At 32.5% G+C, this 243,793-nt stretch overlaps 1 protein-coding gene across 2 annotated transcripts; it reads left to right on the forward strand.

The window, feature by feature from the left end:
* Positions 1–112,199: 112,199 nt before the first annotated feature.
* Positions 112,200–231,109, forward strand: LOC143222541 (zwei Ig domain protein zig-8-like). Of its 2 annotated transcripts, XM_076449160.1 has the most exons (6): positions 112,420–112,543; positions 147,156–147,250; positions 182,969–183,180; positions 199,238–199,448; positions 224,590–224,886; positions 228,617–231,109. In XM_076449160.1, the coding sequence occupies exons 2-6, from the start codon at positions 147,244–147,246 to the stop codon at positions 228,739–228,741; spliced, it is 852 nt and encodes a 283-aa protein (XP_076305275.1). In that variant the 5' UTR covers positions 112,420–112,543; positions 147,156–147,243; the 3' UTR covers positions 228,742–231,109. The 2 variants fall into 2 exon arrangements, with proteins under 2 accessions (XP_076305274.1, XP_076305275.1); XM_076449159.1 differs by lacking the exon at positions 147,156–147,250 and having other exon boundaries at positions 112,200–112,543; positions 228,617–231,106.
* The last annotated feature ends 12,684 nt before the right edge of the window (positions 231,110–243,793 follow it).

The raw sequence follows: 243,793 nt of genomic DNA on the forward strand, positions 1-243,793 counted from the left end.
GATACAATCATTCCGTTATTAGTTTTGAACGGTGTTTTACTGTATAAAATCTTGTTGTACGAGCTGTAGGTAACAAAACGTGTCCAGAAAAAACACTTGAAGGAATTTTACAATAAATGCGCAAAGTGTTAATAGTTTCTTTGCTAGTTTTCATTGGTTAATTTTAAATATTTATTCCTGCAGTTTGGTCTTATGAGAGGTGTAATTAAACTACATGCAGCTAATGACAAAGAAAACAAACAATTGCAGATGTTAAGTTGAAGTAAATAATTATATCTGTAGTACGTTACAATTGTCTTGTGTGGCTAGTCCTATGTAGTTAGGTGCTATTTCTCAGAAGCACGACTAAGTTGAAACCATTAAAAGAAAATGTTGAAGGTAAAACTACCAAGAAGTTAACTACATATATATATATATATTAAAATATATATTGCCAATACAATGTTTCGGATAATGTCCTTTTTCATATATCATTAACTGAACAGTAAATTCGAAAACGAAAACCTTCTAAATCGAAGAAAGTGTGACAATGTAACAAATGAAAGTGTGTAACAGCGCTTAGAAACATCTGAAAGTATAGAAAATTGTACATATATATATGTGTATATATAAACACACACATATACTCCTCGCTATATATATATATATATACACACATATACGTATATGCATTATAGTTTAGTTAGCTTGTTTGTTTTTAATTTCGTACAAATCTACACGAGAGCTATCTGCACTTACCGTCCGTAATTTAGCAGAGAAGGACTAGAGGGTAAGCAGTTAGTCATCATCACCACCACCAACTCTTGGGCTACTCTTTTACCAACGAATAGTGGGATTGACTGTTACATTATAACGTCCCCAAGACAGAAAGGGCGAGCATGTTTGGTGTGACGGGGATTCAAGCTCGCGATCCTCAGATCACCAGTCAAGCGCTATAACCAAAGTGTGGATAAAACTAAAGTGAGAAATATGAACGAACTAAAAAGTTCGTTTAGCCCTTTTTATACAGTAAATTATTTATCTCTGTATTCATTTTTAAAACTATAATGCATATATAGTCATATACGAGCATCTGGGCGCGCTCACGTATACGTGTGTATATCTTTCTTAACAATCGCAACGCGTGATTTCCCACATAAGCTGAAACCAAAACTGCTTATTGAGAAATAACAGTAACAATATGCACCAATATTGCAGTAAGTTACGGACTTAGGATTGTTATTATATATTGTTCATCAGTTTCTTTATACTATGTGGGTCTTTTTGTCAGTTCAATCAAGACTGAACACTTGTATAAGTAACAGAGATTCAGAATAATTGTTTTTCAATTACTTAATACTAACGTTTTTACATCTCTTTCGCTATAGAGATGGGTGTAGACAGAGAAATAGAAGTTCACTTCTGAAGGTAATAATATAAAGGTTTGTTTTCCGTTAGATGGGCTACGTTTTTAACATCTAGGAGGATCACTTTGTGCCAAAATAACTTGTGCACTAACAACAATAAGAAATTGTTTTACATCAAAGTGCAATTACACAAATATTTACAACTATTTTGAGATTCTTTACTCACAAATTGGACTGTTTAGTTTTGTTTAGTTATCTATCTATTATATCATAAAGTGCACAAAGATCCATTTCAGATCGAGATGTGCATGGCTTAGTGGATAAAATGATAGGCACTGGATCCAATATTACATAATTCGCGTTCCTTTGCAGCAGACCCGGCATGGCTAGGTGGATGAGACACTCGACTCGTAATCCGAGGGTCGCGGGTTCGAATCCTCGTCACACCAACCATACTCGCCCTTTAAGCTGTGGGAGTGTTATAATGTGATGGTCAATCACACTATTCTTTGGTAAAAGAGCAGCCCAAGAGTTGGCGGTGGGTGGTGATGACTAGCTGCTTTCCCTCTAGTTTTACACTACTAAATTAGGGACGGCTAGTGCTGATAGCCATTGTGTAGCTTTGAGCGAAATTAAAAAAAACAACAACCAACCAAACAAACCTTTGCAGCAAAAATAAAAAACAAACAAAAATTGTATTGTAGAATTTAATGCTGTGAGTGCATTATAAGAGTGACAGTCAAATCATTTTATTCGAATAGGTAACTCAAAAATTGATTGAGCCACACTTATAAGTTGAAAACCAGGAAAGAATAGCACAGGTAGACACTTTACATCTTTTCACGAATATCTGAAACAAACCCTACAGATTTTAGATTCTTTTATTAAGCTATTAGAGTGTCAACTACCTTTAATGGGACTTCTAGTAGGATAAGAAATGTGTAATTATTTTCATTTCAAAATACTGCTTTCGAAAAACACAGATATGAGTGGAAAATTCTTGCGAGTACTAACTTAAAAGTTGTTTTAGCATTTTAACTTCTTCGCTCATTTACATCTCTCCAGGCTAATTAGGCAAACGATATTGTTGGATAAAATAGCGACATGCATAAGTCTGATAAAATGATAACTGGGAACAGGCAAGGAATGTTTTTTAATGTAAAAGTTTTATTATTCGTTTAACGTCGTATCAAAGGGTTCAAGGGCCAGACATGGGGTCATGTTATCAGTTCCTTTGAATTGACTTTTTTTTAGTAAACAGCAATATTATTCATTAAAAAAAACTTATGGTCTGACCTTTTGTATCTTGAGAATATTAATATTTAAATGTTGACAGCTTCATTCAAATTATTTTATGTGACCACCTGCGTTAGATTGATGAATTAAAACCTATCAATCACTTTTTGTTTGAATTATATTCATGTGTCTTGACGATGTTGAATAAATTGACTATATTATTGTTTTCCTGATATAAATTACATAAAAAGTTTCCCGCTGGTACAGCGGTACGTCTACAGGTTTAAAACGCTAAAAGCAGGTGTTCGATTCTCCTCGGTAATCTCAGCAGATAACCCGATGTGGCTTTGCTGTACAAAAACACATACAAAATAACGCTTTTGCTATAAGTCCCCTGCTGTGACATAGGTAATTCTTCGAATTTACAATGCTGAAATCAAGGTTCGTTTTCTTTAGGTGGATACAGTAAATAGCCCATTGTAGCTCTCTGTAACAAAACAAACAAACTTTTGCTACGAACCATAAAAAACACAATAAAATATATTCAAGGTAAAATACATAAGAAACTTTGATTAGAAATGGCTATTTTGATTAAATTAGTAATTATTTTTAATAGTTAAAGCTATGCCTAAAAAGCAAAGAACTTCTCACTCTTGGATAAATTATTTTATTGCTACGTTCAACAAAGCTTAAATGTCGCACAAGCTAGATTTAACAACTGAAAATATATTACTTTATTTAAAGGACAAGTCGCCGCGTATGTTGTGGTTGTAATGGATGTTGTATCATTTTTAGGTATCTAAGGAGAGAGCGCTAAAAATACAATAGCTTATGTGTGGTAAAAATATTAATAGTTTAGAATATGTGCCAGGCGATTATATTGTAAACATAAGTGTCTGTAAGAATCGGAAAGATGTAAAATACATAAAACAACTTAGGTTCGGGGCTTTAGTAAAAAGGTTCATGAAGAAAAAAATCGAACGATCCAATCGATATCATGACCATGTCTTTTTGTTATGAGATATATATCTCTAGATCCGTTTGGATGCGTGAAATAATTTATGAGTTTCTGTGTATGTTTTCTCATAGCAAAGCCAAATCAGGCTGTCTGCTGAGTCCACCGAGTTTGTAAGGTTGCGAGACGGCGAATTCTGTTTTTGTTTGGTTATGATTGTGTTTATCGTTAATTTGTTATTCCTTTTACCGTTTAGTTTATCTATAAATATTTAGTTATTTAAAACGATAACACACCTTCTATCTGATCACGTTTATTTTGAGTAAATATGAATGTTTTATGAGACTGACGTCACATTCCCCTGGCGATTACTTACAGATATCATTAATGTTGCAGAAAAGTATTAGAGTTATATACACATATTACCAATATTGCACAAGAGCATGCAAATTATGATGAAATTATTTGTAATATCTTTATTTAACAGTTTGAATATACACATTAGTTTTGATATCCATGTTTTTGTGAGATTAATGCATGTACCGTATATTGTTAAATATGTATTACTTAAATTTATAGAAGATTCTCGAGCGTAAAAGCCTACAGTGATCAATGTATATAGCTAAAATACTAGTGTTATTGTCAGCCGAATTTTCGAGAATCTCGTCTAATAAGTATAGAAGGTAGCAATCACAGCGTGGGGAGATAGTATAAAAATTGTTTGTCGTCTACAGTCAGTATACTAATAGCCTCAGAAGCTATAATTGTGATTAACACTTATTAAAATGGGGGTCCCGACTCGTAATCTGAGGGTTGCGGGTTCAAATCCCCGTCGCATAAAATATGCTCGTCCTTTCAGCCATGGGGGTGTTATAAGTAATGGTCAATCACACTATTCGTTGGTAAAAGAGTAGTCCAAGAGTTGGCGGTGGGTGGTGATGACCAGTTGCCTTCCTTAAAGTCTGACACTAGTAAATTAGGGATGGCTAGCGCGGATAGCCCTTGTGTAGAGTTGCGCGAAATTCAAAACAAACAAACAAACACTTATTAATAGGTCAATTACAGAATTTGACTTGGAACGTCTATAGATTTCGAACATAACAAACCGTTAAACTTCATAAAATTAACTCAGGATGTTAGTATTTCTACGAATATATTGTATACCTTTGGTGGTAAAAAACTTACCTGTGTCTGTGACGCAGCTAGCTAGCTTCGCTGTCAAGTGAATCGTACATGTGTACGAACATAAAATTAACACGCTCTACGTGAGACATCGATAAAAGATTCAGTTCTAGACCAGATAGAAGAAAAAGAATTGAGTGTAAGTTTTTAAAACTCTCGTGTATAAACCATTATTTGTAATAACTGTTTTTGTAAATTTTGTTATTTGTATATTAAAATATATTTATGGCATAAATAAAATTGTGTGTATCAACCTTGTAAGCAAATATCATAAACTAGATATATATCGACATTCAATTAACTTCTAAACTGATATTTAGATTTTCGGCTATTTGAGATCTTAATACGTAGTTTACGTAACATAATAAATCTGACGATCGTCCGAGATAAATTACAATACGTAACACTAGCTGCTTTCTCACTTGTCTTATACTGCTAAATTATGGACGCCTGGCGCAAATAGCCCTCACGTAATTTTGTGTAAAGCTCAGAACAAACCAAACCAATCATGGTTTGTCTTGTATTGGTGTTTGCTTGGTGTAGATATATATATATATATCATTTTGCCCATGTTGGTGAATTGGAAGAGTTTTTGTCAGACTTTCTAGTATGGATGAAACCATACTATTAGTCGCTGCTTGTTATAATGTTTGATCGAAACCCGAGTATAAAATAGTGGCGCATTCTGCTTCGTGAATGCAATCATGTTTCGCTTCGTGTTTATCACGCAGTGTATATCCTGTAGTTTTATTAACGTGTAAATGATTGAGAGACAATTATTAACTTGTTTTTATTTACTTATGTTGTGAGAGAGAAGTAAAAACATCAAGTGTAATTTAATAAAAATCAACATTTTAAACACAATTCCAAGATTACGAAAACAAATCTAGTTTAAACGACATTAAAAATATAAATCCGCTGTAAGTCAATACTGATTATTTTGTTCCCTCTCCGTTGATCAGTTAATAACCCCATCAATAACAAGTTTTCTTTCAGTTTTTTCATAAAGAGACAATATATTGAGTAGGAATATAAAATATGCAAATAGTACATTACAATAGATTTAGACAAGTTGAAAGGACATTCACAGCGTTATGATTTATAATATTCAAGACTATACTGTTTCTGATTTTCAATTCAAAGAAGTAATTTTGTTCAGTTGTGTACGAGGGCTGTTCAAAAAATACGCGGACTGTTTGAATTGCGCGGCTCCAGTTGGTTCCAGGGGAATCCGCTTGGTGTCGCTAGGTTCGCACAGATCAGATGATCACGACGCCATTTCCCGATTGCAAATATCTTCATTTGTGTATTAGCTACGCGGTTTTAAGTGAAGTGCGATTTTTTCGTTTGGCGGATTTCAGAATGAATGACTTGAAGGAGCAACGACTTGTTGTAAAATTTTGTGTTAAACTTGGAAAATCTGCGACTGAAACTTTTGCTATGCTTAACACGGCTTACGGTGATGTTTCTTTGAAGCGTACGGCATGTTTCAAGTGGCATGAACGTTTTAAGGATGGTCGACAGTCCATTGAAGATGATGAGCGTCCTGGACGTCCTTCCACGTCAACTGACGACCCACACGTCGACAAAATCAACACCATGGTGCGGGCAAATCGACGTCTGACTGTCAGGGAGCTTGCTGAAGAGTGTGGGATATCAGTTGGATCTTGTTACGAGATTTTGACCGAAAAATTGACGATGAACCGCGTTGCTGCGAAATTCAGCCCTCAGAACTCGTGAGTTTTTTGGCCAAACACTCGATCACTGTTCTTCCCCCCCTACTCACCTGACCTTGCTCCTTGCGATTTTTTTCTTGTTCCCCAAACTCAAAAGACCCTTGAGAGGAAGAAGATTTGAGACGATTCCCGAGATTAAGGCAAATGCGACAAAGGAGCTGGAGGACATTACAAAAGAAGCGTACCAGGACTGTTTCAACAAGTGGAAACACCGTTGGGATAAGTGTGTGCGTTGGGGAGGAGAGTACTTTGAAGGGGTCCCAGACCTGTAACTTCTAAATAAAGTACATTTTGTTTTATGACGTTAGTCCGCGTATTTTTTAACTGACCTCGTATAGCTTATAAATTTATTTTATCTTGTAAGTCTCCGGATTTACAATGCTAAAATCAGATGTTTGATTCCTCTCGGATAGTCCGATATGGCTGTGCTATAAGGAACACACTATTTTATTTTACAGCTCAGCTCTTTCAAGAGCTATTCTATTTACTAAAATCGATGTTAGATCAGCATGTAACAACGATATGACGAATGACCTAAGAATGTCTGGTGCAGAAAAACCTATTTTGTTTACTTAATAAATTATTACAGATCTCACAGCTTAAGATTAATCCAAATATAATCAAGAAGAACATTAAAAACTAGATTTCATTGTTTCGAAAATAAATAGAAATTGTAATTCCATTATTCTGTTACCATGTTGTAATCTTCTTTAAAACATATCATTCTTCGAAATATGGTACTTGACCAAATGTGCAACAAACGGAAACAAACGCAGATATAAAAATAAATGTATAACAGTAAATGCGTTACATAGAAATAATAATTTTGGTATGATTATGTTTAAATCTGTATATAAAAATTTCGAATGACAGTTTTTGCAGTGAGTACATTTTTTTGTATTATATGTTTTGGTTTCGACTTCTAAATATAAATTTTATTATTGATGCATTCTTATGTATTTGGTAGACAAGAAATACATTGTCATTTATCGTAATGTAACACCTCCACTTGAAATAGTTATGCGGTTTTCAGTAGAAATTCTCTGTTTTAGGTGTTCATTCTAAATTTTTATTCTATTATAATTTAAGTGCATGTAAGTATGTTGTATTAGTGACAAAAATATAATACTGGGTCCAGTGTATGTGTGTAAAGCATTGAACAATCTGTCATTTCTTTTTCACATTAATATAAGGACTATACTTCTGAAGTATATCTTATAGGCATATGTATAACAAAAGCTGTACAAGAATATGGAACAAAGCAGTTACTCAAGGTTTAATCCCTGTAATTAAATCTGGCTGTGAAAGTTAAATCGTGGTAGGATTTGTAAAGTATTTCCAATAACAACAATAAAACAATAGCTGTAAGAAAGAAAGGGTATGCAAAAGAAGAAAACGACCTTTATACACGAATATCAGTCGGTTTACTTCAGGTATGCCATAATTACAAGGAAACATTTAAACAAGAAACAAGATACAAGTAACGCGTTGAAGAAAAGAAAGGTAGATGGTAACAGGAAGTAAGTGACGTCATTGAGAAGAATGAAGAGATGGGAAGTGTAATGAGAACATGTTTAAAATAACGACATATAAAAATAACGCAAAAATAAGCCAATAGGGATCTACAGAACAATATTTTCTGAAACGTATTTTAACGAAATTATGTTTGTTTGTTTCGAATTTTTCGCGAAGCTGCTCGAGGGCTATCTGCATTAGTCGTCCTTAATTTAGCAGTGTAAGCCTAGAAGGAAGGCAGCTAGTCACCACCACCCACCGCTAATTTTTGGGCTACTCTCTAACCGTCACATTATAATGAGTCCATGGCTGAAAGAGTAAGCATGTTTTGTGTGACGGGGATTCGAACCTGCGACCCTCAAATTAGGAGTCACGCGCCCCTACCCACACGGCCACACTCGGCCTAACAAAATCATGAGTTCCTTACAATTTTTTTCAGATTGTTTTCCTTTTGAAGCAATGTATTTACTAATCGTGGTACTTTTTGTATATATTTAAATGCTTTAATGGCATATTTATTGACTTATACTAAACAAATCCTGTTGTTTACTGTGGTAAAAAGTGAATTTTTCATTCTTAAGATACATGTTACACAGATGCGTGTAATCTCAGATGAATACATCATAAAAGAGAAAATGCAGTTTTTTTGCATATGTACATATATATTACTTTTATAATGCTTATAAAGCTTTTTGAAACCGGTTCTTGCGAGTGCTGTTCCGAAATTGAATGAAATTCGTAATATTTTATAGTTGTTTCAAAGTTTTAATTTGTGAGTGTTAATTATATTGCGTTTTCAGATAAATTTCACTTAAAATTGTTAGTGTAAAATATAACAATAACTCTCTCTCTCTATTTTTTCTATTTTGGTCGTAACAAAATCTCAAGTGTTTACCCTGTCAAGCAGTTAAACGAGATGTTTACAGGTTGGTTTGGAAATTCAAGCAATCAATATTTAGTTTCAAAATGTTAGTCCTAAATCCTAGTTCCATTGTATTTCATTTGAGGAGGATATGCTTTAGAGTGCCTAGAATGTTCTTAGATATTATCATTTTCATCCAGAAAGGAAAGAAGTTTTTAAGTCTGTAGTACCACCAGTGAAGTATCGAGTACAAGCTAGTAAATACGAATAAATGTTTTCATAATGTATTCATGTGAAGTTACTGACAACGTAGCATTACATTTTGTAGAATATTTCAGCTTACTTGCGGATGTGAAGTTTGAAGTTCTCTTTTGGGGTTTAAAGAAAATTAACAGCTCTGCGAGGTGTCTGTGGGACTGATGATGGATGACTTGTTTTAAGAAATAGATTAAAGCAAAGAAGCTAGATCAGTGATATTGTTCTTTATATTTCGACGGACATCAATCACGAGCCTGGTTGCTATTTTTATTCTTCAGAAAACAAAAATTGAAGTGAGTATAACGTGGAAAAGTACTGTTTTGCTCTGTAATCTGTCAGATCCTAATCTGAAGTTGCAGACCATAATTAACGACTTTCTATTTCAGTTATTATACAAATCTGATAATGTAAAGTTAATATGATATTTCTTAAGACATTTTCTCTTGGAACTTTCATGTATGTTGTAATAAATAACATACATTCTGTTTCCAGGATTTTTCTAAACACATTTGCAGCAATCATACTTATGTATTAGTTGGCGAAAGTATTTTTAGATGACTTGTTAACATTTTTCAAATAACATTTTCTAATTGGCATGAGATTTCATTGATTTGTTTACAATTTTTTTTGAAGAATATCGCCTAATTGAAATATTATATTATTAATTGTGCCACACTAAATTATGCATATATATATATATCAATCTTTTTACCTACCAATATAAAATTTATCAATACTACTATTGATATATTTAGTTGAATGTGGTTTGGTTGTTTAGCGCAATGCTACACGATGGGCTACATGAGTTTTTGCCTCCCACGAGTACCAAAACAATAACTTTAGTCTCTTGAACCAAAAAAACTTACCACTGAGCCACTGGGGAAAACCAAACTGTAAATATCTCGAAGCGTTTGTGCTAATTGAGTAAATATTTAAAATGTCAAACTTTACCAACAACCCGATGTAACATCAGAAATGTAGGGATATTTTCACATACTTTATTTACATAAATAAATGATTCAAACAGTCTTGACGTTCAGTATCCGTGAACGAATTTGTTTTCCTTCTTCACGTTTCTTTAAATCACCACAACCGGTACTGTTTGTTTTGTTTTTGAATTTCACACAAAGCTACACGAGGGCTATCTGTGCTAGCCGTCCCTAATTTAGTAGTGTAACACTAGAGGGAACTATCGGAACTACCTCACACAAAAGTGATTAAACAACCTTGATCGTTACTTTTAAGTTATTGTGCTTAGTAATACATCTTTTAAATATTATAAACCTTGTTTGAATGTAACTCTCTTACTGAAGCATTTGCTTTCACTTAGCATTATGTGTTTTCAAAAGGAAGAATTATTAAAAACTGTGCTCCGAAATGGGGGTATTCATTCGAAAAATCGAATGAATTTAGTTTGAGAAAATTTCACGTTAAAATACACAAAAATCAGTTCCTGAATATTTAGAACTTATCTTACTTTATTCAGTATCAAATTGATTAAAACTTTAATTTCCTTTTTATAGTTTTTCTATTTTCATTTATTTATTTTGTGCGTAATATTGGTTTTAAATTAACTACAATAGTATTCTATTTTAAATCTCTACGTTGTTGTTCTGTCATGTAAGCATGCGTTTGTATTATCTACCTCAGAAATATCGAAATAATATAATTTTAACTTTAGACCGGGAATGGCTTTGTGGTTAAGATATTCGCCGAAGATGCTCACTATTTTAGTCATAAGAGTGTTGTAAATGACGGACAATTCCACTGTTCGTCGGTGAAAGAATAGCCGCAAAGTTGGTAGTGGGTAGTGTTGAATAGCTTCTTTCTGTCTTGTCTGTCAGGTAAAACCAGGGACGGATAATGTAGATAGCTCTCTGGTAGTTTTGCGCGAAATTAAACACACAAACAAACAAAAACTTTTAATTTTGTTAACGAATTGCCAAGAGATGATACTATAATTTGTTTTATTAATTGATGACCACAATCACAAGTAACGTAATTTGATTATGAAATTTGTGATTTCTTTCTCCTGTTGATGTATGATGTTTTTTAAGATATTGTTCCTTTTATACCAGTGCACGTAGGTATAAACTTCAACTCAGTTTTAGAAAGTACACGAAGAATAGTGTACCTATGAATTATGGGAAAATTAAAATACGTTTTCGTTATATAACAAATTTGAGACAGTTTCTAAAGACAAATATAAAACGTTTTCATTTCTATATCAAAACCTTACTCATCTTTCAAAATATTCAACAAGCCTTAATTTTTCATGGAAAATAGACAAACATTTAAAACTCCAAAGATAACAATACATGTTGAAGCCTTAATTTGTAAAAAAATAATATGATTTAAAGTAATAACACAGGCCATTCAAAATATTTTGCTGCGTTCAGAAATATTTTCATGAAGTATTTACTTTACATACACTATTCTGACGTGATTATTTGTTCTCAGAGTTACTCGTCAAGTACGTGAGTAACTGATCTGGTTCACTGATCCACCTTCAAGGAAACAACAAAGAAAAATCCCGCCAACAACTAACTGAAAAGAAGCAGGATATGTGTTGTAATATGTATTTTCTTTTCCAGTTTTGTCATGTGGCATTCAACAACTTTATAGTATGTAATGTAATAGAAGTCAGACGTTTCTAAAGGTAATAGAATCACACAGAACAGAAATTCACGGACAAGGGCTAATTAACGCGATTTGAAATGCTTAGAGACCAGCATTTGTTTTTGACTCAAAGAAAATTTACATAAAACGAAAGCACGTGGGGTTAATCTTACATAATCTAGAGTTTCATCAGCTATCAAATTTTGATTTTTTGAAGTTTTTAAACAGTTAAGAAAGTATCGATCAACTAAATAGATGAATTTTTCTACAATATATTTTTTGCTATCAACTAAAAATAACTTTACATCACACACTGAGATTATTTTTTTTATTTAACTTGGAAAGGTCTGTTAACAGATGTCGCTTATCAGTGAAATATGTAATTAAAAAAAAACTATTGAGATTGTTTTTATTTATTTAACTTGGAAAGGTCTGTTAACAGATGTCGCTTATCAGTGAAATATATAATTAAAAAAAAACTACTTAGGAAGGCAGAGCAAAGATAGCCTAATTAAAAAAACTATTTATAGGTAGCCAAAGTATAGATAGCCCATTGTGTAGTATTATGCTTAATTACAAACAAAATAACAAACTCTAATGATACACCCGTGGTTCTAAGGTTCTTTACTTTTGTGATAACAGTCTGACAGGTTAACAATTAGCAAACGTTTGTTTTTATTGTATTTAATTAATGAACTGTCCACTTGTAAGTAACGACAAATAAACAAAGAATAGGTGAATACTTCATTACAACCCTCTTTGTGATTTCAGCCAACTGAAACTGAAATGTAATTTTTAGACTTTAGTACATGACTCGCGTAGAATGTGTACCGTTATAACCCTTTATTAAAACATTAGTTGCGTTTGCTAACTGCTAAATAACTCCGAAAGTAAATTACCGAATGTGTAAGCTCTTCTGTATACTCTATACCTGAAAAAACTGCTTCTATTAAATTTTTTTTTTCATATATTTTGAGTGATGTATTATAACGAGTCTTTCTATTGAACTAAATCTTAAACCAATTTTGGAGTTCTCACTAAGGAAACTTGGCGTGTTTAACCGATCTATTAAAAGTGCGAACCTTACAAAAGTAAAAATAATGACAAAAACAACTGTAAAATGAATTGACTACAAAAAAAGAGAGAACATTGTGGAGTTCTTTTCGGCCCATTAGTGCTTTGTTCAAGGCGTGTGGTAATGGAAGTTTAAACCTACATGTAAGTACTGTTCTGATTTTTTTAGGTTTGTTTCAGATTCTAATTGCTAAAAAGTACAAATGTAGAGGCAGCAAGCCAGAAAAATTACTTAGGTCATAATAAATATAAGGAATGAGGTTAAAACATGATCCTATAGGTAATCCAATCATTTACAAAATTACCTAAATGTGGGCCAATTACAAATAGATGGTTGTAATACACTAATTGGATTTGAGATTTCTTAAAAACTACGAGTATAACATTTTTTTTCTTAGAGACGTTAATTAGGCTAGTAATAGCCTAGGCAGCTTCTATACTGCTTTTGTACTGCGCCTTTGCGAACTGTCTGAAGTACAGATTAACTTCTTTCACATTCTTTTTAGAAAAATAAAACTACAAAAGGAACAAAAGAGATGTATTTTCACATGATAATTAATTCTTTTGTATCTGATTTGCATAGCTCACAAATAATTTACAAAGCTACATGAATAGTTGTATAACAAGGAGATACCTTAAAAATAATTATTGAAAAGAAGATATTGGAGAAAAAAGAAAATGCTTTAATTTGTAATAGTAAAATGTACTTGAATACGAACTTATATTTTATTTATAATGTTTCGTGCATCTTTAATGGTTTTTTGTATGATCTAATATTATATCATAAAATGTTATATCTTGGGATTATTGAATATAAAAGAACGGCCCGGCATGGCCAGGTGGATTAAGGCGTACAACTCGTAATCTGAGGATCGCGGGTTCGCATCCCCGTCGTACCAAACATGATCGCCCTTTCAGCCGTGGGGGCGTTATAATGTGACAGTCAATCCCACTATTCGTTGGTGAAAGAGTAGCCCAAGAGCTGGCGGTGGGTGGTGATGACTAGCTGCCTTCCCTCTAGTCTTACACTACTAAATTAGGAACGGCTAGCGCAGAAATTCCAAAAACAAACAAACGAATATAAAAGAACAATGAATTTTTCATGTTATATTAAAACAAGTAAACTGCAGGAAGTCACGGAATGTGATTTAGCGGCACGTTTTGTTTTTTCAGATATTTTTCCTTTACTTAAAGTTTCTAATTTAGCGAGCGAAAAGTAACATCCGAGTTAAATGCAATAATTAAAATAGATTTTCAAAACCGGATGTTGTAAAGAAAGAAAGAGAAGAATGCTCTAATGTTTTTATTCATTTTCTTAAATTTTACCATCTTATTAACATATCACATTTATAATGCCTTAAGTGGCATAACCAGAATCATATGTAGTCTAAAAGTATACCATACAACAGTTGATTGTAAAGGAATACTGAATTATTCATAGTATTTTAAGCATTAAAAGAGTGCCACCAGGTTGGTCAGGGGTAAGTTTATAGATGCAAGAGAGTAAACTCAGGGATTCGATTCCACTCGCTGGAGGCCCAGCATGATCAGGTGGTTAAGGCGCTCGACTTTAATTTGCGGTTGCGGGTTCGAGTCCCCTCACACCAAACATGCTCGCCCTTTCAGCTTTGTGGGCGTTATAATGTGACGGTCAATTCTAATATTCATTGGTAAAAGAGTAGCCCAAGAAGTGGCGGTGGGTGGTGTTGACTAGCTGCCTTCCCTTTAATCTTATTCTGCTAGTGTAGTGTGTCTTTGCGCGAAAATCAAAAACAAACAAATAAATCACTCGCCGGACACAACAGATAATCCATAACCAAGTGTGGATCTAAAACTAAGAAACACACAAATTCAAAGATTAATGTGGAAAACTAAAGTTGATCATTCCATAATTTTCGAATACGTTTTGTTGTGTTTTGTGGATACGAATTCAATATTGGATTACGTGAAACTTTCTAATCACTAATACATTTATTTTTTAATGCTTATGCTTCGTGTGTTTCAAGTTTACCAGGATAAAATTTAAAAAAAAACGTACAAAAACATAAGTGATATATAATGATAATAACAAAGGTTTTACAGTTATAATGACTAAAAAGGAATTCATAAATCATCTGTGTTTCACTAAAATTTCTAATTTTCTAAATAGTTCAATAAAAATAACTGTTCTTTTGTGTGCCTTGCGTATTAAAACCTATGAAGTCGTACAGTCATATAAAAATATTATGTTTAACTGCACACATTTTTATAAAAGTATTCAATTTCCTGCAAAGAAAGTATAAGATAAATTATTTCTTTCTGAAATGACTGTTCTTTTTTGTGTTGTTATTGTAACCTGAAGCGTTCGAATTAATTGGCGATTTGTAATGTAACTTGTTTTGCAAGTATTAAATAAGTAAATGCAGTGAATTTTAGCGATTATGTCTTTTAGACAGAACCATTAGAATTATGGTAGGCTTAACTCGTATTCTGTAGGTAGTATTAGAAGTAAAATGTTTATACACTCTTTACTTTTCTAAACGATTTCAAGAATAAAAAAGTTCTTAGAATTGAAATATATGACGAATCGTTTTGTTTTAGGAATGGACATTACAGTGAATTGATTATATATTACGTTATAGAATATGCACAGAGACCAGTTTTACACACAAAAAAAGGTGTTGAAACGTTTTAATTAATTTGTAAAGGCAGTTTACGTAACAATCTAATTTTGGAACTGTTTACATATTCTGCAAAGATCAATTTTTAATGCACACCTTGCTTTTAATGTGTTGCTTAATTAGCAAATAAAGATATTTTTACGTAATAATTTTGTTTTAAGATAGTTGTTTGTTTACTTTGTAAATTTAATATTACAAACAATATTAAAAAATATGTTTAGTCACTTATTAGATGCATTTTTTCTCATAAATATTCGCATATATAAACCTTTTACTCATTAACGATAAGTTTGCGACTAAATACTGCATTGAAAAAAGAATTAGTCGCTTGGCGCAGTTTTATATGATGACTATTTGGAAAGTTGTTGTCTACGTTCTCCACTAGAGGAGCGGTAAGTTTACGGATTTACAACCCTAAAATCAGCGAGTTCGATTCCATCGGTGGACTCACCAGATCCCCTGATGTGGCTTTGCTATAAGAAAACACACATATTGTCTACTATTTTTGTAAAAGATATTATTTACTATTTTTTGTAAAACCAATTTCAACGAACAAAAGTTGTGTTGTTTTAAACACAATTTGCTTTCGGCGTACTCTCGATATTATCGATATCTTTGGCCGTCTTTCTATAATAGAACTTAAGTCGAATTGTTAAACTCCATTAACCAAATGCAAAAAATAAAGAAAAAAGTTACTAACTCCTACATGTTCTGAAAAATAAAAGTGCACAGTGAAGAATTACGGTTCAAACATAGTGTTTACTTTAATCTTTATTTCTACTATCTAATAATGATCACGCAACCATAACTTCTTAAGCTAATATACACTTTACAATCACATAGATACATGAAATACCTCATATAAAGTTTTATTTGGGAGAAGATAACCGGATAGTTACATGATAAAACTATAGTAGTGGTTATGTTTAAAAAATAAATCACATTCAATGTGAAACCCAGTTATCGTTTACTTTTTTATTCACTTAAGTTTAGTCTTATGGCTCAGTTAAACCTCTTTTTTACGTTTCGATCTGTCGGTGATTATGGCTTTGTGAAAGAGAGTCTTCCAAAGGAAGAGGATACATGTAATCTCTGTATTTAGAGGAAAACCGATAGCAACTTGATAGGTTTCAATTCTTTTAAAGGAAAGTTGAAAACCACTGGTGTTTGTGGAAAATCGTAGTTTAAAGTTAAAGAATTTTATGATGGGCAGAGGAAGGAACCATCACGTTTCATTCTTATTGAGAGACCTAAGACTATTCATATAGACTGACACTGTGACTGGTTGTGTTGAAACTTTTAGGACCTGTGGAAGTGAATATCTTTTGGCTGCTCAAGTAGTATCTAAAGTTTAGATTCTGGGTAAAATATTTACATTTGCTGAAGAAATAATAATATATTTTTGTAGCTCAACAGTAGAAACAACTTTTCAAATGTGATAAGATAGACACTTAAAAAAAAGTAAAACTGTTTATAATACATACAAAATAAATCGTGTTTCTTTGACTAACATGAGAGTTGTAAAAGTAGATATGCACTAAAGCTGAATATCTTCTTTATAGGCTTATATTAACATGGTAGTGTTCACAGAACATGCTAGCTATTTCACAAGACATACTAACCAGTTCTCAGAACATACTAAGTAGTTTACAGAACACGCTAGCTAGTTCACAGTACAGGACATGCTATTTAGTTCACAGAACATGTTAAATATTTCACAAAACATGCCATGTAGTTCACAGAAATGCTATGTAGTTCACAAGACATACCATATAGTTCACAGGACATGTCATGTAGTTCATAGAACATACTAGGTAATTTACAGAACATGCTATGTAGTTCACAGAACATATTGTGTAGTTCACAAAACATTCTAACTGATTTATAGATAATACTAGTGAGCGTATACCGTAAGCTTTTTTCTTTTTTTTCCAATTTGTTTATTTCGATGTTAAGCACAAAGGTACACAATAGGCTACCTGTGCTCTGCCCACTACTAATATTGAAATCTGATTTATAGCTTATGAGACATCACACTTCCCGCTGAACCACCGGGGAGTTTTTTGTATAAACAAAACAAAGTAATTTATCATTTGCAAACATAATACTACACTTAGAATATCATGATTGAGTTCCTTTTGAATGGTTTAATGTTTCTTTATAACTGTCTTTATATCAGAATTAATACGAAAGAATTATTATTTATGGAATGTTTTATGTTTACGTTTTCTTCTAGATGTAATATAAACTTTCATTAACAGCGTATTTAATTTCTACTTTCTTTCACAGATGCAAACAATGTAAAAGTAAAGGCCTTCACAGTGACATTATTCGTAGAGATTCCACGAAGACGAACAACTAACAGAAGAAAAAATAACTTTATAAAAATGTGGTCCTGCATGACCAAGTGGTTAAGGAACTTGACTCATAATCTGAGGGTCGGGGGTTTGAATTCCGGTCGCACAAAATATGCTCGCCCTTTCAGCCGGCGAATCCCACTATTCATTGGTAAATGATTAGCTCAAGAGTTGGCGGTGGGTGGTGATGACTAGCTGCCTTTCCTCTTGTCTTACACTGCTAAATTAGGGACGGCTAGCGGATATAGCCCTTGTATAGCTTTGCGCGAAATTCAAAACAAATCAAGCCAACCTATTTTAGTAGATTTGAATAATTCTCTCAAATTATTTTATATATGAATAATTATCAAAAAACCTCTGTGATAGAATGTTTTTTATTAGTTGTGTTTAAACATCCATGAAACTCAGTTTAATCATGTAAATTCAGTTTGAAATAAAAATAAATAAAAATAATTTCCTAATTTATTAACGACTTTAGGATGTTTATTTTTGTAAACTTATTAATGAACCCGAAACCTAAGTACTTTCCAACATCTTTAAAGATTTACATAATTGTCATTTAATGCGGACAGCGTTATTGACCCTTCTGGTTGACGCAGCAGTGATTTATTTCGTGAGCTTTCCGAATTGTTCTTAACGTCATGGCGAAGATTTTCTGGTACATTTTACTTTCATATCACGTATAAAAGGACTTCCTTCCTAATAAAGACAATGAATTACTTCGATCAAATACGCCCCAGACGACAGCCATCTGCTAAAGACAGTTAATTCGATAAGGCTACAAATTTCCCCTGATGACCGCTGATCACGTCTTTAGAAAATGATCCTGTGGCTCTCTGTGTAGCATTACGAAGAATACAAATACAATAATCGGCCTCAGTATTGAAAAAAATGTAATAATTGTGACTTTAATAATCTAATTTTCTGCATTCGTTAACTTGCATTGTAAGTAATATTCGTAGATTCTGACAGTTAGCTTACATTTAAAATAATTTCCATAGATTCTCACAGTTAGTATGCATTACAAATAACTTTAGTGGTTTCTAAGAGTTAACATGCGTTACAAGAAATTTTCGTAGATTCTGATAGTTATCATATATTATAAGCAACTTTCATAGATTTTAATAGTTAAATTTTATTTTACGTAATATTCGTAGATTCTGACAGTTAGTATGTATTACAAGTAATTTTCGTAGGCTCCAACAGCTAGCTTGCGTAAAAAGTTGGTCTTGGTTTGTTGATGATGTTTTCGTTTAGCTAAGCTACACCTGGGCTGTCTGCAGTAATCCTAAGTTCTTTTAAATTGACAGAATAGAGGAAAGCCAGTATTATAATCGAATAGTAAGATCTGATTATCACTCTTATATCGTACACTTGGTCTGAAAGCGCAGTGGACGATATCACGACAACGGGACGCAGACCAGAATCTCAGTCGTTCATGCTAAATGTCATTGTCTTAGTACATATTCTTAAAAACGTAATGTATTTCAAAATCCTTAATAATTTTTATACAGTATATGAAGGAAAGAGCAGCATATATTAAGAAACTTTATAACATAAATATTTGGTGTGTGTAATTTAAGAGCTGTATGTAGTGCCTGTTATTAATATTAACATACAATAAACGTCTGATTTCTTCAACTCTGTGAGGTTAAAAATCTTCCTTTAATTTGTAAAATAAAGTTAGAAACGCTAAAATATTAAAATTAACATTTGTGTGTTTTCTCCAAATTAAACTCTTGATGAACAAGAATAGGTGTAAAATTTGTGTTGTTCTTTCAAGGTAAAGCTACACAATATACCACCAACTTTTTGTACATCGAGTGGAATCGAACACCGGATATTAGTACTGGAAGATCGTAAAATTACCTGTGAACCACCGAGGAATAAAGAATATATGTCACTCTCTAGTATCAAATAGTCAGTAAAACATTTCATCTTTTTCTATTAACTGAATCATTTAACAAATTACCAATATAATAAAGTACAATAACACAAATTTGTAAATATTCATAAAAAGTTCTGAATGTGAGTTTTTAGTTTGCTCTTAATAATTAATAACTGTCTTATTTCATATAAACTATGAAAGTACATTTTCCAGCCATGTACTGTGTTTAAGAAAGGCAAGTAAAAAAAGTGGTGAATGAGTTTCTTTCAGATACTGAATGTTAATAATAATCTGATTAATTTGAAAAGTTATTTATGAGTACTTTATACTACAAGATATTTTTGAGTATATATTTGAGTATTTGTAATGTATGTTTCAGTATTTTTTAATCTGTTTACTGTCACTATATTGTTTAAATACCTGACTACTATGTTTTAGAAGTTCGTTACTGCAAAATAAAGTGTTAAATAAATAAAAAAGAAGAGAAAACGATAATTCTGTTTAAATATATTATTTAACCAGAGATCTATTTCTGTGATATTATGTAAATTATATTATGTAAAAATTGATGTATTTAAACAAGCAACTATCATGTCAAATAAGTGTCGTTTTGTGGCAGCAAACTAACCATTTCACTTTATCACGTCAAATTGCATTTCAGTACGATCTTAACAAACAGTGCTATCTTTCACTTATTTTTCAAATACTTCGTGTTAAACACAAAGTAGTCAACATTTATATTAAGATTTATGTCCGTTTAAGTAAATATAATCTAACATGCAAGAAAATTGGAGTACAGTTATTTTTGAATTCTAATTTTTTAAAGTCAGGGGAAACCGTTATTTTTATTGATGCTTCAATAGTAAACCAAGCATTTTTAAACAAAACTCGTTAAACCTTAACCTCGTTGACTTTCAGAGTTTACATGGAGACTGGAATCAAAAGTAAAAGGTAGTGTAAACTGTCTGTCGTAATGGATCAAAATAATAAGTCTGTATAGATTAAGCCAGCACCTGTTTCGCTGCTCAGTGTCATAAGTTGCTTGAAAAATAATTTCTGACAAATGATACATGAGACTTAGAAAAACCACTGAAAAAAACATCGTTTTTTCACTTTACTCTCCAGAGTTTATCTTTCATCCAACAACTTGTGCTTCATCTCAAAAAATATGTAATCGAAGGGCGGTTAGTGCTTCTTTTTCTGTTGCTAAAGTTAGTTATGCGGATGATGTAATCACAAAAAGATTTTGATGTTGTTCATCATCCACGGAAGAGTTTTGAAAGCTTTCAGGTCATAAATCATCACTGTGTTGATACTTTATCGTCCGAGAAAACACGCAGATAAAATACATAAAGTTAACTCTTGTAGAGCTTTTACAGAAAACACAAGCTAAAACACATAAAGTAAACTCTTGTAGAGTTTTTACAGTGAACGTGCACATAAAATATATAAAGTTAACCCTTGTAGAGATTTTACGGAACACGTAGATAAAACATAAAAAGTAAATACTTGTAGAGCTTTTACAGAAAATACAAGATAAAACAAATAAAGTTAACTCTTGTAGAGCTTTTACAGAAAACACCAGATAAATTATTTATTTAAAGTTAACTTTTATAGAGCTTTTAGAGAAAACATGCCAGTATTATATACATATATATATAAAGTTCACTTTTGTAGAGTTTTGTAAATAGTCTTACTTGCAAACATTTCTCACGTAAACTATAGTTTTCGGTAAACAAATACATACAGATAACTACTTATCGTGTCAGTATCTAAGAACACCAGCATTTTGTGATCCGTTCGCCAGATATGTTCAATGCTACATGCCTTATCTACGTGAAGAAACATTTTATTTTGGATTAGTATTTCAAATAGAGGATATTTTATGTATTTTCTTCTGATATGTAAAATAATTTCATAGTAAATTTGTAAAAAATAAAACATACAAATAAAATAAAAACATATTATCTATTAATCAGGTAAATTAGCAATACTAACCTTTTCTATCTTCAAAATATATCGTCTATATAACAATAAAATATTTTAACATCGTATATTATTTTTTCTAAACTAGATTAGTGCAGAAAAATAGTGCTGCAGTTCGAAGTATTGTAGGTACTAAACCTATTACTATGCATAGTAAATATAATGCTTCAGAACTAGTAAACTAATTATGTAGACAGTCCTAACTCATGGTAAAAATTCCAGTTGTTTGGGAAATATAAACTCTTTGTGAAAATAATACGTTCTATCAAAAGTCGTCAAAGGTTGAATCGATGCTTTGTCTTCTGAAGGAACTGTACGCCAACGTAAGTAAAGGAAACTTCATTCTTTTGTACCAAACACGCAGCACAGAGGTGGATAACTTGACAACTTACGAGGTCTGTTCAAAAAATACGTGGACTGACGTCATAAAACAAAATGTACTTTATTTAGAAGTTACAGGTCTGGGACCCCTTCAAAGTACTCTCCTCCCCAACGCACACACTTATCCTAATGGTGTTTCCACTTGTTGAAACAGTCCTGGTACGCTTCTTTTGTAATGTCCTCCAGCTCCTTTGTCGCATTTGCCTTAATCTCGGGAATTGTCTCAAATCTTCTTCCTCTCAAGGGTCTTTTGAATTTGGGGAACAAGAAAAAAATCGCAAGGAGCAAGATCAGGTGAGTAGGGGGGGTAGGGAAGAACAGTGATCGAGTGTTTGGCCAAAAACTCACGAGTTCTGAGGGCTGAATTTCGCAGCAACGCTGTGCATCTTCAATTTTTCGGTCAAAATCTCGTAACAAGATCCAACTGATATCTCACACTCTTCAGCAAGCTCCCTGACAGTCAGACGTCGATTTGCCCGCACTAGGGTGGTGATTTTGTCGACGTGTGGGTCGTCAGTTGACGTGGAAGGACGTCAAGGACGCTCATCATCTTCAATGGACTGTCGACCATCCTTAAAACGTTCATGCCACTTGAAACATGCCGTACGCTTCATAGCAACATCACCGTAAGCCGTGTTAAGCATAGCAAAAGTTTCAGTCGCAGATTTTCCAAGTTTAACACAAAATTTCACAGCAAGTCATTGCTCCTTCAGGTCATTCATTCTGAAATCCGCCAAACGAAAAAATCGCACTTTACTTAAAACCGCGTAGCTAATACACAAATGAAGATATCTGCAATCGGAAAATGGCGTCGTAATCAGCTGATATGTGCAAACCTAGCGACACCAAGCGGAGTTCCCTGAAACCAACTGGAGCTGCACAATTCAAACAGTCCGCGTATTTTTTGAACCGCCCTCGTATGTTATGAGAAACGTAATTTTCAATCATATCTCTCATGATATCTATTTAAAAACTACTTTATTATTTGAGAAATAATTGTATTTTAGCTACTCCAGCTTCGAAAGTGTGTCTAAAAATGCTTTTTCTGAAACTACTGAACATACTCGATAAAACGTAAATAATTTGTTTGTTGAATTTAGAGCAAAGTAACGCGAGAAATATCTGCACTAGCTGTCCCTAGTTTGGCAAAGATACGCAAGAGTGAAGGTAATTTAATTGCTCATCATCAACTTTTGGGCTACTTTCTACGAAAGGTCACATAATAGAGCAACCATAAAATTACTGACTTCCATGATAGAATCTGGGCTTCGATTCCCTGCAGTGAACACAGCAGATAGTCTATTTTGACTTTGCTGTAAAACAAATAATTCTGTATCAAGTTAAAATTGGATTGTCCGTCACATTATACTATCCCAACGGTTGAAAAAGCGACCATGTTTGGTGGCGCTATTGGAACTCACGAACCAAAGATTGCAAGTCTAGGGCCTTGGTCATGAGACCATGCAAAGCCCTAAGTAAGTGAAAGTGAGAATATTTTGTTATCATTATAGTGAATGAATGAAAGTAAATATTTATATAAGCATTGTTCATGTTATCATAAGATTTGGACAGAGATGTGATTCAAATGTACTTTTAAGGTCTTTAGATGAATTAACATTCTTATAATATAATGAGTCCAAAATCATGGAGCTGATAGAAAGCAAATCATATTTCTTTTAAAACAATAATGTTAGAAAGTGATAACGTTATACGATGAAGCATTAGTAGATGAACAAGGATTGTCGGTTTGTATTATCTGAAGTAAAAAATGATGACATGATTTTTATAAAGCTTGCATGTTTGGCATGAAGTAAGATAATTATTATTAAGGTGGAATAAAAATACACTTAGCACAGTAAAACTGAGAAATGCATGTTATATTAAATATCTGCATATGTAATGTGTATAATGATACAGGTTCTATGGATATCATAAACAATTTATTAGAAAAGCAAGCACTTTTATCAGACACTTGTAGAAAGATGTGTAATTCAGCATTTCACCTATCACAACAAAACTTTATCAAACTGTCTATAATGGAAAAAATATAGCATCAAATTATTATAAATAGCGACTGTAACCTTATATCAGTTCATATTAAATATTCAGTATTTGGTTGATTCTCCTCGTACTGTAATAACCTCCACAAGGCAGTGTGACATACTTTCTATTAGATTATTGATGTAATCCAGCGTGATTTTATTACAACGTGTCACTAGAAGAAGCTGCAAGTCGGATATAATAACTGGCTTAGCATCACAATTAGCAATTTTCCGACTCAATTCTATCCAATAGTTTTCAATGGTCAGTGATGAACCTGACGATGACCGAAGAAGATCGAAACGTTGTTCGCTCCTCTACATAAAAAAAAAAATCTCAATCCAAACCAGCCGTTTTTACATATATATATAGTTCTGAATGGGATTAAAATCGGGAGACTTGGCTTGTCAAGGCAATCTTGTAACATTCTCCTGGTCGAAATAAACCTGTAAAATGCATACACTGTTAGTTGTGGCATTACCATCCTGGAACAAAAAGTTATTGCCAAATTTTGCTCTGGCATATAGCAAAAATATCATTTCCATGTGATGTCTGTAGAAGGTGTCATTTACGTTTCCCTGAAGGATATGAAGAATATTTTTTCCACTATGAAAAATAACTACCCAAATATGTACTGCACACCTCCTTGTGTTCCTTTTATCCAGGAAAACGAGAAACATGAGTCTTAACACCAGCTTTAACAAGCTGGAAACAGGATTCATATGAAGAGCTAACATGTCACCAGTGTCCTAACTGTACGTAACACAGTGCTGGCGGTGAAATTTGGTCAATATCGGGTTACAGGTAACCAGTCTTGTAAAATAACATTGTTTAATTAGTATCCTATTCACTGTTTTTTATACTACCCTGGAATTAGTGTGTTTACACCATTCCTGTCATAAAATGTTGCAAAACTTCTTTCGACCCTGACATATTAATCTGATCAAAACATTGTCTGTTGGTAATAGTGTTTCACTTTTACCAGTCGAGTTCCTGGAAAGACTTTTATGTAGTCCAGTGACATCTGAGGATTCTGCATACAGTACACTGGGAGCATCCTACTGTTTTGGCAATGTCTGTTAGCTTCATACCATTTCTAAGCAGTCGAAAAATTTGAAGCCTTATCTAACTTATGGCATGTGACGAGGTATGATTCTATACCAACTATAGAGAAATTGTCTAAATAAAATGTTGATATATTTCGAAAACGATTATGCCAAAATACACCCTTTTATCCAAAACAGATGTGTATATGTGTTTTGATGAACAAATGCTGAAAACAACTTATACAGACCAGAATAACAACGTTTGTGCGATTATCCCATACCCTCTCTGTTACTAATTGGGCACTTAACCAGTAACTACTCATGCATGTAGACAGTAATGTCAATATAGAACAGTATGCAAACATTTTGGCCAAGAATTGTATTAAAATAAAGAATATAACTTTAAATAACTAAACAACTTTAGTAAAAAAAACATATAGGTTACTAAACTGTTGCCTTCGGATTTACAACCCTAAAATCAGGGAGTTCGATTCCCCTCGGTGGAGATAGCCAGATGTGGCTTTGCTATAGGAAAACACATATATACTAAACTGTTAATCTGTCTTTTACTATTTTATTTTTATTTAGTAAAAATGTAAAAATACTGAATAAGTCCTTACACGTATCTTAGACTAGGGATGTGTGGGTGGCTGGAAAAGGTTGTTTTTTTCAATAGAAAGTATACTGGCATACCATGTTCCTGCTGTACGGTTACTGCATTACAGTTCCATTACCCAATGTACTAGATTTAGAACAACTAGGTCGTTTAGCTTATATGTCCCTGCTGTTTTGATAACACGAATCGTACAATCTACTGAAGAGAGAGAGAGAGGAAAAACAGACATAATACATCAGAAAACCAAAACCTAGGAAACAAATATATTAATCGTTATAGCCCATAAAATTGCATAACTATAAATATTATTTTGAAACAATCTAATATAAGACGTTAGTAGACGAGCTAGTGAAACAATCTAATATGAGGTGTTAGTAGACGATGAAAATAATTTTTATAAACCTTGTTATCCCCAACTTTCTCTTCTCATATGAGAGTAATCATAATTTATTGGTTATCAAATGATTTAATATCTTTTGTATACTTCTTTTTCTCTTGTATCTGATCGATAAACGAGGCTCATAGTTTATTGTTGTTATGAGCATACTGTTGATATATGTTAATATTTTCAAGGTAGTTTGATACTTCTGAGAGGTAGATTTAAGGAAATGTGTAAATAATACATTTATTACTGACTTATCTTGCATTCATATTTCTTTGTCAAAACACAAATTCCATGTTAACAACACTTAGCTTATTCATTAACTGACTAGTAGTGACGGAAAGAACTGGGTGTTTAATTCACCAATTGAAAAAAGTTAATAATAACATTTTCCATACTCTTTAAACTTTTAATTTCCACAGGTCGTTTTGTAAACTTTGAAGAATAATGTAGATTTTAAGGTCACAACAGCCACGTAAAATCAGAAATCCTCTCGGGCGAAACGACAATACAAACATCTAAATTAAAAATACAGTCTACAACACTTCCACCTCTGTTGTGAACTCTCCTGAATAATCTCATTATACAAAGAAAACACTGACGTATTAAATTCAAAGTTCCGTTACTTATAGTAAAGTAGCTCTTGATAATTAACAATATTAATGCTCATAAATATAGATATCACAATGATTAAGTCATTAGTTAAATATATATAAACAAAGTACAAGCAAAATTTTAATTCACAAAGCAAAGTATTCTTTTTCTATTCTTTCAGTTTCTAATTAACAAATATTTCGGGTGACTTGCTTTACCAGTTATTTTCTGGTAAATAATCGAAAGAATTTGCTTATGGTTTCTCCTCTGGTGATAATTTGCTTATGGTTTCTCCTCTGGTGATAATTTGCTTATGGTTTCTCCTCTGGTGATAATTCGCTGATGGTTTCTTCTTTGGTGATAATTCGCTGATGGTTTCTCCTCTGGTGATAATTCGCTGATGGTTTCTCCTCTGGTGATAATTTGCTTATGGTTTCTCCTCTGGTGATAATTTGCTTATGGTTTCTCCTCTGGTGATAATTTGCTTATGGTTTCTCCTCTGGTGATAATTCGCTGATGGTTTCTCCTCTGGTGATAATTCGCTGATGGTTTCTCCTCTGGTGATAATTCGCTGATGGTTTCTTCTTTGGTGATAATTCGCTGATGGTTTCTCCTCTAGTGATAATTCGCTGATGGTTTCTTCTTTGGTGATAATTTGCTGATGGTGGATTTGACAGAAATGTCGGACTTTTCAGGAAATTGACGTACATCTGATAAACTGTCCTTAGAGTTAAACAGTTGGTTGTTTTATTGCAAAGGTACCTTCAAGAATGGACACAATGGATAACCTTCGGTTTACACGGCAAGGCATTCTGGGATCTATTCTATTGTTTTCCTTATTTATTGTTTTTTATTTTTATTATCTGTTAAACCTATAGTAGTATAATTGTCGTGTAGTGCACAGGAATTTCGTAGTCATAAAATAAAAAAGTTGTTGGAAGTAAGACTTACGTTAAAATCACATCCCTGCTTGCATTCTATTCAAAATATGCACTCTTCCTAGATATAAGTTACTCACACATCATGTTGTGCATAAAACCTTACAGTTAGATAGGATTTATAATCATTTTCTTTACGTCACAATCTAGCTTCTTACTTCATATATGAAAGCAATTTTCAAGCTTTCATAACCAAATCAGTAGAGATAATGTTATGGCAGAACCAGTATCGATCGACAAGTTGTAAGGATTCTCATCTGTGAATCACTGGTTTCCTAAAATAATTCACTCCTTCTTACAATTCGGACAGATGAACTATTCTCATCTTCAGGATGTCTTTTCTACAGTTGTTGTCATTAATGGCTGGTTTATCATTATTTAATATAATGCTTATATTTTCCAAACTTTTATAACAATTTACTTTCTAATTATTCTTTGGGAGCAATTTGCAATTTTACTTCCTACATATACTTGTCTGCAGTTCTTAGCAATATGTCCTTTTAAGTTCCAGTTACGACTTCTTCTGTCCTGTCTTTCATTCTGAGTGAATAATTTTCTAATTAAATCTTGAAAATTTTTCAGAATTCCAACGCACACACACAATTTTCTTATGAGGAGGTCCATACATAGGCACCATTGCATGCTTTACATAAATGTGTTTGTTCTTACTTTGCAATTTCATTCAGACGAATTTATGAATCTGTACCTCAAATATGGTAACAAATCGAAATAAGAGATTTTTCTAAACTGATCTCAATGTTACTTTATTTGCAATAGTATTTCAATCTTGTCAATATAAATATACACTGCATACTATGTCTTACTATGACTTTTCTAACATTATTTCACACATGTCTAAAAATAGTATTAAAATGTTTTTAAAGATGTTTGTTTTCTATGCATATTACGATATTTTCTCGATTTTAGGAAGTTCGTTTTCTTACCACTTCGGTCAGTTTTTTTAGTATAATTAGATCGAGTTAATAATGTTGTACATGACAAATATTTGATTAGATATCGAAATATTAATAAAACATTTAAAACAGCTAAACAACAACAAAAATGCTCTTTTCTGGAATCACGATATTAACCATCTGTTAAAAGTCATAAATTTATTAAAGTAGACAAACATTTACTCTAATCTTTAGGTAGGTATAAAACACAGAGATTACCGATCGTGTGTTATAAAGAAAGAAGTATTTATTTATGAGAACAACAAAAGTCCCATCTCATAAACACATATCTATGTTTCATTCGCTTGCATATCAAGTTGGATGTATAGGCTTAATGTTTGGTCTACAATTTGAAGGTCCACTAAATACTCCCCATTTTCAGCCAAGGTACATTATAAAACTGACAGTAATTTTTATTATTTCTTTCAATAAACTAGACAAAACCCTCATGGCGGAGACTACTACTTGTTGATTGTCTAACAGCCTCAAGTAAGGCTGTTAGCTATAAACGATATATAATTGTATTTGCAATTTTCCACAAAAAAAAAAGTTTCCACAATTTTTGAAACTTAACCCTAAAAAAATCAAAGAATTAACACGATCTTATAAATATGATTTAGCACGTGATTTTTAGAATATCTTCCTAGGAAAAGATATGCTGCAAGTGAAAATTATTTCTTCGGTCCATGGTGACGAGAATCCACTTGAAATAAAAATGTATCCTCAAAATGGCTGCAATGGATATTAAAATTTTAATTAAAATAAAGTAGAGAACAACGTTTCGCTCTTCTTAGACCATCTTCAGGTTAACAAGGGGAGTTTGCAATTTCTTCAGTATTTTAATCAGTATAACAAAGACGTTTGTTTGTTGTTCATTCTAAATCATGCAACAAAATAACGCACAGCTAATATTTAATCATAATCACAATAACTCATTGAACAATTTTTATCTGTGGAATTAAAAAAGTGTTTCGTAATAAAAGCATATTAAGTAGTGACCAAGCGTGACCTAGTGGTTTTATGCTGAGCTGCGAATCAGAATATTCAAGGTATGAGTCACCGTATCTTGATGAATACGCGTTAAACTTTTAACTGTAGGAGCACTATAGCTGTGACAGTCAATATCATTAATCTGCTAAGAGTAGCTGCTTAATACGGAGTAAGGGTTGTAGAATGGTTCCCTTCTTTCAGGTCATTATCTTTAATTAAGGACAGGTTATGGCTGAACTTTAAGCGATCCTCATTTGGCAGTCTAGTTAGCGCGTAGTATATGATGTCATTATGGTTGAAATTACCAGATACCTATGTATGATGCATTTTTAATCTAAATCATTGACAACATTTACAGACACTTATTTTCAACCATTTTTCACTTATTTTTTAAGGTTTATTCAAGTTTTTTTGACAAATTCAGCAACAATTTTAAGATGTTTCGAACAATTAACTGTGTGAAATTTCTTTTCATCAGGAAGCTTCTGCCTCTAATTCGGAAGTAATTATGGTCTCCAAGTGTTGTTTATGAGTTTAATTGAATTACTAGCAACTGAGTGCACAATATCAACATCCTTGTTGGATGAGGATCTTTTTATCTATCTGCCCAGTTAGTGATGTTCACAAGCGTTATATTGAAAACCTCCAAACAAAACAACAAATACATTATGCCAGGTTTTGGTAATATTAATTTTAGCATTCTTTATACGTAGGTGTAAAGCTGGACGAATAATAACTTTCAATCTCCTGTTTTAATTTGTTTTGTAATTCATAAGCACAGTATATTTTTCTTTTTGACCTGTTTTTACCTCAGTTTCATATGATATTTGAAATAAACTATAAAAATATACTGTGCTTATGCAATAAAACACAATATTAATCTTAAATGGCAGTATTAACCGCGGAAAGATATGAAACTTGAAAGTCATGTTCTATTGAAGATCACAACTGTACGTTTATTTCTTTTCGTGCTAACAAAAACAAAAGAAAAATACGACAAACCTTTCAATAAACGAGTTTCATTTATTGTGTGAAAAAAAACATACATGTTTTCGTTAGATCAAAAAACTGTATTACCGATTGTTGAATACACATAAAACCTATAAGCTGTGTATCTTCAGACTTTTACAAATATCTAATAATTTCAAACTTGAAATGTTTAATTTTAATTAATATTCGTTTATTTGTTTTGAAATTTTGCGCAAAGCAACTTGAGGGCTATCTGCGCAACCATCCCTAATTTAGCAGTGTAAGACTAGAGGGAAGGCAGCTAGCTAGTCATTACCACCCACAGCCAACTCTTGGACTACTTTTTACCAACAAATAGTGGAATTGACCGTCACATTATAACGCCCTCACAGCCGAAAGGGCGAGCATGTTTGGTATGATGAGGATTCGAACTCTCGGCTTTAATGTTGTAAGTCGATCGCCCTAACCACTTGGCCATGCCGGGCCCGTATTAATGTTTGTCACATTATTCCACTTTAAATAAACAGTTTCAAATAATTAGTAAAGAAAGAACAAAATAAAAATAAAGATTATGTTATAATGAATACATTTTAGCTGTATTTAACGCATTGAAGCTTAGAACTTTAAAAAGTAAGACAACGTAAAGTATGAATTTTTATGACAAACAAGTTTTCACGTTGGTCGGTAGTAAGTTTACGGCTTCTAACGCTAAAATGCGAGGTTCCTTTCCCGTCGGTGAACAGAGTGCTAAAATGACAATGATATTAATGTATCACTGTTTTGTACATAAAGCGACAACTAGCGCTTAGGTATTATATAGAGTGTTTTGTCCATGCGCATATATTATTTTTATATTATAGTATTTTGATACAATTGTAATTTATGTGGTTTTACACTAAAATTTCATTCGAAGAACTAGTTATTAAAATAAATTTTTAGTATTATTATTGTACTCAGACAAATAACGAAATATTCGTTTTAGTATATGATAATAATTCTAAAAACAAACAAAATAAGTGAAATGCAGTTATAGGTATTAACTACACTATGTAGTTATTACACTTCAAGTCTGCATATTGCTATCGAGAAAATCAAGTCAAGTTCTGTTTGATAAATCACTTTCTTGTTTGAAAAAAGAGCATTCAAGCCAAATCTGTCCTTACAATATATGGTATGGAAAATCTATTAGGATTTTCTAAAACTGTGTTGCTTTCTATACGTGTGATTTAAGTATTGATTTTATCATTAAAGTAATATATATATATATAACTGTGGAGTATGTGGAATTTTTCTTTTGAATGCCTAACAAGAGAGCGAAAGGTCAGGAAATACTAAGAACTCTGTCTTACTATAAATCATTCATCTCCAGTCGTTATGTTAGAGATCAATGAACTTGGAACAGTCGCTGTGATAGAGATCAATGAACTTAGAACAACCGCTGTGATAGAGACCATTGAACTTAAAACAGCCGTTGTGATAGAGATCACTAAAGTTAGAACAGTAGTTGTGGTAGATATAACTGAAGTTAAAACAGTAGTTGGGGTAGAGATTAATGAGCATAAAATAGTCGTTGTGATAGAGGTCACTAAAGTTAGAACAGTAGTTGTAGTAGAGATCACTGAAGTTAGAAAACTAGTTGTGATAGAGATTAATGAGCAGAAAACAGTCGTTGTGGTAGAGATCACTGAAGTTAGAAAAGTTGATAGAGATTAATGAGCATAAAACAGTCACCGTGATAGAAATAAATGCAATTACAGCAGTCGCTGTTTCAGAAATAATTGAAATTAGAACAGTCTCTGTGTTAGATATAATTGTGCTTAGAACATTCATTGTGTTAGAAATAACTTAATTGAGAACAATCACTGTGTTAGAGGATATTGAACTTAGAAAATTCGTTGTGCTAGAGATCATTGAAGTTAAAACAGTTGTTGTGTTAGAGATCATTGAAATTTGAACAGCCGCTGTGATAGATATCACTAAACTTAAAACTTTTGCTGTTTCAGAAACCATTGAACTTAGAACAATTTCTGTGTTAGAGATCAATGAACCTAGAAAAGTCTCTGTATTAAAAGTAATTGAATTTAGAATACAAAGTTAAAAAAGTGAAGTTATTCAACTATTTTCTGAATAATGCAAAGTAGTTTATTTTGTGCTATCGATGTTACAAACGTATAGTGCAGCTCAGGTATTGAAGTTAACACAAGTAAACTGTCGTCTAAAATAAAGAAACATTTAGTTTACGTGTAGATCAGTGATTTAATCTTTGATTGAAAACTTTTATGATTTTTTGAGTATATCAAGAATTAAAGAAAGAGCTCTGTGACTGAACTAAAAAATGTACTTACCCTAACAATCTAGAGGTTTTCAACATATACATAATTCCTCGATTATTCTGTTTTCACTAGATGTGTGGAAAGTCACAAATCCTTACTTTCGTGAAAATTTGTGAAATGTTTATTGTAAAGACTTTAACTGGAAGTTAATTGAAAAAGAACATCTTTCCGGTAAACAGAACATAAAGTTAACTGATAACATAGTGTTCTATTATGAAAACCTTACCATAAGCTCAGTTTAAAGGTTTAACATTTTTCAATTCGTAAGGTTTTTTTCATAGTTTGTGTATCTGAAAATCTTTTACAGCAATCAAAATGAACAACCTGTCACATAAATTTAAAATAGTTCGGAATACTAGGATAATAAGAAAAAAAGAATAGTAATTTTAATCAAGAAATGTTAAAATGAATTCAGTCAGACGCCAAGGTATTTCTATACAATCATATTTTGGGCTACTGAATTCATTTGAGAGTCAAATGTAAACAAATATTTTTTATTTTAATAGTGAAAAAAATGCTAGTTTGTTTTAGTGTGGTAATAATCCCAAAAGCAAAGACAATAATTAAATCATCAAAAGAAATAATTACTAATCAAAATCGAGTAATATAAAATTAAGTATTATTTTATGATAAATAACATATTCTGGTATAAATATTGCTAATTGTAATTACAATTTTTAGAGTCAAGGTAAAATAATATTGGTAACTGTTCATAATCAAATAAACATGTTGTGATTCTAGTTAATATAGGTATCTATGAAACCGTATTTACAAGAATAGAAATTGAGTAATTTCTTTTATTTTACAATACCTATAAGTTATTTGTTGTAATCAAGAATTTTAATCTAGTTGAAGTAATTTATCTACTGTTTATTTCATTTCATGAAATGCGTTGGATTTAATATTATGTCGTATTTTCGATCAGAGGAATAACAAATATATTAACGTTACTGTGTAAGATCAATATCAGTAACACGCTTCTGTTTTGAAAATTCTATGCATTATCGACACCAGGCTTCTAGAAAGTAGACACAAGTATGCTCTAAAAATGTGTTTTAACTCAATTTGATTTATTCTTAAACGTTATCTAGGTTTAACTGTTTTGAATTTTTACAATATTCAGATATTATATCATGTTAGAACGTTTAGTTGTTTGTAAAAGAGTATACATTCAAGTGAAATCGTGTTTTGAAACGTGAAATCATTGTATAATTAAGTAAAGTATATTTATTTTGACGTTACAAATTTTACGTTGAACTTGAGAAATGTGTTTTACTTTTCTGAATAAATGTACGTTACTAATCGGTTTGAATAAATCTTACATCGAAGTCAGCTTTTTACACGTAAAAGTATTAACTCTTATTTTGATATATTCATACATACATACAGTTAAGGCGGTAAAGTGATTTAACTGAATGAACTAGCATTTGTTTATATATTCAAATATAGGAGCTTGAGTTTCTGTTTATGTCATTTTCGATGGAATACGAATGATTTTTACTTTGCAATGCTTTCAGTTTCACAATTCTCTAATTATTCATGTACTTAAGTAATCCTCCATGTAATCTCATAAACTAGCTTTTCGCCATCATATTTTATTTGAAATTAAAGTTCTTCTCTCTTGGAACAGATCTAATTAACGTTACCATCAGTTTATTAGTATATTTCAGGTAGTTTGTTTTGTAAAAGTATTATAATTTACCTTTAGAATGCAAATAATAAATAAAACATATTTTCTTACTAATTTTAGTTTTATTGTTCTCTGGAGAATAAATATGTTTTATGTTTATATCATCATGAAATACTTTCATCAAGATCAAGCCATTTCAGTGACTTAAAGGTTTACTTATAATAAAAATTAGAAATGGAAATTAGGAAAATATGCATCTTAGTCATAAAATTAAATGAAATCGATGTTTCGAGGACGTTTTATTGGAAATGACATTTTTGTAGTGTTTAATTACTTGTTGATTTTTATTTAGTTCTTTACATTTTATGTGTAGGTTAGAACCTTATAAAAGTAGTTCTTTAATAATATAAAAACTATTCTATATCTAATAAATTGAACCTGTACAAGGAAGCCTGTAATAAAAAGTACTGGAGAGAAGCAAAGAGTGTAATTTTTGTCTTTAAAAATATAATTTTTTAAATTACTGATCACACTTTCAATTAATTGTAATTCAATACTTGCAGCAACAAATAAAATTAGAGACTAAAACATTGATTATTGTATTTTTATAATAATCGATGATAGAGATCTTAGGTGTAGCCGCTGGTAGCTCTTATTTTAACACATATATTAAAAAAAATCACTTTCCATCGCATGACAAAATCAACGGGAAAGCGCACGAGTCATACATTTCTTTTTGTTTTCATGAATATTTGTACAACAAACACGATTTAATTACATTTATCGATTTTTGAAATATATAAACACCTATCTGTAAAAATATATATGGTTGCATTGTTTTTAAATACTAACTATCGATTTTAATCATTCTGTTTACAACAAAAGTGAAAATGAATATATCATATGATATCAAATGCACAAATGATTGTTTTGCATCATATTTCTACCGTTAATTATTATTTAAACGATAAAAAACAACAATTAGAAAATTAATATTAACTTCCAATCAAAACTGTGAACCAAAACTCAATCAGGGAATTAGTACAGTAAGTTAAAGATACTTTTCTTACGTAATGTTCCTTGGGAAAATTAATAATTTGGTAAAGGCTATGTTAACTTAATAGAGCATATTCGAACAAATTCTGAGCAATAATTTATTAACGGCTGGAGCATCTGAAGTACATTATTTGCAACTTCCAAATAGCTATATGTTGGTATGCAAAACGTAGTTTTGAATAATCAACCAACGAACAAGGAAAGTGTAAAATATTTGGTTTGTAACTCAAGGAGGGCAAATGCGTAAAAAAACGTACGGTATGTCAATTCCTGAAGAGTAGAAAAAAAAGGAAAGTTTCATTGGTTACGGTTTTTTTCAGTATTTCTATTAAATCATAGAAATTTCTTTCTATGAATCAAGTTCATTTTTTGTGGTTCCTGCAATGTATCACGGAATAAAATATTTGAAACGACGTAAGTGTATTATGTGATACGGCAGAAAACGGAGATAGTTTTTTGCCTTTCCATTTTATTTTATCTTAGTTTTGTTGTATACACTGTAAATGTAAAATGTTATTTTCATCTGTGATAAATTTCCTTTTTTTCCTAAATCTTTTTGCTCAGGGGATAAAAAAACTTCTATCTACCATCGTGCTGAATTCATATCACTTTCTACAAAATGAATTATTCATGACAACGTGTTAGCTTATACGTTTCTTTCTGTAGCATGTTTTGAAACTTTCAAAGAAACATGCCTCTGTGTGTCTTCTGTTGGACTTTCTTCTGACAATGTAGTTAACAGTGTCAATAGAAAAATCTTACTTTTCTTACTACACAATTTAAAGCAAATACTAAAGACTGGATATAACACAAACATCACATGGATCAAGATAGAAATAAGTTGAAATACACTCGTATAAATAAAAGGGAGAGAAATTAAACGTAAAATATAGAAATAATACGTCAACGTTTAAACATATTTGTTTCTTTTGAATTTCGCGCAAAGCTACACGAGGACTATCTGCACTAGCTGTCCATAATTTAGCAGTGTAAGACTAGAGGGAAGGCAGCTAGTTGTCACCACTCTTTCACCAACGAATAGTGGGATTGACCGTTACCTCATAACGCTCCACGGTTGAAAAGGCGAGCATGTTTGGTCTGACGGGGAATCGAACCCGCGACCTTCAGATTACGAGTCGAGTGCCTTAACATTTAAACATAATAACTGGCATTTGATTCTCGGTATGTATATACTGATGTGTATAACACTTTACTAAAGAAAAAGTATAGAAATGGTATAACTTGGTCAGGTAGTGATATTATAAATGGTATAACTTGGTCAGGTAGTGATATTGACAGTTCATGTTTCTACAGTTGGAGAAGAAAAACTGGATAAAAATATCTAAAACTCAGTAATTCACTTTTAACACTTCTGTCCAAAAGGGCAAAAAGCATAAATTAGCAGGAAATCTCTGTAAAAACAAGACCTATTCAGCGGATTTTATTTACCTGTAAATAAACAACATGCGTTTGTTTTTTTATAGCAAAGCCACAGTGAGCTATCTGCTGAGTCCACAGAGGAGAATCGAACCACTCATTTTAGTGTTGTAAATCCGAAGACTTACCACTATACCAGCAGGTGGCAAACTATAAATAATATAGAAAGAAAATCAAGACTAACTACATAGAACAAAAGAAAAAAATTAAACAGAACGACTTGTCTTACAGACTGCGCATTACGTCACAAGTTAGAACTGGCAAACACTATCGATGATCATGAGAGTGTATGCTAGCTGCTCAAATAATAATCATGTATATTTAAAGTACCACATTAATAAAAACAACATGAAAAATAAATTGATTCTAAATTAAGCAACAATCAACGTGTGTTCAGCTAAAATGTAACACGCATGTTCAGAAGAAAAACGTTATTTGTTAACATTTATAAAGATATTTCGCATGATATTTGTCGATAAAAAAAAAATAGGACTTTCGATAAGCTTCACGTACGGTTTCATTTCGATCAATACTAGTGTTTGAAACAGAGAGTTTGATGTATACGTTTGAATAAACTGAAAAGGCAAAAAAATAAGAACTACAGCAAAGGATAAAAAATGTATGTTAACTTTTACCGAGAGAGTGTTATGTATATTTTTCTTAGGACTTTGTATTGCACGAATTTCTTAATCTACAGACTTTAAGAACATAAGCGACGGTTATAAAATACTAATGCTCCGAAATCCAACATTTAAAACCTGAAATTTTAAAATAAATTGTGAATGAAAATAAACACATATTTTATATAATTTTAATTACATTAATTCTTACATTTTATACATGATTTACGATTTTTTTCGTTTTTTTAAATAGACCCCCTAATTTTCATGCCAAAAAAGTGAAGCAATTTTCATTTCCTGACAATGGTAATTTTTCCTCTTTGTGTGATTTTCAATCACAATGTAAAAAACAGTATCAACAGAATACATGCAATGAATCTTACTTTCGCGGTCACCTTCCTACTGTAGTTCAGTGGTAAGTCTGATAGTTGTTGTTTTGAAGTAAGCACAAAGCTACACAATGGGGTATCTGTGCTGTGCCCATCACGGGTGTCGAAACCCGGTTTTTAGCGTTGTAAGTCCGCAGACATACCGCTGAGCCACTGGGGGGCAAGTCTAAGAGATCATAATGTTAAAATTCGGGTTCAAGTAATTGCGGTGGGCAGAGCATAGATAGCTCGTTTTGTAAGTTTGTACTTAAAAGCAAAAAATAAAATGTTTCTTCATGAAGTGATTAAAAACACTGTAAATGCAGTAAATCATTGTTAAAACAATGAGAAACATCTAAGAGTACATTCCAAACTTTAATTGTTTAAATAGCTTGTTTTGTAACTTTGTGCTTAAAATAAAAAAGAAACTCTTTTTTTCTCTGTTTTATAAGTTTCGTTAGAATTAATCTAAAATTAAGATTAAAAAATAAAACAAATGTGTATTTTTCTTAGAGCAAAGCCACATCCGGCTATCTGTTGTGTCTACCAAGGGTGAATCGAGCCCCTGATTTTAGAGTTATAAATCCAAAAACTTACTGTTGTTCCAGCCAGAGAACATATAACCTACATAACGTATGCAATAATTATGTGGTTGTCTGGTAGTATGGCGATAAGTCTACGTAATCACAATAGTGAAGTCCGGCGTCCAATTTCCACGGTGGACACAACAGATAACGCAATGTGACTTTGCTCTGAAACAAATAAATAGACAAGTCACTTGTGTACTAATGCTTGAATAAAAGTGTTTGTTTTGCCACGAAGTGTGAATGCAGTAATTCATTGCTAAAGAAATGAGAAACATGGAATAGCACATTCAAAACTTTAATTCTTTAAAGAAAAAATATTAGTAAACTTTCAAACACAATTTTCAATTTCGACTTCAGCTTTTATCTCGTAACGCAAGTATTTTTTTCCTCTGGTTGTTAATTACATCTTCTTGAAGTGTAATGTAGTTCAGGATAGTTCTGTAATTAATTGTGTTTATATATTCATCCGGTTGTCTGCAACTCCAGCCACGAAACAAAGACGTTTTAATTTATTTATTGTTATTTTTATAAGATAAATATGAATGATTTCTTTTGTTTGTTTGATAGCAAAGCCAAACTGGACCATCTGCTGTGTCCTCCGCAAGGAAGGAATCGAATCCCGGAACTTAGCATTGTAAATCAGTAAATTTATCGCTGGCCTCCTGAAGAATTGCTTTCTTAACATTAACATTGATAGAGTTATTCGTTACAATATCTTACTCTAAGATTATTACTATAGTTCAAGATGACACGGAGAAGAATTTTAATGTCGTATGTTAAACTATCCAGGTGTTTCAAGTTTATATAAGACCACCAAAAAGTTTAAAAATTTTTCACATGTACATACATTTAGCATGACGTATTGCGGTACTTCTAATTTGCTTGCTTTCTACTTACTTATGTATCAAAAGTCAATCACTTTAGATATTGTTGAACGCTCTCATGGAAGATGTCGGTGGAGGAATATGTGGTTTAACATCATGCAGAACTGTACTGAGGTGAAATGTGTAGATATTTTAAAGCATCTTGTAACGAGGTCCTCCCTATTTTTATTTACTTAATGAACATACATATTTGCAACCCATGTGCTCTGTGAAAGACAACCTATTGTTTTTTTCGCTACATAATTGTTATGTTAACTCAGTCTAAGCCATGTGTTTTCTTAGATCTCCTGAGAAACATATTTCCTAGATATTGGATAGTATATAGGGCCATCACTTGGCTTTGTCTGATTTCAAATAAAGGTTATTTTGCACCTATTGGCACTATATTTGGTTTCTTTCTTTATTTCAGTCAAAGACTGTGACCGATGTTCTTGCCTTTCTATTGAATATTGTGATTACTAGTCCCACTATAAGATAACCAGAGCACCTGGAAATACTACACTAGGGACGTCTGAAAAAAACACACACATTATTTTCTTATCGTGGGTCTTATAAGGTGAGGCTCGAATAAAAATAGAACGTAAAAATATATGCTCAGAAACATATGTATATTTCTGTTGTATTTTGGCTTGTTGAAGAGAAAGTTAAAAGAGAGACCAAATATCAATATTCTTATGAGATAAATCAAAAAGCGTCCAGAGCGTAGACTTTTCCGAAACGTCCTGTACATCTAAGATATGCGGAAGATATCACTTGATACGCTTTATTTTTCTAGGTTTTTGAGATTAGAACTAAAGTAAGATATTGGGAATTCTTTATAAGATAAATTACCCCTTTAAAATCTATCAAATTTTGCAAGGACATCAATTTTTTTTGTAATATTAAAGCAAATGCGCACTTTCTTGCAAGCAAAAAAAAAAAAGAGAACAAAACAAGGTGAACTGTGATGGATGCTAGAATGTTAAGGAGTGCAACTTTCGATCCCGTGTAAGTAGAATACAGTTGTAACCTTAGAGTTATATAGTGTCATTTCGATTATGCTGGATGTCATTCATCAATTCACGTTCAATAACTGACATTCTGAAAATACAGACAGGTGAAAATTGAAAATAAGCTCATTTTTAACATCATATTTATAACTCATTTTTTTGTTCCATAGTATTAAAAGCGTACTTTTTGTTTAATTATAAAGAAATTATAAAAAGTAGTGGATATTATAAACGTGAACATTTTAATGTGATATATTGTTTGTGTCAAGTGAATTCCTTTGTTACTACAACTTTTTGTTCTTTTTCATAGAAATATTGACTAGGAAAGGTTAGACTAAGAAAAAGTATAGAGTTGTGGATTTGTTTTCTGAGGTAGAACACGTATACCATATTTTCATGTTAATAATAAAATGTTTTCGTAAAGATAACCTTCATTTTTGTTTTTAATCACAACAATTTTTCAGTTACAACATTTTAAAAAAAATACTAAAGCCTAAAATATCGTTACAATTAGTCCCCTGGAGACCCAGTGGACATATAACGCTATAAATTGGGTTTCGATACCAATGGTTGGCAGAGCACAGATGCACCATTGAGTAGCTATACAATGAGCTAACCTTACAGCAATAGTTGTAATGATTCTCACAAAATGATACAAATGATTCAGTTGCACAGATAAAGAAGATAAAACTATCCTAACTCTTAACAGAACGAAACACTTTACAAAAGCTATGCTAAAATGTTGCCAATGTTTTACTTAAAATCTGCAACCAATAGAAAGAAACATTCACAACGAGACCATAACCCTCCTTAAATGTTATCAACTATTCACTTATAGGCTACAGTACCTAACTTTCATTATATCGAAACATTCACAAAAAGGCCACAACTAGCCTAAAATGCTCCCAAGTAATTAACTTTGTATTTATTTGTATAGATTTCTCATTTCGTGAAGTCTAAAAAAAGCATGACAATTTAATTAATACCGACACATTTATTAACATTCTTAACTCTTTACTTTGTATCTTTAGATACCATTACTTAAAAAATCGTTACATGTCATGGCTTGTTTTTTTGTATTTAAGTTTGTCATTTTAATAACGATCTTTTGAAAGAAATAATAGTAATCAAATTAACCATTAGTTGTTTTAAAACCAAATAATGGCAATGGTTGTCTAATAAAGTGTTTATTTATAATGTTTTATTTCTGTAGTTATGAATAACAAAGTGCAGCATGAAAAACAAAAACTCGGAGATGTTCTATCATTAGTTTTAATCCATGCACACAACTAATATATTTCCAACAGAAATTCACATAAACTTTCTTCTTTTTATAAGAATGTCTGCAAACTTTCCCGTTAAAAATCTAATTACACAATTACATCAATGACCAGAGCCTGAGAAAATTAAAGGGATTCGAAATGTCAAGAAACAAACGCAATGCATTCCAAGTAATTCAAATATGAAATATAATGAGAGAATGCTAAAACTATAGCACAATTTTCCACTCAGAAAGCAGAAAATGTTCATATTTCATTAATTCTAGATGTAACGGGCGTAATTCTTTTCGTTTCTAAATTGCGTGGACATCGTTATTAGAGGGTTTGTAATGCGCCGTGTAATACTTACGAGTCTACGTTTACTGATACGTGAAACAATGAATATTACTAGGTCTGCTCATTTAGTTTAATGTTCTGTATGAGTGAATGACAAAAATTATGGATTCTTAACATGTCGATGCAAAATATAATGATATATTACATTTTTATATTCCCTGACGTTCTTATGGGCTGAAAAAATTCAATTTATTTATTTATCACGATAAGATAAAAATAAACATCAAGAAAAACGTATGCTAAGGTTTGCAAGCTACTGTCGCTTTCGTAGCCAAAAAACCCAACAAAATAAATATAAAGAAAAACGTATGCTAAGGTTTATAAGCTAATGTCCGGTCTTTAATACCCAAAAAATAACAACAACAAACTACTGACAATGTTAAATATACTTGCAAGGCTGAATTTACTGTTCTTTAAAAAATGTTCTTATTGTTTGAGCTTGTTTTCCATATGTACTTCACCGACAACATGAAACGTTATATTGCAATACAGATATATATATGTATGTGAAACAAAAAAATCAATACATTTAAATAGGCTTTGATCGTATTGTCTCGTGTTTATTGCATATCCAATATTTATTCATTTTTCATATCAGCAAAATTTGTAGTAAAAGTATTGATATATTATTATTTCATTTGATATATTAGTAATAAATATTAGGAAACACAATAACAAATATTTAGGATTAAATGAACTACCAAAGAGGATTTTTTATAATAGTTTTAACTATTTTTAGGCATGAACCATTGAAAGAATCGATAATGCAGCGAGTGATAGAAGAGTCTTCTAAATTTAGGGGTACTAAATCTATCAAATACAATGATGGAATTTTTATACATGCCTTAGAATGGATGCTGTATTCCGCAGAAATATGTTAGTTAGTTCAATTTCCTAAGTTTTTAACGAAAGTTTTACTGGCACCTTTTCAAAGTACCTGATGTTTTAGCATTATAATCAATAATATACTCTTCAAAAAAAGAAACGCAAAAGGGATATTTTTGTTATTTTAAAGAGAAATATATGTAATAACGTTACAAGCTCTGAGTATGTGATGTTACACGTACTAAGGCACTGATTGTCAGACCAAAATGACAATAAAAGTTGTGCACTTTGAAAACGGAGGAAAACATCGGATTTTTCGCCTAAACGCATTCATGTCCAATAAATTTGTTTGAGAGATCTGCATGTTCTGCAAGTGCAACATGTGCAAAATCCTTATAAAAGTGACGGGTTCTCGGTTTCCATAGCTCAGTGTCAAGCCACCGACACGCAATACAGTTACGCCAAGACTGACTGAAGCACAACGCAACAACGCCATTGGTCGCATGGAAGCAGGCGAATCTCAATCAGATGTTGCCAGAGCTGTGAATGTCCACCCAAGCATCATCACAAGGTTATGGAATCGTCACCAACAACATGGATCAACTCGTGACCGTCCACGATCTGGCAGACCTCGTGTGACCACGCCCGCACATGATCGCAACATCCAGTTACGTCACCTTCGGGATAGGATCACCACTGCGACGTATACTGCTTCAACCATACCAAGGCTGCGTAGGATTTCCGATCAGACCTACGCAACTGTCTACGAGATTACATTTAAGAAGATTTTATTGCATAAATAGAATGGAATATTATTTTTTGCATATTTACATCAGATTATACATGTCTGCGATGCTTTTATTGTTTTGAAATTTTAACATGTTCTGCAGCAATTACCTTACGCTGAATCCGAAAATTAATATCCATTTTTTTTCATCATGTAGAAATTTTCATAAAACGTTTATGCAGTTTTCCATTGTGAACCTTTTTCATTATAATCGGGTCACATTTTGTTAAGTTCAAAATATTGACAAATACTGGCTATAGATTTCTCCAGATTAATCGCGACGTCAAAGTCTTACCGATCGTTCTACAACCCAAACATAACAATAAAAATGTTCATTGTGGAGAACGAAATAATAATTTGTACTGGGTAAGAGTTTTTTGTTGTTGAAAACCTTACGTGATAGCAAAAATTAATATTATTTTCGAAATTTGTGCAGTTGAAGTAAGGAGAAACCACTATTAAAAATCAAAACAACTTTTACGAAGTTTAATTTTGCAGGCTTGTGTTATCAATGAAGAATTTCAAAAACCCATTGAAGTCTTGTTATATCATATTTAGCTTCCCTGTGGTCAACAAATTTTGTCTTTTGATATTCTTAACTTCCTGTAGTTTTACCCGAGATGAAATCAAATAATTCATCACTTGTCGTTTGTTTTAATGTGACAGAAGTATATAAAAACAATTTTTCATTTATATAATATTTTGAACATTTTGAATATATGTATATATATAGAGTTTGAACTTAATATTCAAAATGAAGGAGTACAATAAAACAATATTTTTGTACAACATTTATTTTCAATGGTTTGAGCATAAGCCTTCACTCTACGCACTGTTGAGCTATTTGTACGTCAAGGAAGAAGAATTATGTGGTTCGTGTAATTACAAAGTAATTAACTAGTTTTTCAAACTCATCACACAATGTTTAAATAGTGTTTGAACAATTTGTATGTTTTGTTACACAGTTTTAATTTTGACGAACCAGCGATCGCTAGAAGTTTAACTGACCTTGTTAAAAGACACAACAAGTAGAAAACCATGATAGATTTGTATTCTTAAATAATAAGATATGATATAAAATAGGGTAAAGGCTATAATATAGAAGGAAGTAATATCTTACTACTGTATCAGAGCTAACCTAATAGTTTTATAAAACAATGTTAAACTACTCGTAAGCAACTAAACAAACAGCGATTAAAATAGGTAAATATATAAGTTTTTTTTACCAAGTTGTGGGATGAAATAGGTGATAAATAAAGGGTGAAAACTTTTATTTATAAATATATTCTACAGAAAAAAGATAAAATACACATTTCATGACAAATAATCAACGTAGGAAAATGAAAAATGTACTTCGTTGAATTTCACCTGTATCCTCTCGTTTTAAGGACCACGCTCATAAACGTTTCTATGATGCTATTGCTCTCAATTTGCTTCGGATGTTTGACTTATTCATTTGATGTACTCATTATGTTGACAGACGCCACACGGAGAACATTTAGAGTTTATGATTATGTCTTTCACTTTTGAAATTCTTTATTTACTTTGTTTAATTCATGGAGATATTTGGTAAAAAATCTATCTACTTGAAAGACATGAAAAATTCCAAACTCTATGATGTTTTAAGCTCTCTTTTTCTTACCATATCGTATATATTTCTACACAGGATTTGAAGGCCTGAAACCATTTAGTGTAAAATGGTAAATTGAATGGTTATGTTTATTTTCAATAATTTAAACCCAAAATATTTTTTCATCCTTATGGTGTTAATATGGACGATTGTTTTCTAATTCCACTTGTATCTTTGAAACTTTTGAGAAATATATTTGTCATACAGTTTTTACACTTTTCCACACGATTTGCTTAATTCTAATAAAAACATTGCACGCATTTTTTAACTCAACGTAACTGAACATTTGCGTGTCTTCAATGATACTGAACGTTTGACCTTTAATACGATAAAAACAGCATCTAAAACCTTATTATCATACAATGATATCATTAACATACAACTTTGTCATACATAAAAGTTCACGAAGCGTTGCACATGGTGGGTCCAGATTTCGTCATTTTTGAGTTATTGAACATTGACAAATAATGCAAATTTGTCTTTGGAAACATATGTTAAGTCTATTTTTATTTTGATGTCAAGATACGCAATTTTTTCCTTTGCAATATTGGACTGTACTAAATTTTTTCAGTTCTTTTAGTTTAAAATTAAATTTGCTAAATTTCTCTTCTTTTGCACTATATCTTATAAAATTGAATTGTGCCATTACTTAAGGGGATTTTTAACTTTCCCTGGGTTGATTGCTATAAAATTGAATTGTGTCATTATTTAAGGGGGTTTTCAAACTTTAACTTTCCTTGGGTTGATTGTTATAAAATAGAATTGTGTCATTACTTAAGAGAGTTTTCTAACTTTAACTTTCCCTGGGTTGATTGTTATAAAATTGAATTGTGTCATTATTTAAGGGGGTTTTCTAACTTTAACTTTCCTTGGGTTGATTGTTATAAAATAGAATTGTGTCATTACTTAACGGAGTTTTCTAACTTTAACTTTCCCTGAGTTGATTGTTATAAAATTGAATTGTGTCATTACTTAACGGAGTTTTCTAACTTTAACTTTCCCTGAGTTGATTGTTATAAAATTGAATTGTGTCATTACTTAAGGGGGTTTTCTAACTTTAATTTTCCCTGGGTTGATTGTTATAAAATTGAATTGTGTCATTACTTAAGGGGATTTTCTAACTTTAACTTTCCGTGGGTTGATTGTTATAAAATTGAATTGTGTCATTACTTAAGGGAGTTTTTTAACTTTAACTTTCCTTGGGTTGATTGTTATAAAATTGAATTGTGTCATTATTTAAGGGGGTTTTCAAACTTTAACTTTCCTTGGGTTGATTGTTATAAAATAGAATTGTGTCATTACTTAATGGAGTTTTCTAACTTTAACTTTCTCTGGGTTGATTGTTATAAAATTGAATTGTGTCATTACTTAAGGGAGTTTTCTAACTTTAACTTTCCCTGGGTTGATTGTTATAAAATTAAATTGTGTCATTACTTAAGGGGGTTTTCTAACTTTAACTTTCTCTGGGTTGATTGTTATAAAATTGAATTGTGTCATTACTTAAGAGGGTTTTCTAACTTTAACTTTCCCTGGGTTGATTGTTATAAAATTGAATTGTGTCATTACTTAAGGGAGTTTTCTAATTTTAACTTTCCCTGGGTTGATTGTTATAAAATTGGATTGAGTCATTACTTAAGAAAGTTTTCTAACTTTAACTTTCCTTGGGTTGAGTCATTACTCAAGTAAGTTTTCTAACTTAAACTTTCCCTGGGTTGATTGGTTCAAGTGCAAACTATGTACGGTCTTCGTTGAGTTTCTTACAGGAATAACAAACTGCTGTTTAATTAGCATGCAAAACTATTGTTGCCGGTGAATCCGGCAGTAGGTATATGTGGACTATCCCTTTATTTTACCAGCTTGTTGGCTATCTGACTTATCAGGCATCAGTTACTTTTATTGTGTCAGAAACTCGAGGGTTTATTGTTATGTTTAAAACAATGACAATGTTAAGACTTGAGAGAGCAGGATTTTACAAGTTACATAGATTTATGTTCTTTTGCTCCAGATTCAAATAGAATTTTCATAGATAATAGAAGGGATTTAGCAGACTTTAACTACATGTTTCATCAGTGTTTCTGAAAGTTTCATTTTAAAGTTAACTTTCATTTGTGCACGCGCAGTTTAGCTTTCGTTTATAGTTTTGTTACGTATTCAAATATTTGTTGTGTTCGCCAGTAAGCGAAGTGTCATAACTCGCCTCATAAGGTAGTATAGATTAGGTTCTTAGTTAAAGTTCATGTTTTTATTATTATTAATTAAACTTGCATTGAGAGTGAACTTACTGTGTTACATTTTAACTTGACCTATTATTAAATAAAGGCTAGTTGCTCACTTTTGTCTTTTTGATAAATTAACATAAGATAATTTGACCACCAGGATTTAAGTTAAATATTGATTCCATATTTGTATCGTATCTCACTGTTTGCGGCCGAACTATCGCACCCGTGAGAAAGAGCATCTATGTACGAGATCCACGTGGGCCTAGGCTGAAGATAACTAATCTTTTAGCTAATTTCCATTGTCTCATATACAAAATCTGAAATCCATCCAAAGTTTTGAAATGTCAACCAATAGGTGTTTTTCTCTTTGTTTGCTTTTAAATTTCGCGCAAAGCTACATGAAAACCATCTGCGCTAGCCGTCTATAATTTAACAGCGTGAGATTAGACGGAAGGCAGCTAGTCATTACCACCTACCACCAACTCTTGAGCTACTCTTTTACCAACGAATAGTGCAATTAACCGAACATTATAATGCCCCCACGGCTGAAAGAGCGAGCATGTTTGGTGTTACGGGGATTCGAATCCGTGACCCTTAGATCACGTACTATTTCTTGTCTGGTCCATTACAGAGCTTCATGCTGGTTATTTGGTCATTAATTGTGAGTGACCTGGAAGGAAATCTTCGCTTCAATCGGGTTTTGTTTTCTATCTAATCTCCTTCTCGGGTTTTGATTTCTATCTAATCTCCTACTCGGGTTTTGATTTCTATCTAATCTCCTACTCTGGTTTTGTTTTCTATCTAATCTCCTACTCTGGTTTTGTTTTCTATCTAATCTCCTACTCTGGTTTTTATTTCTATCTAATCTCCTACTCGGGTTTTGTTTTCTATCTAATCTCTTACTCGGGTTTTGTTTTCTATCTAATCTCCTACTCGGGTTTTGTTGTCTATCTAATCTCCTACTCTAGCTACCGGAAAAGTACTAGTTTTAACATTGCTCATTTGGCAGAATTCTCTTACATGACATTAAGTTTAGCCTGATATAGCATGCCATCAAAACTTGATTGCTATGTATTAATAAACCTTTAAATATTTAAGATCTTTAATTTTATGTTCAATTAGTTTAGAATTTGTATCTCTTACCCCTGTCTAAAACATTGTGTGACAACTACAGAAATTAGAACATTATCTACTAAAGAAGATTCTTTAATACAGGGATGTTTTAATACTTTCAATCTTTAAGTCTCCTAGTTTTAATATTTATCACTTTCTTACATCTGTTTAGTTACTGCGCCTCCAGTAAAGCTATATTATTGGGTATTTGTGTGCTGTGCTCACCACAGGCATTGAAACTAGATTATCAGCATTATATAAACCATCAAAGCTATCGTCGAACGTGTTTTCTTACATTAATATCAGCTTATTAAATCTTTAATTGAAAAAATATAATAAAATATTATTAAAGTCAACTTATAATTAATTTGTTGTCCGTATGGAAAATTTATAATAGGAAAAACTTGGTGAAAAATGCATTTCCTTTATTATTGGCACGTTTAAGAAGAATAGACAGTGAATGGCTAAAACACAAAATTTTATAGTTAAATAGAACAATATAAGCTAAAATTACCTGGAAATATCGGTACGATTCATAATAAGTAAGCAAAACACGTTGTGTATTTAACAAAGCTCAGTGTAAAATTCTCGAAAAAAGTTTTATACACTTACGTTATGGCGTAATTATAATGATTGTATTTGTTATAAAACAGTAGTATTAGACTTATAATATGTTTTAATATAACATTCATTGTCTAGTCCCCTAGGAATTTCTAATAGTTAGAATTGTTCGTGTAAGAAATTACTTATATAAGCAGTTTTCCTGTCATTAATTTGTTTGTTGTGTTCTATCCAACCTGTGAAGCTATGGATTTTGTGAAACACATTATTAGCAATGGATCTTGTGAACATACCGTGGTTAGAATGCTAAGCAGAATAAATAATAAATTCCTGCATGACTTTGGATGTTAAGCACTTTGACGTTTCAGAGTATGATGCTTAATCGTAAGCGCAATATTAACAATTATTTGATTTCTTTCGTATTATCTATAAACATTAATTTTATTCCAAAAATATGTGCAATGATATATAAAACTGGTTTTATTCTTTTGTATGGTTTCGACTCGCATATTACGTGCACTAAAAAGTGCAATGAAAATGTTAAGTTTTGAGATTGCCAAGTGTCGAAAATCCTTTAAAACTGATAGGTTTGTTTGTTGTGGTTTTCGCACAAAGCTACTCAAAGATTGTCTGCGCTAGCCGTTCCTAATTTAGCAGTGTGATATAAGAGGGAAGACAGCTAGTCATCACCACCAATTGCCAACTCTTGAGCTACTCTTTTACCAAAGGTTGATTAGCGAGCATGTTTAATATGACGAGAAGTAACCACCTTGCCATGCCGAGCCAAAACTAACAGCAGGTATGAATACTGCCAATTCTTTCAATCTTACTTTCATAACTGATGAAAGACGGAGAATCGTGTTGCTCTGATAAATAATTGTTTACGTTCTTTAATAACAGAATTAATCGCTTGGGGATTAGCTACATCAACAGTTTTACAATAGATCTTTCAAACACAGTATTAACATCGAGATATCTAAATGCATATAAATTACACAGTCTATTTCTTCTGTTTCTGAAACTCGGAAACTGGAAATTTCAATGAGAAATTTTACTCTTGTAGCAGGCAAAACAAAATAAGATTTCAAAATTTTACTGAAAATCAATCACGACTGCCTTGACATATTTAAATTTAAAATTAAATCCTCAGCAAGCATTGAATCAAAGTGTTGTTTTTAGTACTTGGAATATTCACTAAATCCATGGAAATGTAAATAGATGAATGTAAATTCTCAAAATGAGAACAAACCAAGAATGAGACTGCTTTCGCCCATCTAGAATTATTTGAGATAGCACAGAATATATATATATATACACTGTAGTTTTGAAAGCATACCCGCAATAATTGTATGGATCCAAATTGTCCGCAATTGGCTTAAAATACATCCACAGTCATTGTATAGATTCATACTATTCCCTATAGATTCAAAACTCTCCCGCAGTTATTGTACTGGCCCAAATTGTTTACAATAGATTCAAAACACACTCAAACTGTCCATAAAGGCCTGGCATGGCCTAGCGCGTTAAGGCGTGTGCTTCGTAATCTGAGGGTCGCGGGTTCGCGCCCGAGTCGCGCCAAACATGCTCGCCCTCCCAGCCGTGGGGGCGTTATATAATGTGACGGTCAATTCAACTTTTCGTTGGTAAAAGAGTAGCCCAAGAGTTGGCGGTGGGTGGTGATGACTAGCTGTCTTCCCTCTAGTTTTACACTGCTAAATTAGGGACGGCTAGCACAGATAGCCCTCGAGTAGCTTTGTGCGAAATTCCAAAAGCAAAACAAACAAACAAACTGTCCATAAAAGATTTGGCACATAATGACAGTTATTGTATGGACCCAAACTGTTCATAACAGATTCAACCTTCATCCACAATGGATTCAAACTATTCGTAATAGATTTGAAACTCACCAGAAGTCATTGTATGGACCCAAACTTTTTACAATAGATGTTAAACAAACCTACAGTTATTATATGGACTCAAACTGCTCACATTAGTTTGGAAACCCATCCGCATTTATTATATAGACCCAAATTGCGCACAAATAGTTTAGAATACGCCCGCCCTTATTGTATTGACCAAAGATGTGTTCAGTAGAGTCAGGAGAAATAGTATGTGGTCACAGAAAGCATGTTTTATTATTCTGTTGCCCAAGTGCACAAAATATAGTCCAGCTGTGTCTCCATAGTACATTATTTGAACTATTCTAGAATGGACACCATTTCTTTTAGAGGATGACTTTACGATATGTTTAGACTTCATAGATTATGTTGCTATATTTGTAAATTAACTTAGAAACAATATCACAACATTAATGTAGATAAATACGACTGTTGAACTATCATATTTTAAGGTGAAATCAATATTAATGGAAAAATTGAACTTCATGTGTCTTGTTACTGTTGCTCGCTATCTGAGGGTCATGGGTTCGAATCCCAGTCCCATGGAACATGCTCGCCCTATTAGCCGTAGAGGAGGCGGCGTTATTATGTGGTGGTTAATCCCTTCATTCGTTGGTAATATAGTAGCTCAAGAGTAGGTGGTGTGTAATGATGACTAGTTGCCTTTCCTCTAGTCTTTCACTGCTAAATTTAGGACGGCTTGCGCAGATAGCCCTCGTATAGATTTGCGCGAAATTCAACAGAGAGCAAACTAGTTACGAATGACATAATCTTAAATTATTTTCAATTTTTATGTACATCAACTTTACGATGTAAGAACTCCCATCAGAAATTGACTCAAACAAAAACGTAAGAAATTTCTGTTTAATACTAATAATCGATGACACCTAGATCACACATTTTTAGTTTCTTACTAGCTGCTAATTACCTTCCCATACCACTCTCAGTTTATCAATTTCCCTCTCAAATCTAGCCTCATCTTCTCTTTTATTTCTCTTCCCTTCCCCGTATCGTTGAATTATCATCTTTGGTATCCTTACTAACATTTTAGTGATGTTTCATATCCACAGAGGGACTTAATATTATCCACACCTCAACTTAGGAAGGTCGCCGCTGTCCCCGTTCTTTCCTACGTATATAATAGCTAAGGATGTTATATTCTCCAAATTCCATAGAACATGTTTAACATGTCAAGAGGCCATTAATTTCTTACAGTTACTCAAGTTCTCATTCTGTACATTCAAACGATATTAACTCACACCTCACTTCATAGCATGTCTCAGGACGGTTTTTTACGAGTATGCAGTACAGTAACTAAGATTTATATGAAACTGTACAGTGGATGTAATGGAGTGACTCCATCCTTAATTGTAACTGCGTCTTCCATACGTTTCTTCAATAAATGGTCACTGTCCATGTAGTGGGGTCCATTCTTTTTCCAAACATAAAACTTTCTCGAGCATGTCGTTTCAGACCACCCTATTCAGTTACCCTCCAGAGGCTCAACAAGAACATATTCAAACAATTTCAAGTAAAAAGAAACTTTAGCCATTCATAACATTTGTTTTAATATTCGATAACTTCTAAACAATTAAAAAAAATCTCCATGTAGTTCAACTATCCACTGTTAAGGGTTATTCTATGACACAGGCACAGGGTAAAAAGGTTTGGATTTCGAATCATATAGCATACAGTAGTATGTAGTCGATGGTTGGTTACTTGTTATTTATTATTTGATATATCTGATTTGAAAAGTTAGTCCTGGCAAGCATTGATTTTTTAAAACTGCACAAAGTTACTACAAGGATATATGTGCTAACCTTTCTTAAAATACAAGTAGAAAACTAGAGAAGAGAGTTAGCCATCAACATCCACTGCCAAATATTAGGCTACTCTTTATCAACGAGAAGTGGGAGTTATTCGTCACATTATAAAATTCCCATCGTTGAAAGGGTAAACATGTTCAATTATGGGATTCAAACCCACAATCCTAAGATTGTAAACCAAGTGCCTAACTACAAGGCCAGGTAGTCATGTAGTAATTTAGTTAAAATGTTATATTTGATTTATTCTGTTTGTCCGCAGACTCTTTAGTTATGAAAAATCAAATATTTACTGTTTTGCCAAGATAAAAAACTAAAACATTAATTTTGCTGGTAATTTAGTTAAAGAAAATAAAACATGTAGATATTTAAAAAGAAACATAATTTGAAATAAAAGTAAATGTAGCGACGTGAGGAGAAAATAAAATCTATGGTTAATAACAATAAAGATTAATTCGTAATAACTCCATCCTCTCTTTATTTCTAGAGTATTACACAAAAATAACTGAAAGTCAATTACATTAAATTGCAAGAAAATCTAATAATAATAGAAAACTATCATGGTTAGTTAAACAAACAAATTATAAGAGAAGTACATTGTCCATCAACTATTGAAATGTCCTCAAAATACCGGATTTAAATTTGTTTTATCTGAAATATATATTTATAGAAGTTAAATAACTATTTTACTTGGTCTATTTAGAAAGTGCTCTGTTACCAGCACGCTCATGCTCGGTTCTGATATGAAATTTTGCCTGCATTTATAAGCCATGGCCAAGTTCCAGAATATAGTTGGAAGCTTCAGTCTATAGAGAGAAATTTACCTGTTTGTACCAAGATAATATTTAAGGTTTCTAACCGTTGCGGGAAATTTTTTAATATTTTATCAAGGCTATAAAAACTCCTTTATAGGCGTTTAACTATCAAAATGTGTCAGCAATTATATATTAATTGTTTGTGACTTAGTAAGCATGTTCGTCAACTATGCTTGAAGAAATAATTTTTTGGAAAGCATTAATTTACCACTGTGAGTAACTTAACATAATTAAAAGAATGAATGTCAGTTTTAAAATAATTCAGAGCTGGTAAGTAACCAGTATAATATAATATAATACAATACAATACAATACAATACAATACAATACAATACAATACAATACAATACAATACAATACAATACAATACAATATAATAAAAAATAAATATCAAAAGCAAGAGCCTGATATCGTCAGGTGGTTTAGGCACTCGACTTGTAATCTGAGGGTTGCGAGTTTGAATCCTATTCACATCAAATTGCTCGCCCTTTCAGCCGTGAGGGCGTTATAAATTACGGTCAATGCCATTATTCCTTGGTAAAAGAGTAGCCCAAGAGTTGGCGGTGGGTAGTGATGGCTAGCTACCTTTCCTCTAGTCTTACACTGGTAAATTAGGGAGGCTATTGCAAATAGCACTCGTGTAACTTTGCGCGAAATTCAAACCAAACCAAAAGCAAGAACATTTCTATGACAAATTTTACGTTTTATCAAATTGTTTACGATCTTCAAGGTTCTCGTCACTTGTAATTGATGATGTTCTCGTTATTGTAACGAAAATAACATGACCAAATAAGCAACTTGACAAATTTTCTTAAGTTTGATAAACCCATTGTTGAAGGCACGACTTTTCGATATTTTTGAAACTTACACTTACACTTTCTTGATACGACTCAACGTTACGAATAAGGGATTTCGTTATTTTTAATGTTTAATTAAAAATTAAATTGTCAGAAAGTTACGTAAAAGTTTCAAGCAAAGCAAATGAAACTGCTATTTCAAAACATGTTCTAACATGTTACTCTTTGTTATTAATTATTAGCAAACAAAAGATTATAAGAAAACTGGTAAAATATAATGTATCCCACAATTTACTATAAGAAACAATATATGTATATTTAACGCGATCTGCACAACATATGTTAAAATACTGTAACTACAACGCCTGATTAGACAGTTAAATCAGATTGGGTCTCATTTATTTGCAAATTGATTTTGCATTCTGAGATGTGTATTGTTATTAAATTATAAGTATATGCATGCTAAATAAAACTTAATAAGCTTTTCTATATAAGTCCAAACAATGACGAATGTAACTTGAATGTTTGTAATGCTAAAAACCGAGTTTCAATACGCGTGATTGTGTATCTTTGTGCTTAACAATGTCAACAACAATAACAAAAAGCAAACCACCATTTAGATAGATCTAGAAACTTAAACCTAAGTGTGAAATATTTTCGCTGTCATGAGTTTTCTTTCCTTCTTAGTGAATGCAATATACTTTTATATTATTTATATTGCAAAATAAACAAAAAGAAATAGATGGAAAATACGGTACTATTTTAAATTATTGAATAACTTTCAACCGGGCGAGATATGGCTAAGCCTTTCTATCATTTTCACTATAAATCATATGTTAAAACATTTTGATATATATGGAGGAGCCATCATTTGTTTGTTTGTATTAGAGCATAGTCACGTTGTTTTACGTGTATAGCATGAAGAATCATATCTGAAATTTTAGCGTTGTAATTCCGCTAACTTATCGCTGACGTACTCGGCGTCAGAAATCACCAGAACGTCAGAGTATGTAGATAATATATTTATCAAAGAATATTCGTTACATTAATTTAAGTTATATATTTCATAAGTTTTGGATTTATTTGTTTGTTTGTTGTTTGTAAAGTCCTTTCACAGTTTTGAAGCTAGCAGAACCAAAACCGGCAGACGGAGTTGGAGTGATCCGGAGGAATGCTTTTATCTAGGGCTTGACCATTTACTAAGAAGATAACATACATCCAAATAATGGCGAGGTAGAATTAAATTGTTGTCAGATTGGAGCCTATAATCAGGATTTGTGTTTCTTTCTCCTCTTAGGATCCTAAGGGTGCTCTGTTTGAAACAGTTTTCATGCTGCCTTTCGCAAGACAGAAAGATCAAACGTGGTACACATGTCCAAGTACCATGGGCGGGTATTCTATAAGGTTTGCATTTGGATATAGACCATCTTGGGTAGCTATAGAAGTAACTGGGAATAAGGGAGGAACTTGTTCGGGACACTGTGGCCTAAATGAGTTAAGAAGGGAACTTGCATTCAAAAGAAGAGGAAAACGGATATTCTATGCCAGTTAAATAAAAGTGTGCATATAATATAAAATTAATATTATATAATATAACACGAAAACTAGAGATAACCTTAAGACATTACATGTTACCTAATTTCATATACATTTCTTACCTCTGCAGAAAACTTTACCGATAAAGAATATAAAATAATATCTTTAAATTAAAGTTTATGGAAAGATCGATACTTGTTGCAACTGAAAGGTTGTAAAGATTAACGTGAATAATAATTTATAATAATTAATAACTGTCTGTTTGAAACTATTAATACTATAAATAAACGATCTTATCGCACCAAAAATGATCTTTTTAGTTAAACAAACACCCAAAGTTTTACTTTATAGTTTTTTCAAGATCGTTTGCTAAAAAACAAACTAAAACAGAAAGTGCAAAAATTCAAATAGCTTAAATAATAAAGTAATATATTACATTATTGTTAAAATATAAGTACTGTTGAAATAATCAATGGATAGGTGTAGTAAATAAAAGTTATATCAAAGTTATAGAGTGAAATAACAAAAGATAGGATAAAAATAAAATAAAACAATTAAGATAGAGGTTCCATCTTTTGTCTCTATTCATCTGTATTCGATGAGAAAGCTTCTTTTAATCTTCTGTTTCCGTACTTGATGAATTTAATGAGGGATTGTACAGAAAATGGTGGTTTAAAGTTAGGTGTTACTTGTACATGTTTATTTAAAAAGTGATTTGCAACTGTGTTTCTTTCATGTCGAAGTTTATAAAGAGAGTCTGTTTGTTCTCTTGTCATTGTAAGTAGAGTGTTTACAGTTTTTCCAATGTGAGTAAGAAGATTGGGAAAGTTTTACAAAGACATAAGAATCATCAAGCCAAACCCAACTTAAATCTCCAAGAACAACTAGCCCTTAAAAGGTTTTGAAAATATAATAACATTTTCGTCAAAAGAATCGGATAAATATAAAGGTTTTGTAGTTATGAGCAGAAAGGTTTACAAACAAAAAGTGTTTGATCAGCTTAAAGACGAGAATAAAACTCAAATACTTAACAGTTGCCGAATTATATAAATTCAGGCAAAAGGTAAAAAGATTATCCATGAACTTACACAAGTAATCCCCCTAATTAGCTATTGGATGAATTAAACCTCCTAAAAGCCACATGAAAAAAAAATTATACGGTTTACCAAAGGAATATAAACTGGATATGCCACTAAGACCCACATTGTCAACAATGTTACTGAATACTTGCCTTGGCTTATGTATAAAATGTTGATGTCGTTAGTAATTTACTTTTCAGACCATTTCAATAATTCACAAGACCTGCTATCTCGAATCAAGAATGCACCTCACTTGGTGACCAACACCTCAACACTTTTTACATTGTAATGCCCCCCCAGTGGCACTTATACCACTAGAAATCGGGTTTCGATACCCGTAGTAAGACACAGTTCAGCCCATTGAGTAGTTTTGTACTTAACTTAAAACAAATGAAGAAATACGTTGAACGTCGTTGTTCTCTTCTTATCTATACAAACAGAAGATTTTGTCAGTGGAGTGTGTATTAATTCATGTAGAATCACTTAAATAATTTGATGTATAGTTTAACAATAGATGTCAGAGAAACCTTGCTCTCCACCCTTCATAATGGATATTTTCGTTTTCTCAGCTAACTATATCTCCAACCCATTGTTGTCTCAATGGATAATAGAGTAGCTATTATTTATGCACGCTTTTGAAACAACAGCACTTGACAAGTGGCTTCAAGATACTAACAGCATCCAGATCTTTAGCTCAGATACATCGATGACATGTTATTTAATCAATCAGTTTTTAGACTTTCTCAATACCATAGACCCCAACATCCAATACATCGTGAATGACAAGAAGAACGCATATTTTCTTGACATTATCTTAATGATAACCAATACCAATAATTTACAATTTGTGTTATTTCACAAACCAATTATAAAACCTCTCTTCCTTAACTTCAGTTTTATCATACAAAAGCATCCAGGAAAGGTGAAATTATTAAAGAATTAAACAGAATCAATTACAACTGTAGTGAAATAACAAACAAACAATACACGCTCCGAACTAAAATCACTTCTTCAGGGCAACTAATATTCATCTTTTTGCAACGAAAAATTCTCAAAACCCCTGATGTGCAAAACATCACACTTCTAACATGAGAAAAAAACACATAAACAAGGAGGAAAAAACCCGTTTTTCTAAAGATAACGCAAAAAATGTTATACTTATAACACCTTAATTGTTGAAGTTATTTTTTATTAAATAAAAATTCTAATCAAGAAATCTGAACTGCTGATTAAAGTTATAGAATGGTTAGGTACAACCTTAAAATGTCAACTTTTAAAATATCGATACACTGTTCTACAATGTAATAAAGTCAACTGTTTAACAAAAACGTATTTGCAATCTAAAAGTGGTTGTTTTATCTCCATTGTCATTTACAAACTGACATTTAACATCAGCAATCATATGCACGTAGCAAAACCAGAAGAACCCTACACACAAGGAGAAGAGAACATACTGACGCTTTTTATTATAAACATCAACATGAAAGGAACGTAGTTGCAGATCATTTTTAGAACTAATCATTGAAAAGTAACATCTGACTTGAAACCATCATTCTCCGCTTACATCCTCATCAAAGACATCATTCTCCGCTTGCATCCTCATCAAAGACACCAATAGTACTGACAGAAACTTCAAACAAGCTCTTCTTGATTATTTTATTTTGTAACCCATCTTTTTGTTATTTTACTCTGTGACCTTGACAGAACTTTTATTTACTGCAGGTAAGAGTTAAATACTTCAACAATAAATTTGTACTGTAAGTTTTGGTTTATGTTTCACAGAATTTTCGAAACGAAGCTGTAAAGCAAAGCGTTGAGATCTAATTAAATAATAACAACATTTTGGTGCTCTTAGGTCGTTTCTCTCTTGTATTAATACGTATTACTATATAGTGGTATAGCGGGATGTCTGAGGACTTAAATATGAAACTACACTACTAATTTAAAATAACTAATTCAAAATATTTTACTGAGAAGTTTTGCTTATATAAACAAGAGAAATATTTTCACGGTTTTCATTGACAATTTTTTTCTATTCTTTCTATGTTGAATAAGATAATATTTTCATAAACAACACTTTCGTTGTGATTTAACGAAAGCCTAGTTTTACCACTAACTAATTTGTTTTAAAACGCGTCTAAACTTAATTCATTCTTAAATATTGGTATATTGCTTTATTGGATTTCCTTTTCTAGCTGCCACCTTATGGCTCAACGTATATTTGAAGGTATATAAAGCTGGAAGTCAGGTTTCAACTGCTGTGTGTCCTCCGGTGGAAAAGCGTTAAGTTTACGAATTTACAACGATAAAATTCGGGGTCCGATTTCCAATGTGCCTTTGCTCTAAACCAAACAACAGCAACTACGAAATATGGGGTTGGCAGAGCGCAGTTACTTATTGTGTAGCTTTGTGCTTTACAGCGCCATGTGTCCTAGCTATGGTAAGACCTCGTTGTACCTTAAGCTAAGGCTGTGTTTGAAACAGCTTTACAACATGGAATTGTAACGATGTTAAGGTTTCCTCTATCTCCTCTGTCACGGATCATTTGTTAATCTTATTATGTAGAAGGAATTGTAAATTATAGCTGCTCATAAATTATCATATTACACAAACGGTAATGAATTTAGTTCAATATCTACTTGGTCACAAGCAGTAACTCAGTATATAATAATACATAACTGCTTCTAACATATTCTATTTTATTTATTTATTAGCTGTATGAAAACGTCCAGACAACTGAATGTGAAAACGTGTAGTAAAGTTTGATATTGTTAACAAGAGAATATTACGGGAACATTGACTGGAATATAAGCAAATAACATTTTGAAATCAGTTTATTCTATGTATATATGCCTTTTCCTAAAAACTATTATATGCATTTTTGTGACCATATTAATAGAAATATTGTTTCTGTTAAGATAAAAATACTGAGCAATTTTTGAAAGCAAAATACAATCGTCACTACAGACAGGGAAGAACAACTCAGTACCCACTTCATTCTGCTCATAAATATCAAATGGTTAGAACAACTCAGTACCCACTTTATTCTGCTCATAAATATCAAATGGTTAGAACAACTCAGTACCCACTTCATTCTGCTCATAAATATCAAATGGTTAGAACGACTCAGTACCCACTTCATTCTGCTTATAAATATCAAATGGTTAGAACAACCCAGTACCCACTTCATTCTGCTTATAAATATCAAATAGTTATAACGACTCAGTACTCTCTTCATTCTGCTCAGAAATATCAAATGGTTAGAACAACTCAGTACCCACTTCATTTTGCTCATAAATATCAAATTGTTTACGAATTTCTTAATTTGAGTCAATTCACGATAAACATATATTCGATAATAAATTTGGGAGCTGAAAAGGTAGCATAAAGGATTAAATTCAAAACGTAGAAGGCAATGCACGTTCTTCATTGTTCGACTTATTATTACAGTAGTCTTGCTGTTTTCCCTTACCTACGCCATATTTTGTCCCCTTTATAATTGTGAACTTGTCTTAGAGTGATCACAAAGACTATACATAGTTTCCAAATAGTCTTCTGAGATAACACATCTGATAACATAACACAACTTTAAAAAGGGAATAAGAGGCCTATTGATTCATTTAAGCCGTTTTATTTACTGAACTAAACATTAAAAATTCTCAAAGTCAGCTCCTGTCATTCAAATATTTTTAAGCCTTCTCTTGAACTATATTAAATTAACTGCATCTCTTACATCGGAAGGTAACTTTTTCTAAGTGCCAACCACATTGTTAGAAAAATAAAGCTACTTAGCTAAAGATGATCTTCATTCTGCCAAAATTCCTATTCATGTCCTCTAGTCTTACCATTAAGTACGAAGAAAGATGAAGTATCAACATTATCCAATCAGGTCCTTCTTATCATTCCTTTTCAAGAGAGTTTAGCATGTCATCGTATGAAATGTTTCTATCCCAAGTAGCGTTCCAGTAGCCCTCCTCTGATTTCTTTCTAACAATTCAATGTCCTTTCTAAGGTACGGAGTCCAAGACCGAACATAGTACCCCAAATGTTCCCTAACTAAGGACCTATACAGTAATATGATAACGTAGTTATTCCTTTATATACACCATGAATAGCTTAAGAGAGTAATCACTCAGATTTTATGATAATAATACTGTTCATGTTAATCCTATCAAAAATTATATACTTGTAATTTAAACTGTAATTTATTTCCTAAATGTATAGCATCGCATTTGTCGTAATTAAAAGACATCTACCATTTATTTGTTCAGCTCCCTAAATAACTAAATCATATGGTAAAGTAGTAGCATCCTCCTCACAACCAGCAGCACCAAAAAACTATCCAATTACATTTTAACCTTGTTAAATGACATTGCAAATCATATTTTTTTCAGATTTTTAAAATTTTTATCCACGATTGATGTAGGACTAATAAGCATAGGGACAACTTTTATCACCTCAATTGAATGGAGGAGTAAAATTAGCCAACTTTCAATTTGCTTGAACCTGTTCACTATTCTAGGACTTAGAAAAAATACTAGCAGGTGCTCCACATATCAATGCTTAACCTCTTTCAAAACTGATGGGGAAATAGTATTTGGCCGAGATATTTTATAATTCTTTACACTTTCCAATTCTTCTTAACAACATTAGAATTAATGTAGTCATCTTGTTTCCATCCAGCAATCGTTTTGAACGAGGATTATTGCTTACCTCTTCCTTGGTAAAAAATTGAAGAAACAATAGAATGTATTATACAAGTTACCCCATAAAATTCACAGTAGCTACTCTCATCCTATCATTTTGTTGACCTTGAACAATTTTGAAAAAAAATCCTTACTATTAATTTTTACATTTTTAACCAACTTATTTTCAGATATTATTTTCATTTCCCAATTTCTCGTTTGACTAACTCTCTAAATCTTCTATAATTTTCGAAATCTCCCATCTTTGTAGATGATTAAGAAATTGTATATTTATAATGATTTTCTTTAATTTTTCTCTTTTTATACCCTTTGTTAGACAATATAATTTTTTATTTACAGATATTCTGTCTTATTTGGAAAATATTTCCACATTTCATCGTTATTTACAACTAATTCAGTTGTCCCATTCACAACAGATAATTCTTGTCTCATCTTTTCAAAATTTGCTTCTTTGAAATCAGGAACCAAAATCTCATTATATCATATCTCCATATGCAACAAAATATCGCATCTAATTAACCAATGATAATGTGTATTCAGATATGCTTCAATCTTCCCCATATATACCATTTTTTATTAAAAGTTAAAAGTAAATATGAAATAGCATTTTTCTTAACAGATTCTCTAGATGTTAGATGGATAATAGTTTAATAATGTTCAACCTTGAGATTAAAGATGGATGATAGTTTATTAATGCTCAACCTTGTGGTGTCAGGTCTTATCCAATTGTTTCCACCTCATCAATAACTGCTACTGAGTTAGTATGTTTATTTCTAACACCTGCATTTTTTCTGTTCAAATTTACAAGTTTCACATTGTTTTTGTAAAAAAAGTATTCTCTATAACATTATAAACTATTTTAGTTTTTTAAGATATCCACCATAAATAACTATCTATACATTAAATTATATATATGATTGATATTAATATTTCACTCAAGTTGGCTGAAAGTCTCGTAGCTGTACTCAGGAGAACGCTTAACATATTTTGTCAATTTCCCACAAATATCAAATTGAATGTTTGTTTTGAGTGTTGAATAGACTTACAAAAGATTGCTTTTACAAAATGATATTTTACAATTTTTATTTTAACACTTCTAAATATTCGATTATTCCATAAGGTAGTTTATCCCTTGTTCGATTAATTATTTCTAAAACTATGTCATTATTTTGTATATCTTATCTCTATACTTTGTAAAAATCAAAAATTGAGAAGATGTCTATCAATTATTTACCAAATATAAAGTGTGATTTAAAGTAATCTAATAAATTAGTTTGAGATCAGAATAAATAAAACCTATAAATATACAATTAGGAGATAAAGATACAAAAATAATAAAAACCATGCTAGTGTATGTACGAAAATTCTAACAACGCGATCTAAGTGGCATATAGGTTTAGAATGTAGAAAGAATGAACTTTCACAGGAACAAAATAATGAGCACATTTTTTGAAAAGCAACACGAAACTGAGGAGGGGGGGCTCACATATTGTTTCGCCTCTCATTAAAACGTACTTTAACCAGTCTATCGTATCCTCAATATATCTTGGCTAATTTTTGACATCCTTTCAAAAATTTAAAACGTAAAGTATTCTCTCTCTCTATTTTTTCCATACAAAATATTTCGCTCTTCCAGGATTAGAGCACCGCAGATGTTCATTAACAATACCTATTAGTTTACAACGTTTCCGTTTTTAAAATTTTACTATACCTAGTGTCTGTCCACTCCTTCATATCTGAATAATAATCTTCTTAATATCCAGAAACTTTGCTAGTTTTTGGCAGCAAAAGCGATACACCCATTTGAAAGTGTATTTTCTGTAGTTGGAGCTTTGTTCAGTTTTGTTTGTAAGCAGATAACAACCTATCATACTGAGAATGTTCTTAACAGAACATTTCTTTATAAACATCTCATTTTCAGACGCCACCAAATAATCTGTGCTTCCTCTCATGTGCTATCTTCCTCGTTTTTTTTAGTGATATAGGCCATTCGGTAAGATATTTGCTCAGCTTTCTTAGGTAGCAGCTCACCATCCGTTCTACTTCGCTTCTATTTCCTTCGAAAACACGTTTATTTATTCGTTATTAGTGTCACCCTTGGGTCTATCAGGATAGATGAAGTATTCTGATGGAATAGGGAGTTGTTTGTTGTAAAAAAAACATTTGTTCATTTAAAATCAATTAATATTTTTAGACTCATAATATGCTTCTAGTTAACTATATTCTCGAAATAATTCAGAGGAGAACTGTGGATTTTCAAACGTTTCTAAATTATTGGTAACGGACTTATGTTTTGTACACTATATATATATACTTTCTCTGTCAGAACAGAAAAAAAAAGGAATATAACTTACTTTAGTTCTTTACCTGTTTTACTTCTATTTAACAAATGAAACACTTTAATCGGTCAAGAAATGTTAGCAAAGTAATCTTCAGACTTATGCCGTTTTGATAATTACTTCTTCTGTAGGTGCGGCGTGGGGGCGTTATAATATGACGTTCAATCTCATTATTCATTGGTAAAAGAGTAGCCCAAGAATTGGCGGTGGGTGGTGATGCCTTGCTGCCTTCCCTCTCGTTTTACACTGCTGAATTAGGGTCGATTAGCGCAGATAGCCCTCGTGTAGCTTTGCGCGAAATTAAAAACAAACAAACGATTGCTTGAAACTCGCCATGACAAAGAATGTGAAGGTTTTGAACCCAAAACAAACGTTATTTACTTTACTTAAACCTTCTTGTATATATAATACGCTTGCAGTAAATACATACAAGTTATTATTAAGTGTCCCTATTCAAACTACTTTCAGTCACTTATATCTATTTTCTTTCAGAACGTTTCAGAACCATAGTGCTTCCAGACGATTACAAAAACCTAATACAGGTTTCCACCGCTTTGAAGTAAGAAATTGAAAAAAAAAATCTAAATAGTTAATTGTATGTTTCTGCTTACACAAAATGTTTTTTAAAAACATTCGGTACAGCAAGAAAGTTTGTAGTTTTTATCCCACAGTTGAAAAGAAATAAAATGTTTTGCGTAACGAAGCGTTTTATAAAAGTTTTTCAAAAACCCACAAAATTTAAACAATGTTCTTATGATCAAATTATTTACATACTTTTTTCTTTAAGCTATTCACACAGAATTTCACACTTTCGAGTTTTTAAATATTACACTTTAGAAATACAGTAAATGCGGCTTATTTGATTGAAGTTAAGCACAAAGACACACGATAATCTGTCTGAGCTCTGCCCACCACTAGATTACAAACTCGGTTTCTAGCGTTCTATATCAACAGATGTACCGCTATGACACTGAGAGCATTAAATACAGATAAAGACATTCAGTTCACTGATATAAAGTTTATGTTATACCTTCCTAGAAGTAGGATGAAATAAAACAAAATTAGATATTTCTAAATAATCATATAAGTTTCATCAAAGATACCTTTAACGCTATATTGAATTCGATTAAACATTCTCTAACATCTATATCAAATAAATGTTTAGTAATAATAATTTAAATTATTTATGGACGTGTTTTATTTGGATTTTAAATTTTAAGTTTTCCTGCCTAACTTTCTGTGTTCCAGCTAAATTTCAGACGTTTACCAACTTATAAAGATTGTAACTGTTACAAAATTAAACGTGTCGACTATCGCTGGAAGCAAAATACGTATATATGGAATTACTACTGAGTTATGAGTGTCTCAACAAAATCTTTGTCATGTTAGCAAAATTAATCTTGTTCATCTATGAACAGTCAATGGTCAACAAATAGTTTTGTTTTAAAAAACTTAAACTTATTTTTTGTTTATGTATGTGTTAACATACAAGTAAATCCAACGGTATGCAATAATTTTAGTTTACAGAAGTTTGGTTTGTTTGAAATTTCACGCGAAACTACACGAGGGCTATCTGCGCTGGCCGTCCCTAATTTAGCAGTGTAAAATAAGAGAGAAGACATCACCACTCACTGACGAATCTTAGGCTACTCTTTTACCAAACAATAGTGAGACTGACCGTCACTTTATAACGTCCCCACGGTTGAAAGGGCGAGGATGTTTGGTGTTACGGGGATTCTAACCGGTAACTCTTGGAATACTAGTCGAGCGCCTTAACCACCTGGCTATGCCGGGCCTCAAGTAATCGTAATGATGCTTGCAGATTTACCTATTTAGTCTGAAAGATATTTTTGTAAGATTAGTTCTACTACTTTGTAAGTAAAAAGATTACTTCTAATTACTCATAGTGCCAGTGCATCAGGTTTTCGTGTGACGTATTCATAACGCCATATCTGAGCCCTGGTAATGGAGAAAAATAAACTTATCTGTACAAGAAATGGAAGCAAAACGGAAAAATCTTGACCAGTATTGCAAATATACGTGAACATAAATATTTTGCAAAGTTGGGAGTTTCACACTGTGTAATAAAAAAGTGGTTTTAGTATCATATAAGCAAGACTTCCATTATAATATGCAACTCGTTGAAGCTATTAAAATACATTTTGCAGTATTTCACTTATTGTTTGCTAGATACATATGGAAATACTTTTTCATTAATATAAAAATATTGAACTTCCAGTCATGTGCATTTTTTGCATGATAATTATGCTAGCACTAAGAAACAACAAAAGTTATGTTATAACTACATAATGTATAATTCAGTCGTAGTAATTTGCGTTGTGTTTTTACTTACGTTTTTATTCTGAAAATCAGTGTAAATAAGGTCTGCCAAATTAATTTAACCATATTGGACAGAAAGATTTTGTAGTTTATTTCATGTTGTCCCCGGTGACACAACGGTTAGTCTACATACGAATATACAACGATAAACACCATCGGTTCGGTTTTCCTCGGTTAACATAACAAATAGCCCGATGTGGCCTTGTTATAAAGCACACATGTCTTTAGCTAATAAAGTGATAAAAAGTATGTTGGCAAAAGAAAAAAAATTATTAAATTTTTCGCTTTCTAACTTCTGAATACTTATTAGTTAACATTTATCAAAATGTTTAGTCGCTTATCCGAATTTTTGATGTTGAATATTTAGTAATAAAGAGTGTTGATTTTAAATATTCGTCAGGTTTTACATATGTGATCAGTGTCTTTGGATCAAGCGCAAAATAATGTGTAATTTGGTATTTTTGAGAAAGTCAAAAGCTTCCCTATTTTAAAAATAACTGAAATAAAACATATTGGTGCTTTCATTTTTCTTTTCTATCGTTACTTCATTGCTGATATACGAGGATATGTAATGGTTTTTCCGTGCTAATCTTAAGACCATTACATGAACTTTTTTTGTATTCTGTAAAATTATATTGTTTTTTTTCTTCTCATACTTAAAATGAAGTAGGATTAATGGTTCTGAAAGAAGCAAGTGCTAACGAGGTGAAAGTACGTGAGCTCCATTTCAAGTGAATGATCACAAGGTTTCTTACATGAAAAATATAGAGCAAATTCTGTTAGTCTAATCAAGATGATGATTTAATATTCTTTGGAACTATTATTAGCATCCGTTTTAATCGTCTGCAAGGTTCTCTCTTTGCACAAGTAACTGAAAAGATAAAATAACAACTATTTGTCTTCTCCAATCATGCATTACTAAAGTTTGTGTTTCGTTTTTTTTTCTTATACATTTGCTGTAAATATAAACAAAATCAGTTGCATACGTTTCTGTATTTTAACAGTGATAGAGAAATTAAAGATAGGACCCAAATTCTGTATGTATCCTGTTAATAAACATCCAGAAAAGTGGTCTTACTTTAACTACCTCAAAAAGGGCTGTTTTATAATTGCATTATATCTCTCCAGGAAGATTGCTTCAAAACAAAAACTAATTAATTAACATAATTTGTAAGGAATCACGTATAAAGGTTCAAAAGTAACATGTCTTTTGAAACGGCCGCTTTAAAGCCATCCATCACATTAAATATCTTACCCTACCAATACAGATCTTTTAAACTTTATCCTTTGAGAATTGTTAGTCCTCGTGTCTTATTAGACTTATTGTACTCACCTTTATCTCTTACGGAAATGACTACCTAATAGAAACACATACCGTGTTCTTATTTCGAAATCGGATTAGAAACGTTTCAACTTATGAAAGGAGGCCCATAAAGGTATCTGAGGTTCGTTGACTTTCTCTTTTATTGCTTTTGTTTTTGTTGTTTATTTTTGCGTCTTATGATTAAATCAGAAATAAATCTATTTTTGAAGTGAGTGTACCAAGCATATACGTTTTTAGTGAGTGTATTAAATTTCTCTATAAAAGCTGAAATTTCTTTGAGCTAGTAAAACTCATGTCCTTTAATTACGTGCTATATATTATACAAATTTAAACACTATGTATGTTAGCCCAAGGTGAAAAAAGTTGCTAAGTTACAATTGCTTTCATTCAGAGGTTGAAATTTTATTCGTTTATTTGTATATAAACAAATATCACCCTTCACTAGTACTGTTAGATTGCACAAAAAATTTCAACCTGCAATTTGAAAGTTAAAAATCAATATCCTTCAACTTTATGATGCCTTTACCAGCTGCTCGAAGACTGGTACACATTTTATTTAATTATTTTGATGTGTCTTTCAGCGTTGTTTAAGCTCATTTATGATGGATTATATTAACAGATTATTCAGCTAGATAGGAGAATTAAGTGATTTACATTATAAGAGTGAATATGTTTAAAATGTACAATGCAATTCGTGGGTTTCTTTACTTTATAACTGGTATTGCACAGTGAAACGTTACTATGCATCCAGTAATGGTATCGAGTTTCTACATCACAGCACAGATAAGCCTTAGTAACCTTTGTGTTTCACTACAAACAAACGGAAATTATTGCTGTACTCACAGCCAGCTACAGATGGTAAAACTTGGAATGTTATGAGTTTATGTATTATATTGTTGTCTACCAACTGCTATTTTAACACCTTTTTTATCTGCATTTACAACTTAAATTGAAGAAAAGAGCTATCTATACTCAGCACTCTTTTGGATGGTACTTTTCCTATCTACTCTCTCTCCTAATCTTATATCTCTTGCAACTGATACAGTTTTGTTGCTTTGCGTTTGTCCAGCGCGATGTGAACGCATTTATACAAGATTGTTCTAAACCGATAATTTAAAATGCAGTAAAGAGATCGTTAAAAAAAGAAACAAGATAGCTAGCTTAAAGTGAAAATGGAGTCTCAGAAAAAAGTAAACTAACAAGCTTAAGCTTTGAGACACAAGTTAAATAAAATGGGAATAGTAAACAAGGTAAGTAAACAAGGCTGGAGATACTGTAAACATTATTTACTCAAGCTACAAATCCCTCTTTTTACTGAATGCTGTTACATGAAATTAGATTTGGTAAAGTGAAAATAGGGGTTTGTAGTTTAAGTAAATAGCGTCTACAGCATCTAGTCCTTCGTATTTGAAAATAGTATGGTTAAGACTATGTAGTAGTATGTTTTGTCTAAAATAATTAGTGTACTCGAAAACAAACTTCATTTAATTAAGTTTCTCAAAAATTTTATTGTCGTGGATGTTGCACATCATTTAATAGTTTTTCAAACAGTTTTAAAATGCACTTTTGATTATCAACATCTGACAAAAAACAGGCCTAACTAAATTTATTTTTCTTTTATAAGTGAATAAAAATGTTGGTAGATAAACAATGATGTTGGTTGAGTACGCATAGGATAAGTTTCTTCACCACCAAAGGCAGGACGTTCATAACATTTAGGGCATGTGTTGTTTTTCTTATAGCAAAGCCACAACGGGCTCTCTGCTGCGTCCACCGTGGAGAATCGAACCCCTGATTTTAGCGTTGTAAATCCAGAGACTCATCGCTGTCACATAGAGGGACTAAAATTTAGGGAGAGACTCTACGGTTGCCTTATTTAATATAAACTAAGAAATTATTATACCTATTTTAAAGATAGCACGTGAACCTGAAAAGAATTATCCTATAAAACTGTTTGACATGAAATTAGCAAGAGTTTGTACACTATAATGTTTAGCCTTGGAGAAAGTAGTCAAAATCGGGTGAGAAATTAGAGTGACACAAACACTGTGTCTAGAAGGCCCTGGACTGAATAATTTAATTGATAGGTAAATCAATCTATGAATTAAATCTAGTCCATTTGGTCACTATTCATATTATTCACTTTCGTTCATAAGTATCGATCCATTTTAGTCGGCCTAAATCTTACATTGAACGCATGCATAACCTATGATACTTCAACGTCTGCTAGTAAATACTAGAGATTAGAGATACGATACCTTTACAACCAGCTGAACGACAATTCACAAAAGAAGACTGCAGTATTCGATTTGCTTTAAAGCACACTCAACAACAATCCTCGATCGTCAGTGGCATAGTAGTAAACAGCTGTGTTCGTGGCAATACAAAAATACCACTCATCACGTGTGCTAAATAGGTAAAGTTTAAAAAAAAAGAATGTTTTTACCCGAGCGGTAATGATAAATTCAAGTGACCAATTAACAACGCATCTGAAGCACAATTTACGTGTTTCATTGTACACAAGTTCAACTGCGTACCTCGAATCCGAAGTACTGAGTATCTCCAGGCTTGTTTGTTTGTTTATGATCGCTATTTGCAAGTTTTTAAATTCCTATTTTTTATTTATATTTAAACAATATGTATGTGCTGAAAGCTTTGGAGTTAAGAGTGGGAACTTGTTCTGAGCCTTGAGGGCCGTTGGTGATCAGACACTTCTGAATGCTAAGCAAGAACAAATATAGAAACATTTCATCTTGCAGTAGTGGCTTCACCATGTATCCCAGTAGTTGGAGTATGATGTTCTGCCTGGAAACAATGAGAACCTTTGAATTGTCTTTATGGCTATTGCTTCTGATACCATTGCCACAATGTTATCATTGATAGTGGTATTGCACTTATGGCCACGATGATGTATGGTGATCGACAAACCAGATTTTATGTATATACTTATAAAATATATATAGCTACTATATTAACACCCTGTAGCTATTTGAGGAGTTTTTTAACATTAGATTGGAGGGACTATTGAACTATACTGGATTTTGTGACCGCGTAAGTTATGCACAGTGCACATACAATCTACGTTGACTAACATATGTATCTATATTTATATATATACGTATATTCTTTACAATTTTTAACAAGTAAAACTTTTAAGATAGATAGCCTTATGAATTTTTCAAATGTTATTAGTCAATCTATATATAATAAATGATTATCACAACTATCATATCGATACATATTAGTAGTTTTTGATATTCCTTATAGTTGTTATGTCTCTCCTTCTTTCTCCTTTTCTCCGATAGCCAGTTGGTCATGGTTTTGGTGCAGCTCGCGAGATTTCCTCTTAGAGTGACATTTTCCACACACTACAAGGTCGAAATGTGTTATGAGTTGATTAGTACAACTACATCTCATGGAATTTTGGTTGTGACACTTCTACAACCCTCTTCCGCTGTGATAATCCTAAATTATGATGTGTTATCGCTGCTGTATATTTTATCTTAAATTGATTATTGTCTAAATAAAATAATTAGCTGCGAAGTTTCTGCCCCACTTTTGCCCAAAATCGCCATCAATTTCACCATTTCCTGCTTGCACAATTATAGTTAGTTTGGACGATGGTTTCTCTATCTGTAGTATTTAAAAAATTCACAATCAAGCAATGTGATTAAACACTCATAATTCGATCAAGGTCGAAACTGAGCTTCATATTATTTTTTAAGCTACCGCTTAAGGATATCTGTTGTGGGAGACAAGATGACATGGTTCATTATAATTTACTGTAGCTATTAACTACTTGATCATATTAGTTCGAGATGTAAAAATTTAAGCAACAGCAGTAGATTTTTATAGAGATGTGTTTAAGAATACAGTGAGCATTTATATATCTGTATAACTAAATTCTGTAAACATACAAAGTCTTCACTAAATAAAATTTACCAGTGGAAATGCAGTATTTTCAAATAAAACATATATGTCTGAAACATCGCTTTAAATAAGCCTACGTGTATTGTAAAGTGATTATTCTATGAATGTGTGTAATATAATTTAATATTATTTGTACTGTTTTTCTATTTTTTCATTTCAAGCACAGTTATAGTGGTTAGCTCCGTATAGACACCCATTGTATAATGCACAAACCGCAGAATATCTATATGCTACAGACATATAATATTCATCAATGAATTTGTTTGCTTATTGAAAATGTTGAAATAACTTAAAAAGCACTCCATGCAACGCTCAGTCATCCGTTTAATATTACCCAGATAATACTCACGCCCGTTTTTGCTTTAGGCTTGCGAAAAAAAAAAAGAAATATGTGCGATCCTTGTTACGAACCACTACTGTGATTCAAGAGTAGTCTAGTTACATTACAGTTGATGATAATATTATTATAGAGGGATGCGGCGCTATTTTAAAAACGTTCGGGAATCGAATATTTGCTGGGGAATTATTAAAATATGAGTAAAAGAAACATAATAGCAATTTTTTATTTATTTGGTTACAAAAACCCAAATGACTGTGAACAAAGAAGATTCAATTAATTTTACAGAAATCGCTAATATAGCGAGTATATATGAGAGAAAAAAGTTAACCTTGGTAGTAAGTGTTGTTATTATTCTGAAAACTGTTTTACATCATAGCAAACATGAAATAACTCTAACTGAATTCATTTTAGTCTAAATGCCTAATTCTGACAGTAAAACCAGCAAAAATCACGTATTAAACAACAGAACTTTGACTGATTACTTCGAGGGCAGTATCAAAATATTGCCAGATGACACTCGTTGTGGCAGACACATTCTCCAAATACATTTTTAACTTTTTAACTAATATTTCTGCTGAGAGAGGTTAGTGATTTTTGTTGAGTTTGAACAACTTACTAGCGAAAGGGTCGTATCTCTAACGTATCTAACCTCTGTGTAGAGTCTAAGACGAGTTAGGCTGATGCTCTGTTGCTCAAGCGATTGTGTTTTAGAAAGTCATCTATGTGCTTAGGTTTAGTAAAGAGCTTTCCAAGAGACACCAAGTTATCCCTGTCGGACAGTCTCCTTTTATCACATGCTAGACTTGGTACTTTTTTCTTTGAGTGTAGGACTACTTATTCATGCACCTCTTCTCCTGTTTTATTGGCAGCTTTCAATATAATAATACATTCTTCATGTTGCATTTGACGTTCTCTGTATCTTTGCCATTGAAGACCCAAAGGTCTTCACAGAACATATTTCTTGTTTTTTTTCATATCCTACAGGACGTCCCATTCCATTTAACTCATTTCAATACCATGTTGTTTTTAAAGTTTGGACCTTCTTCTCACATCCTCGCAAAATATGTCAAACAGTTTCACCATTTCTTCATTGTAAACTTTCATTTTGGACTTCTAAATATCAGTCTGTTTGACTTTTCTGTATTTAACATTCTTCTTGAAGTTACTCTAAAGTTCATTAGTGTGTTTGGCAACATTCTTAGGACGGTGCGTGTACACGTTGCAGTGTTCCCAATGTGCAATCAGTACAGTTGTCTACTGCTGCTTGCCAGCCCTGTCCTTTTACATAAGATAAATAACATACCCCACCACATTCTTCTTTGTTAGAAGAACACCAGGCACTAATGTAGAAATGTCTGTATACACACTTTCACATACATATTTGTGTGTCTTAGTTCTTATATCTGGTAAAGCCTTTTATTCACCAGCAGAGGTTTCGTATCAACGAAGGTGAAGGTGACTGTGTTATTACTTGTCAACTGCCAGAAACATGAGGAATTACTATATACAAAAAAATTGAAAAACTTTGCGATTCAGTTTATTAAACACTTCAATAAGCATATATTTTACCATCAGCTTTATGACAAAGATTCCGTGCAAACTTGAATGAAAAAATCTTAGAAATATGAGAAAAGTGAAAATAATGGTACAAAAGTGTTAAACGAGTAGTTGACTTGAGAAAAACAACTAAGATATGGAAACGAAATATAATTTGTTAATTTAGAAAACATTAACATAATTTTAGGAGCTAACATTTACTGGTTTGTATCAACAGACATCTATGATAAAATATGGAGAAAAATAACACATTATAGAACCAGAAACATTGAAGAGTAACATTTCTAGATGTTATGTCCGTATGAGTTTTTGGAATAAAATTGCAAATGTTTGCTACCATATTGTTTGTAGATGCTCATGTATCAAGAAACATCTTGCAGATTTCAACCCGATAACTATCACTTAATCTAATTATAGGATTTCTGTTGTTATTGATGCATAAACAAGAGCTTAGTGATTTCTGTGCTTAGAATGTTAACATGGTACAAGGATCTATAGTTCGAGAGTCTTTGTCACAAAAACGTGTTTCTTACTTTGGAAAGTGATTGCACTCTGAAAGTAAGAAAATCCCAGTGCTCTGTCAAATAGTAGCTCAAGAGCTGACTCAGGTAAGCTATGCACATATGGTTCTTTGGCTAGTTAGTTTTCAGTGCTATAAATGCAGCATAATAATAATTTTTTTGTTTTGATTGTGTACAGTTCCTTGCAAAAATATACACCCACATTTTGTTGTTGTTTGAGCTTGTAATCATGAATCTTCCAAATGAGACTTTATATTTAGTATCTACACAACCTGCTCCAAACTGAAGAAGCTACAAAAGTAAGTTATTTTTGAAGAAGAGAAAAATATTCTCAGTTGAATAAATATTCAATTCATTTATCCTGGCAAACTTAGATGAGTTCAGGTTCAAAATATTAGTTTGAAAAATCACAAAATTAGTGCAATAGTCTCTGCCTGCGTGTAATCAAATTGGTTTAACTTGATTTAACAGTAAATGCATCTGTTCAAGCAACGACGAGAAGCCAATGATGAAGACCAACGAGCTTTCGAAACAAGTCAGGGATAAATTGACAGAGAAGTACAGATCAGGAGAAGATTACAAAACATTTCTAAGTCGGTCATTATCCCTTTGAGTACGATAAAGTTCATCATTAAGAAGTGGAATGTGTTTCTTATCATCCAGTTACTATCCAGATCAGGTTGTCCTTGCAAAATAGGCAGTCTGACAAGCAGAATATTGGTTAGAGGTGCCACTGTGAAGCCAAGAGAGACTTTGAAAGATTTGCAAAGTTCCTTATCTGAGCTTGGAGTCAATGTTCAGACATCGAAAATATCCTGATTCATACACAAAGTTGGCCTGTATGGGAGAGTGGCAAGAAATAAGCCATTACTAGAAAAGAATCATCTTATATCTTGTATGGAATTTGCAATAAAGCATGTAAATGCTACTGCAGACACGTGGCAGAAAGTGATGTGGTCAGACTGGTCAAAAATTGAGCTTTTTGGTCTAAATTCAACGTGTTACGTCTGGTTGAAGCCCAGCACAGCACATTACTCAGCAACACTATCCCACTTGTTAATTATGGCGGTGGCATGTTATTGAGGCACTCTTCATTAGCAGAGACTGAGAAATTTGTCAGGATTTGGTAGAAGATGAATGATGCAAAATGAGGCGAATCCTAGAATAAAACCTGTTTGAGTCACCCAAGAAACTAAAACTGGGTCCAAAATTTACATTTTAGCAGGAACATTATCCGAAGCTCAAGAACAAAGCCAGTAGTTTCAAAAGAAAAAATTGAATATCATGGAGTGACCCAGTGAAAGTTAAAACCAGTGGAAAATTAATGACGAGGCTTAGAGATATCAGTCTATCAACAAACCCAACTAAAGCAATTTTTCCAGACAGAATGGGTAAACATCACGCCATCCCATTGTGCAAAGTTGGCAGAGACTTATTCAAAAATTGCTGCCAAATTGCTTTTACCAATCAATCAACAAGTTTCAGTTTATATATTTTCTTTGCAAGTTTGCTGAAATTCAACTTCCTTCACTCATAACAGTGTTAAGTTTAATGATTAAAGTTTTGAATAAATACAAGTCCATTAAAACAATTATTTACATTATTTGTGTTTCATGAAAAAAATACTTTTAAAAAGCACTGTACACATAGATATATAATTTAAAGACTGGTCGGGTATTTAAAATAGTAGCTTTCGATTGTTCTTAGAAGTAGCTATTCTGTTGTTGAGAGTTATCTTAGAAAGAAAAGAAAAATTTAGTGATAAGAAAGAAAAATCACCGAACAAATTGCTTGGTAATGAATACACTACATTTAGCCTTTGCTCTAATCAGCATTTTCACACAGAGAAAGTTCTCCTGGGGGGCGAGTAAAATCACCTAGAGTTAAGTAAGATTCTCTGACTGACCAGATAGAAGAAGAGTTAGCTTTAGGTTCTGTTTGAAGATGGTCTTTACTCCAATTAGAAATTACCCAGTAGAGAATAGATATCAGCATCTGAAGATAAGCAAGGCTCAATTAATTTTGGTGTAGCAATAAACTTCTGATGTGCAATCAATAGAACAAATGTTTCTAACAAAATAAGAAACGACTTTAGCTCATGGAGAGATCAGTAATGTGAAATAAAAAAGTCAAAATGTAACATGGGTCAACGAATCTCGCAGAAATAAAGTGTTGTCTTACTAAAAATAAATAACTTTAAAACTTTAAAATGTTAATGTACATTTTTAAATCACATAATAAAATAATTTACTTGTACTGTTGTTGTATCAGTGAAAAAGTGATAGTCTTAAAGGAAATTACGGGAAGACATTTCTCAACGGATGTTTTTCATATATAAACTACAGTATGAAAAATAGTAATTGTGAAATACAGAAAGTGATTCATGTCTTTATTTTATGTTGTGAAAACCGTCTTAATAGTAATCGTTCTGGTACTTATGTTTACTTTTTCTTGTGGTATAATAACTGAAATCGAATATCTTTACACCAAAAATTTAACCATTTTTCTTCTTGTCGTTCGCTACGTTAACTAGCTTCTGTGAATTCTCAGCTAATGATAAAAGGCAAATGACTGACACTTAGCATGAAGCTTCATTGTTTACGTTGTACAGAAAAAAAGAATGAAGAAACCGGAGTATACCCGATAATCTACTTTTCAGGTTTCTAACATTTTCCTTACATTCACTGCGTTTTTCTTTTTTTTGCTGACAGTGACGAAATGGCACCGTACATTTATTCAATTATAATATTTTATCTTATTATGTCTTCAATAGATAGATTATACACTTACTATTAAAATAGTGTCACAACAGTTTTTTAAATGCGTTTATAAACTCTTGAGGACATATTAAAACGGATGCGATACAAAAAACTTTAAAATTTGATATTTGGGTTTTAATTAGACTTCCTTTTAAAGGAGCGTTAAATATGCTGTCAGAGATATGTTGGGTGAGAAGTGAAAATATTAATTTCAAGATAAATATTTTTATTTTGTCATTTTTTAATTTTTTGGAAAGAAAAACTTTACTGAAGTTTAATAGAACGACAACAGATAATACAATTTAACAGTTTAAGTTAACTGTTTTTAAATATGTTGATAAACAGAAGCTCTTGAGAAAGTTAAAGGTCATAGATAAGAATGTTGAAGGTCATCGGTATATGGGCAAATATGTTAATCAGGACCTGAAAATGATGTTCAGAATCGTGTTGAAACTTCAATTCTTATTACCCAAGAAACTTTCCAATAAAAAGAAAATTGTATGATAGCAAAATTCATATAAGAATTGTTTTTTTTTTATTTTCGCACAAAGCTCCTCGAGAGCTATCTGTGTTAGCCGTCCCTAATTTAGCAGTGTAAGACTAGAGAGAAGGCAGCTGGTCATCACCACTCACTGCCAACTATTGGGATACTCTTTTACCAACGAATAGTGGGATTGACCGTAACATTATAACGCCCCCACGGCTGGGAGGGCGAGCATGTTTAGCGCGACTCGGGCGCGAATCCGCGACCCTCAGATTACGAAGCGCACGGCTTAACGCGCTAGGTCATGTCAGGTCGCACATAAAAAAGGCTACAATTTCGTACAAAATATAATAACGATGGTATTCATGTGTCAGATGGCCTGGCATGGCCTAATAGTTAAGATACTCGAGTCGTAGTCCGAGGGTCGCGGGTCCGAATCCCCATCATACCAAACATGGTCACCCTTTCAGCCGTGGAGGCATTGTAATGTCATGGTCAACTCCACTATTCGTTGATAAAAGAGTAGCCCATGAGCCTGTGGTGGGTGGTGATGACTAACTGCTTACCCTCTAGTCTACACTACTAATTTAGGGACGATTAGTGCAGATATCCCTCGTGTAGGTTTGCGTGAAATTAAAGAAAACAAAAACAAACACATGTTAGATGTAAATAGATTCAGGATATTTCTTATGTGAATATAAAACCATCAGTGTGAAACTTTGTGTGAAAATTGCTTCCGAAAACCTTTATCATAATTACAACATAGATTTAAAATAAAAATGTGTGTAACAGACACCTTTTCATGTTAAGTTTCACGAAGAAAATGTTTCTACCAATTCTGTTTTGTTTCTAGATAGATTTATCAGTAAAACAGAGATATACTACTAATTTCTATGTGCGAGTGTCAAGTTCCTCGATATATTGCGATTGAATTTTGGTACTTTGAAGGTCGGAGAAAAACTGTTGGCGACAAAAAACTTCAAACAGGAAACGACAGGTAAAATTTGCATGTAGCTCTAAGAATTTGTCATTCTAGCATGTTTCAATGGAATTTTCTGAAGTATTTGACAATTTAAAATGTTTGTAGTTATTGCATTTTTTTTATTTAGAAACTTAGTTCTATTTTACACACGAAATATCTTCATATAGATTTGGCATACTTTTACTGTGCCGTGCTTATGGATAGTAAAAAGAGACTTTTTAAAGAACGCTGCGTTAACATTAATGTACAAACTATCATCATTCCATTACATATAAATATGTTTTATATTGGCTGAAAAGATTATTTAGGCGTTTGTTTGTTTCATTTGAATTTTGAGCAAAGCTACACGAAGGCTATCTGTACTAGTCGTCCATACATTTGCACTGTAAGACTAAAGGGAGGGCAGCTTGTCATCACCACCAAATCTTCGGCTACTCTTTTACCAACGAATATTAGGATTTACCGTCATATTATAACACCCCCACGGCTGATTTCCGTGGAAATCATCTTTGGTGTAACAGAGATTCAAACTCGCAACCCTCAGATTACGAGTAGAGCACCATGACTAGTCCATTAAGATGCCATATCCACCATTTAGTCAGGAGGAGACATTTTGAAACTTTAAAATACTCCATATGTGTACATCATCTGCCTTCACTTCATCTATCAAACTTTCTTATGCCCATCTCTTGTAGCTTTTTTTAGTGTTCTATGAAAAACATATATAAAAATATAAACAGAAACATCTGAGAATAACAAATATTTAGTTTTTGAACGTTTCAGAATCTACATATTTCGTCTTCAGCAAGATATTTTGAAGTTAAAATATTAGGTATAAACCTTTCTGAATTTATAAAGTTCGCAGATTTTGTAACAGGAAGAAATTATTTAAAAAATGATCCACAGGTTAAACTTATAAATGATTTCTAAATCACCTTTCAAGATTGAAAACCTATACAGGTCTAAAGATCTATTACCCATGGTGTGCAGATCACAGATTACTCATTGTAACTTTGTGCTTAATTCCAAGCAATCAATCAACCAACCGCAATTCGTATGCAGAGTGAAAACAGCCACTATCCTATAATGATTAAACATTTCAAAGTCATCTTCCCTGAATCAACCTATATTGAACTTTTAATTAAAAGAAATTTATCTATTATAAATGAATTCCCAACTCTAAATAATAATACGGCTTCACTACAGTTAACTCCAATTTGTTTGTTTTTGTTTTGAATTTTCCGCAAAGCTACACGACGCATATCTGCGCTACGCTTTAACAACGAATACTGGGATTGACCGTCGCATTTTAACGACCCCACAGCTGAAAGGGCAAGCATGTTTAGTATGATTGGAATTCGAACCCCCGACTTTCGGATTACGAGTCGAGTGCCTTAACCGTCTGGCCATGTCGGACTAAGTCCGTTTTGAATAATTTTTATCATTTCGCAAGAAAACGTCATATTGTTGTACTATCTCGTTCGTATTTTATTTAATTTCTTTATTTTACTCTCAATTTCAATTTTCTTTTATAAAGAGTAAAACCTTTAAAAACTTATCATTTTTGTTGATAATATTTTGCCTAGTTTAACATAACTTATTAAATATAGAATATGTACGTTCCGAAAAGTTTAGGAATTCGTTACCGTCGCACACGTATCAAATGTTTATTTTTGTTACCGTCGCACACGTATCAAACGTTTATTTTTGTCACCGTCGCACACGTATCAAACGTTTATTTTTGTTGCCGTCGCACACGTATCAAATGTTTATTTTTGTTGCCGTCGCACATGTATCAAATGTTTATTTTTGTTACTGTCGCACACGTATCAAATGTTTATTTTTGTTACTATCGCACACGTATCAAATGTTTATTTTTGTTGCCGTCGCACTATTTTTCATAATTAAACCTCCATTCCCTTCGAATAAATTTGTTGGAAACCTCTTCTACTAGTGGATATTCTTTCACACAGTGTTTGTTACTAACTACCCAGATAAGAGGATATTCTATCACAAAATCTTTTGTAACTAACTACCCAGATGAGAGGGAATTCTTTCACACAATATTTTATCACTAACTACTCAGATGAAAAGATATTATGTTACAAATTTTTTTTGTAACTAACTACCCAGATGAGAGGATATGCTTTTACGCAATCTTTTGTTACTAACTGCCCCGAGAAGAAGATATTCTTTCACACAGTATTTTGTAACTAACAACACAGATAAGAATATATTCTTTCACGCAGTCTTTTGTTAGTAACTACCCTGTAAAATATTTGTTGGCACTTTGATATAAGTAACATAATAAATCTAAATCCTTTTGGATAAAGGTACATTAAGTAGGTAATTATGTAACTGTATGTGCTATATATGTAATCGTATTAGGTAGAGAATAGATATTTAATAAATAACGATGGTAGAAATGGTAATGTATTTTCTAGGAACCATATCTTGCATTTAGCTCTTTTGTCTGAAGATCTACAGTAATATGCATTACTTTATGAGAAATATAGAGATACATTTCGATCTATAATTGGATAATACACAAATAAGTCATGATTGGTTTGTTTGTTTTTTCAATACAGATGGTCAAAGCATTTTTATAGTGCATTATCAAAGAACACTCACCACACCAGAACTTTTGTAAAATATCTGAGGAAGTGCTGAGTCAATGAACCAGAATCTCTGAGTGTTTGTTCTTGTCAAGATGGAAAAGAAGATGAATTCAAAGATAAACGTAACGTAATAAAATGTCTGACGTGTAGAAGAGGTGACTGCGATACCGATGAAACGCCAGTTGCTCAAAAAGTTGCCGTTAAAGAGGTCAGAAACATGTTAGTAGAAGAGGTGCTGACAAGTGTACAGAAGCAGTAGACATGAGGTATATCAGACGACTTGCACTTTGTTGAGGATGAAAAACAGAAGAAGAACGATTGAAGGAACAAAAAATAAAGATGATTTCTGAGTAAAATGTAATAATATTATAAGGCTAAGAGGAGTGGTAAAATAATGTCGAAGTAACATGAACATAAATAGCGTATACTATGGTAAAAACACTTTAAACTATCCAAATCAGAGAAAGCTGTTTAACGAAATAATCCGTGGATTATGTTTTACACATTCATGTATCTCACTTTTAGGGACCTCTGGAATATTTTCACTATATCACCAGTCAAAGTAATGAAAAACATTCCGTCGTTAAGTCAGAGATTGGTTGTTAAGTTTCATAGATTATTTACAAACACATTCTGTCGTTAAGTCAAAGATTGGTTGTTAAGTTTCATACATTATTTACAAACACATTCTGTCGTTAAGTCAGAGATTGGTTGTTAAGTTTCATAGATTATTTACAAACACATTCTGTCGTTAAGTCAAAGATTGGTTGTTAAGTTTCATACATTATTTACAAACACATTCTGTCGTTAAGTCAGAGATTGGTTGTTAAGTTTCATACATTATTTACAAACACATTCTGTCGTTAAGTCAGAGATTGGTTGTTACGTTTCATAGATTATTTACAAACACATTCTGTCGTTAAGTCAGAGATTGGTTGTTAAGTTTCATAGATTATTTACAAATACCTTTCGTCGTTAAGTCAGAGATTGGTTGTTAAGTTTCATACATTATTTACAAACACATTCTGTCGTTAAGTCAGAGATTGGTTGTTACGTTTCATAGATTATTTACAAACACATTCTGTCGTTAAGTCAGAGATTGGTTGTTAAGTTTCATACAATATTTACAAACGATTGTTTGATTTCGTCCTTGTTTTCGTACATTTTGATTGGAGAAACATTAACGTTTTTATTTGCTAGGTTGTGATAAGAGATGAAAAATGATTTGAAATGACAGTCAAAGTCTGCAAAATGCAAAATTATATACTGAAGCTCTCTGATTGTCTACAAAAAAGGTTTTTTTGTTTAATTTCAGTTTAGTTTCATACGTAGTGTATTTTTTGGTAAGTGGCAATACACTCGTGGTAATGTTAACTATTAAAACATATAAGTTGGTGCCAAATAACTCTTATTGCGCTTACTTTGAAACAAGTTAACAGTTTTTTAGTGTAATGTGTCAAGTAAGAAGGCCAGCTTATAGAATGCATCAGACTGTCATTCACTTAGTGACCAGATGTTAACGTTTTGTTCGTAATGTTTTCTGAACCTTAACTTAAAAAATGGAAATATACTTCCTGAGTCTTCCTCCTTATTGTTTTTTATTTTAGTGATTTACGCTATAGCTTTTTTTTCCTTCTAATATTTTTCAATCTAATGACTTTAGTTTGCTAAAGAAAGAAATGACCCGTAACTGTCTGGCTTCCAGACCACAAAGAGTATATACTGTTTTCATTAGTATTTTTTTGTTTTGTTTAAATTAATTGTATCTTATTAGTTGAATGACTCTTAACTGTATTACTTCTAGACCACAAAAAGCATATACTGTTTTCATTAGTATTTTTTTTTGTTTTGTTTAAATTAATTGTATCTTATTAGTTGAATGACTCTTAACTGTATTACTTCTAGACCACAAAAAGCATATACTATTTTCTTTAGTATTTTTTTTGTTTTGTTTAAATTAATTGTATCTTATTAGTTGAATGACTCTTAACTGTATTACTTCTAGACCACAAAAAGCATATACTGTTTTCATTAGTATTTTTTGTTTTGTCTGAATCAGTTGTAACTATTCTTATATGTCATATCTTCTTTCTCTTTCTTAATGCCTCTTAATGTAATTACTTTTATTTATTTCTTATTGAGTTCAATTATTATTCTTTCGTTTAATCTTCCCAATTGGTTTTTCATCTTATCTTTAACGTGTTCATACATTTTAAGATTTACAAAACTAGCTCTGCAAATCTCTATTTTATCCTTCTATCTTTAATTTCAGAACGTGACCAAGGATAAGTCTTTCTTTCTAAATGCTCTCTAATCTCATTACCCTAACGAACAAAATTCCGAAATTGCTTGGACTTTAAAGGATATTCACTCTTCCTTTCTTCTTTGAATTGCAGCTTTCGTGACTAAAATGCATTTTTTAAAATTATATTCGTGTGGCATAATTATTTTTATTGAGTTAATGGTACAAAGAAAACACTTATCAAGCAAACGAAATCTGAAGTGATTAGGCGTGTGCCATTAATGCATTCAAACACTTAGTGAAAAGAATATTAAGAAAACATTTCTTTCATCATACAGCTTCACTCTATTTCTTTTCATATCTAAAATATCTTATAGAAATATCTTCAATCAGTACAAATAATACGAATATTTTAAGTCTTTTTCGTTGGGATAATTTATTTAAAAATGTTGCAGAATAGGCTAATTGATTGTCTTGTTAAACTAACTACCCAAGTTCATCGATCAGCTTCAATATTTATATTTGTGCAGATAAATATCATTTGCACTTTATTATTATTTGTGAAAGTTTTAAGAAAAATGAATGCATTATTCACTTGTTCTGAAAATTTTACCTGTTTTGTTTCTATTTCTTTCTTATTTTTACATCAAAACCACTTCTGAAATAAATAATTTATTACTTTAATATCTTAATATAATTCATTCGTTGTTTTATTTAATAACAGAAATGTAAGATGTTTTGAGCCAGCCCATTTTGAAAAACAAATTAATAGCATTTGATTGTTTTTTATATATTTTATAATTGGATATTTCTTGCTAGCCACAACTATGTTATATCACCAACAAATATATTAACACAAAAACTGTTCGCTAGTCAAAGAAAATTATATAACTTCTATTACACTTAATGCTCAATTGCATTCATAACATTTGAAAAGTGACACGTTAGATAGTTCCGAATTATATAAATCCTAATATTTCATACACCATTTCACAATGTTAAGTCATCTTGCCAAGGTTTTTAAACATTTCAAAACTGAATAAGGCCCGGCCAAGCGTGTTAAGGCGTGCGACTCGTAATCTGAGGGTCGCGGGTTCGCCTCCCCGTCGCGCCAAACATGCTCGCCCTTTCAGCCATGGGGGCATTATAAGTGTGACGGTCAATCACACTATTCGTTGGTAAAAGAGTTGGCGGTGGGTGGTGATGACTAGCTGCCTTTCTTCTAGTCTTACACTGCTAAATTAGGGACGGCTAGCGCAGGTAGCTCTCGTGTAGCTTTGTGTGAAATGCAAAAACAAAAAAACAAAACTGAATAAAATCATCAACTTATCGAGTTTATGTCAGTTATTTAAAGAAAATCTCATAAGTTTCTACAGCATATAAAACTTTTTTTTTTACTTATAATAAATAAAATTTTAATTGCTCTAACGAATTAGTTGAAATTGTTAATTTAACGTTAAACTCTTGTTTTCCAACTCACGTCATTGGTTCTGATATTCGTAGAATATGTTTCTGAAGTAGTTTCGGTGTTTTGCCGTGAGGAGATTGTTTGTTTTGAATTTCGCGCAGAGCTACTCATGGGCTATCTGCGCTAGCCTTCTCTACTTTAGCAGTGTAAGATCAGAGGAAAGGCAACTGCCGTGAGGAGAAAAACATAGAATTTATCTTTCCTTCATCAGAAGATACAGATTGTTCTCTTTTAATTCTGCACTGATAAACCTAATAAGTTCCAGTAAGCATACAAACGATTGATATAAAAAACCATACAAACCATTGTTTGATATAAAGCAAACACTACGCTGCCTCAACACATTATTATCTTATTTACTCGTTATATTATAGCTAATATTATACCCGCTTTTAATTTTTATGGCCCTGTTCAACATTATTGATTTTTACATTATACATAGTAAACTAACACTCTTATGATGTTTGTTTTACTGTTTATTTATTCTAGCCACTTTACTTTCTCAGATCTGGAAAAGCTAGTGCAACTTCTTAAAAAAAATCTAAAAAAATATATATACATTTTATTAGGATTCCTAATACTTGACTCCTTTTGGTTTGATCTACACAAAATTCCAGAAGGTGTATTACTGATTGTAGCCCATTCGTCGAAAGACACAGCCAGCAAACGATTAAACACACACTAAGTACAAAATTTAGCTCAAAGATGGTGAGAAAAACAACAAACCAATAACAAGAAAACAAATGTAGTGGCATTCAAGTTCTTAAAATCAAGTCCAGGCAATATCAATGTTTGTAAACTGCTCTATTAGGATGGAAATGCAGTATAACACGTTGGCAACGTGTCAACTATATTGGCTATTATTTGACCGTCTAAAAGAACCAAACAGCCCAATCATCCCAAAAGAAGAGTCATTACATGTTACTGTCAAAATCACTCATACGAGTTTAACTGATTCATGTAGTTCTCCCCATAGTTTTACTCTACAGTGAATGTAAAAAAAAAACGTTGAAATACGGCTATTATATACAGCGCTATTTTAATAATTCTATTTGAAGGTGGTTAAGTCCCAACTAATAACGAAAAAATCAGTCATTTAGGGCATTGTTAATTGTTTATTCCGCTTAACAAGTAATAAAAGTGCAGTATCGTATTTTATGATGGTCAGTCACTGATGGATAACAGCCAGATTTATATATTTTTACAAAAAAAATGACGAAATTCCTATTTAATTCAATTGTAGATAGCCTCTGATGGCAAATCATCTTGAAGGGATACTCCAATAAGCAGTATTTAATAAAGGCGTTGCAATCAGATGGGAACCACCATCATACTCGTAAGGGGATCTAATGAAAAGGCCAGGTAGGTTTATCATAATTATCTAAAAGAATTTTCAGTCAACCAAGAAACAGTAACAGCTCACGAATCGACTACTTTACTCAAAAATATAACAATTTGTATAGATGCGGCTTAATTCCATAAGAATGTGTTTGGTTCGGCATGGCAAGGTAATCCGAGGGTTGCGGGTTCGAATCCCTGTCACACTAAACATGCTCTCCCTTTCAGCCGTGAGGGCGTTCTAATGTGACAGTCAATCCCACTATTCGTTGATAAAAGAGTAGCTCAAGAGTTGGCGGTGGGTGATGATGACTAGCTGCCTTCTCTCTAGTCTTACACTGCTATATTAGGGACAGCTAGCGCAGATATCCCCCGTGTAGCTTTCCGCGAAATTCAAACAGACAAGAACGCGTTTCTTTTTTATGCATCAGCGTAATATTCTGAATTATTAAACGATTAAAATATGTACATATTATGAGAACAGCACGCCCCCCAGTGGCTCAGCGGTATGCTTGTAGACTTACAACGCTAAAAACCGGGTTTAGATACTCGTGGTAGGCAGGGAACAGATAGCCCATTGTGTAGCTTTGTGCTTAATTCAAAACAACAACAGAACAGTATGAAATATATCTTATAGAAAAGGCTGTTTTACAATGATTGAAATATTATTAATTTTAAACTTGTCATATTTTACTACACATAAACCACATGTACATCACTATTTATTTAAATAAACACATTTATGAATGCTATATATTTAAAAGAACGTTAGAAAACAATTGTTTTCTAATATTTAAATAACTGTTAAAATAATTTGTTTTTTTCATTTAGTATATCAATTTGCAAATATTTCTTTAAACATGCAAGTATTGTAATTGAGTTTTAAATGTTAAACATCACAGTATTTCATATGTTCAAGTAACATTATTAGTGGGAACATAATTGAAGAATAAAAACCTTCATACAAAGAAGTTGATTTTTAGAGAATAATTTATGTCAAATTATAAATGAAGAAAAGAGCTAAAAGAATTAACCGTGTATGTAATGGAGAAACTAATAATTTTAACCCAATTTTCACGTCACTTGACAATTTAAAGTTGTTGTAGAAACCAAAAAATTTATGAGACTAGAATGCATCAAGTGTTCTTGAAACAGCGAGCGCTTAGAAGAGTTAAAAGAAGATGGCTATGTTCTTTCGAAATATTGGAGTTTTTTAATTGAACTTTCTCTTTTAAATAAACTTTTGTTGGTGCGCTTTATGAATTTTTTTATATGAAAAGCGGCTGAAACTATTTTATCATAGTTATGTGATTAAATGAAGCTTTAATTACGTGATTCGTGTTGCTTCTGAAGTATGTATCGAAATTCATACTTTTAGAAATATAAAAAAAAACTTGGAACTAAAAAAATTCGACAACCATCATCGCAATGGTCCTTTGATGATCAGTGTAATGAGTTTCTAAACCACGAACCTATAAAGTCATGGAGTTATTGTGCTCTTCTCTGTTCTGTAAGACACCAACAGTCGATCGAAACTTGTTATCACCTACTACTCAGTGTCATCAAGGATTTATGTACCAATAGTTGCAACTGGATATACTAGCTCATTTATTTTCAAAATATATTATCTATAGTAATGTGTTATCTATGTAATCTTATTGTCAACCCACTTACCATTTTTATTATTCACAAAGAAATCTTAGAGCTATTTATTTTGGCATTTTGTAATTATAAACAAAATTAAACAACTATCTTTCACAATAATATTTTTAAACCACAAATACGGGAATTTGTTAACACGTTACTGATGTGTGAAAATATACAAAATTATTAATAACTACTTGTCAAAACAAACTCCCAGTGTGGACTAATACTGAAAATTAACCCAGTAAATCATGTATTTCATATAGTTGGGCCCGACATGGCCAGATGGTTAGGGCGCTCCACTCGTAATCTGAGGGTCGCGGGTTCGAATTCCCGTCTCACCAAACATGCTCGCCCTTTCAGCCGTGGGGAAGTTATACGGTGGCGGTCAATCACACAATGCGTTGGTAAAAGGGTAGCCCAAGAGTTGGCGGTGGGTGGTGTGACTAGCTACCTTCCCTCTATTCTTACAATGGTAAATTAATGACGGCTAGCGCAGATAGCCCTCGTGTAGCTTTGCGCGAAATTCAAAAACAAACAACCATATAGTGTTCTAATTAAAAACAAACGTTACTAAACCAAAGTTGTAATAAGTGTAATGCAATCTTAAATATTTACCAATAACACATGGGATCATCTAATCGAGATCAATAATTATTATCTACATTTCAGTAATTTCAAGAATGATTTTAATATGTTTATAAACATTAAATAATAAACATGAAAATTCTGTTCTGTTTCATGTTCGTTGAAACAAGTAGGTAAACATATCAGATTTTACGTAACAGATAAATCTGGAGTAGCAAAAGTAAAATGTAGACCTTAAGAGAAGCAACTTTATAATTAACAGTGATCTAAACATGAAACAAGACGGTGCAGGCGAGCTACCTATAGTTCTGTGAGACATAGCCTCTGATATTAAGTTCTGACAATGTTAAAAGAGTAATAAGAATCCATCATAAACGCGAGAGATAAACCAGAGGAAGGAAGCACAGAAGTATATCTTTTTTATATGTGCACTACAGATAATGTTCAGGCAGTTCTCATACGCAGTCTTTTTTCGTGTAACACACCTGAAGATATTTCAGTGGTGTAATCGAACGTGGCCACTATCGAAGCAATATTTTTGAAAATCCGTTGGCCCCATACCTTAGTACTTATTTTGTTATTTTCATTATGAAGTATTGACTAAGTTAAGAAAAACACGAAATCTTTAACTTTAAGCAAACGAATAAAAATGCCAAGAGGACGCTGAGCTTACTTTGGTACTTTATATTTAAAAAAGAAAACTGTTTTTGTAGAAACGTTGATAAAACTCTATAACGCATACTTTTCTAGGAATATATTACTGAAATTGCTCGTCTTCCAAATACATATTTTATATGAATGTACATTTAACATGCTTATGTTGCCTTACTCAGTTTTCTGAGAATATGATGGGGGAATATAAGGTGAATATTTCTATATTTACTTTAAAGCTGAGAGGTAGATGGTACACAATGATTTCATGTTATGACGTCACTAATATCGTCACAGATAAAGCATGCTATTTTTATATCTTAGTTCTGTAGAGAGGTGCTATATATGAATATCAGAAGGTACAACTTGTTCTATGCGAATGTATTCTCAATAATTACAAGTTAAGTACTATGTTTTTCACGATCCTGTAGATTTAAACTAGTTATCATAAGATTCGTTAGGAATTTCCTAAGTTTCATTATGTTATTCCAGGGCTACAGAGCTTAATATCTACCCAGATCTCCCTGGATCTCAGATCTGTAATTGTTTTAAAACCTAAAGAAGAAAACTGTAATTAGTTTTTAGACTGTGTCGGTAGCACTGAGAATTGTTATTTGTCTTACGTCATATTCATCCAAAATAATAGCCTTAAAGGCATTTAACTTGTTGCTACTTAAGACTCAGTATACTTCAAAGAATCTGGTAAGTTCTTAAATGAATTAAGCAGTGTACGCATAAGATGTGAAAATGTAAAAATAAATTTAGGTAGATTTATTTTCAGTTTTAGACTAGATTAATTACTAAACATTTTACGTAGTTTCGATCTATTGATTATATTATATTGGATTATATTATCTTTGTTATCAAAAACTATTTGAATTATTAAGGAGTTTCAAAATCCAGTGGTTTTTAATACGTATACCAGTTCATTTTTAAAGGTATTATGTCGTGATAAACTAAATTTTTATATTTTCGTTTAAAACTGAACTACTTTAAACCTGTTTTTGTTTTGGAGCCATAAAACACGTTTCAGAAACCGAATATTAAACTGATAACGGGCAGGATTTAGACTTCCTCTGATTATTAACTACAATTTATTTTTACTTAACTCACACGTGATCAACATCTAACTACTAACAACAGAGAAACATTTGCGTAACTGTATAATATATTTTATATAGACTTTGGAAAAGAATGAATAGTTTTGTATCTACGCCATAAAGGTCTTTGAAAGTGTATTTTTTATAATATATATTTAGTACAAGCACTTGTTTAGCCAACTATAAAATAAGCTGCTTTTACCACAATATTTATTTATTCAACTGTCCACTTTCGTAAGCTCAAATTATAGATGCTTAAATATTTATTTTCAAAATTCTTTATTTCTAAATTTGCATTTCAATTTTTTCAACAGTTCTCAAAGAAAATTATTTAAAAACGACACTATGTAACAAAATTTTTACTTTTTCCTGTTCCTGGGCAGTAAGTGTTATTTCCCAATTGCTTATGCCTAAAGTAAATGGAAAATACCTATTTTCTCTTCAAACTTTGCTTTTGTAACCTGGGTAGTGAAATTTTCAAATTTACCCATTTTTCAGAACATTCCAGGTAGATTCAGTGCTGAGTAGCTGATAGAGAATTTTCTCGAACTCACAAGAATTTTCAAGAACTTTCTAAAATGTTGTAGAGCTTATGAGAATTTTCAAGAACTTTCCATAGTAACATATACATAAAGGCTCACCACTCACCACTTCACTTTAGTTCTAGATGCCAAATGTGAACACATAGACCTAACTGATTTTATCAGAGATGGGATCAAGAAGCTGCAAGCATTGTACAGACACATTCTGTCTGCTATGAATGTGGCCAATTTATCAAGACAAGAGCGAAAATGTACTCTGTGACAACATCTGCTAACATGTGTGAAGCCTACAAATCATATTTCGGCATGCTTGTCAGGGATCAAGACAAACCCTGGGTACCTCATTTTACTTAAGAGCACTGCAAAAAAACTCTAGAAGGTAAGACGGACGATTTTTACTTGCTCGAATAGTAAGATTTTATATTATACAAATTTTAGACCTTTTAAAATTTAAATATATTTTGGTACACCTCAAAGAGAAATACAACGGCGTCAAGAACTTGCTAGAAGTCTTGAAGTATGATAAATATGGCTGGAAGGCTATCGGAGACTTCAAAATGGTGGCATTCCTGATGGGTCTCCAAGGAGGCTTTACCAAGTTCATCTGTTATCTTTACCTTTGGGACAGCAGAGACACCGCAGCGCACTGCAACAGGTAGTACTGGCCACAACGGACCGAGTTCTCTGTGGGGAGGCGCAAAGTCAAGTGTGAGCCCCTAGTGGACCTCCAAAAGGTGTTGTTCCTACCATTGAACATAGAATCGGGTTTTATGAAAATATTTCTCACAGCTCTTGATAAGGAGTCTGCAGCCCTTCAAGACTTCTTCCCTAATCCGTCTGAGACAAATATAAAAACCGGTGTCTTCGTTTGACCACAAATAAAGAATATCCTGGAGTGCACAGAATTCTCAAGAAGTTCAGTAGGAAGGAACAAAAAGCTTGGGACAGCTTTGCCGTAGTGGTTTGGGGCTTCTTGGACAATCACAAAGCCTAAAATTTTGTGAAACTGGTTGAGGTTCTGGTGAAGAAATACGGCAAAATGGGCTGCAGGAGTTCCTGGAAGTCCATATCCTGGACGCTCATCTTGATAAGTTCAAAGAAAACATGGGAGCATACTCAGAAGAGCAAGGCGAACGCTTCCACCGAGATATATTGGACTTTAAACGCCGCTACCAAAGAGCGTATAACGAAAACATGATGGAAGACATTATTTGAGGGCTGATACGTGAAAGTTATTTACATTACAGTCGCAAATCTCGAAAAAGTACTCACTCCTAAACATTTTTGTTCATTTTTGTATAACTTTGGTATAAATACATGTAAATCTTGATTCATATGTTGTTTTATTCAGACCTTATGTAAATGAAAATGTGCAAATTTGCCCGTTTTTACATAAAAAATAGGCTAATTTCTAAATTTCATTATCCAGGTCACAAAAGCAAAGTTTGAAGGGAATAATGGCCATTTTCTGTACTTTTATAACATAAGCAAATAAGAAATAACACATACTATCCAGCAACAAAATTTGTGTTACATAGTGTAATTAGTATTATGACACAACGTTTTCATCATAACCTTTAATTTTTATATCCAAATGATACAATGTCGCGAACATTGCACGTTCATTAAGAATTAGTTTGTATACAACATTGAAACCAGAGTGTTAAAAAGAGATAATTGTCATAAATGTAATTTGATGTCCAAGGAAGTGCGTTATTTGTTATTATGATAATGTCTAACATATGGCTGCTTTTCAAAGCAAAATACATAAGAAAAGTATCAATATTCATATATCTTAATCGTGTACTGTATAACACAAGAAACAGATATGAGAATTTTCAATAGTTTTCTCTCTGATGTTTTGAATAACGCATAGACTTAAAACACCGACACTTTTGTATGAAATTGGGATAGACGATTTATAAATGAGTTTTAAATGACACTATATGCATGCTATTCAAACTATATGTATATAATTTTATATGAATGTTATTACTAACTTAAGAATAAATTTAGAATAAGGATATCTTTAATCCTGAAAGATACTTCACATTTTTGGAAAAATTAAGTTATTGTACTCTTGAAATTGCTCCTTATGCAATTAATAAACATTTATATTTATATTTTATTAAGCACACACATGTTTTCTAAAAGCGTTATACATTCTTTTAAGTATACAATAGTCTTCTTTTATTGCCTGTTTGGTATATTTAGATGACAGTGAAAGTAATACCTTACCTTATTGCATGCCTTGAAGATTTAACTGTCCTTATCTCCGACGCAGCATAATTCAATCGAATCATTTCTTGAAATACAGGGAGATCTGTAGAAGGTACAGTCGATCGATCACAATGTCGTGGAAAACATATCACGCGTTAACATTCAGTTGAATAGTTTGCACTCTTCATGGTTCAGATATTCTAAGACTGTCTAGTAAAAAATGTTTTTAACTCTAACAATGCGTATTACCGAATACTGAATATGTGATGTGAACGTCTACTGCATTAGGGGTTTTCTTCGGTGCATGTTTGTCATTTAAAATAAATTTTTAAAACAAATTAGAAGTAACGGCATTGATTCTATTAAGTTAGTGGCCACAATTTTCATCACGCTCTTTTGCAAGATTAATTAAAGTGAACGTATCTTCCTGGGTTATAATATTTTTGGTGCACATATACACTTCAAAGTTAACGTAAAGTTCATTAAACCTTAGAAAACCCATCAGAAAATGTTTAAAGTGTAGCACAAAGTAATCAGAATATATAATATTGTGTATTTCACAATACTGGTTTTAAACGAATGTGATGCGTGGGCACACAGTTCTAATAGCAGTTTTGTATAACTATATTTAGTGAGCACTCGTAGAAAAACATTAAACTTCTGCATTGACATATTTCAGTTACCTTTAGACTGATGGTGTATATTGAAATATTTATTTTTACATGTGAAATGCTCATTACATCAAAATAAAAAACATATTAATTTATAAAACCCATTCAGATACACACAAACATATATATATATATATAATGAGAAAATAAACATCAATGAATGTATTCATTTTTGACTTACATTCAAGCATCTGGTAATTAATTGTTATTTAAGCTGTGTATGAAATGTGTGTTTTTGTTGGCTTATTGAATGTTCACAAGTTGCGATCCATGTATATGAAAAAAGAACAAACACTGGCTTACTGTATGCAAATTGGTAGAATGCAAAAAAGGTTGAAATACGGCTATTATATATAGCGCTATTTTAATAATTCTATTTGAAGGTGGTTAAATCCCAACTAATAACGAAAAAAATCAGTCATTTAGGACATTGTTAATTGTTTGGTTTAGAATAAAAATGTGTGTAACAAACACCTTTTCAGGTTAAGTTTCACGAAGAAAATGTTTCTACCAATTCCACCAATTTATGGCGTAATTACTTTTGTACAAAATACTATTAACATTTCTAAACAGCAATTTTCTATAGTAACTGCGTCACGAGGAATGTGACAGTTTACCGTTTAAATATATATTTGAAACTTTCTGTGCAAGTATCAGATAATTATATGCACTACAAACAAGTATGATAAATATGGCTGGAAGGCTAGATAGTGAGAGAAACGTATATTTAAACAAAAACAAAAACAGTGTGATTGTCTGTGTAGGCAAATGGATCACGAATGCTTGCTGATCAATGGTTTGTTTGTAATTAAGCACATAGCTACACAATGGACTATTTGTTCTCTGCCAAAAGCGGGTATTGAAACCTGGTTTCTAGCAATGTAAATTTGTTGACATACCACACTGTCGGGGGGAGCGGCTGACAAATGGAACACACATTCTACTGGATGATTGTATAGTTCTTTAATATTCTACCTTTCAATACTAATCCCCATCGAACTAGTCACAAATAAAACTGAAACAAGAATAAATTCTTGCTTTCAACAAGTAAACTCAGTTTCTTTGTCCAGACGATAACGTTCTTTTGTGACCTTTCTTCTCTCAAAGTGGCACAGTGGTACTTTTGCGGACTCACATCACTAAAAACCTGGTTTCGATACCTGTGGTAGGCAAAGCACAAATAACCCATTGTGTAGCTTTATGCTTAATTCTAAATAAACAAAGAAAATAACTCAAAGCATACAGTGTCAATTCGGCCAGCGAAAGCTAATGCAGTTGATATCATTTCCGCCCAGATGTATGTTACTGCAATATCCTATCGAGCATAACATACATTATATACTAAACAGAATAAAAAAACAAACAAATAAATCACCAAATTCAGTGATTTTTGAAACACGTAATTATGCTAAAACTACATACACACTAAATAAATAAAATCCTATGTAACTAAAGCAGTCAAAAATATATATCATACACGCATATCACATTTTTTTTTACTTTTTTTTGCAGTGCCATGTTGCCATATAGAAAGATATGGTATGATTATAAGGATAAATATTCATCCAGACACGTACAGATTTTCACTAAGTAGAGCCAAGTGACACAAAATGTTGAAGAAGGGAGACTTCTTTTTTTTTATAGAAACGGTAAAAGTCTCACAGCCGAGAGTGTTTAATACAGTGACAAGCTACTAAAGATACACTCTAATCCAGTCCCCATATTTCAAAGTAAAGACTTCAGTTAAACCAAAGAATTCTCAAGTCCAAAAATCTGTTGTTATGAAGCAGTAACTCTATGTAAATAAAACGCTAAATTTGAGATTCGATTCTCCGCTATGGATATAACAAATAACTCAACGTGGCTTTGACCTAGAAACAAACAAACAAACCACTGGCACCAGAAAAAATTAAACTCGCAAATGCCCAGTGGTCACAACTTCTGAAGCTTCCAATTAAATATTAAAATAAACGACTGTATTTGGACATATTTTCACTTTTATTATATCTAGCAAATGCATTTGTATTGGGGTATCAGACAATAGGTTCTGTCAAACAAAATACCAAAACTGAGAGATTATTTTGTTTCAGTAGGAGTGTATCCTGCTGAGACAGCGATAAGTCTTGGGACTCACAAAGCTTATATTAGGGTAAGATCCCCCTCGGCGAACACAGGAGATAGCTTAATGTGGTTTTGCTATAAGAAAACACACACCGGAGTAGAAGTATCGCTTTCATTGATATTCTAATTTAATTTTTAAATTTAAATAATTTAAAACAATCTAAATTATGAATTCCAGCATAAAAATAACCATAAAGGAAAAGAAATAGTACCTTACCCGTACCTAAGAGGATGAAAATTATATTCATACTTTTAAAAGTGATCTGTGATGATTCTGCATGCCTCATCAGGTGTATATATTTTCCCTTAGACACTTTGTTTTATACAAGGAATAGAATAAGCTATCTTAAGTTTAACAAAAAACATTGTTTGTTTTGTTTAGGATTTAAAATATAGCTGTAGATTTCGAGGCTAGTATGCCGGGTTTAAATCAGTGAGTTAGCAGAAAATGTTCTCTCCAATAACAGCTAATATTTCCCTCACTTTAAGTTATAGCAGCGTTATGAGTGTGACAGTTAATTCCTAGCGTAAATTGCGGGTTATATGGTGTTATTTACTGGTTGTTTTACAAAAAAAGAAAGGGTTACTGACCGATAGCTGACCACATGTTTAAAGAAGGTTGTGTAACTGAGTGTTGGAATGTAGAGGGCTTGCTTAGATGTTTGATTATATTTATTAATATAGGTATAAAAGTGTTCCTTTGTATTGGTTTATTTTGGATTTGAGTTGTTGTGTAAATAAGCCTCTTTAATTTTGCGTTTGTTTATGTTTGTTTCTTTATTTAGTATTTGGGTGTTTTCTATGGTTATGTTCTGTTTATTTGATTTACAGTGTTCGAAAACGTGTGAAGATGACTTTTTGTGTTCTTTAAATCTGGTTTCCATTTTTCTACTTGTTTCTCCAATACAGAAGTTGTTGCAGTTATTACATTGTATTTTATAAATAATGTTGGTGTTGTGTTTGTCAGTGTAGTTTGTACATAGTAGAGACCTTAGTTTTTGTGCCTAGTTTTTGAAATGGTTGTTTTTCAAATTTCTCCCAAAGCTACACGAAGGCTATTTGCGCTAGTCGTCCCTAATTTAGCAGTGTAAGAATAGAGAAAAGGCAGATAGTCCTAAACACCCACCGCCAGCTCTTGGACTACTCTTTATAAATGAATAGTGGAATTGAAGGTCACAAATTATAACGTCTCTACGGCTGAAAGAGCGAGCATGTTTGGTGTGAGAGGAATCCGAACCTGAAACCCTCACATTACGAATCTAGTGCCTTAACCACCATGTTATGTTAGGCCTCTCTCTGATCAGAACTTCAAAATTAGAAACAGCACGAGAAAGCCTTGGTAACTTTGCCATAATTACAAAATTCAAATATAAATTTCAAATGTTCGCACAAAGCTAAATAATGACAATTTGTGCTAATCGACTATACATTTTAGCTGATAAACGAGAGGGAAGGCAGCTAGTTTAATAGCATTATTTTCTAAACCTTACTCTACTCTGTTCGAGTAGCAGGATTTTATAGTTACCCACGGCCACTTAATGCATAGCGTATATTTTTGGCAACGTGTCAAAAACCACAAATCATCAAGTTCACAGTCAGGCACACTAATAACCAGATAATACTGTAAGTATGTCTCCTTATCTGTGAGTGCGTTATATGTTATCAACAATAGAAATATTTGACTGACAACCAAATGACTCATAATTTGTAGTGTCATGGAATTGCTTTTTTGGGAAGGCTTGAGAAAAATTTAACAATGAATTCGTCTTGTTTATGCCATATTCAATGTGTCACTATCTACCATCGTATAACTATAGTCGTGACTGCCTTAAACTCTGAATATCTTTAATTGTCGGCACTTAAGGTAGTAAATTGATGTAGTTGATAATTAGGCTTAACAGTTCACCTTTAGACGAGATATGACTTAATTCTGTTACTCTCATCCATTCTACAAACCCATTACTTAGGCTTACTAAAATTGTAAAGTATTACATCTTTTGATTAGCCGATAGTAATTATGGTAATTTTTTTTCATGGAGCTCTGAACATTTTCTTATTACTTATCTACTGTAGCTGGTGAGCTCATTTACATTTGATGTTTTTAATGTTATTAGTGATGTAACAAATCTACATCACTAAGATGTGTGGGTCGTTATTTGATTGCTTGTTGCTAAACACAAAGCTACACAATGGACTATCACTTCTGCTCTCACTGAAAGTATCGAAGCCCGATTTTTAGCATTATAAGATCTCAGATTAAAGCGTATTATTTTTATACAAATGTTCTTGGATGTTTGAGCATACAAGGTTGCAAAAATAAATGTTCAGTTATTTGAAATAGTAATACGTAACATAATATTTCGGAGGCTCATCCACTTTCTTTTTAGTAATTCTTTTAAAAAACAATACATATGAAGTGGTACTTATTATACTTAGAAAATGTTTTTAATATGAAATAAACTACAAGAAGTAGTTACTTATTCTCTCTCTAAATTTTTATCTCGAACTCTTTTAATAATTTTACCACGATTAATTAACTATGAATATTGATTTGTTCAATTTTTAAAATACTTTAGAAAGAGTATTTGCTCACTAAATAATGTTAATACTGTTTCATGGCGGGCAGTAAAACTACAACCTTTTAGAGCAATTCTTAATTAGTTACACACTGTAATTATAATGATTTATAAATTTGTCAATTGAAAATGAATACATTACGTTCCTGAAATATTGGCATTCAATTAACTTCTAAATTAAAATTTTCTGTTATTTGAAGTAGTAATACGTAACATAAATCGTCCAAGATTAATTATAGTACGTTACACTTGAAACAGAGTTAATCTATAATTAAGTGTTGATATGTATTAAATTTATGATATTTGTCAACAAGATTGATACATACAGTTTTCTTTTTCAACTCAAATATATTTTGCTATAAGAACAATAACACATTTTATAATAAAGCTCATTACAAATAATGATCTATATACAAATGTTTTACAAACTGATAAACAGTTTTGGGTTTTCTATCCAATGTCGAACTGAATATTCCAACGATGGCTCACGATGAGCGAAATAATTTCGAGTTGATATCGGTACATTTTTCTTAACGGGTAGCTAGCTATCTCTTCAAACGTGAGTTATTTTTTTTCACTGGTGAAGTTATACAAAGTATTTTTAAAATTGCTAACGCCCGATGTTAATCCACTGAAGTTAAACGGTTTGTAGTGTTTAAAATCTATAAACTTTCCTGGTCAAATATCGTTAGTTTCCCGATTAATAAGCATTAATCACAATTATAGCTTTCGAGGTTTATAGTATACCAACTGTGGCAAACCAAGAACAATGTACTGTCTCAGCGTTTCGCGAAGGCTTCTTTCTATAATCATCAGGTGAGGTTCTCGAAATTTCAGTTAGCAACAATACCGGCAATCACTAGTGTTTACATACATACTTCGTATATTGATGGTTCTTACACTCGAGAGCCTTCTAAAAACTTAAGGAATGGGCGGGAATTTTGCAATACACATGCAACACTATAAATTACTTGCATTTCTAAATATATACTTAACTAAAACAAACATCGATATGAATATATTCTAGTAAATCCATTACAGTACTGTTAAGAAAACTAGATAGCATTAAAGCTTCGTTAAAGAAAAAATCTACGTTCAAATTAGTAGCAGTTTTTTTCCGAATTTTATGTGTTTGTCTGTTAGTGGTTTACACAGAACTTAATATCTGTACATACATATACCCATAAAAAAGGTATAATTTATGGTTGATAAAACCATCTACCAAGTTCCCTTTTTCCCTTATTTTCTTTAACTGAAAAATTATTTATAAGAGAAGTATTGCTTTTCTCTCTTTGAAGTTATTGCTAATTTCTTTCATAATCAATTTGACCTGGGCACGACCTAATGATTAGTGTCCCTGAGTATGTATTAAAAGATTTTTGTCTCGTGTCCTGATAAAGGGGTTTTGGTATTCGGCCAAGTGAAGGCAAAGTTGGTTTTAAATGTTGCTGGGGCCTGGCATGGCCAAGCGCGTAAGGCGTGTGACTCGTAATCCGAGGGTCGCGGGTTCGCGCTCGCGTCGCGCTAAACATGCTCGCCCTCCCAGCCGTGGGGGCATATAATGTGACGGTCAATCCCACTATTCGTTGGTAAAAGAGTAGCCCAAGAGTTGGCGGTGGGTGGTGATGACTAGCTGCCTTCCCTCTAGTCTTACACTGCTAAATTAGTGACGGCTAGCACAGATAGCCCTCGAGTAGCTTTGTGCGAAATTACAAAACAAACAAACAAACAAAAAACAAACAAATGTTGCTGTCCAGCTACTTTCCCTCTAGTCTATGAGTTGTAAACCAAGGACGCTTATGCACATGTGGTCTTTTGTGAAAACTCATCGACATCTTAGCAGCTAATGTATGTTTCTTGGAACAGAATACAAAGTTAAGTGCTGATTCTTGCCACGTGATACTTCTGAGCAAAGCGTACAATAATAAGAAAATAATTTTTTGGGTCACTCGTACTTTCAACTAGTAAGACACAAATAAATTGCATGGTCAAATTTTGTTACGCGGTGACACAGAAGTCATGTCATATACAACATATAGTAGACACTTAGTATAGGCTACGCCGTATCGTTTATCACGTCACGGAGACATTGATTGATTTCCTCCCTGTACTGATTACGTACAGAACAATGTTCCTGTCAAGGGCCTGACTTGACGTTGGCTGGAAGACCACGACCTCCTGCATCGCCAGAGAAACAAGTAGGCTCTCCGTTTGTCGCCGTTGGCGATTCAAACTCGCTGTCTCAGAGAAATCTATTTACTGATGACACTTCATGATGCATTAGGACAAACCCTCTGCTATCACGAGTGTTAGGCATAAAGTAAAAATTGAATTAAGGTTATTATCTACAATATCACTCAACTGGTACTGTTGTATTATTTTCTACTATTATTTCCCACCCCCATTTTAATACGGTATATCACAAAATGAAAACATTACACATTGCTAGAAATATTGGAGAAATGCCAAACTTTCAAAACAAATTATTTGATATTTCTAACTGACTCCCAAATGGAACTTAAATACTGCTTTGTTAGCTCAAAATCTTTAGTATGAATCTGTTATTTGTATCTAAGATAAATAAAACAGATGCTACATAGAATGAATTAAATACAATTAGCTATAACTGTTTGGACAACAATAACTAAAGCTAATAAACCATATACAGAGTGAATAAAATACAGTTAATTAAAATTATTTATAGAACAATAAGAGGTCGTCGTTATAGCAAGTAAAATACAGTTAATTAAAATTATTTATAGAACAATAACTAAGGCAAGTAGACCGTATATATTGAGCGAATATAATATGGTTAATTATAACTATTAGGATAGCAAAAACTAAAACAAATATATGAAGGGAATAAAATATAATCAACTATAGTTATTCAGACAACAATTACATAAAAACAACGTAAACACAAAACTACAGGACTCCATATTTCTAGAGAGGTAGACATTGTTAGTTTCAGAGCAAAGCCACATGGAATGCCTGCTGCGTTCACTGTAGGGATTAATCGTCGAATTTTAATGTCATAAGTCTATAAACTTACTGCTGTCTCACCATTATACCTAGAACATTAAATGTTTCACTTGGAATAAACAGTGTTCAAATAAAGCAATTGTACTTTTTCAGTAAGGTACATAAAAGGCAGCTAGTCATCATCATTCACCCTCTAACTCTTCGGATACTCTTTTACCAACAAGTAGTGGGAGTGATCGTCATATTATATCGCTCCCACGGCTGAAAGAGCGAGTATGTTTGATGTTACGGGAATTTGGAGCCACGACCCTCATACTGCGAGTCGAGCATCCTAACTGCTCGACCATACCGAGCCTATCAAAATAAAAACAGAATTGTAGTTAACACACTATTAATTTATTCTATAAATAAAGTAAAATACATTTTATCAAAAAATTTTGTTTTTACATAGCTAATATCAAATTATTATGAACAGTTAGCATTAAAATCTTCTAGATACTAAAGGGCACTGATGTTATAACAGATGAATAATACTTAACATTAATACTTTATGATTCATAATGACAAATTCCCCGTTTGTACTGCGGTAGCTTTATGGACTTACGCTGCTAAAACCAGCGGGTTCAATTCCTCTGCATGAACTCAGTAGACAGCTTCATGTGGCTTTGATATAAGAAAACATACACACATATATAATAAAAAATATTACTGTTATTCTAATTTTCTGTCAAAATAGTAATGCTTAGAAATGGTTCATCTATGGTTTTGTAGTTATACAGGTAATAGTTATATTTGTTGCCATTGCGTATAATTACCTCAATATTTTAATTTCCAATTGGAATTCAAATACTTTTATGCATTTCTATCCACGTAATACCACGTGTGCATTTGTGATGAAACACTTGTAATATGAACTTGTTATAGACAGAGACATACCTCGTATTTCACATGTTTCCAGTTCTAAAGGAACCAGAAAAATAAAATAAAATGTTATTTGTATTAAATATATTGAATTAAGGTTTTGAATATTTTGTCTCTTTATTATTTTCAGTAGAAAAGAAAAAGATGTTTAAAAATAAATTATTCAGTTTGCGTGTGCGTTTTTCATATAGCAAAGCCACATCGGGTTATCTGCTCAGCCTACCGAGGGGAATCGAACCCCTGATTTTAGCGTTGTAAATCCGGAGACATACCGCTGTACTAGCGGGGGGCATTCAGTTTTCACTAAAAGACAATAGTTAATTACAAATTTATTTGTTAAAAGTTTAACAAAATAAGATATTTCCTTTAAACATAACGCATGTTAAACATGAACTATCTATAAGTTGTTAAGTTTATAACTCACATTTTTGAAATCCAAATACTGTTTATTGTATCTAATGTATCATGACATGGATGGTGTAAAACCAGACCCTTTCTTTTAACTCTTTTCTGAGTGTCAATTTACAACCAGAGAGAAAGAGACTATATACTATCCAAACTATGGAAATAACAACTTTAATATTCTGCAGTACGAATTTAATGGAAAAAACAAACAAACGTGAATCCCTTAAAAATTTACGTTTCTGAGGTAATAATTTATTTTATTTGAAAAACAACAATGCTACTCAAAATACTATATATATTACTTATTCCCAATATTACAAGCAATGGAAAAATAAAAAAACAATTATTGTAAAAAAAATAAAAGTCCATGAAATATACGAACGTAGAGTAAGCTGTAATGTTATGAAAAAATTTTTTGTCTACACAAATATTATCATTTATTTCGATTTTTATAAATAAATATAAAAACCCTAACATTTTTTATAATTCTTATGAATATGCGACATAATATATTTTTCATAAAAATAGGTATACTTGTGAGAAATATTTTAATGTAGTAAAATGCACTCAAAATACAGCAAACTATTCTATAAAATAGAGTAATTATTTTACTGTGATGTTACTTGAAAATAAAAATATAAAAAACGTAAAGTTCAAACAACAATTATTTTATTCAGTAAGCTTGCGTAATTTGTGAAAATTATGGTAGTTTCGTACTGTTAATGATAAATAAGATAAGTATAGTTTTATAGCATTTTACGCCAATAATTATTCTTGGTTTGAAGTCCTGAGTGGCATCAAAGTCTTGTTTTTAAAATTGCATGATGCACTCGAAGGAAGTGTTTCGTTATGCATTCGAAATAACTATTTTTTTTTTCTGGAGATATTCTGGAAAAGTTACAAAAAAGGAAGAAAGGAAAAAGAGTAAAAAAGACACTGTAATAAAAATGTGAGATTTTTCAACTGAATATGAAGTAATTCCTCAAATTCACTTATAGTACAACGAGTCTGAGCAAAACACTTTTTGTTTATTCAAATATCCCAATTTACTTTTCGTTCTAAGAATATGGTTCTTAAAAATCAAGAGGAATGCTAGGAAAGACTTACAAGCTTATATTTATTTCCGTGCCTATGAAACTGGTTTGAATTTTACTCGGCTTAGCCTAAAATTATTTTATTATTCTTTTGTACATAAAAGTAGGAGTTTTTACTTATATTTGTTGGAAATGCTTCAAGTTCGTAGAAACTAGAAGAATTGTAAACGTTTTGATTATTTCTAAAAATATATGTTATTAATATTATGTTTTACTCAACAACACAACATTTTCGGTGGCATAAACTGAAACTATTGATTAATATTCATTTCGTAAATTAATAAATGGCTAATTAAAATTTATATAGAATCTAGCCTGATGTATTCACCTGAAGTTTCCGTTTTATCAGAAGATGTAAAAGTAAAAAAGAAATAATTATATTAAACTACCTAAGCCTAGTTAATATGTTTTCGTAATTAAATCTGTCATCTTGTTGGTTTTATCTCCGTCAGTATACTACTTATAGTTTTTTAAAACATTAAACATTTTGTGGCAATTTGAATGCTGTAAAAAAGGTCTTCGATTGATTAAGATGTCTGTAGTTGTGGCATCTAATCTGCCTTATACCCTTTTAATGGCGTAATATTAATCCAATTAACTAAGCCTTAATTAAATTTCTATAAGGTTATTATAACATAATCTGTCATCGGTTCTAAACTAGCTTAACGTACCTGTAAGCTATTTTTTAATAATTGACGTAGCATAGGCTATTAATCATTGCCATGAAATATATAAATTATTAATGTTCTTAAGCTAATTAATTTTCATGTCATATTCTGCACTCTTGATGTTAATCCAACTAGCCAAAACAGTAAGCCCGTAGTACACTAATTAAGTTAACAATTACCAAAAATATGTATTTATTAGTTGTTTGCTTATATGTTTTATGCATAATTCATTTCTAGATGAATGTATTTCATTTATACTTAAGACTACTACATCTGTGAAAAGCGAGTGTATAAACATTGTCCTTTTGTTATAAAAATTTAATTGTTGGAAAGTTGACACTAAATTACTTAACGAGTGTGTTTATTGATGAAACGGAATCTGTCTTTTAAACGTAATGTTTCTCATTATTAGACATATAGGTAAGACTGGAAATATAAAATAACCAAGACTAGAAACATATAATAACACTGATTTTGACAATCTTAGGTGTTACAAAGAGTAAACGGTAATCGAAATAAATTTAAATCTGATGAATTTCGTCTTGAGTGGATTCAGAAATTACAATTTTCATGATGCACAGAAAAAATCCTATATTGTATCTTCATGAAATTAATATAACCGTACGGGTGCCTGGGACGATTAGAGTAGATTTCAAACTGTGTTCTTCCCTTATATTCACCAACGAGATGAGAGGTAATCGAAGTTGTCTTCCGAAAGAGATACTCCAATAGCGAGATATTTTGTCATTAGAAATGCCTTAACGGAACTTAGAATGAAAAGTTCTGTGTTAAGTTAAATAAATCACAAATGTAAAATACTTATCACTTTGTTATTGTATGTATGAAATCTCACAAAATAAACACAACTTCTAAGGTTTGTTTTCAAATAACTTTGGTATATAAGTTAACTTTTTATTTTACATCACTACCAAACTGTATGGTTTTATATTTTAGAAATACTAAATTACTTTATAGAATTTAATAGGTTTACTGTCTTTACTTTAATACTTAAAGGTCACAGACTTACAATATTGTTACTAATCTTACAGAATTTCATACAAAACTGAATTGCTAAGGATGAAACAGTTTACACATTATGAAATGAATATTTTAAAAATCATTTATGACAAACGAAACTTCTACCAAAGACACAATTTCGCTTATTTTTAATAATGATACTGACCATGTTGGTTTAGAATTTGGTTTTAATCAGAGACAAAATGATCTGGCTACCTACACCTCCCGAGGGTAATGGAGGTTATGTTTTCACCCCTGTGTGTATCTTTGTTTGTGTATTTGTTAGCAAAATTTCTCGAAAACGGCTTAATGGATTCGGAAAAAAGTTTAAACTATGAGCCAACTTAAAATTGATTTCTTTTTGGACGATCAAGATCACAACAAAGGTCATAAAATTATAAAAAAATCCTATTTCTTAACATGATAGTAAAAATGACAGTATAGTATTATTTCTTGGTAGTTTCATCAAAACACAATAATTTTTTACTGATTTATAAAGTAAAAATAGTATAAAAAGTTAGTTTATATGTTAACAGATAGGTTTTTATAATTTTTGTGACCTTGATCGTCCAAAAACAAATCACTTCTAAGTTGGTTCAAAGTCTAAACTTTCGTTCAAATTCATTAAGCCGTTTTCAAGAAATCTTGCTGACAAATACTCGAACAAAGACACATACACATACACGCAAGGGTGAAAACAACCTCCGTCATGTCCGATGGCGGACGCAACAGCATTTTGAAGACAATAGCAACAAGAGGTTATTTTAAAAATAAAGTTAACAACGACATGAAGGGAAGATTCGAGGATTGTACTGTAATCTTATCGTAATACTCAATTTCCAATGTATACAAGCATTACAGCACTAAATAAATCTGTGTGCATGTGTTTTCATTATATTCATGAACGCTACCTTTAGGCTATAAGACAGCGAGCATATAAGTTATTCATGTAAGGAATAGCAAATATTTACTGAAGTTGTTTTTGTTTCTTTTCAATATGATAATAGCACAATGAATATAATTTGTACATCAAATATGAGCATTCGTAATAGGCAGATATTATTATGATATTAGAATTTTTAAAACTTTATAGAGTGAACTAGAACAGATAAAAACTGAATAAAATGATACAGATTATACACACATATATATATGTATGTGCATGTATGTATATAGTTGTCTATTTGTAACCAGAGAGAAGAAAGCAATGCCAATTCAGGATATTTGTGTTTACACTATCAGAAAACACATTAAACCAGCAAAGCAGTAGGTTTATTTGTGAATGAAACCTAGCGAAGCGCCAGTTTACAGGAAGCGAAATGACAGAAGAGTCAACATTATATCTGTTTAAAACCTGTTTAAAAAACTGTTTAGTGTATGAAATACAAAATAAACAGAAAACAATAACAACATTAAAAAATCACGTTATGAATCCTCTATTGTACACGGATATAGTGAGAAAACTTAAGTCACCAATTTTGTGTTCTGACGAACACGGCCCGGCATGGCCAAGCGTGTTAAGGCGTGCGACCACGTAATCTGAGGGTCACGGGTTCGCATCCGCGTCGCGCCAAACATGCTCGCCCTCCCAGCCGTGGGGGCGTTATAATGTGACGGTCAATCCCACTATTCGTTGGTAAAAGAGTAGCCCAAGAGTTGGCGGTGGGTGGTGATGGCTAACTGCCTTCCCTCTAGTCTTACACTGCTAAATTAGGGACGGGTAGCACAGATAGCCCTCGAGTAGCTTTGTGCGAAATTAAAAAACAAACAAACAATCTAACGAACATAACTTTAAAAACTGGTTTGAGCTTTGTTCTTTAAAGGAGGAATAAATTTTGAGTGTTTACAATTCAGTATGCAAAACGTAGCATAACTTGAAACTACACTAGCCTTAACCATGCATGCTTAAAATTTTTGGAAACTTCTAAGCTCAGATAGACCACCAAAAATTTATTTAAGAGATAATTTTATTTCTAAGTTAACTCTTTATTATAAACACACAGTTGCAAACGTTTAAGCAAATGAGAAACATAATTAGTACCTAAACAATGTTCTTCGTTTAGGACAATCTTCAAAATGCGCTTGAAAGTTTGCTGTTAAAAAGCGCAAATGTGAATATTGGTTTCTTTATCACTACAAGTAAAGGTGAAAAGCAATTTTAATTAATAATAAATAACGAAAGAACAAGTATAGGGACATATTTACTGAAGAGCAATAGCGGGGTCTCTTGATGGGTGAGCAGTAAGTTTACGGACTTACATCGATAAAATTCAGGGTTTTATTCCCCACGGTTAACAAAGCACAGATAACCCATTGTGTAGGTTTGCGCCAAACATGTAATAGAGAACTTGTTGGTAAACGCCAAAGCCACAGGTGAAGTATGAAGTTTAGAAAACCGCAAAAAAACCCCAACAAATCAATGATTTTTTTTTTACTATCGTGGTGATATATTACATTAAGATGATTTACGTTCACTTTTCATAGCTTTGAGCACAGATTGAAAGTTTGAAAGCACATCTAGAAATTACCTCTGATACAATTCCAGAAGGTAGAATAATTTGTTAAATTATAACTTTCAGGATAAGGTTTTTTCAACGGTTCGCATCATCACGACTAAAATCACTGTTTGATATTTAAATGACAGTAAATTTTGAAATTTTAATTTGGTATATGGTATAAGTTTTAGTTAGGAGATTTTGTTTTTATCTATAAAAGATAAAGTATGCTGATAATTACACTAAGCAAATTTATTTTTCTTAGGTTTTGTTTTGCAGTCAAGAGATGTAGTGTTCCTGAAGCAACATTTCAAGAGCAAAAAAATCTATATATATAAAACATAGATTATTCAGTTTACATCTATAAGGAATTGTTTCAGAGAACACTTCAACTATTTGTGATATTCTTTGTCCACTAGTCAACTATTTGAAAGCCCTCGAGTTTTGGGTCTCGTTTTGAAAATATTACAACGTCAGTCGATAATTTATTGCACTATAAGTAAAATTTATTACTACGTGTACTAAGCCTACTATCTGTATCAGCACAAGCTTAGTGTTATTAGCGATCACGCTTAAGCAATAGTTTTTAGGTTATAAATACCTTAGTGTCTATTATTCTTTTCTGACAAAATTAGAAACTGTAAGATCTGAAACGTTTGTATACTGTTTACCTCCAAGAAAGTTATACATTATTTTGCTTATATTATTGATTTTAACACTTAGCCATTCATTTCATGGTAAACTGTGCCCACTTCTTAATATTATGTATTTATACATTTTTAATAATTTAACTCATATCAGTAAAATAAGTAAAATAAGTAAAATTGAAGGCTGAAACTGTAAGTGCTTGACAGTTGTACATGTTAAGTACACAAGACATTTAAACTTAAAATGATGCATTGTTTTAGAATTTAAATATTTACAAGAGTATTTTAAGAATCAATTTCACACGATTTTATTTTCGTAATTTTTACTCCACTCCAGTTCTGAGGTTACTAGTACTAATAGTAATACCGAAAAAATGAACCAAGGACATGTCACAACATATTCAAACTGTAATGAAGGTGCACAGTGAATTACAAATGGGCATGCTAATAATGTTTCTTTTATGTTGGTATTTTTTTGTGATACTGTTTATGTGGAACAATCTTTGGAACTTAAATGTTTTGGAGTTTTAGCTGGAATGAATGAGAAATTTAGTATGGATAAACTTATATTTTTTTCTGCTTTTTATGATCTTTGATACATTAAAGAGAATCACAAAACTGTGACATTTTTATAGATGTGTACAAATATTTAGACTTAACTGTAGAACTGTGTAATATGAGACAGGTAAAGTTAAAAAATATGTGTTTTTTAACTATTTTAAGTTAACTGATTTATCAACACATAAGCACAATGAGCATCATCATAACACAACATTTAATTTGAAATAAATAAGTGTTTGAAATTATTATCAAAGATAACTGTATTAAATTTGTTCTAACAAAGTACTTAGTAAAGAGAGATGTCTGTCATCTCTACTGTTCTGTCAGGTAGACCTTCAGAAATTGAAATGAATAATCGTCTTTCAGTGTTATTTTTTCTATATGTCTAATGTATTTCAAACTATTTTCGACATAAACACACAACAAAGTAAAAATGAATTAAAAAAGAAACGCCTTTTAAAAGATGGTATCAATTATTATGTTGTAGCCACTCTATCGCTCTAATCTGTATCCATCTTATTCTCATAATAAGCAATGGTTAATCTTCATAAGGTATAATTAAAAGTTATACACTGATCTGTAAGAGCAATGGCCAGATGTTAAAATGGTGAAATATTCTTGTCATACGTAATGTGACTATTAAAACAAACGAATGTTGCATTGAAACATTTACATAAAATACGTTTTACAATCATACTATGTCTGTTCAAGGTAAGGCATGGCGAAGTGGTTAAGGCGCTCAACTCGTAATCTGAGGGTTACAGGTTCGAATCCCCACCACATTAAACATGGTTGCCCTTTTCATTCGTGGGGGTGTTGTAATGTAACGGTCAATTCCATTATAAGTTGATAAAAGAGTAGCACAAGAGCTGGCGGTGGATGGTGTTAATTAGCTGCGTTCCGTCTACTTCTATACTGCTAAAGTTAGAAACGGCTACCGCAGATAACTCTTGTGTAGCTTTGCGCGAAATTAAAAAAAACCCACAAAAAATACGATACGTACCTATTTCAAAATGCTTACTGTTTACAAAATTTATAATGATTTTCGTTTTTTTTCAGTTATTCGTTTTGACATGGTAAGAGAAATTGTTAATAACTTTTGTAGACTATTGGTACTAAAACTAAAGTTGAAGAGTAAGCATGTTGTGTGTGTGTATATGTAAGTATATATGGTACCATGTTTGTTGTGTTTCTTGGCTGCTTTATCAAAAGAAAGTCGAGTTGCGTGTTTTCTCTCGGTAAAATTCACGTATTCAAAATATTACTAATGTAACTAAAATCACATAATTAGTGCTGCATTTATTTTCTTTATTACAAATTCGCAACGATGGAAGTTAGGTTTCGAATAGGAAAGCTTTACTCTAATGATGACGTCACACGACTGACGAATTTTGGCAGGGATCCAGCACTGTAAACTTTAGCTCAATACCACTGCGTTACAAAGTATTAGATTTTTAGAGCTATTAGTAAGACACTCTATATAATTTAAATTGACGGCTCTTTTGTAATTATCTAAGTTTCGTTGCTAATAATCGCAAAGATGGGTCAATTACAGCGGTCGAACTCCGAATTTGATTTACTCTGGAGGAAACTAAAATGATAACGGTATTTGATAAATACGAGAAAATAAAAAACATTCAACATAATTATAGTAATGTCTATTATGTAATTTATCAAGAAGAATTTCGTAATATTTAGTTTATATAAACAGTACCCTCCCAATCGCACATATTTATTGTTGTTCGGTTTCTATTTAAAATAACAAAATAAATTTTCTTTTATGGATTTTTTTATCTTCTCTTCGGTTTATAATTTAATCACTAGAACAGTAAGAATCATTTCGTGAGAAGAAATGTTGCCATTAAATTAAAGTAACCAGAAACTTAGATAAGCAATTTTTCTTAACAACTATTGCATCATCTTTTTTCGTCATAATTATCGTGATTTCGGTCTTTGTAAATAGCTATGTGATCTTGCATGATGGATTAGTTTCAATCAGCACGAAGCCATTCGTTTATAAATACAGTTTAGGTCTCACAGAGACAACAATAAGCCCTTTGACTAACGTTTGGAGAAACAGTGTAATTGATTTTGGAAATTATTATACGTACAATAATTATAATAGCAGTTTAAGGCAGATTTTATATTTTGTTACTTCATTATTTTTATTTACAGATTTCACGATACACACAAATCATGAAAATTTATAAACGTTTAAAGTGATCTTAAAAAAAGTTGGAGATACTCAAGTGTTGTTTGTAGAAAAGTTTCTAATAGAAATAAACAGTTTTAATTTGTGTCTGAAATTTATCCATTTCAGGTATTCATCATATATGAGAAGAAATCTCCAGAATTAGCAAATTACGTTTTAAATCCATTAATAAGTACAATAAAATATCTAGTACAAACTCTATAACGCACGTGTAGCTTATTAGTGATATAAGATTTGTAAGACACGATTAACCAAAGTTCCTGTCACTCACTTATAACAACGTCTGTTTGTTTGCATCATTAATTTCTTTCCAAGCTAGGATAAAGTTAATTCTCGTGTGAGTGCTAATATTGCTGATAAATATAGTTTACGGTATAATAGTTTCAGATATTAATTAATTTACTTTGTGAACTATATAATAGTTTCAAGATTAAGTAATTTATTATATGTAGTATGTAACAGTTTCAGAGATTAAACAATTTACTGAGTGCACTATATAACAGTTTCGTATATAATTAGTTTATTCTATGCATTATATATATATATATTAAACAGTTTCAGATGTTAATTAATATACATTATAAGAAGCTACAGTTGAGAATTTTAATGAACCACATCCAATGTACTTGAAAACGTTGTGAAAAGACAAAAACTGTTCTATAGACAATTAAAACAGTTTTTTCTACGAAGAATTAATTACTAAAGAGGTTTACAAATAGTTTTAAGTATGACAGCTTTCCTTTTGCTGTCATTTTGTATTCAGTTGAAGTCAACTGAACGATTTATATAATTTCATATAAAAAACTAATCATTTAAATTATTCTTGCAGGTAAATAATTTTTTTTTCTGTGTTTCGTCTCAAAATGTCCTGCCCTTCTTGTTCACGTGACTTCTCTATGTAGTGACGTAAGGAAGCAAAGAGATTCCGTGATTCAGCCAGTCCACGAACACTTGAAGGAATCTAGGACTTGCGTGCGAGTGGAGAAATGCGAGTTGTCTGTTTCAAGTTTCTGAGGTGGATCATGATAAAACTAACAACTAAACTGCATGACACTTACCAAGTTGTTCGAGATAGTCATGGAATCATTGTATAGGTTTTCAGTTAACTATTTCTCAACCCAAGTTTAATAGTAAACTTTCGGAATTATATATGCTATCTGGTACACTATAAACGGGATGCTGGAGGTTCAAGAGTGCTCACTTCTGCAAGCAGAGAAGCTTTCGTCGTCGGGCGCAAGACGATTTCTAAGAATTGTACTTCGCGTTACTATATTGTCATCTCTTCTCTTCCTGAGTAAGTTCTGAGTTGATAATTCTCCTAATGCTTTTACTGGAAAACATTTATGTACTGTTTTAAAACACTTGATCACCGACTTTATATAAAACATATAATTTCGTAATTCAATAATATTTATATCTAACCTGCTTTGAATGTTTAAATGTAACTATATAATGTTTAAACTCTGCTTAATAAATAGTTTAACTAAGCTAAATATTATATATCAAACCTATAAGTTCAGAACGACTCAAATATATTGTATAAAGTCTAGTATAATTATGTTAGTTAACTGTGTTTCTATTGTATAAAGTGTATTATAATTGTAAGTTAACTTTGTTTATATTGTATACAGTGTATTGTAATTACGTTTTGTTTTCTTTCTTTTTATTGCTGTTTATATTAATTCTAAATAATTCTACGCTTTTTGGTTTCATAAGTTAAACTGTAGGTTTTAAATATTACACGGTTAAACATAATCACGGTACAATAAGGAAACTTACAAAACTCTAATGTGTTTTAACTTCTGACTTTTGTCTGTGCAATACTGATCTTTTGTAAATGAGAACCGAAATAGATTACGTTTTACTGATTTACAAATTATAAAATAACAACATAACAACAAAGATATTAATTTTGTATGATTTTGGTCATAGACCAAGTGAAGACAGAATCTTTTTCACATCAAACATGCTTGCTCTTTCAGTCGTGGGGGCGTTATAACGTAACGGTCAATTCCACTGTTCTTTGGTAAAAGAGTAGCCCTAGAATTGGCGGTCAGTGATGATGACTAGCTGCCTTCCATCTAGTCTTACACTGCTAAATTATGGACGGCTAGCGCAGATAGCCCTCGTGTAGCTTTGTGTTAAAGTCCAAACGTTGATTTTTTTAAAGTTTATTCTATTATTTCCACTTACTAGTTACTTACAATAAGAACCATATTTATACAGGTATTACAATTAAAATTAAAAGGGTAGAAAACCTCTAATTACTTTGTACTTGTAGTTGAATAAATACTGTATATATTTTTCAAAATAGCACATGCAATGAATTTTATACTTTTACAATGCTGATTATTTGCATTTCATTCATTTGACAAATATAATCTTTCACAGGTTTATTCTACTTACCTATTGCCCCTAATTAAAGCCTCCTCTCTAATTATCGCTTCTCGATATTTTTTAAAGATTACCTTGCGTGTCAACAATAGTAATAATACACATAATTAACTTTTATTACCGTAATTTTTACTTGAAAAAAAGAAAAACAAATACACACAAAAATATACACTCATTAGATTAAAATAAGCAAATCACGTGAAAAATCAGCACCTCCACTTTGCAGTTTGCAACTCCCTTGGGGGCGTTAATTAAGGGTTATACGGTGATTTAATGAGGAAATTATCTAAAATTGTAACGGACTGAGATTTAGAAATTATGTTTACCTATTATGTTTTAAATATTGTCTATTAATAATGATTTATTGTAGTCCTTGCAGCACGAAAGGTAACAAAATTTGTCGGTTTACGAGCTCTTCGTTATATTTAGAATTAGTTTCTTTGGCGGAATAGGAATTTCGAAATCAAATTATGTGTAAAGATGTACATTATAAACCTATTTTAAATATTACTTTGGAATCATTACAGAATAAACACATTAATTTGTAAATGAAGAATATAGAAAATAAATGCTAGAAATGCGTATATTGGCTAAAGAAACTAAATAACAAATATTTGATTATTGGTAAGATAAGTTATTTGAATAAATATTATTTGTAAATAATCTCATACAATACCAAATAAAGCTTTTTCCTTTCCAATTAAAACTGATATACTATTGAATTATCATAAATTATTTGATAGCTTGTAAAAATATATTTAATAATAAAGATAATTGAGAGTATACTCAATTATTTTTGTAGTTTTTTGCAGACAAAGCAAAGACACATTTTTTATGATATCTTTAGTTAATTGTGTATTTATTATTTTTAACTATCGAATGATATCAAGTAAAATCTATGTGGCACTTTTTGAATTTGATGACTTTTGTGTAAACAAACTTTAAAAGGTTAGCCCAGTCGAAGTTTTGAATGTCCTACCATGCCCATGAGTTCTTCACATAAACAGATATGACAATGATCCTACAATTATTTTATGTTATGGCTATAGTTCTCGGCAGGGCCTGGCATGGCCAAGCGCGTAAGGCGAGCGACTCGTAATCCGAGGGTCGCGGTTTCGCGCCCGCGTCGCGCTAAATATGCTCGCCCTCTCAGCCGTGGGGGTGTATAATGTGACGGTCAATCCCACTATTCGTTGGTAAAAGAGTAGCCCAAGAGTTGGCGGTGGGTGGTGATGACTAGCTGCCTTCCCTCTAGTCTTACACTGCTAAATTATGGACGGCTAGCACAGATAGCCCTCGAGTAGCTTTGTGCGAAATTCCAAAACAAACAAACAAACTAGTTCTCGGCCGTTACTTGAGATTTGCCAATCGATATCTTTGCATCCTTTGCTCATGTTGCCTGTTCTTGTTTCAGTTATTCGAAATTTCCAAATTTAAACGAATTGTTATTGTTAAGCCTATAGTGGCCAATGATAAAAAACATATATCAAAAACCTTAAATTAATTTCATTTTGATATTATAAGAATACAGAGAGAGCTCTTTGCATCTGTCAATATAATGTCGTTTCGTCTCAGACGCGCACTATGGAACTATAGACGACGTGTTTAGTGTTTATATCGAGCACATGGGGAATATCTGACCATTCGATAGTTTAAACCTCCACGGATAGATTTATGGCTGTAAGATATGTCTCAGACATTTCAAAGAAACTATATCCGTATGGCGAAGATGTTAAGCGATGTGGAGCTATAGAACACAACACTTCTAAGGAAGGACCAATAAATGTTCTAAGCGGAAGAGATTTGTTTCTGTTTTGCTGTTAAGTGCTAGAGTACGCAGTAGTATATCTACTATGTGTTCACGAAAGGAATCTAATCATATAAGTTGTATTCTTGTTTACTATATTTTTGGTCCAGTAGCAAGATGAGAAACAAGGAACTGAAGTTAAATGCTTAGAAACAACTATTTCTTAAATGTATCGCTACACTTCGAAATGAATGTTTGTTTCCAGGAAAAAGATGGACGGAGATACTGGAACTGTAGCACTTCCAATCGACTATAGAGGTTGAGCACGTTATAGTAAAATACTATTGGAGCCTCACCACGTCGTCATGGTCAATGTAATCATGTTTTGTCGTACTCTGTCTTATGACAGCACATTGTTAACAGTGGTCCTGCAGCGTAGTTTCCGTTACAAAATCCTCTACCGTAAGTCTATGATGTCCAAGTTCATCCCTTCTCTCTGCTGCTTTTAATAATATCTAAAGTTTGAGACAACAAAGGTATTTCAGTTCCCTTTCAAAAGTCAGATAGAAAAGAAATCCCATGACAAGTTGCTTCAACTTCCTCTGTTTTCCAATGACAATAAGTGCGAACAATAATTCGTTTGTTGGAAAAATTCAAATATCTGATTTAAACACATCTTTACGATCTAAGGACATAAATAGCTGTTACATATCTTTCTCAAAAGCAATCAATTGCCGATAGTATCATGCTATTTGTTTAATATGAAACAATGTGAAAATATAGTTCTGATACGTGTGTTTTTAACACAACTTTATATTATCCGTAGCTGTCGTGTGACTTATTTATTTGCATATTCCAAATAATTTTAACACAATGTGCACAACCATCTCTTTCTGTATATATATCTGGCTTGTCTTCGAATCTAACAATTATTTTATAAGTCCTTGATAAATTTAAATTATGTCTTGGAAACCGAAATTTACGTATGGCAGAGGATCTGTGGACAGTATTAAACGGTCTTTTCAGTCGTTAACCAAAGTAACAGTTGATAAAAAATGCCGTGAAATAACATGCTAATTACATAGATGAAAATATGATTTACCTGTCTATGTTTTATACTGAGTTATAAATCAAAACGTAGTGTAATAAAAATTCATAAGCACAGACACATTATTAAGGTGCACACTGAACCTTCATTAAGTGTAAAAAACAAACTACAGCTCTGTAATAATATAGATTTGTATTTCTTATTTTACTTTGTTGCAAATTTTATATCTAAATATCGTCTTTGTTTTCTTATAATATTATTTCAATTACATTTATTGGATTTGTTTGTTGTTGAGCACATTGGGCTATTTGTGTGGTACGGAAAACAGGTACTATAATTCTTCAGACTTGCTGCTGAGCTATCGGAAACAATATATATTATTCATTGTATTTTTATACTTTTATTGTTTTGAATTCAAATTTTTTTACAATAATTTTTATTTATTAATCAGATATGATTTATCTAACTTTATTGATTGATGTTTATATATATATGTATATATATATATACATAACTGCTTTTCTTACATCAGCTGAAGATATAGAAACGTCCCTTGCTAGTACAGCAGTAAGTCTACGGATTTACAATTCTAAACTCAAGGTCTCGATTCCCATCGGTGGACACAGTAGATAGCCCTATGTGGCTTTGCTATAAGAAAACAGACACACACATACCAATAGAAAACAACCGCTATGTCTAGTTGTATTTGCTGTGCACGTCTTTTCTAATAACTTCAATTCTAATAACTATAAGCAAAATCTGTCTTTGTCATAGAAATCAGTGTAAACTAGGATTTAGAATATATATAGTTTATTATTTACACTACTGGCCAAAATCCTAAGGCCAATGAACACAAAGAAAAAATATGCATTTTGCGTTGTTAGACTCAACCACTTATTTGAGTAGAGCTTCGAAAGATGAAAATAAGAAAAGGGAAAGTAAAAATAAAAAACTTTTTCAGCTTTTAATAGGGAAAATGTGAACACTATGAAATTAGCCTAAATACTAGCTGGTCAAAAGTTTAAGACCATACTGAAACGAAGCATTAATCGGTAAACACGTAACGAAATTTAGTCATTTGTGTTCAAGCATTAGCGTTGTCAACATCTCCCACTGACATCTCCTGTGTTACATTGGGTAAAAACATGGCAAAGGCTAACAAGTTGACAAAGTTTGAACGTGGCAGAATTGTCGAGCTGCAAAAGCAAGATCTCTCTCAACGTGCCATCGCTGGTGAGATTGGGCGAAGTAAAACTTCTGTTGCAAATTTCTTATTAAGTACGATAAATCTCATTATTACATATTCTCCTTGAATTTTGAGTTACGTGTCCTAGGTATATGAAGTCTATATTATTTAAATCAATATTTATAATTAACAACGACAACAAAAGTGATAAATGAGTACTTGTCGCCTAACATTACCAATATTGTGAACAGTTGAGAACGATAAAACAGACAAATAAATTAACTCTCAACTACCAAACTTTATCTTTAAGAAAGCTTAAATACACAAACAAAAGAATCTCTCTTTTCAAACAAGTAATATCAAAGTTAAAGTACACATATCCCTCTGCACCAAAATTAATAACAACTCCTTTGCTTGAGAATATTTATTGGAAGTTTATATTGCCTAAAGCTAGAGAAGATGTGATATATTATGAACTTATGTCTTTTTTTTTTAAAATTAGAACATACAGTACTTATAAAAATTGAAAACTATGCCTAAGTTAAAACCCTGAAAGTGTAATTTTTTGCAGAATGTAAATATCGTAAAACTAAACTAATAACTATTGTTTTTCTTAGGCTATAATGGTTGGATAAATGTAGGCTTAACATAGGTTTGGACATGAGTAAGAAAATGTGCCATTTGAAAATAATTATAAAATAAAACAGTCTCAAAATATGATGAAACTTCGTAGAATGGACGGCAACAGCCTGTTTTGGAGACACAACTGTAGAGAACAACGTTTCGAAAGTCTTCTGCCTTTCGTCTTCAGTTCAGTTGAACGATGGAAGACTTTTGAAACGTCTCCACAACAGGCAGTTACCGTCCATTCTACAAAATTTCATCATGAATACTCTGCTCAAACAATCTATCAAAGTCTCGAAATATATTTTGGATTATTTATTTAAGATTATTTTATTACAATCAATACGTTTGGAATTAAATTACGTTCCATTAGAGGAAAAGATGAAAGAAAAGATTAGGTTAAAATTTATTCTGCATAATGTAAAAAAAATACTCGCTGGAAACAAGAATTTGAATCTATTAAAGGAACGTTCAACTCGAGTACTAGATTATTTCTTTCTGCTTTCACCTTTTAGGTTCAGCAGTTTGGCTTATGACTTTCTGTTTTTGTTTAGCCGTTTTACTTTATTATAAATTAGGTTGCCCAGGTTGCTACATATATTCCATGTAACGATACCATTGCTTATTATTTTAGGAAACATGAGAATCATACACATAGAATAGTGCCCGGCATGGCCAAGTGTGTTAAGGCGTGCGACTCGTAATCTGAGGGTCGCAGGTTCGCCAGACATACTTGCCCTTTCAGCCGTGGCAGCGTTATAATGGATGTCAATCCCACTGTTTAGAACAGTGTTACCAAGAACACTCTTGGTAAAAGAGTAGCCCAAGAGTTGACGGTGGGTGGTGATGACTAGCTGTCTTCTCTGTAGTCTTACACTACTAACTTAGGGACGGCTAGCACAGATAGCCCTCCAGTAGCTTTGTGCGAAATTCAAAAAACAAACAAACAAACACATGCAATTTATTTAAGAGAAAATATGAATTTTTCAAATCAGATATTTATAATTAGTTATTGATAGTGATTGCATTTATTTTCCATATTTCTTATTTAATGTTACTAATTTTTTTATTATTTAAATGTCAGTTTTTGTCGTTAATTAATGTATTACTATTAATACTTAGAAATTTAACACTTTACGGTGGCATATCAGTAAGCTTGAGAGCTTATAACAATGAAATTATGGGATCTATATCTGTGATGGGTATACTCCAGACAGAATTTCACTTAAGAACACACAGAAATATACGTCAACCTCTTTGAAACTACATTTATACCATTCTTGAATAAAAGACAAAATATGTTCTAATACATTTAGAAGTAAGCTGTACATTTAAAGTGTCTTATGTTATTATTTTTATGTTGGTTAAATTATATTTTTTGTTGTATGTTTGTGATTTTTATTTTATTTAACTGAACATTCGCATAAATGTATAAGAAAAAATATCTAAAAAATCATTGCTAGTTACTCCGCTTTCCTGATACGGAGATAGAGAAAATTATACATCCAGTTTTTAAACACCACTCTAATTAATGTTATAGCTTTAACCTATATCAAGTTTTAGAGTCGTTAAGTGTAGTGATAAATTATTCAACCGTTAGATCTGTATATTGTAATGAGGTGTGATTAACATCGATTTACTTATCGGTCTACTCATTTAGTAAGTAATCACGACTCATGGGAAGAATAAACTCACTAAAACACACAAAGTATTGCAATATTCGGATGTCTTTTTTCTTCCAATATTTAATGTCTGAACTCTTTTTCGTTAATCCCTATTTACTTTTTCAATTGGAGATGATCCCCAGGAGAAGATTTTCTTATATTAATCATTAAGTTTAACCGTGATGTAATTTAAAAACATAAATGTTAATTTAATTTCTTACATTCTAATACATTACACTTCTGAAATATTTATTTATCTATACGTATGTTTATGTATAAATGGTATATTTCAAAAACATTGTTAGGCAGTTTACGTAGTTGTTTGTTCCGGCTCAAAACTACAAAATTGGCTGACAATTTGCACTATGTTCCCCGACCGGTACAGTTATTTAAAAAAACGAACGATAATTTTCCACAAAATGCAAGAAAAAATACAGGGACGATATATCTGAAAATACTGTTTTTATACAATTAATTCTACAAGTATAATGTAGCAGTTAGAGATTAGGTCAACAACTCATTTCATTAATGCTTCAAAACCATTTGTAAATGTTATTTAATCTATAAAATAAATACTGTTTTAGCTAACTTAAACAGCTAATCGTTAGATTTATTATTATCTATATTATATTATATTTATATTTATATTATCTCTCACAAGAGAAACAGTAATTAATTACAACTGTGAATAACCACGACTAAAACATCAAAGGAATGTAATGAATGATACATTATTTTTTCTAGTTAAATTTCTCATCATGTTAAGTGGTAGTTTTATCTTTAACTAATAATATATTCGAGATTTTAGTTTGCATTAGAGTCTAAACAAGTGGCAAAACTCTCTGCGACTTTTTTATTTCACATAAGTATTTGCAGATTGACTTATATATTCCTGTGACAAATACATTTTGTATTATCTGTACAATTCTCGCAGTGAGATTTCTTGAGTTTATAACATTTACAAATGGTTTTGAAGCATTAATGAAATGAGTTGTTGACCTAATCTCTAACTGCTACATTATACTTGTAGAATTAATTGTATATAAACAGTATTTTCAGATATATCGTCCCTGTATTTTTTCTTGCATTTTGTGGAAAATTATCGTTCGTTTTTTTAAATAACTGTACCGGTCGGGGAACATAGTGCAAATTGTCAGCCAATTTTGTAGTTTTGAGCCGGAACAAACAACTACGTAAACTGCCTAACAATGTTTTTGAAATATACCATTTTTCAGTAAATAAATACAGTATTTATTTTATAGATTAAATGAAATATTTTATTTTGCAGTTGTTTTAAGCATGAAAAGTATTAGTACTTGTTATAATCCGTTTGAAATATTGTCTTTAGATAATTACCGATGCAAATCTAAACACTAACATACTAAATATTCTTATTTATATGCTTAGCTTATTAAATTAAAAGATGATACTGTCCCTATAACTTATATTGCATAAAACCTATGATATTAGAAAATAATTGATTATTAAGGTTTCATACGCTTCTGCATTTCTTAGTTCAGGTTTAGCAGCTAAAACCATTTCATTACAGTTAATTGAAAATAATCGCTGATAGATATACATAGTTATTTAAAACATTTGAGAGAAAATACAATTATCAAACTTATTTTCACTTTATTAAAATCATTTTTAGTGGAAATACAGACACTAGGTATTTTATAATAAAATGATATTGAAGACTCACCAAGTCGTCATCGTGCAAGTTACAATGTCCAGCTATATTCTATCTGAAGGCCGTACATTTTCTTAACAATAATTCTACAACACAGTTTCCATTATAAAATGCTTCTTTCATATCATAAACGCACTCTCACTACCTGCTTGCTTTCCATTTGCCATCTAATGTTACGAGTTCAACTATTTTCCAGTATGCTTTTCAACAGTCTGATCAAAAAAAAAAAAATGACTTGATCGGTATGCTTTCGTAGGGTATAATATAAATATCAGTTTCATTTTTCAACTAGTTAAGGTATGTTACAGTTCAATAGATGTATCGTTGATTGCTTCTGCCACTGATCATTTTGGTTTTAGTTTAAAACGATATACACTATGGCTTTGGCGCAACTTGTTGTAGGAGGTGTCGCTCTTGAATTTTCAGTTTTATCCACTTTCTTTTGTTTTCCAATGTCATTAAGTCGGAATGATATCCCCATCTTGGAAATAATAAATTTCTCTTATGAAATCATTTGTATGATCCGGATACACGAATGTTTTGTGTTGAAAATAACTGTCATATACAAAGTGAAAGAAAGTGAAAATGTAGATTTGATACACTATGTTCCATTGTGGTTGTATATCACCAGTGGTTTTCATGTAACTTGGTTTACAAAAATTGTTTTATTATAACATCCTTGATATTCTGTGTAAGTTAATATTTTTTATGTTTTTTTAATAAATACTTCACAATACATGTATTTATGTAAACATAAGTGAAAGTTAGCATGAGATAGTTATGATGAAAAAAGATAATTATAAATTATATAATTACATTAACACAAATTAACGTCAAATTTACAGATTATAACGTCGATCTCGAATCTTCGTTTGAGACATGACATTGTCTAACCCTTTTTAAGAGAACATTACAAGTTTAAATAATTTACCTGTTATCCCTCGAAAGTATATGTTATACCAGCTACTGTATATATCATAATTTTGACGGTTACTGGGCTCTTACTGCCTTGCCTTAGCTTATCAGGATTGTTTGTTTGTTTACTGTTTGAGTTTTGCGCAAATCTACTCGAGAACTATTTACGCTAACTGCCCTTAACTTTGAAGAGACAAACTGTTACATATTATAACTTATCTCGGACCAGTCTCCGGCATATTTTGTTACGTGTTACGATTTCAAATAGCCTAAAAATGATTAAATTGTCATTTGGATTTAGAAGATAATTAGATGTCGATACGTATTAAAGATTGATACACACAGTTTTATTTCTTAACACAAGTATATTTGATGTACAAACAATAATAAAATTTATTATAACGGTTATTATAAATAGTAAATATAACTAATGATTTACGTACAAGGGTTTACAAACTTACAAATAATATTAAGTCTTTTCTCCGTTCTGGAACTTCATTGATATGTTATCGAGAGTATCAAGACGAGAGAATTAATTCCGAGTTAACGTAAAGAGTTAACAGAGAGCTGACTAGCTCTATATTCTTCGCTGGTTTCACGTCGTTTGCAAGCTGACTTTTCACTGCTGAAGTTATGTAATGTTTTCATACAAATACTGATGCATGAACTAGTTCACTGAAGTTGAATGTTTTGTAACGTTCGAAACCTATAAACAATCCTGGTCGAATATCTATAGTATCGCGATTAATGAACGTTTATCACAGTTATTACTTTCGAGATTTCTAGAATACCAACTGTAGGAAACCAACAATATAAGCTGTGTTTTGGTGCGTCAATTTATAAACTTGAGACGAAGTTCTAGATATTTTATTTGGCCCAACAGTATGCTAGTGCTTTCATAAAATATATATTATTGATTTTTACACTCGAGAATCTTCGGTAAATTTAATGAAAAGGCTGGAATTTCACAATCCTGATTTACCAGTATAACTTACATGCATTTCTAAATATATATTTAATTTCAACAAACATTAATATTTAAACAAATATATAATTGTAAATCCGTTACACAGACTAAAGGGAAGGCACAATATTAGCAATACCCACTGCCAACTCATGGGCTAATCTTTACCAGCAAACAGAGTGATTGACCGTCACATTATAATGCATCCATAACTGAAGTGACGAGAACGTTAGGGGCGACGTTTGATCCCGTGACTGGCAGATGATTAGAACGCCCTAAGTACCAGCAAATACCAGGCTCAGGTTAATAAAGAAGGATTCGGTATATGTGAGACCAAAAAGTGAAATTTGAGGTATCAAAGCGGACTAAGAAAGTACACTTAGATGTAACCTGATCTAGACAAGAAGCAGAAGAGTCAATATGAAACTATCTAAAGGTTTATCGCCTTTTCGCCATAATTAACTCTTCAGCTTTTCACACACAAATCGATGAATCGATTAACTAATGTTTCATGTTGCATTTAGTAAGCAGCATCGATTATATAGATTATTTTATAGCACAATATAATTCTTCAAACTATTGTTGTTGTTTTTTAATTTCGCGCAAAGCTACACGAGAGCTATCTGAATTAGCGGTCCCTAAGTTAGCAGTGTAAGACTAAAGGAAGGCAGCTTGTTATCACTATCCATCGCCAACTCTTGGGCTACTTTTTTACCAAGGAATAATGGAATTGACCGTCACATTATTACTTCCACACAGCTGAAAGGGCGAGCGTGTTCGGTGTGACGGGGATTCGAACCCGTAAACCTCGGATTACGAATCGAGTGCTTTAACCACCTGGCTATGCCAGGCCCTTCTTCAAAGTAAAACCAAAAATGAAATTATAAAAATTTTAAATATACCACTAAAATTATCTTGTTTCTTCGTGAGCCTTTCTACTCTTCCACTAAATTTGCCAATAAATCTAAGTCGTGATGACGAGAAGCCTACTTGAAGTAAAAATGCAAGGGCGGATTTAGGGCAACTGATGTCCAAAGCACAGTCCAACAATGGTGCCTCCCTCGGCCCCTCTATTGCTAAACTGACAAGACTCAATAAATGCTGAAAGTGAAAAAAAAGTTTGAAAACAAATTTGTTTGTTTTTGAATTTTGCGCAAAACTACTCGAGAGCTATCTGCTCTAGCCACCCCTTATTTAGGTAGCTAGTCATCACCACCCACCGCCGGCTCTTGGGCTACTCTTTTACCAACGAATAGTGGGAATGACCGTCACAAAATAAAACCCCACAGCTGAATGAGCGAGCATGTTTAGTGCGACCAGGATTCGAATCCGCGACCTCAGATTACGAGTCGAGCACCTTAACCCACCTGGGCATGCCGGGTGTTGAAAATTTATAACACTCTTCAGTTTTCTTCCAGGTCAAACACCAGGCCAGACCCCCACAACTATATTAAATAAAACCTTTTTATTTTATATATTTAACAGATTGAGCATAGATCAAAATCAAGCACTAATTGAGGCGTTTAATTTAGAAATGATGAAAGAAATCACTTCTTTGATTAATGATAATTTAAAAAAAATACTGTATATTTGTTTTCACTCTGAGTTAAAAATTCTCACTTTGATGTTAACAATTTCTCACTTTGATTATTTGTTTGTTTGTTTTGGAATTTCGCACAAAGCTACTCGAGGGCTATCTGCCCTAGCCACCCCTTATTTAGCAATGTAAGACTAGAGGGAAGGCAGCTAGTCATCACCACCCACCGCCAACTCTTGGGCTACTCTTTTACCAACGAATAGTGGGATTGACCATCACATTATAACGCCCCCACGGCTGAAAGGGCGAGCATGTTTGGTGCAAACCCGCGACCCTCAGATTACGAATCGCATGCCTTACGCGCTTGGCCATGCCGGGCCTTCTCACTTTGAACTTAAAACGCTGTAAGCAAATTATTTACTTAATATCTTAATATTTATTTAAATTTGAAAACGTTTTCTTCTAGATTTTTTTAATTGCAAAGTCGCCCTCCGCTAGTACAGCGGTATGTCTCCTGATTTACAACGCTAAAATCAGGGGTTCGATTCCCCCTCGGTGGGCTCAGCAGATAGCCCGATGTGGCTTTGCTATAAGAAAATACACAAACACACAATTGCAAAGTCTTTGATCAAGTCCTCAAAACTAATTTGGCGTAACAAATCTGCTTCTATACTTAGCAGAGAGAGACAAGGCATCCAGCCTGTCTTGTCGATAGTTGTTCTGTTGGGATTTTTAATATGCTTGAGTTGAGAAAATGAACGCTCAGCTGTGCAATTTGTGACCACTTATGTCAAAAATATACGCAATGCAATGTCTACGTTTAGAAATGCATACTCAATTTTGTCTTCTAACATTACTTTATAGAATTCAGCATCACTAAATCTGATTTTTACAGATTTTGTTGCACTGAACTTATGGCGCACATATGAAAGAAACTGCTGAAGCTTGACAGAGAGATTAGTGTCCAAGTCCTCTGGGCAAGCATCATTTAGCTTCTGGGAAAACTGAGAGTATCTGTCAGTTTCAGCAGATTAAGTGACATCATTTGGCACATCACTTAGGAAAGAATATCTGTTTTACACCTCTTCTCTTCTTCTCATCTGAGTTTCTAGTTTGTCAATAATTGTCTAGAAGGTGGTGATACGAAATTTATCTTTGGCATTCAGATCTACTTCTTGTGCATCTCCGTCATTGAGTACCCTCTTTCTGGCATGTTTGTAAGTTTGAGCTTCAAATTTTTCAAAGTCATCTCTTAAAGTACGTAGTTGGTCAGCTAATGACCCATACAGATCTGCACGTTTTAAAGTTCACATCTTCACTTTGCAGAACTTGACTTCCTTTATGAAACTTTTGCAAAATTTCATCCCACATGATCAACACAAAAACAAATTCTAGCTCTTGCATCTTACTTGCAATATTGTCTGCTTCTCTTCTAGTGTCTCCCTTTTGTGACTAGTCTCTAACTAGACATTTTAAAGCTTCCATAATCTTAAAGAAAGATTTTGAAATTGCTGTTGTTGTCACAGCATGTGCCTCCAATCTGGTATCAGAGAGGGATTTTAACACACTTTCATTTCCAAAAAAAGCTTTAATAATTTTCCACCGGCTGGTTGAGGCTGAAAAAAAAGATCAAATGCATTGTAGAGAAAAAAAATAACTGCCACTTAACAGCAGTCAACAGCACTTCTGCCTACCACACTTATTGAATTGGCTAAACAGGGCACATATACGATAAACCTATTTCCTTCTAAAATCTTTTGCTGCATCCCCTTATAACACCCAGACACATTAGCAGCGTTGTCGTAAGACTGACCCCTACATTTGAAAAATTAGGTTTTCAAACTTCACGTAAGCACTGCATTACCTAGTTTGAAATTTCCTTACTTGAATGGCCTTTCAGTACCAAAACGGTTAAAAAGCGCTCAATACGCTGCCCATCTCTTAAGTATCGAAGTACAACACTTAACTGATCTATATGTGATAGATCTGGCGTCGAGTCGACTGACAAGTTAAAATAACCAGAAGAGTTTACTTTATCAACAAGGAACTCGTGAACCCTCTGAGACATTGATTCAATGAGTTATTCACAGGTAGTTTTAGACAAATAAGAAGGATTTCCTTTCCCAGAATTTCTATATTTCGAAATGTATTCGAAATTGCTGAAAATGGATCAAACTGACTTATGAGCTCAAGCAACCTTAAAAAAATTCCCATTCTACAATGAATTAAAATTTTCATCTGTTCCTCGAAAAGCCAGGCCACGTTCAGCTAACGTACGAATAACAGCTATTACACGCTCCAAGACATGTTCCTAGTAATTGCACTCTTCTTTAACTTGTTTTTCCAACTCTTGTCGAAAGCCTAAACCTTGTCTAAACCGAGTTAAGTATGTTAGCATAGAGTCTCGGTGAGTAGTGCTTCTGTCATAATGATCAATTACAATAGTATTTTGCCAGTCACTGAACCTTTCTCTTTCAATAGGCCCGCCATGGCCAGGTGGGTTAAGGTGTTCAATTCGTAATCTGAGGGTCGCGAGTTCGAATCCTCGTCGCACCAAACATGCTTGTTCTTTCAGTCGTAAGGGCGTTATAATATGACGATCAATCCCACTATTCGTTGGTGAAAAAGTATAATAAGAGTTGGCGGTGGGTGGTATTGACTAGATTAGGGACGGCTAGCGCAGATAGCGTTGTCCTATTTAAACCCCGTTTTCAGATCTCTTTATATTATTACATAATCTCAAGGGAATACATACATGCCCAAATACTCTTAGGGGTTACATGTAATCTATGAACTCTGGCATTGCTACAGTGGCATTTCTTTCTAAATTTTTTCTTGGTATGATAAATTTCAAAACATGTACTCACACATAAAGGAGGTTTCTTACAGCAAGATGTTTGAAGCCAAAAAATTACGGGTCAAAAAAGCTTCATTGAGAAACACACTTATAAAACTATTACAAATCACACATGAATAATGCAATATTAACTCAAATAAAACTAAAACAAACGAGACAGTAGCCCAAATATATAGCACGAAAACAGAAGCCAAAAAAACATAAAACTAGCCACGTCTCTATACACATCTGTCACCATTTCGTTTGACTTATGCTTCTGTGATATTGTACTTTTATTTTTCTGTAGATGTGACTGAATAAAGCAGTAAAAGGTAAAACAAAACAGTTCCACTGCCTATAATTTCTTATAAATAGTCACATCAGGAGGAATGATCGAGAAAATATTTCATCTTTAAGGTTGGACATCATAACATACCAACATCTTTTACCTGAAGTTTCATCAACATTTTGTACTGCTCTTTACAGTAATCTTTTGCAAATCAATGACTTCTTACTTCAGATACATAGTTTAATAGTTTCTCGAAACTTTAGTCACTCACCGAACCGAAGAAAACATTTTTTTTTAACAATACAAAGTAAAGTCGAACACAGCAGATAAGAACAATTACAAAAAATCGACTAAAGTTGAGTGTAGCAATGAAAGAGTTAAAGGCATGATAGCGACGGGGAAAACACTGTAGTGCCCCCCTTCCCTTGGTGCCCTACGTAAGTGCTTATTTTGCTTAATGGTTAATCCAGGGCTGCAAAAATGTATTTCATGACGACTGGTATGGGTATTAACACTTCCACTAACAAAGCAGAGAACAACGTTTCGACCTTCTTAGGTCATCTTCAGGTTAATAAAGAGAGAGTTTGCAACTCACCTTTAACAGGTATATTGATGATACAGTTGCTGGATTCACATCTACAAAACACACACTTAGTTTTTTAACTACGCTATCTCTATACCCCCAGACATTAAGGTCACCTAGGAATAGAACAAATACTATTCAAATTGCATTTCTCAACCTCAAGATCACAAGAACCGATACACAATTCAAAGCGGAAATCCACAGAAAAAAATCACCCACACTGGACCATACATTTTCCGGGACTCAATACATGAAACAAAACAAAAATTCAACGTATAAAGAAATAAAATAAAAACAGCCACGAAACTATGCTCATCCGATAAAATTGACAATGAAATCAACAAAATAAAACAACATCAGCATCAACAAATTTCCCCAAAACAGTTGAAAGAATTATACGCATAAAACCAAACCAAACTAATTAATAACCTAACATCGAACTGCAACGCCCCCTACAATTCCTTTTCCGTTAACAATCCCATTCCTAAGAATGTTCTATTTGTTAACCTGAAGATGACCTAAGAAGGTTGAAACGTTGTTCTCTTCTTTATTAGTGAAACTGTTAATACCCATTCCAGCCGTCCTGAGATATATAATAAATTTAAGTGCTTATAACGGTAAAACGGGTTTCGATATCCCCAGGAGGCACAGCATAAATTGTTGATTTAGTTTGTTATAAATTTCACGCAAAACTACAAGAGGGCTTTTTGCGTTAGTCATCTCTAGTTTAGCAGTAAAAGACTAGTGGGAAGGCAGCTAGTCATCACCATTCACCTCCAACTTCTGAACTTTTGGGCTACTCATTTACGAACGAATAGGGGGATATAGCATCATATTATAACTTCTTCACCGCTGAAGGGGTAAGCATGTTTGGTGTGATGGGGATTCGAACCCACGGTCCTCAGATTACGAGTCAATATCTATAACCATTTGACCTTGCCGGACAGCATAAATAGCCTCGCATCTTTAACAACAAATATACACAAATATGTGAACTCTTATGGTAATAAAAGGATACACAATTCCATTTATCAAGAAAATAGGTACAATCATTGAACAAACCGATAATGTTAGGCTCAGTAGGAGCCAATATACTTTTGAAGATTACCGAAATAAGCAAGTCTTTCCAGTATGACAGCACTTATTTTATTTTTTTGCGTCAGATTAATAAAGAGTGAACATAACCAATTCAGCAGACCCATTACATGGGTGACAGAACTTAGTAGTTTGAACAGATTTAGTGATGCAAGTGTCTTAACCTTTAGCTTCTAGTAGAGTTATATTATTGGTGACATAATTTAGTTTCTGTGTGTTATTGCTATAATAGCATTATAAAGACATTTACATGAAAATACCTCATTTTTGTATCAAATAAAAGTTATTTATTTAGGTTGTGATAAAAGGATTGCCACATAAATGTAATAAAACAACTGATGCCATTTACGAAACATTAATTTTAAACATTTTGGTAAAGCATCGTACTGAATAATTTAACAAATAGTAACTGGTGAAGTGGGATTTATTATTATTATACTTGCCTTAAAAGAAATCTACTTATTAAACAACGATCTGACTGCTAGAGTGAAATTGTATATGAAGCATTTTACGAGGTCCGTCTATAAAGGTCCGGCATGGCAAGGTGTTTAAGGCACTCGACTTGTAATCTGAGGAATGCGGGTTCGAACCATCACTCACACCAGACATGCTCGCCCTTTCAACCGTGGGTGCGTTATGATGTTACTCTCAATCCCAGCCCAAGAGTTAGCGGTGGGTAGTGATGACTAGCTGCATTTCCTCTAGTTTTACACTAATAAATTAGGGACAGCTATTGGAGATAGCCCTCGTGTAGCTTTGCGCGAAATTCAAAACAAACAAAACAAATCCATTTCTAAACTATTTTTACCAAATAAGCATCGTATCGTTTATCTATTAAATATTCCCTGGTGGTAAGTTAGTTAACTACGAAACAATATATTTATTTGCTTGTCTGTTGCCCCTAATGGTTTAACGGCAAGTCTGAAAGGGTTATAAAGTTAAACACCAAGTCTCGATACCCATAATGGGCGCAAATAGTCCATTATGTTGCTACTCAAGAAGTATTTACATTAGCTAACCCTAATCTTGAACTGATACAGTAGAGAGAAAGCAGCTAGTAAACAGATTTCTCCTGCGTGTGTCACTTAGCCTGACCTAATAGATGGATTTGACCGTTATCATTATAATGTACCGACGGCTCCAACGTGCTTGTGGTAACGTGCCGTAATGATTGTAGCCACTAATCCATAGGCGGGCACGCTATCTAGAGAGCCACGCCCAAGGAACATATTATTTTGACATACTGTGTACAATGCGCGTAAAACGTTAATAAGTGTAGATTTATCAAGGTATTTTTCAATGACGCTTATTCATTTTCTTTTTACAATTTAAGACTTCGATTAGATCTATAGCGCATTTCAATAATAAAATCAGTTATTGTTTTAGGTTGTTCTTACTTGTGGCTAAAGCGAACACATAAACATAAAAATTAAACATTCGTAATAGCTGCATAAACATAACTGTATACACATACAAAGCACTTCAGAGAAGATGAAAAGCAGAAATTGCATTTAAATTTTTTAACACTATAAACTGGATCAGGTAACTATTTTCTTGAATGTAATTTTCGGTTGTTCTCTAACCTGTAAATGAATTTTTCTAAGTTATAATCAAAATAACAATTGAGAGGAGAAGGGAAAATTTAGTTAATATTTTCGCAAAACGAATATCAAAAGGAAGTTCGTTTGGTTAAATTTTGGTGAGTTTTCCCTTATATAAAGCTATTCAAAATAATTTTGGTATTACTATATAATACGATTTTTTTTATTAATTTCACGACACATGGAATATCAAAGATTTTATCGAACAGTAAATACAGGGCCAGTTTACTGTCGTTACAAAGTTTTGTATTCCTGATATTTCAAGCACTTATTCCTGCATCGCTTTGAACTTTCACGTGCAGACTTGAGCAAGGATAATTTGAAAACTTGTTACCCAAATGTTAAAGAATTGTCGCTATCGCAACTACTGACGCTTCTATCTCATGATAGGGTGAAACGAATCACTTTTAATTGATACAGATAAATTGTCTTATATAAGCTCTGACGTTTCTAAAGGGAATTAATTCATTAGGTTTTCCCGAGAAATGTACTGATGTCGGAACAAAAATGTCAGTTTCCAAACAGCATATTTCTATAACTGATGCAGCTTGGTTTGATTAACATGGTAGTTAGCCAGGTCTGTAAGGTTACAGCTTTTAATGAAGATGTGTAATTTGCGTATTTCTCGATTGGCTCATCCAATCAAGCTGATAATTTGTTTACAAGTATAACACAAAAGGAGCGCCGAAAACCAGAGTACATCAATCAACCTATCTCTTTTATAATTCTTCGAAACTGTGAATGTCGTTAATGACATTCCTATTAAACTTTATTAATTGGTTAAAAGAGAACGCGACAAAAACGGATTTCTACTTTAGGCTAAATCGATTCCTCTTTAGCACTTTCTCTAAAACATTTCATGTGTAGTGTATCAAGTGAAAACATATTAAACACTTTTAATCCGTTAACATATCACAAAGTAGAACTGGAACTAGAAACTCCTTATTGCTTGTTCGTCAAAATAACTAAACATATTTAAAGTTCAGAGAAATGCATGTCAGTGAAGGGATATTAAGTTTGAAGGTAGTAACCCGTCCCTAATTTTAAAATAATAGACTAGATGGAAGGGAACTAATAAACATCTTCCATCGCCAATTGAACTTTATATGACTGAAAAGGGGAAAGTATGTTCAATAACAAGGTTTGAAATCTTAAGCTGTAATTCGCTAAATGAGCCCAGCAAGAATCAAACTGTGCCGTACCGACCACAGATGTAAAACATCATAATCTATGTTACTTTGCACGAAAGTATCACGTGAAATGTAATAATGTTCTTAAAATTAAACATCATCTTCTTAAAAAAATGTTTAGTAAAAGAACTATGGAGTATAATATTAGAATTTTTATCTATAAGTGAAAACGAAAAATAAATATTTACCATGGAACAAAAACTTTTTTTCATAAATGTGTCTGTCTATTGGAAAGTTTTTTATCTTTCCTACAATTATCCAATCTCTTCTAGTTTCACTTGTGGAGTTTGTTTTCAATTTCAGGTAATTTGTTCTACTTTATATTATTTCTTCAATCATCATTTATCATTATGGGATGTGATGAATATTAAAATATAATAATATTGAATATTTTTTCGTAAAAAAATTTTAGTGTTTGTTTTTTGTCTTGCTTCGAAATTTGCTTTTTTTGGCGGATACAAGCAAAACTAAACTAGAGCTGTCTGCTTTAGCTATCCCTAAGTTTGAAGTGATAGACTAGATGCCAGGTAGCTAGTCAAAACTACCTAAAATCAACTTATGAATTGGTATATTCAGATCGAATAATAAGATTTGACTGTCTCTCCGATAACGCACCCACAACGCACGATTTCTTTTCTATGATAACGTGACGCAACAGCGTAACTTCAGTAACATCTCCGATGTTTTAGCCAGCTATTTGGCTTTTCTCAGCCCTATTTCAAAGTAATTATTGATGACGAAAACCCACCTGAAATAAAAAATGTATCTCAAAACGGCTGATATGGGTATTAAGACTTTTATTGATAAGTAGAGAACAACATTTTGACCTTCGTAGGTCATCTTTAGCTAAAGATGCAAATCTAGGTAACTATGGAACTATATTTTCACTCTTTTCATCAGCTCCATAAAAATAAGTTGCATGGTTAAACACTGGAAATGATATCATTTAATGAAATTTAGATACTTTTCAAGTTAAGGAGCGGATGGTAGCACTTCACTGATTATTAAATAGTTTTTAAGGGCACATTTTGAAGTACTGTTATCGTCATTCCTAATGAATAAAGGTGTTTTATGCAGTGTAAAATATGACATTTTCATAGATAAAGAATTTTTGTATTTCTGTAGTTTTTCAACATTTGTAGCAGGGGAACAAATTACATGTAAATGGAGAGGGGTCAAAATCTCCATCTTATAGACCTTTTTCAAATAGATGGGGTGCTCAAAACACGCGCAAATGGAACTGTAGAGAGTTAGTTTTAAATTGTGATGAATTGGAAAGTTAAATGTCTCTAATGTTTCGGTTAAAACTGTATATCATTTGATGCTCATATTTTCACAATGTTATTTGTATTTTCAAGATTTATTTTTTAATTATTCCCTTTTTTAAATTAATGAAAACTGAATGTAAACATAAGCTATTAATAAAAATGCGATATGAGGGTTTTCGTTGAATAACAATATACAGAATAAAATAATATAAAACTTCACGCAGTTACAAAAACTCATAATCTATTCTATTAGAAAAGAAGAAGAATTGAAACGAATTTTGGGCACTTGAACAAGTGCTGTTGAAAACAAATATCCAGCCACAGCCAGAGTTTCCTTAATATGATTTATAACCGAGAAATCTGGAAAATAGGTTTTGGTAATCAATAGACACATATAAACAATTTTACCTGTAAGGATAAAAAAAAAGAAATACTTTCTACAGATACATTTCTAAATCTACCTTCTAACGTCAAACTGTTAAAAACTGAGAACTGGTACCAACACTTTATAATTGACAAAGTACAATAAATATCTTAGAGAATTAAATTATCGAACTTAAAAAAGAGAATATGTTCTCGATGTTTGTTTTGTTCATTGTTCATTCATTTACCTTAAAGGAAATTGCTTGTTTTGCCAAAGCTACACAATGGACTTTCTGCACTATGTCTGCTACGGGTAATCGAACCCTGAATTTCGTAAACGTACTGCTACTTCAATTAGGTAAAATACTGTTAAATACTTCTGACTATTATGCACAATTTTTCGTAGTTACAGACTTTAATATGAGGATTACATTAGAGATTTCTTCTGACTGAATTTTAAAGATTAGTTTTTACCGATTAAATGTAAATTATTTCACCAGGTTTATCGAATTAATTTTCGTATAACTAAAACTAGCTTTTGAAATACAAGAAATAAAGTTCTTCTGTCATTTAGGACTATGATTAATTATGACTTTAATTGATGAATTTCAATTTAAATAGATTTCTCAATTACAAAATATCAAATAAATCTATGAAAACAAAATACAATATTTTATATTTCCTGTGGAACTTTAACGAGTGATCAGTTTGTTTATTTTATAGCAGTTTATTGGATAAGTGATATCGTGGCACTAGAAGGAATCGATTTGAACAAGATTCATTCGAAGAAAATATATCGACTTTTTGTTTTCTTGGACAACTTGACTGTAAGGTAACAGGTGTTGAATTACTGAAGAATTTTTATTGTGTAAAACAACAACAATACATTATTTCTAAACTTGACTAATAATTTTCTGATACTGTTTTGTTTGAAGGTAAGCACAAAACTACACAATGGGCTATCTGTGCTCTGCCTCCCGCGGGTAACAAACCTGGTTTTAGCGTTAGAATTCTGCATACATATCTCTCTGTCACTGGAGGAAGAGCTTTCTGATATTGAATATTATAACAAAGAGTTTGTATGCTTTGAATTTCGCGCAAAGCTACACAAAGGCTATCTGCGCTAGCTGTCCTTAATTTAACAATGTAAGACTAGAGGAAAGGCAGCTAGTCATCTCCGCCCACAGTCAAATCTTGGGTTATCTTTTAACCATCAAAAAGTGGAAATGACCATTACGTTGTAACGCCCTCATGGCTGAAAAGGCGACCACCTGTCCATACCGGGCCCAATAAAAGACTTACCCCAAAAATATTTGGTTATTAAGAGAAAAAAAAACAGTTTACTAAATCCAGAACTAAAAATTAGAGATGGTGGAAGAAAACATTGGTAACTTTGCCATAAGCAAAATAAAAATAAATAAATCTTTGAGTTTGACATAAGGAAATAAAAATAATATAACGTAATAAATAATATGTGAGTAAGTGAAGTTATTCAATAATATATAAACCAATGATTCTGTCAAACGTTTTACCAAATAATAAGCCCAATGATTCTGTCAAACGTTTTACCAATTTGCTTTAAAGTTTTTTTCACATGCAAATAATAAGAACAGAATTTTAAAATACAACTTTTTCACTAAAAGAAACGGGAAAATAATATTTGAAGGTCAATTTTATTTTTGTATTCTAAATATGCGTTACCAACATGTTATTCTTATTATATACTGATGGTTCTGTGTCATTATAGACAATTAACATCATATGGAAGTAACCCTGTATATAAATAAAATAATATTTGAGTATTTTTATAAAACTTTGGATTACGTACTCAGTTCTCTGAGACCTAACATTCTTTAAAACGACAAAGGTTAGTCGAGAAAGTTTTTTTAACTTAAATACTTAGGTGTTTCTTAAAACTGTTAATCTGTCTAGAAAAAGGGTTTATAGTACCTTAGATACTTAGGATTTCTTAAAACTGTTAATTTGTTTAGAGAAAGGGTATTTATAGTACCTTAAATACTTAGGATTTCTTAAAACTGTTAATTTGTTTAGAGAAAGGGAATTTATAGTACCTTAGATACTTAGGATTTCTTAAACTATTAATTTATTTAGAGAAAGGGTATTTATAGTACCTTAGATACTTAGGATTTCTTAAACTATTAATTTGTTTAGAGAAAGGGTATTTATAGTACCTTAGATACTTAGGATTTCTTAAAACTATTAATTTGTTTAGAGAAAGGGTATTTATAGTACCTTAGATACTTAGGATTTCTTAAAACTGTAAATTTGTCTAGAGAAAGGGTATTTATAGTACCTTAGATACTTAGGATTTCTTAAAACTGTAAATTTGTCTAGAGAAAGGGTATTTATAGTACCTTAGATACTTAGGATTTCTTAAAACTATTAATTTGTTTAGAGAAAGGGTATTTATAGTACCTTAGATACTTAGGATTTCTTAAAACTATTAATTTGTTTAGAGAAAGGGTATTTATAGTACCTTAGATACTTAGAATTTTTTAAACTATTAATTTATCTAGAGAAAGGGTTTATAGTACCTTTGATACTTAGAATTTCTTAAAACTATTAGTTTGTCTAGAAATGTCTTCTACTCTTCTTTCTTTAGGAATGTTTCACGTGATGAAATTTCCTAAATAGTAAAGATAATTTCTGTGTTTGCTTCTCTTGTTATATTATAAGAAATATCTTTAAGATTCTCATGGTATTCTTTGTGTTCGTAACATAATTTTTAACCAGAGATAGTTGATCATAGTGTTAAAAGTAATTGAAGTTCAACGATCTTATTGCGTGATATCTGTTCATAAATAAAATGAGCAGTTATTTCATTATAACAATACGCTGTTGCAATTTTACTTTTGCATATTAATTGGAATATTTTATTTGAAAAAAACAGAAGATTTTGTGCAAGTAATCCATTAATAACATCAAATTTTGTTTCTAAAATTGGTATAAAATATTTTTGAACGAAAAGAGTTATTTTCTATATTGTTGAAATATGTGTACAATACGTTCGAAAAATAAAGATAAGTCATATATTGTTACAGTTTCTCTAAAAGAAATAATTACTTATAAATTGTTTGTTAAACAATTTATTTGTTTTCAGTTTGTGACTTTTGAGATACCTGAATGAATGGTCCTGTTTTTAAGCCAGAGAAAATACGGTTTCTAAAAAAATGTTATGAATATATAGCATATTTTACTTTTAAAATATGAAGGTAGGCATTTTGTTCTCTAGGTTAATTGTTTGTTTATTTTTTTAATTTCGCACAAAGATACACGAGAGCTATCTGCGCTAGCTGTCCTTAATTTAACAATGTAAGACTAGAGGGAAGCAGCTAGTCATCACACCCACCACTAACTCTTGGGCTACTCTTTAACAACGAATAGTGGGACTGACCGTCACATTATAACGTCCCCACGGCTGAAAGGGCGAACATGTTTGGTATGACGGAGATTCGAACCCGCGACCATCGGATTACAAGTCGAACGCCTTAACCACCTGGTCATGCCGGGCATCTCTAGGTTAACATCCTTTCTTCTCAGTCATTTGGTATTTGACGCAATATATTGGGCATGACACCGTATTGGAGGTTATACTTTCTATAAACTAAATGGTTTACAGAGGATACTGATATACAGGTATCTAGATTGATACTTAAACGCTATGTGTATTTTTATTAACTGTGATAAATTTTTAATGTTAACACTTTTTTCTATCAATTAACCGAAACATCTTAAATATGGCGGAATTTTGTCAAGTTGGTATAAAATCTAGACTTTTTTATGGTAAAATCCAAGACGTGACATTACAGTTGTGAAACCCTTTTTGATATTTGAAATAAACGCACACTAGAAATTTAAATAAATAAAGTATAACTGGAGTATACATTGTTTATGTTACGATAAGGGGAAAACCAATGCTATAAAATAATGTCAGGCTTACACTAGTTTGTTTTTATACAATTAAAGCATCTGATAATCTGTTGCGTGACATGAAATGCAAATGCTTGGTTCTTCGGTTCATGTAATGCGCGTGCCTACATAAATACTCTATTGGAAATAAGTATAGAAACAGTAAGGAAAGAGGATGCAAGTTCTACAGGAACGATATCCCTGTGTTGTGTAAAAATTAACTACACTAGAGTTCAGTCGCATTTGAATATTTTGCCATGTGAGTGATTGTCATCTAACCAATCGGAAAATGCAATATCAATACGAATCATATAAATATAAACGAAAGAATATTATATAATGAAATTATACGAATCATGTAAATATAAACGAATGAATATTATATAATGAAATTATCCCTAAGCACCTCTGGAAAAAATTAAGGTAATGCTTAGTTTGTTCAACCAGAAGAGCATTAAGAAAATCGTGTTTATGTGAAACGTTCTCGCAGTAATTAAAATGAAAAATATATGAAACTCAACTGTAACTGTTCGTCATGTGTGTGAGTATTGCTCAATAACGAACAAAGAGAAAGTATAGAATAATTAATTGATTAACACACATGGACATGTCTTTGAATGAAATGAGAGTATGTGCAATTGCAAAACCCAACCCCTGATCCTCAGGTTGTAATGAAAAACAATATTCTTCACTTGTAAACTAAAAAATGCAGTAGAGGAAGAGGTCCATTGGAAATACACCCTTCTAGGTTTACCAACGAAAATCTAAACATTGATAAAGACAAAGGCAAATACTATTCTCAGGAACTGCACTAATGTGATTATAGTCATGGATTCCATAACTGAAATACCGCGTGAAAACTGTGTAGAAATCTAACTTTTGACTGGTTAGTGATACTTCATGGTATAAATAAGGCAGAAACCAATGTTTCAGTAGGATGTCTTAAATATAATATAATAAAGCCTTAAAAAGTAGCGCCAGTATCTGTGTAATGTCTCGGCAACGATCTTCTAGTCAATACAGGTGAGAATGTCAACCTGAGAACATTAAGATACATTAGAATGATATGGTTTCAAAGATCAAGTAGGTGCTAGAAACTTCTCTGGAAAAGAAGTAAATAAAAAAAGGGTTGAACTCAAATCTCAAAAGTGTGTTTTTTAGAGTCAAATCTAAGTTCAAATTATTAGACGACAGTCGATGATAGCTCATTGGAGAGCTAGTAACAGAACAGAATTGTAGTTAATCCAAATCTACAGTGAAGCATGGTGGGGGATTATAATATGTTTGAAGCAGTATGTCGGTCAATGGAATAGTGATTTACATAAAATTGAAGACAGGTTTTGATCAATCATTGAAGTTCCTTAAGAACATACCTTATCAGAGAGCCAATTACATTCCAGCAGTACAAAGATCTCTACCATACACAAAACGCATTGAAACGTTGCTTAAAGGAAAAGAAGTCGTTTGAACACTAACAACCAAGATCTTGGTTGACAGGAATATTCTTGATGCTTTATGAAATCGTGTAAAACAGAGAATGTTAAAACGTAACTAATCAACTTGTTTCAAAAGTGGGGAAAATAAAAAAAGATATTTGAATCAATATCTCATAATCAAATAATCTACAACTGTCTCTACAATTAACAACTTCGCCATCTACACGTTATTATTCATTAGTTGTGAATCCCGTTTATGCATAATTAGTTCAATAGTTGTCACTTTGAATCACTGAATTTAAAATTCCTTAATTTATTTCGGATATAAAATAAAACTCCGAGTTCAAACAAAACATTTTGATGTTTCTCCAGAGTGGAGAGCTATCAGCCAAGTGAAAAAAAGACAATCACAGCTTGTTTGCCAAGTACCTGAAAATGTTACAAGCAGAATAAGGAGTCGCTTCCAATTCATTGGCCCTGTTGTTCGGATATTTGGAAAAGACAGGTCATCATCTTTAATACAAATATTCTTCAATTATTTTCACCAATGTAAGTTTAATTAATTCTTAAAGCCTCATCAAACATTGCAAGTTTGTAAAGAATATCAAGGTGATGTTTTTCTATTGTATTAAGTAGACACTTGACTTCACTCGGTTGTCAGGTTGATAGTGTGTGTATTCTAAAACTATTTTCGTATAAAGGTATACTTTTTGTTAAGCAATACGACATTAAACCAATAACTGGGAAACATTTTCTATACATTAAAAGCTGTTATACAAGCAACGACTTCTTTTCTACGTTTCACAGTAACGTGTCTCTCGTGGATAAGTAATACCTATGTGTACATCTTTCAAAGACCACTTATTATGGGTGAAATTTGTCAGGTGTTTTATTTCTTTCCCTTTTGTTATTATTGATTTACGAGTGTGTTGTAGACATATGTTTCTAATATGATATTTATGAGAGAAACGTCACGAATACTGGTTTTTTACGTAATGCTTGTTCATATTTAAAAAAAACGTATGGAAAATATGAGAATAAATACTGATACAATCATATTATTTTCACGAATGTGAGGCGAAAACATATGTTCGGCAATAGGAGAACTCTAGTGATTTATTTTTTCGTATGGGTTTTGTTTTATAGGCAAATGGTTACTACAAGTTGGCGAAAATATCCATCAGACTAGTACAGTAGTCAACTGTCACACTCTTCTGAGTAGGAACGTGAAAAATTAGACATATTTTCTAGCGCAAGATGCAGTCATTTGAAGAGTTCTATTGCACTAATGGAAACGTGAATTCAATCTAAACAGATAAAATGAATGTGTGAGACTGGGCCACGTATAAGATCACAGAAGAAATCTTTTGGTTTAACTCTGAGAACTTATTAATCCAAGCGGAAAAATACCGTGAAAGCAAGCAGGTGAAATATCGATATAAACAGTTTATTGATGAGGAATGGAAGATATGACAATATTTATGTCTGCACACTACGTTAGGGTTTATGTCTGCACACTACATTACGTTTCCATTGAATTTCTTTCTTTTGTAATGGTGACATTGCTGAAATAACATTGCGTGGTAATATGCAGCTCATAGATTGTATGGCTTGAATATTTTATATACACAAGAAAATTAAACCCAGGGTTTACTATTATTTTATAATATTTATACATAAATGTGACTCTATATTTGTACATGTTTAACTAGGGAAATAACATTTCAGTTTAACAAGAGAGTTTTAAAGAAGTTTTATACTGTATTTAAGAAACTAAAAAAAATGTATATTTTAAAATCAACAATGAAAAATATTTTCTACATGTTATTACGTAAGTATTAATAAACATTATTTTATAATACACAAGCAATTTCGCTATTATAGTGTCTTATAGTTATGCATCATTCGAATATGTAGTTGTATTTTTGTATAGAACTAGTATTTTATTAAACCCGTATTCTACTAACAAAATACACTTTATGCACACACTAAAAGTATCTGGTTACTTTAAGTAATAAAATGTAAACTGAAGATATTTTAACTGAAACAAACTACGTATTATGACCAAGAATACTTATTTACAACAATTATATTGTTTGTTTCGAAATGTCGATATATATACAGTCCTGTGAAAAAATTAGGACACCCTATGAAAACCTGTGTATATATGTAACAATTTTGGATAAATGGATATGTAATCTCAATTTTAAGAATACTGAGAGATTAAAATAATATAACTAAACAATTAAAACTAAAGAAAATACTTTTCAAGATTTTCTATAAAATGTAATTCTACAAAAATGCATATTCTAACTGAGGAAACAGTTAGGACACCCCCACATTTATACCCACATAAAATGACTCAACTCACACACAGGTGTATCATACCAGGTGCACGTGATTAAAATATCGTTACTCAGCATTGTGAATGAGGCTTGCTCTATTTAAACCTCAGACATTTAGTTTGGTGTGCTCCTGACTGTTGAAGTGAGAGTGAACACCATGGTGAGAGCAAAAGAGCTGTCTGAGGCCTTCAGAAAGAAAATTGTAGCAGCTTATGAGTCTGGTAAGGGATTTGAAAAGATCCCAAAAGATTTTGAAATCAACCATTTTACTGTCTGGAAAATAGTCAACAAGTGGAGGGCTTTCAAAACAATTGCCAACATTCCCAAGTCTGGTCGTTCAAGCAAGTTCACCTCGAGAGCAGACCACAAGATGCTAAAAGAGGTCTCCGAAAACCCTAAAATTTCATCACGGGACCTACAGCAGGGTCTGGCTACTGTTGATGTGAAAGTGCATGTCTCTACAATCAGAAAGAGACTGCACAAGTTTAACTTGCATGGGAGGTGTGCAATGAGGAAACCTTTGCTCTCTAAGAGAAACATAAAGGACAGACTGAAATTTGCCAGAAGGAATGTAGACAAAGACCAGGACTTCTGGAATAATGTTCTTTGGACAGATGAGTCGAAATCTGAATTATTTGGACACCAGAACAGAGGACATGTTTGGCGTAAACCAAATACAGCATTCCAGGTAAAGAACCTCATACCAACTGTAAAGCATGGAGGTGGAAATGTCATGGTTTGGGGCTGCTTTGCTGCAGCAGGACCTGGACAGCTCACAATCCACCATGAATTCTACTGTGTATCAGAAGGTGCTTGAGGATCATATGAGACCATCTGTACGAAAATTAAACCTGAAGCGGAACTGGACCCTGCAACACAACAATGATCCAAAATATACGCTGTACTTTAAAAAAATATATTATAAAATACAAGTTACAACGTGGGATTATAAAATGATCCTAGGTTTTGGAGGTTACTAAAAAATAGGACCCACAATTCAATGGAGATACATCGTCTATCAGTCTTAACCTACAATTTGTTAGTCTCACAAAAGAAATAGACATAATTAGATTAGAAATTTGGAGAGCGAGATATGGGTGCTGAAGCCCACAACCTCTAACATTTATATCACCCTTCACTACCTGCAAACAGTTGTGAGAAGGTGACTGCTCTCCCAAGTTAAAATAAGATTAAGTAAAAGATAAACATAAAAAGATAAAATAAAAAAATAAGGAAAATATAGTAGTACTATTTGGGGTAAGTAAGATGAAAGTTACCTCCAGCAGCCAGCATTCATGCCCTCAATAACTTAGAGGCACTAATTAACACAACATTGAATCATATCAGTATACCAAGGAGTTTACTGTGACAGTCGTGCTTTTATACGGGGTACGGCATCGCCAAGCGTGTTAAGGCGTGCGACTCGTAATCTGAGGTCGCGGTTTCGCATCCCCATCGCGCCAAACATGCTTTCCCTTTTAGCTGTGGGGGCGTTATAAGGTGTCGATCAATCCCACTATTCGTTGGTAAAAGAGTAGCCCAAGAGTTAGTGGTGGGTGGTGATGACTAGCTGCTTCCCTCTAGTCTTACACTGCTAAATTAGGGACGGCTAGCACACATAGCCCTCGAGTAGCTTTGTGCGAAATTAAAAAAAAAAACAAACAAGCTTTTATATGCGGCTCAAGATGTACACCCGCATAAAGTAGTGCCAAGTTTTTAAATCACCTTATTTTTTAACTAACAGTAATTATTAGTAAAATTATATACATACATATGCAAACATTTATATGTCGTAGAATTTTCCATTGGTGCTACATTTAAAGAATTAGTTTTGTGATTTGATACAAGGTAAAAGCTTATTTTCGTTAACAGATTTATTAAATATTATTGTAGCAGAAACTAATAAAACCTCAAAATGTTCAAATAAACTTACTTATAAGAATTAACTGCTGCTGGTTTTTTGACAAACTTTTTCATGTTCAATAAATTTCATGATGCTTACGTGAAATAGGTTTTGAGATCTAGCCAAGTTAGTGTCTAATGCAGACAGGTCACTTATTTTATTTATTTTTTAGTTTAACGAAAAATTATCACGCATAAGATAGATGGGTAATGTTTAAACAAGACGTCTGTAAAGAAAACATATGGTTTTTATTTTATATTTTATTATTTTTTAACATTTATGCTTAACATATTTTTATTATAAAATTAAGTTAACATTTAATATTGGAATAGGATATTGGAAATGGTTTTAAATTTGGTGCATGAACCAAATTATTGAATTAAGTTTAATAATATATCTTCGCAAAAGATTCTGTAGGGAGAAATCTATGATTAAAAATAAGTGAACACTTTAACGGGAAGTAAAAAAACTATTGTTGAATTAAGCGTTCTAAAGAAGCAAAAATAAATATTTCAAACGAAGAATATATACTAAATAATTCGGCTTAGAAAATATCATACTTTTAAATGTACATGTTTTAATGTGTTAATTATTTATCTGAGCTAACAAAAAGCAAGTAATTTATCTAATAACACATTATTTCTACAAAACATTTAATAACTGGTTTATCAGTAAAGCTCAAAATCTGTGATAAAAATCTCACATTCGTCTCAATTTTATAACTTATTTTGGGCCTTGGTTTCGAGGACTTCACCAGCTTCAGTGTTTAAACTGCAGCTTTTATAGTATTGTACTAATCACATGAATAACCTTTCAGAAGCTCTTTAGTCGCTCAAAATTCAGCCCAATCGACGATTACCAGGTATTAACAAAAGGCCTCTTGGGCAGTAACTTGCGAAAGAAAAGATAAATCTGAATAGTATTTTTACACACTTTGGATTACAAATCTGCAATAGACAAATCAAAAATAATATGAAAAAATCAATTATTTTGATTTTTAAATAAATGTTAAGCCTATTGATTTCTAATGCTTCGTAAATTTTAAAACTTTCACTAACTCTTTCTTAAGAAAAATAAAATCTCTATTTATTACTTCGCTGCTGCAAATTCATTATTTGCAATTATGGAATTCATAAGACGAATTATTGTACCTAAGTTCTAAAGATAAAAGCTGTGATTTCGCACATTTTTAGTTGCGAAATACTAAAACAGAAGCCACTCCATCAAAATGTGAATTCACACGTTTCATCAGAATAAACATTTATATATTCATGATGATACTAGGAAATATCAAATAATAATATTTTTTAAGAAGTATTAATCCATGTAAATTAGCTTGATTGAAGATACACACATCTTGAACAGTCCTATTACGAAGATGATTTTACTCCCAGATATTTTTCTTATATTATTTTTTTTACATACAACCCACACACACAAAATTCTATTATTCAATTAATAAATTAATACTTTACACACATAGCAGGAGTGGTAGCTACCGTAATTTTCTAAATAGAATATACACTCTAAACTTTACGAACAAGGAGTCAAATATGCTTTAGTATCATAAATAATACTGGCCCAGCCTTTTACAATACTGCGATTAAAGTAACACTTTGACGACAAGACTGTTAGAATTCCGTGTAACCTGTAATTGGGCTTTCGCCATATTGCTTGCAATCCTGGGAATCGTGGTCAGCAAATACACTTGTCTCTTGTCGAAAGATTATAGTATCAGTAAAATCGCCAAAATCCTTAACGCATGCTGTGTTTCCAAACAAACGTTTGAAAAACCCATGAACGTCCGGTGCTCATTAGTCATAACTCCCTGCAGTATCTTTGATATAATGTTGTCGGTGTAGTTTGTTCTGAAACATTTCCTCCCTGAGCGTACATAAAGACGGCGGTTTTGATTTTATGAGACCGATTTAAAAATACGCCACGAAATCAAAGTCTTTCACAATAAAGCCGTATTGGCTGTTAACGGTCGAGTAATGGCTCTTGGCGCAGTGGTTAAAGAGGACGAAGACTTTAAGACGTATTGCCTCACAAATATCATGGATACTTCAGAAAACTAAGAAGATGTCCAAAGTGATGCCATTTATGGTGATGACAAGATGCCGGTAAAGTTGCTCTAACTATTCAAGGAGAGTGACTAGGACTCAAAATTTGAAGGTTTCACCAAAAAAGATTTGTTGTTTTGAATATAAAACGTAAGGTAGCAATAACTAATTTTGTATTTCCAAATATTTTAAAGTGCATGTAAATGAGTCTTAAAAATCGTGTTCAAATGTACTCAAAACGAAAATGGAAGACAGTTTTCATTTATGTCTTAGAAACAGGGATAATTAATAAGACATACCCATCGAAACGCAACATTTCAAGTAAGTATGCGTTATAGTTCACAATGCGTGTAGGAAAAGATTGTCTGTAAAAATCCCATTTAGATTTTTTATCACATATTACACGCAATCTCACTTCTAGATAATTTTTGGGTGAAAATATGCATATCATTTTCGGACAAATTAAGGTTCTAGTTTGTATGAATTTATATCTTTAAAGATGCGAATTCTCATCTCGTCAACAACGAGAAGAGTATTTATTGGAATCACATCTGCTTTTCTTAGAGTATATTGTATTTTCTTTTTTTCTTATAACTTCAAGAAAAATCCACACAAATATTTTCCTCAGTCCGTTCATAAGGAAACCTTAGTAAAATGGCACAATTTTTTATTTAGGTAAACAACCAACAACATTGTAACTGCATTAAAAAATAATGTTTTTGTTATTAAAACTTTCAGATTTAAAAACATTACTAAACTATAGCATTTAACGTTTAATTTTTTGTAGAAGTTAGGTTAGCTTAGTATATTTTGCACACAAGATAAATAGTCTTACCAAATAAAAATTCATCCCCCTTTGTCTCCACTAGTACTCTGTATTTTCTGTTAAAGACAGAGATACGCGATTTTATTTTTATTTTCTTAGATTTATTTTTTCCTTTTCCAATAAATTTAAAAATGGAACTTCTTGATCTAACTCGTTGAGCTATCTGATGAAATGTTACAAATACGATCTGTAAGTTGTGTGTAAAACATCGTTCTTTCTTTATTAGACATCGGTAGGTTTGTGGTGTATGTTTATCGGAGAAACGTCTTTGACAGGAGTAGCCTAGGAACGTTGTTTCGGCATACTTTCGTTGGTTTTGTAAGATCTGGGAGTTCTGATAATACGAGTGTTTTTGTAGCTGTGCAAGAGATTGAGTTGACTGGACCTGACTGTATCTGTTTAATTCTAGATTTGCCAGTTTCCAGTCTAGTCGAGCACATCGGCCGATGCTCTCTTACTTGACGTTTCCAATTTCATCAGTCAATAACGGGAACTAAATGCTAAGTATATATGTTGATAGGTATAATTAAATGTAGCCATAAATTTATAGATTTTAGTCATGAAGCTTTAGTTTATGAAGGTATTCAATAATTCTAGAAATTAATTTTTGTTTGTAAGTACATATTGTTTATGTTTACGTACAAAATCAAAACAATGCACAATATACGTGTTAGAATTCTATTCGATATTTCCTAATTTATAAATTATTAGAATTGACAAAACTTAAATGGACGAGAATAGCTTATAAAAAGAAAAGTATGCTTTCAATAGGTTGACACACATAATATTAATAGATTAACAATGGTGTGATACGGCTAAGGCCTTTAAAAGTATTAATGATCTTTTTTTCCAATTCCAAATATCTCGAGCCAGCGAATTTGAACCGTTGTTGTAACTGATAGATAACATTGTGTGTTTGTATCTTTTACCTTTTGGCGATATTTTGTATTTGACTGGTCCACTAAAAACATGTTTTATATTTCATAGCATGACACATGTTCTCAAATCGTGTTCTTTTCTTGAGGTTTGAGAATAGACTAAGTGAGGTCCGGCATGGCCAGGTGGTTAGGGCACTCGACTCGTAATCCAAGGGTCGAGAGTTCGAATTCTCGTCACAGCAAATACGCTCGTCTTTTCAGCTGTGGTGACGTTATAATGTGATGCTAAATCTTTCTATCCGTTGGTAAAAGAGTAACCTAAGTGTTGGTGGTGGGTGGTGATGACTAGCTGCCTTCCCTATGATCTTACATTACTAAATTAGGGACTGTTGGTGTAGATAGCCCTCGTGTATCTCTCTGTTAAATTAAAAAAAAAGTTAAATGTAATTTCTAACAAAGCATCGAGTTCTTAGTTAATTTTTCTTACATTCAGAATACATATCAGGCTGTTTTTAAAATTGTAAGAAGTCTAAGTAATGAGATAAGGAGAAAGTTAACGAAGTCATTATTAGGTAAACAGACAAAAAAATATTAGTAATCAGTTCCATTAACTAAAAAGGAATATAAAAAAACTGTAAAGTGACAATTAAAAGAGACAATACTCAAATAATGTAATGTGATCTCTAACCAAAATTAACACTGTTTTGTCAAATTAAAAAAATAAAGGCTTAATACTGCGACATAAAAAGTGCCAAAAACATTCGTAATGATGGGAAGCCCGCTTGAAGTAAAAATGTTTCTCCAAATGGCTGGTATGGGTATTAAAACGTTTATTAAAATATTCGGCCTTCTTATTTCATCTTCAGGTTAACTTTGTTAACCATACCAGCCATCTGGATGTACATTGTTTTTCAAAAATATTTTTTTCATTAAGATATTAATTTGAAATTTAGCAAATTAGTGAATAAAAGCTAATCGAAAATTATTCAGAGGCATAACAAATGTTTTATATGTTACAATATATGTATATTACTGAACTATTTTAGTACGTTCACTGACTGTATGAGCTGGCAAGGACTGTCAAAAGAGAAGGCAGTTAGTAAATGTCACCATCCGCCAACGAGTTATCTGGTCGAACAACGGGCTTTTTGACTGTCCTACTGTTAGGTCCTTACAGCTAAAAGGTTGTGCGTGTTTGGTTAATGAATTCCAATCCGCGATTCGCAGTCCAACGCCCTAACCATTAGGTCATGGCAAGCCTCATGATATCTGTGGAAATTTAATTTGTTTCCATCAACGTAGATTTTCAAGTATGTTTTAGGTGGTAAACTGAAATTATCTATTTTACAACTGAACAATCTGCCGTTTTGAGTACTACGATTTTTTTTGCTAAATTCTGACGTACGTACAGCATTTGTAATGAAAAACTTCTGTTGCTTTAACTTCAACCAGAGCTTCTGCCATTTCGTACGGATTATTCTAGTGTACTTCACTAAGCTAAAATAATTACAGTAGTTGTGTGTGAGCAGTGAATGTTTGTATTGTTTTATTACATGTCGAAACTTCAAATGCGCATGCTTAAAATTAGCAAGCCACTTTGAAAAAAAACAACAACAAAAGAAAAACGTTACTTGCAACTATATATTCATATGTATTTAACAAAGTACCTGTTATTCATTATACTTACGTGTACTCCTGCATCAATAAGAAAAACCTTGTTAGCTTTATCGTGACGAACGAAAAACATTTATGTTTTGCAAAAATAGAATTACTGAATGAAACTAAAGTACAAATACCCTGTAGACTGTATATTTCAAACTTAATACGATGCGTGTACATACATCTGTATCTATTGATATAGTGTTAAGGCGTGCGACTCGTAATCTGAGGGTCGCGGGTTTGCATCCTGGTCGCGCAAAACTTGCTCACCCTTTCAGCCGTGGGGGCGTTATATTGTGACGGTCAATCTCACTATTCGTTGGTAAAAGAGTAGCCCAAGACTAGCTGTCTTCCCTCTAGTCTTACACTGCTAAATTAGGGACGGCTAGCACAGATAGCCCTCGAGTAGCTTTGTGCGAAATTCAAAAACAAACAAACTATTGATATAGTAGGGAGATACCAGGTGAGACAGCGGTAAATCTACAGATTTATAAAGCTAAAATCAATGGGTTCGATTTCTCTAGATGGACACAGTAAATAACCCAACGTGGTTTTGTTATTAAACATACACACTAACATATAACCAACTAAGTTTTCGAAAGTCAGATTAGAATTTCCAATAACATATACTTTCAGGACGACCATTCAAGAAAACATGTGTTTGTGTTCTCTCTGTAACGCTCACAAAACAATATAGTATATCGAATGTTATTGCTGTTATTCTAAAGACCTGCTTGCGCTGTTAGCTTGGAATCCCTCAAGTAACACAGAGGTTTGTCTGCAGATTTGCAAAGCTAGAAACCAGGTTTCGATACCAGTGGTGGTAAGAGCACAGATAAACCTATCATGTAGCTTTGTGCTTAACTTCAAACTAAGTGTATACTTTTTATCTAGGACTGATCTAAATCTCATTAGCTGGCTAAAATTCTGGAGTTATTATTGGGATTACGGCCGAAACTTTCTTTAACAGCAAAGGTACTTAATTGATTAAACATTTAAGTAATAAAGTAAGAAAACTATATTTAATTAGCTATGCTAATGGCAAGGAGAATTTTAGTTTCGATCTATATATTTAGGTTACTCTGGTCGTGAGTTACAAATAATATTCTTTAAATTCCATTATTAAAGGAATTACAAAACACAGTCTACAATAGTTTCTAATAAAGTGTAACAATTCATATCTTTAATCATTACTAACGTATCACATAATCAAAAGTCAGAAAAAGTACACCTTTAACACATTATTGTTTATTGGACTGTTTGGATAAAATCTTATACAAACACACACAATCTACAAAACATTGGGATAACACCCGAATTTCTGCTGGTACAAGAGTATATCTATGGATTTACAACACTAAAATAACATGTTTGATACCCCTTGGAGGATACAGCAGATAGCTATGATGGGGCTTTGCTATAAGAAAAACGCACACGAAAATTAAAATCGCTCATTAGTGCATAATGCCACTAAAATTTCAATATCCTTTAAAAAGTAGCACGTGAGGCACGTAGTGGAAAGGAGATCCCAGTTTAAAAAAGAAATTCTTTGTTTTATTTGAAGTAATTCACGAAGTGTCAAAATAAATGGCTTTTCTTTAGCAAAAGACAACAACAAAAAACAAAACAAAACGTAATGAATGAGAAGGAAGAGGTTCGTTGAATAAAAAATTACATAAAAATCAGTTCTTTATCAGCATATATGAAGTAATTTGCAATGTTCTCAACATGCTCGTTAAATGAAAACAAAATTATTTCTCTAGTTATATTATTTACTTACTTATTAATATTTAGTGTTTGAATTTACGATAAAAGGACTTTAAAAAATTAAAGAAACGTATTTTGAGTGATATTGAATTGTTCATACTTCAGTTAAGATTTCTAACAATATTAAAATATTATTTTCTGAACGTGTTGCTTGTATAGCGAACCTACTCGAAATTCAAAAGTATTTTAAACTGGTAACTTACTTGTGTCATCGAACGCGTTCGCCTTTTCCGCCGTGGAGACATTATAATCTGACGACCGATTCCACTACTCATTAGTAAAGAGTAGCCCAATAGGTGTAACTGGGTGATGTAGACAGGCTGCTTTCCCTCTACTATTTTATTTCAAAATTAAATAAGGCTAGCGCAAGTATTCTTTGAATATTTTTGCGCGAAATTCAAGAAGCAAACAAACAAACTTGTAAGTGCACTAGATAGATCATGAATACAAAAGCAATGACTTGCACTAATATGAATGTTTTGTATTAAGTTTTAAATGTACAGCAAATACCATTCGTTTTAATTAATTATCTTTCATTGAATGTATTTCTGATGAGACAATGTTTATAGTTTTGAATTGACATTAATACTAACGGTAGACAATGAATATTGGAACTTGGAGGCCTTGTGGTTAGAGTTCGAATATGTTCGCCCTGTCAACTGTTCATCGGTAAAAGGTTAGCCTAAGAGATGGAGGTAGGTGGTGATGACTAGTTGCCTTGCATCTAGTCTTTCACTGATCAATTAGAGATGGCTAGTGTTGATAATTCTCGTATAATTTTGCGCGAAATTCAAAACAAACCAAGCTTGTAATACGGTGTTTACAGAGACCATCTGGAGTATTCCTCTGTGATGGAATGTGTAACTTTAAAACACAACTACATACAATTCTTAAAGTATGCTCAGATAGCTAGAAATTTTTTGAATTACTACAACACTAAAGCAATTTGCACAACTTTGCACTTATGATGAATATGTTAACATGTCGTTCCGCTTTTTGCTGGTCTTTCTTTGTGTTTAGAATAAAGTTCCTTTCTCGTCGTTATGTCAGTTATTTTATGAGAGTATTTCGAACATGCATAATTCATTATTTTCTATTATCCACTTTACACGTACGAGTTCTCAATTTCTGCAAGAAAAGGGTCATTAATGTAAAGTCTTAGATTGTTACGCCGTAATAAGCATTCTAAGCCTAGCTGTTTAAATTAATAAGAACTGTTGTCTTCATTTTAACAACTTTACTAATATTTGTTTAATTTATTATGTAATTTTTGCTTGTTTGATTTCTCTAATAAAGTGTCACAATTTTCTGGATGTATGCAAAAATGAATGTGAATATGACTTGAAAGGTTTCTCAATACGTTTAATACTGTTAAACTAAATTCCTGGTCATATAAACAACTTTTAATTTTATGTGTTGTATTTTTATTAAAAAAGGAAAAAACGTGCAAAAGAAATGAGATTAATTTTTGCCACACTGTTTGTTTAAGTAGGATCAGTGACACGTTTGCCTTTGGAATCCCAGGGGCTGCTTTCATATTAGCGTTCTTTCCGTATTTATCATTTTGACTCTTTAAACAACTAATGATGTTTGTCGCACAAGACAGCGGTAATCAGACCTGTCTCAGTGTTCCTTATTCTATCTTCAACATTCGTAGCACACAACACTTTTCTCTAATTTCAAACGAGATTGTAAGCACAGAATTTTTTTTATCTCGTTTTAGCGTAGAAGTTGGCAGTCGCACATGAGGCTTAGTGAAATGTCACAGAAAGGCAAGATATTAGTGATGAAGGAAAATTAGTTTCTAGGTAACTCAGTATTTTCTTCACTGGTAATTAGATATTCGAGTAGGTTATACAAGATGTTCCTTACTGGAAATTAGAACTTTGAGTAAGTAATACAAGATGTTCCTTATTGGAAATTAGAGCTTTGAGTAGATAATACAATATGTTGGTATTTGGTATTTTGAGCCTGTTCATATAATATAGCCCCCCAGTAGCTCAGCGGTATGTCTGCGGACTTACAACGCAAAAAAAAAAAACGGGTTTTGATACCTGTGGTGGGCAGAGCACAGATAGCCCAGTGTGTAGCTTTGTGTTTAATTCGAAACAACATCATATAATATAATTATTTTATTACAAGACTATTAGGAAGGAAGAGTCCATTATTGTCAACTAGGTAATACTAAAAATCTAGAGTTCAATTCCCCACAGCGAACACAGTGTAGATAGTCCATTATTTAGGTTTGCGCTAATAAACAGCAAGATCGAATATTTATTGGTTAAACAGAACAAATAAGTGTGTGTGTGTGTGTGTGTTTCTTAAAGCAAAACCACATCGGGCTATCTACTGAGTCCACTGAGGGAAATCGAATCCTTGATTTTAGCGTTGTAAATACGTAGACTTACCGCTGTACCAGTGGGGAACCAGAACAAATAAAAATAACGTGTATCTGACAGAAATAGTGACTTTACTGTGTTTCGTAACGAAGTGTGGAAACAGTTTGCGTTCGAAAATAGATAAATTGCCAGATATAATAATTAAACAACGCAACGTTTGCCACGGATAATTTTCCTTGCATGAAAATGCCAAGATGTCATACCTTTCCGTCTGATAGTCCTTAATGATCAAATAACGCGAAGACCGCTACGGTACTAGGCCCTTGCACCTATTTCTGTTTGTTTTTATTAAATTTCGTTTTCATGCAAGATTGCCACGTTCACTAGAATAATTTCTAACAGCGCTTACACGTGTGTTAGTCATCGTAATATCAGATGTTGCGGTTGGATGTTGTTCGTGTTTGTTATTAAGCACAAAGTTATATAAAAGACACAATTTTCCTTCACATTTTAAGGGCACAATTTCTTACCAATCTGTACATAATTTAGAAACTTAACACGTTTGGCTGTCGTTGGGTCTAGGCCTAGAAGTATAAATAATTTAGACAAAGCTATAGATTTAGTGTTACAAACTATTTAGTCCCAAGTTGATTGCCACATTATTTCACTATTTTTATTTTGTATTTTTAGTAAAAGATAATTGATTGTTGTTTAAGGCTCATACCGTAGTAGCCTTGGCATGGCCAGGTGGTTATGACACTCGAGGGTCGCGGGTTTGAATCCCCGTCACACCAAACATGTTCGCCCTTTTAGCCGTGAGGTCATTATAATGTGACGGACAATCCGACTATTCGTTGGTAAAAGAGTAGCCCAAAAGTTGGCGGTGGGTAGTGATGACTAGCTGTCTTACCTCTAGTCTTACACTGCTAGCGCAGATAGCCCTCGAGTAGCTTTGCACGAAATTCAAACCAAACCAAACCATAACGTAATAAATTAATATGTAGGATTTTACGTTAAATTATTTTTATTTGCAACTTTCAGCACTCTTACCGGAACTTTCATCATGCTACAACATAGTGCATACAGTAAATCGTTGCCCGTTGCAGGCACTGCCATGTGGGAACTTAGCATGGCCAGGTGGGGTAAGGCGTGCGACTCGTAATCTGAGGATCGCGGGTTTGCATCCCCGTTGCACCAAACATGCTTGCCTTTTCAGCCGTGAGGGCGTTATAATGTAACGGTTAATCCCATTATTCGTTGGTAAAAGAGTTGGCGGTGGGTGGTGATGACTAGGTGCCTTCTCTTTAGTCTTACACTGCTAAATTAGGGACGGCTAGCACAGATAGCCCTCGAGTAGCTTTACGCGAAATTCAAAAACAAACAAACAAAACCGTCAAGTGGGCCTAATGCTCGCACATAAAATTATTTTAACGCGGAAAAAAAGTCCGTGTATAACTCCCTTGTTTCAGAAAATCACAATTACTTTGAGTTTTGCTTGAAATACAGCTAACTTAAGGTGCTTTAAAATTTCATCTTTAACGACCAAAAAGTCAAACATTATTGTATATTGGAAAATAATAACTAATGAAAAGCTAACACAGCTATAAACGTGTGTCATTGACGGGTCTGTAAATAGTCCTCAGTTTCTCTATTGCTTGCTTTTTATTTTAGCTAACAGGCTGGAACCAGAATCCTTAAAAATATCTAAATTATACATGCGTACACTTTACTACGCAAAATCATTGAATTGAAAAGACATTAGTAAGTGATCCATCATACCAATTGTTATAATTTCGATTCAAAATAACTCAGCATTATTCAAAGCTAAACAAGTGTTTTATATTTTTGTGCTTCGATCATCGTCGAAAGATTGTATTTGCAAGAATTTCTCTTATTTTTTTATCTGTGTTTAATGAGAAAGGAGCAACGTATTATTTACATATCGTGATAACTATCATTAGAAAACATGTTTGGATGTATTCTTGTGTTGCGTAAACTCTCATGTAATTTAGAATCTTGCAACCATGATGAACATAAAAGTAATACAATACTTCATTGTATTGAATTTTAATGATGTATTATAAGTGTAATATACTACAAACGCATATTAAAAGATTTTGTGTAAGATTACATTTGTAATTGTAACCCATATTTTGGTAATGAATATTCTAATATCAAACAGTTATGTAAATTATATCTGAAGATGCTGCAAAGGTGAAACGTTGGTTTAAATAAAAATATATTCTTTTATTTTAACTAGACTGTAAAGGTCTTTTTTCTTAACTTTTATCAAAATTTATACACAAATACCACTTCGATTATTTCGCATTCAAAATCTAATTTCCTGAGCCTATACTTCATTTTCAGATGAATAAATATACAAAAAATAACATATGGCTAAAAGGCCACTAATTACACCAGGAAATGACACATATTATTCTACCTCCTGCAAGACAGCCAGTTTCCACGTGAGGTACGTTTAACATCCGAGTTTGTATACTTCGTGTTAAACTCAAATACAGGGCCTGACAAGCAAATATCCACTCTAATGGACCATACGGCTCGGCATGGCCAAGCGCGTTAAGGCGTGCGACTCGTAATCTGAGGGTTGCAGGTTCGCACCCCCGTCGCGCCAAACATGCTCGCCCTTTCAGCCGTAGAGGCGTTATAATGTGACGGTCAATTCCACTATTCGTTGGTAAAAGAGTAGCCCAAGAGTTGGCGGTGGGTGGTGATGACTAGCTGCCTTCCTCTGGTCTTGCACTGCTAAATTAGGGACGTCTCAGTACAGTGGGCTAACAATATACTCACTTAAATACCTGTTGAAGAATCCGCAAGCGATTGCGGCCCTATGTTCCTAGATGGAATCTAATGGTGATGACTAACTAAACTCAACTACACTGGTCTGACATTAGGCAAGCTGACCGATAATATTTAATTAAATTTTAAAAGGAAATGAAAGATTAGAATTTTAAGCAATTTTTTAAAACAAATTTGTTTAATTAATATACGTTTCTTGTCTGAGAGAACAAAGTTAGAGAAGTGCAATATAAAGAGTTAAAGACAAATTTATAAACCTGAGAATATATTTCTGTGATAGAGAATACATGCTATAAAATATAAAGAAACACTGAATAAGATACTAAACTCATGAACAGTCTTTGCTCAGTAACCTCAATTAATTTTTATTATATTGACACACACATATCGTGATCACGAAAACATATTTTTCGGATTGAAGTTGCTTGGCAGGTTTAAATATATATTATTAATTACTAAAATATCAAAAATAAAAATAATAAATTTTTGTGAACTCTCTGTTTGAAAGCTACATTAAGATGTTGCTCACCGACACAGAATATATTACATTAAACATAGAAAAATAAACTTGTATTGTAAACAAGTTGTTTCAATGTTTATTGATGTTATTTTTACATAAGCTGTTGGTATGACCTCTTTTATTTTACTACATATCCTAGATTGAATTATAGTCTTACATCAATATGTGAATATCTCTTTGTTCTGCTCAGCTAGTATTCAGTGCTAAAACAGCTTCTTAAAATATATTTTATTACAATTTACAGCTTTTTACAGTAAGATTAGTTTTTAGAACAGATGCGACGTTTTGATTATTGGTGCGTAAATTATCAATAATATAAGTATTTAGAAAACTAATCTTACTTAGTGTAAAAGCTGTAATAAAATATATTTTATTAGTTAGAAAACTTAAAATTAAATTATTAGCTTTTTAAAACGTTGTACCGTACTGTTGCAAAACAAAATTATTTTTATTTTGAGCTATGAGATATTGTACAAATATCGAAAGTATTATAGATTTCCTATTAGTTTGTTTCTTTCATTCTTGCCTCCGCTAGTACAGCGGTAAGTCTACAGATTCACGATACTTAAGTCAGGGGGTTCGATTGTCTTCCGTGGACTCAGTAGATAGCCCGATGTAGCTTTGCTATAAGAAAACACACACACCATTTTTATTTTTTACTATTATAATGAAGTAAAAATAAAGTATAATTGACTTTAAATCGTCATGTACAGATATGCAGGTTTATAATGTAAATACACTGTTTAAAATTAAGAAGACGTCTTAGAGGATTCCCCGATGTGGAAAGTATTAGAATTCGAGATTCAATTTCTCGCTTTGAAAAGATCGTAAAATATCCATTTTGTGGCTTTGCCAACGAACCTGCGCCTTATACGTAGATTACTGACATGAGACAAAATTCTGGTAAAATTATACATGATTTATTTGTTTTTTTATGAGCCAAGAAAGCAACCCACTGATTTCGCACACTAAAACACCTAAAATAGATCCTTGATAATAAATAGCAACATAGACTATTATCAAAAGAAAAAATATATATATTTGGATTTCCTTAAGTAATTGCACATTCTAAAATTTTGTTAAAGGGACTGTAGGTGTAAAGAAAAAGTTTGATGCAGTTTAGTGTAATAGTGTTCTTTCAAAATTGATATACTTGTTTAAAGTATCATATGTATAATGTATCATTTCTGTTTAAAAGAACTGTTTTATTGATTTTCACATACCTAAAGAAGACGGTTCATAAAGACCTGCCTTTTCTTCATTTGTACAAAGTATATTAATAATATAATTAATTATAAAAAAAACTTTAATGCACACGAGAACTCTTCGATATGAAGATCCATTTGAATGTAAGACTTATATCACATTTCATTGGAGATATAAAAAAGGGTTGAGCTCTCATTGATTTAGAAACATGATGTAATCTAGAAAGAGTGAAACTATATAACAATGAAGCTCAACTTATCACATTTTAATCTGTAAAAAAAATATTTGGAAGTAACGAAACAAACGTAAATAATATTATGTTTCTTTTTTCATTACCGAACCTTCAACTTATGATAATTATTTATGAGTAATCTTTGAGAAATTTGGTGTTATAAATACTCCCAGAGCTGAGGAGCAAGCCTGAAGATTTCAAACGTTAAAAGCCTTGTGTTTATGCGTACGGTGGGCACGGCACGAATAGCCTGTTGTTTAACTGTTTGTTTAAGAAACAAACAAACAAGCACACAATCAAAGACAAACAAAAGTATTACAATATTGTGAATAAAGTTGAAGTAAGCTGAAGTCAAAGAAACAAATCAAGGGTGTGCCATTTCAAAGAATGTTAAAATTCATTAAATTATCGTTTCAATGTTCCAATATATATATGTTTTTTTATTTGTGTGTAACGGTTAGATGTATATTATACAAGATTCAGTTTTATGTCACCATAACACATCTTCTCTATGCTCAAGTTTGTGTTGGCATAAAGAATAGCTCTTAGAAATATAAAAATACGAAGTTTTAACAGGGCCCCACCCCTTATTTAGAGGTCTGCTGAAGTAGCAGAACAAAGTGTGTTTACCATGTTACCAGTGATCTTCTGGTTTTAAAGTGTCCTTTTTATTATTCCAGCTTTACATTTTGTTAGGCATATCACAATATACTGTTTGCTAGCAGGCTCATTTCTTCTGAATGTTGGTGAATACCTTCTGTGGTTGTTATTTCTGTATTACTGTTGTATAGAAAGTAGATATCATGCCACTCTAGTTGGATTGCTTTTTTCATAGGAGCGTCTCTTGCGAATTTCTAAGCTTCAACACTTAACTTTATCCCTGTACGACTCGAACACATATTTAAGTGATGGATGTACCATCCATTTGCCTCGACTCTGCGATGCATTTAGCCACCAATCACTCTGGATTTCAAACAGTACGATATACAGGTCAGTTGCAAATATTATGTTGGTGCCGCTATTTAGTTGCACTTCGTTACTTTAAGCAATCCAGAGAAGACGTGCTTTATATCTTTCTGCACCATCTTTGTGCTTGTCGTGGGAAGCGTGAATATTTCGCCAACGTGGTGATGGAGTTACTTGTTTTTATGAGACAGCTGACTGACCACCATGATCTTTGAATATGTACTCACAGATTTTTCCTGTTTTTCTCTCTGACTAGTCAGTACAGATTCTGTCTAAGCCGATTTTCATAGATTCAAGTGGCAACAACTGTTTACTCCCCATGAGGAAAGTCTGAGCTACAGTAGCAACTAATTATCTCATTAGTGGATGTGTATCACCTCGCTACTTGATACTGTTTAATGAGGCACCTTTTAATCAAGTAACTTTTTGCTTTGTTTGTGTCTTCTGGGTGGTTATAGAGATAGAAATATAAATGAAAAATGTTAGTAGCTCGATGATGGAAAATAAAATTTTACCCTGCAAACTTCTTGTGAATAACTCTATTGTAAGCATTGCTGATGAATCATGGGGCAATTGAGGCTTTTTAAGAGTAACGGATCCTTGATGGGGAAGGCTGAAGTACATCCTGTGGCTGGTCTTAAACATGTAGTTTTATTTTACAATTTTACCTAGGTGCTTTTGTTTTGTTTGCTCATTTGTTTGTAATGAAGCACAAAGCTAAACAATGGGCCATCTGTGCTCTTTCCATCATGGGTACAGAAAACCCGGTTACTAGTAGGTTAAGTCCGCAGATATATCACTGCGCCACTAGGAGGCTATCTAGGTACACAACACTCTTTAGGCTAATTCGTAATGCATAATCTAGAATAAAGGGGATACGACTTCTGTAGACGTACACTTGATTAATGATATTGAGTTGTTTGCCAAAGGTTATCCCCAGGTATTTCAGTTTTATTTTAGACAGACGATACTGTCTGCCAAGGATGGTGTTGGTTTGTCATCATCAGCATGTCTGATTTGGCAAGAATGATTACTTATATTGTGTCACTACACCGTTTACTTACCATACTAAGAGATAATTTCATATTGTTTATGATCTCATCTTTGTAGTGCCTTTGATTTACCATAGAATGTCGTCAAAATGTTTTTACATAGCGTTTAGTTGGATTGTGAAGACGGGTTTGAGGCATGATTTAGATACTGAAGAAGATTGGCAAAAGTGAAGATTTTTGAGGCAGATCATTGTCTGATTACCTTCTTCCATACTTCATGATGTATTCTCTAGTTGTTGGCGCAGCTTCGACATTTTATACTGATGCACATTCTAAGCGTCTTGTCAGCAGGAATGGCTGGCAGAATCTGTTGTAGCCATCTTCCAGATCTAAAGTAATTGTTAAACTATTCAGTCAGAGCTTTTAATATATAGCTACAGTGGTTTAACTTGGTTAGAAAGTCACGGTCTTCTGGGGGTCTATAGAATATTCAGTTATTGATACTTAAGATACATGTGATCTTTTCAGAATTTGAATAAGAATTTTATAAAGACAACAGCTAATATCTTCTGGATATCACTTATTGCTCAGTTAAATCGATATTCTAATATTAATCTCAACAGGCTTGCTTTTGTAAGCCTCTTAAAGATGGAGATTTTAACATCATCAAGTCCTGGAGCTCCAATTTTCGATGTATTCGCCACTTTGTTCGTTATGCACAAGTTAAAGTGATTTTTGTACCTTCATTTAGTTATAGCTCAGAAATGAACTTAACTTAAACCTCTATTGGTTTTAACCACGGTCACATTGGTTAATATATATATGCATATTAGGGTCTCTCTGAAGTGGGGTATTATCATTATCGTAAGTGACTAACATTGTTATATTTTTGTTCCCAAGCCAGCCAGATTGAAGTGTTTGAAAGATTGACCTGGCTGCAAAGTTCGTGTCATTTCACATTTGTGCTTTAGAATATCCTTCAGATAGCACAAGCGCTTTTCTAAACTTTATCATTATCACTGTTCTACCATTATTTGGTTTTTCTTTAGCAGAAGTTATCCTTTTGACTTTGTTGTATTGTATAGAGATTCTTGGGTGTATAAGTGTTATGAGACAGCTTGATATCCTTGAACAGGTTTCTAGATTATTTTATATTCTTATGTCTCCCATTTTTCACTTGCACATCACACACAAGGCACTTACTGCTGAAGTTATAGTTAATATAACCCTGAACAGGTTTAGCAAAAACAAAGCCTGCACAGAAATCTCTGTCTTCTTTGCACTCAATCATTTTTGTATGTTCTTCCAAATTTAGCGTTTTAAGATTGATTGTTGTAATGTGAAGAACAGAAGGGAAACTTTGCCATTACATTTTTTTTTTTTACCTCGATACCTTGTACAGAGATTGACATTGAAGTATTTTTCTACTAGATAAATAGAATATATATATATACACGATGAGTATTGGTAACCTTATACGGCCAAGATGGGTGGTTTGAAGCTTGTAATAGTGATTGTTCTACAAAGAGCTGCCATATTGTTCGTAATAGAATTGTAATGGTCACCCTTGTCTCTAAGTCAACATATGGCATGAAATTAAAACCAGTGAAAGCGAATTTTTTAAGATGTGGGGGCTGGTCAGTCAAGCTTCCCCTGCTGAGTGAGTGCCCGATATTTTATGCTCTCGCGAATACACGTCAGAATGCTATTTGCTTATGCGTTAATGTTTGTATAGAACAAATTAACAGCTAATTGTTTTGATCTTCTGTTTCTGGCTCTTCCACTTTAACAAACTATACGAGTGATGCTCTATTATAAGAAGGATGTAGACTGACCAGTAGGGTATAAGAATATACTCACACCATCATAAAGCCATTTGGCACATGTTCTTATGAATATCAGGCATGCTTATAACCAGCAAGTAGACATCTCTGTGTTGTTTACACCCTCTCGCGAGATCATGGCAAGGTGTCCTCGCTGCGTAGCAATGTATTAACATACCCAGAACATATGGCATTATTTACAAATTGCATTTCTATATTGTATTGGTTGTTGATTCTATCTATATTCAATCGCTATAATGATTTATATAACTAAGCCCCAGGTGGGTAACATTAAAACTAGTCTAACCGGTATAGTCTTTATCTCATTCTTAATGATTTATACACGAACTAAAACTAAACTGAAGCTAACATTAATTTAGATCTATAATTATTCCAGTGTTAGTACTGTACTGGTACTTATATTTTAATTCGTAGTAATTCTAACTGTTATTAGAGTTAAGTTCTAGATTTATAAGTAACACGTAATAATATTGTAGTCCTGTCTATAACTAAACACACGATAAAAACGTATGTAACAAAAAGAAACTTGAATTAAGTGTGCTCTTGTCTTGAAATTGGAAGATGATAATATGTTTTGATTCTATATGATGAGCAATTCTGAAAGCACCTAAACTAAACCGATGGTAAATTGTAAACCGACGGTAAACTGTGTTTTTACAAATAACTTAGTAGTATCTGTAACATATCAGTTAAATAACCTTCCAATTTTATGAAATATTAGGACATATTATTAGAGCAATAAAAACTTAAACAGTTTGTACACCATTATAAAATATTTAATTTTTTACGGTCCGGTGGTACAGCGGTATGTCTGCGGATTCACACCGCCAGAAAATGGGTTTTGATATCCTTGGCGGGCATAGAACAGATAGCCCATTGTGTAGCTTTGTAATTAATTTCAACCAAATAAATAATTTCCTTCTTTTCTCTCTTTGCTTTCCCTTCCCCTTTACCGTCTCTTCTCCCCCTTTTATATATTCCATATCATAAAAAAACAACCTAATTGTGACTATGATTCAACAGTTTGGTTAGTCTTTATATTATAGCAGGTATTAACCTGGTTTGATTTTAAAGTGGGCCAACGAACACTGATATTAAGCCTCGTTAACCATTGTACGACAATCGTACTGCACTACATTTCATAAGGGCTTGTGGGCAGCTATAAAGCGCTGCGCCCTGTTTTCTACCCTTTCCACGAAGAATCATATTCAACAAACGATTGGCTTGATACAATTCATTAAAATAATAATAAATATATTGTTTAATATTCATGGATTTCAAACTCTTTTTCTATTTCAAATTGTTTTATAATTGAATTCCTTAAAGGTTTTGAATTAAAATTATTTACTTTTTTACTTTAAGATTTTAATCATAAAGTTTATTCACTTTCAATCACTACTGGCACATTTTAATGCAACATATTAATTAATTCCAAGCTAGTTATTGAGAACTTTTGTTTTGTTAGAATAACACATATGTCATGTTAGCCATGTCTTTCTCATCCTGGTGTACGGAAAATTAAAAGTTTAAAAGTTGATGTTTACTTGTTTCATTTTAATAGCTACATCAAACATTTCTCAGTCATCTAACTGATTATTTAAACTTATAAAATTCTCTTGTTTTCAAACATTTGGATCACATAATAATATATTACAATCAAATTGCCAAATCATAGTTATACTTATGAAACAATAATTATGAATATATAATGATAATGTTCAATTTTGCATCCCTGAAACATATACGCTTTTCCTGAATCGCTTTCCTTCGTTAATTTCTGGATTCATTTTGACATCATTATTGTAAATAAGGGCAACTTGTTCTTAGTTTAAATTTTAATTAATGTAGTAAAGTATCGAGACAGTATTTTTATCTATTACTTTTGTATTTGTTGTTTTTTCTTAAGATTTTTATTTCGTAACTTGTTCATTGTATTGTCTAAAATCTAATGATTACTAACTTGTTTCAAGATGGTTTATAAATTTAAACAGATGATTGCATTTTCTAATTATGGAAGATTTTAAAGCTATCCTTAATTTTTACTTAACGTTAAATATCACCATTACATGAAATTCAACTTTAAAAACATTACAATTGTTTCAGTGAGTTACATTCTCTGTAAAAGTATCGAAATTATCCTATGTACTTCAGATGATCATGTTAAAGTGAGTTAGGAAGCGTTGATTAAAATCATGAACTTACGTTTTTCTTTCTTTTCCGCTCTGAATATAATTTATCCAAAGTTTATTATCAAAACTTATCTCGGAAAGATCTAATACAATGTAGAAAATAAGAGTAATAAAATAATATTTTCTCGCTAGTATGACAAGTGAAAGTTACCTAAAAATATAAATTAATAACATTTAACGTCATTCCTATCTTTTGTAGAAAAACACACACAATATTATTTAATCATTCTTATGTCTTATAAATCATTGATGTAAGGAAAATTATTAGTTATTTTTACTAGTTTTCCTAATTGATACAAAGACATTTAATTGTGAAAATAAGGTAGCACCTAGTGATTTTTTAAACCACAAAGTTTTCAGAAGGTTTAGATGAGATTTTAAGAATCAAATTGTAAAAACCTTTAATAGTATAGTATCTTTCAGATATATGTTGCACAAAAAAACGTGAAACAGATGAATATGACATCTGTGTTTAAATACAAAGTCAGAAAGTTACGGTTAGATTAACTGAGCTTTGAAATCAAGATCTAAGTTTTAGTACCAAAGTAAGGATGTAAGAGAAAACTATGTACCAGTTGATGAATAAATTTTGTTTGAAGTTTGTTATTTGTTTTATGAAAAATTTGTTTTCATTTTAGAGTTTTGGGTGAATTTTTTAAGACTGTTGGAAATATAGTTATGTAAACAGCTCAGGGTCTTTTATACCTTCTGGCTGCATTATAAAAGTGGACATTTCAAAACATGATGCAAGTACTGTGAAAATCGAAGTATCCACCATACATATGAGACAAACTCAATAATAACAACACAATATTTTTTTCTCTAAAACATAGTGATGGTTATGGAGATTTCGGTTATTGTTGAATGCCATAGACAAAATTTTTATAAATCACCTTAAAGAATGAATGAATTATAGTGGAAATATTCTGTAGAAATGAGAAGCTAAAGATGCACACGACCGTTTCAAATCATCCTATAAATAATAAGTATTTCTGTGTGGTTTAAATATGTAATACGTTACTCACTACTAGTAGTTTAAACTACTTTAAGTAATTGGATAAATACCACCAATATGAAAGGCCTACACTCTTTCATGCAACACTGATGTTCTGTGAGTTCGGGAAAACTAGTTGACTGAAAAAAGAGCAACGAATCAGAAAATAGTTACGCCTGTACGTCATGCTTTCTTCATCTACACGTTTTGGTTAAAAAAATAAAAACAAAAACAAACTGAAAACAAATGACCAATATCAGCCAATTCAACTTGAATGTTAAAGTCGTGGAATTAAACTGAACTTGTAAACGCTCATGCTGCATAAAATCATTACTTCTCTTGATTATTTACAAAATGGTAATTTAATAATCATAATTTATGTATTAGGCAAGTGAAAAACACTTTGTATTATTATATATTCAGAAATTTGTAAATGACAAATCACAAACTTTAAAAAATACGAACTTGTAGTAATTAGTTTTAAGGTATGAAAGTTGGTAATAGTACGAAAGTTTGAGTTTTTCATCAATTTTAGAAATCAAGTTTGTAATGGTGACATTCTAACATTGTTCATTAAATGCAAGTTCATTTGTTTTTAAAACATCTGAAACACATTACTGCAAAATCTTTATTATCTGTAAGGGAAGTACGTGATAATTTACAACAAGATTTAAGTAGTTGGAAAGAACAATGTGACAGAAAGTAATACAAAGAAGTACCATGACAAAGTAGATGGTGTTTGTGGAACTCATAAAACTATAGGTTTAGTGTTGTGGCTATTACACGCTACAGGGCACTAGTGATAAACGTACTTACTGTTGGTCTCGAGTAATAATAATTTTTTCTGTAAACTGTTTTAGTGGTTAAGACGTGTCATACAGCGAGATGGATATACTAAAGATCCAGAGCCACAGAGTTCTGAACCTTTAAATGCCCGCTGTTTTAAATTTCTTCACTTCCGGTGGGGACACTGCACTATATTGAGTAATAATACTGCTATTGCCAGTTGCACTATTCAGAGTACGTAAAGGACAAACATAAATTGAGTAAAACTGCTCATTTTCCATATAAAACACATAGAGTTTGTTACAGTAATTTGTAGGATTAATTGCATTTTCTTCTTTAGAATATTGTTTGTGATTCATACATTGCTAAAGGTCCTACAGTCAATAAAACTATATACCCAGAAGAAATTTGGTGCATAGGTAGTTCAGAAAAATGCGATTAAAAAAACCAATGCCAGCTTCATTTGTAACTAGTCTGTAATTCTAAAGTTATGAACTAAAGTATATACCGACGTTAAACTTTGTTTTGTTGATGGTTAACAATCTTATTCGTGTTCGATGGTAACCATGGCTGTAACATGAGAAGATAGTTTCAGAAATACGGATATTTTCCTGTACTTCCTGATATTATTTATTAAGAAGTCATCTTTTTTTAATGTCCAAGTTATTATTTATTTATGAGTCTCGTAAGATTGAACAGCGAGAAGTAAGTTATTTTGGCTACTTATTAAGAATCATAAATTACTGCCATGTTCGCTGTAATCATTTAGAAATTAAACTGTATATTACTTAAAGATGTATTTGTAAGATGTCTATCTCGTTAAACAAAACATTTTCCAAACTTGATTTATAAAACTATTTCAAGACAAATATCACACTGCACCTTTCTTTACAATTCAACACTTTCACCGCCAAAGAAAACAAGTTTCATCTGTTAATCTATTTTTCATATACAAAAAGAAAATTCCAAACAAGCATTGTTAGGAAGACATATATGTTTCAGTTGTTGAACGAAAAACTTAAAGCAGGTCTGCTTATTTGTTATGGATAAGATGATAAATAAAAATATTTGTAAACTTTAAAATCAATAAAGTATTACTCATTACAGCAAATAAATAAATATATCGTGATAAAGTTTCTTAATAGTTTTCTACAATTTTAGTAACTAATTTGGCATTTAATCGAGAACCTGTTGTGAATAAGCCATATTATCACATAAATTTATAACTAATTTGAGATATGATGACAGATATCTTTCACATCCTTAAGAAAGAACTATCATTACATAAAGTGTTGCATACACGATTTTTGATAAATAATAAAGATAAACATATATTAAACTTTATGAAGATGTATCGAGTACAGCTCTCAATCTAGTTCGGAGTAGACAAATTCGGAAGTTTATATTAATGTAACACCTTTCAAATATGTACATAACTCACTACCGTAATGTCAATACAATGTTACCCGTGCTGTCAAAAACTAACATATATAGTAGTGTTGTATTATACTAATAATTAACGACGACACATCATAACGTTTGATGTAATATTCGCGATAATGTTTTAATGGATACAGCAGTTAGTTACTTTTAAAAATTTTGTGCTATTACAGTAGAAAAATGTCAAGTTACACTGAATACTTATTGATATATATAAAATATACATATATGTATATATAAAGTCGGAGATGGCTTGTTTTTAACTCACAGCTTTGAATTTTAGCACTTATAATTACGTAAGGTATTGCTTTAAAAACATACTTTCAAAAATGATTTGATAAATGCAAACTTAATTAAATTAATTAAGCAATAAAAGAACTTAAGCAAACTTAAGTTTTCGTTGAATAATGAATGTTCAAAAATTATCGTAATCAGACAACTTAGCCAAAATAACACATTGATTAATTAGGTTCGATAAAACCACAGAGGAAAAAAAACGTAAAATTAAGAGTAACAGAACTAGTAGTTTTATACTATAAAATTAATATTTTACTGTGAAACAAAAGCCCTCTGCTAGTACAGAGGTAAGTCTACGGATTTAACACGCTAAACTCAGAGGTTCGATTCCCCGCGGTGAGCTTAGCGGATATCTCGATATGGCTTTCTTATAAGAAAAACACTTTAAACAACATAACGTCAGAGATATCTCTTTATCGTAGATACATGAAAATTAGGTTTAATCTTCAGCTTTGTTGTTTGTATTTTTTAAGCTTTGTAACATCTTAACAAATGTATACAATAATTAATGTACAAAACATAATGATTGAAGTCAGTGATTATCAATTTTTTCTCAGTTATTGTTTGACCTCCTTAAAATGTATCCAACAACCATAAATCTGTTTATATAGTACTTGCATTATTTTTCATCATTATTCGGTTTGAATTTCCCGCAAAGCTACACGAAAGCTATCTGTGCTAGCTGTTGCTAATTTAGCAGTGTAAGACTAGAGGGAAATCATCACCCCCCGCTAATTCTTGGACTACTATTTTACCAACGAATAGTAGGATTGATCGTCGAATTTTAGTGACCTTCACGGTTGAAAGGGCGAGTATATTTGGTGCTACGGGGATTCGAACCTCGAATTACGAATCGAGTGCTTTAACCACCTGGCCCATCATTACTGGATTGAAATATAATTAAATGCTATCTGCATGGTTGTATACTTATATATTTCTCTAGATGTTAATTCAAGAACTAATTCTTTCAGTCACTTAACATGTAGATTTTCTGACATCTTTATTGAAAAGATAAAATAAAAAGTTTTGTAATTCAAGTCACCGTGCGTGTGCGTGTATCATATTTATTTGAGGAAAAGAGATAACTATTTTGTCCTCTCGAAATTACTCTCATGAAATAGCCAAATAGTGGATTATTTAGATCTATTGATAGTCAATAGATAAGTTCAAAAGCATGCGCATACTGTAGTTTCAGGAAACGTTATGTAGAGAATAAATCGAACACAGGTAAAATTAAAGACAAATGAAAATTTGAAATATTTATTCACAATAAAAACAAGCATTGTAAAATATTTCACTCACTGGTCGTCCATATGACATTGAATGGCTGTTGTGGTTGAAAGGAACCTTTCCATACGTGTCCAGACAGGATAAAGACAATGACAATCCCGATTTACCGACATTACTTTCCAAATTCAGACAAAACTTTAAAGGTGCTGTGTACCATAACTTAATGCTGCATACGTCACTGACTTCTAAATATAATTTTTCAGGGAGAAACATACTACTTCATATCGATTTTCCGAAATATTTGAGCTATCTTTTGAGATGCATTCGCCTCTCATCAGGGTGGCCAGACATTGGGTCAAAGTGATACGAGTAGCTAATTGTTGTTGTTTGCAACTGTAACTAAGTAAAACGATTATTAAATTTTCTGACATTTAGAAACTCGGTTAACAATAATTTTATGTTAAACACATAACACTTGCATAAAAATTGAGAAGCTATTTCTTATGTATATCCAACTATTTATTGAAAAGTGAAATTTTTTGGTTGTTAAAATGGTAACGCAGAAGAAACGATTAAAAATAGAAATTATTTTTTATTATTTATTAGCAGATCGAGATTTAACTATGTAATTATTTATTAGTAGATCGAGATTTAATTGTGTCATTATTTATTAGCAGATCGAGATTTAACTATGTAACTATTTATTAGCAGATCGAGATTTAATTATGTCATTATTTATTAGCAGATCGAGATTTAACTATGTAATTATTTATTAGCAGATCGAGATTTAATTATGTCATTATTTATTAGCAGATCGAAATTTAATTATGCCATTATTTATTAGCAGATCGAGATTTAATTATGTCATTATTTATTAGCACATCGAGATTTAATTATGCCATTACTTATTAGCAGATCGAGATTTAATTATGTCATTACTTATTAGCAGATCGAGATTTAATTATGTCATTATTTATTAGCAGATCGAGATTTAATGATAATTTCAATTATTTGTACTCTAATGCGTGAAAATTTTAAAATATAACTTAAATTTATAATACATGCTTGATAAGAGGATAGTCACATAATGACTGTCGGCATGTGATGAGTTGTTTTGTCCGGCATCCGAAAGCTTTGAAAGCTGTTCCACGTTCTGCTAATGATACTTTGAGACTTCGCAGATTTATATTCGTCTGATGACTTTCCACGTGAGTGAAACATTCAACTATCTTCTTTGAGGTCTATTCATGGTTCGTGAACTATTTGGGGCATTTTCAACTCCGAATCACCACATATAACATAGGCTAAATGACAGATCATTTGCATGCTAGATCAGATGTCTGATTTAAATAACAATGAACCAAGGAGTAGGTAATTCATGTTATTGTATAAAAAGGACTTTGTCTTATTATAGCTGCGACAGCACAAATTCTGATCATACTCCAATTGTTTTATGCAGCATATATATCAGTTAATGAAATAAGTTGGAAGTTTCATTTAATCTAACCCTTCAAAGTCTTAACTGGCAATCCTGGTCGGTTATTAATTACAAATTTTACTTTTCTCAGAAAAAAAATGTAAATAGAACATTCTTATAACTTTACAAATAAATTCGACTTCATAAAACACAAGCTTCACTGGAAGTACACAAAAATAAATGTACAATGTTTCATTGAGTTAGTTTAACATTGAACAATTATTAACTAACTAGGAAGACAATAACGTCATCATCCAATAATAATTATATTTTTACTAAAATCTAATTAATTAATATTGTCACAAACTATGGTTAGCTTAGATATCCGGCCTACTTATACATTTTAAAGTTTAGCAATACATTGAAGACTTTAATATCATTTTAAGAATACGTTATAAATCAGTAAAACTTTGAAGTGTTTATTATTCAAAATATAACAGCCCATCATTACATGATCATACCAATACACGAATGAAGTTTCTTAACATCAACAAAACGTTTGCCTAGAATACTGGAAATATTTCCAACGTTGTTTGTAAACTAAGCCTAAGAGAACCGGTTTGTTTTCACTGCGCCTCAACGATGTGTCGTCTGCAATGTTCTGCTGCCCATACGACACTGCAACTTTTCACCTGTGAGTATGTTGTTGTTGTTTTTTTAATTTCGCGCAAAGCTACTCGAGGGCTATCTGCGCTGTCACCTGTGAGTAACTGAAATCTTACGCTAGAAGATGTCTCCACATACATTTTAAGGAGCTAAGCAAATTCTTTGTAATTGGGCCTAATGAAAGAAAGTGTTTTCACTGTGCTTCGAAAAGTTGTCGTCTGCAAAGTTTTACTACAATGTTCAGGTACATATGGTAACGATCTTAACAACGGGGTAACTTTGAAGAGATTAGTTCCATTTACATTTTATAAACTTTATAATAATTGTGTTAAATAATACGTAATTCTTTCATGTTTCATATTTTAACATAATTAATCAGTCCTGTCTCAAAGGATTACAGGTTATTTCATCAAAATTATATTCTCTCGAAATTTATATATTAATTTGAAATAAAAAACCTTTTGGTATGAATAGAAAGTGTTTTAAAGGAATTCTCTGACTGAGAATTATGGACAGATGAAAAGCAAGTGCTTGGTAAAAATTTCATCAGATATAGAAGAAGAAAATTCTTTGCGAAAATAAAGTATAAAGCAGTAAACATTTTTTTGTTTGCAAACAAGAATCTTGTCATTTCAAAAACTTTCTTACTGTAAGGTCTGTTAGAAACTCGTGTGGTCCTTTAATTTAACATCATGATGTGTATTGGTATGTGTGAGTGGTATTCCTTGCTTGAAGGAATAAAAATTAAATCACTTTCACGATAAAACCAGGTGTGTGGAATTATCTGGTAAGTATTCTTAAGTAAAAGGCTGTGATTGTGTTTGGTGCAGCATGCGTGGAAATACAGAAAACTAAAGATACACAGAATTAAAAACTACTAGTCAAGTCTTCCGGCAACTATTGTAGCACTATAGTTCTATTTTAAACATTCTTATAATAAGTTTTAGTGCGTGTTTCAGATGGCTCCTAAATAAGCTGCAAAGTGGAGTGTTGATCATTAAACAAGCGTTTCTGGAGAAAGAAGTCGTTTGTGTGTACGTTACATTGAAATAGCACTCAAGATTTTTCAATCATTAAGATAATAAACCATACTTTAGAATTTGTATTAAAGGTATTGGAAACATAAATCATGATCTTTGCTTGATGTGTACGTGTTTGTAAGGGTAAGTATGTATAACAATTAATTAAAAATACTTATTACTCGCAGATATATTTACTAATTCTAATTACTCATAAATTTCCATTTTAAATAACACTCACGAGTTTGTTATGATGCTGCTAATTTAAGCATTTATTATCCTTTGGTAGTAATCCTTAGTATCCTTTTGCGTTTCACTTTCTATTGTTTCTTGGTAAGTGAATTTCAAGATAAACTAAGCTTGCTTGTTTAAAGTTAAGCACAAAGCTACACAACAGTCTATCTGTTCTGTGCCCACCCTAAGTATCGAAGCCTGCTTCTTATCACTGTGCCATTGTGTTCAATAATAAACTTTGATGATTGATCAAATTAACGATATAGGGATTTGAAAGTAGTGGGTATTTTGGTGAAACACTAAACGATCTATAAGTTTATTCAGAAATACTTGTTTTATTCGAGATGTATTTTCGCAGGGTCCCCAAAAGTGTTTTGTTTCAAAAGTTAATGAAACTAAAATTAAGAGAAACAAATACTTTTTATTTCTTGCTTTTGAATTGCATATGTCGTGCTATGTTGTTGCCTACAGAATGCATAATTCTTCTCGTGATTTATGGAATATGCACGTTTCACTAACATCACGACAGTACGACTTTGAACTTTAATCGTCCCTTATGTGACGTCTTTTCATTTTAGTGTCTACTGACTGACTGAAACACTGTTTTATAGTGGTGCAAGAATTTAAAACAGGTGACCCATCCAGGTGGTCTTGACCCCTTTTTGGGGAACGGCCTCACTGATAAACTTGGATACAAGTAATAATGATAAGGGATGGCCTGGCCAGTGTATGAGTAAACTTATTAAACACATGCGAAAACATACATCCTGAAAAGGAATGTCAAATTCTTGTAATTTTTTAAATTGCTTGGTGTCATATTTTCACTGAAAGTTGCATTAAAGCGCTTTATCTAAATCCATAATATAAGTTACGAAACAGTGTAGTATAACGAAACATTTTCAAATATTTTATTTTATTTTACAGATTAATTATCTGTGAACGGCAATTGTTAAGTAAAAGGTAAACCTTTCGTTTTAGCTATTTACATAGATATACTCTTGAAAGTGTAGTTCCTTAATGTTATTTAAGCACTTGTATTATTAAAAAAGAACTTTGAGTTTGTTAACACTACTGTGTTCAACATTTCGAATTATCTTTTGGAGGTTTTCAACATAAAACTAAAAACGTAGAGCTGTTTTAAAATAAAATTGGCTTTTTTTTCTTTTGTCTGATAAGTTATTCGAAACCAATACTGAATATTTTATTTTCGAGCTTAAATGATTTGGAAAAGAAAAACAAACAAACAAAACCTTTAAAGAGATTTAAAATTTCGACGCTCAACGCATTTACGACGTGAAAAGAAAAATAAATATTTGAAAATGTGTTATCAATCACTATATTAAATAGATAAGGATACAAATTATTCACATAGGAAATCGTAAGTTAATCTAAGCAAACATTTTTCTCTGCATCTATCCGTTCGAGACGTACCATCTAACTAAATAAATAGTTAAAGAAATTATGAAAGTGCCACAGAAATTAGATAATTAATAATTTTCTCAGTCATAGTTTAACTAGAGTTAATTATAAATAATTGTAAACAAAATTAAATAGACCTAAAATTTACGGAATGATTCCCAATTTGATAAAAACGTCAACTCTTATCCTTAATTTGGTTAGTCCAATATGTAATACCAAGACTATTGTGACTTGTTCAGTGCAAGAACTTTTGTAAATATATATATAATTGTCAATGGCCAGCATATACATTTTGTAAAGAAAGTAACATATATACGTAAACTTAAAATATTATATCCACTTAGTTTATTTAATATTGATACATAACGCATGTTAAACTCTTACATTTCTTTCATATGTTTTTGTTTGGTTGGAATTAAGCACAAGGCTACACAAAGAGCTATTTGTGCTCTACCCACTACAGGTATCGAAACCCGGTTTTTAGCAGAGTGAGTCTGCAGACATACCGCTGTGCCACTAGGGAGCTCTTTAATATGTATTTATATATTTGTGTAGTTAATTGTATTATTTTGTATACTTAGATGTAACAAATATAAATTTCTAGTTCATTCTCTATACCCATCACACCAAATATGCTCGCCCTTCAAGCCGTCAGAACCTTATCGTCGGATTCCCACTATTCATTGGTAAAAAGAGTACCCAAGAGCTGGGGGTGGGTGGTGTTTACTAGCTGCTTTCCCTTTAGCCTCACACTGATAAATTAGGAAATGGCCCTCGTTATTTGTTTGTTACTTTGTTGTACAATAAGGTATTTGTGCTGTACTCACTGCAGAAATTCAGGCCTCAGTTTTAGACTTATAATTACGATGCTCACCGTTGTGCCACCTGAAATCAAAATTAAAGACAGAAATGTGACTTTACACAGCGTGAATCCAAATAACATATTGATTCAAACAGTCTCTGGCTTGCCTATGATGCCTTAACTTAAATATATATATATATATATATATATTTTACAAGAGAAGTCTTTTTGTTTGTTTGGGAATTTCGCACAAAGTTACTTGAGGGCTATCGGTGCTAGCCGTCCCTAATTTAGCAGTGTAAGACTAGAGGGAGGGCAGCTAGTCATCACCACCCACCACCAACTCTTGGGCTACTCTTTACCAACGAATAGTGGGATTGATCGTCCCATTATACACCCCCACGGCTGGGAGGGCAAGCATGTTTAGCGCGACGCGGGCGCGAACCCGCGACCCTCGGATTACGAGTCGCACGCCTTAAGCGCTAGGCCATGCCGGGCCAAGAGAAGTCTTTCTCTGTTACTTTCAAAACTGAATAAAACTTAGGCGCTTATCATATTTATGAATCAGACAATTTAATACTATTAAGGATAGAGACGTCAAACAGCATGTGTTTCTTTCCAGCATTGATACCTTTATGGTGTTTTATTAATCATTTAACGTTTATTATGTTAAGAATAAATAGAATAACAATTTCGTATCCGTTGTTACAAACAAGGTTTTATTTCTCCTATCCAATGAACAGGTACTCAAATCGGTTAAACGTGTTTTTTTTGGTATCACATATTCGTCAATTTTGCCAATATAACATTGCAATTTTCATTGCACTAAACAATATTCCAAGTAATTCTTGATGACGAGAAACTCACTTGAAGTAAAAATGTATCTCAAGACGGCTGGCATGTGTATTAAAACTTTCATTAAAATACAGTAGAGAATAACTTTTCGACCTTCTTCAGTCATCTTCAAGTCAACAAAGAGAGAGTGTGCAACTGACAGTTGCCGGGCACATGTCTTAGGGACGAGAGTGTAAACGGGTACGGCATTGTAGAGGGCGTTGCAGTTGGATGTTAGGTTATTAATTAGTATAAGTATAAAGGTGTTCCTTTACATTGACTTAATTTGGGTTGTAGTTATTGTATAAGTAGAGCTTCTTTGATTTTGTGTTTGTTTACATTTGTTTCCCAACTTAGTATCTGGGTGTTTTATATGGTTATGTTGTATTTGTTTGATTTAAAGTGTTCAATAAATGTGTGAAGGTGTTTTATTGTATTATTTGAATCTAGTTTCCATTTTCCTGCTTCTAGTTCCAATATAGAAGTCGTGGCTGTTTTTGTATTGTATTTTATAAATAATGTTGGTGTTTTGTACATCAGTATAGTTTTCACATAATATGGACTTCACTTTTGTACCTGGTTTCTGAATAAATTTGGTGTTTTTTGGAAAGTTGTGCTTTCTTATGATTTTTCCAAATGTTGGTTATTTTTCGTTGATGCCTGGTATATTATGGTATGCGGCAGTGTAAGATACAACAAACTACAAAACCTTACACTGCTGCATACCATATATTCCCGGTATGTAAAAACTACACTGATAAACACAACACCAACTTTATTTATAAAATACAATGCAACAACAACCACAACTTCTATGTCGGAGAAACAAGCAGAAAAATGGAAACTGGATTCAAAGAACACATGAAAACACGTTTATACGTTTTTGAACACTGCAAATCAAATAAACACAACATAACCTTAAAAAACACCCAGATACTAAGTAGGGAAACAAATATAAACAAACGCAAAATCAAAGATGCCCTATTTATTTGGCCCGGCATGGCCAAGCGTGTTAAGGCGTTCGACTCGTAATCCGAGGGTCGCGAGTTCGAATCCCCGTCGCACCGAACATGCTCGCCCTTTCAGCCGTGGGTGCGTTATAATGTGACGGTCAATCCCATTATTCGTTGGTAAAAGAGTAGCCCAAGAGTTGGCGGTGGATGGTGATGACTAGCTGCCTTCCCTCTAGTCTTACACTGCTAAATTAGGGACGGCTAGCGCAGGTAACACTCGAGTAGCTTTGCGCGAAATTCAAAACAAACTAACCCTATTTATTTTACAACTAAAACCAAAATTAAACCAATATAAAGGAACACCTTTATACCTATACTAATTAATAACCTAACATCCAACTTCAACGCTCCCTGTAATCCCATTCCCGTTTATACTCTCTCGTTCCTAAGACATGTGTCTGGCAATAGTCAATTGCAAACTTTATATTTCTTATCCTGAAGATGACCTAATGAGGCCGAAACGGTATTCTTTATTTTAATAAAAGTTGTAGTAGTTATACCAGCCGTCCTGAAATACAGATATTCTAAGTTCTTGTAAGTTAATATGGAGAACTGAACATTATAGATGAGCGATCTTCAAAAACCTAACATATATTGCTGTTGTAAAATCCGCAAAACACAGTTATGAATTAAATAATGTAGGTTTTCAAGTTAAGGCAAAGTAAATCCGTAATACCTAAAAGTATGTGTTTTCTTATAACGAAACCACATCGGACTATCTGCTGACTTTTACACCTCATTTTAGAATTGTAAATCCATAGACTTACAGTTACGACAGAAAGTGTTCGTACCCCTGCGTCCCGAGTAGTTTTTTGCCCATAACTTAAAAGGTATCACGAGTAGGCTAATAGAAGTACAATATATTATAAATATACTCTTCAAAACAAGAAACACAAAAGGGATATTTTTGTTATTTTAAACATAAATATATGTAATAACATTACAAGCTCAGAGTATGTGATGTTACACGTGTTAAGACACTGATTGTCAGACCAAAATGACAATAAAAGTTGTGCACTTTGAAAACGGAGAAAAAACATCGGATTTTTCGCCAAAACACATGCGTGTCCAATAAATTTGTTTGAGAGATCTGCATGTTCTGCAAGTCCAACATGTGCAAAATTCCTATAAAAGTGACGGGTTCTCGGTTTCCATAGCTCAGTGTTAAGCCACCGACACGCAATACAGTTACGCCAAGACTGACTGAAGCACAACGCAACAACGCCATTGGTCGATTGGAAGCAGGCGAATCTCGATCAGATGTTGCCATAGCTGTGAATGTCCACCCAACCATCATCACAAGGCTATGAAATAGTCACCAACATCATGGATCAACTTGTGACCGTCCACGATCTGGCAGACCTTGTGTGACCACGCCTGCACAAGATCGCAACATCCGGTTACGTCACCTTCGGGATAGGACCACCACTGCGACGTCTACTGCCTCAACCATACCAGGGCTGCGTAGGATTTCTGATCAGACCGTACGAAACCGTCTACGAGATTCTTAGGCCCCATGTGCAACCCATCATGGTGAACGTCAACGACGTTTTTTAACATGACAACGCCCGTCCTCACACAGCCCGACTCACCACTGTCTTCTTGAGACACCACAACATAAACGTTCTCCCCTGTCCCTCCAGATCACCAGATTTAAACCCCATCGAACATCTTTGGGACGAGTTGGACCGACGTCTGCGACGGCGACAACCTCAACCGCAGACTCTATCTCAGCTTGCAGCAGCTTTGCAGGCTGAGTGGACAGCCATTTCACAGGATGTGATTCGTCATCTCATCGCTTTCATGGGCAGGAGATGCTTTGTTTGTTTTTTGAATTTGTTTTGTTTTTGAATTTCGCTACTCGAGGGCTATCTGTGCTAGCCGTCCCTAATTTAGCAGTGTAAGACTAGAGGGAAGGCAGCTAGTCATCACCACCCACCGCCAACTCTTGGGCTACTCTTTTTTACCAACGAATAGTGGGATTGACCGTCACATAATACGCCCCCACGGCTGGGAGGGCGAGCATGTTTAGCGCGACGCGGGCGCGAACCCGCGACCCTCGGATTACGAGTCGCACGCCTTACGCACTTGGCCTTGCCAGGCCACAGGAGATGCCAAACAGTTATTAATGCTCCCGGGGGGCATACTCGTTAATGACGTTAAACTTCACCTAGTGAGCGCGGACTTCGCATTTGCAGACTTTAGATGTGCAGCTGTGAATGTGCAAAGTTTCACACATGTCATACAGAACTACCCGGAATAAACTTGTTAACAATTTGTCTCATATTTTGCCTTTTGCGTTTCTTTTTTTGAAGAGTATATTATACTAACACACATCTACATATTGTTCTATGTAAATTGAACGACAAATAAACTGTTTATAAACAAATAACCAAACATAGCAGGGGCAGAAAGTGTTCGTGCGTCTACCTTAATGGTCAGTTGTGTAGCCTTTCAGGTGAATTACTTGGCGCAATCTCTCCTCATAGCCCTCCATGATTGTTTGACAGTATTCGAATGCTATTTTCTTCCATTCTTCTTTACAGAAGGCCTCAAACTCTTGCAAGTTTTTTGGATGACGCTGATAAACCCTTATCTTCAACTCATGCCAAACGTTTTCAATTGGGTTGAGTTCGGGTGACTGCGATGGCCACTCCAGAACGTTTATATGGTTCCTCTGCAACCAGAATTGTACATATTTCGATGTGTGCTGAGGGTCATTGTTGTGCTGAAAGATCCAACAACGCCCAAGCCGCAAGTTCCGAGCATCATTCTTGATATAAGTGCCTAATATATCAACATACTCTTCTTTATTCATGATTCTGTTGACACGGTGAAGACTGTTTACACCAGAAGAGCTGAAGAAACCCCATTGCATGATGGAGCCACCTCCGTGTTTAACTGTAGGGGCGGTGTTCTTTGGAAGATTTCGTTTCCTCTTCCTACGGAAAATATAGCGAACACCATTTTCACCGTAAAGCTCGATTTTAGTCTCGTCTGACCAAAGAATACCATTCCAATAGGTGTAGGGTTTATCTACATGCTTTCTTGCATACCTCAATCGTGCTTCTAAATGAACAGGATTTAAATGTGGAGTTCTACGAGAACGGCATTTTTTGAACTAAGAAGAGCGTAACATGTTCGTAACTGTAGAGGTGCTTACTTCAACCCCAGTTTTCCTTACCAGTTTCTGTATGTTAATACGTGTTAAACGAGGGTTCCTACTAACTTCTCTGAGTATCTTCCTTTTGGTTCTTTCTGGAATTTTGGTGGGGCGTCCGGAACGAGAGAAGTTAGCAGTTGATCCTGTAAGCTTAAACTTGGCAATTATGCTTTGAACAGTAGATTTCGGCACATTAAGTTGTGTAGCAATACCGGAAAGAGACACATGAGATTTGTATTTTACAATAACTTAGTTTTTAAATCACTGGACAGTTGTTTCCTGTTCGCTATGATAACCAAGCAGATAATGACGGAGACGGCGCTAAATTACCGAAAGTACATTTTTTGTTGGCTAAATTCCAATAATTATGAATCCAGTGTCTAGTTCTGGAATGGTATAATGTAGTTTATTTGCCAAACTAAACAAAAGTTTTACGGAAATATCAGTTTTTTCACACATTCTGAACTGTACGAACACTTTCTGCTCCTCATATTTTTGGTTATTTGTTTAACAGTTAAACAGTTTATTTTTCGTTCCATTTATATATAAAATTATGCAGATGTGTGTTAGTATAATATTTATAACATATTATACTTCTATTACCCTACTCGTGATACCTTTTAAGTTATAAACAAAAAACCACTAGGGACGCAGGGGTACGAACTTTTTTGTCGTAACTGTACCAGTAAACGTGCCTGTTGATTTTTGTGTGCGTGTGTTATTTTTTTATAGCAAAGCCACATCGGACTATCTGCTGAGCCCATCAAGGGGAATCGAATCACTTATTTTCTGTTTGTTTGCTTGCTTAAACATATTAATTGTCCAAGCCAGTGAAAGAGCTAATCATGCCTGCTAAATAAATATCATATTTACTGAATAGGACCAGTAAAATGCTTTTGTTTTATTTCTGATTCAACACAGTAGGTTTCAAAACGTAATAGATTTATAAAACAAGACACTGCTTAAGGTCGTTAGAAGCAACGAATCTAGCACATCATGGCGTAATAAATGAATTGTTAGAGATGATTCATTATCATGAAGTGACTTATTTGCAAGATTAAATACAATCCTCTTCGTTGTGTTGGTATCCATAATTATGTCTCTCGACTGAAATATTTAACATAATTTTTAGGTTATGATATAGTTTACTGTGACTGCTACAACGTTTTAAACATACTTTAGAAAATACAATCCTCTTCGTTGTGTTGGTATCCATAATAACGTCTCTCGAAAGAAGTATTTTAACATAATTCTTAGGTTACGATTTAGTTTCTTATGGCTGCAACAACGTTTTAAACACGACCTAGAAAGTCTACGTTACTATATTTATGTGAGATTAACGCCGGGGGAATTTTCTTTTCTTTGTTCTGGTTGTGCAGTGTTTGTTATATGAGAAACATTTTTCTAAAATTGTTTATGCTTGCTTATGCGTCTCCTCGAAATCATTTTAAAGATGTGCATAAAGTAGCATAACAATATCACACGGAATTATTCTTATTTACCCTCAGTCACGTACCACGTGTTTTTAGGAATATGTAACATTGAATTTCAAGTAGATACACATCAAAACCGTGATAAACCATCTAAATCGGCAAATGGTTCATGGAACAGAACATCTTTCGCTCATTCTTCTGTGCTCAGTTATGCTAGTTTTCATGACAGTTATATATTTTCGTGCCAAAGTTTAACCTGCCTGTTTTTGTGAGTGGGTTATATATAGACTTTATACAATCAATACACCCTCATAATTTCATATGATTCTATATAATTTATTGTTTTGCTGAAATCAAGAGTTGTTGAAGTAAGAAAATAAATACAGATACACAAATATTAATAACACTTATAGAGGTATCACTTATCATAGGGTCCCCGTTAACGTAACAGAAAGTCTTAGGACTTGTAATACTTATACTGTCGTTTCGATATTCGCGGTGAGAAGCGTACGTATAGCTAACTCACTGTGTAACTTTGCTCATAACAACAAACAGTAAACAAATACGTAAGATCATGTAGTATTTTTATGATATACTTAACAAGCTACATTAAGATACTTTTTATAAAAATAACAACAACAAAAAAGAGTAAGAAATGTACTATTTGTGGAAATCTTCATAATGTACTATTTGTGGAAATCTTCATAATGTACTATAGCAAAACCAACACATGAGCCACATCGTTCCTCTAACAAAATAAAATAATAATTATAACTATACACTCTACGAGAACCCTAGTTTTCAGAAAGTTAAGTAACGTTTTTTATTGTCGTGCATGAATGTGTACTTCCAAACATGATATAACTGTTTTGGTGCAGCAAAATGCAAATATAACTGTATGAACCTAAAGATAAATATTAAATCAGAATGAAATTGGAACAAATAAGTCATTCATCACTCAGCCCTGACAATACAAGTTTATTCAATACATATCTATATAAAATAACCTTCAGATACAATTGATATTCCATATCAGTGTCTTAAACATTTATTTGATACGCATTGCAAGAACCACTTAACTTTATGATGTTTACCAATGACTTTGTTATATAAAGATCATTTAATACACTTGTTTTTGTCACGTATAACGCAACTTAAGAACTACTCAACGCTGAGTATCTGTAAAATACACTATAACGTGTATAAGTATTCTGTAAAACTTCACTTTTCTATATTTAAAATTCGAAGTTATCAGTGATTTATTTCCTCCATATAAATAACTATGCAGGCTTACGACTTTGATAAAAACAGTATTATTATTCATGTATTTATTATTACGGTTAGGTCTAGCATGACCTTATGCTTAGGGTGCTCGGCTCGCAAACTGTGAGTCGAATTCATATCCGAATTCCCTCACCAATCATGTTTATCCTTAAAGTAGTGAAGACGTTATAACGTTACGGTTAATTCTTCTTTTTGTTGGTAAAAGAGCAGCCCAAAAGTTGGCAGTAGGCTGTATTGATTAACTGCCTTTTCTCATAACTTCTAAGTTAGGTAAAGCTAGGTATATAATTCTCGAGTAGCTTTTCGCGAGCTCCCCAGTGGCGCAGTAATATGTCTGCGGACTTACAACGCTAAAAACGGGTTTCGATACTCGTGGAGGGCAGAGCACAGATAGCCCCTTGTGTAGCTTTGTGCTTAATTCAAAACAACAATAACAGCTTTATCCGAAATTCAAGAAACAAACAAAATACATTATCACGGTTTAGATGATCGTTATTACATTATGAGATGCGTGGTTCTGGTGTCCGGTTTACATATTTTTAGTTTAAAACTGATACAAAATCAGAGATCATTTGATTCTACGTGGGTAACTTCGAGTCAACAGTAGCTTTTCTCGTTTAAGCATAAGTTCATCAATCTTAGTAAAACGAGAAGAGTGATATTATCTTCCATAAGCATTACTAGCAAAAAATAAGACATAAAATAAATATGATTAATGAAAAGCAGTGGGTTTATCGCTGGTAATTAATGAACACAACTCTTTTCTGCCTTTTTACCAGGAGCGACAAGAGCTCAGGATGACACCACTTCAACCGACACCGCAATGCTTGATAAACGATCCCTAACACAAGAAGACAGCGTTGAAGAATACTGGGGTGTTGAACCGTACAATCTTCCTGTGTTTGATAACAGTACAGCGAAAAATGTGTCAACTCAACTTGGTCAAACGGCATTTCTTCACTGCATCGTTGATAACTTGGGAGATAAAACGGTAAACATTTTTTTTTCTGTTGTTGTTATTGCTTGTTTCTCAAGTGTCAAATAACGTTTATATAACAGGCAATGTGATATGTGATTAATATTTGGATTATATTTCTCATCGATTTGGTCTGTTTTGAATTTCGAGCAAAGCTACACAAGAACTATCTGCGTTAGTCGTCCCTAATATAGCAGTGTAAGACTAGAGGGAAGGCAGCTAGTCATCACCACCCTCCGCCAACTCTTGGGCTACTCTTTTACCAACGAATATTGAGATTGACTGTCACATTATAACGCCCACACGGCTGAAAGGGCGAGCATATTTGGTGTGACAGAGATTCAAACCCGCGACCCTCAGATTACGAGTAGAGCGCCCTAACCATCTGGATTTCTTATTGCATCTATGAAAACTGAATTGCGTTAGAGATTTACATCAATATAATCTATTACGTCTATCATCAATAAATTGAAGTTGCATATGAATTATAGATGTTGAATATCAGTTTCGTGTCAGATGATCTTTAACTTTTCAAATATTTTAAGACTGTAGAGCTCGAATTGATATGAGAAAGCAAATCATCGTTTAAGTAGTATCTATTTGAGGGCAGTAAAATTTTCCCGATTCTTATATAGCCCAATAAAAATTTTACTGGCGGAATTCAGCGTGAAACACCAAATGTTTTCTATACGATTTTTGTCCATTGTGATTGCATTATTGCATACTTATTTTCATCTCAAGCTTCTTTGTGTTAAATTGTAATTGTATGTACACCAAGTGAGAGACTAGTAGTTTTTTTCAGAAATAAAAAGGTACTTTGTATCTATTCTACTTTCATACAAACATTTAAAACGTTCTAAAATAACCCAAAACTAATAACATGCTTTCTACATCTCGGGGTTGTAATTCTTGTAGATACCCAAATGTTGAAACTGGTACACAGCAGAGCAGTTTAATCGATTATTCTTTACTCATGATAAGCATACCTACAAAATGTTTAAAAGCATTACGTTATAACAGTAATAAATAACCTGTAACATTAACTGTCTAAACTATCCCATAAAATTTCTCTATTTCTCTCTTTATGAGAGAAATGTTTTGAGTGTAGAACTCTACTATTACCACCTTTATCTGCAGTCTACTGGTGAATCTGTCAGGAGATAACCAAGAGAACTTTAATGATTCAAAATTATGACTCAACTCATAATTGGCAGGCTCCCGGGAACTTCATTTTATGAGAGAGTATTAAAACGTCAAAATCACGTAATGAGATTTTACCATGATTTAATGAACTTCTGGATCTAATCGAGACGTTATTTTCATTATCTGATTTGTGTAATACTTAAAAAGTACAATTTCGAATCATACAATATTTGAAAGTAATTCAAATATTTTTTTTTGTATTCTGTACAAGTAAGTGATCCAGTCAGCTAGTGTACAACATTCGCTAAAATATGTTATATATGAACATGCAGTGCTACAAACTATAGTCAAACATTTTCTAAAAAAAGACTTTATTAAAAATGGTTTTTATTTCTCATGATTTAATAAATGAAAGTGATATGGAATTTTTAGGGTCAACTTATTTAAGATCCGATACAGTCCTCTTAAGATAATGGAGAGAGTATGTAGGCTATTTATTCAAACTTTCAGAAATGATGTAAATTATCATGTTACTTTATTTTTAACAAAAAGATATATGTTTTTTATAAAAATAAATTTAGGCTTAATATGATTGTTCTCGATAAGTGATTACACACGAAATAATATAATTACATTGTAATAAAATGAATTTTGCTCGACAAAAATGATAACTATGGAATTATATATATATATATATATATGTGTGTGTGTGTTGTTAAAATTATCAGACTATCAATAAAAGCAAAATGGAATGTTATGTTTCCAAATATAGGAACTAAGTATAAACACACAATAATTAAAACACAAACCTGATCCGATAACAATTATTCAGAACCTTAAACTACGATGTGCAATATGTCAGAAGTCGTGCTCTTGTTTGTTACTACTAGTTGCTTTTTCAGCTTAAGTCCGTTAGAGTAAACAATATCGGCTTGGAATACTACCGAAAATTTATAATGAAAAAAACGTTGAAAAAAAGTTTCATTATATAACTATATTATTAAAGTAGTGCTATTACGTGGGGGCGTTATAATGTGACGGTTAATCCCAGTATTTGTTGGTTAAAGAGTAGCCGAATAATTGGCGTTGGGTGGTGATGATTAGCTGCCTTCCTCTAGTCTTACACTACTAAATTAGGGATGGCTAGTGCAGATATCCCTTAGCGCGAAATTCAAACCAAACTAGGCCTGCATGACCAGGTGGGTTAAGGCGTGCGACTTGTAACATGAGGGTTGTGGGTTCGAATTCCGGTTGCACCAAACATGCTCGCCCTTTTAGCCGTGGGGGTGTTATAATGTGTCGGTCCAACCCATTATTCGTTGGTAAAAGAGTAGCCAAAGAGTTAGCGGTAAGTGGTTAAGACTAGCTGCCTTCCCTCTAGTTTACACTGCTAAATTAGAAACGGCTAGAGCAGATAGCCTTTGAGTAGCTTTGCGCGAAATTCAAAACAAACAAATCAAACCAAATTGATATCCATACTTCCTGGCAATTAAGTTCATTGATAATTTAAACATGAAAATATTATATCCGTTTATGAGGAATATATTAATTAACCAAGTGATTTGTCGTAAACCCCACAGATACACTTGAATAAATACAAAGTTAAAAATAAGGCTTACAAACAAGTGTTTAATTAAAGCTTCTAGGGCAATACATTTTTCTTTTGTTTTTGTTATTTTCTTAAGGAAATATAAATACTAGTTTAGGCCAATGCGTTTCGATTTTAGATTATGAAGAGAAATAACTAAAGTTAATTTATATATTAATGATATTAATTTCTGCACACATACATAATTATTTCATTGGACATGTATTATTTCTGAAGCTGTAATTCTGCATGCATTGTTTAACAAACATTCTAAATATTTACTTATTTAAAGTTTTCTTACTTCAATAAATTCAAACATTTTCATTTCCAAATACAGCGATATAGGCGTAATAATACGTAATAATAAGTAATAATGCGTGAAAAACAAACAGTATTTATTTTTTGTCACTACTGTTGCTGTGAAAGAAACTAAAAAAAGTCCCGTTTAAACAAAGGACCCGCAATAATTGGTCCTAATTTTAATCATTTCCATTGCTTAATATGGATTTCTTAATCATAAGTAAAGCTAACGAAGCTCGTTAGACGATGGTTACTGAACCTGTTAGAGATTACTGAATAGATTGAATTTAGTTTATAAACCATGAGCAACTTCTGTAGCATTTTGTTGTATGTATCAAACATTCTAAATTAATTTGGATTACGATTTTGTGTTAATTAACAATACCTATAGAAAAATGCCTAAGTTATTTTGAGAATAATGTTATTGTTCGGTTTGAAACTTTTATTTCTGCTTTTTTATTATCAACTGTTGAAATGCATTAATGTTTATCATACCTCATCAAACGCTCACAGAACGAAATTTACTCTATGGTTCGTAAACTATATTTGTTTATAAAGAGAGTATGAAAGCAAACATTTTATTACAGAAATAAAGAGTTATTTTTATAATTGTAGTAATAATGTGATGCTTTATTTTTTTATATTTATATTTTAATTTCAAAATTTCGGTTCATGTCAGGTTTTCTGTAAACTACCTGAAAGATCACCCCAACACGGTTTTAATAGAATAGCATGTTATCTATAGGTGAAGAAAAACGTCTTAGTTTTCAATAAGAATTCAAAATTAACAGTAAACGATATTTAATTTTCAATGATATACACCAATTCAAATAACAGCTACTTTCTCTACCATATGAATATCTTTCTATTATAATTTATCAATATTACAACAAGTGTCGAAAGCATAGAGTGAACTTGAAAGGTTGAAGATGCTCGTATTATCTACAGATGCGCTTTTGATGCAAAATAGTCTGAGCTTTCCATGAAATATTTCATAGAATAATGCAACGAGATATACAACAAATCCGCCACTTGCTTGCTAAATAACAAATTCCCTGCCAGGCTATTGCTTGAAGGTTTTATAGTGAGATTAAGGCTATTAAACGTTATGATGTAGTTACGTTATGGACGAAAAGATTGGAAGAGATTTTCAGCTGTAGAAGAAGTAACAGCTTCGGAAAGACATCTAAAAATAGATAATGTGGGTGGGAATTGGAGAAAAAGCTAGTGAACTCTTTAACCACTAGATTATGACTGTGATTTCTACATCACACAATATTTATTGAACTCTCAGTCGAGATGCACATGGACAGGCATGCCGAAGGAAATGACACTTTTTAAGAAATAACTTCTTAACGGAATATTTGGTGGTTGAAAATATTTCTCAGCAAAGAGAAGGTAGTTCGATTTTATATAATTTTATTAAAAGTACAGTTTTTCCTTGCTGCTTCCTGGAGAAATTGGTAGGTTTAAATACACGCCTATACATTCACGTATTAGGAAATAAACGAAGAGCTAATTATTCGGTATAATGAGATAGTTAAAGATGCGTTTAATGCTTATAAAAACGTAGAAAAAACTATGAGTAACATTGTGTTCCAGACGTATTCAACAAATATATTAAACCTACTTTCGGTTAGATAATGATTAGAGTTTGTCAACATTGTTAGATCTGTTAATTAGATGGTTTAGAATATATTTTGTCGAATTATTTTTGCTACATATTTACAACTCCAACTTATCATGATTGGAACTTATATAAAATATACAAAAACTTCAATAAGAGTAAAAATAACAATTAAAATTAACAATAATAAATATTTCACTTTTTGTACTCCATGCCAGTACCCCAAAATCTAATCGGATATGTAAACAAAATATACAGAAGAATGTTTACGTTTTACATATGGTATTACTCAATTCATCTATATAATTAAAAGAATGACGTGTGTGTGAGAGAGAAGCTTTTTAATATTAATTAAACAATAAAAACTGGCATTACGAGTAAAGAAGAACGGATCATATTACCGTATGTACAGATGAATAGCGAAAGAAAAGATATTTTTGTGAATGAATCTCTTATCCCTCACAAGTCCACCTCAGCCAGTAGTGTTTGTGTGTTAAAGGTTTGTAGAGAACCGGTACCGTCACCTTCTTGTGTTTTAATATTTGCTCCTGATACCCAGATTTTGAAGGCGTTCCTAAATCTATTGTTACTTGCTAGATAAGTTAATCACAGATATGTTGATCATGTTTGATCACACTGTTTCGTTCAGAAGAAAGTTTAACTGCTTAATGAGAATGACATATTGTGGAGTAGATTTAACCTCGTAGTCATTAAGACGGCTCGCACGACCATCAGATTCGGTTAAAATTCTACATATTTAATCACTGCCGTGAGCAGTCAAGGTAAACTATTTAGCTGTTTCAATACTCAGTAAAACCCTTACATTTTATACATTTAAACTTTCAAACACAAAATATTAGAACCACCACCAAAAAAAAAAAAAGTTACGTAGGAAAAGCACAGGTTTTTCTTCTAGTACTAAATTACATGCAATGGTCATGTGAAAATGTGACACTCTAAGGAAAACAAAAGAATACTAGGAAAAAGTAAAATTATTTCTAAGTAAACACGAAATTATTTAATATATATATCTGGCATTTATGGCGACTTGGATGAAACTGCTCACTTTAAACATGTGTACAACTAATGGATATAACATCTCAGTGCATAATAAGCATACATGAATATAATACAAAGAAACAATCAGACCATTAAAGAAAATGTATCTGTAATTAAAGCAAACTTTTCGTATTTAGAATTTTCACGGTTATCCTTATTTGTCTTTTTTTGTGGTTTATTTTTAATTTCGCTACACGAGGGCTATCTGCGCTTAGCCGTCTCTAATTTAGCAGTGTAAGACTAGAGAGAAGGCAGCTAGTCATCACCACATACCACCAACTTTTGGGCTACTCTTTTACCAACGAACAGTGGGATTGACCGTCACTTTATAACACCCTAACGGCTGGAAGGACGAACTTGTTTGGTGTTAGGGGGATTCGAACTTGCGATCCCCAGATTACGAGCTGAGCAACTTAACCACCTGGCCATATTATTTGTTTGTATAGCGCGCTTAGGAAAATTTTTGAAGCCATATAACTGTCTTGAAGTAATTCGAGTTTGCAATAAATGTAAATATAACGACTGTTTTTATTGACAATTATTTTAGACGAAGTCTAATTGAACAAGAAAATGCACAAACAGGGATTTGTAAAATTTATCTCAAATCTAGAGCAGCGCAGTTTCATATTTTGTGTGGCAGCAATTCTGTGTCAACCAGTTCAGTAGTTTATCAAAATTAAACAGTTATTCTTGTTTGAATTGTTTTTTCAATAATTACCTGTATTTCACCCAATATGATAACAAAAGCAGTAGTTCGCAACATTTGTTGCTTTAACGTGTTTTCCAGCAATTAACACTTTTGTTTGTTTTCTTGAGTTTCACGCATGGTATTCGAGAGTTATCTACGGAGACATCTGTAATTTGAAGTGATGAACTGTTGTAGACTGTTTTTGGCACCACTTTCTTATGATTTTGCGGTATTCGCACTTCAATTTCCCTTCAAATTCTAATGAATGTTTATCTGTATCAGGAATTGGCTTACTCCAGTCAATAACACGTGGATCTACAGGTCTGTTTTACGTCTTACATATGACGTTCTTGCTTCACCACTTTCACAGTTTACTTCCTCTCACATCTTCACATTATTATTTTTGTTATGTTTTAAACGTCTTTCTCTAAACAACATCGAACACATTAACTTCTGTAGTGCATATTAGCATATTGAAGACATTGTTGTACTAGAAATAAAGGGTTTGTGTTTTAGTGAAATTCTCCTGAAGATGTTATAAAGCGAAACGTTTAATGTCTAACTAAAAAACAAACAAATGATTATTTGGTATCATAAGATCGTTTATCTCCACTTTGCAACACCGAACACAACTGCCTCTGTTATATCGGATTACAAAGTCTTGTAACCATACGGATTCCTGTAACTTGTAAATCTAACAGAACGATTATTTACTAACGACTTAGGCAAGTCTACGGATTTACAACGCTAAAATCAGGGGTTAGATTCCACTCGTTTGACACAGCAGATAGCCTGTTGTGGCTTTGCTATAAGAACACACATCAAAACGACTTAAAGTGTGCTATAGGCTCTCAATTCCTTAAAAACTGACCAAATATCGTTTGCCTTCTGACCTTACTTAACCCTAACCGATGTTTCTCACAATTAACTTCATGACATTGACTAGAGAAAAGACAGCTAGTCTCACCACGACCAACTTCCAGGTTACTCTTCACCAATGAAGAGTGGGTTTTGATATCATATTATAATGTTCCCCTTAGTTGGAAATGCGAGCGTGTCCAGTTTTAATCTTGAGATCCACAGATTGCGAGTCGAGAGCACCAACCACCAAGCTACGACAAACTAGCATTTAATGTAACAGTTGTTCTATTTTATGATATATAATAGCCAATTTCGTTTCACAATGGAATTACTTATTGCAGTGAAGCTATCACATTCTGTTCCTGATTTTACAATAGTGAGTGGTGGTGCACGACAAATTTAATCAGTTTATTTCAAAGAATCGTTTTCGAAATCTTTTAAGAGAGAACAAACAATATTAATTGTTGAAATCATCGATGAAACTGAGTGCTTATCAACAAGAGCGTAAAAAAAAAACACATTCTGGATGCACGATAAAGTTTGTATTACATAACATATGTAAAGTTTGAGAAAAGCTTTTACACTCGTACACCATTAAATGAGTGAAGACAAACACGAGGTATGATCTTAATGACATATAATATATGTCTTTATTGATATTTCTACGAGAGCTATTCAGCTTTGCTCTTTGTACACATTCCGTTAAGAGCACAGCAATGTAAAACAATGTTGTTCTGATCTTCAATAAATTAACATACCTTCTTAGCTGAGTCTGTTACGAAGAACTGGCATAACGATCGCATTATGCATAGTCTATATAAGCGGATATCCAAGCTATTCAAAAAACAAAACCTTATGCACGAAAAGAGGAGAAAATAATTTATTTTTCTTGACGACGTGAAACACGTTCTTAAAAGTGAAAATAAGAACTGAATAATATCCAAAAGTTTATAGCAGAATACGGATACCCAGAATATTATATTTATAAAGGAAATTGCTTACGTAACTATGTTACACACTACTTACTACAGACCTATTTTACAAAACCTAGCAATAGAAATATGTAACAAACATATTGATCTTTGTTAGTTTAAACTTAAGATTTATTTATAACATTTTAACTAAAAATTATTCTAAAGAGAAATAAAGTTTACAATGTAAGTAGTTTTAATTGCATTTGTTTCTCAAAAATACACTAGGCAAAGTTTATTTGTGTTAAACTTCAAATTTGGTAACGATAAAAAAAAGTTTCGTGCCTTACTATCACTGTTAAGTTTATGATTTATCTTTAGGATCAGTTTTTGGTATCAAAGTATAAAGCAAAGAATAGCGATAATTTCCTCCTTCCTCTATTCATTTGTTTGTAATTAAACACAAAGTTATACAATAGGTTATCTGTTCTCTGTTCACTACGGATATCAAAACCTGGTTGGGGCGTTCTTTCCTCTTTTCCTGCTATACCTCTGTATTTTACTTTAAACACCTAAAAATCGGGTTTTGATATCAGTGATGTCCACAACATAGATAGCCCATTTTCAAGTTTTGTACTTAACTTCAAAGAAACAAACAACAGAAAACAAAAAAAGCACGAATCTAAATTCATATTACGTATGAGTAGCTTGTGCAAGGCGATTCATCAACACTTTGTTATTCCTTTTAATTTTCTATGGTCAATTACTTCAGTATTTTCATGTAATTTCTTGAGGAAGCGTATTGCATTATTTTATTTGATGACTGTTATTTTTTTATTTCGCGCTACCGATCCTTACAATTAGACCAATAGATCAAAGCCAAGCTCAAGAGAATGTTTATCTATACATATTTCTCTGGTGTATTTCTCTCATGTGAAGTAACCTTGAAGGATTCAAAGACTTGGCAATTTTCCACTTTCTAAGCTTAATTTTAATTAGAGTTGCACACATAACATATGGCTTAAAATATCGTGATTCAAAGGTTTAATTTTGGCGCCAGGGAAAATTATGTAATTATCCCTGTTGTTAGATCACAAACACATAAACACAAAAATTGTACTACTTTCTTTATATTATGAATAGTGCTTGAAATACGGTTTCTTTTAGTTTTTCAAATAGTAATTTAGTGTCCTTCAATACAGACGAAAATGACGTTGAAAATAAATTGAATAAACATACAATTTGCTTTAAGCACTTCAACATTACGAGGCTTATTCACGTGCTTTTATTATGTAAAATAAACATCAATCCAAGATATGAATAGAAAATGAGATCCCATAGTACAACGCTACTTTATATGACAACCGTCCGATAAATCATTTTAGTTTATTAGAAACTTCTACTCTATTTAAAGCTAAGTTCATACAAATATGTTCAATTGTCCAGTTGTATTCAATCTCTCGCCACTAGCAACTGAAATCTATATATTGATCCTTTTTTTAAAGCGCTTCGCAAACATAACTGTTTTTTTTTTTTCAATTCGGGCACACAAGAATGCAGTTTTTTAAAGCATGATGTATTCTGTGAGAAAAGAAATACATTATTGGTATTGTTATAGTAAAATGCTCCTTCAATAAGTTGGACTGTTTAAATAACTTTCATGTTTTAAATACACAATGAATATACTCAATTACATTTGTCACAAGACAATAGTGTTGAGCTATATTCTTTATTCGGTTAATAAAAGTACAATAAACGTGGTACTATTGTCTTATAACAAACGCAGTCGATTATAATCACATTTTAACAACAAAAAGCGTTCAAATCATAGTAAATGTTAAAGAATATATTTTATTTTAATTAAAGTTTGGATGGTTCCTTAGCCTTTTTATCTAATTCTGAAATTAACGGATTTGTACTTGAGCCTCCGTTTAGGATCAAATAATTCACAACTATTGTTCTAACGTAAGTTCTAAACCAGTCTTTTACTTCTCTTTGTTTTACCTAATATTTACACAAGACATGAGATGGTAAAATGTTGAATATTTAATTGATATAATTAAATATTTATCAGTTCCATTTGTTTTGCACATAACCTAAGGAATTATTCGGAACGGATTCATTTCCAGCTTATTGAATAGTTTGCTAGATTTTGTGCAAAATATTGTTCACAGACTATACATATGAGTGAGTGTGTGTGGATTCCTGTATCTCCTTTGGTAACAAAATACGTTAACAATCTCATAAAATATTCCATTAATGCAATAGCTGTGTTTTCAAGTTCACAGAAAATATACCGAGAATTAAAACACATATTACAAACTCATTTTATTTTATTCTTATTGCTCTAGATACATTATAAATTCCTAAAATAATATACGAATTTTAAAAATTCATTTAGCTCAAAGGAATTGAAGAAACAAATACTCCTATTCAAACTACTTTAATTTACGACTTTTATCAAAAAATTTCATTACCAGTGGAAAAAGAGTTTTAAATATACGAAGCAAAAAGACCTATTACGTAAAGTTGAATGATGGTATAACATAATTAAACTTCATATTAGGTTGAAACTCAGCTTAGTTGCATCAGGTATCATTATTTTTTAAACATTTAGAATAATATATATATAGTTATAGGGTTGTTCAATATACCTTTTTCCTTAAAAATATAAATTCAGTGAAAAAAATTATATTCCATGTACGTTAATCTGCTCTTACGTAAAATATGTATTCCTAAAAGAGCAAATATTTTATGAAAAAATGGAAAAACAGCTCCTATCCACTTTATTATAATGATTGACTTCATCGACAAATTCTGAGCTCTCACTAATATTCGGATTATATTCAATTTACACTAGCTTCACCCTTCACAAAATAATAGAATATTTTTCATCCTTTCAGTATTGTTTATAATATTCAAACAAATATTTCAGTTTCTGTAAGTAGTGTATGTGTTTTCTTAAAGCAAAGTCACATGGGGTTATCTACGAAGTCTACCGAGGGGAATCGAACCGTTGGTTATAGGGTGGCAAATCCGTAAACTTATCGCTGTACCAGCAGGAGACGTAAATAGTATATGACAAATAGAAGTATATAAGTTTAATTTTTTTTCAAAATGTTCACAAGTCGTTACGTGGTTTGATAGACGAGTCAGAAGCTTGTTTACTTCAAGAAAAAACTTGTTCACACTGTTCATTAAATCTTTTCTTCTATCTGGAAATGGACTCCCGCCGAATCCTATGTTTTCTGAAGAGTTTGACAACCTGAGAATAGCTCTTGAGGACCGCTATCTACTGTCCCTTATGATTCACCCAGAAAGTTGTCAATATCTTTTCTTTGTCTGTCAAATGACGCGTTTTCTCGTGAGGCAAATAATGAAAGTTTACGCTTGATTCACTAGCTGTCAACTCCACATTTTTAGTGGAAAAGCTTCATCAGCAGTTTGCTGAGAAGAGATACCACCGTTTTATCATTTACAAACGCTATTTTCACATGGTAAGGTGAAAAATTAAAAGAAAAAGATGGTACGTAAAGACAAACAAGCTTTTATTTGAAATTATGACTCTCCATTTTCCCCCTTTAATATCTCACGAAACGCAATATAAAGACACAAATATTTATTCATACCTTACGGTAATTAATGGAATTATTTTTACTCTAAATTATTTACAAGTATAAAATACAATGATATTTCTTATTACGAGAAATGATTCGTTTTTGTAGTAATTATCTGATGGTTTAGTTTGTTTTTTTATAATTTCGCGCAAAGCTACCCGAGAGCTATCTGCGCTAGCTATTTCTATTTTAGGAGTGTAAGACTAGAAGAAAGCAGCTAGTCATCACCACCGACCGCCAACTCTTGGGCTACTCTTATACCAACGAATAGTGGGATTGACCGTCACATAATAACGCCCCCACAGCTGAAAGAGCGAGCATGCTTGGTGTGAAGGAGATTCGAACCCGCGAATTCCTGATTACGAGTTGAGCGCCTTAACTACCTGACCATACCGGGTCTATCTTTGGTCTAAATTAAGACGTGTGAGAGAAGATAGAGTTTTGTGCCAGCGTCTGAAACAAAGAAACAAATAATCGATATTTCAATATAGTGAATAAATGATATGTGATATACTTACAATTTTGATTTCATAACATATTTACTTGGGAAAATAGATATAAAGAAAATATTTTACAAAATATGTAATGAACAAAAATACATTTTAAGTATAATTTGTAAAAAGGTTATTGTTAAAATATTTTCTAAGTGTATCAGACGACATTAAGAAAACACAAAGGAAAAAAATAATTTTCTCTGAAACAAATCTTTATGATACAACATATGGAAGAAGCGTTGCCAACTTTTTATATATTGTAGATTCCTATATTATTATAAGTACCCGTTCTTCTGGTAAGGACGGTGTATTTAAAGATTAATATCTCAAAACAAAATGCTTGTACAATAAGGTATACATCCGTATTGTCATTATTTAGAATATCTAATTAAATAATCTTAAGGAATACCTCATTCTTAATGTTTGAAAGATAGGAAACAGTGCGTGAAATTGGAAACAACAACAACATAATAAAGATAGTTTTGTGTGTTTTAATTAAAGAATAATAAATGATAAGATGGCCATTTTACACTTAGATAGAGAAGATAACTGAGTCTTGAGTAAGAACAAATATGTTTATCCATCTGATGAAGCCGTGAATACGAATAAAGGCACAGTTAATGTGATATTAATCTCTTTATCGTCATGACGCCCCCCGCTAGTACAACGGTATGTCTACGGATTTACAACCGTAAAATCAGGGGTTCGATTCCCGTCGGTGGGCTCAGCAAATAGCCCGACGTGGCTTTGCTATAAGAAAAAACACAGATCGTCGTGACGGTTTTGTTCATTTGATAAATAGATAAATAAGTGTTAAGTATAATATTTATAATACATGTTAGAACCCAGAACATGTAGAAATATATACATGAAAGGACCATTAGTAACTCAATAAATAGATAAATAAGTGTTAAGTGTAATATTTATAATACCTGTTAGAACATGTAGAAATATATACCTGAAAGGATCATTAGTAACTCAATATTTACAAGTTGTTTTTTTATTTATTTATTTTTCAAGCAGCTGACAACACTAATTTATGAGAAAGAAAGTTTAAGTTATGTAAGGAATATCAGGAAACCCAGAAATCTGAGTAATGTTAGTAGTGTGAATTTTATTTAAGAGCACGGAAATTCGAACAGTACTAGTAGTGTGGAGTTGTTTAAGATAAAGGAAATCCGAGCAGTATTAGTGGTGTGGAGTTATCTAACAACTTAAATATCCGAACAGTGCCAATAGTATAGAGTTATCTAACAGCTTGAATATCCGAACAGTGCTAATAGTATAGAGTTATCTAACAGCTTGAATATCCAAACAGTGCTAATAGTATAGAGTTATCTAACAGCTTGAATATCCGAACAGTGGTGTGGAGTTACCTAACAACTTGAATATCCGAACAGTGCTAATAGTATAGAGTTATCTAACAACTTGAATATCCGAACAGTGCTAATAGTATAGAGTTATCTAACAGCTTAGAAATCCAAACAGTGGTGTGGAGTTACCTAACAGCTCGGAAATCCGAGCAGTATTAGCGGTGTGGAGTTATAAGAAAAACTCGGAAATCCAAACAGTGCTAGCAGTGTAAAGTTATTTAAGAACTCGGAAATCCGAACAGTGCTAAAACAGCGAGTGGTAGAGATCAGCGTCAAAATAAGCTGTACCTAACTGGCAATAGATTAGTAGTCTGTGATAATAAGCAAAGTATTAAGTCAACTTAATGAAACGATTTGAATTTTATTTATATACGTTAAATAACATACGTTATTTGATTGAAATGTATGTATTTTTATAAATTATATTTATTAATAGAAATCATTTTAGATAAAAGTAGAAGAATTTTCAGTCTTGGCCAAAATATTTGCTTATTTTTAACAAATAAATCATTATTATTAAGACGGAATACAAATTCACCAAGAGCTCCCACACTGAAAAACGTATTTGATATTAAACATCTACATGTGTAATTTGTATAATGAGATAGGTTCGATGGACATCATGAACAATTTATTAGAATAGTAAACAATTTCATCAGATACGTGTAGAAAGATCTGTAATTTAGTATTTCACCTATCGCAATAAACCTTACCAAAATATATATGGTGACAAAATATACATCAAATGATTATAAATAGCACCTGTACCCTTATACCAGTCCATATTAAACATTTAGTATTTGCCTTGTCCTCTTTGCACTTTAACAACCTTCTCAAGGCAATGTGGCATACTGTCAATGAAGTTGTAGATGTAATACACCGTGATTTTATCCCAGTTTGTTATCAGAAGTCACTGCAACTCAGCTATAGTAGTTTGTCATGATTAACAATGTACTCAGTTCTGTCTAATTCTCGATGGGATTAGAATCCGGAGATTTTGATGTCCATGGCAATCTTGTAACATCTTTCTTGTTGAGATAATCCTTTACAATACATGAACTGTGGACAGTTGCATTGTTATTCTGGAACGTAAAGTCATGGCCAAACTTTGCCTTATTATGCAGTAGAAATATTTTCTTGATGTAATGCCTGTAGGATGCGCTATTGGTATTTCTCTGTAGGATATAGAGTTACGTTTTCTCAACTATGTGGAATAGCTACCCAAATATGTACTGCACCACTTCCTGTTTGTTCCCCATGGAAAGGACAGTCTTCCATTATCTGTTCTCTAGAAAAACAATGAACACAAATTCTACAATCGGCTTTAACAAGCTGGAAACGGGGTTAATCTGAAAATATGACATGTTGCTAGTGTCATAACTGTAAGTTGACATGCTGTGTTGCTAGTGTCATAACTGTAAGTTGACATGCTGTCTCGACAAAAAACATGGTAACTACATTGACATGCTGGTTGATATTGATTTGCAGATAGACCTTCTTGTTATATAACCTTGTTTCATCAGACTCCTATTCACTGTTCTTCTGGTACCCTGAAATGAATGTACTCGTGCCACTCTTGTTATAAAGTGTTGCAAAACCTTTTTAGACCTTGACTTGTTGAAATTATCAAGACACGATGATTTCGGGCGGTAGTTTTTGGGTGTTTACCAGTAGACTTTCCAGGAGCAACGCTTCCTTTAGTGCTAATAGTGGTGTTTGAGGATCCTGTATAGTGTACACTGCGGTACCCTGCTGCTCTGGAACTTTTTGTTAGCTTTATATCATTTTTCGACTGTCGAATAATTTGACGACCTATAACTTTTGTGACGAGTCATGACTGTACACCAAGTACAAATAAATTGTCTGAACAAAACATTCATCTATTTCGAAAATTATTAGTACAAAAGCACACCCTTTTTATACAAAACAGGTGTGTATGTGTGATTTAACGCACAAATGTCGAAAGCAACTTATAAAGTCCTCCGCTAGTACAGCGGTAAGTCTACGGATTTACAAGGCTAAAATGATGGGTTCGATTCCCCTCGGTGTACTCAACAGATAGTCCGATGTGGGTTTGCTATAAGAAAACACACACACAACGTATAAAGACCAGAGTGGTAACTCCTACATATGTGTCCAATCACACGCTTCCTTCTCTTTTACTACTCGGGTAATTACGCAGTAATTACTCCATACATAGAACAGTATACAACTATTTTGGCCAATACTTTATTTATAAAACCAGCACAGGTTTATATTTCTTTACATAATAAACATTCATATTATTTTCGTGTTTCGGTGGTAGTTACACGAATAAAAAGACATGTATATTTATACACAAAAAAACTACATTTATATATATATATATGTGTTCGTGATTCATGCCTCATCAACTTTGTTATTGTTTTCAGGTATCTTGGATTCGAAGGAAAGACTTTCATGTTCTTACTGTAGGAACTGACACATACATCAGTGATGACCGTTTCCAAACCGTCCGTACAAGTAATGGTAATGACTGGGTTTTGCAGATAAAGTTTACTCAGTTGAAGGACCAAGGTATTTATGAGTGTCAAGTCAGCACCGACCCAAAAATCAGCTTTTTCGTAAACCTGTCAGTTCTGGGTAAATACATGCATGCTTTTACCGTATAGTTTTATCATAAACTTGCTAATTATATAACTACTCGAATAGAATATTTGTTGTGAGCTGTAAAATAAAGAAAGCTGTTTATTTCACATAAACTTGTTTTTACATGAACATATTGTCAAAATTTCTGGAAAAATAACATATAAATTTGGTGTTATTTAAATTTTGACTTCAGTTAGATGTTAAATGAAAGTAAACTTTAATGGATAATAGTTAATAACATGCTTCAAACACACATTGGAGTGACGATGAATAGGTAGTGATAAAACTAGATATAGAGCTGGACATGTTAAATAAGAGTTTCCCCGTATTATTCACGAGAGATGCAGCTGCTATGTTCCATCTATCTATGATTCACTATAATGCTTACATCATATGTAAATATGGGTGTGTGTGTGTATATATATATATATATATATATATATTACATTTATCTTATAAATATGAAAAGGAGTCAATTTTCTGAAAGACGTGTTTTTTACTGAATAAAATATTAAAACTAATGAAAAATGTATGAAACTATAATGAAGTGTAGCTGTAATTTTATATTATCTAATTTGTTCTAAGAACAACACATAATATCAAGAGCTGCAGTGTCCAGTGCACAGTTGAAAACATTATCTATAGCTACCATTAGTTACCTTCCAATCCTCTGGTACCTACTCACTATTCAAGGACTAACAAGAAATGGTAGTATGCACCTCACATATCCACTCTCTGACTTTCTTCAAACCCTCGGGGAAATATTTTCTGGCCAACGAGCCTTATCATTCTTTAAACGTTTCTCTCTTTTTTAACAAGCTCAGTATTAACGCAGTCATCTTGCTCAATTTCATTTCCATCTATCAACTGTCATGATGTGGAATACTGCTTAAACAGTCATCAGTAAAAACTAAGTAAACACAAAAATTTGATTAGTCGGGTATTTCATAGACATCAAATACAAACCATACTTTATCACCCCTCAAGGGTCCTACCCCATTCTAACATTTTGCTTACCCTTAATGTTACTTTATCATCTCTCAAGGGTTCTACCCCATTCTAACATTTTGTTTATCCTTAATGTATATCTTAATATTTATAAATTTGTTTTTAAAAATTTGTTACCTCTGATCAGTGTCTCCAAATAACTCAGCTGTCCAAGTTACTGTGGACATTCTTGTTGCATTCCCTCAAAATTTGTTGTTTCTTATCTCCATATGTAGCAAAACATTGAACCTAAGAGAAAAATAGTCACTACCATTAAAATATTCCCAAATCTCTACCCTTTCAATTATTCTTATATTGAAGTTAACAATATCTCTAAAATAGCATTGTTTCTAGTAGTTTCCTTGACTAATTGGCAAAGAAAACCATCTTGAAAAATTTCCAAAAAACGTTTCTCCTTTATGGTTTGACTTTTCCCAGTCTGTATGCCTGAAATTAAATTTACCCATAATTATGATTTCAATAGCAGTGAAATCTTAATATCTTTGTAAAGTTTCTGTAACGAATTCTCAGTAAAATCCTTTTCCTTTATATCCACTAATAGACTCCCAAAGAGATTCAGTTTTCTTGTTATTATCTTTTGTATTTTCAACTTCAACTGGATGTAACTCCCATTTCACATATAATTATTATCCATATAATTCTGCCATTAAAAATCATGTATTTTTACCATATTTTAGTTATTCCTATTACATCAAAATTCTCTATTCTTACAAGTGCTCTAAAATCATTTGTTTAATTTTTTCACTTATAGCTTTACTGTAGTAGCAATTAAGCTTGCCCTTATAGCTACTACTACACACATTTTCTATGCTAAACTTTTCTCTGACTATTATTCATTTTGTATTTAGTTTACCCTGGTTCTCACCACTATCTAGTCCTAGTTTTAAAACTTCCTTTTTTCGGCTGAGTTACACAGCCGAGTAGCCAGCTTCTGCGTTATTTAAATGTAAGCCATCTCTCCTAAACAGATCTTCTTTTTCATTGAACTGACCCTAAAAGTCCAACCAACCAGCCAATTTTTTCGTTCTTACATAGTAACCTAAGCCTAGTATTTAGCCCTAATGATCAACTTATAATTAATTCTTACGATTATTTCCGAGCAGTATTCATCATAAAATTAAGATATGGCCTTTTTTAATGAACTTATTAATTCTTTGTACTTATTAATTAGCTTCTCTGATCTATCTTTCCTTACATCACTAGCCCCTACATTTACTACAAAAACTACATATTTGCTAGCTCACTTTATAATATCTCATGTTCTGTCATGATATATATGCTGTTTGTATGTTTGGATAGTGTTATTATAACATTTAACTACTACTTCTATGGGTGGACAATGTTATTATTAGAATGTTTTACTAAGGATAGTGTTACTTTAAGCAAATGATGTAATTAAAAATAATGTTTCTATAGTTTCATAGTATTTATAAAACATCTGCTGTTTAATTTTCACAAGTAAAACAAAATGAATATTATAACACTGCTTCTCATGGCAGTTTTATCATATATATATATATTATCCAGTATTTGATTGAAAGAGGAAAGTATTATAGCCAATATATAATGTTATATATATATATATATGTTTACAGTTTACACTCTGAAAAGGACACTTATTTAAATCTCATATTTAGCTTTAGGTAGGTCATTCAAGTTTAAAATATTACTATTCTTGAAATATTTACCTATTTCTAGTTGTGTTAATAAATCTTTTTAGAGAATTCGTTTCTTTCTGACTGAAACTAATTACATTTAAACTAAGGGCTCAGTAAATTCTGAATGTCAAAAATGATCGTATGCCACTTTACACAAGTAGTAATATCCTTTTAATGTTTTCTTCTTCATGTTTGCCATCTTACGAATTCTAAATACTTAGTGACCAGTGTTACACATTCAAACAGTGAGATCCATTTCAACATATTACTGATGCATACGAACTTATGACAACACTAGAAAACTTTGATCTTGTGTTTGCCTAAGGTTAAAACAAGTAATGCATTCGTTTCCACTAAACTGACAAACAAACCAGAAAATTGCGTATCTTTTAAACGTTCACTTTTTACACACCATACTATTTAATCATATTAGTTTTCAAAAGCATCAAATACATTTTTCACAAATGAGCATAACGTGATAAGAGAAGAAACTCATACTCATAAAAAGATCTTTAGTTATAAATTAAATGATTGTTCTTCGACTCTTTCAAAACATGCATTTCCTTATGTGGTTTTTGAAACTGTTATGGTAACATAAATTATTGTTTCAGTTAAAAATATTTTTCAAGAATAACAAAAATCATAGTTAATCATAATTAATGGGCAGAGGAATTATATTGGTATTCCATAAAACCAGAGAAGTGAAACTGTAAGCTTGTATGTTTAATTATTGCTTAATATTTAGAGACTTAAATGATCGTCATTTCAGGAAGACAATTGTTAAAGAAGTGTATTGTACAAAACGTTTATAGAAGTGAAAACTATACTACAATACATGAAAGGTATACTAAATCCTAAAAACGTAATCAACTGTCGTGTTCAATATTTATAAAAACGAAACGTTAGCTATGATAAAACCTTTTTAACTTTGAGTTAAACGTGTTAGTAACATATGCACCTGGAGACAAACATGTAATATACAAATAAAAGTTATAAACATGAGATAACACAAGCTGAAATCTATAACCACTCTTTTAGGGTTGTCTACCTATAGGACCATTACAATATCAATTTATTATTAACACATAAATTTCTTTAAAACATTTATAATAAAATCCACTTTGTAGCACAATTCGCCTAGGTAAAATACGTGTAGGTGAAAACTCTAAAGTTGATAAGATTAAAATAGCAGGTTGTTTTATTTATATCAGTATGTTAACTATAATAGAAACACTAATCAGTTCTAGAAGAAGCAACAAATATATCATGTAAGTGAAAAATAGAAGTGAAAATTTTAAAGTTAATGAATCGAAGTGTTTTATAATGGATAATTGTAAAAGTATGTAAATTACTAGCCATAACATTTGCTGCATTCAAATTATGGGTAATTATACAATATGATGAAAACTAATGTTATAATACTTGTAATTATACAATGTGTTTGATAAAAACTAATGTTATAATACTTGTTGTAATTATACAATGTGTTTGATAAAAACTAATGTTATAATACTTGTTTCTTAAAACAGCTCTACCTTTAACTTTTAGAAAATAGTTAAATCTAGATATTGATTACATAATTACATGTTCAGACATGTTGAGGCACTCTATGATAGGATCATCATGGCGACCTAGCAACGCTTTCTTTGTTGTTACTTGGTGGCGCTAGCAACACTTTTTTTTTTTACAAAACTTCCATATCTGTCTTGGGGATTGAGTAAAGTGCCTTCAAATTTCACTTCGTGAAACAATGATGTCATCCTGTCTGATACATGAAACTATGACATAGTCGTTTATACCCCTACACATTGCCTACGATCCACGCGTTTGTTCTGTTCTTTGGTAGCGATACTTATAAAGAGCCCTGTAACTATCAGGTCATCTTTTAAGTAATGTCCAATTTTAGGTTCAGAAAAAGAGAAAGAATTTCAAACGCTTTTAATGTTATTTAATTAATTATGTATGTTCCATTATTATTAATTACTTCCTGCCAACGATTTGTTTGTTTTGGAATTTCGCACAAAGCTACTCGAGGGCTATCTGTGCTAGCCGTCCCTAATTTAGCAGTGTAAGACTAGAGGGAAGGCAGCTAGTCATCACCACCCACCGCCAACTCTTGGGCTACTCTTTTACCAACGAATAGTGGGATTGACCGTACATTATACACCCCCACGGCTGGGAGGGCGAGCATGTTTAGCGCGACGCGAACCCGCGACCCTCGGATTACGAATCGCACGCCTTACGCGCTTGGCCATGCCAGGCCGTCCTGCCAACGACTCACAAGCTTCTGAATACAACTATTACAAAATTCTTGGGGTTTGGAGAAAAAGAATGTAGAGAGGGTAGTTTTGACATCTTCATGTGTTCCAAGCTCTTTTCTATCAAAATAGTTTTGCAAACTTCGGAATAGATAATAACCAGATGGGGCAAGGTATGAAGAATAAGGAGGATGTGGAAGTTCTTCCCAATCTAGTTTTTCAATCTTTGCAGATGTGATCATTGCTGTATGGGGCCGTGCATTATCCTGGTGTAACACAACACCTTTACGATTTATCAAAGCAGGCCTCTTTCCTTTCAGTGAAACATTCAAGCGCTCTAACTGTTAACAATAGAAGTCTGATGTAATCGTTACATTGAGTGGCAGCAGCTCAAAGTGGATCACACCGACAATATCCCACCAAACTCTTAACAAGACTTTCCTGGGGTGGGGGGTCCATTTAGGGCTTGCTTTAGCCAATTTACTTGCACTAAACCATTGTTTGCCGCACTTAACATTTTTATAAGATATGCATTTTTCATCTCCAGTCACTAACCTGTTCAAAAAAAAGGTAGGTTACTTTCATAAGAGAAGTGTAAATGTCCACTTTTACTCTAAGGTTGCTTTCTGTCAAATTATGAGGGACCCATTTTCCAAGTTTTGACACATTTCCAAGCTGTTGCAGATGACAGTGAAATGTTGAATTGGTTGAATTAAATTTCTGTGCTAGCTCTTTAACTGTTACAGCAGAATCTTCATCAAGTGCAGACAATACCAAGTCATCATTATACTCAACAGAATGACCTGGACGTAGCGCATCACTCAAGTTGAGTCACTTGATCTGAACTTCTGAAATTAACGTCGACATTTTCTTTCATTGAGAGACTCGGCATCACAAACACCTTGAATGTTTCGTGTAGTTTCTGCTGCACCATTGTCTTTTTTTAAACTCATAAAGCTTTGTATACCTAATGTACTTTTCAGACTCATCCATCTTTATAATGGTTTATCTGATTAATGATATGAAAAAGTGGAACTGGGTTAGTTTCTTTTATTTGTCTGAACATTTTTATACACGTCATACTACATATTTTAGTCATTAAAGCCTTCTAAAAAGAAATTGTGATACACTTTCTGTATTAAATTTTCGGACATTAGTTATGGAATGACCAGATATTTTTATTGTTCACTGTTCTCTAAACAAACCGACTCAGCTGAGTAAGAAAAAATTAACCATTAAGAATAAGCCCTTAAAGATAAAACAATATGTTAAAAATGTTTGAGTTAATTATAGATAAACTTTCAAATATTAGTATTCTGTTGGCGGAATAGCAATTGTTTCCAGTAACTGAAACAAACATTGCTTTTAATAAGCTGTCAAGTGTGTTATACGTATTGATTACGAATTAAATAACTTTGTTTTAGTTGTATGTGCATAACGTTTTAAAAATTATAAGAAATCTAAGATATTTACGCTTCAATACTGGATAATTATAAAAAACCCAGTAGCAACATTCATTAAGAATCCAAACACATTCGAGAAATAGTTATACGTTTCAATGAAGTTATGAAATGTACACTATCATTCTGCATATGCAAGTAAAACTGTTTTAAATGTTGATCCAAATTCACTCCGTTTTTATGCTTCAGTTGTTATATAAGGAATGACTGAGAATTGTAAACAAAAACAGTATTTTATGTCATTAAAAACATCACAAGCACCATTGATCAGGAAACTCATTATGAGTCAATTCATAAAGAAAGCTTGTTACTGTGTCTCATAAGAAATAAATTCTGCAGGTTTACTTTTGTTTTTAAATAGAATGCTAGTTTAGCGAACAAATTCGCCGAGAACTCCATGCTGAACTCTAAATTACATCCATATGTTTATATCCGTATTCATCGACTTAGTAAAGTGACAGCAAGGTTATTTTATTCTTAAATCCAGACTAAGCCAGGGTGTTAATGATGCTATTATAGAATCAGAAAAGTGTGCCGAAATATATCACGAAACCTGAAAGTATCTGATCCATTAAGAAATATATCTATAGAAGAAGAATTTAGTTTATTATTCGATACTTAGACCTCACTTAGTTGATACTAGTATACATAAATATTTCGAGGTCTTACAAGGTATCGAGTCTCCCTTCTCAGACAAGTGGTTCATCAAGTGAGCCAATGTTTTATTTTTATTTTTGATATGAATTTTAAATTTAACCAAACATTTACTTAATATATCAAATCATAATTAAAATTAATGGTGTCCTCTCTGTAGCTGAACATTTAACCTTTAATATTATGATTAATCAATACAATTCGACTATAAATGATTATCACTGAGACGGATTTTCTATTGTATTTATTGTGAGAGATGAAAAGAAATTGCAATGTTGTAGAGATACAAATAACTACCGTACGATGAAATTGTTCACAAAAATAGTTATTTATAACCGAGGGTCGAGATTCGTCTCATAACAGTTTTTCTTTGTCTATATATTTAACTATTGAAAATCAATGTCGAAATATTTTTGTGCAATTCTGAAATACAGAAAAAAAAAACTTTGTAGGTACTGACCGTTATTAGTTTCTGTACAAAAAATATTATAATTAGTGTTACTGTCATAAATTCTATACACTAGCGTATATATACGTAAATATTATGTAATAATAATCATTATATATTTTGAGAAAATTTTTGTTCTTTCAAAGAAACATATTTTTATTGTTTTGCCATACAGATTGTGTAATGTAGAAAAATTAAATGTTTTGCTTGAATTAGAGTAACAAGTGGATTAGATAAATAACAATCAATATTTTTAATAATTTCAAAACTTAGCATTTATTACTGCCGAAATAATACGATAAAAGTATAAATTTAATGTTTACCATTATTATAAATGTGACACGTGGTCTTTCATTATTGTTTGACTCATTATAAAACACGTTACAAAAGATTTTTTACAATGTCTGTTCTTGTAGTAATTGTGATGAATTTACTATATTAATAATTATTTTGTAATTTTACACACTCCATAAGTTATTTTCCTACATTTTGTCTTTTTCCTGTATGACCATACTTGTTGTATAGAATAACTCAGTAAACGTACAAGCTTTTTTATGTCGAGTAAAGTACTACTTTAACTAATATACAATAAAAAATTATAGAATAAAAATGTAATTATATATGTTTAATACAAGTTAATAGATATGTTGCATACATAATACCAGTTTGATTTTAATGATAAATAGGTAACCAACGATATATAAGCATAATGAAGTGATTCATTACAATCGTGTCAGAATAAGACAAGCCAATATCCTAACATAAATAAATCCCTTCATTCTGTTTATAAATCATTGTTTACCTAATTATAATTATAATTAGATAAGCAAAATATGCTTCCTCACTCCGGTGTCGGTTATCTTTAAAAATCTATTCAATTACCTTGCTTGTTCCATTGTTTCATTTTGACGGGAGTTGAAATTTGTTTAAAGTATTTTTATTGCCCTTTATCTTAAGCGTTTAAACGCCCTTTCTGAATAAAATAACTAGTAAATAGTTTGAATAAAACAAATAAATAAATGTAGATAGGCTGTCTTACATTTTATAATTTGGAGAAATTCATTTTTTGTTGGTCAACGACAATATCTATCTTTAATTTCAAAAGCGTTTATACCAAAGTTAAATTATTTTACTTCTATGTTCAGACCATCTGATAATCACTGATTCTAACAAAAGGAGAGGATTGCAGCTAATAGAATATAGTCGAATTGATCTAATGGGAATATCAGAAGATTGAAAGGCTCAATTTATTGCGATTTCGAGTTCAAAAATCTACAGTTTGTCTGTAAAATCGTTTGAATATAAATACAGATCGTAATCGTTTATAGTCAGATACCATTTTTTATGTTTCTTATTGTTTAATATTAATTTAATTAGTAGTGACTCATGAAATATGTCAATCATAATAACCCGCCTAGCAGTTTATGCATAATAGGTGAAGACACACGTCATTCAGTTAAGTTTCATTGCAACTTAGAGATCTAAGAACTCTCTGAGTGAATTTGACAAAAATGGAAGTACATTACTTAGGCCTATTACTTAAATTTATTAAATGTTACGGGCATATAACTTATGAGATGTCTTTTAAAAATGCAAAACGAGACTCCGGACTTTCGTTTTTAAATGTTTGTTGCTGAGCTACAAAATTAATCAACTGTGATGTGTCACCGCATGGGAATCGAAACCAGGTTTGTAGCATTATAGTTCCTCATGATTTCAGTTGGGTGATCAGGAAGCACTTCCTTTTACGTGATATATTGTTCAAAACCATATTAATCTTATATAGAATATTTCTTTCCAAAATTTGTTTAATTGGATAAAAATTATAATTGAAAATATTATAAAAAAACAAACATTTCCTTAATCATTTTATATATATATATATATATATTCTTCAAAAAAAGAAACGCAAAAGAGATATTTTTGTTATTTTAAAAAGAAATATATGTAATAACGTTACAAGCTCAGAATATGTGATGTTACACGTGTTAAGGCACTGATTGTCAGACCAAAATGACAATAAAAGTGGTGCACTTTGAAAACGGAGGAAAACATCGGATTTTTCGCCAAAACGCATTCGTGTCCAGTAAATTTGTTTGAGAGATCTGCATGTTCTGCAAGTGCAACAAGTGCAAAATCCCTATAAAAGTGACGGGTTCTCGGTTTCCATAGCTCAGTGTTAAGCCACCGACACGCAATACAGTTACGCCAAGACTGACTGAAGCACAACGCAACAACGCCATTTGTCGCTTTGAAGCAGGCGAATCTCGATCAGATGTTGCCATAGCTGTGAATGTCCACCCAAGCACCATCACAAGGCTATGGAATCGTCACCAACAACATGGATCAACTCGTGACCGTCCACGATCTGGCAGATCTCGTGTGACCACGCCCGCGCAAGATCGCAACGTCCGGTTACGTCACCTTCGGGATAGGATCACCACTGCGACGTCTACTGCCTCAACCATACCAGGGCTGCGTAGGATTTCTGATCAGACCGTACGAAACCGTCTACGAGATTTTTTAGGCCCCATGTGCAACCCATCATTGTGAACGTCAACGACGTTTTTCAACATGACAACGCCCGTCCTCACACAGCCCGACTCACCACTGTCTTCTTGAGACACCACAACATCAACGTTCTTCCCTGGCCCTCCAGATCACCAGATTTAAACCCCATCGAACATCTTTGGGACGAGTTGGACCGACGTCTGCGACGGTGACAACCACAACCGCAGACTCTACCTCAGCTTGCAGCAACTTTGCAGGCTGAGTGGACAGCCATTCCACAGGATGTGATTCGTCATCTCATCGCTTCCATGGGCAGGAGATGCCAAGCAGTTATTGATGCTCACGGGGGGCATACTCGTTATTGACGTTAAACTTCACCTTGTGATCGTGGACTTCGTCTTTGCAGACTTTGGATGTTCAGCAGTGAATGTGCAAAGTTTCGCACATGTCATACAGAACTACACGGAATAAACTTGTTAACAATTTGTCTCATATTTTGCCTTTTGCGTTTCTTTTTTTGAAGAGTATATATATCACCATACCTTTAGGTTTTTTATTTTATTGTGCTTGTAATCTATGAAACAATATAAATTTTATATGTTTATGTAATCCCTATATAACGATTTTGCTCTGTCATATTATTCTTACCTTTGTAATTCAGTAGTAAATCCGAGAGTTTATAGCGCTAAAACTTTGGTTTTGATATCTGTAGTACGCAAAGTACAAACAACCATTCCGGTAATCTTGTTTTAAACAAACTATTATACCTTATATTATACTTAACTGTATTATTTTCTAGTTGGCAAATGACGTGGACTTATATCTGTTACAGTATATCGAATAATATATTACCATTTCTTCATTCTATACCATTTAAAATTAGCCGGTTATCTGTTTTACTATTTAGCACGAGATTAATGGGCAAAATCAGAGTTTTCTTTGCCTTTTAAAGAAACTAAGTTTTCTGTGTATCTTGCTGCATATTTGTTATCTTGAAATTGTTTGTTTTTGTCGAATTTCACGCAAAGCTATACGAAGGCTATCTGCGTTAGCAGTCTCTCGAGTGGAAGGCAGCTATTCATCATCACCTTCAGACGTTTTACCTATGAATAGTGTAATTGGACGTCACAGTGTGACGTCACCACACCTAAAAGCGATAGTGTGTTTGGTACGACAGGGATTCAAACCGACGACTCTCGGTTTACCTGGCGCTGCAGGACCAAACACATTCAGATTACAAGTTGAGCGCCCTCGTGAAATTGTTAATGTTTTTATTCACTACAAAGTCATTAGACATCTCACCACTTTTTATTTCAGTGGAGTTAATTTATTTAAGAAAATGTTTTTATAACATTATTTGATGACATTTTTACTTCATTTTAAAACATTTTATACATTTTAACTATTTTATTCAAGGATAAAAATAGTTTCAGTTTTTTTTCAATTAAAAGAATGCAAATCGGCTTTTATAATTTTTATAAGAAACGCATTAAATTTTTTTAAATCTAACGCATGTATATATTAAGCCTTCTAAAAGGATGGAACAAAGTACATACGTACTTACGATATATTTTACTTTACCGAAATTGAGTTTCAACTATCCTTACTTCACTGAAGATAAAAAAATATAGATTTATGGCTTTCGTCTGTGGTTCAGTCATAGAAAAGTGGAATTCACAATAGTCGGGCACTTACAATTCTTTTACGCAGGATTAGAGTAAATTAATCTATAAGAAATTTTATCAGCTATATTATTGTTTGCCGACAACATCGAGCATGAAGCGCACGTGTACCCAATTGGATTTTATTACTTATCAGGATCTCTAACAGCCTACCTTCAAACTGAAAAGGTCCGGTAGTTAAGGCACTCGATTCGTAATCTGAGGGTCGCGGGTTCGATTTCCTGTTACACCTAACACGATAGCCCTTTAAGCTGTGGGGACATTATAAATTGACAGTTAATCCCGCTATTCTTTGGTAAAAGAGTAGCCTAAGAGTTGTCTGTGGATGGTGATGACTAGCTGCCTTTTCCGTCTAGTTTTACAATGTTAAAGTAGGGACGGCTGGCGCAAATAGCCCTCATGTAGCTTTGCACGAAATTGAGAACAAACAATCAAACTGAAATTCTTTTAGGCAGGAATAGAGTAAGTTAACCTATGAGACATATCAATCAAAATTGTTTAACCTTTTGAGACGGAAACTGTAATTAGATCTTAAATCAGTCAAGAGATGACGAATCTATGAGCTAAAAAGTTGTACTTATAAAACTTGGAGCCGTTCTATGAACCTCTATGCTGTGGCTAAAAGATTCTTAGTATAAAAACATAGTATTACAATCATCTATACCTTAAAATGATTTGATGTACTTTATTTTTATTTCTACAATACTAGAGCGTTAAACCTCACAGGCTGGATGTGAAACAGTAATTAGTTTTCTAGTACAGTGATTCCGAGGGTTTAAAGTTCACGGCAGGTAGCTGTGAAAACGCACAACGCTTTGTAGTTGTGGGTGCTCTAAAAGAGTGACGATTATACGTCGCTGTTCAGTCAGACAAAAGTAAAGTAAGAGTAAGTGATGGGTGCTGTTGGCTAGCTTCAAGTTTATCATTTCATAATCAATGAATGTCACGGGAAAATAGCTTTTAATCCAGTGTACTTATTTTATATGGAATCCCATCCGTAGCAATAATCATAATAAAAATGTCATTCAACGCTTTCAATAAAATATTTATAATTCCGTATTACCGTATTTCTATAAAATGTTAAATTCCCTACACGTTACATATTTTAAAGTCGACCATGTCTATATCTTAAGACTGGTTTGCATTAAATTATCTATAGATGGATTAAATTTGGTTTGTTTTGAATTTCAAAGCTATTCGATGGCTATCTGCACTAGCCGTCCCTAATTTAGCAATGTAAGACTAAAAGGATGGTAGCTAGTCATTACAACCCACCGCCACCTCTTGGGCTACTCTTTTACCAACGAATAGTGGGATTGACCTACACACTATAACGCTCCCACGGTTGAAAGGGCGAGGATGTTTGGTGTGACAGGGATTTAAACACGTGACACTCATATTACGAGTCGAGTGCCTTAACTACCTGGCCAAGCCGGGTCAGGATTAAATTTAAACACGTAAAAGGTCAGTGAATTTATTATACTATCTTTGACCATGGGTTCTACAGAAAGAGTAAATGTCGACTATTTACGGGAAAGGGTATTAGTGTTCCAAAATATTTTAACTGTTTGATATGTTGTGGTGTATAAGGGGCTTGACTCGCGATTTCAGGGTCACGGTTCGAATTTCCGTCATCGAACATTTTGGCCTTTCAACCGTGAGGGCGTTATAATGTTAATGTCAATTCCGCTGTTCGTTGGCAAATCAGTAGTCGCCTTCCATTCAATATATCACTGTTAAATTAAGGACGGCTGAAGAGCATAGCCTTCGTGTAAATTTTTACAATGTTTGGAACGAATTCATTTTTGGGAAAATAATTTGGTAAAATGCTTTTTTTTTTTAACTATGAAAGTGACCACAATCATAGGATCATAATCTGATATTATAAATGGAATCATACCGGGTCAGAAAAAACACCTTCAATTAGCTCTTTTCTCAGCTGTTATCCTCATGTTTTCTTTGTTGGATATCATCTGGCATCATCTCTTTACTTCTTCTTGATGTTTTCCGAGGGGATCTTCCTTGAATAACCTCCATCATCACGCCCTGATCTCTCAACAGATGCCCAGTCCAGGTTTTTTCCTCTTCGTGATTTACAGATCCACGTTCTTTTCCCTTATGATGTAGAACCTTTCAATTTGTCTTTCTTTCAGCCCAACGAATTTTCATGACTCCTCACCAGGCCTACATTTAAAAAATGTTCAGTCTCTTTATGCCAGGCCCGGCATGGCCAAGTGAGCTAAGGTGTTCGACTCGTAATTCAAGAGTCTCGGGTTCGAATCCCGGTCGCACCAAACATGCTCGCCATTTCAGCCGTGGGGGTGTTATAATGTGACGGTCAATTCCACTATTCGTTGGTAAAAGAATAGCCCAAGAATTGGCGGTGGGTGGTGATGACTAGCTGCCTTTCCTCTAGTCTTACACTGCTAAATTAGGGTCTGCTGGGGCAGATAACACTCGAGTAGCATTGCGCGAAATTCAGAAAAGGAAAACAAACAAAACTGTATGCCTTCCTTGCGCATTGACCACATCTTACATGCATACTTTACCACACTCTAAACGTAATTTTTTTTTTTATTGTGCCATCCATTTTTCTGCCAGATTGTTTATTTTATCAGCTTCTGTTTCATTCTTTCTTTGACCATTTCAATTCTGGTTTTGATTTATCAAACATAAAATTAGAGTAAGTGGTATATGAGCGATGAGACTCGACTGAACTTTACGTATGGTTAGAAAGCTCTACTTATAATTAAAATCTGAATACAATGATAAGTGTCCGTTGATGTCTTATCTGTAGCAGCTGCACTCGCCTTAGATGTGTATGATAAATTGGTGACTAAAGCTCATTAAAAATTGTATGAGAAAATTAATTTGTCTGCATTCAGCAAATTACCATAACCAATTCAATTCCTCATCACTGTATGTGATCGTTTATATTACCAGTAACACGCCAGTTTGTATCCTTATTTGTAAATCTATTTTGTACGCCTTTCTCCCAGACTAGTTGAGTGGTCACTTTACGGATATACAACGGTGAGCATATTACAGCCAGCCTAGTGTTGTTAAACATAAAGCTTCACACATGGTTAAACGTGCTCCGTCTACCACGGGATTCGAAATCTGGTTCCTAGTAGTATAAGTTCGGAGACACACCGCTCTGCCACTGGAAGGCTCATTCTAGTCTGTAGATTTGCTATAAAAGAAACTAGCAAATATTTTTTTTCTTCCTTTTATGTATTGATTAAGTATAGACGTAGAATAAATTTGATTTTACATCGCATGTAATTCAAACAGTGAAAACAACATATATTTTTATATGGTAATATAGGTGACCATTACCATATTTATTGTAAATTTATCTTACTTTTATCATTCTGCAATTTTCTTTCTGAAACTCATTAGATACACTAATTAACTTTCTAACCATCACATGATTAGAGTATGTCATGATGAAAATAAGTATCGTATGTTAAAATGTTTGATTTTAGCTACAATGAGATAATTCAGACAAACAAAAAAAGAAAAAAAACTATTTCTCTTTAGCTAAGCGTGCGCTTACGTGATTGTAATAAATGGTTGTATATTAATGTTTTTTTATAAATGACAAACTATTATTAGTAAAATATGGTGTTAGAATCGTTTAATTTTATTCAAAACTATAATACAGTACGTTGTCATGTACATATATCTACTTTTAAAAGTAAGATATCTTTCAGAAATGATTATTGCTTCACTTGTACTTTCTTAAGGTATTCTACGTTTGACCGGTGCAAATTATTTACCCCTGGGATCTTTGACCTTTTTCGTAATCTTTCACTGATGTTTGGAGCGAACCATCAATAACTTTCTCTGATGATAAAACAGTTTGTTGTTCTTGACCTGTCAGGTTAATGTTCATGTATGTATTTGTTATCGAACTATCCTTCTTTTCTTGTAGACACATTGTTCTTTAATTTATCATGGTCAAATAAAGGCGATCGGATGTCCATTGTTTCCATGATTATCAGATATACTATCCCTTTTCCAATTATTTTTTAGTTTCACATTATTAGTTGCTAAGATTAGTTTACATTTTTCTTGTTCGTTGTTAATTTGCTGTCACCTTCGGATATTTCCTGAGGTTTGTAATTGTATTGGCAAGTATTCGATTCTGGGTGTTCTTATTAAAAAGTTTACATGGTATCCATTCGTCCATACTATGAAATAATGTCTATATCATTATCTCAGAACGCCTGGTATGATTATTAACATTTTTACTAATAAAGCAGAGAATAACGTTTCGGTCGTCCTAGGTTATCTTTAGATTAATGTTAACCTGATGATATCCTAAGAAGGTCGAAACGTTGTTCTCTCCTTTATTTTAATAAAAGTTTTAATACCCATACCAGCCGTCTTGAGACACAGTTTTCCTTCAAGTGAATTTCTCAACATCAGCAATGTGTATATTTGTTTAAGGCCTTTTTTTTGTAAAGAGATTTAAGTTTAATTTGTTGTCTTCGCCTATGTATCGTAAACAAATAAAAAATATGTTATTGATTTGATACTCTGATTCTATTTATCCTTTTTTTTAGTACTACATATAGCAACAATCCAGAGGGAACTATCATAAGATTTTAAAAATGTCAATTTTACTGTGATTTTAAATGTGACTTAATATTTGTTATCATGTCATAACAAGCATTCGTGCGATCAACCCAGCATTTGAAACATGTAGAACAGCATTAGGCATACTTCCAAAATTTTGATTCAATATATTTTGTTAAAATAAGATCAACTTTAATGAAGCATTTACCAAAAATATACATAATTACTAAACTGTGTTAATCGATATTATTATTAAAGTTCTATGCGTGAGTTTTAATTTATCATATAACTCTGAAACTCAGGTTTTTTCCATTCGATAGTATTTTCAAAAAATGTTTTATTTCTCTCTTTTAAAGTGTTATTTGTCCAATAATATTAGTCAATATATCTGATTTTCTTTTCACTTTTATCCACAGCTGGTTTTTCTATAACGACAGAATTTTGAAGGCAATCATAACAAGGCTTTAGGCAGTGGAACTTTCATCCGTTGAACTATTTGTCTGTCATCTATCTGTGAATGATTTTACACCATTAAGATGATTCCTTTAGCATCTAATCGATACTAACAGTGCATGGACGTGATGCGTAAGAATATCTAAGCAAATCGAGAAATTTTCGCTACTGCATGCAAAGCGTCGATTTCTGAAAGCGCTACAATCTAAGAAAATATCTACATGCTCTACATGTTAATGTCTTGCGAAAGGATTAATCAGCTAAGCGTGAGTTTTCCTTAGATGGGTTTATTTCGAGAGTTAATTTTCGTTTTTAACTCAAATTATTGAGACGGTTTGAAACTTGTAAAACAGACAAAAAACTTGAAAAATCGCATTTTTCGAGGTACTAAAATCGGTTTTCGTCGATAAAACTTTTTCAGATACAGAAAGATTCTGCAGAAAAGAAAGAGAGAAAATTCAGTAATAGCTGTAATTTATCAAGTAATATTTGAATAATTTGAATTAATGTATTCCCAGACAGATGAAGATGATAGTTGTGATATCTTGTTGTAAGGAAATTCTAAAACTAATTTTTTTTTCAAATGACTTTATGACAGAATCATATTTTTTATTATTTTAACTTTTATTTCTTATTGAATAGTTTATGAAAAAGAAATTAGAAAGAAACTGACAAGGAATTAGTGAATTGTTTATCGGAGTGTTGGAAATATATATCTTTACAATAAATAAATACTATTTGTTAACACAGAAATTATTTATTATAGAACTTTCTAATTACGTATATCCATATAATAAAATATGGTAAAAATTCCAATAAATTTTCTTTATGTTATAAAATGGTATTATTGTGTGTCATATAGGGGGCCCGGCATAGCCAAGCGTGTTAAAGCGTGCTACTCGTAATCTGAGGATCACGTGTTCGCATCCCCGTCGCGCCAAACATGATCGCCATTTCAGCCGTGGGGGCGTTATAAAGTAACGATCAATCCCACTATTCGTTGGTAAAAGAGTAGCCCAAGAGTTGGCGGTGGGTGGTGATGACTAGCTGCCTTCCCTCTAGTCTTACACTACTAAATTAGGGACGGCTAGCGCAGATAGCCCTCGAGTAGCTTTGTGCGAAATTCCAAAACAAACAAACGTCATACAGGAAGATTGAAGCTGCCAAGTGGCAACATTTAGCGTTATTTCTGTATAAACAACATGATGGAAACAAATAGCTAAAGATATGAAGTAATGGTACCTCTTTTTTTTAACTGGAGTATATTTTACTACATTTTAATCACTCTTATGTGTTAGGATTATTTTGGTGTTGTAATTAATCTGATATTTAAGTAATAATTACCAAGAACCGTCATTCATGTTTTGATTACCGGGTACTGTTCTTATTATAAATACTTATATAAACAGAACTAGTTATAAAACTTTTATTAAGATTCTGTAAGTAGTGCAAGTAATCTGGACTCACCAATATGTATCTGTTAAAGGTAGAACTGCAAGAAATAAAATATTAGCTTTTTTGGTTAAGCGACACTCTCGTTTGGATACGAAATAATAATTATCACTCTCCATTTTTAAAAGATTTATTAAAAGGAAGCTAAGTTTTAAAGATTACTTTTTACTCACACAGTCCCACTATTTTACACTTTTTAGATTTTCTTATTCACGAAATTTCTTTCCCTTCCTTTTTTTCAATTTATATATGAGTAGCATTGATATACATTAAATTTGTCTTTCCTTATATTCATCTATGCATTTACTCTTGTAGCATAAACAATTTTTAGTTAGGTCGTTAAATAGAGAGTGGTTGCTATATTATAGTGTATAACGTTACAGGCATAGTGAAGCTAAGCCTTTTGAGTTATACAAGGTCATGAATGGAGTACTTCACATCCTTATGGTCGTTCTTGAGAGTTTAGAAATCCGAAAGAAAAGTATTTGTGACTGTTAGAAACGATTACATATTTAAGTGTGTAATTACTGAATGTTAGAAGGTTTACTAAAATATCTCCTCAATTAATCGATTCTCTAACTCTCACTATACTGTAAATCTTAATAATTTACTAAATCAGAACAAAGATAAAGTATTTTATGGAACCATTAATATGAAAACCTTTCCTAATTTAACTACAAAAGAGAAGAAATAGCTTTATTCTTATGAAACAATGGAAACATCGATATCTTGACATGGTTCACCAAACTACGATATTCAATCAACCGTACCGTGAGGAAATTCGTATGTATACATATTAGAGATTTGGTTTGTTGTGAAGGGATATCTGCGTTAGCCGTTCCTAATTTATCAGTCTAAGACTAGAGGGAAGGCAGCTAGTCATCATTACCCCTCGCCTACTCTTGGGATACTCTTTTACCAACGAATAGTGGGATTGCCCTTACTTTATAACGCGTCTACGGGTGAAAGGGCGAGCATGTTTGGTGTGACGGGGATTCGAACCCGCGACCCTCAGATTACAATTCGAGCGTTTTAACCATCTGGCCACATATATGAGATACAACAAGCCCATTACTGGATGAAATCACATATATGAGATACAACAAGCCCATTACTGGATGAAATGAATTGTGGAAAATTATTGATCATATTTTCGCGTCATGTCTCTCCATTCTTTACTGTCTCTATGAGATACTAAGTCATGAATATTTACTATATATATATTTAATGAGTTAACTCCGTTATATTTAATAGATTCTAAATATGCAAATCAGTAAACCATGTGATTTTCACGGTTGATAAAAAGTTGCTGTGGAACTGTGTGTATTGGAACTAGAATTTGACATTGGCTGGCGATTCTTAGAGAATAATGCTACCAAAAATCGATTCCTTTTGGAAATAGCATCTAAGAGACCTTTCCAACGTAAAATATGCATACAGTCAGATTATAAATTTGTATTCGAGGTTGAAGATTTAGAACTGTCAAGGCGTGGATACCCTTAGTAACATTATACTTAATGGCATTGGAAAACAAATAAATATGCGTCAACTTGAGTAACCAGAAACATCTGGGAAGGTAACTACAACAAGTCGTATCCAATTCGAGGTGACACAGTTCAATGCAAAAGCTTTCCTCTGTCCGAGCCAACAGTATGTGATATAATCAGGAAAGATATTCATTTGAAAAAGTGACGCAAAGTACTTACACGACATATTTGTTGAGCCGTCGCATACCTTAAATAGCGGAATAATGAAAGGGGGATTCATTCTTTTCCATACGAAGAAATACTAGTTAAGTAAGCTCTAGGTTTCCGTGCATTCGAGTTGTTGAAGCGACCGCTGAAAGCCATTATCCTTGAACAATAGGTGGAAAACATCTGGAGATGAACAATGACAACGGAAACTGTTTCTTTTATGTTTTGTAAATACATTGAAAAGTAAGATAGTCGTTTGGTACCTTGAATATTTTTGTTTTTATTAAATTACCAGTGAATGCAAGACAGTTACTTTAAGGAACAACAAAGGAAAATATTTTTTCTAACCATTTGTTTAGTGTTATAAATTTGTGCTTTAAAAACGTTCTGATTTCCTGATATCCTAAAAACTGTTGAACAAGGCTTTAGTCAGATTTTCTTTAAACATTGATAGAGTGAAGCTTGTAAAATGTGAATAAATTCCAGTGAATATGGGTTTATGATGCATATTAGGAATAAGTAAATCCTGATTATTTAAGATACCTAAGAAAGAGAGTTTGTTGTTTTGGTGATTTTCATGAGTAAACTTTATATTACAATGTCTAGCATTTATAAATTTTAGAAACTCCTTAAATAACTCAATATTGCCGAACATCACAAGGCTATCATCAATATATCACTTTAATATACGGACTTATAATGTGTTTAAAGCCACTTCATTGGTCTTATAACAGATCTTATATATTTCTCTTCTAAGCTGTCTTTTGAAAACAGGATCTAAAATCTTGCTAATATTTAATAATAGGTGTTTACATTACATACAGTTAGTCTAACTGGTTATTCTTGTTGGTGAGTCTTAGAGAGTCCATATAAAACTTCACTGTGTTGGTCTGACTTTTTTGGTCAATTTATGATGCTGTCTTTTTTTAATTTGAAAAAGTATCTCATAATCTGTATATGTGAAAACGGCTATATTGCCGTTTTTACATATATATTTTCTCTACAAGTAGGTTTTCTCGTCATCACTGATTATTATCTCATAATCTAGATTCCTTTGGTTTTTGTGTGCTCATTCCTTATTTCTATAGACTTATTTGTATTACTTAGATTATATACCACTTGATGTAATTTACTCAATTTATTATTACCATTTAATCACTCTTATTCCGTTTAGTGATAACAATGGTTTTAGAATTGTTTAAGATTTTGAAGGCCTGGGCTCCGTCTTTAAATTATTGTTTGCTTTTCTAGATCTAAAGTATTGTAACATCCAAAGGACACAATCAGGGACTTAAGTGTTAGTATCTTAAAAAGTTAAGTATCAGTTTTAAACTTTTTTGTTTAAAATTAAACTCAAAGCTATAGAATGGACAATGTGTGCTCTGCCCGCCAAGGGCATCGAAACCCGGTTTCTAGCGGTGTGAGTCCGAAAACATCCGGTTGTGCCACTGGCAGCTCCAAAACTTAATATCTATGTAACTGCTTTAAGAAACTTTCAATATTTAGAAACTAACGTTCTTCAGTAACTTTCTTCGGGATAACAGAAAATTGTGACCCTCTGAAAAAGACCCTGTTCATATCATTAGATAAACAGTAGTCTATTAAATTATCAATACAATCATCTGATTTTCCTAAGATATTTTCGCCTACACACCTGTTAGAGTATTATCTTTTGAGTTGATGATTTTAACTTTCAAATATCTTAATTCTAAAGAGCTGACCCTACTTTGTAGTTGCTATAAAACTTCTTGAAACTGTCTCCTTTAAGATTTCATTTTACAAACTTTGTCTCTATTCTACAGTTCCAGAATTTTATTATGATATTTTTGTATTCTTTACAAAAAACACCATTTGTTATTAGCATCTGTAAATTGAGGGAATTTGGGGATATGATGTTTATTGAGATAAGTTTGTAGAAGCTTCTTATCCAACAAATTTTTGTGCAACTTGGAATGGGCAATTTGTAATTTCTAAACATTTGTAAAGTGTTCTTGACATATCTGTTGAAAATAACATCCGGTTATGTTTCTGCAGTTAAGAAACATTAGAACCTACAATAGTTTCAAAATAATTATAACGATTGGACGAATTTGTGTAGAAAGTATGTGAGGAGGCGTGGTTAGATACAGGGCAAATACGTTGATTTGAAACTTGTGTCCGTTGGGAATAAAACACAAAATATATAGATAAAACAACAAATAAACACGCATAATAAATACATAACAACAAAAACGCTATAAAAATTACATCCACTAAATATCTCTCTAGTTGTATACGAGTTTACGTACTCGAAGTGAAACTAGGGATATATTGGATCAACCACTAATATGCTTTGTAATCGAATAAAAGAACAGTGTAGCTCTAAAACCTACAACTTCGGTATTAGAACTCACCACTGTCTAAACGAGTGTGATGTTGCACCTACTTCCAGATTTTTCCGCGTCATTTTCTATTCCAGGGAAGAATTATATCTTAGAATGATAGAATGTTTTGTCGGTAAGCTAAGAAAACGTGCTCTCAACCGTAAAATGAATGCATTGCTACTATATCTTCAACTGTAACGTGTAAAGAAAAGAATGAAATGAAATTCTATCGTTCATTATGTCCATAATAGACAAGCGGAAGAATAGTGAAGATAAAGTTGGAAATTTGAGTATTATAATTAAGAAAGTATATCATTTTTTGTAACAGACACTAGTTCAGTATAATTATATTTTTATCACGAAAAAAATTAATGTTACTTGAGGAGGTTATGGCTAGAAGACGTGGACAATAAAGTCGCTCAAATACTTTTTACATAATTTTGTTTTGTTTCTTTTCAATTCTACATTATAACACAAATGTAGTAAAGAACATGATATAGGTATAGATTTTAAAGTGGTGAATATTAGTTAACCATTCATAAACTTAATGTAATGTTTTAAACAAATATTACTTTAAACAGAGAAAAATTACCATAATGCATATTGCTCGAATTTGCCGTAGCTTAAACGTAGGTTTAATAAACACAGAAAGCAACGAGATAAGTGTTTAGTTTAAAACTTTTTATTCTATTGGAGATATAAAGGTGTTCAGCTTAAAGTCTATGCTTTCATTTCTTTTGACATACCGAACTCTAATTCCCTAGGGGCGCTTTCCCTTAATGCCCTTCAGATGTGCTACCAATCTTTTTAACCTTATGATGCTACAGCGTTTGGTGGAGTACATTTTTCACCACTTTTGTTCTGGACTTTTTTCTCTCCGTTAAATCAAAAATAAATTTGATAAAAATGTAGTAAACCAATTTTTTAAAAAAAAAAAAATGTATTCAAAGACTTCTGTAACATAAAATAACTAAAAGCATTTGTTATTCTAAAACAGCGCGTGTCTACGGTTGTGTTCCTGAATGCTAGGCTTCTTACGTAAATACTTGCCTGCAGGTATTTCGAAGCACTTACTTGCTCAACAAACTTATTATGAATATGTTTATTATGTCCATTTTGCATAAACTCGACAATGAAACTCAACATACGATGTTATTATGCAATTTTTATAACTAGCTGGTGATCTTATAAAATTCTTGAAACTGATAAAATTTCCTGTTTACTTAGTTAATATATTCGATTTTACATTTATTTAGTACATCATAAGTTTTGTCAAGATAGATTACGTTGCTATTAGGTATAAGATTCATACACATTTCATGAAAATCAACAACAGAAAACAAAACTTACAAAAAATAATAACTTATTCGCTTTTCCATTACTAGAAGTTTTACATTGCTCTCCATGTGCTAGATTTTATGCGAAGAAATGGGCTTGAAGTTTAATGAGTTTTAACAAATAAAAATGTAAGATTATATTGAGAATGACCAAAAACTTTTCGTTAATCTTGAGTTTCAATAAGTTTAAGTAATTAGATGTTTAAGCATGATTTACTTATGTATATATATCCAATCAGTGAGGCTCATTTTATAATAATTTGCATATACTATATAATATTTGATAATTCGTGCATGTAAGTTAATTCAGGATTATTTCTTTTTCTTTTCTTGAGATGAGAAATAAGAAAAGGGTAAACGATCATATTTCACTTTAAAAAACAAACTCACATTTAATACATGGCGTTTAGTGATTGGACTTGAAAATAAGTAAAGAATGTAAAAAGAAAACTGTAAGAAATAAATCGTACATGACAACAAAATACAAATAAAACAATTTTATACATAGAAACGATGCTTGTTTGTTATTATGTAAGGACTTTAACTAAAACAAAAAAATGGTCTTGATTTATAAATATAATTTTTCTTTAAGATGCACATTCTCCAGAACATTTAATAATATTTGTACAATAACCGGTTTCACTCTAACATTTAAACTGTTACATACACTTAAATCTGTTTGAAGTTGTTCGACTGAACGAATGAAAATTACACCCTGTTAAATATATACCACTGTAGGCATGCAGTTATCTGAATTAGTTATTCAGTAAGATATTGAAGGAACACTGCGAGTACAAATGGATAAAAAGAATATAAAATAAAATGACGTTAATTTCATATATTTATTTTATAATAAACTGTTTGATGTACTAACAAAAGTTGATCATGTCTACGTATTAATGAAATCATAGCACCACACGTGGTAGTACAATACTACTACTAATACTTACCAAGTTCAGGGAACAAACAAACACGACATATTGCGATATAATCGAACAAAGCCTTATTGATGACACAACAAATTCTTAAGCCACTTAGGATAGTGTGAATAACAGTAACAGTTTATGAATAAAAATCTTATAATCCGAGTGCTTTTGAAAGTGTTCGGGTTATAGGGTTTTTATTGATTTCTATCAAGACTTCTTGAAACTACGTTTTCGAAACATCATGAAAGTAATAATTTATGAACAGGTAAATGTAAATAACATTGGTAACATATATTGTGAATTGTTGAATTTAATATATTGTAACATATATCCATGAATTGTTTTTCTAATAATACAAAAGTATTTATTGTGCATTTATTATTCCAAATTCGTTCTTTCAGACGAATTATAATATATAGAAAATGTCGACTTAATCTTAATATGTTGTTTATCAGTGATACGAGTTTCTGTAAACAGTACATTTTGTGCATTGTTTGCAAACACGTGCACAAGATTTAACATAAGCCTTAAAATAACTAAACTGTTTCACGGTAGTATTATGAAATATTCTCATGAGACTTATATAACACTGTATTTGTATTTCGTCTGTTGTTCTCGTTATACTCACAAATTAATTTAATTTGTAGTGGCAGAAGCGTTTATCAAAGGCGGTCCCAAAATCATAGTGAAGAGAGGAAGTTCAATTGAATTGACTTGTGTGATAAGCAACAGCCCTGAGCCCCCTATCTTCGTCTTCTGGTATCATGATAATCGAATGATCAACTACGATTCTAAACGTGGAGATATTTCTGTTCAAAAAGCAGCGGCTAAAACAATTATAAGTAAGTTGTATATCAAAGATATTGGAGAAGCAGAAAGTGGTAATTATACCTGCGGTCCTTCAAATGCTGGGCCAACAAGTGTTTCTGTTGTCATATCAAATGGTAAGTCAGATTTCATAACATATTTCTTAAAATGTCAGTGATTCTTGTATGAAAATGGATTTTATATTTTCCTTCATTATTTACATTACTGTATATTTCTATGAAATATCACACTTATGCGTATTCAACATATTATGTCTTATTACTGAATTATGAAATTCTTTGGTAATTTTAAGTCGAAATGAGGAATAATCTAACAGGATCAGGAATTAAATTTGTTAAATATTATATTTATTATTTTTTACTCTGCCCATATGTCGTAATTAACATTTTAAACTCCGCCAATATTGTCGCAATTAACTTTTTTTTTTACTCCGCCCATATTGCCATAATTAACAAACGTTGTGATACAGATTGCTCTTGGTTGTGTGCCACTCCTTATTACAAGCTTCACTCCTTTAACAGCGAAAATTTATTTTGCACACGTTTGTAATTAATGCAGTATAATTCTTTCTCTTTCAGATTTTACTTTGCATCGTATGTAACACATTTTTATATAATTATGCAGTTGTTGTAAAGCGCAAAGCTACACAATGGGCTATCTGAGCTTTGCTCTCTGAAGTATCGAAACTCTGTTTTTTAATGTTATAAACCCTTAAATTTGCCTCTGAACCCTCAGGAGCTGAAAAAAACAAACTGGCGCTGTATTTCCAATTATATTGTCTGTTTGAAGTTAAGCACAAAGCTACACAATATACTATCCGTGATCTTCCTACCACAGGTAAAAAAACCCGGTATTTGGCGTTGTAAATCCTCAGACATACCGTTGTACTACTGAGGGGTATTTTCGGTAAGAAGCGTAGTGTATTTGTTCGGTTTATTTTGATTGCAAAGCTATCCCAGGAGTATCTGCTCTAGCCGTTTCTAATTTAACAGTGATATACTGCAGGGAAACAGTTATTCAACAACCCCGATGCCATCACTTGGGCTACTCTTTTACCAACAAATAGTGGGATTAATCGTGATAACACAACACTCCTACGAGTAGCTTGTTCTAAGAAATAATTTTCAAGATATGCAAGTAATCAATGTGAATACATTTTGAAACTTATTTAGAGTATAAAAGGTACGGTTAAAAAGCATTATAATACTTAAATATCTAGAATAAGGTAAAATTAACTACATTATAGTATTTAGGTAACTAAAAAGTTATTTTTATTCACCGCTTTCGTTATTCTTACCTCATATTTTGTAGTATGTATATATAAACACCTTTTTCGTAGAAAACAATTCACATTACAGGACAATATTTGCACAACAGACGTTAAGTACGTTATATTAGAACAATTCTAGAGTATCGCCACATCATTATAGTTCATGTTGCCAAGAACAATATTTGCACAAAAGACGTTAAGTAAGTTATATTAGAACAATTCTAGAGTATCGCCACATCATTATAGTTCATGTTGCCAAGAACAATATTTGCACAAAAGACGTTAAGTAAGTTATATTAGAACAATTCTAGAGTATCGCCACATCATTATTGTTCATGTTGCCAAGGACAATATTTGCACAACAGACGTTAAGTACGTTATATTAGAACAAGTCTGAAGTATCGCCACATCATTATAGTTCATGTTGCCACGTCTGGTTACTCTCTGTCTAGTTTCTACCGTAAAATGCTTCTTCGTGAAAGTGTCATTACAATTTTCACCAAACCTTCCTGCTGCCTTTCCCTAATTCGTCCTAGGAAACAGTAAGAAGCATTTCCAAGAAGGATCTGTATCTATTTGACTTTCGACTACCTCAAAAAGTTAGTGAATAAATCTGGTATTTATGGTATTACATTCGAAAACATACATGAAGTGACCAGACGCAACGCCTTTCTATTTCTGAGCAGTCGGTCTATTGAAATGGGCACGTGGAAGTTGTTATGTTGTTGATTCTCAAACGTATTTTGCTTGCCATGGCTGGGGTACGATTTGTTGGATGTCTATTTCTGGATGTAACTTGTGTTCCAAGTTTTTCCACATCAGTGTATTATAACGCTTTTAATTTCAATAAATATGTCTTGGAGATTCTTAATCTCCGTTTGGAATCTTTCACTTTCTGATCTGAGTAGACGTCAGAAAGGGTTCTTACACGCTTGTTTAAAGAGCGATGGCACCGTACTAGCAACGTAACACCAAAAAATGCCAAAATATAGTTCTTATGCACCCGTTTTACTGCAAATTAATACCGACTGTGCGATTCTTCTGTTAATACATGTTGTGAATGGACTGAATTGCACATTTAAAGTCGTTTTAATGTAATAAATATTCCTATGTATTTCCTAAATTACAAATGTAATCATTCTCTGGTATGCCAGTGATATTTCCCGAATACTACAATCTGGGGTTTGGTCTTCCACAGTGGACAGAGTGTCAATAGCTCGTTGTGTAGCTTTGTGGCTAAAAACACAACAATAAGTACAATATTTTGATCAGCGTAAACAATTTAATGATATACCTTTTAAATTAGTATTTTTTCACATGCAGAAAATACATTACGTTCTTGATACCTTTTAGTTCTACTTTTGGCTCAGCATAGCCAGATGGTTAAGGCACGTGACTCGTAATCTGAGGGTCACAGGTTCAAATCCCAGTCGCACCAAACATGTTCGCCCTTTCACTTGTAGAGGCGTTGTAATGTGAAGCTCAATCCCACTATTCGTTGGTAAAAGAGTAGCCAAAGAGTTGGCCGTGGGTGGTAATGACTAGCTACCTTCCATCTAGTCTTACACCGCTAAATTATGGAAGGTTAGCGCAGATAGTTCTCGTGTAGCTTTGCGCGAAATTAAAAAAAACAACCAAAAAAACAGTTCTGCTTCTATGGTTTGATCGTGCGTCTCACCTAAAAGAACACACAGGATAAATTATTAATATATTCAAAAACTATTTAACTCCGTGTGTCATGATGTCGCCCCTAAGAAAACAAACTTAGTCATTATTTATCTTTAGGACTAGCGCGAGGTGTCAAAAACATCTACGACATCAAAGTGATACACATATTGTTAAATAATTGTTTAAAAAAAATTGCTAGAAGCTATTTTGGAGAAAATATTAAAAACCTAAATCTTTTCAACTGGATAATATTAAAAGGCAGGTGATCCAGGAAAACACTGCGAATATCTAAGAAATCCAAAACTATATTTCTACAAACGAACAAGTTTCCACAAAGAAAAGCACGATTCATTTATTGTTTAGCACAAAGCTACACATGTGCTCTGCCCACCGCAGTTATGAAAACCTGCGTAATAAACTCTGTAACTTATGAATTGCTTTAAAATGTACTTGGAAAAAATAATTTTTCCAAATGTATCATCAATTTGTGCTCTGGCTTATGGTAAAATATGAAATACAAGTTGTTTCGTAAGTATAAATAACGTCCCGTACAATTTACAAACTATGTATTTGTTTAGCTCGTGTGGAATTATTTTCTTTAAGATTGGATGTTTGTATGATTCTATTTGTCTGAAATTTGTTCTTAGTACACGGAAAACATCATCGCAGGAAAAATTATCTATAATGATGAGGTTACCAAATTGATGAATCAGTGCATTCTAATCACTGTGAGGTTCCGTTTTCTTGTGAATTTCTGTGTAACATTACATACGCTTGGCTAGGCAATTATATGAACCTATTTACATTATTTCTTAAATTAGTTTTTAGTCATGATCTTTATAGTTAAGTTACTTTTAGCATAAGTTATAGTTTATTAATATGTGTTTTATTTTTCCTTTTTCTTCCAGGAGAAAAACCAGCAGCAATGCAACATGATGGTAATAGCTCACCGTTGAATGGAGTTCAAACAAGAACATCATTGTTATGGCATTTTGTTTTGTTTCTTTTTCTGATAAACTACGTGACCAGATGATTATGTGAACAAATGTTATCGTGTACTGCTCAACTGACCTAAAATCAACAAATGCGATTATTTGGTAGATTTATAAAGTGTCTAGCTCTCTCTAAGTGAACTCGGATGAGTGATACCTGTTCCCTCGTTTGGTACTCCATCCGAAAATTGTGGAAGTCTGTGACATTATTGAGGAAATACAAAGACGCATTTCAACCAAACAAACTGGCGTCATTTACTTTATAAAACGACAACAAATTATTCTTAATCAGTATAACGATTTAAATAATAAAAATATCTCCAATGCATTGAGCTGTAAAACGTGAATCTTAATATAAAAAGTACCTATAGACATGTGTTTGCAAATAATGCTATCTATATAAATATGTGTTTATCTGTAGAAAGCATGTGTGGAACTCGTCTTTTGAGACATAAATATGTTGTATATAAAAGGTTTACTTTTAATTTTGACAATATTACTGAATTTTGAATTTCCCACTCCTTTTAAGCACACACCTTAAATATGTGGAAAAAGTCTACCATTATCAAACCTGAAAAGGTGAGATAAAATAAGTTTTCATATACATGAAAGATTTAATGCAAAATAAAGCACAGACTTTACAGAATGTTAAGTTAATAAAAGTTGTTATAACATGCATGTAAACATATTGTGGATGTAAACATTTTTGGGAACTTTGTGTACACTTTGGTTTGTGGAAATTCGTGTTTTCAGCTATAAAAAGTACAATAAAATTAATACTGCTATAAAGATTTTTCTTTCTATCCTTGTGTTGTCTCACAATATTTTCCCATGCTACAATAAAACAGATGCTGCTCTAACGTTTTTCAATGCTACCTTGTGTTGTCTCACAATATTTTCCCATGCTTTATTCATTTGCCTACGTTAGATGTATATATATCTCTGTAGCCCATTACTGTCTAGTAATTCCGTCATTGATCTACGAAGAACATAGTATATACTGTTTTGTCATACTCAGTGTTCATCCGAGTCTTTTTCCCTTAGAAAACCCGTGGAGTGGACGAAAATAAGGTAGAATGATTCTATTATATTATAAGATACTGTTGATGAAAAAGAAAAAAAGTGTAGTGGAAAATAAATATATGGATTATAAAATTTGTTATTTCTCATGTCGTTCTGTAGATGTTCCTGGAAATATTTTGGTTCGTTATCTTAGTTATATCTTCTACACTGGCATTCGTTTTCTGGTCTTTGTGAAATAAAGAAAATGATTATTTGGCACAGAAATTGTGAAGGAAATGTAAACATTCTATTGTTAGTAAAGCCTAGGTGCTTAAAGTAGACCCTACAAATAACATTGGATTAGAATTTCCTTAGAACTGAAACATTATATCGTTTCCACTTTCTATATAATAGACCTAAATACAAGATACTTAAGCGTTTAATGTGTGAATATTCCAGAGAAATTTCTCCAGAGACGCTCTCTTTTACTACGTCTTAAATATTTTATAGAAGAAAGAACGTAGTAAAAGATTTATAGATAATACTATAGGCAACAGTAGTAAATTTTGATGTAATAAGTGAACCATGCATTTCTAGTTTTCTCTGGATATGAATTAATTAGCACAGGAGATGTGGAATCTTATACGTCATTTTTTGTTGTGCATGTTTAACTTATGAAAGTCTGTTTGTTTGTTTTGAATTTTCATACAAACCTACACGATGGGTTATCTGCTCTAGCATTCCTTAATTTGGCAGTGTAAGACTATAGGGAAAGTAGCTAGTCATCATCATCCCTCGCCAACTCTTGGACCTCTCTTTTATCAACGATTAGTGAAATTGACCATCACATTATGACCCCCATGCGGATGAAAGGGCGAGTATGTTTGGTTTAATGGTGATTTGTACCAGCGGCTCTCAGATTACGAGTCGAGCGCCCTAACCACTTGCCCATGTCGTGCCATTTACGAAAGTACACTCTCACGTAAAATAGAGCATGAACAGTGTAATCTTTACTCGTAAATATTTTTATGCCAGGAGTTTGATAGAAATAATTATATGACAGAGAAGTACTTATATTCTTTTTTTTCAACAGCTTTTGATGCTTGCAATGTAAATACCTGTTGACTGTATTATATTATATTATATTATGTTACAAACCACTAACGTATGCCTAGTTTTTGCCAACTTTTCCTCTTTTTTTTTATGAACTCTCTGTAGTCACAGGCTATCTAATGGAACTACTGTGGTGTTTTTGTTTTGCTCTGGATCTGTATTATTAGAGTAGTGATATATGCTGATGGCACGGACCTAGGTTTGACGCTAAATAAACATTCTTTATGATTTTGAAGCGTGCCATCTGAGTTAATTATAAGTTTGTTTTTCTCAATGGACGCAGAAAAATAAGAAAAAATCTGATGACCTATATTAGCTAATAGAATATGTGTTTTTATATTACCCACTCAATTTATCATAAACATAAACATAACCTGCATATTTTTATGTAAAATAAAATGAAATTATTCTATACCAGCTCGTGAACATTCTCTAAAAATGCTTTAATTCTGGTCAACCTTATTTGATACTCGGAAGATACTCAATTTTTGTAAAACTACTTAAAACGTTTCCGAGTTATGGGATTTATTTTTAGTGTAATTTTGAGATTTCGTCTGGATTTACCAAAAGTTACACAATCACTCCTTTTGAGATATTACTCTTTTACACAAGCTTTTATTAAAATCATTCAAGCAAGAACGAAAACAGTACTGTTGTCGTCGGTAGAAGTAATAAACTGTTGATAAACTGTGTGAAAAGCTTGAAATAAAACCATTTTTTAAATGAAATCAGTGTAAATATACATTTAGAACACTTGGAACGTTAAAACCGCTTCTAGTAAAATCAATGTGGATTTACAAGTTGGAATGTTGAATTGAGTAGGAGGTGAGCTACCAGGCGATAATTCTTTATTTCGGAAGTTCATTCCATTAATAAAGACAAAAGTTTCTTTACCATTGACCTATTAGCTGTTTACTGTTCTACTAATTCACATTTATTGCCTTTCAGAGCTACATTACGTGGTACTGTTTATCAGTTGTCTAATATTCTCAGAACGTTAAAGATGAACTTTCATGGTTGCCATTTTCACCATGCTAGCGCAGAGGAAGTCAAGTTCATGATGTAGATATCTGTCAGAGTTGATAAGAACCTTTTTCTTACCTTGTCAGTTTACTAGTTTTACTTTACTCCTGATTGGCCCGGCACACACATCCAAATGGCAGTCCTGGAATGCAGGACCTGAGATTTTCAACATCCATCTGTGGCCAGCTATTTTGAATTTTATGCATTAGTAGGTGTAAGTTAGTCACAATTATTTTGATGTCATGATTTCAGAAATTTAGAAGAGATCTTGCTTTATGGTTTCCATTTCTATTTTTGTGCTACTTTTAGGGAGTTTATTTGATCTACCAACCGTGCTGAAATGTTGGTTATTCAAATTATTTTCTATTTGTGATATAGGAACCCACCATGCTTACCATGGTCTTTAAACTGTAGGTGACAAGCTTTTTCTATCCAGTCTAAGCTGATTTTTACCTATCCCAGTAGCACAATATGATTATTTCCCATGGGATATTCTGAAATCAGGTGATCACTTATTATACTTGTTGTGGCTATATAGCAACTGTTTGCCCATGCTTGTCTCTTGCTTTGTTGTTTTTTTGACAATCACCTATACGCTTGGTGTCTCTGGGGTCGTTGTGAAATAGGAATATCATAATGAAGAAGAACAGTGGCTCGATGATGGAATACACGGTATTTAATCTCCAAGGCCTAAGTATATAAATTTGCCTGTAAGAATAAGCCTAGGCAGTTTGTAAAACATCATATTGGTGCTTTACAAACTCTGTAGGCTTGTGTGATGTAATAGAGCCTCAAAAAATCGCTGAAGTACACCCTCAGGCCAGTATTATGTAAATGGTTTACATTTTCTTTAGTTTAATATAGCTGAAGTACACCCTCAGGCCAGTATTATGTAAATGGTTTACATTTTCTTTAGTTTAATATAGCTGAAGTACACCCTCAGGCCAGTATTATGTAAATGGTTTACATTTTCTTTAGTTTAATATAGCTGAAGTACACCCTCAGGCCAGTATTATGTAAATGGTTTACATTTTCTTTAGTTTAATATAGCTGAAGTACACCCTCAGGCCAGTATTATGTAAATGGTTTACATTTTCTTTAGTTTAATATAGCTGAAGTACACCCTCAGGCCAGTATTATGTAAATGGTTTACATTTTCTTTAGTTTAATATAGCTGAAGTACACCCTCAGGCCAGTATTATGTAAATGGTTTACATTTTCTTTAGTTTAATATAGCTGAAGTACACCCTCAGGCCAGTATTATGTAAATGGTTTACATTTTCTTTAGTTTAATATAGCTGAAGTACACCCTCAGGCCAGTATTATGTAAATGGTTTACATTTTCTTTAGTTTAATATAGCTGAAGTACACCCTCAGGCCAGTATTATGTAAATGGTTTACATTTTCTTTAGTTTAATATAGCTGAAGTACACCCTCAGGCCAGTATTATGTAAATGGTTTACATTTTCTTTAGTTTAATATAGCTGAAGTACACCCTCAGGCCAGTATTATGTAAATGGTTTACATTTTCTTTAGTTTAATATAGCTGAAGTACACCCTCAGGCCAGTATTATGTAAATGGTTTACATTTTCTTTAGTTTAATATAGCTGAAGTACACCCTCAGGCCAGTATTATGTAAATGGTTTACATTTTCTTTAGTTTAATATAGCTGAAGTACACCCTCAGGCCAGTATTATGTAAATGGTTTACATTTTCTTTAGTTTAATATAGCTGAAGTACACCCTCAGGCCAGTATTATGTAAATGGTTTACATTTTCTTTAGTTTAATATAGCTGAAGTACACCCTCAGGCCAGTATTATGTAAATGGTTTACATTTTCTTTAGTTTAATATAGCTGAAGTACACCCTCAGGCCAGTATTATGTAAATGGTTTACATTTTCTTTAGTTTAATATAGCTGAAGTACACCCTCAGGCCAGTATTATGTAAATGGTTTACATTTTCTTTAGTTTAATATAGCTGAAGTACACCCTCAGGCCAGTATTATGTAAATGGTTTACATTTTCTTTAGTTTAATATAGCTGAAGTACACCCTCAGGCCAGTATTATGTAAATGGTTTACATTTTCTTTAGTTTAATATAGCTGAAGTACACCCTCAGGCCAGTATTATGTAAATGGTTTACATTTTCTTTAGTTTAATATAGCTGAAGTACACCCTCAGGCCAGTATTATGTAAATGGTTTACATTTTCTTTAGTTTAATATAGCTGAAGTACACCCTCAGGCCAGTATTATGTAAATGGTTTACATTTTCTTTAGTTTAATATAGCTGAAGTACACCCTCAGGCCAGTATTATGTAAATGGTTTACATTTTCTTTAGTTTAATATAGCTGAAGTACACCCTCTGGCCAGTATTATGTAAATGGTTTACATTTTCTTTAGTTTAATATAGCTGAAGTACACCCTCAGGCCAGTATTATGTAAATGGTTTACATTTTCTTTAGTTTAATATAGCTGAAGTACACCCTCAGGCCAGTATTATGTAAATGGTTTACATTTTCTTTAGTTTAATATAGCTGAAGTACACCCTCTGGCCAGTATTATGTAAATGGTTTACATTTTCTTTAGTTTAATATAGCTGAAGTACACCCTCTGGCCAGTATTATGTAAATGGTTTACATTTTCTTTAGTTTAATATAGCTGAAGTACACCCTCAGGCCAGTATTATGTAAATGGTTTACATTTTCTTTAGTTTAATATAGCTGAAGTACACCCTCTGGCCAGTATTATGTAAATGGTTTACATTTTCTTTAGTTTAATATAGCTGAAGTACACCCTCAGGCCAGTATTATGTAAATGGTTTACATTTTCTTTAGTTTAATATAGCTGAAGTACACCCTCTGGCCAGTATTATGTAAATGGTTTACATTTTCTTTAGTTTAATATAGCTGAAGTACACCCTCTGGCCAGTATTATGTAAATGGTTTACATTTTCTTTAGTTTAATATAGCTGAAGTACACCCTCTGGCCAGTATTATGTAAATGGTTTACATTTTCTTTAGTTTAATATAGCTGAAGTACACCCTCAGGCCAGTATTATGTAAATGGTTTACATTTTCTTTAGTTTAATATAGCTGAAGTACACCCTCTGGCCAGTATTATGTAAATGGTTTACATTTTCTTTAGTTTAATATAGCTGAAGTACACCCTCAGGCCAGTATTATGTAAATGGTTTACATTTTCTTTAGTTTAATATAGCTGAAGTACACCCTCAGGCCAGTATTATGTAAATGGTTTACATTTTCTTTAGTTTAATATAGCTGAAGTACACCCTCAGGCCAGTATTATGTAAATGGTTTACATTTTCTTTAGTTTAATATAGCTGAAGTACACCCTCAGGCCAGTATTATGTAAATGGTTTACATTTTCTTTAGTTTAATATAGCTGAAGTACACCCTCTGGCCAGTATTATGTAAATGGTTTACATTTTCTTTAGTTTAATATAGCTGAAGTACACCCTCTGGCCAGTATTATGTAAATGGTTTACATTTTCTTTAGTTTAATATAGCTGAAGTACACCCTCAGGCCAGTATTATGTAAATGGTTTACATTTTCTTTAGTTTAATATAGCTGAAGTACACCCTCTGGCCAGTATTATGTAAATGGTTTACATTTTCTTTAGTTTAATATAGCTGAAGTACACCCTCAGGCCAGTATTATGTAAATGGTTTACATTTTCTTTAGTTTAATATAGCTGAAGTACACCCTCAGGCCAGTATTATGTAAATGGTTTACATTTTCTTTAGTTTAATATAGCTGAAGTACACCCTCTGGCCAGTATTATGTAAATGGTTTACATTTTCTTTAGTTTAATATAGCTGAATATTTTTCTAATTGATTGCTGGCTGTACATAATCCACGATATATTGGATAAAACGAAGGTAAAATATAAACAGATGACATTCATTAGCGCTATTTTCTGTCACAACTTACGTTGCATTGATGTTTTTAGTGGATCTGGCTATTAATGTGGTGAGAGAAGATGAATTGTCTGTTAACGGTTATTTCCAGATACTGCAGTGTTTCTTCCAGCACCTAAAGATGACGGTGATTGTTTATTAGTTTCTTCTTTTCAGCAAAAATGCTGTTGTGTCTAAATGGACTCTCAAGACTGGATAGATTTGAAGTGAAGATATAAAAAAGGAATGAAAGGAGCGGAGTTCGGTGAGGCAGAGTGAACATAATGATTATATAGTCTCATTGCAAATTAATATGCTTTATAATTCATTTTCTGGTAGATAGCATAGCTACAACCCCTTTTACCAACTGGTGCTCGATACGGCACTCGACTCGTAATCCAAGAGTCGCGGGTTTGAATCCCCGTCGCACCAATAAAGCTCGCCCTTTCAGCTGTGAGAGATTTATAATGTGACAGTCAATCCTACTATTCGTTGATAAAAGAGTAGCCCAAGAGTTGGCGGTGGGTGGTGATGATTAGCTGCCTTCTCTCTCATCTTACACTGCAAAATTAGGGACGGCTAGCGCAGATAGCCCTCGTGTAGCTTTACACGAAATTTAAAACAAAACTTGTCTTACCAACTACTACGCTGATGCTTATTTCAAGCATTTTTACATCAGCAAGAATGGACCTTTGGTTGCTATCTTAGGCGTTTCTCAGATCTAAATCTACTACAAAGATATTATGATCTGATTGAAACTTTCTCATGTATTATATGCAAATTAAACAGTAATGAAACATTGATACAGATTTTATTTCCAGCATAACGATCATTTAATGACGAGAAGAGCGGTAATCCAATATAACCATCTGATTACTGGTTACTGCCTTTCCTGAGGTCTTGTGAATTGTATTTTGTAGGATAATTATTATTCTACGACCTTTAACTTAAGATTGATCTTTCATAGCTTCGGGTAAAAACTTGATAAAAAAACACTGCTCACAGTAGTTCACAAATTCTACCTCTGGACCAGCTCTGCTGATAACATGACAATAACCTTAATAAGTTGGGTTATACAAGTTTCTCAAAGATAAATATCTAGAAATAGGCTCCATTTTTACACGTATTTTGGCTGTGTATTTTGCAACTCTGGAAGGGATTGCTATAGTTTGAGTTTTTTCTTTCTCTCTGCTTGAAGGATTTGTCTTTGTTTTCATATATAAGATTGTGAAAGCATCATAAGATTAAATGGTTATGAGACTGGCTGTACTGCACAGTTCGTTCCATTTCGTGTATTGTGCTTTCAAAGTCGATAACCTGTAGAGCGCTCTACCTGTATGCCACACCTTTTCTTGTCTGTTTTTACCAGAGTGATTCATGTTTTATCCATATGAACTGAGCACTGGGTTGATTGTGTGTTCTTTGGCTTTCCCAGTAGTGTAATGAAAGATTAGTATTTTTGGAATATGGACAAACAGATCTTAAATCTGTCAGCTATTGTCAACTATTGGGTAGGTTGACAGAGACTAAAAAAAGAAGGAAATTATGCTACACACTGTTACTAGAGGGCAAACAAAGCAGAGATGCCTGGTTCCTATTTGAAAATATGACTTGCTCAGTATAAGATTCGGTTCTGCTCTAGATAGGCTTCTTTACAGTGGGAGCTTATTATTCTACGACCTTTAAATTAAGATTGATCTTTCACAGCTTCGGGTAAAAACTTGATAAAAAATCACTGCCCACAGTAGTTCACAAATTCTACCTCTGGACCAGCTCTGCTGATAACATGACAAGAGTGGAGACGATGATAAATCAGACCCCTAATACAACCAAGCTTTCCCGAGCCTATCTTTGACATTTTACTTCTCAAGTTTATGTTAACATGTAGAACAACTGTTGCCGGAGTTTACACTTACGTTCACTAACCTTGTTTTTCTCCTTTTTCTGTATATTATGGGTACAACCCAAGCATTCTTATTCGGTACCCTGGCCATAAAAGTGGGTTTTCGTGGGGTACCCCCGTTTACCCAAAGAGCTGAATTATTCCCAGCATAGGATTTATATATTTATATATCTCCACTTTCTAAAGGGCCTTTCGATTTAACTTGATCCAACTCTGTTTCGGTTAACTCTAATTAATTAAGTTTCATTCAACAGTTCTTTATGTTATTACCAGACCCACATGAGCCTCAAATTTTAAAATTTAAAGATGAATATCTTTCGGTTTTTCAATTTAATTTAATAAATAAAAATTTAGACCAACTTGCAATTGGTTTCTTTCGTCGCAACTTTGATCACCAACACCTTCAAAAGGAAAAACACGCATTCAAGAAGCAACACCAGCTATCTCTGGTTTTCTCCTAAGATCTCAGGTGTGTATGTAACAAGTTTTGTCAAAGAAAAACTATTTCATTATTAGAAGTACCCCTTACCATGTCCAGAATATTTCATTATTAGAAGTACCCCTTACCATGTCCAGAATATTTCATTATTAGAAGTACCCCTTACCATGTCCAGAATATTTCATTATTAGAAGTACCCCTTACCATGTCCAGAATATTTCATTATTAGAAGTACCCCTTACCATGTCCAGAATATTTCATTATTAGAAGTACCCCTTACCATGTCCGGATTATTTCATTATTAGAAGTACCCCTTACCATGTCCAGAATATTTCATTATTAGAAGTACCCCTTTCCATGTCCGGATTATTTCATTATTAGAAGTACCCCTTACCATGTCCAGAATATTTCATTATTAGAAGTACCCCTTACCATGTCCAGAATATTTCATTATTAGAAGTACCCCTTACCATGTCCAGAATATTTCATTATTAGAAGTACCCCTTACCATGTCCAGAATATTTCATTATTAGAAGTACCCCTTACCATGTCCAGAATATTTCATTATTAGAAGTACCCCTTACCATGTCCGCATTATTTCATTATTAGAAGTACCCCTTACCATGTCCAGATTATTTCATTATTAGAAGTACCCCTCTCCATGTCCGGATTATTTCATTATTAGAAGTACCCCTCTCCATGTCCGGATTATTTCATTATTAGAAGTACCGTCCGGATTATTTCATTATTAGAAGTACCCCTTTCCATGTCCGGATTATTTCATTATTAGAAGTACCCCTCTCCATGTCCGGATTATTTCATTATTAGAAGTACCCCTCTCCATGTCCGGATTATTTCATTATTAGAAGTACCCCTTTCCATGTCCGGATTATTTCATTATTAGAAGTACCCTTACCATGTCCAGAATATTTCATTATTAGAAGTACCCCCATGTCCAGAATATTTCATTATTAGAATATCTCCATGTCCAGAATATTTCATTATTAGAAGTACCCTTTCCATGTCCGGATTATTTCATTATTAGAAGTACCCCTCTCCATGTCCGGATTATTTCATTATTAGAAGTACCCCTCTCCATGTCCGGATTATTTCATTATTAGAAGTACCCCTTTCCATGTCCGGATTATTTCATTATTAGAAATGCATCTGTTCACGTCGAACCGAAGAGAAAAGCAGTTTATCCCCACTCAGGGTTATTTTTAAGCCCCTAAATACCACGGGGGAGATTTGAAACCTAAAATCCAGCATTAGAGTAAAAGTTCTTAACAGCGAAATAAAGTGCATGAAACAATATTACATTAGAAAAGCTCCCCACTAGTATGGGGGTTTTACAACACCAAAATCAGTGGTTCGATTTCCCTTGGTAAGCTCAGCAGATAGCCCAATGTGGCTTTACTATAAGAAAACACACACACGCACATTATAAAAAAGTATCTACATTTATGATAAACAAATAAATATAATACTGTTTTTCGTCAAACCAACCTATATATAGGTATTCAAGATTTAAATAATGGAGGTACTATTGGCTAAACCAATAACAACGTAAAAAGAATATGATTTCTGTTTATTCTACTAATATCACAGTGGATAGAAAACTAAGGCAGTTAAAATATGAACATTTCTGTGTTCAAACTGTTGTGAATATACAACTGTGAAAACACGGGACCTATTATTATTCAAGTTGTCGTAATACCTAAGATAAAAAAAATAAGAAATTATTTTAATCAAACCAATATAAAAGTAAGGCTAAAAACCTTTGAAGATAAAACCTTTTTAAAGTCAAGTCAATGAGGGCGTGCAGTCAGAAGAATGAAATATGACTGTTATTAAAAAAAACACATATCATGTAGGGAACTTATGATCTAAACATTACTTTTCTTGAATGTAACTTCGTTAAACAGCAATGAGTCTTTGAATAAGGACTCAACATGTAGTTAGATCTACACTGATATACAACTTGGAAAACTGTATCATAAAACTTCAAACATAAGTAGTTTACAATAAATTTGGAACATGTGCATTTGTCTCTAATCAAACCAACATAGATTTTCAGCTTATTTTACTTAAAAAATATTACTTTTTGCTGATCAGTTAGGCCCAGCATGGCCAAGTGGTTAATGCGCTTGACTCGTAATCTGAAGGTTGCGGGTTTGAATCCCCATCATACCAAGCATGCTCGTCCTTTCAGCCGTGAGGACGTTATAAAGTGACAGTAATCTCCCTATTCTTTGCTGAAAGAGTAGCTCAAGAGTTAAGGTTGGTTGTTGGTAATGATTAACTCTTGTATTACATTGCTAAATTAGGGACGGCTAGCGCAGGACGGCTCGAGTAGCTTTGCATGAAATTAAAAACAAACAAACTAATAAGTTATAATCTAATGCATAATGGAACATTTTTTTTGTTATCACTGCACTTTCAGAAAAGGAGATTGTGTTGAATATATCTGTTTCATAAACTGTAGTATTACATTTATTGAATACAGGTGGAGAAAAGCTACCAATTGTCGTAAATAACACAATCTCTTTATACATCTTATTTTAAGATTATTTATATGATGCTCCGAAATACAGTTACAATAAACAATCTAAGATAATTTAATCGTAAGAGGCGATTCAACATAAGGTTGAATAATCTACTTGCCAGGTGATGGAGCTTAAACTTAACAGATTATTGGTATAAAATTTAAAGCAATTACTACATTAAAATTGCATTTAAACCAATAAGAACATTCAGGCAAAAATAATAATTGACCAACTTGATTAAAAAGGAAATATATAAAAAACTGCCTTGATTACAAATAAAGTCTGAAGAAAGTTAAAATTTAGGTTATGAGGTAAGTATATAATCTGTCGTATTTACAGGAAATTAGTTTATCCTTTTATTGATAGAAATAATCCAAATATATCTTTTTTTAACTTTAGACTACAGTTATATGTTATTATTTAATTCATTTTGTAGGCTAATTGGAATAAGAAGATATAATAAACTACAGCAGGTGTGCAACACTTTTTGTGAGAAAATGTAACAAAAATCATAAAACGTTTAGGTATTTACGAAAGACAATGCTAAAATTAAGATTTGAGATTATATTTGATCAAATCTCGTCGAATGTATTCTAAGAACGTAGAGTTTTGCACATTTTTCTGTTATATAATAAAAGATAACAAATATAACATATCAAGAACATTTTCAAGGAGGCCACTTTTTGTCCACCCCTTTATGTGTTTATCGTCAACTAAAATACGCATAGCGTTTCTAAAGCAAGAAATGAAACGAAAAATAACAATGTGGTTTTGTAATACACGATCGCTAATCAAGTCTTTCTGGATGAAAGTTTCTATGTTCTACAGATTTGATTTAAAAAAAAAACTGTTCAGTCGTGAATATTTATAATTTCAAAATTTTAACATACAAAATACGTAAAAACATTTATAAACCTTAAAACACATGCTTAAGAAACAAGTTTTGCTTGGCAGTTTTTAAAACTTATGAACATTAACTTTACCAACTTGTTTCAAAGTTTCGTTCAATTAATTACTAAAGTTTGTGTGAAATAAACGTTTGTGGAAATAATTGTGTTGGCAATGAAAACAATTCTTAAACATTTACCTCGAAAGTCACAAATGTTCCATTTATCGTAATTTGTCATATTTTTTTGGTAACATACTGTGATTTTTCTAATTAGGTTGAAAACTTTCTAGCTTAAAAAAATAAAAACTGAAAGCCTTCTGTTCTAGGGCACGTCTATCTAAAATTGATTACTGTCACGTAACGTTTTAAAATATGTACCTCCTCTCACACTCTCTGTATGCTGTGTAGGTGTCGGATCCAACTGATGACACATGTTTTGGAATAACATGAAACCTGTTAGGCCCATCTTGGCTGTTATACACTCTAAAGTCTAAATTAAATTAGCTTAAAAATCTTTTAATGTCAGCTCTTATATATACTTATCGAGCTTTTTCTTACACTCATTGAAATTTACTGCCTCTACAACATTTGAAGACAGCCCATTCCATAGGCCAATCACTCTGTCAGAAAAATAAAACTGTCTTAGCTGAAAATGACTTCCACTTTGACGAAATTAATACTTCTGTCCTCTAGTCCTAGTATTCTCACTGTTTAATATGAAAAAAGATGGTGTATCAACACCGTCAGTTCTATTCACAATCTTAGACACTCCAATCAGTTACAAGGTCAATCAAACTAATTCCACCCATATGTATAGAGTTGGTGAACACCTGAGTCAGATCCTCCAAAGTCTTCTTTTTTTAAGAGAAAACGGTTAGAGAATACAACCTCTCGTCGTATCACAACACCTACGTTCCAAGTACCGTTCTAGTAAGCTTTTTCTGAACCCTTTCCTGAGGTAAGGAGCACAAAACTGAACACAAAACTCCATTGTAGCCTAACCAGTAACTTATACAAGGATATCATAACCTCTTTTTATTTTTATTTAGTATTATTGTAGATGAAACTTAAAATCCCATTTACTCTGTCAATAACAATAGCACAATGTTTGGAAGGCTTTAGATACTGATCAACAATATATTACACCGAGATCTCTTTAATATTGTTAAGATTATTCCCATCCAAATTATACTTAGAATTCAAATTATGGCAACCAACATGCACATTAATTTTCATTTATTATAATTAAAACCCATTTTCCCTTCATTTGCCTAACTCATTAAATTATCCAAATCCTTTTGTTAATAGTAACATCTTCTTCACAGCTAGCAGCACTCAAGATCTTTATATCACATGTGAATTTAAGTAATTTATTGCATATTCTTCATTATATGTTATTGATGTAAATCAAATAAAACAAAGGTCCAAAAACTAAGCTCTTACACTTGTGACATAATCCAGTTTGACTGAACTCCATTCACAACAACCTTCCGTTTGCTTCCATCAAGATACTCTTCTATTCAGTTAGTTAACTTACCCCCCACACTTATAGAGATAAGTTTTTACAAGATACGACATCTTATGAAATGCTTTCTAAAAATCCAGATACATCAAATCTACACACTTACTGTCATCTACACAAGAAATAACCTATTCAAAAAATATCAATGCTGACTATCCAATAAAATTCTAATCTTTTTAAAATGACTTTGCAAAGCATCTTTTAAAATATTTTTCAAAACATTTTGCGAAACTTATTCAGTTTAATAATTACTAGGACAATTTTTATTTTTTGAAAAATGGAGTTACATTAGCTAACTTTCAATCCTCTGGTTCCTGCACGCTATTCAAGGACTGACAAAATATTAGTAAGTGGCTAACATATCTAATCTTTAACTTCCTTCAAAACCCTTGGAAAAATATTATCCGGCGCAGAAGCTTTATCATTTTTTAAACTTCTCAATTTTTTTTAATTAGTACAGAAAAAAATGGGACAGTAGGTATTTTTTTTATCTGTATTTGTTGGTTTACAAGGCTTATAATCCATTTCTGTGAGTTAACTAATGCTGGAGTAAAATCAAACTGATGATTACACGTAAGTATGCAATGTTGTAATAATTATTAGCGTACTTACGTGTAAACAAAAGAGGACAAAGTCCAGCTTATACCTGTTTCTTTCATATATGTCAACCACTTTCACCTGTACGAAATTCTAGTTATTGTCTCAACTTGACTCAGTTGACTAATTTGCCAACCC

The sequence above is a fragment of the Tachypleus tridentatus genome, chromosome 8 (assembly GCF_004210375.1).
Source record: "Tachypleus tridentatus isolate NWPU-2018 chromosome 8, ASM421037v1, whole genome shotgun sequence".
NCBI classification, from domain to species: domain Eukaryota; kingdom Metazoa; phylum Arthropoda; class Merostomata; order Xiphosura; family Limulidae; genus Tachypleus; species Tachypleus tridentatus.

Excerpts from the sequence above, each read along its gene's own strand:
- LOC143222541 (XM_076449159.1), top strand. The coding sequence starts at position 112,426 with ATGCTGGAGGTTCAAGAGTGCTCACTTCTGCAAGCAGAGAAGCTTTCG. Across the intron at positions 183,181-199,237 it reads ATAACTTGGGAGATAAAACG|GTATCTTGGATTCGAAGGAA; the intron begins GTAAACATTTTT and ends TATTGTTTTCAG. Across the intron at positions 199,449-224,589 it reads CGTAAACCTGTCAGTTCTGG|TGGCAGAAGCGTTTATCAAA; the intron begins GTAAATACATGC and ends TTTAATTTGTAG.